This window comes from Chionomys nivalis, chromosome 20 (assembly GCF_950005125.1).
Source record: "Chionomys nivalis chromosome 20, mChiNiv1.1, whole genome shotgun sequence".
Classification (NCBI taxonomy): domain Eukaryota; kingdom Metazoa; phylum Chordata; class Mammalia; order Rodentia; family Cricetidae; genus Chionomys; species Chionomys nivalis.
In genome coordinates, this window is record NC_080105.1 from 40,967,246 (window position 1) to 41,255,603 (window position 288,358).

The following is a 288,358-nucleotide window of genomic DNA, read 5'->3' on the forward strand; positions in this document are numbered from 1 at the left end:
CTCTCTCTCTCTCTCTCTCTCTCTCTCTCTCTCTCTCTCTCTCTCTCTCTCTTTTTTTTTGGTTTTTCGAGGCAGGGTTTCTCTGTGGCTTTGGAGCCTGTCCTGGAACTAGCTCTTGTAGACCAGGCTGGTCTCGAACTCACAGAGATCCGCCTGCCTCTGCCTCCTGAGTGCTGGGATTAAAGGCATGCGCCACCATTGTCCGACTCCAACTTTTCTTTTCTTTCCTTTTCTTTTTCTTTTTTGGTTTTTTTTTTTTTTTTTTTTTTTTTTTTTTTTTTTTTTTTTTTTGGTTTTTCGAGACAGGGTTTCTCTGTGGTTTTGGAGCCTGTCCTGGAACTAGCTCTTGTAGACCAGGCTGGTCTCGAACTCACAGAGATCCGCCTGCCTCTGCCTCCCGAGTGCTGGGATTAAAGTCGTGCGCCACCACCGCCCGGCTCTTTTTTGGTTTTTTGACATAGAGTTTCTCCGTGGATAACCCTGGCTGTCCTGGAACTCGCTCTGTAGATCAGTCAGGCCTCGGACTCCTGAGATCCTCCTACTTCTGCTTCCAGAGTGCTGGGATTTAAAGGTTTAGATGTTCTATTTTTTTGAGGAGCCTCCCAATAGGCTTCCATAATGGCTGTATTAATTTGCAGGGTTTCTCTGTGTAGCCCTGGCTGTCCTAGAACTAGCTCTGTAGACCAGGCAGGCCTTGAACTCTCAAAGATCCACCTGTCTCTGCCTTCTGAGTGCTGGGATTTAAGTTGTGCACCACCACCGCCTGGCTGTCAGATCTATTTTAAAAACTACTTTAATTACATGATCTGTGTTTCTGTGTGTGGGTATGTGTATGTAAGTGCGGATGCTCGCAGAGGCCAGCGTGTGCTGATCTGCTGGACCCGGAGCCACAGCCGACTGTGATCCTCTGCAAGAATCTTAGCGCCTGAACCGCCTATCTAGCCTCTACTGCCAGATGTATTGATGGTAGATTATGACTAGGGTGAGGTGGTGTTTCAAAGTTTTCATTTATATTTCTCTGATGGCTAGGGGCAGTGAACACTTTTTAAAACTAGTTACTATTTGTGTTTCTGTTTTTGAAAACAGTCTATTCAATCCACTAGTTCACTTGTTGACTGGTGGCTTTATTTCCTCGGTATTTAATTCCTGCAGTTCATTAGCTGGTGAAGTTAAGAGTGGGTAGCGTTATAAGAGATGTAAGCCAGGGACAGAGAGCCACACGTGCTGGGAGCAATGAGTCCCAAGTCCTCTAACTTCTTCAGCTGGAGTCTGCAGGAGTAGAAGGGTTGCCACCGTGCAGTGGATCTAAAGCGGCATGTTCACATGGCAGCATTCTGTGTCTCTATCAAACTTTCAGCACTAATACTTCTCAAACTATTCTACAAAATAGAAAGGGAAGGGAGACTTCCAAATCAGTTCTATAAAGGAAGTATTATCCTGTTAACCAAACCTGATAAAGAAACAGCAAAAACTACTTAGGAAGTTCCCTCAAGAACATAGAGGTTCTAGCCGGGTGGTAGTGGCGCACGCCTTTAATACCAGCACTTGGGAGGCGGAGGCAGGCGGATCTCTGTGAGTTTGAGGCTAACCAGGTCTACCAGAGCTAGTTCCAGGACAGGCTCCAAAAGCTACAGAGAAACCCTGTCTCTTGGAAAAACAAAAAAATCCCAAACAAACAAAAAAGAACATAGAGGTACTGGGAGGAGTTAGGGGAGGAAAAAAGCAGGATCATAATATTTTACATGAAATTTTTTTTCAATTAAAAATTTCTCAATAAAATACTTGCAAATAAACTTCAAAAATGCATTAAGAAGATCATAAATCACAACCAGGTGGATGTCATCCTAGAGACACAAGGTTGGCTCATCACACTCAAATCAATAATGTAATATGCCATATAGATATGTAATATGCCATATATATATGTATATATATATGAACTTAAGGACAGAAATCATATGATAATTTCTATAGCTGTAAAAAAGCCATTTCATAAAGTTTAACATGTCTCTGCTGGCTAGTTTTATGTCAGCTTGAGACAAGCCAGAGTTATTTGGAAACAGGAAACTTCAGTTGAGAAAATGCTGCCATCAGATTGGCCTGTGGTGCATTTTCCTGATGGATGATTGGTGGTAAAGACCACAAAATGAAGCTGATGGCTCAGTGGGTAAAAGCATTTGCTGCCAAGCCTGATGACTGAGTTTAAACACCCAGGACTCATGTGGTGGAAGAGACTAACTTGTTCTCTGATCTGAAAAGGGGGACATAACAACAGACACAGAAGAAATACAGAGGATCAAAAGGTCATATTTTGAAAACCTGTACTCCATAAAATTGTAAAACTTAAAGGAAATGGACAATTTTTCTAGATAAATATCACTTACCAAAATTAAATCAAGACCAGATAAGCAAATTAAACAGACGTACAACTGCAGAAGGTCTGAAATAGAAACCGAAATAGAAACAGTCATCAAAAGTCTCCAAACCAAAAAAAGCCCAGGACCAGATGGTTTCAGCTCAGAATTCTACAAGACTCCCAAAGAAGAACTAATACCAATACTCCTCAAGTTATTCCACAATAGAAACAGAAGGAACATTGCTAAACTTTTTATGAGGCTATAATTACCCTGATATCCAAACCACAGAAAGACAATACTAAGAAAGAGAATTACAGACCAATCTCACTCATGAACATTGATGCAAAAATACTAAAAAAATACTGGCAAATCGTATCCAAGAACACATCAGAACCATCATCCACCATGATCAAGTCTGCTTCATTCCACAGATGCAGGGATGGTTCAACATACAAAATCTGTTAACGTAATCCATCATATAAACAAGCTGAAAAATAAAAACCAAATGATCATCTCATTAGATGCTGAAAAAGCTTTTAACAAAATACAACATCCCTTCATGATAAAGGTCTTGGAGATAGCAGGGATACAAGGGACATACCTAAACATAATAAAGGCAAAATACTGCAAGCCAACAGCCAACATCAAACTAAATGGAGAGAAACTCACAGCGATTCCACTGTAATCATGAACAAGACAAGGTTGTCCACTTTCTCCATATCTATTCAATATAGTTCTTGAGATCCTAGCTAGAGCAATAAGACACCAAAAGGAGATCAAGGGGATACAAATCAGAAAAGAAGTCCAATTCTCACTGATTGCTGATGATATGATAGTTTACATAAGCGATCCCAAATATTCTACTAAGGAAATTCTACAACTCATAAACACTTTCAGAAATGTAGCAGGATACAAGATTAACTCGAAAAAAAAAATCAGTAGCCCTCCTGTACACAGATGATAAAAGGGCAGGGGAAGAAATCAGAGAATCAACACCCTTCACAATAGCCATAAAGAGCATAAAATATCTCGGAGTAACTCTAACAAAACAAGTGGAAGACTTGTATGACAATAAGTTTAAATCTTTGAAGAAATTGAAGAAGACACCAGAAAGTGGAAAGATCTCCCATGCTCTTGGGTAGGTAGAAGTAACATAGTAAAAATGGCAATCTTACCAAAAGCAATATACAGATTCAATGCAATGCTCATCAAAATCCCAGCAAAATTCTTCATAGACCTCGAAACAATAATACTCAACTTCACATGGAAAAGCAAAAACCCAGGATAGAAAAAAAAAATCCTATACAACAAAAGGACTTCTGGAGGCATCACAATCCCTGACTTCAAACTCTACTACAGAGCTATAGTACTGAAAACAGCCTGGTATTGGCATAAGAACAGACAGGAGGACCAATGGAACTGAATAGAAGACCCGGATATCAATCCACACATTTGATTTTTGACAAAGATTCAAAAAAATATCAAATGGAAAAAAGAAAGCATATTTAACAAGTGGTGCTGGCATAACTGGATATCAACATGTAGAAGAATGAAAATAGATCCATATCAGCATGCACAAAACTCAAGTCCAAATGGATCAAAGACCTCAACATAAAGCCAACCACACTGAACCTTATAGAAGAGAAGGTGGGAAGTACACTTGAATGTATTGGCACAGGAGACCACTTCCTAAATATAACCCAAGCAGCACAGACACTGAGAGAAACAATTAATAAATGGGACCTCCTGAAACTGAAAAGCTTCTGTAAAGCAAAGGACACAGTCAACAAGACAAAACGACAGCCTACAGAATGGGAAAAGATCTTCACCACCCCCACATCAGACAGAGGTCTGATCTCCAAAATATACAAAAAACTCAAGAAATTGGTTACCAAAAGAACACATAATCCAATAAAAAAAATGGAGTACAGACCTAAACAGAGAACTCTCAACAGAGGAATCTAAAATGGCTTAAAGACACTCAAGGAAATGATCAACATCCTTAGTCATCAGAAAAATGCAAATCAAAACAACTCTTGAGATTCCATCTTTCACCTGTAAAAATGGCCAAGTCAAAAACGCTGATGACACCTTATGCTGGAGAGGTTGTGGGGTAAAGGGAACACTTCTGCATTGCTGGTGGGAATGCAAGCTGGTACAGCCCCTTTGGATGTCAGTGTGGTGATTTCTCATAAAATTAGGAAACAACCTTCCTCAAGACCCAGTAATACTACTTTTGGGTATATATCCAAAGGATGCTCAATTGTGCCACAAGGACATATGCTCAACTATGTTCATAGTAACTTTGTTTGTCATAGCCAGAACCTGGAACCAACCTAAATGCCCCTCAACTGAAGAATGGATAAGGAAAATATGGTACATTTACACAATGGAGTACTACACAGCAGAAAAAAATGACATCTTAAATTTTGCAAGAAAATGGATGGAGCTAGAAAACATTATTTTGAGTGAGGTAACCCAGACAGAGAAAGACAATTATCACATGTACTCACTCATAGGTGGTTTTTAAACATAAAGCAAGGAAAACCAGCCTACAAACCACAATCCCAGATAATTTAGACAACAATGAGGACACTAAGAGAGACTTACATAGATCTAATCTACATGGGAAGTCGAAAAAGAAAAGATCTCCTGAGTAAATTGGGAGCATGGGGACCTTGAGGGAGAGTTGAAGGGGGGAGGGGAAAGTCAGGGAGGGGAACAGAGAAAACTGTAAAGCTCAATAAAAATCAATAAAAAAAATGTGTCTGGTGATGCAATAGTGGTATGATGGTTAAGAGGTAAACAACTCCTTTCTGTTAGGATACTGCAAATCTTGTCAAAAGCTAATGACTGGGGAGATGATATACCTTAAAGGGGAACTTACTATTTTGCTAACTTATCATGTTATCAAACTATCCTTTAAATACTTAAGTTTATACTGATAAATTAGTGTTGCTCTTAACTTTAGTCAGAGAAGCTTCTTTTTGCAGGGGCTAGTAGTAATGTTGAGACTCATAACTCATCAAAATTCTTAGTATAGGTAATTGAGTGCTCAGTTGTAGACAAATGTATATCAGTCGTAACCCTATCCAAGTCTCAGAGAACATCACAGAAGAGAGCTGGCAGATTGGGAGAAGAGCTGTAATATGCTGACTTCTAGACATAACGCGGCTTTCACACACATCAACTCACAGCAGCTGTTGTTACTTGTGAAAGACTTTGCACAAGACTGAGCCAGTCAAAATTCCATATGGTGTCGGGTGGGGCCCCTAAGGTTCCACCCTTAGCAGAGGAGTTGTTAGCTACAGAGGGAGAATTACTCTTTTGGAAACATGGCATACGGTTGGTCACCCATAATCAGTGGATAGCCGCATACTGGGCCTATGGGTAGAACTAATGGATTTGGAGTTATCATACACCAAGGGGGGGGGGGGAGAGACGACAAGAAAATAAGAGCAATATGAGGCAGGGGGTAGTAAGGGGAATTGGAAAGCAGTAGTGGTGGGTGGATGATCCAAATATATTGTATGTGTGACTGGAGAGATGGCCCAGCAGTGAAGAACACTTGCTACTGTGCAGAGGACTTCTGTTTGGTTACAAGAGCCACATGGTGGTGTACAACCATCTGCAATTCCAGTTCCAGGAAACCTGATACCCTCTTCTAGTCACATCAGAACACCAGTCATGCATGTGGAACAATACATACTTGAATGCAAAATACTCATAAAGTTAAAATAATAATCAGTTAACCAAAAATAAAAATATAATCTGAGGAAAGCACTGTGTGCTGATAATCTGAAGAATCAAAGAAACACTCAAAGGGAACAGAGCCACCCACTACATAGGGGTAAGGAGGGACCTTAATAGAGCCCAGACAAGCACCAACAAATCAGACTTGTTAAGTTTCCTGTCCCACACTTCCACCTAGCTTTCACTTCCTTTCTACCCCATCGTTGTTTAATTTGTAAGGTTATTTTGGCAGGCCATCTTGGCCTTGCTCTGCTCTTACCCTACATTATAGGTCTTTTCCTTCTCCTCCTTCAAGATTTAGTTTAATGATCGTTGGTGTTTTGCCAGCATGTATGTCTATGTGAGGGTGTCAGGTCCCCTGGAACAGGAGTTCTAGACAGTTGTTAGCTACCACGTGGATGCTGGGAATTGAACCCAGGTCCTCTGGAAGAGCAGTCAGTGCTCTCAACCGCTGAGCCACTTCTCTATCCCTTGCTTTTTCTTCTTCCAAAGAATATAATTGGGCTGGAGAGATGGCTCAGTGGTTAAGAGCATTGCCTGCTCTTTCTTCCAAAGGTCCTGTGTTCAATTCCCAGCAACCACATGGTGGCTCACAACTATCTGTAATGAGATCTGGTGCCCTCTTCTGGCCTTCAGGCGTACACAGACAGAATACTGTATACATAATAAATATTTTTACAAAAGAATATAATCTGTTCTGGTTTACAGACAAGATACAAACATTAGGTAAAATAAAGACTACTATACTATCCATAACTATAGAAAAGTATAAAGGAAATAACAAAGTTGAAAATTAAAATATATGCATCACCACTGACTGGCTATTCTTTCTCCTTCCTCTCTTCTTTCTTGGAAACAGCCTCACTATGCAGCTGTGGCTGGCCTTAAACTCAGAGAGCTGTTGGCTTCTACTTCCTTCCTGAGTGCTACACAGTCATTTTTGAGTATTTTCTTTCAGTGAAATATCCAAACAAAATATTTATGATTAATTACAATCTTGAACACATTGTTTTCTACTTGGCCATTTGGTGGCTACAGTAAGTTATGATGAAAACTTTTTTGATGTGGAATTCCCCTCTATATGCTGTGATTACCATTAATGAACAAAGGAACTGCTTTTGGCCTATAGCAGAGCTAAAGGGTAACAGAGCTAGGTGGGGGAAACTAAACGGAATGATGGGAGAGTCAGAAAGAAGCCATGTAGCCCCCAATGGTGACAGACGCCAGACGAAACTTTACCTGGTAAGCCACAGCCTTGTGGTAATACACAGATTAATAGAAATGGATTAAATTAATATGTAAGAGTTAGCCAAAAAGAAGCTAGAGCTAATGGGCCAAGCAGTGATGTAATTAATAGTTTCTGTGTGGTTATTTCGGGTCTAACTGGCTGGGAACAAACAAGCAGCCTCCTCCAATACTTTTTCATTATTGTACATATTTGGATCAAAACCCCACAAAGCACAGTAAAATAGTTTTCATTTGTCTTATTTTTGACCTGGTGGTAAAGATCACAAAATGAAGCTGATGGCTCAGTGGGTAAAAGCATTTGCTGTCAAGCCTGATGACTGAGTTTAAACACCCAGGACTCCTCATGTGGTGGAAGAGACTAACTTGTTCTCTGATCTTTATACATGTACCTTGGCATATGTGAGTGTACACATACACACTTTAAGAACACACAAAAATGACTGCTTGTAGCACAAATAATAAAAATCCTGGGACAGATACTGGGGTTCAACCTGAAGATCAGAAAAGCAAAGCAGTCAAGGCCCTAGAGAGCTCTTACCTCTAAGAACTCAGACTCAAAGAGAACGAGTTCCTGTCTAATCCCACCTTGTATTTCTCTCTAGTACTGGGATTAAAGGTGTGAGTCACCATTACTTGGATCTGTTTCTGCATTGATCCTGTGTAGCCCAGGGTAGCATTGAACTCAGAGACCCATCTGCCTCTGTCTCCCAAATCCTGGAATTAAAGGTGTGACACCACTGCCTGGCCTCTAGTGGCTTAGTTCTACCATCTGGTCTTCAAACAAGCTTTATTTATAAAGCATAAATAAAATATCACTATAACTGCTATGGGATAATCTTTCTGTATGCTGTGAATATGTATTACTCTCATTAGATAATAAAAGCTGATTGGCCTGCCCAGGCAGGAAAGCCAAAGTGAAAATGTTGGGGGAAAGATGGGCAGACAGTGAGTTAGCCAGGCGCTGGAAAAGCAAGATGCTTCTAGGTAACGCCACAAGTCATGTGGCAATACATAAACAGACATGGTTTAATTTAAATGTAAGAGGTAGTGATAAGCCTGAGCTATTGGTCTCCTGAGTCACAGCCATGTTCCTTTCAGTTAGTGTGCTGTTGAGGATCAAACCCAGAGCTCTGTGCATGCCAGGAAAACACTATCAACTGAGCTATATAGTGGGTCTTTCTTGTTGGACTTTTTTTTTTTGGACCAACAGATCCTAAATTATGACAGATTTCTTATCATTTAGAAAAGTTTGGCCTTAGCTTAGGCTTGTTCCCAACTAGCTCTTTTAAATTAACCTATTCCTCTTAATCTATGTTCTTCCACATGGCTTTTTACCTCTCCTCCATTTTCTGTCCAACTCCCTCCCTCCATGTCTGGCTGGTGAATCCCATATGCCTCGGATTCATCCTAAGTTCCTCTTTCCTTCAACGACCCTTCTATTTCTTCCTGCCTAGCTATTGATCATTCAGCTCTTTATTAAATCGATCAGGAGGCATCTTAGGCAGTCGAGGCAAAACATAGACACATCTTCACACAGTATAAACAAATATTCCAAAAGTTATATCTCTAGTCACATTTTATTTTGAGAAACTTAAATCACTGAAACCTTCATAAAGACAGTACTGAACAAAAGAATCTGCGAAGTGTTTAAAGAAGGAGTATTTGACTGGAATAGTTAGCTTTTGGCTTACCAACAGTTTTATTTTGGAGACAAGATTTAAAATACGCCAGGATAGCTTCAAAGGGTTAGCAGTGAAGGATGATCTGGAACTCCTGATCCTCGTGCCTCCAACTCACAAGTGTTGGAGTGTTGGGATTACAAGAATTACCTTGGTAATAGAGGTATTTCTAATAACAGGACACTTTTACCAAACTTAACTGCACATGTATTAGGAAAAGTCTCCACCATCTCCCCTTTTTGTTTTTTGAGACAGGGTTTCTCTGTGTAACCATTCTGGTTGCTCTGGAACTTGCTCTGTAAACCTGGCTGACCTCAGACTTACGGAGATACACCTTAGGATGTTCTCTGTGCTGGGATTAAAGGCATGTGCCACCCCACCTGGTGAAAAAGTTTTTAAAGATTTATGTACTTGATGTATATGAGTGTTTTGTTTGTATGTACATTTGTACACCAGAAAAGGGCATTGGATCCCAAAGGACTATGATTATAGATGGTTGTGAGTCACCATGTGGGTACTAGAAATTTAACTCAGACCTTTGGAAGAAGAGCCAGTGCTCTTAATCACTGAGACATCCGTCCAAACAGTCACTTTTTGATTAACAGCAAATATAATGCCCTTAATTTAAGGTCCAGGAGTTCTAGTTTTGATACTGTTTTGAAATAAAAGAGCTATGAAGATGTACTTTTTACCATGGCTATATTTGCTATTCTTTCAGATTCCTTCTTTCAGAGATGGTTCTGCCCAGACAGCATCCTTTTAGGTCTGCATGTTGACACAACTTAAGTATTTTAACTTCCACTCTATTGGCTTAATGACAATCTAAAAGCTCATTCGGGGGGAGGGGTCTCATAAGGTGTTCTGAATGGAAAACTGAGTTAGTCTATATTAAATATGGCAGAAATAGATGATCTTTGGGGCTTGTGTTTTTTTTTTTAAATAAAAAGAAACATTGGAACTGCTATTTGCATTGGCTCAGAAAGTCTCTTGTACAGCAGGGCAAACTACAAGCAAAGAAAGGTTTACTCTATTGAAGGCTTTTCCTGATGGGAGATCAACACAGAAATGATTGCTGAGCTTTGGGAAAGGTGATCTATGTGTACACACTGCTCAATACTATTACATCCTATATCCTGTTTGGTACTAATGATTACTACGAAGAAAAACTTCACTTGTGTAGAACATGAAAGATGAAAATAACTACAACATTAAAACCGGGCTTCTACAGAATTATCTGAATCATAACAGTACGGATTACGTTAAGTGTAAACATATGAAGTGTTAAAGAATTAAAAGAAATATTCAAATATTCAAGAAATAACCTTGAGGAGAGGGCTTCTTGAAAAAATTGTCTCTCAATGCTAACCTCAACTTAAGTAACAGTGGAAACATAAGCTACTTTTTGCGTTTATAACATTTTGAATAAAATATTAGATAATGAAATTAAAGGAGCTCACCATAAAGATTATAAATTATATAAATGAAGCATAAAAAATTATCAAATAACTGATGTGATGATTGACTAATGCAAGAAAAAATTTCCAAGGCCGGGCGATGGTGGTGCACGCCTTTAATCCCAGCACTCAGAAGGCAGAGGCAGGTGGATCTCTGTGAGTTCGAGACCAGCCTGGTCTACAGAGCTAGTTCTAGGACAGGCTCCAAAGCCACAGAGAAACCCTGTCTCGAAAAACTAAAAAAAAACCAAAAAAAATTTTCCTCTTTTTAAGCTCATAAAATAGTAAAACACAGTGTATTGAAAACAGAAACAAAGCCTGGTTTTAAAGATTTTCACCATTGCTGCTTAATGCTGATAATATGGAATGTTGAAAGCTCCTTTATAACTGCAGAGAACTTAATTTTGCTTAGTTCAGATATTAAAAATTAATTTCCCATTATCTTATGTGATACACTATTATAATTACACATTTTATAAAAGTTACATACCACATTTATATACATTTAAAATTACTAAATACTAAAGTAAGAAAACATACAGGTATAAAAAAATAACACGTAGACAAAAATACTTGGGAAAACTTAAATTGCATTTATTTCAATATGAAGAGATTTATTCGTAACGCCTTGGTGGAAATGGGTCCTGCTGCCATGGAGCTGGAAGATAAAAACAAAACACAATGATTTGAGGTATATTAATGATACAGACTAATACTAAGCAGTAGATTAGTAGAAAGTAGTAGTGTAGTACTAAGCAATAGTATAGTATACTACCATACTACTGACTTAAGTTGAAGCCAGAGACGTCGAGATCAAATTGTACATCTACAACTTATCAGTTATAGGATCTTGAAGTTATTTAAGGTTCTCTGGGTAATAAGTTTCCTCATATGTATCTCAGCTATTTGAGAGAATTAAATAGCTGTCTGGCACACAAATTTCAAGTATTTTCCTTTAGCTCCAATTTCTGGTGTAATACATCTTTTAAGTATGAGCACACTAACAGGTGTCTTCTGTTAACCTCCCCTAAAAACTAAAAGATGAGCTTGAAATACTACAATGTCTTGTACTTTAAAGAATAATTTCTCAATATTTTAATATTTAATTGTTTTTCTTTTCATTGGACCAAAGAAGCAGTAAGATTTCTGAGTCACAGCTGGGCTTGATCCTGGAGTGACCTTTTCTCACTATCACAAAAGGTATAACTATTAGTAACATAAGAATGCCTAACCTGTAACTACCTCTGTGGAAACTACAATCAAGATTCGCCATTTAAGAAACTGGAGTGTCTAAATAATTTTCTTTTGAGACCTGAAACTCACTTTGAAGACCAGGCTATCTTTGAATTCAGAGATCTGCCTTTTTCTGCCTCCTGGGATTAGAGGCCTGTGCCACCGCCACTACTACCATCACCTGCTTCAAGTGGTCTAAGTTATAAATCTGCCACATCGGTTTGGTGTTTACCTAACAGCACCATCAATGGCACTTTCTCCCCTCCAGGTTTTCTCAGACAAACCATACTGTCCTGTTTGAACTCATCTGGGAGGGAGGGAGGGAGGGAGGGAGGGAGGGAGGGAGGGAGGGAAAGATAAGGAATGTAGATTACACTACCACCTCATAGATGCCTTTCACACTAGAGAACAATGCAGACAGAGAAACCATCAAGTAGGAGAGCAACCGCTTCAATGAGACCTGCCTGTGGAGGCAGCAGCGGTGGGAGCTGAGGCTGGGATACAGGACTTGAACAACTTTGTATTCCAAGAAAGAATTGGAATGATATTCTGAAGTAACTGAGGTAGAGTGTCTTCTTGTCTTCATCTTACTCTAACCTTGTATCCGTTTAGGCCTTGGCAACACATTTGGGATTTTTCCATCGCCCTGTACGTGGCCAAGATGCATATCCAGAAAAACTAATGTGTTCTGTCAAAACAAATGCTAGAAGGGTCTCCTGATTTACCTCTGACAATGATGTCATTGTGGTTTTTGTCTGTATAAATGCTGTATTCCTGAACTTTAGTGCTGGGAGGTCTTTAGGAAATTCTGCTATTGGTTGCCAGCTATAAGGACTCTAATTTAGACTTATATGTGTGGTTGTGTGTGACTTTCTCACCTGGGGTATAATAATTCCATAGTTTAATGAATCAGTAATAATTACAATGTAGTGGTGTTGATATGATCAGATTTCTTTTTCTTATTTAAGAGTGCCTCATGTGCACAGCTGACCAGAGCTAGTGGGAGCTCACCGACTCTGGACTGACAGCAAGAAATCTTGCAATAGGATAAAACTAGGATCTCTGCATATGTGCATGACTGTTCTGTGACTTGGCCAGTCTGTGGAGCCACTGGCAATGGGACCAAAATTTATCCCTAGTGCATGCACTGGCTTTTTTTGGGCCCATTCCATATGGAGAGATACTTTGCTCAGCCTTGATATAGGGGAGAGGGCCTTGGTCCTGCCTCAACTTGATATGCCAGACTTTGTTGACTCACCATGGGAGGTCTTACCCTTTCTGAGGAATGGATCAGGGCTTGGGTAGGAGAAAGGTCAGTGTGGGTAGTGGGAGGAGGGTAGGGAGGGGGAATTGTGGTTGGTAAGTAAAATGAAAAAAAAAAAAAAACCACTTTTAAATTAACAGTGTCTCATGTGATCAAGACAGGCTTCAACTTCACTATATAGCCAAGTCTGACCTGGAACTCCTGACTACTCTGCTTCTACTTCCCAAGAACTTAAGATTTCTAAATTATAAACAGAATTATATTGTGTTTACCTGTAGCTCAGGAAAGAGCACTTGCCAGGGATGTTTAAGACCCTGGGTTCCCTATTAGTAGGACAAAAACAAACAAACAAAAAGTTAAAAAAAATAGACCTATTCAACAATATTTCTATTCCAAACAGTACCTCCAAATAAGCTTTGACATCTATTAATTTTTATGAGTAGTAAGGGTTTTAAACAACTGTTTAAAAGAAATTTGCTGCCGGGCGGAAATTTGTGACGCACGCCTTTAATCCCAGCACTCGGGAGGCAGAGGCAGGCGGATCTCTATGAGTTCGACACCAGCCTGGTCTACAAGAGCTAGTTCCAGGACAGGCTCCAAAACCACAGAGAAACCCTGTTTCGAAAACCACAAAAAAAAAAAAAAATTTGCTTGTGTTTTTCTATAATGATATTTTAAAGGGTGAGTATTTGGGTGCTTTTCTAAAACTAGTTTCAGCAGAGTAATTAGTTAAAAAATTTGTTTTGATTCTGGCTTTTGAAACATGTAAACAATACTTGCATTTTGGAGCACCAGCATTTCTCTGCTTCCTGCCTGTGTACATGGTGACCGGCTTGCCGCATGCTCTTACTGCCAGGCCTTCCTTTTCTAATTGACTGCATTCTATGAACTGCAAGACGAACTAGACTCTTCTCCCAACCTGTATTTAATGTGATTTTTTTTTTTTACAAACACGTGCTTTAAAGAGAAGACAATCTAAGAGGCAAATGACAAAGTTCTTTTTAAATTAAAACCTTCTAATTAATTACTTAATTCACTTATATGAAGGTATTAAAAACGGAGAGAAGAAAAAGGTTGCTTTAAATAATTGATGTTTTTCCTTTTTTCAGCTTTTTTACTCTTACCTCCATTTATCAAAATGAAGTTTTGCAACATGAAATGCAGATTATGCAGGAAAAGACTCACATAACCTATTACTAATGGCAAGTGGATAATTAAAATTTTGGAATATTTCATATTTCTGCTCCTTAATTTATTCACATGTGACGTTAGTTTTAAAATACTGTCATATCATTAAAACACATATACTTCTTTAATGGTTTCAGCATTTTATGATTTACTGCAATTAATTTAGCTGTTCCCTAAGGATGGTTACTGAAGTATGTGTTAGTGATGTCAACAATTTTTCTTTTCTGGTTTCTGACTAGACTTATTACTTATGACAAAATTCAACTGTGCTCAAAATATGAGCAATTCTACAAGTCCACAAAGAAAATTGTTGTATGTACTATCATTTGTGAATTCCTTTACATAAATGTAAAGTCAAAAGTAAAAATGAAGCAAGCATTGAATCCTTCAACTCACCATAAGTCCAAGGCACTTGTGGAAGTACACCAGGGTTAGGAGGATAAGGATGCGCAGCTTGTGGTACCAGCTGATGAGATGCAAACTGTGAATAAACTGGTTGTTGATAATTGTAAGAAACAGGCATGGGAGATGGAGAATAGCCATTTCCTGGGACGCAGGCATTTGCTTGCGGTTGTATAGCAAAGTAACCAAAATGTTCGGAGTATGAATGATTAAAATGCGTGTTCTGGACAGCACTTGCAACTGCGGTCATCATGGGAGGAGGAGCTGTCTCATATGTTGTCATCTCTTGGTATGTGTGAGTAACGGCAGTGCCATTGCTGCTGCTGTACTGATAAAAACGCCAGGCACAGTATGGATATGAAGTTCCAAAGGAATACTCAGGAGAATTATACACTGCAGTGCATGTGGACTGTGGAGGTGCACTCCAGGATGTGCCAACTTTCTGAGTCAGGACTTCTGGGCTCTTTCCACCCTTTTCAGTGTGCCGTGCTGTTTGACTCACACCAACGGCTGAGTTCTCATATGAGCCAAATGGTGTGGTTCTGGGATTCGGTGCATCTTTTATATACTTTTCTGGTGACTTGGTTTTTATAGGCTGTGTTTGATATACTTGCAAGACAGGAATTTTTTCCTGGATACACACAGGTTCTGGAGAGCTGGTACATGTACAATCTTTAATAGACAAATCTAGTATTTCACTATCTTCATGTTCAAAGACTGTATCATTCATTTCAAGATGGCTATGGATAGCCCTCACGGGATGGGAAGTAGGCAATGATGCATTAGGCACAAGAGGGCTATCATTTCGTGCTCCAATATCTGAAGGACAGATCTGTGTGTGATCTGTAGGGTTTTCATGCAACTTCTCTGCAGGTGTGCTGTCAGGTGAGAAAGTGACATCTATATCATTTTGGTCACAAGTTACCAAAAGACGGTCTTCCTTATCATTTGTTTCAGCAGCACTAAAATTCACGTTTCTTTTCGTTATGCCATTTAAGTTTTCGTGCTGTTCAGTGAGATACTCTGAAACATCAGATGAACTATCTGTCAGTTTTACTTTGCTTTCTGACTTGGGTGTGCAAGAGTCTTGTACATTCTCAGAAGGTGAAAACGAGCCAGGTGTTGAGCTTTGTCTTTTGACTGTCTCTGGAGATGCAGAGTCTCTTTTCAAACTGTCATCTTTGGGATGAGATTCTGTAGTCCTATTGAGTATAATATAAATTCAAGCAACTTTACAGACACAGTCATAACATTCTAATAGATAAACACTTAAATTTTTACTGTATAAGAATCTATAGGATTGACATTTTCTCATTTCACATGGACCATATAGGTAAAATACCTTTCAGTTTTACTCATTTGGTTTCAATTTAGATATGGTTCATACTGGAAGATGGTATACTCCACATTTCAAAACATCCCCAATATTGTATTAGACGGCTGATTTCAAATTTAAAAGCTTTTCAGAGTAGGAACCTACCATTATTCAGTTGTTCAGTATACTTTCTAGTTCATTTATGTTTGACCCACTGACTTCATTACTCATGAATAGTTCTTTCCCCATCTCTTTTGGCGTAACTACTATAGTTGCAGGTCCCTACACACAACACATCTCCTTTTTTTCTTATTAAAACAAATATTATTTTTGTTTGTTCATCTTCTGAGAGTAAGAAAAGCAGACCTGCAGTATTATTGGCAATTTAATATCCATCGCATTCTTACTAAGTTTAGTCTCAATTAGGCAATTACAGCACTATGAAGAACCAAAGTATGTTGAGAAAGGAAAAGTAGTACTATTTCTCCAGAATTAAGAGGAATTCATCTTTGGACTTGAGTCTCTATTCCCTTCTGAGGAAATCAACAAGCTCATGTTTTAAAGGCATTTTAACGACAACTTACACTGCCATCTAAAGCTATATAAACTGAGCAGGTAATCTGTCTCTATCGTCTCTATCATAGTGCCAGTGATGACTTTCTGCGTAGACGTACAGCTGCCTAGACGGTCTGTCCCTTCAGAGGATATTCATAGTTATATACACTTAGTCTTCTGTGTCAATCTTATAGCAGAATTAATTTTTTATCAAGTTACAGTTTTAATTTTTAAATAGCAAATACTTAGCTATTAAACTGAAGATAATCACGCTGGTGTGTGTTACTCTCTAGGCCTGTTTTATATGTCATTTTATAATAATACAGCTACATATGCTGTGAGAACAATTCTAGAAATGCATTATTTTAAAAGAAGTAAATAAAGAAATGGAGCTGTTTGTTCTTCCTTTTCTTATTTTGTTATTCATTATCTTTCTTTCATTGAATTGAAAAAATGGAGATAGTGAGAAATCCTAAATTCTACACAGGTAAATGAGGGATAACAATTAACCCCAGTGGCACTACTTAGCACAAAATGATAAAAGTGTAAGTGATGTAGTGAATTTTCTATAGTTAACCTATTCAGTTTAAAGAAATAGCCTTTGAGACAGTCCTCCTATTTTATACTGTTAGAATATCCTTCTATAAAATAAATGTTTGTATCATAAATGTCTGTAAAATATACACCATTTTAATTAATGTACCACTGGTATAATATGACAACTTCTCTTTAATCAATTTTGAAATTTAGTTGGTATGTAAAATCCACAACTTAAAAACTAATCACTTGCCGGGCGGTGGTGGCGCACGCCTTTAATCCCAGCACTCGGGAGGCAGAGGCAGGCGGATCTCTGGGAGTTTGAGGCCACCGTGGTCTACAAGAGCTAGTTCCAGGACGGGCACCAAAGCTACTGAGAAACCCTGTCTCGAAAAACCAAAAAAACCAAACCAAACAAAACAAAAAAAACAACTAATCACTTACCCTATTATTTTATGTACTTCTAGAAAACAGTTAAGCAATGCCAATGTCAATATGATTTCTAGATTTAAGAATTTCTAAGCCCCAGCAAACATTAATAATCTGTTCTCAGAACCTACTCACTCTTTCCATCACTGAAAACAGCCATTCTACATAGCACTGTCTTCAATACTTACACAGTGAAGTTCAAGCGCATCAGGCCTCACTTAATCTGCCACTTATCTTTTAAGCTACATGTATGATTCAGTATTTGTTTTGTATTATTTGCTCATCTTTTTTCCTCAGATTTTATGAAAAGAAGGTTGATGCAACGCCTACCTTGGATTCTCGGATACTGTCTTTGGTCTGCTTATATCTTTCATGTTAACCTATAAAAAATACAGAAATAAAATCCATGTTTTACATTAGTGATTACAAACTGCATTAAAATGTCAATCTATTTACCCATTTAAAAACCAGTGGCTTTGCTAAGCTTAGCAGTTCACGTTTACAGCAACTGCTTTCAAAAATAAATCTGCAATATTCTTGCCTACATGCTTTAAAACTTAACACTAATCTTGTAGTCTATCTATGACTTTTCCCTGTTTTGTGAGACAGGACTTTACTATGTGGCTCATGGTGGTCCCATACTTGTGACCCCCTCTTCACCTACTTTCTGAGTGCTGTGATCAGATGCATTTGCCACCATGACCAATTTACTGTTCCCTTGTTAGGAAACAAGTCACTAAGCCTATCCATTTTTTTTAAAGAAAAAATTCCATTCCAATTTATGTTGTGTATAGACATATGAGTGTATGCAAGTGTGGAGGTCAGAGAACAGCTTGCGGGAGTCAGCTGTCTCATTTAGAGCACCAGGTGCAGGGCAGGTGCTAAGCCATCTCCCCAGCTCATACACAGATTCCTTTTATTTTTAAAGTTTTTATTTTTTAATGTATACAGGTGTTTTGCTTACATTCATGTTTATGTACCACATATATGCAACTATCCATCAATTCCCTAAGGAGTTATAAGTCAAATACAAGATGAGTGCTCTTAATCTCCAAACCCAAAAGCCTTCAAATTCCGTGGTTTGAGCTATGGCACAACACTCTGTAAACGTTCACATCAGGAACCTTTTACTGCATGCAGAAATTAAAATTACTACAAAATTACCTTTGGTGTTATACATGAAAACACAATAACAAATTTTATATTTAAACACTGGTTCTAGCCAGGCGGTGGTGGCGCACGCCTTTAATCCCAGCACTCGGGAGGCAGAGGCAGGCGGATCTCTGTGAGTTCGAGGCCAGCCTGGTCTACAAGAGCTAGTTCCAGGACAGGCACCAAAGCTAGAGAGAAACCCTGTCTCGAAAACAAAACAGCAAAAAAACCAAAACACTGGTTTTATTACCAAGATATCTGACAATACATATATGCAAATATAATCAAATATGGAAAATGCCAAAATCTAAAACATTTTTGGGTCAGCTCTATCAACCCTGCCTGCCTTTTTCATTCTTATGCTATAAACAGCACCATTTTCTAATCTCGGCTGATTTACCATTTCTAACTATACTCAGAATTTCATTACCTTTTAAATTATCAACAAAATCAAAGAAAACCCTAATTACCAACATACTCACATGATATTTATACTTTAAGGATAAAGTTCACATTCCTTAGGCCTGTATTTAGGATATGGAATATCCTCCCCACATCCTGTGCATGCACATGCGCAACAAACTCTCCCTTAATCCTACTTTTGTTCTTCTTGGCCACCAATTTAAATTGGCTGGAAGCAGTTCCATGGGTATATTACTTGCCTAGCATATACAGGGTCTAGGTTCAAACCTCAATATTATAAAAATTAACAAATACCCAGACCCCTTATCTTTAAATAAACCAACCACAAAGCATATATCCTATGGTTTTTATTTTTATATATTATATAAATATTGATAAAAATGTATTCATATGAGATTTTTCTAATTCTTTGACATCACATACTAAAAAGTATACTGGGGAGTCATAACACATGCTACAAAAGGCAGAGGCAGGTGGAGCTCTGTGAGTTCGAGGCCAGCCTGATCTACAGAGTGAATTCCAGGACAGCCAGGGCTGTTACCCAGAGAAACCCTGTCTTGAAAAAAATCAATTTTGCCCTATTTTTCTAACATGTAAATAGGTAAGTTTCTTTAGCCAGTTTTTAATGTTCAGGACACTGACTCAAGGGCTGGAGAGATGGCTCAGTCGTTAAGAGCACTGACTGCTCTGCCAGAGGACCCGGGTTCAATTCCCAGCACCCACATGGCAGCTTACAACTTTCTGATGATCCAGTTCCAGGGGATCTGACACCTTCACACCAATGCACATAAAAGTTAAATAAACCATAAAAATATTTTTAAAAACCCACTCAATAAATAACTGGTATACCTCACATTCACAATAATAAACTTGCCCCTTATTAGGTATTGGAATTTATTCCTTCATGAAATACTTTCTAAATGACTAAACTGTTTAAAAATCATGTATTTGCAAGTTATCTCAATTAAATAATTTTGTAGAGAATATGAGCCATTTAATCTCAACTTTTGTATTCTATAAGGCATATTTTTGGTTAGAGTAAGCTTGTTCTCAAGATTATTTTCAAGTTTGATTTTAAAACATTTGTACCTTTTGCTTTTTATGATTGGAAACAGCACCAGTATTTCCTTTTCCCTGAGAGATTTCATGTTTGTCTGCAGTCACAGGTCGTTTTTTAGAGGAACTTGAAATGTTTCTTACTGTGTACTCTGCAGCAGCAGGTGTCTGCACAGAACCACCGGGCTCACTGCTGTTCTCTTCGGGTTCTCTAATGGGAGTAGTCATCCTTTCTTTTCTGTTTAGTTGCAAAGTGTTTCTTCTGTTACGCAACATTTGGAAAAAGAGTAGACGTGTGGACAATTTAGTATCTTTGGCACTTATCATCTTCATATGTTCAATTGTCTTCAGAACTTTTATAATATGAACCATTTTTCCAAAATCTTTTTGAGGGACAGACATTATATTTTTGAGTAATATAAAAAGCTGGTTGTAGTTATGCTCCAATTCTGTCACAGTATTTCCATAGTTTACAGATGCAGTATGTGGTACCACGTCAATATATGTGGAAACTGAATACTCAGAAGTATTTAGAAGCCTTTTAATTCCTGAAAGTTCCTTAAGTTCTCTGGAGAATAAACGTAGAGCATAGGAACAATTAACAGCTTCACTGTAGTCACAGACAACACCTAGCTCTTCCTTAAGGTGAGAAATAGCATTCTCTATCACTTTCCAAAGGCAATCTGTTTGGTTGTTATCAAGTGGAAAGGAAGCCATTTCTTCTTGACAGCCAACAAGCTCAGGAAGAAGAGACCAATCAAACCAGAGCATACCTCGAAACCTCTGATTGTGTAGTTTCTTTGCTATTGAATTTTTAAGAAAATGAATGGTTTCTGAAAGCATGACAGTTTCAATATAAATTTCAATAGCTTCAGGCTTTAAAATGACAGCTCCATGGTTGTGGTTTAACATATCCAAAACATTTTCTTCAGTGATAAAAATATTATCTATGTTATCTTCTTGCAGCATCTGGAAGTATTTTTTTAAAATTTCTAAGTGAACTGTACATCTGAGAGTGAGGTCCTGTAATTTCTCCAGGTCTGCAGATTTAGCTTGATCCAGGATCTCACTAATACAACAGATATCTGGGTATGAAAGCCAAGTGGTGTTCAGCTTACAGTTTGGTACACTAACTAGAGCTGACTGTCTGGAAGCAATCATATCACTTTCTTCAAGTCCCACAGTGGGAGTTGATTCATTGTTTAAATCCTTAGATAAGTCATCATAGATCTTCTTCCACTCAGAAAAAGCACATTCATTTATTTCCTCCAATTCTCTGTTCATCTCAGAATGTCTTCTGGGTAAAGAGTGGCTTTTTTCTTTCCACATAAGACTTTTTGCAGCATCAAAATATATATGTTCCAGACCATAAAGACAGATTTTGATACTTATTTCTTCATTGCTCTTGATAAAACTTATCTTTGAGGAGACCATTTCTAAAATGATCCACAAATGATCTTCCTTTCCTGGATAAGAATTGATCTTAGGAGAGTCCCTAAGTGTACTGATCAGCTTCAGAACACTTTTTCTTAAGGCTTCCAAGTCTCCTAAACTATCACCAAAGTTAACTCCACAGGTAAATGGAACAGAAAGACAAAACTCAGAGCAATCAGAATGGTGTTTCATGACGGCTTCACATTCTTTCATTTGTCGTTTGTATTTTAAGAATGTATAATATGAAGTCTTTTCTTTTTTTGTTTCAATTAACTGATAATAATGCCTTTGTAACTCACAGAATGCATTATATTTTAGTCGTCTTTGAAAAGCAGGATAGAAAATGGACTGCAGTTGATATCCACGCGGCCTGAGAAGTAGCTCACTGTACAAACTCTCATCATACCACAGCAGGCTTCGGAATGTTGGTTCACCTTCAAAGAATCTTTTTTTGTTTTCAATGAACTGAATAGTCTCCATTGCCATCTGCAGTTCTACCCAAGTGTCAATGGCACATAGTTTCAATTGAAGTTTACAATTACTCCACAAGTTCTGCTCTACCAACAGCTTTCTTGAAATCAGGATTTGGTCAAGTGAACACTCTTGCTTTCTTTCAAAAGCTTCAACAAACAAAGGGAGAATATTTTGACAAACTTTAGTCTCTTCTTCTAACACCTGCAAAGATGCTGCTTCATCTGCTCTCTGTAAAATCTGAGACAGTTCTGTTACATGAGATGTGGATTCTTGTAATTCTTCCATGTGTGATAGAGGCTTCATCTGAGAAACAGTGACTTCAGAGTTCTCATGTACAACAAACCTATCACTGGTTCCTGCAGTGGCTGATTTAGAAGGACAGTTAGAGTGAGAGTTGTTACTAAGTTGTTTAATTTGCCCTGCTTTCTGTCTTTTACTAAGCTGACTAAAAATGTTTTTCAAATCAGTAGTCTCTAGAGTAGAATTCTCAATGCCTACACAAGAATCTGTTAAGTTGTTTTTAATTATTTTCTTGTGTAAGTGGAAGGAGTCTTCTTTTAGGATCTTATTTTGATGTTTGTACCCAATAATAACAGCTGATCCTTCAGTAACCATTTTTGGGTAAACTACTTGCTCAATTTTTCTCATTTTTTCTTCCTCATTGTATTTTGCCATATATGCTTTTGAAGGACCCTTTACATTCTCTTTTAAGAGCAGAGAACTATCATTGAAAGATAGTTTCTTTACATTTTTCTTACAACTTTGGCTTTCTTCAGTTACTGATGTTACATCCAATTTAGAATGCTTAGTAATATTCACCTCATTCTCCTTCACATGGAAGAGTACATTTTCCCCCACAGAAGACTCTTCCTCATCAGCTGTCACTGTAATTGGTGACAATGGAGGAACTGTGTTCCTTCTGTTTGCTGTTTTTCCTGTAGGAATGTTTGGTGTGATCTCCATAAGAACTGTACACTTTTCTACAGGAAAAATTGTTTCCCTGTTTCTAGTACCATCAGATACTTGTTCACAGATACCAACATTTAAAAAGGGCTTGTCTGAGTCTAAAACAGAAACAAGTTTGTTAGTGTTAGCTTTAAAAGTTGTATCGTAACTTTTGTCTTGACTATGACTTATGTTGTCTTTTAGGAAACTTAAAGACACTGAATTACTTTCACATATCACTGTTTTATCTTCAGAATTATTTTCTTTTGTTATATTCTTAGTATTCCATGTTGTATGGCTTTCACTCTTAGATAACTGGGTGCCAGTTTGATACTCTTTTTCAGTTAGTGTTTCATCTGGGTAAAGTGTATATTCACTTGTTTCAGAAAAATTCTCAGGTTCAGAAGAGCTTGCAGTTCTCACAATGCTATTAATGTATTCTAATTGACTTATACTCTGCGATGTATAGGGTATGGGTGACTGTGATTCATGAAGTTGCTCTTCCTCACAAAATTCTCTCACATGCAACGTGGTAAGACTACTGGAGACATGGCCAGACATGATTTCGCTGGAAAGGCACTCTGCAATTCTCTCTCTGTTTGTTCTATAAGTTCTGTGCTTTGATACTGAAGCCAATGATTCATCAATGTCAACTCTTAATCTTTTTTCTCCCTGTTTGTCATACCTTCTTTTGGATAAAAAATGCCTATCAGAGTTTCTTCTTTCTGACATCAAACTATCACCTTGAAGATCACAACTTTCCCAGAAATTATTGCAAATTATTGCATACGCTTTTGGTAATGGGCCCTTTCTCTTTTTTCCCACTTTAGAGATAAGCTGCAAAGATGTATGAACTCTTCTATGAGCTTTTTTTAAGTGAAGAACAGCTTTGTCCAGTTTTCTGGACAGACGTTTGCTTTTACATAAAGATGCTTCATTATTCAGAATATTCAGTACATTCCGAATGCGCCTCTCTGACTGTGAAAATGTTTTAATTCGTCCTTGGGATAGGGAAGAAAACCGTTCAGATGAGTCATGATTTGTTGACTTCCTCCTCTTCTCGTGAGTTTCATGCTCCTTTAAATCTTTATGGGATATGTTCTGACCCCGAGAAGTTGCATGCTGGTTTCTTTTGCTACTTCTTGATTCCATGTCCTTTTTATTCCTAGTGTCATTAAAGTCAGGTTTTGATTTTGTGGAACATTTACTCTTATCACTGATTACTGTGACATTAGATGGTTCAGTAGACAAAGTGTCACTGGTTGGTTTTCCAGGTGTGTGATTCACATGTGTATTATGACTCGAGCTGGAAGAATGTGCGATTTCAGATATGCTTACATGTCCTGATTCTTGTACTGAATTACCAAGTTTATTTTCACATGAAAAACCTAAATTCTCTTCAAAAGGTTGGGAATAAGTGCCAAATCCAAAAGCTTTCCTCTTTTCATTAGCTTCTGGTTCTGTGGATTCAGTTACAGGTTTATAAAAATTATCTTTTGACTCTAAGGAATCATCAGTGGGACTGATTTTTAGACTAATTAAGTTGGTAATTGTAACTTGTAGATCTGGAAGAAAAACTGAGTTCTGATACTCTCGTTTGTCTTTTTGTGAAGAGAAAGAAACACAACTACATTCTGCAGTATCCTCCTTTCTTGTAAAACTCGAGGCTTCCATCTCCTCATAACTCTTTCCAAATAGGCCTTCCCAATCAATCCGGGACTTCAGGGTCTCAAATTCTTCACAAAGATCATTTCCATTGTTACCTATATTTTGTTGAAACAAAGGAGCATCATTACGTTCTTCAAGTTCTACTTCAATTTCACTTCCCAATGCAAAAGTTTGATGAACTGAATTCTCATTTACCAAATGGCAAAAGTCTTGTAATTTATCAGTATCAATCTCACAATCAGAAATGCCTTGTTTTACAAAACCCAAACCTGAAATCTCAGGTTCTTTTAGATGTTTTTGATGATCCCCATGATTTGTGCTTTCTGTAAGAACAGTGGTACTAACTACCTTTTTTGTAGCACCTGAAGCTACACACACTGAAGACTCTTCAGTTTCTGGAAATGTGGACAAGCGTTCCACACTTCTTCCATCATTTGGTGTATATTTTTGTTTTATGGCAGTCATACTATCTTCACACTCTGATAATGCAGCTTTTGCTGGTCTATCTTTCTTTCTCCAAATTGAGTTAAACATGGTACATTCTTCAGAATTCAGAATTTCTACTTTGGTGTTACTCATTTCAACTATATTTGCATAAAAATCTTGCTTCCTATTTTCATTTCTGTTAGTTGTATTATACTCTGGAGATGAAGAAGCACCATCTTTCTCTTCAGCCTCATTTGGATTTTCATCATTTCTTTGTTCTTGCAAAGTAATTTTCAAGTTTAGATCAGAGCTTAACTCTGCATTATAAGGCAGGCTGTGGTCCTGCACATTGCCTTTAATATGAGAAGACTCTTTGCAGTCTTTTTGAATGTTATATAATGATGCTGCCTCATTTTCATCTTCCCTCTGGATGGACATATATTCTCCAATTATGTTGCAACCTGAACTGTCAAGAGATATGTCAATGGCATCAGATGAAATCACTTTATCAACAAGTTGTTCTCTGGCCAGGGGAACATCTTTTGCTTCCTGGAAAACATCAGTCATAATGTTCATCAAGTTCTGATTATTTTGTATTTCTTTCAATTCTATTAGCTCTTGGGCTATGGCAAAATTTGTATGAATATTATCTTTGCGCTCCAAAGAATATTGAGGATGCTTTTGTGAAAGGCACCCTGTATTTGGAGTAAGATTACACTCTAATTCCAATGCTGCATGATCTACTTCATTTTTATCCTTTGTGGTAGATATGGGAGATTTGGGCATTTGTAATTTAGGAGTATCTGCTATTTTTTCACAATTTTCCGTTAAAGAATTAATATTTTCACCTTCTTTGTATTCCTGGTGCAACGCAATGCAATTAGCAATTGGGATACTCTTAGTTTCATTAGTAAAAGAATTAACTGTTTCTTTCCACCAAGTTTGGCTTACTACATGTTTAGAACTGTCTTCTGGGCTGATAAAGGTTCTCATCATTCCCGTATTTTGCACATATTCATCTATGTTTCCTTTTTTCTGGATTGGGAAGACTGTAGACATCTGGTGACCAAACTTAAATACAACACTTAAATCTGAAGGCCATGATGCCTTAGAGATGTGACTTTGAGAGTCTTTACAACAGGTATTTTTTTCTGACTCAAAGGAGTTCTGTGGCCCATTGCTTTGCTCAGTTAAAACTTGGAAGCTGCTTCTCTTTTGGGCTCTCTGGGCCTCTTCTTCATTGTATGTTTGTTTCCCAACATCTGAAAATGCATTTGGCAAGTAACGAGGAAAGGAGAAAGTGCTTTGCTCTTTACATTGTTCTGTAATGGCAACTTTACTGGATGCTGTACAGTCAGAGTCCTTTGAGCCCATATTGTGAGTCTGGCAGTGTGAACTTTCAGAAGAGAATCTGAAGCAAGAGGCATCTGAACAATTAGCAACAGCATGATCAGCAGAAATGCTTTCAGGTGAAGAGATGGAACTGGTAGGCATACATGTCAGTTTTACTTCTGAATTACCATGACCCACACTCTTATCAAGTGGCAAATCATCACTTAAATCTGCAGAATTACTTTGTTTTCTCATGCTTTGTTCTCTTTTCATCAGTCTTGGGTCCTTAATAAGTTTTGAAGTAATAACTGTACTTGAGCTAGTACTGCTCTGAGAGGGAAGAGCAGCAGAAATACTATTTAAAATACTTCGAAGGTATGTCACACTGAATAGGTCACCATCACCACTTGCTGTGTTAGCAGTGGACATGAAAGAAAGACCTGAATTGTATGTGTGTACTTGAGAAGCATCTCTAACTTCTGATGAATTATCTGTCTGTCTGCTGTATTCTCTCAACACAAAATTGTTTCCATAAGAACTAGAAGTATCCACGTTGGAAGTACTCCTCTCTGAATTTGGTACTTTGCACGGACAATTTTCTTGATCAAATGGATCAACAGGTTTCCTGAAGTGCTCAAAGATGACTGTAGCATCTTTCCCTTTTCCAATTCTCTTGGCAATTGTACAGTTATTCAGAGAACATGTTCTTTCTATGGAAACAAAAAGACAAAAATTATGAGTAATTTTAGCTGAGTTTTTTGAATAGCTTAGTGGTGATTGTTCTTAGCACAAAAAGAAGAAAAAAAATAAACTAATAAGAATAAAATGTTGAGGGATGGAGAGATGGCTCAGAGGTTCACTGACTGCTCTTTGAGAGGTCCTGAGTTCAATTCCCAGCAACCACATGGTGGCCCACAACCACCTGTAATGAGATCTGGTGCCCTCTTCTGGCCTGCAGGCATACATGGAGGCTGAACACTGTGTACATGGTAAATAAATGTAAAAAAAAAAAGAATAAAATGTTGCAATATAAAACATAATCCCAGTGTAAGCAATTTAACTTAAAAAACGTATTTGATAAGAAGTGAATTCTGATGAATAAAAATTAGAAACATTACAATAGAAAGCTGGAGAGAACAGTGAGATAGTTCAGTGGGTAAAAAGGCTTGCTATCAAGATTGCTATCAAGACTTTTATAAGTTTGGTCCCTGGGACTCATATAATGGAAGGAGAAAACTATGTCCTACAATATTGTCCTATTATCTTCATATATGTGCCTGGCACACATGTGAGTACATTAACACACACAAAATAAATATATAATAAAAAACAGAAGGTTTGAGATATAGCTCAACTGGTAAATGTGCTACCAGCTAACATGCAGGAAGCTCTGAGTTCAGTTTCCAGCACTGCATAAAACCAGGTGTGAGGGTCCACCCTTGTAATTCTAGCATTTGGGAGACTGAAGCAGGAAGATCCTTTGCTACTGAGTGTGAGACTGATCTCAACTACCCTGCTGTAAAAATATATAAAGAGAAAGTATTAGCCTAGCATTAGGGTGTGGACAGGCAATCCTTAAAGGGATTATCTGCGCAACTGGTAAGATAAACTTTCAGTTCAGTCAGAGACCCTGTGTTGGGGCTATAAGAAAGAAAATAATAGGTGAAGACATTGAATATCCTGCCCCGACCTAAGCATGCATAATGAAGGAGTATTGGCACATTCATAGAAACTACGCACGCGCGCACACACACACACACACCATGCACCTACACATAAAGTGAGAATTCAACTGGCCAATCAATCTACCAAGAGACTCTAACCTGTTAGTATCTGGGTAAAAGCCCAAATCAGAAGCAATCTACTATAGCAACACTAAACATGGAAAAAAAATTCTGATAGAACTAAATACTGGAAAAGATGAAAAGATTCTTAGTATCATTAAAAATTAGAAAAATTAAAATCACAATGAAAATGATACTTTAAAAAATTGTGTATTGCTAAGAATGTAGTGATTACATAAACTCATGCACCTGATACTACTTTAGAAATGCACATGACATCATCTTAGTTTAAACTATACCTTCATAGTGTTAATAAAAACTCCAAGTGAAACTAGCACTCTAGCACTGAGACCCTTATATAAATAGCAATGTGGAATAAGAGGTTACAAGGGTACCTAAATTTTTCCAATACAATAGTGTAGTCACACAATGCAATATTTTTCATCGATCCATAAAAATGAATTGTTCAGCTATCAACACATAAAAATTACATGAACATATATTAAGCCAAAGAGGTAAAAATGTGTGCATATGATCCTAGATATATAAAATGGAATACAGGTAAAACACAATTATTTTAGTTAGAGACGCACAATGTATTAGAATACTTAGAATTTAAGAGCAGCAGAGTTGAATAATGAATGTATCTTACCAAGCCTCTTAGGAAATCCTGTGGAGGGGAATCTCAGTGATGTCATAAGTTGTCCATTACCTGCCTTTTGACCAATAAATTTTACTGTTACTGTTGCATATGGAAGGCACTGTCTAGGTCTATCTACTGGTTTTGAGAAAAAATCATATTCATAGAAGTACACCTGAAAGACATAAGAAAATCAAACTACTACTGTAAGTCCCTGGCCCCAGCTTTGCAGCAGAGTTAACCCATAAGATTAATCATGAACCTTGAGCAGTATCAAAAAGAGTCAGATAAAAACTGTTACTTTTATCTCCGCAGCTCTGCCTCTTGATAATCAGAATACTGCTTTGTGGTTAAATGTCCTCGAGTGTGCATAGAGGTTGTTCCTCCTATGTCAAAACTGATGGCACCAGTGCACTGTCCCACATGAGCAACAACACAGGCGGCTATATCTTAAAGGACCATGGCTCCATTACAAACCATGTGATTTTGTGAGAAAAAAGGTTACCTTATTCCATGAATATGGCGTTTACCTCATAAAAGTCACTTAGGGATTAAGTCGATGGCATCTAAACAGTTTCTGGACTAAGCATGTGTCTTTTAACTCATCAAATGAATCCTAGCCTTAACATACCAATGAATTGTAGGCTTGCAGCTCAATGGTATCTTTAAGAGAAGGCATACTTCTTGATATATGGCAATCAAAGTTAGGAAAAGGATCCAGAGAAACTTTGTTTTTGTCGAAAGAAGGCTGAATTTTCTTTACTTTTCCAAAGAGAACCTAAAAAACAAAAGACAATATTCAAATACTTTTCAATACCCAAATACTTTTAAAGTCTCATGCTTTTAGTAGTGAAGTATTAACAAAACTGTTAGTCCATGCCTTGGATGGGATGTTTACTGGTTTGTTTTTGTTTTTCTGAGACAGGGTTTCTCTGTAGCTTTGGAGCCTGTCCTAGAACTAGCTCTTGTAGACCAGGCTGCTCTCGGACTCACAGAGATCATCCCGCCTCTATGTCCCAAGTGCTGGGATTAAAGGTGTGTGCCACCACTGCCCGGAGTGATGTTTTAATATGGTAATTATACCACTTATTTTCCAAATTAAGATCTGAGACTAGGGTTCTTTTCTTTCTTTCTCTCTCTCTCTCTCTCTCTCTCTCTCTCTCTCTCTTTCTTTCTTTCTTTTTGGTTTTTCGAGACAGGGTTTCACTGAAGCTTTGGAGCCTGTCCTGGAACTAGCTCTTGTAGACCAGGCTGGCCTCGAACTCCCAGAGATCCACCTGCCTCTGCCTCCCGAGTGCTGGGATTAAAGGCGTGCGCCACCACTGCCCGGCCTAGAGTTATTTCTAATAAAAATTTCAGAAACTCTGCTTTTAGAAGAGTTTACTGTGAAAGTGTATATGGAAGATTATATGAATATCTAAGCTAGAAATAGAGAATGGCGGGAGAGATGAGGTGACATAAAGTAAAAAACATTTTAGAATTGTTTTTCCACTTTGGGTTTTTGAGATGGTCTCACTGTAAAGCTTTGTCAAGCCCAAAATATGCTATGTAGACAAAGCTTGCCTCAAACTTGTGATGACTTTCCCGTCTCTACCTCCCAAGTGCTAGGATGATAGGTATGTGTCATCAGGTCCAAAATATGGTAACTATAAGTACCATTTGAACAAAGTGAGGCAGCTAATTCAACAAAGAGGACAACTGAAAAAACATCTTGATAATTACCAACAGTGTGTGTTATGTTGTTTCTCTTTTGGCATGTTCAGGCAACCCAGATCTTTCAATGTAGCCCAGGGGGTCTTGAATTCAAGATTTTCCTGCTCAAACCTTCTATATGGTTGATACAGACAAGTTTGGCCCATATAATATTCTAAAGTAAATGATTGTATAGCATTTCTGTAAGGCTTTAAAAATACTCTGTACAAGCTGGAGAATTAGCGTGGTGGTTAAGATTTGCTGCTCTGAAGAGGACTCAGGTTCATTTTCCCAGCATCAGATGGTAGCTTCCAATCAGCTATTACTACTGTTCAAAAGGATACAGGACCTCTTCTGTCCTCTGTGGGCAGGCATACATGTGGTGCACTTAAAGACACACAGGTAAAACAGCCATACACATAAAAACAAATAAAACGTAAAAATGCTTGCCCATCTCATCATAATGAATATAATCATATTTGAGAGACAGGGTATATGAAAATCCTATCATACACTAAGTGGGTACTTTAATGGTGGCTATTATGTTTTACTCTAAACAATACTTATGCACAAACAGGTTTGTGTTTTGAGGTCTTGTTCTGCTCTTTACTCAAACTTATCATCTTATATAAGCATGGCACATTTGTTAAAAATAACAGACATTAGTATAATGCTATTAAACTGACATAGCTCAATAAACCTAGCTAATGCTACAATCATATTTTAATTATTCAGAGGACATAAACTGCTATGGTGCTAGAGTATGATAAAAAATAAAAGGAAGGATATTGAATCCAGAAAAAGTATGTATTGGGAAGACAATGATGATGAGTGCTGCCTTTTTGTACCTAAGTTTTACATTGTGCCACAGTCAGGTAAAGAGTGAAGAATAAGAGAAAATTCCAAAGGATAACGAAGTAGTTCATGGAATTCTATTTGAGATAATTTAAACTGAAAGCAAACTGTGTCCATGCTGACTTAAAGTAAAATGTGCCTATATTTAGTATTTGTTTTATGCTGCTACCTACCTTAAAAATCACAATATTTTCTATAGTAGTGCTTCGACTATGAGCATAATTCAGGGCAACATCAACATGTCTAAACATATAAATTCCAAGAAGAGGATTCCCAAGTGTCTTCAGTGTGGATGCTCTGGTACTTAGCCCATTCTGGTAGATCTCTACCACATCACTCTGAGGAAGTGCTAAGAAGCAGAAATGTTCTTCCAGTTCTCTGCCATGTCTTCCATTCTCACGCATCTCTGACCTAAGTAAAAGCAAACGATGTACATAATTAAACTAGTATTTTCAAAAAGATAAACTATCTTAGCTTACCAAAGAAAACAGAAAGCACCGACATTAATCAGAGGTACTTACACTATTATGATTAAGTTAGGACTGAAAACCATCTAAAGATCAAGCTCAAGATTACACATATGATTTATGGATAGCCTGAATGGGTAACAATTCTGGTAACACTTTTAAGGTAGCCAGCACAAAATCTTAAGCCTTATTACACACGTTTTGTTCTCAAATATCTAACAAAATTTTCTTGTCACAAACTAAAGAATAAGGTTCAAAATGTACGAAGCTACCTTATTCTTTAGCCAAAGGAATAGTGACAGGGTTGGAATAACATAGCATATTTCATTTTACTGGCATCCACAGTTTATAGCAGTCCAGTATTGTCTATCCAATCCATGTTCTTTTTACTTCAAAAGCATATACTCATTTATTATATCTCTTATCATATTTTACCAACTTAGTCAAAATTATAAACATTCTTTAATTGTATCTTCTATGATGATCTGAGTCTAGTGACCTATTTTTCAAATTTCTGGGAATGCCATAAAGCATACCACAAAGGATGGTGTAATATGTGTGTACGTGTGTGCACATTCTGAATATTTTGTAGATTCTCCCATCTCTCTCTTTCTCAGGCCTTCCCAGTCCCCAGACAAAATACTACTAAAATTTGGCCAGTTCATAACCTTACAATGGCCTTTAAGGGAAGAATCATGTACCTTTCTCTTTAGATATAAATCCTGAAATGTTTACCTTAGCCAAAGAATGCATTCTGAAAGCTGGAAGGGGATAAAGACAAGGCTTCACAGCAGTTAGTCGTGAAGACAGAAGAATTGGTCTTAAAGATTATTAAAACTGACAACCCAGTAAATACTCATCTGTGTAAGTAAAATATTCTTTGCTGATGAGAAATCTTAGTAGATTGTACAGAAAGATCAACAGTTACAACTCTCCCTTAGGTTAAAGCCCGGCTGAGAACAAGCTGTGACACTACAGTGCTGTGGGCTGAGATGATGGAGCTGTGGGATGCTGCCGGTGGCAACAGGCTGCTTCACCAAGTCTAAGAAGTCTTCATAGCATCAGTGTCAAGTGACATACCGAGTGCTGCTGCAGAAGCTGCAGTCAGTCATCTACAAGATCAGCTGAGGGCAGACACTCACCAGTCTTCTACTGAGTATTTTTTACTGAATTTATGATCTACAACTCCCACAGCTAGTAGAGTTAACATCTACTTCAAAGAATAGCCTCTCTATTTAGTGGCTAAAGCGACTAGGGACACTAAATCAAGGCCAAGTCCCATTCCTTATCTGTCTGAAAATCCTAGGGTTCCTAAGAATGAAAGTGAATTACTCTGTCATTGCTCTATGAGATAATGAAGGCTGGACAAGAGCACGGCACATAAATTTCCAGCATGGCAAGTGATAAAGACAGAATGCAGGGCTGTACAGAAAGAGTGCTACTGACCACACTGGCCCAAAATACCATTTTAATCAAGCATCTTGTTTGAAACATCACAATATTATTGCTGTTGTTTAGCTTTCCTGAGTCAGGGTTTCTGTGGCTCAAGCTGACCTGGAACTCCTGACACTCCTGTCTCTGCCTTCTGGGATTATAGGTTTATATTATTCTTAACAGCATGGTATCATTTTAACATATTTTAGTGACTGAAAAATATATAACAATAAAAGTCTCACGCTTACAACTACAGTTAATCAAAGTCTAAGAAAGCTTTCTCTGGAGTTTCACAATTGTGGTAATATGGGTCTGTTTCAGTTTTGTCAAATGCTTTCAGAATTACATTTGAAAACATTTTGGGGGGGGGGGCTAGAGAGATGGCTCAGAGGTTAAGAGCATTGCCGGCTCTTCCAAAGGTCCTGAGTTCAATTCCCAGCAACCACATGGTGGCTCACAACCATCTGTAATGAGGTCTAGTGCCCTCTTCTGGCCTACAGGCGTACACACAGACAGAATATTGTATACATAATAAATAAATACTTAAAAAAAAAAACTATTTTAGGGGCTAAGTAGAATTTCCAAGATTGTAAAAATGCTACCCCCCCATCAGATTTTACAACTACAACTGGCTCGATAAATTGTGTAAGAGTTTGACTTTCAAAAGTTACTCAAACACTAGGATAATGTCAACGGTCAAATGGCAGACAGCTCTCAATCTCATAAACAGAAAAGTTCTGTTTAGGTGCCAATTTGGAGAAGAGTCAACTTAGAAAACAAAGGATATTCCACCAAGAAGGACCTAAGGTGTTTAGATTAAGACAAAGGAAAGGGGCATGTGTGGTTCAGTATGCTCGAGACCAGAAAGACTGAGCAAGGCAGGCACTGAGCAGTAACTCTAGTCAGGAGAGCTATAGACTTTGCAACTGTGCTGGGAAATCTGGGTCACTCTGGAATCTTTTTCTAATTAAATTTTTTCATATATATTTTTATTATATTCTTTCCCCTACCAAATCCTTCCAACCTCCCCAACCTCATGTTCTTTCTCTTCCTCTAAGACAAAAGAATGTAGGCAATTACCCAATCACATTTGGAGAAAACTCAACTGCCCATTCCTAGCAGATATCAATTTCAAATAGCTCCTTTGTTAGGGATGGTACTTTGCATCCACTTCCCCTTCTCTGTCTATGCTGGGATTGACCCTGTTTCTTCTGGTTTGGATCTGTTCATGTCTTGTGCACACAGTTCATCTGTGTATCATCAGTCCTGTTGTGTCTGCATGACTGTTTTGGAGGACTTCCGGCCTTTGTTCTCTTGTATCTCCCAAGGTCAGCGATTATGCTTCATTTGGTGTTTGTTTTTAGTTCTCAATATAGCACTTATGTGACAAAGTTGTTCCTGTCTGAAATTTCTAAAACTCACACAGCAATTTTTGCTATGCCTTTGGACACTCTGCAGTCATTCTGACTTTATCAGTATTAGTATGTCTCCTTCAGAGATGACAGATAAAACGAACCTGCTGAATAGGCTTTTGTGTGTGTGTGTGTGTGTGTGTGTATAGTAACGTATAACCAGGTAAGCATATGACACTCACCAGAGCCCACACTTCAGGTCATATCTATCTTGAGTATTAAAAAGTTAAGAAACTGGGCTCAGTAGGTAAAGTGCTCCTAGGCAAGTATGAGACCCTTAGTCCAGATCCTCAGCGCTTACAGAAATGCCAGACATGGCGTCCTAAGCCTGTAAATCATGCTGGAGGGGTAGAGAGATGTGCGTCATGTGGGCCTCCTGACCTGCTTTTCTAGCTAAGAGACTGTCTCAAAAAATAAGGTGGAGAGCAAGAGAAAAAGACACTTCCAGTTGCCCTTCAGGCTTCTATACATGCACACAGACGAACATAACACACACAGACACACACTCAAAATTAAAAATATTTAAAAATATTTGAGCTAATGACTTTCTGAAAGCTTTTCTCATGTTTTTATGCAACAATCTTAAAGAGGAACAAATGTGTCAGAGCCTGATCCTTAAATATATTTTAAGCCCTGAAAGTAAAAAGCTCAAAATTAACCTAGCACTCAAGTATTGAAATTTGCAAAATACACCTTTTTCCTTCCCTTTTTACTACTATATTATTAATTACTAAGCAAAAAAATATTAATAAAAGACTTGTTAGAAAACTCAATTATGAAGAAGCTAGTTTGCATAGAGTAACTAATGCCCAGGAGAAACAAAATTAGAATCTTGCATGTCTTTTCAAAGATGATAGAATGTTAATATTGTACTATCTTGCCACCTCTCTGAAACCAACTATGGTGCAAATGCTTCACCTAATTGCCTATGCCATAGTTACTTACATCATCCCAAATAGATTCCAAGACAACTTACAAATAGTAGGTAGTCAGCAACTAGTAGTTTATATATGTATGATCAATATATATGGCCTATAAGGTAAATGTAGCTTAAATTTAATTGGCAACAGAAAAATATATAAACTGTTTAGGTATTTGGTGTGAATAAAGAGAAAAAGCATTATATACTTGATATGTCTGTTAGAAAAAAATGAAATGAAGTGCTTTGGAAAGCTTGACAGGGAACTCAATAGCCATGAGAAGTACTTAACATCTAGCCAGCTGAAAGTGTAATATAATTATTTCTGCTTTAAGCCTTGGGAAATCTGCCAAGAAATCTCAGATGTCTGAAACTGCACAGAGTACCCTGTAAATTTTCCCTATTGTTGCTGAGCACGTGTGTAGGTACGCATGCACATATATGCACATGGAGGACCAAAGCTGCTGTCAGGAACCTTCCGCCATCATTTTTCCACCTTCTTTACTTGGCAGGCTTGCTCAATCAAACCCAGAACTCACTGACATGGTTAGGTCTGCTAACCAGCTTACTCTGGAGATCCCCGTTTCCACCTTCCGAGGCTGGAATTATAAACAGGCTACCATGCCCACCTGATACATTTTTTTGTGGGGGGTTTATTTTTCGAGACAGGGTTTCTCCGTAGTTTTTGGTTCCTGTCCTGGAACTAGCTCTTGTAGCCCAGGCTGACCTCGAACTCACAGAGATCTGCCTATCTCTGCCTCCCAAGTGCTGGGATTAAAGGCGTGCGCCACCACCGCCCAGCTTGAAATCTCTATCTTAAGAATATAATCATGCTTGCTGTCTGTTATGTTGTTGTCTGAGTATGACAACAAAACTATGTTCCTTGTTTATAATCCATGAACATAAGATGTGTATCATAGACCCAAGAATCCCCAGTACACAAAACTTTTTTTTTTTGGTCAATTTTACCTCTTGGAAGTACTTTATGGCTTTTCTTTGATATATCAGAATTAGCAGATCACTGCTACCTTTGAGGAAGATCACTGTGATGCTTCAGTTGATCTGATATTGGAGAAAGCTACAAATTGATCATGGGTGGTTAATGTATAGCACATGGATATACTGGGCTATGAACTGTTCACATTCCAGACAAGATGGAACAGTACAGTGTGAAATCTCATTGTGATACAGCAATATGAAAGTGAGAATTATGAATAACAATTTAGGAATTTTGTGTTAAGGAGTTTTGGACCATCATGGTGGCTGTGGAAACAAAACCACAATTGGGAGGCATAACTGTACATTAAATACAGTCAGAGAACTAGGATGCAACAGTTTAAGAAAATAAACTCGCTAACTCCTACGAGATAAAGCAGTATTTCGTTTTCTGTTGTAACAAACTGCCACAAACTGGGCTAAGAAGTATAAATCTATCTCAAAGCAGTTATAGAGCTCTTTAGTCCTAAATAGGATATCTGTACTACATCTCCCCAAGGGCTCTGGGAACATCACAGAATACTGTTAAGAGCCAGAGATTCTGGAGGGATGCTGCAATAGTGTCTTTTGGACATGACAGGACCACCATACTTAGGAACTCACAGCAGCTCTTGTCGCCCACACAGAATAAAGTCACCCAAAATTCCAGCACGGATGAGGGAGGTCTCACAAGTTCTTTCCTCTAGTTAAGGAGCTACTGGAAGTTGATGGCTGGGGAGAGGGGAGATGGTGAGTTTCCTTTAGGGGCTTGGCCTTTGGTACATTAACTACCTTTGCTCCTAGTGGATGGTCTTATGCACATACCGGCAACACAAACACATCTTGGGGGATTACAAAAAGGAAAAAAAAAAGAGGATGAGGTTGGGAGCAGAACACAGTGTTTGGGTCTGGGAGGAGTTGAAAAAGTGGAAAGGGAAATAGAACAAAAAGTATTATATACATGCATGAAATTGTCATAAATAAAAACTTATTTAAAAAATAATGGGGTCAGTAAAGTGGCTCATTGGGTGAAGACATTGTTGCCAAGCTTAATGACCCAAGTTTGAACCTTGGGACCCATACAGTGGAAAGAATTGACTTGTATGCAAAGTGAGTACAACACAGTAGAAATTAAAAAAAAAAAAGGTGCAGTGATACAGGTAGTTACCTGAAGTCTACCTCTCCCCCTCTAACTTGCACACAGAGGTAAGTGTTAGAAGAGAGTGTGTGAAATGTGACTAGGTTAGTGCATGAAACAATCATTTGAAAATTTAGTGCTGTTAGAGATTATGAGGATGAAATACTCTATTATTTTCTGTAGTAAATCTTTGTTTGACAAATGCACGTGTTTGTGTGCATATGTGTACATGGCTGAAGTGACACTAGGCTATTTCCTGGTTCTCTCCACCTTACTGTTGTATCAGTGGTTCTCGACCTTCCTAACACCGTCACCTTTAATACAGTTCAATTTGTGGTGACCCCAGCCTTAAAGTTATTTTCATTACCACTTTAAAGCTGTAAGTTTGTAACTGTTATGAATTGCAATGTAAATGTGGTTTTCAATGCTCTTAGGCAACCCCTATGAAAGGGTAGTTCAACCCCCAAAGGGGTTACAACTCTCAAGTTGAGAACCACTGCTTTAGAGGTATTCCCACTCACTGAACTGGAGTTCCTCATCTGGCCAGGCTGGTTGTCAGTATGCTCCAGGGTCCTGAGCTGGTGTTACAAACATGCTCTCTGCTGGGCCTGAATTTTACACAGGTGCTGGGGTCCTCACGCTTGCAGAACAGGCATTTTACCTTTAGCCATATCCCTAGTATTTCCTTAGTGATTCTTATTACATAATCTATCTTTATTTTCTTAGTAATACTTAACTTTCAAGCGACAAAAATAAATTAGGATGAGTCCATGATTAGAAACAAAATAATCTCGCTGGGAGGTGGTGGCGCACGCCTTTAATCCCAGCACTTGGGAGGCAGAGGCAGGCGGATCTCTGCGAGCTCGAGACCAGCCTGGTCTACAAGAGCTAGTTCCAGGACAGGCTCCAAAACCACAGAGAAACCCTGTCTCGAAAAACCAAAAAAAAAAAAAAACCAAAAAAAAAAAACAAAAACAAAAAAAAAAGAAACAAAATAATCTCAAACATGCTTCAGCTCCACACTTACCTTTTAGCAGAAAACTGCTTTTCCAGATATTCATTGCAAACCAGCTTTGTATCTCCAAACTGCCATGTGAGCTGTAGGTCACAGCTTGTATCAAGCCTGCACTGCTTCAGAGTGCCATGTATGAAGCCATACTCTCTACTATTGGTGTAACAAGAGGACAAGTAAACTAAAGATAAAGAAGGGGGAAGAGTTATTTGTGCTTAAAATGGCAATGCACATCTGTACAATGGTAACCGCACTGCTGAGTTTGGAAATTTCATTAACGGATGAAGGCAACAATTTACAGTGAAGGTTGTACCACAGCACTGTGGACCTCCTACACTTGATGTGAGAACACTAGCCTTGCTTTTCTTCACACCTATTGCAGTTATCAATGGTTACCACATACAGACAAAAGATAGCCCTAGAATTTAGGTTACTAATTAATTTTTAACTTAAATCACAGTGACTCGACAATGTGGATCATTAACAATTACACACCTGGTAGCTTCTGTTAGCACTTTTTGGTATTTCCCACGTAAAGATAATGTGTATGTTAGGAATATGGCTGAACTGCTAAACTCTTTCAAAACAGCAGCAGCATTCTGGGTCCCCAGAAGTCAATGTGGTGCTATGCTCCACACCCTCCCTAGCATTTGATGTGATCAGTGCTCTAAATTTTGGCCATTTTAATAGGTATGTGGTAGTATCTAATTGTTTTAACTTTCATATCCTCAATGATGTACGATGTAATTTTTTTTTTTGAGACAGTGTTTCTCTCTGTAGTTTTGGAGCCTATCCTGTAACTTACTCTGTAGACTAGGTTAGCCTCAAACTCAAAGAAATACCTGTCTCTGTCTTCCAAGTGCTGGGATTAAAGGCGTGCACCACCAACAACAACACTGCTTGGTAAAATCATCTTGTTAACACACTATTTTCTACCATCTTTGCTGACATTTCCTTAAGGTGTCTGACCTAGTTTTTGTATGTTTTCTTACTGTGCATTTAAGGGCTCTTTTCATACTTGAACTGTTAACAGTCTTTTATACATGTTTTGTAAATAGGTTCTCAAAGTCTGTGGCTTTTTATTTTTTGCATAAAATTCAAACTTTATGATCAAGGTTAATTATTTAAAGTTAATATAATGTACTTGTTCATGTACAAACCTCCCTTCCCAATTTCTGAATCATTACTGAGGTATATGACAGAATAAGTTGAGGTACTTATTCATGTTTTTACAAACTGCAAATAAGGGTTTGACTTTCAAAATCTGAAATCAACATAATTCTGTAGTACTATACCTTAAGTTTTATCTAAAAAGTCATTATTATTAAGGTAAGAATATTTACATTAAAAAAAAGCCTTTACTTCACTACAACTTCCTGAGATTTATAAGGTTTTGTTATCAGTAGTGGCAGTTTTGTAATCATAAGGAAAATGGTGACCAATTTCATGTGCCCATCAGTTATCTGAAGACCTGGTTAGAATCCTTAGCAAATGTTTGGTGGCACTGCAGTAATTATGAATGTTACGAGGGTGATACAGCAGATTACTCTTCAAATCAGCTTTTGTACAAAAAGAAAGGGATAAAACATCTCTAAGTATGGTTCTAGAAAAGAACTGTCTACAACTGAACGCTATGGAGTGTAACAGGGCTTTTAATGAGTGTCCCTCTGGTTCCTTTTGAGTTCCTCAGGGTGCTTCTGAATGCAATCCAAAGCCTGGTCCATCTCATTGATTAGAAAAACAGAGTAAAACACTGTTGTACTTGTCAACAGATACACTCCCACTCTAAACTGCACCACCTACTGAGAGAGGTTCTGTAGCTGGAGGTATTCTCTGACCTGCGGGTCCCCCGGATCAGTCAGTATTCCATGCTCTTGTGGACTTCCTTAATTACGTCTACAAGGTTCAGCATTATGCTTCAGGCAAAAGCCCCCCAAATTTTCTTATTTCCACATCTATCACAAAGTGGCACCAAGTTCTAAATAATCAGGTAGCTTGCTCATTTCAAAACCAGACTGGGTGTCACATACATCATATACCATGAGGCCAGTACCAAAACTACCTGTAAGACTGAGCAGGTAGAGGGCAGTAGTGGCGCATGCCTTTAATCCCAGCACTCGGGAGGCAGAGGCAGGTGAATCCCTGTGAGTTCGAGGCCAGCCTGGTCTACAAGAAGAGCAAGTTCCAGGACATACTCCAAAGCTACAGAGAAACCATCTCGGGAAAACAAAACAAAAAAGACTGAGCTGGTCCCTGTGCTTCACCCCACTGGCAGTACTTTTCAGAGCACACACTTCCAATCTGATTAAGTTCAGCTAAATCAACACTTTCTTAGATCTAGAATCTCTCTTAAGTTAGCTATCTGTCTTAGTTAGGGTTTCTATTGACATGGCAAAACACCACGACCAAAAAAGTTGGGGAGGAAAGGGTTTCTTTGCCTTATACTTCCACACTGCTGTTTATTATGGAAGGAAACCAGGATCTGCGGCAGAGGCCATGGAGGGTGCTGCTTAATGACTTGCATCCCCTGGGTTGCTCAGCTGCTGTCTTACAGACACCGGATCAGGAGCCCAGGGATGGCACCACTTACCATAGGTTGGGCCCTCCCTCACTGATTACTAATTGAGAAAATGCCTTAAAGCTGGATCTCATGAAGGCATTTCCTCAGTTGAAGCTCCTTCCTCTCTGATGACTCTAGCTTGTTTTAAGTTGACACACAAAACCACAGTCAGTATCCTGAGGTGTCTGTTGTGTTTGAGACACAGTCACACTGTCACCCTGGCTGTCCTGGAAGTCACTAGACCAGCTGTCTCCCAGCTGTTATTAGACGCCTTTTTCTAGCATGGGACCCCCTGAAATCTTTCTCATTCCACATTAACATGTCCATGGATATTTCCAATTTTCCAGCTTTGTTTATAAAATCATTTCTAGGAGACTTTTTCACAGTAGACCTCCTGGTATTCTGGGCTTTACAACATTTTTGCACCCTCTTCTGAGTGAGATGTTTCCTCAGTCACAGGTGCTGGAGCTGTGCTGTAGATTTATCTGTTGGAACTTAGCTCTCACACTGTATCCAGATATTTTCTGTGATGCTTTCCATTTGTTATAAAGTTTGCTTTTTTTCTTTTTGATGAAGAGTGGTAGGTAGCTCTAATTATCCAAGAAATGTGGCTTGTATCTATAGAGAGGGTTTATGGGTCTGGGACTAGATTCCTGATCCTACTTGTTTTTTTCTTTTTCTTTTTCTTTTTTTTTTTTTGGTTTTTCAAGACAGGGTTTCTCTGTGGTTTTGGAGCCTGTCCTGGAACTAGCTCTTGTAGACCAGGCTGGTCTCGAACTCACAGAGATCCGCCTGCCTCTGCCTCCCGAGTGCTGGGATTAAAGGCATTCACCACCACCGCCCGGCTGGCCTTGAACTTAGAGATCTGCCTGCTTCTGTAGCTAGAGCATTGATATTAAAGGCAGGCACCATTATACTTGGCTTGAGTCTATCCTTTTTTAAGAGATTACTGATAATTGGTATAATTTAGTCCCTAAATGTATAGGAATATTCAACAGTGAAGCCATTTTGGGCCTGGTGCTTTCAATGTAGATGAATAACTATTAATTTGATTTCTAATTTAATAGAGTTATTCAGATGATGTATTTCCTCTTCTTTTTTGTGTGTGTATATGATGTTCCTGAGAATAAGCATGTCTGTATGTGGAGGTTAGAAGACAACTTTGAGTAGTTGGTTCTCTCCCTTCCACTGTAGATTCTGAGGACCAAATAAAGTTGCAAGGGTTGTGTGGCAAGTGCTTTAACCTACTGAGCCATCTCAGTGGTCCTGCCTTTTCTCTGTATGAGCCTTGGTTTACTGTGTATTTCAATGATTGTACAATATTTAGCATATAAAATATCTGGGCACAGAGTTAGCCATATGTCCAGATGATCATGTCCATAGATCTACAGTGATATTTCTCTTTGTAGCCCTCTTAACAAACCTAAGTTGTTGATCTTTATCTTCCTCTACCATATGCATAGAATGCTGTACATTTCTTTCTAAGCACTACTTTTACTGTGTTCCCAAAATCTTGTGTTTTCATTTTCACTTAGTTCAAAGTGCTTTAAAATTTCACTTGCTATTTAGTCTTTGAGCTATGTTACTTAAGAAGGGTTTGCTTAATCTTCAAGTATTTTGGGACTTTCCAGCTTTTTTTGTGATTTCAACATTTAAATTTCATTCTGATCAAAGAGCAGGCTTTTTTTTTTTTTTTTTGGTTTTTCGAAACAGGGTTTCTCTGTGGCTTTGGAGCCTGTCCTGGAACTAGCTCTGTAGACCAGGCTGGTCTCGAACTCACAGAGATCCACCTGCCTCTGCCTCCCAAGTGCTGGGATTAAAGGCGTGCGCCACCACCGCCCGGCCAAAGAGCAGGCTTTGTATGGGGTATATTTTAAGGCACAGATGAGGTCTTTTTTGTTGTTGTGTTTCATGTGAGCATAAGAAGAATGTGTACCATTATGAGGCTCTAGAGTATATCTAGCCTTGTATTTTAGCAAGTCTTTATTAAAACCAGGCTGCTTGGGGAACTGCTGGTAGTCAAAGTGAACAGCTAATTCCACAAGGCCAGACTGACATCCTTGTTCTCTACAGGGCATACACCAATACTCTGGAGGATGTGTCCTGATGTTACTGCAGGCAGGAAAGTGAATGTGGCCTACTTACTCAGCCTCCACTGGTTTGTGCTGGGGATGAATACCTGGATGTGGTAGAGGACCAAGCTCTGCATTTTGTTTTCAGCATCTCACCCTAGTTACAAGGGACAACTCATTGCCACAAAGCTGGGGTTTTGGGAGTATGGAATATTACTGATGTAAGCAAAGGATGGCAGAGATGGGAAGTCTGGGCTCCCAATTTGGTCACTCCTGGTAAAGAAAAGAGAATGCTAACCTGTTGTAGTCTAGGCTTCCTACGTGGCTTCTTCTGACACCATATTTGGTGGCAAGGTGCACCTGTTTGTCTCTTTCCTTTACTTAATATTTACTGACAAAGGTGTAGTGGTCATGCCCCTCACCCAGATTTCTGGTGTTTCACAGTAGTATTATGTATTTAATAGCTCCCATCTCTCTAAGCTGCCCCACTTTTAGCCCCAGGGCAAAGAAAATATAATTTTTATTTGTTTTATTTTTTGCAGAAGCCTGTGCCAAGTGATATTTCTAGATGGCAGGCACAAGTCTGGCTGGAGCAAACACAGAGTCCAGAAAACATTATTAACTCTAGCCTCAGGTTCCTTAGTAAGTCTTTCTTCTTTGTACCTGTCTTATTCTTGTTTTACATGCAAAATTCAGGATTTTTAGTGTAATGACTGAGAAAACTAGGCGCTGTGTCTACTCCATTTTTTATCAGCTCAGAGGCATATGTGTATCTAAGGGAACCAAAGATTTGACTTAACCTAGTTTAATACAGAGTAAGAATGAACAAAAATGACTCCAAGAAACATTTTTTTAAAAAATAAAAACTCTCATCTTGTATAGTAATTTTACCTTTCTCAGTTGTCCTCCTGATCTTTGGAATAGTGAATTTCTTCCCAGAACTGGCTTCTCCATCAGTGGGCCATGAAGATTCACTGTCTGGGTTCATTTTCCATGTCTTATACTTATCATTCTCTTTCATTTCCATTTTGTTGGTGACCTAAAATCAACCCCATGTTAAGATTTCTATTGAAGTATGGCAGTATAATGTGGCAGTAATCTGAAAGCCCTCAAAGAAAACTGAGTGACAATATATTTTTAATCATACGGTCAACAGGTTTCAATTACAATTTACCAGGTTACCCCAAATAGAAAATGAATAAATTCAAATTTATTATTTTATGTTATACCTTTAAAATTTTTCAATAGATTACACTCTTGTAACTTACTGGATTATAATGGGTAGCCAAATGTCTCTCCATTCCCCAAAAGCTTAAAAACTTCACCAATGACAATTTTTATAAACATGGTGAAATTTTTGCTAAAAATTCTATTCTGTAAAAGTTCATTTTTCTATATGCTATGCTACAACAATTTTCTTTATATCAAAATTACTAGCTTTGAGTACCATTCCAACACTTAGCTAGTAGCTAACAAGTCACTGTTCAACTGGTTATTGCTCCACAAGATAGTCTACAATGTTTAAGACAGGTTCTACATTATACTAGTATTAACGAAGGGATTCCTCCTTCCCTTTTATCCCTCTAAGTCCACCACATTCCTCAAACGGATTGTTTTTCTTTTTAAAGATATGTTTTAAAAAAAATTTATTATGTGTGTGGGTATTTTGCCTGCATGCATGAATGTGTATGCAAGGCTCACTTGGGTCAGAAGAAGGCATTTGATGCTCTGTAACTAGAGCTAAGAGACAGTTGTGAGCTGCCATGTGGGAGTTGGCAATTTAACTTAGGACCTCTGGAAGAGCAGCAATTGCTGAGACAGCTCTCCAGGTCCTCCTCAAACACTTATTCTTTATCTCTCAAAATAGAACTCAAAGTAGCTATTAAATAAGTTGTGGTGCTTCCATACAGAATTTGTGTGAGCAGCCATTTTTATACCATTTCATAATATGGTTCATGAGTTGCTTGACAACCACTTAGCTCAAACATTAAATCACAATGCAAGATGAGAAAATTCCGTAGACAAGTCACAAAGGGTAAGAGTGTACAAAGGGTTTACAGAGTTCTTAGCCTCTACTTTGTGTGCTCTATAGGAGATCTTGCATGTTCCAACCACAGAGTAGGAAATCAGTAAGAAAATAAACCTTCCCTTCATCTATGCACAGTGGCAAACACTAACAAGCTATTTCCTCCTAACAAAAGTACCTTAGAGGCAGGCAGATCTCTGTGAATTTGAGGCTAGCCTAGTCTACAATTCCAGGACAGCCAGGACTACATAATACGACCCTGTCTCAAACAAGAATATCTTGACAATATCCAGATGCAGGAAAAAAAAAAAAAAAAAGCTATCTCCACCTGGCAGCTTAGTAAAGAAAAGGAATAATAACTTAGAAAAACATACTATAAAAACCTCTCAATTAGTCATGGTTTATTATGAACAGCAAATAAGGTATAGAACAGTTGGCTGGCTGAATGTACTTGAAGGGCCAAAAGTGCTCAATATTGCCATTATAGCTAAATTCAGGTAAACCGAATGATTTTAGTTGTGCGTTATCTTACAAAACATTTCTCTAGTAGAATTTACTAGTAAGGTTTCTGAAATCACTTTTGTTTCTTGGTGCTTAGGACAGTATCACAAAAAGCTAATTTTAAAGCTGACAAAGGATGTCATTCAAGAAACAATGGGTTCAATATTCTCCACTGGCTAAGCTATAGGTTGTTACCTTTTCAATTAACAACTTTCTTATATGAAGATTATTTCTTAAACTTCAAATCCAAATAAGTCAGTCACATTAATAAAAGTCATTTTTATACTTATGTATCAGAGGCTCATAGTCATTACATTTATATTAATCTTTGCACAATGTATAAAATGTATAACATTGTATATTGTAGGATATACACAGTAATCCTTTAACTATTACATAGATCAACTTTGAGCCAATACATTTAAGCATTAGATAAATAAATTCTTGGGAGAATATAACTTATTAAAATTAAATCTAAAATAAAAAAATTGACAACCTATTAAAAACTAAGTAGTAAAAATAAATTTTGATACTATTAATAAATCACTGTAATCTAAACTTATCTCCAAAAATCAAGGGTGATTTAACAAGAAAAATCTCCACTCTTTTATTACATAAAGTGGTTATTTCATCAAATGCAGAAAAAGGAAACTAAAAATTCATTTATTTTATAAAGCTTAACAGACAGGAATAGGAACATCCATAACCTGATTTTATATATAATCTACTGAAAACCTACAGGAAATTGAAAATGTAAGGATAAAACAAGGATACCTGCTTTTACACTTATTAAAAGTGTACTGGAGTTGCTCCTAAGAGCAGAAGAAATAAAATGGGTGAAGAACTTTTAAAAAAATAACTGGGAAAAGTGAGACTGGATACCCCGGGCTTAGGAATTTCAGGAGTGACAGAGACTGACTCAGTTCCTGAGAGAAGCTCTGACCCAAATGACAAGCAGATTAGGTAGAATGTTAGTCGGGAAGGCAAAACGTAATAATGCATTAGAATTCTGGTTCTATCCAAAGAATGTCACCCAGAGAAAAGTACCAACTTCTCTACTACAACATCTATGTTACATGGTTACAACAGGACCTGGCACACAGGATCTGCACAAAAATAACTGAAATGTAAACCTGCTTCCTTTCTGTGGACCATCCCAAGTCTATTCAGACTCATGTACAAAACAAAGTTGACAAGGGTCATGTTTTCCATAGTCTATCTCTCACTAGGCTCACTTTACTCTGATTTCCACCTATGTCACTCCACCTAAAGACACCTGCAAGGTCCTTGATGACTTCCACATCAGCCTCTTATGTTCCTAAGTTATGTCTAACTTATTATGTATCTGGCTCCCTATTTTTGATAATCTAATATGCTTTTGGAATATAGTCATCCCCAGGTATCTATAACTTCATAATTCTGATTTTATAGTCAACACTCCTCCATTGCTGGTGGGAGTGCAAACTGGTACAGCCACTTTGGATATCAGAATGACAATTTCTCAGATAATTAAGAAACAACCTTCCTCAAGACCCAGCAATACCGCTTTTGGGTATATACCCACAAGGACATGTGCTCAACTTATGTTCATAGAACCTGGAAACAATGTAAATGCCCCTCAACCGAAGAATGGATAAGGAAAATGTGGTACATTTACACAATGGAGTACACACAACAGAAAAAAATAAGGACATCTTGAAATTTGTGGGCAAATCAATCTAGAAAACATCAAATTGAGTGAGGTAACCCAGAACCAGAAAGACAAATATCACATGTACTCACTCATAAGTGGCTTTCAGACATAAAGCAAAGAAAGCCAGCCTACAACCAGCCTACAACTCACAATCCCAGAGAACCTAAGAGAGACATACATGGATTTAATTTACATGGGATGTAGAAAGGAACAAGATTTCCCGAGTAAATTGGGAGCATGGGGAGAGGGGAGAAGGGGAGGGGAGAGGAAAGGAGGGGATCAGAGAAAAATGTATAGCTCAATAAAAATCAATAAAAAAGAATTGATTTCTTAGTTTTTTTGTAACTAATCTTTCTCAAACTGGTCTTCACAACTTTTTTTTTTTACTGACAAGAAACCAGAAATTTTAATTAGTTAAAAATATTTCATCAAATGGAACCTCTTAAACTTAAGCTCCTCAAACATCATGAGGTTGAGGGATGAAGCCAGCGGCAGAGAAACTGGCTAGCATGTATAACGCCTCAGACTTGGTCTCCAGCATTACGAGACAAGTTATATCATACTATACAAAATCTTGTGGTTTTAATTTGGCTTTCATATCTGTGAGGTTGGTTTAGTTTTATTTTTCTGTGAATTATCCTTTTCTTCCACTACTATTTTTTAAACATAGAAATGAGTCTTTTAATGACTGTAAAGTCTCTTCATCATATAGGATACAATATTTATATCTTTTGTTTAATCATAGTTTCCACCTATAGAAAGCCACTTTGTCACATGTATAATATTAATGCCTTTTATTTATACTTGTGGGACCTTCCTTTAAAAACAACCCTGCGTATTCTCATTTCTCAAACTTTTATTACAAATTCGTCAGATGTAAGTCGTGACAGTTAATCTTTTTGTCAACATGACTGATTTCGGAATCACTTATAAGACACCTCAGGGTGGTTTGTGAGGGTGTTTCCAAAGTGGTTCAAACTGAGGCAGGAAGACCCATCCTGAATCCCATGATCAGGAAGACCCATCCTGATCCCATGATCTGGAGTCTCAGCCTAAATAAAAAGAAAAAAGGAGGAAGCCAGTTGAAAACTCTCATTCATCTCTGCTTCCTGACTGGGGATGCAAAATGAACGGCTGTCTCATCCTTCTGCCACCACGCCTTTCCACCATTATGGATCATAACTCTCTTCAAACTGTGAGCTGAGACAGTCCTTGTTCCTTATGTCCTTCCACTAGGTATTTCGTTACACCAACAACAGAAGCAATACAACCAACAAGTACTAGTTGCTCCACATACTTACCATCGACAGAAGTACAGACTTTATTTTTCTGCCCACCTAGGAAGTACAAATTTTGTGTTATTGCTTGTGTTTCTGTTTTGTTGTCAACTTGACACAAGCTAGAAGAATGCATCACAGTTGAGGAATTGGTTGTATCACACTGGCCTTTGAGTCTGTGGGACATTTTCTTGGAAAATCCCAGTCTACTGTGGGCAGTACTATGCTTGGGCAGGTGGTCTTGGGGCACTTAAGAATGCAAACTGAGCAATCTATGAGAGCAAGCCTGTGTTCCTCCACGGTCTGTGTCTCAAGTTCCCATCTTTGGGTTCCTACCTTGAGTGTCTGCCTGCCTTGGCTTTCCTTAGTGATGAATTAAAAACTGTAAGATGAAATAAACCAATTTCTCAAGGTGATTTTGGTCATGGTGTTTATCACAGCAATGGAAATCTAATTAATACATCTGTAGTTTGCATTTAGCACAATGTTTTATGAGACTGACCATTTTAATATATTTTCTGGTCATCTGTAGTTCCACATCTGTGAAAAATTCACTCAGTCTGTAAATAAACTTCTTTCAACATATGCATCAAGAAGTCTTTCTATGAGATAGTCAATTATACATGTTTCAAATAATTTCCTGTGTTTTTAAAAATCAGCCCTTATATTTTTTAAACAGAAATGTTTTTAGTCAAAACTTTCTTTTCTTTTCTTTGATGTTTTGTGTTGTTTGTCAACTTGGAGAAATGATTTTCCCCAAGTTCATGAAGATAAACCCAATCTTTTCCTCGAAAATTATGTTAGCTTCTAATTCATTAAAACGTGTTTAAAATTTCTATTTTATCTAAGAATTAGTGGCTAATTTTCTCCAATATGACTATTAACTGTGCTAGCATTTAATGGCATTTTTGTTCCTATATATAATGAATTCTGGGCTCCCTTCTATTTCATTGGTATGGTTTGGAATCCTTGTTCCAACACCACACTGCAATAAATCTTGACAGATGTTGCAACAAAACAAAAATCAAAGAAAAAATAATTTTAAAATTCTTGCACACTAAAAAATGTTCTATCTAGAAATTTTGTTACTTTTTTCTTCTTTAGGTAAGGTTTAAGTATAACCCACACTGTTTACAAACTTATGATTCTCCTGTATCATCGTTTTGGGTGCCAACACTGCAGACATGTACCACCATGACCATATGCTTAGGTTTTATGTGGAATTTCACTGACTCTAATGATCAATCTTGAGAGAAATGGTACTAATGTATCAGTCTCACCATTTGTGACGATAGAATATTTCTTCCCCTATTCATGTCAGTCAGTATCTTTCAATCAAGTTTTATCTTTTAAGGTAGTCATTCTGAGATATTTTATGACCTTTCTATTACAATATGTGGTATATTTAAAATTTACATTTTTGAGGTGACAAGATGGATGAAGTCAGGTAAAGTCAGTTACTGTTAGGCCTGATGACCTGAGTTTGATCCCCAAGATGATGGATCCATATAGTGAAAGGAGAGAACCAATGCCTTAAACTTGTCCTCTGATCTCTATAGTCCCTCACATGTATACACACACATGCCAGCAAAACAACAGGTTTAACAAACACTGCTCACTGGCATCTCTCTACACCAGTGGTCTCAAGTCCCCAATGAAAAGACACAGACTAACAGAATGAATATGAAAATAGAAATCTATCTTCTGCTGCATCCAAAAACAAACAAACAAACAAACAAAAAAACCCACACACCTTAACATCAGGATAGACATACCTTAAAGTAAAAGGACTGAAAAAGTTATTCCAAAAAAATGGACCTAACAAGCAGGCAGTTGTAGCCATTTTAATATCTGACAAAACAGACTTCAAACCAAAACCAACAAGAGAAACTGAAGGACACCATGTGTTCATCAAATGAAAAATTTACCACAAGAACACCTACACACCAAACACAAGGACACCCAAGTTCACAAAAGCAACACTACTACTACTGCTTAAATCACATACTGACCCCCGTACATTGAGATTGAGAGACTTCAGGTACAAGAAATTTGAACTAACCCCCTGCAGCCTATCAGACCAACATGGATTAAAGCTGGATAGCAACAACTGAAAGCTTACAAACTCATGGAAACTGAACAATACATTGATGAATGAAAAATGGGTCAAGACAAAAATTAAGGACTTTCTATAAATGAATGAAAACAAATATACAACATATTCAAACTTATGGGACATAATGAAGGCGGTTCCAAGAGGCAAGTTCATAGCATTAAGTGCCCACATTAAAAAACAAAAAACAACAACTCCAGATATCTCATATTGGCAACTTAACATGAAACTTAACTTGAAGACTCTAGAACAAAAAGAAAAAAAAATACCCAAAAAGAATAGATGGCAGGAAATAATAAAACTAAGGGCTGAAAGCAACAAAATACGAACAAACAAACAAAAAAAAAATACAAAGAATCAACAAAACAGTTGTTTCTCTAAGAAAAATCAACAGGGACTAACAACATACATTGGGGAAATCCAGAGAATCATAAGGACACACATTAAAAACCTGTACTTCACCAAACTGGAAAATTTAATAAGAAATCACTTTTCGGGCCGGAGAGATGGCTCAGTGGTTAAGAGCATTGCCTGCTCTTCCAAAGGTCCTGAGTTCAATTCCTGGCAACCACATGGTGGCTCACAACCATCTGTAATGAGGTCTGGTGCCCTCTTGTGGCCTGCAGACACACGGACAGACAGAATATTGTATAAATAATAAATAAATATTTAAAAAAAAAAGAAATCACTTTTCTTGATATATACCACTTCTTAAAGTTAAATAAAGATAAGATAAGCAATTTAAATACATCTATAGCCCCTACGGAAATAACACAGTTATTGAAAGTCTGCCAACCAAAAAAAAAAAAAAATTCTATCAGACTTTCAAAGACCTAATGTCAATAACTCCTTAAATTATTCCACAAAATTGAAACAGAAAGGACATTACTCAATCTGTCTTATGAGGCCACAGTTATCATGATATCCAAACCACATAAAGAACAAAGAGAAGAATTAAAGACTAATTCCCCTTATGAATACAGATGAAAAAAATTCTCAATAAAATACTTGCAAACTGAATCCAAGAACACATAAAAAAGACACGTAATAAGACCTTGTTTCTAATCATTTCCAATCTAGTTGTCATTAGTTTGTGGTTGTTTTTCTCTGATTTAAAAATATTACCTTTGAAATTTCATATGTATTATAATGTTCTAGGCAAAGTATCTGATACGATTTCTTGCAAGACTTAGTATCTTTTAAAAGTTATGACGGGCTGGTGAGATGGCTCAACAGATGGCTATCTACTCCTGAAACTGACAACCCAAGTTCAATACCCAGGTCCTACATGGTGGATGGAGAGCACTGATTCTTGTATGTTTGTATTCTGGATTCCACATATGTGCAGTACTCTGGAATTTACATGCTCACTGCTTATGTACAACTTCACACAAACACAACACACATGCACATATACACACAAAATAAACAACTCTAATTAAAAGAAAATGTTATGACAGTCTCAGCATTTTGTACCTTGATTGTTGTGGTACTTAGGTACTTACGTTCAAATATCTACCCTTTCCCTTAATGTCTGTTTCTTTCTTTCTTTCTTTCTTTCTTTTTTTTTTTTTTGGTTTTTTCGAGACAGGGTTTCTCTGTGGTTTTGGAGCCTGTCCTGGAACTAGCTCTTGTAGACCAGGCTGGTCTCGAACTCATAGAGATCCGCCTTGCCTCTGCCTCCCGAGTGCTGGGATTAAAGGCATGCGCCACCACCGCCCGGCTCCCTTAATGTTTCTAAGCCCCTAATTCCTATCTAAAATCTAGTCTAGTTCACGGCTTCTTCAGTGGATTTTAATCTACCAGACTACTGAGTTTAAAAAACAAATTTAAGGGGCTGGAGAAATGGCTCAAAGGTTAAGAGCATTGCCTGCTCTTCCAAAGGTCCTGAGTTCAATTCCCAGCAAGCACATGGTGGCTTACAACCATCTGTAATGGGGTCTGGTGCCCTCTTCTGACCTGCAGGCATACGCACAGACAGAATATTGTATACATAATAAATACATAAATATTAAAAAAAAAAACCAAAAAAACAAATTTAAACTACAGGGCTGGAAAAATGGTTAAGTAGTTAAAAGCACATACTACTCTTGTAGAAGAGTAGGGCTCAGGTCTCAGTACCCACACAAGGTAGCTCAGAACTGTAACTCCCAGTTCCAGGAGACCTTATACTCTCTGGCCTCAGAGGACACATGCATGCAATGCAGATGAACCCACTAGGTTTTGCCGGGCGGTGGTGGCGCACGCCTTTAATCCCAGCACTCGGGAGGCAGAGGCAGGTGGATTTCTGTGAGTTTGAGGCCAGCCTGGTCTACAGGAACTAATTCCAGGACAGGCTTGAAAGCCACAGAGAAACCTTGTCTGGAAAAACAAACAAACAAACCAAAACAAAAAACCTCACTCATTTTCATATCCATACACAAAAATACAAATAATAAAATTTTGAAAATTTTAAATTACATTTATTTATCCCCACCCATGTGTCCCCATGTATGTACAAGTTCCATGTGCACGAGTAGTGGTCACAGCACAAGTTTCAGGAATTGATCTTCTCTCCACCACGTAGGTCCTAAGGCTAGAACCCAAGTCTTATACTTAACAGCAATTGTCTTTATCTTTGAGTAAGTCAGATCACCCACAAACTGATGAGTTTAGAATTTTTTCATTACTACTATTTTCATTTATATGAGACACACTTGATTCTTTAAAGAAAATTGTTTTGAGACCAGGTCTTATATAGCCAGTCTGGCCTCTAACTCTATTTGTAGCCACGGATGACCTTAAACCCAATTTCCCTGCCTCCTAATGCTGCTTTTTGTTTAAATGTAAAATAAATCTATCTTTAAACTATTTGTGTGTGTGTGTGTTATGTATGTACTATGCTGTGTGAGCACACTTGTGCCACAGCATGGAAGTAGGGGTCAGAGGACAACTTCCAGGCATCAGTTCTTTTCTTCCACATTGAGTTCCAGAGATCAAATGGAGGTCATTAGGTTTGCATAGGAAGCATTCACTGACCCTAAATGTACTTTCACCTGGTAACGCTACCATCTTAATTTTAGTAAATATAAACCTGTTCTTTTTTTGTCTGAGTTATTTGTTCATAATGCTTTGTTTTCTTCATTATATGTATGTATATGATTATACATACATTATATGTATGTATAGCTATTTAATAATTATTTCCCTAATTTCATATTCTTTGGAGCCTGGCAGACATATAGATCAATCAACTACATCAAGAGGTTCAAAATCAACCTTCAATACATACAGAATAAGATGTCCTACAAAGATGCCAAACCCATTTCTGAGGGCAGTCTTTGAAATAAAGCCAGGAGAATTGGCTATCTACACATGGAAAATGAAGTTGGACTTTAAAGTGTATTCAGGATTAACCCGAAATGGGTTCAAGATCTCAAGATCAGAGGTAAATTATAAAAGTGATGTCAGACTGCAGAGATGGGACCTTTACAAGGAATTAGGTCTTGACGGGTATGCCTTCTGGAAAGGAAATCAAAATGATCCCATAGACCTCCTTTACACCTTTTACAGCGAGGACACAGTGTGAGCAAAGATGTGTCCCTCATCAAGGCACCATTTCTTCAAGCTTAAGATTTCTCTAACTTCCCAACTATAAAAAGCAAATCTGTGTTCTTTTATAATTACCCTATCTGTGGTACTTTGTTAAACCAGCCAAGATGCATTAAAGCAGAGACTTTCAGATGATGGCCTATGGGCAGGGTTCATTGACCCTTAGTCAGCAAGGTTACAGGGAAAGGTTATGGTTTCTATGACAAAGAAGGCTCAGACTAAAACACGTGTGTAAAGTATAATGTTCCAAGCAAATATATAACTGAATAAGTGACTATCAAATGTCTGTTCAACTAGTGATGGGAGGCCTTTTCCAATCTTTCAATGACTGGTAGCCTGAAACCAAGCTTTCCTAAAAGGTCCATAGGACGTGCCTATACTGCTATCAGCAAGATCTCCGTTAATAATACTCTTACTTAACTGATCTTATGTGGCCAATTCAAGGATTCCATGCCTTCTAACATTGTAAATGTTTTATAAAAGTTAAGGTCATTCTAGGGTTTACATGTCCATACTTGTGAACACACACACACACACACACACACACACAGTTCAATAACTTTGCACCAACTTATGAGAGTCTATTCTTTAGTCTCTTTCAAGTCTTATAACTTGAGGTTTGGACATATGTGACTTGGAACTTGGCAAGAGATGATATCATTAATTGAAATGTGGAACAATTATGATCATAATGCTTGGATTCTGCTTTAAATTTTACTTAGATAGCCATTAGAATCTATCAGCCTATTTTTTTCATTTCTTTCCTACTATCTTACTTTGCTACTCATGCTTCTCAGAATCTTTTAGAAAAGTACCATGTGATGATCATGCTCCTGGAGAAACAAACTTCCTGCTGAATTCTACTACTCTGGGAGGCACTGCTGTTATCCAGAGACAAAGGCTTATAAACAAGAACACAAAATTCCAGTAGTTGACTTAACTCGCTATTCTAAGTCTAGAAAGAGAAGTCAACAGAGGGCTGGAGAGAGAGCTCATTGGATAATGGAGCTTACTGTGCAAGTCTGGTAATTGAATTTGGTCCCTGGAACCCACATGAAGGTAAAGGAGAACCGACTCTACCAAATTGTCCTCTGACCTCCACACGTGCTGTGGCACATATGCCCAAATATGTACAACATGCACAAATAATACAAAAACAATCAAAAAACTTAAAGTCAACATAACACTTGAGAGACTCGTATTGCTTTGTTAACCCTTGTTTTATTTATGTTTAAAGATTAAGCTGTGGCTACATTCTACAGGTTATACAAGGCTGGATCCATCAATAAACAGGGATCATGGAGGGCAATAGAGCACTACTACACTTCCAAGCTCAACTATCAGCTACTGGTAGATTCTGGGGGAGGGGAGGTCACTGTCTAAAATTCTTTAAAGAATTTAAAACCTAGTAGAATGCATTCTGTACAAGCAGACAGGAGTTTGTCCTGACTCTGCTGTTGGCTAAATGCTCATCTTCTCATCTGTGCTTTGTAAGTCGTACAGTTGGAAATTGTGACAGTTTGCTGCTCTGACAGCAACCTCATCACCCTCCCAACTACTTTCAGGCTCTATGGGTCCACATATGGGGATGAAATATGGGAAGCCAAACATTTTGTTCAAGTGGAGGTCCTCCTAAGTTAACCAACTCCAATTCTCTCCCACCTTTCCAACAGCTAAATGTATTTAACTTGAGTATTCCTCTTTGTGCTTTATAGTACTTTTTTCTATTTACCAACAGTTGGTTAAATTTCCATCCTGATAGTGAATTTCACATGTAGAATTAATCAAATATTTAAAAATCATTTAATCAGTATGTGAGTGAACAAAATTCTGAAACATTACTTTTGATTAAAAATATAAAACCAGTGTCAGAGAGATGACTCGGCAGATAAAGGTACTGGGCAGAGGAGAACTGACCCCTGCAAGTTGCCCTCTGACCTTCCCATGCACTGTGGTCTGCACAAAGAAGATAAATAAATCTAAGAAGAAATCTGACTGCAAAATATTTTCTTCTCCTATTTATATAGTGTGTCCAAGGGCAAATTCTAATTCTACATACCACAAACATCCTATGCAGAACCAGCATACCAACTTGAGTTTATGAATGTTATTTCTTGTATTAATGATAATTATAATTAGCTATTATAAATAGGCCAATTTTCTCTACGTAACTTTCTTTATCCAATTTTTCTATTACCCATGCAAATACAGGTCCTTATGAAATTAAGTATATCCTGTGGTCTGACTATATCCCCCCAAATTTGTATGCTGAGCTTAACCATTGATGTAATAGTATTAAGTAAGACGACTAGGTCTGCAGGCAGAGGCTTCATCAAATGAGATTGTTATCTGTTTCAAAAGATTTATTTTGTTTTGATTGTGTGTGTGTGTGCCTGCCTTGCGGCATCAAATCCCCTTGGAACTGGAGTTACAGGCAATTGTAGGCTGCCTGATATGGGTGTAGGAAGCCAACTTGGGTCATCTCTCTGGACAGAGTAACCACTGAGTGATCTTCGCTAGCCTCAGATTAATGATACTTTAAAAAACACCCAAGAGAGCTAGGGAAATCTATTCTGCCCAGTGAGGATGGGGTAAGATGTCATTTATGAGAAAGCTGGTCAGACAAGGAAATCTGTTGTTGTTTTAACTCTGGATTTTACAGCTCAGCTCTCAGAACTGTTGGATATATATAATACACGTTTAAAGGCAGGAGTCTCTTCATGTGACCAAGGCTGGCCTTGAACTCCAGAGCCTTCTGATTCAGCCTCTTTAGTAATGTAGTTATACATATACATCACCATGCACAGCTGAGAAGTGTATTTCTGTTTACACATTACCCTGTTTAAGGGATATTATAGCAAATATTTATTATATCAATAAATATTTACCATCTACTTTGAAAGTATTCTAACATACTTTCCTAACATATCCTTCATGTGTCTTCTATTGAAAATCTATTTATAAATGAGAACCAATCAATTAAAGAAGTTTTAAAATTCATCCCAGAACTTAAGTAACAAAGTCATTATTTGAAATACTTACCACTCTGCAAGGGTATTTAGTATCATACAGTTATGATCAGGACTCATTCCACACATGAAGAACCATAAAGGAGCAGCTATTTAAAAGAGAAAAAGATAGGATGTTGGAAAATATGGTAAAAAGCTCCCCCAGAATTATTTCTTTATTGTCCATGTCATTGCTATTTTCTTCTTCTGATGTCTGTCTTCCTTACTCATTTTTGTGTCTGCATCTTTCTCTCTCAAATCCCTCCACTCCTTTTCTTCTTTCATTACATTTTTCTAACTTTTTCCTTCATATAGTCTCATCTGCTAATCAGAGCCCACCATTTATGCAACTTCTAACAAAATTACATGATGACATTGACACGCTTGCTCTCGTGATTTTTACATACAGGAAAACTACGAAACATCAAGTACTATTACTTTAGTACAAATTCACAGCAAACAGTTATTATACATGCTATGCATGGTGTATATACTTTGTATGTTAGTACCTCACTTTACCTTCTATGATAGAAGACAAAATATGGACCAAGTCAACAAGAGAAAATGACAGCCTACAGAATGGGAAAAGCTCTTCACCAACCCCACATTAGACAGAGGTTTGATCTCCAAAATATACAAAGAACTCAAGAAACTGGTCATCAAAAGGGCAAATAATCCAATAAAAAATGGAATACAGACCTAAACAGAGAACTCTCAACAGAGAAATCTAAAATGGCTGAAAAACACTTAAGGAAATATCAACATCAGAGAAACGCAAATCAAAACAACTCTGAGATTCCATCTTACGCCTTTAAGAATGGGCAAGATCAAAAACACTGATGACAACTTATGTTGGAGAGGTTGTGGGGAAAAGAGAACACTTCTGCATTGCTGGTGGGAATGCAAGCTGGTACAACCCCTCTGGATGTCAGTGTGGCGATTTCTCAGAAAATTGGGAAACAATCTACCTCAAGACTCAGTAATACCACTTTTGGGTATATATCCAAAGGATGCTCAATTATGCCACAAGGACATGTGCTCAACTATGTTCATAGCAGCATTGTTTGTCATAGCCAGAACCTGGAAACAACCTAAATGCCCCTTGACCAAAGAATGGATAAAGAAAATGTGGTATATTTACACAATGGAGTACTACACAGCAGAAAAAAATAAGGACATCTTGAAATTTGCAGGCAAATGGATCTAGAAAACATTATATTGAGTGAGGTAACTCAGACCCAGAAAGACAAATAAATATCATATGTACTCCCTCTTAAGTGGATTTTGACATAAAGCAAAGAAAACCAGCCTTCAATTCACAATCTCAGAGAACCTAGACATCAATGAGGATCCTAAGAGAGACATACATGGATCTAATCTACAAGGGAAGTAGAAAAAGACAAGATCTCCTGAGTAAATTGGGAGCATGGGGACCACGGGAAAGGGCAGAAGGGGAGGGGAGCAGAGAAAAATATATAGCTCAATAAAAACAAAACAAAGCAAAACCAACACCAAAGACCAAGAAAGTTTAAGGAACTTGCTTAAGGTAACTCTGGCAAGTTTATTTTCAGGTCCAGCTTGCTGCCTTAGTTTGGATTCTAAAGCACTACACTATCCCAATCTAGTCCTTAAATATTATGTAAGGGAATATAAACCTTAATTTGGATTGACTGTACCATGAAAACAAACATTAAACAGCTGTGATTTCTATCCTAAAGATATATTACAATTAGCTTTATGCTATTGTGAAATGAGACAATTTTGACTTACACTTAATGTCAGAATAACAAACACTGCCAACTATATGATAAAATGTACAGTATACTAATTTGCTAGATTATACAATCTTCAATGAAATCCATTTTTTTATTAATGAAATATCAAACAATCTTTGAGACTTACTGAAAATCCTAGCATTCTCTTCAAGTTAAACCACTCAAGAAAACTGAAGGATATTTAATGCAAATGTTGTAGATCAATTTTTGAAAAAAAAATTGCTATTTCTTTTTTAGACTCTAATTTACTACTTTGCCAAAGCTCTACTCAAGAATTTTTAATAAAAGTGCTCAAAAATTTCTTTTAAAAAAAGTAAAAATAAAAACAGAAGAAACAATTGGACAGTTGTAGTTATGTACTATGGTATTAAGAAAAAGAACTGGCGTATGAAAGCAAAAGGCCAGGGCAGTCATGCATGGTAGCTCATGTCTGTTCCCAGTTCTGGGGAGGCAGAAGCAGGACGATCAGTAATTCAAAGCCATCCTTAGCTACACACCAAGCCTGAGGACAACCTAGGCTACATAAGACCCTGTCTCAAGAAAGAAAAACAGAAAAATTAGTATCAAAATGCTACAGAATTTAGGAATCAGAAGTACTGAAGAATTTGGTAATAGTCCAAGCCTCACTGTCATTCACAGAGGATATTTATAATAGTATAAAATACTTAGTATTAATTGTATGTGATACATAACTATAATTTGATGGCTCTTCCTTTCCAGTTTGGGTCTGGAAGAGGTTCACAAAGAAATGCGTCTCCCCATCTGCAGTGGGACAGTGACACAGAACGCTCTATCACAACACTTGCAATCAGATCGAAGTGGGTTTCACGAAGCATGCCTTTACCCTTCAAAGAGAGCTGAAAATTTGCCACCAAGGAAAAAGATTTCCAGGTATGTGCAATGGTAACACAAAGTAGAATCTAACCCATGCTAGACCACATGCTGTTGATCAGAAAAATGTAATGAGGATGAAGACTCACAAACAACCTTTACACTTTGGGTAACTGTACAATAGGAACCACTTTCAAAACTGTACGGTAAACATGGGTAAGAACTAGCCACTAAAGGTCATATAAAGTTGTAAAACTGGAATGGCAGAAGAATGACAAAACTGGACAGGAAAAAGCAGCTACCTACCAGGAACACTGCTACATCAAAGCAACAAAAACCGACAGGTTTTAACAGAGACAGTTCCGGTTTGGTTATCTATTCACAGATGTTCCGTTCTGGAAGAGCAAACAACAATGAACATGTGCTGAATGTGGTGGTGAAACAGCTACAATCTCAACACTCCTTAGAGGCTGACATAACAGGATTGTGAGTTCCAGGAGAGCCTGAGCTATTTCAAAAAAAACAAAACCTACCACTGGATAAAATGGCCTAAGCTCATCAACACTTTCTTCCTGTCTGTATGTGTATTTCCTATTCCTTTTCAAAGTTGTACAAAAGAACAGAAAACATCAACATATCATAAACACACAACATTTATTTAAGAATAGAATTATATTAGAAAAATTAAGTATAAGGTAAGAAGGGTAAGGGAAGTAGAGGAAGCAGTCGGCACAGTAAGTGTAAGGTCAAGTGTGGATTCTACTTAGATCCAACTACTTAGGTCAATGAGGTTCAAATCAGTTTTTAAAGATATCTCATGCTGAAAGAAAACCCATTAATAGATACCTTTGAAATATACAAAGGCACAAAATTAGAGAAAAATGCTATTTTGAGGCTAGAAATATAGCTTAGTGGCAGTGTTTAACCAGCATGTGTGAAGCCCCAAAGTTCAATTCCCAGAACTACCAAAACGGGGGGATCTTGCATGATACATAACAGCACTTCATAGTCACTGGTTATGGAAGCCCTGGGACCTAACTAGCACAGCAATGAAACCTCCTGCATCAGGCAATCATCTGTGGAAGGTTTAGACTACTAAAGGCAGCAGTGTTCAGTTAACCCCTGGGTGACAGCATCACCTAAGAACGTGTTTGCAGTCGAAATCTATAGACCTCCGGATCTTACATTATAGGATGGATCCGGCAAACTTGTGGTTGCTGGGAATTGAACTCGGGACCTGTGTCATCTCTCCAGCCCCACATCTACAAAACTTCATAGCTGTTCATTTGTGTCATACATTTTTCATGTACGTACAGAACACATAGGCAATAAGCTCTTTCTAGCGAAGAAGCACACTAGTAACGCAATAAATCCATGTTTCATCCTCAGTCATTTCCACAATTTTGTAGTGATGAAAAAGTTTCAGTTTTGTTTTAATGTTGCACACTGTAAGGATGGATTTCCCTTAAAACTTCTAGGACAGGCTCTCCTTCAGGTCTAAGCACCTTAATTATATAAGTCAAATGAGAATAAAGTTAAATGTAATTTAACATGCTTAACATCTGTCCCAAGAGTCTAGGTGATGGGAAAATGCAGTTTCAGTCCAGCTGCTTTTTATCAGGGGAATAACTAACGTTAATGGGTCCCCAAGGATTACGACTCCCCTCATTTCTTTCCCTTTGGAGCTTACAACCTTTGGTAAAAACAGATCAAGTTCCACAGACCCAGAAGTCACCCAGGCTTCAGAGAAAGGCAAGAAAACACCTAAGTTCATTGATCAATCCTCTACTGCTAGTTCTTCCAACCTTACCGAATGGACAAATTCCACCCAGCTCAGCTAACACAACCAGTCTACCAAGGAGTCGAGCAGCAAAGGATAACGGGCACCTATTCCACAACAAAGATCACCTGCTTTTTATGTATCAGCATTATTTTATTTTTGAGCCCAAGTATTAATTACAAATGTATCCCTCTAATTTGGTTAAGAACACAGAGAATGAAGACCTCAAAATAGACAGAAACAGAGCTAGCTACTTAGACAAGGCCCTAGAAATTAGAAGGACTGGAAAAGTATAAAGTGTGAGGTTTGCTGTGCTGTGAAGGATGAAAAGATGATCAACTAATCAATAAAGCCCAAAGTAAGTGCACTCTCTGCTCAGCAGATGAAAACTATATGAGAAAGGAACTGGGAATTATTGTAAGGCACAGGGATAAGATTAGTGGCTAATTCATCACGGTTATGACACTTTTTAGAAGACATTAGGGAAATACAAAGAAATAATCAGATGATTAAAGATAATGACAGAATTTTCAAGGGAATAACATAAAACTCATAGAAGAAAAGAACAGTAACAAGAGTAGTTTACTTAATCTTTGTAGAGAACATAAGGTACTTTCCTCAATATCAAAATTATCTCTGAAATCTGTCACATCTAAGAATCCAAAAATTCATTTTAATCATTGTAGAAAAAAATCACTAATCAGGTGACAAATTTCTAACGAGAGCTGACCAACACTGACGTGACCTTTCCTCTAGCACCTGCTTTCTAGTTAAATGTATTCTCTAGATTTGCCTTTAATGTTCATCTTTAATCATCTATTTCTCTGGCTTTCCCTAATGTCTTCTAAGAAGTGTCATACTGTGATGAATTAGCTACTAATCTTATCCCCATGACTTACAATAACTCCCAGTCCCTTCCTTGGGTAATTTTCATCTGCTGAGCAGGGTGGACTAAGTTTGGGCTCTATTAAGTAGTTTATCATCTTTCCACCTTGCACAGCCTGGCAGCACAACAAAACCTTCACATCTTATACTCTTCTTGGCCTTGACCATGTAGTTAGCATGTCCTGTGTACAGAGTCGCTCTTGCCAGTCAAGATGTTTCTCCATTTTTAAATGTTATCTTTCTGTGTTAAGTAAAAAAATGAAATAGTGGTTTCATTTTCTAAACAGCTTGATATCGGTAGTCTAGCCACTAATGTTCCTCACCATTCAGTCTGCTGAGAACCTGAGAAGTTACCAATACCATCATGATGAGGGCATCCTCCCATACCCCGTTTCTCTCAAAATCATCTTCCTTTGTAGTCCAAGCTTTCCTTGAACTGGCAATCTTCTTGCTTTGGCCTTTTGAGTTCTGAAACTGCAGATGTGTACCCTCAAGTATGACTAAGATACCCTACCTCCACACCTATGCACCCCAAAAAGGAGTATTTTAACTTCGTAATGGCATGTTTAGAAAAAAAATCACTAATACACAATTAGAATTCCTTAATCTTTACCAAATTTTATGTTCTTCTCATGAATGAGGCAGAATGGTCACTTAAAATATTTTGAATGAGTTTCAGTTTGAAAGGTATCAGTCCACCATTTACCAATTTTCTTTCACATCATTTACCTACATCTAACATTCATTTGCCTTAAGAGTCTACCTGACTCCATTTCAGTCAGTAAAACAGGCACAGAAAGACTGTAGAGATTTAACTGACTGGGATGGACATGAAAGACACACCATAGAGAAAGACCCATCTGTAGAGTTTTCTCTAAAGTTTGTCCTTTGGATGTTAACTTCAGTTCTAGTCCTCGACCAACTGTGACTTTGCACCACACACTGCTCAGGATGTACAAGTTAAACAACACCATTGTAAATTCACTGGGTTTAGACTTCTCTCACTACTACTTCCCTTTTACTTTACTTACACAAGCAACTATTTTATTCCTAATTTAATGAGAGTTCTGTCTATCCTTCATTTGGTGGATTAACGGCACAAAATTACAGCAACCTCTTTATAAGTACTGAGAAATATTTGCTTCTACCTTTTAGTTCTTCATTCACTGTTCTTGCTAAAATCTTACATTAAAATGTTTAGTGAACTTGAGATGTCTTTTTCATCAAGGTTTTTTCTGACAGCCTCAGGAAGAGACAGAACACTGTCCCAAGTCAACACAGTCACTCCAAGGTACAGTAAAGTGTGCACTAGTGGAAGCAGTCACAGGTTGTCAATCACAGCCTATTGTGACTTTTGCTCTGACACTAGATACACTGAAATGACTCCTAAAACAACTTCTTTCGCTTCTATTGTATTTGGTGGGAGGGGTAGGGTCTCACACCTGTTAGAGCAGTGGCTCTCAACCTTCCTAATGCTGCGACCATTTAATACAGTTCCTCATGATGTGGTGTATCCCAACAGTAACATTATTTTGTTGCTACTTCATATATGTAATCTTGCTACTGCTATGAATTGTAATATAAATATTTTTGGAAGTAGAGTTTTGCCAAAGGGGTTGCAACCCACTCGTTAAGAACCACTCATTTAGAGGACCTGGATAAAGTCATACATTTTACCTTAACAAAAATCAACACAATCCACACATTATGTAAGTGGCCTTTGTATTGCTGGGGGCTCAGAAAACAACACACCACTGTATGGCAAACACCCTGACTTTCTAAGTACTCTGAACTTGAGACTGAAGGCTTCAAAAGAGAAGTTTCTTCTTGACCTCTTGTAATCTCATCTCCCATTCTCTCTTCTAGGAAGCAGCTCATAGGAACTAGCCCCTCTTCCCCAGACTAAGTAACAGAAACCAGAAATCCTGTCTCCAAAGCAAGCCACGAACTAAGAGAGCCAGTCCCTTTTTAAAAGACCCTCATCCCAGATAGGTCTTGCTTCATATATGGGAGGACGAACTGTCACAGAACAGACCCTCAAGACAAACAGGCTCTGTTGGGCTTTCTGCCCACCTGTTACCAACACACGTCATAACCTTTGTCACCGTGTTCACACAGCTCTCAATTCTTTGTTGAACCTACTGGTAACAGCTTTCCATGGCTCTTTGTAATAGAAAACTTTGATTCTCTCTTAGAAAACATAACAAAGTGGGTCATTACAGGACCACAATCCTTACAGTGGGTGAGGAAAAGCACCACCACTCCACCCCCTGCAAAAAAGGAACCACCAACTTCCACCTTACCAAGACTGGAGGAAGATGTTCTCACTTTAGTCCTGATGCTAAATTTATAAAACCACTAGTGCTAACAAGCGTATAAAAGAAATGAAGTTTTAAGTTCACTGGCTAAAAGTATTTCCCTCTCTGAGGCACATGAGAGACTGAATGAGTGTGTACAGCTCTGATTTGTATCCTGACAAGACATGCTCCTAAGTCTTTTCCAGTTTGAAGTACAGTATGTTCCACCTATCAGAAAAACCTAGAGGGTAAAAGTATTTTCGTCTATCTTGGGTCTAATAGGCATTGGACAAAGTTCTCAGAAATGGGAACTAAGTTCAATAAGGATCTGTCTGCATCAAGTCAGTTACACTGGTGAGAGCTCTCCCGCAGCAAAGCCTCCACTGTAGTAAAAGACCCCTCCAGAGCGGTTAGCACTCATTTCAAAGGGCAGCAATCACAAAGGCTTTGCATGATGTAGATTACACATTCCCAGGATATAGAATTGCTAACAGACTAGAAAGACTTGTTTATTACAACTCACTTATATGCATATGGTTTTAAACTGTTTGAATTGCGCTTAGTTTGTGTCCTAACTCCACCCTACCTAGTAACATAAAGCTGTCTGTAACACTAATTTCTGACAATCTAACAAAGTATATACTAAACTAACTTCAAAAAGCTAAGTATAAAGCAGCAAAAGCAAAGCCAAGTACTCTTGGGAAAGCATTTTTAAACACATCAAATCCATGAATAAAATACCGGAGTTCAAGAAGTTCAAATACCAGTTGAACAAGAAGTCCATTTTTGGTCAAAATAAGGAGGCCAATCTTCATCTTTAATATACAGTACTTTACAGATTTTCAGAAAAACTAACCACAATCTCAGAACATTCAGGGACTGGAGAAATGATTTCATACACCTAACAGGGCACATTCTGGTGCTTCAAATTACTAAGTCATCGGCCAGAAAGACAAACATCCTGACGTAAAGGTGAGTCAGTCAAATCAGAACACAGCAAAAGGATACTAAATGAGAACATTTGCAAAAATCAAAACAAAAATACCAAAACCCACCAATTTTCTAACATCAATCTTCCAGTATTGTGAAATTATGGCTGCTTACCCCAATTTAAAGAAATTACGGTCCAGGTGCCCATTCATCATTCTTTAGGAAAATAAAACATAACTTTATACTTGAAAATGCCCAAGTAGACTAGTTAGTACAATGAGGAAAAAAATTCAAAAGACCCAGGGATCACTTGAGTAAAGAAAGGTGTAAAATGTCTTAATATTTTGAACTGTAAAAATAAAATACGGTAACTTAAAGTATGAGCTCCTAGGGTTAAACATTTCAAAAAAAGAAAATGAGTTACTTGTAGTTTTATGTAGACCTGGCTGTTCTAGAACTTGCTCTGTAGACCAGGTTGGCCTCCAACTCAGAGAGACTCACCTGCCTCTGCCTCCGGAGTGCTGAGATTAATGTCGTGTGCCACCACACCAGGCTTAATTTTAAATGAAAACTGGAGGCTTTTTCGGTTTTTGTAATGTAACTTTTTTTCATTTTGTTTTTTTCCTCTCACCAGCCACCCAACATCATGTAAAACGTGAAAGCTTTTAAACACAGCCAATAAATACAATTATTTTCGAAAAGTGAACCGAGTAGCACAATCCTTAAAGCGTGTACTGCTTTTATCCCTCTACACAACTAGCAAAAAAGGAAATTCAAAGTTATAAACAGGCAATGAATAATTCTCTGGTATTCTATTTTCTACCCTGAGGTATTCATCCCTCTTCGCTCAACAGCACATACAGTCTGTAGACTGCAAAAGAAGCTCACATTTTGACAACCGGAGGGCACTGTGACATCTTCAAATAGCTGGAGTCGCCAACAACCTCAACCTTTCTTTACCTTCACTCCCTAAACACCTCCGCTCCCCTCTCCGGCCAAAACTTGACCACATAAGAAACTAAGAGGATCTGGGTCCAGATGGCAAGTGACTGGGATTTAAGATACCCGAGTAGACTCTTCTCCCGTCCACACAGGACGCTCAGGTGACAATATGGTAGCATCCAAAGAACGGACCCAAGCTTCAAGGCAAGGACCCCCCCCCCCCCAAGGCGAGCCCACTCACCAAAGCTCCGCTCGGCCCTTGCCTGCTCACAGCACCCAGCGAGCAGGGTCTGCAGCAGGAGACAGGCCCCGACGGCCCCGTGTCCCTCCCTACCTGGGTCCGACGGCGTCCACCGGCTCTTGCAGCGCGACCGCGGGCAGCCGGAGCTCAGCTGGGGACACCCCTCGCCCGCCTCGTGAGCGCGTGGGCGGCGCCGCCGTGAGACCCGCCCAGCCCCCCGGGACCCGGGGGCACCGCCAGGGAAAAGCCAGCCAGGGCGCCCGCTCCGCTACGCTCCGGCCGGCTCCGCTCGCCCACGTGCGCACGCGCAGGTGCGCCGCCGCGGAGGAGCGCCCGTCGGAACTCGGGGCCTGGAGCCCCCGGTGCCAGCGTGGGAACGAGCGAGCCGGCGGGGAGCTAGCACGAAAGCACCGCTTCACACCTCGCTCGCTCGCCGCGGGCTCGGCGCTCGACGCTGTGGAGGGAGTCGCGGGTTCGAGGCCAGTCGGGTCCACACCGGGAGCTCCAGCTCCTCAAATTAAAAACCAAAAAACAAACAAAAACCCCCACGTCCACAATTTACCCTGAAACCTGCTAACTGCACCCCAACTTCCGCCCTCGTCCACCAGTCCCCCACAAACCTGGCGTTCCTTTGCCCCCTCGGCGCCTCAGAACTCAGTTCTCGGCGGGAACAGAACTCTGCCAAGCTTCTCTGCCGTCTCCCGCACGAGCGCGTCGGATCACGTCTCTTATACCTCCCGGCATGCACGTGGAGGAGGTGGAGCCAGGGGCGGGGTTCTGCCTGCGCCTGCGCGCAGTAGGGAAACCTGAAGACGTCCCGGGGTTTGAGCAGGGCGTGGTGGGAAGGGGAGGTCAAGACCATGCCTAGTGTGTCCGTCCTGTGCACATAGTAGGCCCACCCAGTAGGAATGCTATCACTGGCTTCCAGTATCTTTTCAACAAGAGGGACAGGGTTGAAAGGGAAATGAGCCTGCAGGGCTCTGTTTTTACCAACGTGTCCTTCCGCTGAATTGGAGGTGGTGCAAGCCTTTAATCCCAGGACTCGGGAGGCAGAGGCAGGAGGATCTCTGTGAGTTCAAGATGAGCCTGGTCTACAGAGGTAGTTCCAGGACAGGTTCCAAAGCTACAGAGAAACCCTGTCTCAACCTCCCTCTCCCCCCCCCGCAAGTCCCTGCAAAAAAAAAAAAAAAAAAGATTTATTTTTGTATGTGTGCTTGTGCGTATGTCACGAGTGCAGGTGCTCACAGAGATCAGAAGAGGGCTGCCGATTCCTTGAAGATGAAGTTACAGGCAATTGCTTTCAACCTGACATGGGTGCTGGGATCCTAATTTGGAGCCTCCAGCGAGCAGGATTGCTTACATAAAGCCTAAGCCTGCAGCTGCAAATACATTTGTGTTCCGGGGTTCCAAAACAATGGTATTCTTAGAAGACTCCGTGTTTTCAGGAAGTGAAATGCTCCTTTACAACTGAGCTGATGGGAGGCTCCTGTGGGTCACAGAATCCAGGTCCTCCACTCTGGTCACTTAGCTTTAACTTCACAGTTACAGGTCTGAGAGTTACTGACTATGCCCAGACAGAAAACCCGAGACGAGGGGCTCAAAAAATTGTACGTTGGAATCTTTCAACGATCATTCATTAGAAAACAAAATTAAAGTTTATTTTACCAATGAATGAAGCATGGCATGAGGAGGTGCTTTAACATTTTGGCCTATATTGTGGTTTTGTCTTTACCGGGATTCAAAGTTTAAGCTATGTGGGAACATCTTAGCTGTATAAAAATGGAAATGTTTGCTTCTTTCACTCTAGTTCAGTTGAGTGAAGAGGCTTACCTTTTATCAGATCTTAACACCCTTCCAAATAAACACTAAGAACTATTATATTTGTAATCCCATAAATTTTGTATCTCTAGACATTATTTTAAACGCCATTAATTGTTCCCATTAATAATCTATTTTGGCAATAAAAGTTTCAAATTTATTTCTTGTCTTCTTCTTCATTGGCTGTTATTCCTCATTCTAAACCTCAGGATTAGGGGACCCAACAATAGAAATTTATAGCACATTTACCTGGATGAGAATTTTATAGCAATACAATTCATACCTATTCGTAATGGCCAAATACTAGAAGCAATTAATATGTCTGTCAGCAAAAAGCTATAACTTGTTCATCCACTAAAATATTTGAGAGTAATAGAAGCAGAATGTAGCTAGATGCAAAAGCAATCATGAATTTCACAAAATAATGTTGATAGGAAAGTCAGAAGGAATACATATGATTGTCCACTTAATAGGCAAACATAAAATCATGCTTTGGAATTTGTAATAAACACGACTAAAGTGCAATTTATATGGAAATCAGAATGATGGTTTCACTAATAGGGAAGTAGTTTTCATCAGTGTGTTGTAAGAGTTTAAAGATTTGTTTTTATTTTGTGTGTGTGTGCGCGCACGCGCGCGTATGCACGCACCATGTAAGTGCAGCTGCTCCCAGAGACCAGATGAGGGCTTCAGACCCCTTGAAGATGGAGCACTAGGGGATTGTGAACTGCCTGACGTGGATGCTGAGAACTGAACTTGGGTCCTCTTGGAGAGCAGCAAGCGCTCTTAACTGGTGAGCCATCTCTCCGGTCCCTTATTGTAAAAATTTTAGATGATAGTCATTTTTTTTCCTTTGTGTTTTTCTTTCTTTTTTTCTTTTTTGTTTTTGAGACAGGGTTTCTCTGTAGCTTTTGGAACTAGCTCTGTAGACCAGGCTGGCCTCCACTCCTGCTTCTTCTTCCTAGCATTCTCTTAGTCTGCTTCTCCCGCCAACCCTTACCCTGCGTAGCTATAGGCCAGCCAGCTTCTTTGTTAAACCAATCACAGTGACATATGTTCACACAGTGTAAAGGACGAGTCCACACTCCTGCCTTCAAGAACTCTTTATTATCCTGGAGCAGACAGACATTTGCGGACATGTTTGCTCGCATCAGGAAAACAGCTGTAGAAGGGAGGATTTTTGTCTTTATCACTCGCCTCCTTTTGTTCTTTTTCTTAGCAGTCTGTGGGGTCTTTCAGATTGTTTCTTCACTATCTATTTTGAAATTTCTATTACAAAAGGTGTTTTTAAAAATGTAGCAAGTCTCCACAACACTGCTAATCTCTAGGTACTTTTATTGGGACTCACCAATTGTTGACAGTTTGCCATGTCAAACTATCAATTAAAATCTATATATTTATTTTATATAACAATATATAATAATAAAAGTGCTACCCACATTGGAGCACCGGACTGAAATCTCAAGGTCCAAATCAGAAGCAGAAGGAGAGAGAGCACGAGCAAGGAACTCAGGACCGCGAGGGGGGCACCCACACACTAAGACAATGGGGATGTTCTATCGAGAACTCACCAAGGCCAGCTGGCCTGGGTCAGAAAAAGCATGGGATAAAACCGGACTCGCTGAACATAGCAGACAATGAGGACTACTGAGAACTCAAGAACAATGGCAATGGGTTTTTGATCCTACTGCACGTACTGGCTTTGTGGGAGCCTAGGCAGTTTGGATACTCCTCTTACTAGACCTGGATGGAGGTGGATGGTCTTTGGACTTCCCACAGGGCAGGGAACCCTGATTGCTCTTAGGGCAGACGAGGGAGGGGGACTTGATTGGGGGAGGGGGAGGGAAATGGGAGGTGGTGGTGGGGAGGAGGCAGAAATCTTTAATAAATAAATAAATAAATAAAAAGGAAAAAAAATTAAAAAAAAGTGCTAGCATTTCCCCTATTGGTTTTATAAAGTACTTGTCAAAAGCAAGCTAAGCCAGGAAAGATTTAATTTAGCTCACGGTCTTCAAGGTTTCAGTCTATCATGATGGGAAGAACATATAGAAGAGGAAACAGCGAACATCACTGCAGACAGGAAGAAAGAGGGGAAGAGAGGAGGGAGGGAGGGAAAAAAGGCAAGATGAAGAAGAGAGAAGAAGGAAGGGAGGAAGAAAAGAGGAAATGAGTAGAGAGAAGCCTAGGTCAAGATATAGGCCCCAAGTGCATATCCCTAAGTGGCCTATTCTTCCAGTTAGTCTCTACCTCCTAAAGTTCCCAGAACATCCCATAAAAGTGGACCCAACTGGAGCAGTCCTTCAGCCATTTTAGGGACTGCTTCATTCCTGAATGGTACCCTTATTCGTGCGAATAGGACCGAGTAAGTTACAAGCCACATCATGACTGTATCTGTTCATCTTCTGTGTCTCCAAAGCGAGAATTTTCTTACACATCTTGTAATAATAATTAAACTTACAGTACACTCCATAGTCACAGTGTACTGCTGGTCCAGCACTGTTTAAAGTCAGTCCTCTAGTGAGGATTCCTTCGGTGACCACACAGTACAGTTTACCATCACGGTTCTTTACTGAACCTAGAACACTTTCTTGACTTTATCTTATTTTTCATAAGCTTAGTATTTTAAAGGATTAAAAAAAGTTCTTGTTTTTTTTGTATGGGTGTTTGTCCTAGTGAGTTTATGTGCACTATGTATGTGCAGGTGCCCACAGGTGCCAGGTGTTTGGATGCCCTGGATCTGGAGTTAGAGGGATTTGGCATTTGGCGTACCAGGCATACCAGAATGCTGGAAACTCTACTCAGGTCCTCAGCAAGAGCAGCATGGGCTCTTCACTGCAGAGTCACCTTAGTTGGCCCTATGAGAAATAAAATAATAAGAATGATTACTTTTGTTATTTCTATTTAGGTGTCTGTGTAAATGAATGCCACACACATGCGGTTGCTCAAGAAGCCAGGGTAGCACATTGAATCCCTGAGAACTGAAATTATATACAGTAATGAATCACTTGATATGGGTTCTGGGATCAGTGTGCTGGTTGGTCCTCCAGAAGAGCAGCAAGTGTTCTCTGTTTGCTTGTTTTTGTTAGATTGACTTTTGAGACAGTAAGTGCTCTTAGTTGCTAAGCCATCTTTTCAGCTCCCAGTCTTAACATTTTTAATGAAAACCCTATAGATATCATCATATTTATTGCCAAGTCACTGAATACTTTCTCAGATCAGCAAGAAGGCGAGGATGTGTCTGGCCCCTTGCTATTGCTTTCCTCGACAGTACAAGAAACGTTCTGTGCTGTCAAATGGCATCTGCGATGGGCTGGGCAGAGAGCCAGGAGGATCACAAGTTTGAGATAAGCCTAGAATGCATAGCAAAACCTTTTCTCAAAAGGCTTAAAACAAGCAAAAAGAACAAGTAACAAGATATTTTCTCTGGCTGGAAGCTCATCAAACCCTGTCCATATATTCTTTCCATGTTATTAGGATGACAATTTTTCTTACTCTATACTTTTGTTCTTTGTGTGTTTGTCTGCATGTGTAATGCATGTAGTGTGTGTGTGTGTGTGTACACAGGTGCATGCAGTGCTTATGGGTGTGGTGTATGTGTGCTCATGCATGTGGTATGTGTATGTGTGTGTGTAGTGTTCATGCATATATATGCATTTGGAGGTCAGATTTTTTTTTCTTTAACTACACACTGTTTTTGTTGAGTCAAGTTTTTTTTTTTTTTTTTTTTTTTTTTAATCAACCTTGAATCCTAAGATCGGAACTTACTGGTTTAGCAAAATTAGGCTAGAGAAAACCAGAGATTTGTTTGTTTCTCCATCAATCCCCAGGGTCATAGACAAATTCAGTTCCTCATGCTTGCAAAGCAAGCACTTTACTGACTGAGTTACCTCCAAACCCTATATCTTTAATCTTAATAGGAGAAATTTTGTTCTATTATAAAGTCCTATTTTTACTTTAATTGTGGTACCTTAAAAATAATTTCCAAAATTAACTCTGATTCCTTCCCTTAGGTATGAGTAGCTCTCAGATGTTAACAACATAAAAGGGAATATTTAATCTAAAGTTTGTAGCATTAGCAGTCACTGCAAGAATTCAGTCAAGGTCATAGTGAACCCTATAGTGGACACTAAAATGTCATGTTTATATTTGATAAGATCCTTCCAGAATCTGGAAATTGAGATCCAAAGGGTTTTTTTTTTATTTTGCTAGAAGCCACGTAGCTATCACAAAAGTAAATATTTATATTTATGTTACACCATATTTTGCCTTCCCATAAAGGTCCCCAATCTCTTTATTGTCTCTGCTTTGCTCTCTGTTTCAAATGAGAATGTATTCAATTTGCAATGATATATAAAGATGAGTGTCAGTTCTTAGGTATGCCTCATAGTTTGTTTTCCTAATTGGGCTGTAACTCAGGACATCTTTACAAGAAATACTGGCCTGTTGACTCTGTTCCTACTTCTTAGCCTGTTTCCCTACCTGTAGTAGGGGCTGCGGGCCTCTTCCCACAGCCCGGCTCCCGCATGGTTAGCTTTATACCCAAAATAACAACACACGCATTGTATTCTTTTAAACACTGCTTGGCCCATTTCTAATCATGTGTGTAGCACCCCAAGGTGTGCTTACCGGGAAGATTCTAGCCTACGTCCATCCTGGGTCGGAGCTTTATTGCATCTGCCGGGGAGAGGGGAGCATGGCATCTGCTCCAGAGAGCAGAGCTGTCGAGTCTGAACTCACTTCCTCTTCCTCCCAGCATTCTATTCTGTTTACTCCACCCACCTATGTTTTAACCTATGAGGGCCAAGCAGTTTCTTTATTACTTCACCAATGAAATCAACAGATTGATATATGACACTCCCACATCATCTACCTTTCTTCCTTATGGTCTAAATAAAACTGACTTACATACTTGGAAAAGCATTAAAATGTTTTTTTAAATACTTATTTATTTATTATGTATACAATATTCTGTCTGTCTTCCTGCAGGCCAGAAGAGGGCATCAGATCTCATTTCAGATGGTTGTGAGCCACCATATGGTTGCTGGGAATTGAACTCAGGACCTTTGGAAGAGCAGGCAATGCTCTTAACCGCTGAACCATCTCTCCAGCCCTTAAAATGATTTTTACTGCAAAAGTTTCTAGCCCTTTAGGGATTTTTGTCATTGCTCTTGTTTGTTTCAGGGCTTCGCTCTGACTCCCCACCCTCCTGCCTTTGCTTCCTGAGTGTCGAAATCCGGTGCACAGCATCCTGACCTTTAGACTTTCATGCTTTGCAGGGGGACAACAGTTCTTGGTACATGTTATCAGACAAATGCCCCTTACATCATGCTACCTCATCTGAGCGTCACAGCTGTCCTCCCAAAGTGGCGTTGGTCATGTCTTTTTTTTTTCTTGATTGAAGAGTATGAGGCAAAGGTGAAATAATTTCCTGAATGTACACAAATAAGGGGAAGGAGGGGAACTCAAACTTACAGAAATCAGATTTAAGGCCTACTTCTTCTCCACTCTTCCTCTACAGCTGAAGTTTGACAAACAGTAAATAATTTTCTCTAAAAGCCCCCAAACTAGTTTGTTGGGAGTTTTAGATACGAGTCATGTTATAAACTTCATAAACTGAAGTCTTCACAGTTTTGAACCAGTTAACTGTAATTTCAAGATAGTTATTGGTGCATAGAAAGATTACTGTTCATCAAACACTGTTGAATTAAATCCGGATAAATGATAACTTCAGTGGAGTGGCTGTTTGTTGGCAAGAAAGCTGCCAGTTTGAATCTTCTAGAATCTTCTCCATATGCCAAGTGATGGAGAAGAGACAATTGAAAGTCAAACAGGCTTCTAATTCCCTAGGGAAATTCAACCGTAGTGTCAACTTTGCTATGACTTGAAAACCACTGCATCTCCTCAAACTCTCTTGATGTGAAAATCCTGACATTAGGGAAAATGCACAAATTTATTTCAGAAACAACAAGCTTCCTAGAGCAGAAGGGGGAAATCTTGATCTGTTTAAAGTCATCATGGTTAAAATCCATCTGCCGAGCTGTGGTCCCCATTGGGATATGTTGGCAGGACCTTGCTCTGAATGACCCACAAGGGTGACACACCAGGAAGGGGGGCCAAGTGGTGATGATGCTGAGCATCAGTTCTTAGCTGCTGGGAGCTCTGCAGGCCCTACCATGGGTACCCCGAGTTACTGCAGCCCCAGGAGCACAAGCTTAGAAAACACCCTTCTGGAACTGGAGGTTTCTCTCCTGCTTGTCAGTTCGCAAATAGCGACTCTGAGGCTTAGTATTAATTGCAAATGGTTTGGCTTATTAGCTCAGGCTTATTACTAACTAGCTCTTACAATTTAAATTGACCCATTTCTATCATTCTATATTTTACTCCAAGGCTTGTGGCTTGTTACCTCACATCTTACTTCTCTGGCAGCTGTTTGTCTCTCTCTGACTCTTTCTTTTCTCTCCCTATATCTCTGTTTGGATTTTTCTCCTGGCTCTATTCTGCCTAGCTATTGGCCAAATCAGCTTCTTTATTAACCAATGGTAATAAAGCATATTCACAGCATACATAAGGGTATCCCATATCACTTCTCCCTTGAAAACTTTCCACAGCCTGCTCAAAAACATAAGTGGGGGTGAAGAGGTAGTGTAGGAGCTGCAGTCCCAATGGTAAGAGGGTAGAACAAGATGGGCAGCGACAGTAGCAGGCACATCAGTCGTAAAAGAGAGCATGACCCTGGTAGAACGGTAACTCCCTCTTATTTCTGCACCGAACCTTTGCAATAGGTCTGACTTCCTGCTGCTCACCAAGCCTGCCTGTAGTTCTGAGCTCTTCAGTGTTAAGGAGGTAAAGGTCAGGTCAGGCCATCCGACTTAGCAGTCAATCAACCAGCCAACAATGGATGGGTTTCTGTTTTACTTTATGTGGCACACACTGTTTACTGCACATTTAAGTTCAGTAGCTTACCTTATATTTCATCTGCCATTCTCACCTCAAAGGTGAAGTGACTGAATTCCCTGATCATTTCGTCAGACAAGGTCTCTGACAGGCCTCATAGGCGCCAAAGTGAACCTAAGTAGTATTTTTTTCCTGTAATCTTAAAGTATTTGTATTTTACCTTATCTCTTTATATTCTTATGTATTAGTGTCTCTGTGTGTGCATGCATATATCAATACATGTGCACGCAGAGGCCAGAGGACAACCTCAGTTATTGTTTCTCAGGCATTGTGCACCTGATTTTTGTTTTGGAGATAGGGTCTGCCACTCATCTGGAACTTGTCAAATAAGTTGGGCTGGCCGGTCAGTGAGCCGTCTTTATTGCCACGAAAGCTTGGCCATGTCTGGCTCCTGCACACACATGGGTTCTAGAAATGGGGCTCAAGCCCTCTCTCTCCACCACGTACTTCTCTCTTTATGTCCATGCTCCCAGCAGTATCGCCTTGGAAACAGGAACTCTCTCCTGGGGCCAGAGCTAGCGAGGTCCAGCAAAGGCAAGCTAAGTGGCTACCCTTCCTGATATACTTTGTCACACGACCATTGTGTGGGGGCATTCCAGCACAGGAGTCCCAGTCCAAAGAACTGGATATTCTTTCTTTCTTTATTTTTATTTTTTAATTTTTTTTGCTTTATTAATAATACCATTTAAAATTTCCACCTCCTCCCCTCCTCCCATTTCCCTCCCACTCCCTCACTCCCCTGCCCCCTCCCTCCCCCAATCCTAAGAGAAGGCAGGATACCCTGCCCTGTGGGAAGTCCAAGGACCTCTTCCCTACATCCAGGCCTAGGAAGGTGTGCATCCAAACAGATTAGGATCTACATGCACTAGAATCAAATCCCAGTGCCATTATCTTTGGCTTCTCAGTCAGCTCCCATTGTCAGCCACATTCAGAGAGTCCGGTTTGATCACATGCTCATTCAGTCCCAGTCCAGCTGGCCTTGGTGAGCTCCCATTAGATCAGTCACACCGTCTCAGAAATCAGGTGTAATTCTGATAGATCTGCCTTTATATGTTCCTTGGCCTTTGTCCTTTGCCGCTCTTAACATTTTTTCCTTATTCTGTATGTTTAGTGTTTTGATTATTATGTGGCAAGGGAACTTTTTTTTTGATCCAGTCTCTTTGGTGTTCTGTAAGCTTTTTGTATCTTCATATGTATATCTTTCTTTAGGTTGGGAAAATTTTTTCTATGATTATGTTGAATATATTTTCTGTGCTTTTGAGTTGAACTTCTTCTCCTTCTTCTATCCCTATTATTCTTAGGTTTGGTCTCTTCATGTTGTCCTACATTTCCTGGATATTTGTGTTAAGCTTTTGTTAGATTTAATGTTTTCTTTGACAGATGAGTCTGTTTCCTCTATTGTATTTTCAGTGATTGAGATTCTCTCTTCCATCTCTTGTATTCTGCTGTTTATACTTGTATTTGTGGTTCCTGATTGTTTTCATAATTTCTATTTCTATAATTCCTTCTGTTTGTCTTTTCTTTATTGTCTCTATTTCGGTTTTCAAGTCTTTAATAATTTCTTTCATCTGTTTTATTGCTTTTTCTTGTTTTTTTTAAAAGGGAATTTGTTGATTTCTTCCAATTTTTTGTTTGTGTTTTCCTTGATTTCTTTGAAGGAATTTTCATTTCCTTTTTAAGGGCCTTGAACATCCTCCTACAGTTACATTTACATCCTTCTTCTATATTAGGGTGTTCAAGTCTTGCTATTGTAGGGCCACTAGTTTTTGTTGGTGTTGTATTGCTCTCTGTGGTGTTGATTGTGTTTTTACTTTGTCTACCCATCTTTTCCTAGGATTGGTGTAGTTGGTGCTGTGTCTCTGGTGATCAGTCTTCCAGGTGCCTGTGGATCCAAGGTTCAGATGGTTACTCCTCGTGGTGCAGTCAGGGCCATGGTTCTAGTCACCCCGATGTAACTCGGTGTTCCTGGAGGTAGCTCATCACTCCCCGGGGTTGCTCTGCAATCCTGGGGGTCATTTGGCCATGCTCCCATAGAGGTTGCTTGCTTGTTGCTACTCCAGTTGAGATTATTGCCTTGGGCCTGCTCTAATAGAGGTCACTGGCTCAGGCATGCTCCAGTGGAGGTCGCTGGGTTGGGCCTGCTCCCTCAGAGGTTCCTAGCTTGGGTCTATAAAAGGAAAAACATTCCCAGATCCTGTTTGTGGTTTCTTCTTAGATACATGGATCACAGTGAAAGTTGAGAACCGTAGGACATGACTTTAAAATTCTTTCTATTTTTAAATTCTCTCTTTCACATACTGTGTGTTATTTAGAATTTCTATTGCTGTAAAGAGACATCATGACCATGGAAAACATTTAATTGGGGCTGGCTTACAGTTTCAGAGGTTTAGTTCATTATCATCATTGAGAGAAGCATGGTGGCATGTAGGCAGACATGGTGCTGGAGAAGGAGCTGAGAGTTCTACACCTTGATCTGCAGGCAACAGGGAGTGAATGGTCTACCACACTCGTTGTAGCTTGAGCATATAAGACCTCAAAGCCCACACTCACAGTGCCACACTTCCTCCAACATGGCCACACCTACTACAAGAAGGCCACACCTCCTAAGAATGCCACTCCCTATAAGTTAAGCATTCAAACATATGAGTCTGTGGGGATCATACCTATTCAAACCACCACATGCCATAATTCAGTCTGAGCTGTTTGGCATTGGATCATTCCAAATTGTAGGATCTATGAACAAAAGTCAGGGACTAGAGATGGAGACAACACACAGTCTTATTAACTCCTCCAAGAGAAAGGTGGTAGATACACCTTTGACACACATGTGTGTTAGCTTCCTCTAGGTAATCTGCACTAACACAGCGAGGTTCTCTAAGAAAAAGAACTTGATACTGAGAGCAGTTGGCATAGCATTGTGTGTAGAATTTCTGGATAACAGCAAGTCATTATCAGTTGGACTTTCATGACTGCAAACCCGGGGTGACTATTAGAGCAGTCTTTGCCACGACTGCCAAGAGCCGTGCAGGAGGGTCAAATAAGTCCAGTGAAGGCAATCTGGACTATAGTTTCCCAGACAGGGATTCAGGATCAATGTCTATTTCCAGGAAAAAGAGGGATGCACAGGGCCAAGCAACTTAGTGGGTCTGCTAGACAGACTGGCTCTGTCTGGGAATCAGGAGTTGTCTAGGATCTGTGAGGAATGCAGTAGGTGGAATTCTTGTGTTGAGTGAGAGGTTACATTAGACAGACCAACTGAGTTCTCATTTTCTGTCCCTCCTCTTTCTTCCTTCAGATGAGATCTCTCTTATCCCAAGCCGGCCTCAACTTCACTGAGTAGCTAAAAATGCTGTCTACTACCACATGGTTTCACATGGTATTGGAGGCTGGACGTAACACAGGACTTTACACATGGTAGGCTGAGCTACCCTTCCATTTCCTTTTTAATAAATCAAAGTAAGCTTCCTAGGATGAATCAAGAGTTGGGATGGAATGGCTTTTCACATTAACCTCTGCTAGAAATACAATTGCTCACGTTACTTCTTTCATGCTATGCCAAATTCAATGATGTTAGCCAACTTTGCTTTCAGTGACTTCTGCTTTCCTTTTGCTATGGAATTTTTCTTTTGTATTCTGTTTACTGGTTTGTGTGCCATTGATTTGGTTTGCTGTTTTATTTATTTTTTTCCAGTTTTAAGAATAGACATTGTACATCAAGGCATAGACCCTATCGCTGATCTTTATCATTAGCCCACTCAACATCTCATTTCTGTTATGAAACACTGTCCAAGCTTGAAAATCTCCCTGGACACAGTTCTGATGTGCATCTCCTGTGCCTACCATTACCACCTAATGAGACTTTCCTTGTGCCTCATGGGACACACTAGATGGGCTGTTTGAATTCAGCCTTGCGGCGGAGAGGGGAAAGTTGGACCGAGTTCTCTATTATCATGCCTGTCTTTTGTGCAGATTCTAAACGAGTCAGGAAGTGACCTGAGCCAACTGCTTCCAAAACTATACTTTTCAAGAAGAGAGCATTTGAGGACAAGAGTTAAATGATAGGAAGGGAGAGAGGAGAGTGAAGTGAGGCTATTTTCTGAACAGTGGCTAAGGATATACTTGGAAAAGGGAGACGGCTGTCACAGGTTTGAGTTCCCAGAAGCAGACTCTGTGTCATGGACACATGTGTATGTCATTTATTAAAGAAGTGCTTCCAAGAAAAGCTGGCACAGGAGTAGGGGCTGTGGGACAAAGAATGGAAAGAGGCTGAGCAAAGCTGAGAATTTAGTACTACATTAATTTCTTATTTCTGTGCACACAGACTAGTGACAATGATTTCTGTCTTCTCACAGTTTCAAAACAAACAAACAAACAAACAAACAAAAAAACCCTTAAATTCAGTCATAGATTCAGTCATAGGAAATGGGTTCCTCTGCCCAGGGTCTCATGTGGAGCTGTTGTCTACCTGGGATTTAAGGTCAACTTCTACACTTGTAGTTGTTGGTAAGACTGACCTTACTGCAGCTTTAGAATTTACAATAATGTCTTTCTTCAAAGTAGAAATGCAGTGTCTTTTTGATTTTAGGAAAGTCTAAACTGGAGATCTCCATCACATCCCCTTCCTCAGAGCTCTCTTTGAACCCACTCTTACAGGCCTGGAGGCTGTTATATCTTTTCTCTTTCTCCTTTTAGATTTCTGACTAAGGACCTGAACTATTCACCACACCACAATTTTGAACGATAATGAAACAAGAAGAGGGTGGTTGTTGTGGTTTGAATGAGATGTCGCTTCATAGTCTTGGACATTTGAATACTTGGATCCCAATTGGTGGAGCTGTTTGGATATGTTTAGGGTGTGTGGCTTGCTGGAGGAAGTATGCCATGTGGTAGGCTTTGAGATTTTCAAAGCCACACATTGTCATTTGCTAGTCACTCTCCCTGCTTGTGTTCATAAAGATATGAGCTCTCAGTTTGCTCTTCCAGATCCCACACTTTTCCACCATCATCCCAAGGCCTTGTTTACCAGTCCTTCGGCTGGGATCACAGATAATCATAGTCAAGAACCAAACCAAAGGCCAGCTCTTAGAAATTATTCAAATAAGAACAAACTTCTAGAGTTCTGGTAGCGAGAAGTGGCATAAAGTTGACCAAGTGGTGTCCTGTATTGGGAAGGCATATCCTGTAAAATTATTACATGTCAAAGATTTTGTTAGGGGACGAATAGTCCACAGGTCTTCTTAAGCTTAAAAATTAATTGCAGAGTCACATAAACATATAGCTATATATGACAGTTGTAAAAATAGAGATATAATGGGCTCAAAAGCTATATAATATATAGCTACTTTGAGGATGTCTTGTTGTAGCCTCAAGAGTACTCACGAAAATGAAGGTGACATATGACAGAGACAGAAGACCCTGGAGTCTCTGTTCCTTCTCCACAGAGATGAAGTTGTGTCTGCTTCTGACTGCCCAAGCTTCAGTATGACTGGAAAGGACATGGCGTAAACTGTCACTAATTCTTTAAAGGCCTTTTGTGATGACCACCAGCTGGGGCAGGGAGTAAGTGCTTAAAGGGTACCTGCTTTAGAAAAATCTTCCTAGACTTTATGGTTAATTTTATTCCTGCATAGTCTATCTCCCATGACATTTATCACACTATATAATATATGGCAATTTGTGCCACCTTCTTAATGTGTGTGTCAGAGTTTTGGATTTAGAGGCTCTATTTCATTTATCTGGGGCTCTCTAAAGCATCTTGTAGAATAATTTACATGTAGATAGATGACATTCGCCAAATATTTATAGATAAACGAGGAAGTAAGCAAAATGGTAAGACCTTACTATGGAGTTGGGGAGGTAAATTATGTTTTATGAAAAAGTAATTACAGTTTTTACAGGCTCAGGTATTCAGCCATATTCATAATAATAAGGAAGGGCTTTGTAGCTATACCACCAAAGATATAGAACTGAAAATGAAGGATATTTCAAAATAACAAATGAGTGAGTTGAGCATCAACTACATGTAAGATACAAGATTGAATAAGAACAATGAAGTCCTGCCTGCTGTGTATATAGAAAACAATACAGAAGCAAGTAGACTGTGAAAACTGTGCTATTACAAAGGGAAAGCATATTTGTCAATCAAGTTGTGTACTAGGAAGTCCTAATTTGAAGGACATGAATGAATGTGACAGGCAGAGAGATGCAGAATGCTCTGAAGTTATCCAAGTATATTCATTGATTAGAGGTACCATGCCAAATATTCACCAACTTGACGGCTTAAAGCAACATAAATTTTTCTCTCAGTTCTACAGGTTGGGTGTCTAAAATGAAGGTATTGGTGAGGCCATGCTTTCTCTAAAGACATAAGATAAAAATCCTTCCTGCAGTGACTCTTGAGTTTCTTGTCTTCGGGCAACATCACTTCGTCTTTACAGAGTTTTCTTCTCCTCTTAGTCTTTTCCTGTGTGTTTGTGTATTTCAAATCTCTCTATCCTTCGTCTTATAAAAATTCCAGTCACCCATTCATTTTCTGAAGGCGCAGAGGGGTTTTTCCTTCTTGGAGGAGACTGAACCCAGCTAGCTGGACTCCAGCAACTTTACTCACACATATCCAAGGCTAACTGGGGCTGAAAAAGGTTCCAACTACCAAAGTCATCTTGTTTTTGCTGCCCGTGAGAGCAGACAACCCACACGGATCTCAGTGCCTTTTGATTATGGCTAACCAGTTCTGCCAGGAGTGTCTTAGGACAAAAGTCGGTACAACTGCAAGCTCTCACAGAGCACCAAGTGCAAAGTCTCCAGAGAGTCAACCTTTCTTCAAGGTTCAAATGGTCTCAAACCCATTTCTCAGGGTCTACTGATGAACCCAAATAGAGTAAAGGCTTTGCTGAGACATTTCTCTCAAAGCCAGGCACCAAGGCTTTCCTGTTCATTTCACTTAAAGCTGGACACAGAGGCTAATTCACTTACATATCATTACAGAGGAGGAGTGAAATCCAGTTCTCTTTCTACCACTTTACCTCAGGAGAGTGGATAAGGGAAGGACTGTAGTTTTGTGTCAGGCACTGGGAAGATGGAGAGACTGATGATCTGACTAGGAGGGTCAGGTGAATGAACATTGTTATACAGACACCTCTGGGAGGGAGGAGATCAAAGTCACAGGAGAGTCATGACTCTTCTTTTGGATAATTGCCTAGAATCTATCCAGTCATGCTTCCAAGGCATCAATCAGGAATAGGGATTAATCTAAGAAAATACCCCAAACTGGAGACTTTGTAAGCAGAAACGTAGGCTTCACATTTCGGAAGGCTTCTAGGAAGCCCTATTAGTAACTCAGATGTGGAGTCAATGTAGAAACACAGCTCTCACCTCACAGAAGTAAGAGTTTGTTCCGTAGCCATATATGAATGACCACAGCCCGGAAACACAGAGTTAGATTTCCCCAAATTCCATGCTTCAATGTGATGATAGTTTGATGAAGTTTTTTTTTTTTTTTTTTTTTTTTTTTATAGTAACAGGCTAACTAAAGTCACTTTTAAAATGCCCTAGTGGAACGCTTATGTTGGGAGTGTGTGTGTGTGTGTGGGGGGAGTGGGTGGTTATAGCAAATTGGGGAACTGGGTGTGGCGGTGTACTCATTTTAACAGGAGACTGAGGCAGGCAGCTTTGGGAGTCTGTGGTCAGTCTGGTTTCCATAGCAAGTTCCAGGCCAGCACGGGTACATAGTGAGAATGTGTCTTGAAAGACAGACAGACAGACAGACAGACAGACAGAACAAAGCAGGGACACCTCCTCAATGGGATTCAGGTGCTATCAACAGCATTCTTAACCCTTTGATTTTTAAGCCAGTGGACTTTCTGTACATCCCAAGGAATTGGCATCATGGTCACAAGTATGTTAGACCAGGGACAAAAGAGGCCATTAATAGGGCTAGAGATGCGCTGTGGACTGGTAACATTCCAACCCCTCCATATCACTGAATTTCTAATCAGCTCATCACCCCTGCACAATGTGTGGCGGAAAGAGTTGTTCTTTTTTGCCCACAGCAGCTTGTGCTGGTAAGACCCACTAAAAGGAGGGATTATTTTAGCTCAGGGTTTCAGAGGTCTCAATTTATCATCATGTGACCCTCTGGGAAATTGTGTGGAGCACCGTGATCATGGGGCAGTATTGTAAGCAGAGTTAGTCCCTTCATGGCAGACAGGATACAGAGAGCTGCCATAGCAAGGGCCAGCAAAAACAGACCGCCTCCTCCAAGAACATTCCCCAGTGACCTACTTCTTCTAACCAGGCAGGAAGGCAGGAAGCTCTACCATTTCCCAATAGTTGATTCAAATTTTAAGACGTTAGATGACATCAATCATTAGGTTAGAGCCTGATGATTTTGTCATCTCCAGAAACACCCTCACAGATATACTCAGACGTGTGCCTTACGACTTTCCTAAATATTTCTCGAACTGACAAGATTAAGAATTTGGAAACTAAGGAGAGCTCTTTGCTTCAAAGACAGCTTCTTGCCGGGCGGTGGTGGCGCACGCCTTTAATCCCAGCACTCCGGGAGGCAGAGGCAGGCGGATCTCTGGGAGTTCGAGGCCAGCCTGGTCTACAAGAGCTAGTTCCAGGACAGGCACCAAAAACTTCAGAGAAACCCTGTCTCGAAAAATCCAAAAAAAAAAAAAAAAAAAAGACAGCTTCTTGGCGCATCTGTTCGTACTCACATGGAGCTCGCTTAAGCTCACAGCGTAAGAGGTGATAAAGGAAGACAGGGAGAGAGCACAGGTGTAGCTGCCGAGCAATCAGAAGCCAGGGAGAAACGCCAGGAGAGAAAGTGTGAGGGCGGCTCTGCCTTGCTTGCTCACCCTTGATAGTGAGTGCTTTTTTCCCCTCTCAGATGGAAGGTTGAGGAAGCTATGTTCAAATTAGAATTGCCTCTCTGGGTTAGGAGAGAATCTAGGATCTAAAAGTCTTTGCATTTTTATGTTATGGCGACATCCATCTAAGACACAAACGCGCCTCCCCAGCACTAACTCATTCCCACGTCCTTGTGAAGGAGCTGGGGAGCAATGATTATTCCCATTTCACAAATAAGAAAAACGTAGCCACCAGAGGCTAAGTGGTTTGGTGAGAATAGCTTGAACCCGTGGAGGGGTTAATACTGGCGTTACTACAACTGTCTTGGAAATGAGCAGTTATGAGTGATTGGTTCAACATAGGTTGACACCCAGATACCTCAGAATTTTTAATGAATTGAATCTTGCTTTGGCTTTATAACCAATAGACTCTGATTATTATTCAGGTTTTAGTCAGCCAGAATGACGAATAACCAAATTTATGTCATGGGATTTCAAGTCACATTTCCCTCTGTCTATTCACTTGGGCCCAGAAGTTGCAGACTCTATCATAGAATTATAAGATCAGAGCAATAACCAAAGAACAGCTCTCAGTTTAAGTAGATTATGAATAACATGTTTTAGTTTCTGAACTCCCAGTAGCCAACTTTAAAATCAGGATTTAGGGCAAGGACAGTAGCATGTGAGCCTGTATATATATTGGACTGATTTACAGGCTAATCCAACAACGGCTAGCTGTGAATGGAAAATTCGAGAATCTAGTGCTTGCTCAGTCTCATGAGGCTGAGTGTCTCACCTGGTCTGCATATGCTGGAATCCCGAAAGAGTAGGCTTCAATGAGTGTGCTTACAAGGTACAGGCAAGCAGACACAGAATGACTCGACCCTCTTCCTCCACTGACCTTCCAGCTGAAGGCATGGCCCAGATTAAAGGTGTGCCTTCAGTCTCAAGGTCTGGATTAAAGGCTTGTGTCGCCCAGCCTCAGGATTCAGATCAAAGGCGAGTATGTTTTTATTTATTTATTTATTTGTTTATTTTTACTTAAAAATTTCCACCTCCTTCCCTCCTCCCCTTTCTCTCCCCCTCCCCCCCATTCCCCCTCCTCCTCCCTCTCCAGTCCAAAGAGCAGTCAGGGTTCCCTGCCCTGTGGGAAGTCCAAGGTCCTCCCCCCCCCTCCCCCCCCCCCCGCTCCATCCAGGTCTAGGAAGATGACCATCCACACAGGCTAGGTACCCACAAGGCCAGTACATGCAGTAGGATCAAAACCCAGTGCCATTGTCCTTGGCTTCTCAGTCAGCCCTCTTTGTCCGCCATGTTCAGAGAGTCCGGTTTGATCACATGCTCCATCATTCCCAGTTCAGCTGGCCTTGGTGAGCTCCCAATAGATCAGCCCCACCGTCTCAGTGGGTGGGCGCACCCCTCATGGTCCTGACTTCCTTGCTCATGTTCTCCCTCCTTCTGCTCCTCATTTGGACCTTGGGAGCTCAGTCCAGTGCTCCAACGTGGATCTCTGTCTCTAGCTTCATTCATCGCCAGATGAAGGTTCTATGGTGATACGCAAGATATTCATCAGTATGGCTATAGGATAGGTTCATTTCAGGTTCCCTATCCTCAGCTTCCCAAAGATCTAGCTGGGGACATCTCCATGGACCCTGGGGACACCTCTAGAGACAAATCTCTTGCGAACCATAAAATGGCTCCCTTAATTAAGATATATACTTCCCTGCTCCCATATCCACCCTTCCTCCATTCCAACCGTCCCTTTCCCCCAAGCTCTTCCCATCCTCCCCTTCTCACTTTTTTCTCCGCATCTCCCCTTACCCCCACCCTACCCCCACCCCCAAATTTCCAATTTTTGCCTGGCAATCTTGTCTCCTTCCAATATCCAGGAGGATAACTATATGTTTTTCTTTGGGTTCACCTTCTTATTTAGCTTCTCTAGGATCATGAATTATAGGCTCAGTGTCCTTTATTTATGGCTAGAATCCACTTATGAGTGAGTACATACCATATTTATCTTTTTGGGTCTGGGTTACCTCACTCAGGATAGTGTTTTCTATTTCCATTCATTTGCATGCAAAATTCAAGATATCATTCTTTTTTTACCGCTGAGTAGTACTCTAATGCATACATATTCCACACTTTCTTTATCCATTTTTCCATTAAGGGGCATCTAGGTTGTTTCCAGGTTCTGGCTATTACAAATAATGCTGCTATGAACATAGTTGAACAAATGCCTTTATAGTATGATTGAGCATCTTTTGGGTATATGCTCAAGAGTGGTATTGCTGGATCCTGAGGTAGGTTGATTCCCAATTTTCTGAGAAACCACCATACTGATTTTCAAAGTGGTTGCACAAGTTTGCATTCCCACCAGCAATGGAGGAGTGTTCTCCTTATCCCATATCCTCTCCAGCATAAGCTATCATTGATGTTTTTGATCTTAGCCATTCTGACAGGTGTAAGATGGTATCTCAGAGTTGTTTTGATTTGCATTTCCATGATGGTTAAGGATGTTGAACATTTCCTTAAGTATCTTTTGGCCATTTGAGATTCTTCTGTTGAGAATTCTCTGTTTAGTTCTGTACCCCATTTTTTAATTGAGTTATTTAGAATTTTAATGTCTAATTTCTTGAGTTCTTTATATATCTCGGAGATCAGCCATTTGTGTGATGTGGGGTTGGTGAAGATCTTTTCCCATTCAGTAGCTCACAAGGCTGACTCCAGCTAAGACCCTAGGCAACAGAGGAAAGGGGGCCTGATCTTGATTTGCCCTGTAATCAGACTAATGATTATCTTAAATATCACCATAGAACCTTCATCCAGCAACTGATGGAAACAGAGACAGAGACCTTCATCGGAGCACTGGGCTGAGCTGCCAAAGTCCAGGTGAAGAGTTGGAGGAGTGAGAATATGAAGAAAGGGGTCAAGACCATTAAGCGTTCATCCACTGAAACAGTTTACCTGAGCTAATGGGAGCTCACCAACTCCAGGCGAACTGGGAAGGAACATGCATAGGACCAAACTAGTCCCTCTGAATGTGGTTGACAGTTGCATAGCTGGGGCAGACTGAGGGGCCACTAGCAGTGGCACCAGGATTTATCCCTACTGCATGTACTGGATTTTTGGGAACCTAGTCTTTTTGGATGGATACCTTGCTTGGCATAGATATAGTAGGGAGGGTCTTGAACCTTCCAAAAAGCAATGTGCCTTACCCTCTCTTAGGATTGAAGTGGGGTGGGGTAGGAGGGTGTGTGGAGGGAATGGGAGGAAGAGAGGGAGTAGAAACTTGGATTGATTTTTTTTTTTAAAATCTAATAAACTAAAAAAAAGAAAGATGCACCAGGAGGAGCAGGCAAGGCTGTGGGAGGTAGCTAGCATGAGCAAAGCCAAAAGCAGCTATAACAGCAACAACAAAAAGATGTTGTATTTCTAAACACTGAAAGGCAACTTCCTCCTTAACCATGGAAACAGTAAGTAATGACACCCGGGGTCAAAGACATAGACGCAATCTATCACTCACTACTGACTATTTTCGCTTTGGGAAACAGTTGGTATACCTTCATATTAGCTGCTGCTGGTGGGGAAAGAGGGAAGGGAGTGGAAATTTGGCATTTTTATGCTCCAGAAAACAGTTCCAGAGATGGGGATATAATTCAGTTCGGAGAACTTGCTGAGCATGTTCACATGAAAACAATACAATTTAAACTAGAAACTGCAAGAGCACATTTCTCTTGGAGGTCTCTTAGCCAGAAGGGAAAGCAAGCAATAGAATGGCAGCCATGAAAGGACCTAAGGTCAAAAACCTAGCAAGCAAGAGAGCACCCCATTCTGAGATACACCAGCAGGTCTTGCCCTAGCCCCTTCCCACTCCCTTGCTAAACTGTCAGACTACATTCCTAAAGCTAGCCACCAAGGTCTGTTTGGCCTCTTTGTTACGCCTGACACATTCCTGAGACTGATCACCAAGGTCCAACTATCAAAACATCAAGGTCCAGCTTTGAAAATTCATTGTTTGCCTGACCATTTAAAATACCCCATCAGAACTTATCAGCACATCCTAACTCATTCTAACACAGACCTATTTTTCCTCCTTAAAATTAACACTTGCAAAGCTATTAGCTGCAGTTTCCACCCGGTTCAGAGTCAGCTACCTTGTCTCTTTGCCTTGCTTAATAAAGGATCTTTGTGTTTGGTTTGTTCTTGGAAATTGGTGTTTGGGTGAGGTCTGTGCCTAATCCAGAGTCCAGAGGGGAGCAACCCGCAGTCTGCAGGTCCCTTCAGATACTGTTAGATATGAGTATTTCGTCTCTTCTTCGTCATTCCATTTTACAAGGATGGTATTTTGCATGCATGTATGTCCGTGTACCATGAGGGTGCAGTGCCCACAGAAGCCAGAAGAGGACATCAGATCCCCTATAGAATCTGGAGTTATAGATGATTGTAAGCCACCATGTGGGTGCTGAGAAAAGAACCTGGGTCCTCTGGAAAAGCAGTCAGTGCTTTTCACTGCTGAGCCATCTCTCCAGCCCTTGTTTCTGTCTTTTATTTATTTATTTATTTATTTTTAAATATTTATTTATTATGTATACAATCTTCTGTCTGTGTGTATGCCTGAAGGCCAGAAGAGGGCGCCAGACCTCTTTACAGATGGTTGTGAGCCACCATGTGGTTGCTGGGAATTGAACTCAGGACCTTTGGAAGAGCAGGCAATGCTCTTAACCGCTGAGCCATCTCTCCAGCCCCTTGTTTCTGTCTTTTAGTCGATTTCCCTAGTCTGGTATTTATTCAATGCTTTATTTAAATCAAATTGTTTGGGTACTAAAATAAATTTATTTAAAATTAAAGTCTTAAAAAAATTAAAGTCTTATATGAATACCATAGGTAAAAAAACAATATTCAAGTCATAAAATCAAGCTAACAAGACCCTGCAAGGGCCCGAGTCTCTTTCTTCTTCCCACAGATCTGCTGATACCAACCTGTTGAAAAGGAGACTGTAATGGTTTAGATAAAATGGCACCAATGCAATGGTAAATGGCCAATGTAACGGTGCCATTTTATTTACATCTATTCTCTTTGGAAGAGGTGGCTGCAGCTTCTTGTCCTCTCCCCACTTCCCCCTTCTCTCTTTCTTCCTCTCTCTCCCTGTCTCTTCTATAACCCACTCAATAAACTATACCCACTTTCTCTACATGACCTCTATCTGTCTCTCACCTGCTGTGCATGGCTCTGGCTGCCCTGCTGACCCACCAAGGTCTCTCACCCACTGCCTCCCACCTGCCTGGGACCCACAGAGGTCTCCGGTTGCAGGATCTAGCTGCCCCTTGTGACCTGTTGCTGGCTCTTGGGGACCTCTGCCACTTTATCTAAACCATTACAGAGACTAGCAGTTATTAAAGGTTCAAATCCTACCAACAACCGAAAGAATGTGATTTAACCTGAAGAGTGGAGAGGAATGAGAGGAAGAGTTTCCTTTTCCTTCCACATTTTACGCCTTATGTCTGTGCTACCTAAAATTACTATCTGTAACAACTGACTTCATCTTGGTTGACAGTTTGTGGAAGCAGAGGCATCCTTGTTTAGCTGTTAAGAGTTATTGAAAACAGTCTTCCAGAGGACCCTAAGAGAGACATACATGGACTTAATCTACATGGGAAGTAGAAAAAGACAAGATCTCCTGAGTAAATTGGGAGCATTGGGGACCATGGGAGAGGGTAGAGGAGAGGGGAGAATAAAGGAGGGGAGTGGAGAAAAATATATAGCTCAATAAAAACAATAAAAATAAAAGAAAATACCCTTCCTGGATTTAAACTATGAACTGCACATGTACAAACCAGAGATCTAGAGCAAGCCTCCCTGCTTAAGTTCCATCTATGGACTCAAAGTAGCAATAGTGCCCACTTCACAGTCTGATTGTGAGGTTCAAACTCACGGGCATGAAGTTCCTAAATACCTCTTTTTTTAAAAAAAATATTTTATTTATTTATTATGTATACAATATTCTGTCTGTGTATATGCCTGCAGGCCAGAAGAGGGCACTAGACCCTCATTACAGATGGTTGAGAGCCACCATGTGGTTGCTGGGAATTGAACTTGGAACCTTTGGAAGAGCAGGCAATGCTCTTAACCACTGAGCCAACTCTCCAGCCCCCTAAATACCTCTTGACATAAACTACTATTGGTCTACACATGCCAGCTATTATTCCTATTATCCTACACTTCTGGACACAGCTGCATGCCTGTCTCTGGTCTCTTAATGGTTTTTGTTTTATTATTCTCCTCTAACCTTCCCTGTCTCTCCTCTGACTTCCATATTCTCAGTTGGTGGGTCAGGTTGGGCTGACTCTAACCTGCTCCGGAGAACACATCCTATGCTTGGAGAATGGTTCACCCCCATCCAACCCCACTCAAAGAAATTTCTCAGGAATTGATCTAATCCAAGTTGGGTCAATAAAATCAAGTCCCAGGACATTTATTGGGTCTATTAGAATAGAATTGCTTTCTTTCTGATGTGGTTGCTAAGGATACTATGGATTCTTAGGTCACCTAGGGCTGTAGGATGCTGTTTTTGTTTTAATCACATCTGGGTGCGGCGAGAGTTTACACAAGAATGAAATGAACACAGAAGAAGGTGTGGTCGGCAGACTCAAAAGAAGCCATGATGACTTGAATATTTGAATTTCAACCTTGATTCAATATAAGCTGTTTATTTCCAGTGACATGATCCAACATACCCTTTTTGTGTGCAAACAAATTTAAGTTGCCTTTTCTTATATCTGGGAACAAGAGTATGACTAGTGTTGCTCTTTATCGATTCATGGCTTCTTTCTATTGCTTTCTTTGACTTGGCTGTGTAGTTTTAATATAACATCATCCTGTTTTTGTGATAAACTATGAAGAAATCTTTTAGGTGTATACTATAATACTGCTTAATGCACTCCCATGATCTTACCTCTGTTGTTTTATCCATTTAAGCTGAACCTTTCAAAAGCAGCAATATTTGAGTTCAATTCTTTTTGTTACAATCTGTTTTCTAAGAGGTCTAGTCATTTGCTTGGATGCTGGTTCAAAACTGTTATGCCCAGATTACGGAGTCCCCTGCAAAACCAACTAGGAGACAGAGTCCTGTATGTAAAAGCAAAGAGCCTTTATTCTTACACACCTCGATCTCTCCATGTGTCTAAGTTATTGGAGTGATGGAGAGCCCCAAGCTCAGTTAGAGTTGGGTTTTTATGGTAGCAAAGGTCGGGGAGGGGGAGTGAGGGATTTCTAAGGTTCAGGACCCCTGATTGGCTGACATTTTTCTAGGGGTGACCTGGGGAAAGCGTTGGGTGTGTGCTGGCCAGTGATCCTATCTACAAAGTTTGTAATGTTAGGAATTTCCTTTGGATAGTCTCAGTTTTTGGTCTTTCTTGGAATCAGGTATTGCCTTAGGGTAAACTGTGGGGGCCAACCATAATAAGCTAAATATGGACAGGTCACCCAAAGGAAGTTCTTTGCCAAAATAGAACTTAGCCTTTGATAAATTTAATAAGAGGCTGGAGTCTCAGTAGTTTACCCTGAGGCAATGCCTGGCTGCAGGAGGAACCACAAACAGAATTTACCAGACCCTCACCCAAGAACAGAACATTCAAAGGAAATGCCTGGCATTCCAACCATTGTAGATAGGATCACCTGCCAGCACACATTCACCAGGACACCCCAGACAGATGTCAGCCAATCAGGGGTCCTAAACCTCAGAAACCCCTCACCCTCACCTTTACTACTATAAAAACTCACCCAATTCTAATTGCACTCGAGGATCTCCAGATATTCCAATACATTGGACATGCTGAGAGATTGAGTTTGCAAACTTGATTAAAATAAAGGCTCTTTGCTTTTACATATGGGACTCAGACTTTTTTGTTGGCTTTTGTGGGGACCCCACAGATTTGGGCATAACATAAACTACTGAGACTCAGGCCTCTATTGAGCTTATCATGGCTGGGGCCTACAAAAACCATTATACGAAATTAACTTATGAAAGCAATACTTGTAAGGGCAAAGAAATAATCCATCCTCAGGTCACAGAGGAGCTATTTCTCTAGGATATATATTGAATGGACATACTCTTGTTGTACCCTGAATACCTTTTAGTTTAATATTAGTATTCTAGAAGGGCCCAGAACAGGAAAGCCTTCATTAAGCAGTGAAACCGGTTTAATACTCACATTTAGAAACACCAATGGATGCATCATTCCTTTGGATTCCCATTGGTAAGTCAACCCACTCCTAAGCCTTCAGGAATCTTTAAAAACAGTATTGAAAGTACTTAAAGCCCTCCTACATGGAGGTGAAAGGTGAGCCAGCTAGCTGGGCTTATCATGAGAAAAACAGCAGAGACCTAAGGTTTGAGTGTGTGTGTGTGTGTGTGTGTGTGTGTATGTGTGTGTGTGATGCCATAGCCTGAATTAAAGGTCTCTACTATTTTTTCAATTAGTTAACTTTTTTAAAAACAATCTTATGTTACATACCATGGGAACTTACATGCTTTGTTTTTGCATACATGTTGGGAGGATAGCATCTAACAGAACATGGAAGAAGCAGGCCAGCAAGACGGCTGAGTAGCTAAAGAGGATTGCCACCAAGTTTGACAACCTGAGTTCAGGCCCTAGGACCCACACGGGGAAGAAGAGAACTAAACCTCAAAGTTGTTTTCTGATCTACACACATACATAACACACACACACACACACACACACACACGCACACACACACACTAAATGTACAAAAAATGTTAAAAAAAAACAAAGACTCTCTTAGTGAAAGAGCTAAAAGTTGTGTGATAATATCCACATGCTGTTTAATTTTGCTTTTGGTTGCAGAATAAAGTTTTGGGTCTTTTGGTATTTTATAACTTGTTGCTATAATTATTTAAAAGAAAAAATAAACAACAGAACCCCCCTAAAACCAAAGAAACCCCAAGCCAACAACAACAAAAAAGAATCAAAATTAGGCTAACATCTCCCTCCCCTGCAAACAGGGGTTATCTGTGATTTTAGCAAGTGTTTAGCTACTTCCTGATCCTCTTTCATTTGTCTCTAATAAATCATCAGTTCTAGTCAAGTAGTGAAATAACCGAAAGATTCTGCTATCTACTTACCAGCAACCCATTCAAGATTACTGTCTGAGAATTATCTTTTAATTAAATGCTTACGGTTTTATATATCTTTGCTGTAATAAACACCTATGTGCTTAGGTGTCAGGGATGTGGTAGTAAGACACTAACAAGCTCACCCTGAAAACACCTTGAAAATGCTGTAAGTTTCCAAGTGAGAAACTTGTCAAGTCGAGATCATGCTTTGGGGAAAAGGTGTGGCGAAGTGAGGAATAAAAACACAAGACCAGACTTAAAGATAGTCGTCCTAACTTTTACCAGCTGGAAACGAGAGGAAGCTACAGAAAGCTACGTGTGCACAAGATGTGGCTGGATTAAAAGAATCACTTGACCTGCCCTAACACAGGACAATTTTTATGAGACAGCACACAGGAAGGGCGACATTCTGCGAACGTGAAAGAGTGTTGGAGGGTGGAGCTTGCTCGCATGTGTGTAAGAAAGCCACAGAGCGCAGCAGATTCAGGAGCGAAACAAACCTGCTTTGTTTTCCAAGGAAAAGTGAAAAATTTTAGTGAATGAATTTTCTTCAAGTTTCTCTCTCTCTCTCTCTCTCTGTTTGTGTGCGTGTGTGTGTGTATGTGTGTCTGTGTGTAGAGAAAGAGAGAAAAAAAAAAAGGGAGAGAATCAAATGCAAATGCCAAACTCCCACACTGACCTATTTCCATAGCCACCTCATCAACAGAGTAATAATGCCCAGTAGAGACGAGAATTGCCTAGAACAGCTAGAGCCATCTTTGCTATTTGAATGACTATTTATGCTGGCAGCAGTTTTCAGAGATAGAAAATGCTGGATTGGGGGCTGGAGAGATGGCTCAGTGGTTAAGAGCACTGGCTGCTCTTCCAGAGGTCCTGAGTTCAATTCCCAGCAACCACATGAGATGAGATCTGGCGCCCTCTTCTGGCATGCGGGCATACATGGAGGCAGAATGTTGTATACATAATAAATAGATAAAATCTTAAAAAAAAAAAGAAAATGCTGAATTGAAGGGAAGAAAGGTTCCTTCTCATCGTTTATTCCTCTACAATGCCGAAATAAAAATAAGTGTAAGGGGATCTCACAGATGACTGGCAAATTGGATGTTATTTATTTAAGCCCGTTGTCTTCAGGGATTAAACGTTTTATATTGAGTGGATGATATTTAAGACTTTCCAGTTACCAGCCCTGTGATGACGATGGCGGGAGTGATGTTAGCCACTGCTATTTACTGAAAATTCGGTAGGTGTCTGGCCCTACTCCACACACCACCTACCCCTACAGTAGCCGACTGCTGCAGGCACTATCATTGCACTATCATTGAGGGATTGTGACTGGGATGATTTCTGTGTCCAACATGACACACCTAATGTACAGGCAGAGCTGAAATCTCAGAGTAGGCTGGTGGAATTTACGTGCTGAAGTCTAATCACCAACATGATAGACGTTTAACGGAGGCTTTCTGGGGGTGATTTAGGCTGTGAGGGTGGAGCCCTTAGTAATTAGGGTAGAAAGGTTAGAAGACTAGCTCGCTCTCCTGCCACAGAGTGAAGGTGCAATGATAGAACGAGGCTTTGTGGAAAGTGGCCCCTGCCAGAACTGTGAAACATAATCTTCCTACAAGCTGCTCAACTTACGGTACTTTGCTAGAGCAACTCAACCTGACTGAGGGTACAGGAATGTCCACAAGTATGTCATCGTCGCTTTGGGCTTCTAGAAAAAGTAAGATATCCCAAGACCAGTTACTAGCGTTATTCTTTTCCATCCAGGATGCATTTGATAATGAGAGAGCGATTGAGGGATGCTAGAGAAGGCAACTGTGAGTCAAGCCTGGGGCATATGAGAAACCGCAAGCAGTTAGAAGTGCAGAACAGATCCCTGCCCACTGCCTGGGGCTTCCGACAAGTGGCCTGCCATTGTCGTGTCCTCTAACACAGCAGAAAACACACGACTTTGCTTTATGTCGAAGGCAACTGAATATTTTTACATTAAAGCAAAATTTCAGCTCTCTGTATCCAATGAAAGAAAACACAGTATCTTCAAGCTTCCCAGCAATCATTTCCCCCAACCTTTCAAATTTTTCTTTGTAAATCTATTAAATCTATGTACTTCCCACGATACCCATGAATTGGCCAAAATAGAGAAATATGTGACCGGATTTAAGGTACAAAATACATCCTATTTATTTTTATCTTTCTCTTTAATTATCATCTTTGAATTTAAATTATATAGCTGTCCATCAAAATGTGTAAACAAAATATTCCCACCTTGATACAATCAAAATAAGATATTTGGAAATATGACTAAAGTACATGTTTATCCTCAGTATACCTGATTCATTGCCTCATAAAGAATTTATTTGAGTTTTAGATATTAAAAAAACACTACTCTCATATTGCACGAAGGAACATTGATGCCACTTACATGAAATGTACTCACCAGGCAAAACTCCACAGACAGAAAGTAGGTTTGTGGTTGTGTAGAACTGCGAAGGAAGGAGTTGAGAGACGTGGAGATTGACAGCTACTGAGCGTGTGGTTTTGAGCTGTGTACTTGAGGGAGGGTGATGGACATATCCTGAGATGAAGCAGTGATGCTTGGGACTCATCTTCTCTATCCCCGCCCCCCACCCTGTCAACCCCACAGATTTGCATGTGGTAGTGGTTATGTTCACAGGTTCTGGCATAGGATCCTCGCACGGTTGCATTCAGAGCTATTCAGGGGTGACACCCGAATGTTTATACATCTCGTTTCTCACAGAGCTGGAGGGTGGCCAGAGATTTTTCAGCCTCACACCAAGTGCAGGGGAGACTGCAAATGGCTGCTGCCACCCAGCTAAGTTCAGCGCAGCCAGAAAGCCGTCTGTTTAAGACCAGGAACTCCAGCATAAAGGAAATTATATTTAAATAACAATGCTCCATCTGTAGACAATCCAAGCCAGTTTACACTAAAACATCTTTGTCCCCATTGTTGGGGACCAGGCAAGTCAAGAGGATAATCCCTTTAAGTTTTTCTTTCTCGTTTCCAGTTGTGAAATGAATGAATAAATGCGCCCAAGAAGTACATTAAGGGAGATCACATATGTTAAAGAAAATAACAGAGTGTCTAGCATATGGTAGCTATGTGAGAAATAAATGATACAGTAGTTTCTTAATAAATAGAGGGGAGCTGCTTCCTGCTCAATAAAAAGCAGGCTTCTGCTTGAAGCTGTTCACTAATGCATAGTTATTATTTCACCATATGAGAGATTGAGGGTGCAATTAGTGGCTTTAAGTACAATTTGCTTATTGGGGCAGGGGCAAGAGGGGAGGATGTAGGAAAATCGTTGCTTCTTTGCAGCACCTACATTTTGTCAGTGTGGAGAAGAGAAGGCCCATGTATTTAGTTGGCGTGTTTAACCTCTCATTCTCTCATCTCCTTTGAGACCTGGCAGAAGATGTTTTAATTTTCACTCTTCTGGTTTGAGACCCACAGATCAAGCAGATGAAGAAGTAGAATGTCCTGGGAGATGAAGACACTTTCCAAACTAGCAGCATGAGCCTTCAAGCTGATTTGAGAGAGGTGCCCAGCTACCGTGCCAAATTGCTTTGACCTGCCGCAGTAATGGGGCAGTGGGAGATAAGGGAATTCAGAGAAAACACGGAGCACAGCAAGCCACCTTTGGCTTTTTATTAAATGTCCCGAGTTGACAAGCATCTAGCAACACCTTCCAGCTTGGGTGTGGGGGTGGGGTATGGTGGGGGTAGGGAGTAGGGAGTGGAGGTTGGGGAGTTGTGGAGGTCCTTGGGAAGGTGATGAAGATCTCCAAATCACATTCAGGGAGTCCTGAGAACAGACATGAAGACTGTAACCTTTCTAAAATCTGAGAGTGACAGCTTCCATTTTAAGGTTAGTAGACGAAATGAGCTGACCTTCTGCGCTCGGAATATATCATCCATCTGTCCACTACTTTCATGCTTGCGCATAATTCAATGAATAATGAGAGTCAAGTATGCGCCAAGCCCCGACTTAGGCCCTGAGGAGAACCTACTAAATAAAGGCTTTTAAAAATTGGTACTGATGTTGAGGAGGCGATAAAGAAGGTCCCGAGAAGAAGCCCAACAGGCTCACACTGATTGAAATAGTGGAAAGAGCGGCCGTGAACAAGCTGGAGGACACGGAGAGATCACTGAGCTGGCGGCAGTTATATTGGAAGATGAGAAAGGCGGGCCTCAGGAAAGTGAGTGCTGAGGAAAAGAGAAGCCTCTGTTCTTAATCAGCCTGGAACGACTTTGGAAGGTTCTGAAGGAGCATGGCTGGGCACTTTGGTGGTCTGTGCAAGTGTGGAATTAGTAAAGAAAATGTGGCAAGAGAGTGGGGGTTGGGGGGAGGGCTGAGAGCCTGAGTAAATGACTTGATTTATTTGTAGCTTTCTTTGTGGCCATGATTTGAGGTAATAACACAGTAACGCAATCCCATGAAAAACTCTTTCCAAACGAGCCACACCCAGTTCCTCTTCTCTATGACACCTATTGTTATGTTTCTTGTATGCTCTTTCGGACATACTTGTGTATAAAAACAAAAGTGAGAATGCAATGCATTTTGTTTTCTTTCCATGCAAATGGTATCATATTATGTGGAGAGAAGACATTGAAAATCTTCTGTAATCAATGCTATAAGTTTGTGGAAAATATATGGGTTGGTATTGAATATAACCAGATAAACAGTAAAAGATCATCTATTTGTCATAGATTAATTCCTCTGGGAAAAGACTCATGTGTGGGTTATTGTAGCTACTTAGGTTTTCAGCACCCCTTTCTTGGTTGAGAAGACGTTTTCCTTGTGTGTATGTTTGTGTGTGTGTAGGGGTGTGTGTATGTGTGCAGGCCAGATGTCTGGTGGTGTTCCTCAGGTGTTACCCACCTATTTTTTAAGACAGATTCTCTCATTGACCTGGAGGTCTTCTTGTCTCTGTTTCCTCAGTGCTGAGCTTGTTACCAAACCCGGTCTTTTTATATTTGTTCTGGGACTTGAACTCAGGTCCCTAGGCTTTCACAGGAATGCTTAACTAACTGAGCCATCTCCCTAGCTCTTGTTTGTGTCTGGGTGGCCGGGAAATGAATGAGCAGTCTCTGGTTACATCACAGGTCTGTGCTTGCTGTCATAACCACTGCAAGTTTACGTGTGCAGCTGTCCTGATGTGTCCAGAAGACATTATTTCCCTGTAATCAGTCATTTGGAAACCTGCTATGTTAGAAGCTTCCTAAAGTGTGTGTATGTCCAATGCACAACTCCATTTTTATTTAAAATATATGGTTAAATGGAATTACCTTATAATGGGGTAGTAATGCCCTACAGCACAGGCTAAGAAGATAAATCAAAAAGCCTAATGCCAGGAATAGGTTACCACTTATGTAGTTGTTGGCCAGTAAGACTCCATAGACCATAAAATATTATAGGTTATATGGCCAATTCTCTTGGTTACCCCCATACAACCTCACAATAAACACCTATTGCTAAAGATATGACATACTTGAAGCATAAAATGTAGAGCTATCAAGCTGGTGCTGATCTGGAAGCTTCATCCTGACCAGGTAATTTGAGTATTGCTGGGAGGTGCTGTGCTGGAGGAGAAAAGCAATCATCGGTCTCCCCCAACTGTGAACGCTGTGAGAGACAAGAACAAGTGGATTAACAGGAAATTCCCACTGCAGTATTGGCCCTCAAATCATGTGAGTAACCAACCACTTTCTGATTGGATTTAAGGCTCGCTCCCCAAGATGCAACCTAGAGCTGCCCCATTATCATCACCAAGAAGCTGTGGCTAGACAGGCCATGGGCCTACTAGGTGGGAACCTACTGCCATGACTCCGCTGAGTGGACACAGCATTAAACCAGTTCCTATTGATTTACAGTTATACCCATAGGTGAGTGTTTCTCTCATCATTCATCAGAGAAGTTCCTATTTGTAATAGACTGTCACCTGAGCCAAAGATGTCAAGGCCAGCCTGGGTAACACAGGGAGCTCCCATCTCAGAAAAGAAGGGAAACAAGAGCTCACGTGAAAATCTCTGCTTTGTAAACCCCTGATGTCTGACTGTCCAGAGTGAGACTCCCAACTCCTCTCTCCCTGGGTCTAAACTCACTCACTGCAGATTCTCTTCAATCCTCAGTAGGCCCTAGGTATGTTCCATATCAGTAGACTCATATAATATATGGCCTTCATGCCCAGCTTTCTTCTTACGTCTTACGGTTTCAGTTTAATCCATGCTAATCAGAATGTCCCAGGGTTTCATTCCTCTCCCAGTCAATTATAATCCACTGTAATTGTGTAATCTACATTTTGTATATCCACTTAACAGCAAGACGTTTGGATTGCTTCCATGTTGAGCAACTCTGACTAATGCTGCTATGAAATTCATGTCCAAGTTTTTACAAAGACATACGTTTTCAACACTTACAGATGAGGACCTAGAACAGGAATTTGAAGGTAATGTAATAACTTCATGTTCAATGTTGAGGAAAAGTCAAACTTATCTACAACTGCCATACCATTTTATATCCTCACCAACAAGTAAGTTACCTTTTGTGTTTTAAATATCTTGAGTGTCTTTATGTGTAAATATTAATAAAACTATTTTAATAACTCAGTGTTCTATTATATGAAAGCATCAGAATTTATTTAAGTATTGCCTTATGGTAGACATTTTTACAATGCTAGCCAAGATGGAGTAAACAGAATGTAGCCTGGCAGGGAAGAAGGATGCAGATGTGCTAGCTGAGGCATTTGAAAGCTATGCAGTGGGAAATATCTTCAGAGATGGCAAAGCTAGGCTTATTGCTGCCAAGCTGAACTCGTGAGAGTGGAGGATAAAGAGCATACTTACTCACTGACCGTGCGAGGCACAGTGTCTCCTGAGAGGCTTCCAAAGAGGACCTTACCTTCTACAATGTGACGGAGCAGGTAGGACTGAGCAAGCCGAAGACCAGTTGGAACTGCAAAGATCTCTTGGTGTGTGGGTGTCCATCCGGGAACAGATGTTGGGGCAAGGGGCAAAGAGATTATGGGACCCTGGGAAAACCCTGGCCTGAAAACTGAAAATTGATATGTAGATGAATGCCTTTGAATATATATTCTAGGAAGACATACTCCCTTCTCCACCCACCCCCACCCCACTATATCTCTTAGGCTTGTAAGGTGTCTCCTCCTTCCCGGTAAATGCCAGTGCTTGTATTGTGCACGACGCTGCTCTTGATAACACAAAAATGTAGCACATGCTTTCCTCAATAGCTGCCCTGCCTGATTATCAAGGTTCATGCTCAGCGAAGTCTGAGTGGGCACCTGCTGGAATCTGTTAAGGAAGGAGACGTTACAGTTAAGTTTCAAGAACCAGCTTCAAGCAGGGTGGCGTTGGCGCACGCCTTTAATCCCAGCACTTGGGAGGCAGAGGTTGGCGGATCTCTGTGAGTTTGAGGCTAGCCTGGTCTACAAAGCGAGTTCCAGGACAGTCAGAGTTAAACAATGGAACAGTGGAACCCTGTCTTGAAAAAAAAAAAAAAGGAATCAGTTTCAAGAGTCAGCTATCCTGACAGGAGTCGAAGGAGTACCCTTCAGGCTATATTTTTTGAGAGCTTGATTAAGCGTCCTGGAATTCAACTTTCTCAGGACCCAAACCCTATACCTCAGGGAATAGGGAAAACTAACTACTGTGGCTTTATCTAAAGTCAACAGCAACCCCTAGTGAAAGGGAGAGTTTTGAGTTGCTCTCCAGAGGAAAGAATTCTGTATCCATTCTATTAACGAGGTTGTGGCACGATTAACACGGGGCAGAGGAGAAGATGAGGAGGCTGAAGAAAATGAGGGTTCCAGAATGTACCCTATGGACGTTCAGAGCCCTGTCACAACAGTGAAGCTTTTGGGGGATTTGACAGTCAAAACCATGCCAGGACATCTTTAAAGAAAGGACAAATACGCGCATCTTGTGTCCCTCCTACACGAAGGAAGGTCAGCCTGTGAAACCTCTTTGGATTGGAGGACAATATGGTCCACAAAAAGAATATTAACCTATACCTATGTACTGTGTGATGGAGATATATAACTGCCAGTCTTTAATAGGGCTCAGAGCAGGGCACAGTTGTGTGGCATGTACAATAGCAACATTGCTTAGTCCAGGTGCTCGAATAGACCCAATGGCTTGGAGCTGTTGATGTAGAAAAAGGATGCAGTGGGCAAAGCTGGAGCAATAGCTGGTTTTACGGAGAGAATCAGCTCCCAAAGTGCCGCCCCTGGGACTCTGCGATAAAACCATGCCAACCACTGTAGAGAAGAAACGGTAATGGGAATATTATCAAGCTTTGGCAGAGATAATGATTCTGGATTATGAGACCAGAACGGCCCATTATATGGTTTGGAGTCTAATGAAGCTTCTAATTCAGAGTTGGATGCGTGCAGTGGAAGTCCATGATCACATCCTGGTACATCCAATTATAATCCTGAGTGGGACCAGAGGCTATGACCATGTGGTATGAGCAGTCTGCCCAAATGGTCTCATCCTTATCACTCTCATTGGATGAAACAGCAACTCTCTGTCATATCTGTGGCTATGTAAGAACTTCAAGTTGGGAATCTGGTCATAAACTTTGTGTTTCCAGGTCCCAGAAGCTGGCTAACAGCCTAGCTATCCGCTTAGGCATTTTAAAGGGGAGGGACCAGAAATTTGAGACATATTCAAATGCAAATGCGCTGTAACGAGTTTCATGTCATGTGTTGTCATGGAAGAGGCACGGAGCAACCGAGCAGTCAATGTGGCTTGGTCAGCTGCCCTGACTAACGCCGCCCCTGATTATCTCAGAACTGACGCTGGAGCATGGTAGCAGTGATTGATCTCCCACAAGGGCATTTGCCTCATGGTAAGGGAGGTGGATGGCTTAGGCCTGTGACCCCAATAGTCGACCATCTAGTAGACAGCCCCATAGAATGCAGAAACAGCCTGGAGTTCAGCCATGCAATCTGCAGTAGGAAATCTGAGGGATGGATTTCCTCACAGCAACCACGGTCTCCTGTGTACACTGTCCAGATTTACAACTCTGTATAAATGACCCACTGACCCAGCTGTCGTGTTCCAGAATTGGTCACCGGGTTGACACTGCCATGTGCTTCCCCTCAGAAGGTTTTTTTTTTTTTTTTTTAACTAAGTGTGATAGTGATGGTAGCTAGGCAGGGCTGTACCTGCAAGATGCTGACCTTTACTGAAGGGCGGGTTTGCTTTAAACTCTCCCCACAGCTTGGACGAAATTTGCATAGAACTACTTTGCAGTTTAAGAAATATGTTCCCTATTATTTCATGCTTTCTCCCCTGCCCTCTACGGTTTTTCTTCACAGGAGAGGGACCTGATTTACGGTCTGCCGGCTTTCCCCTTAGTTCATCCTCACTGGCACTTCCCTTAATAAATAAAGCTCTTGTACAAATAATCTCATCTTGGCATCTGTACCTTGGAGGATCTGGACAAACACAGATGGCTTGGACATGTGCTGGTGGGTGTCTAGGAAAGAATGGCAAATACGCCAATCCCGCATACTGTGTGGTCAGTTTGCAGTGGCTGCCAGGAGCGGTGTCGAGAAATATTCTAGCATTATATCTGGTCCATCGAAATGGATGCTGTGGTCTACTGGGAAGAGCCACAGCGAGGGCAAAGGAGCTGGGTCTCGACTTTTCACTGGTCACTACTGCTGAACTGAAATGTTCCACGAAGTCCCATTATGAAGGGAAACGGTCCAACCAAGTGTGGTAGTATATGCCTGTAATTCCAGAACTCAGGAGGCTGAGGCAGGGTTGTTGTGAATCTGATACCATCGTGGGCTACCTGGTGAGTGCCAGGTTAGCTAAGGCTTCACAGTGTAACTGGGGTCCTGTTTAGGTAGGGTGATTGCTTAGCATGCGTGAGGCCTTGGATCCAATCCCCAGTACTGTATAAAGGCAGGGATGGCGCTGCATGCCTATACTGAGGAGATGGATGCAGAAAGTTCATCTAGATCAGAAGTTCAAGGTCACTCTGAGTGTGAGGGGGCTTGAGATAAGTGAGAGCCTGTTACAGAAATACCAAAACCAAAAGCCAGACCTAGGAAACAAATAAAGGAAAGGGGGGAGGCATGGTTAGAGAGCCACTGTATGTAAAACTTTTGTAATGGCGAAGGATATCCTTAATGATAGTGAATGATTAATTCTGACGGTTAATGAATAACAATTGCGTTGAAAAACTAAGTAATATGTCATTAATTATTTATGAGCAATAATAATGCTTAATGATAACCATCAATTGTATCATATCATTAATGATCCTAAATGATACTGAGTGAGATTATGTGACTGAATTACAAAAGCCATAATAGCCCCACATTGAAAGATGCTAAGTCAATGGAATCTAGAAAAAAAAAATCAAAGTGTAAAGATTCATTAGTCTTCTTCCTCTTGAGCTAGAGGGACTGTGCTCTGTTGTGAACTTCTTTGGAGGTTTGCCTCATGAAGCCATCATGACAGGATGCTGTGCATATCACACATTCTCCTTTATCCGAGTATATATTTGCCAAGGAACATCCTGTGCATTTGAGCAGAATTTTCAACTGAAAAAAGGATATGCTGACCAGATGATTAAGGAATTCTAGTCTCTCTAGCATTCATTTATTTCCTTTAAAATGTAGTTTCTAAAATTAAAAAATAAGGCTTATCATAAAATAAAAACTGACAAGGAGGAAAGTAAAATTCAACATCTGTTTCTTAGACACAGCTTCTTCTAATTTCCCCAGGAGTAACAGTTTTTTGTTGTTGTTGTAAATTACTTCATTTCTTTACTGGATATGTGGCATTCAAAATATTTTCTTCATGATTTTGTTTAGAGGGACTTTCTTAGGATTCATTTAGAATGAACTAACAAAACCGAGTTTTTAAATACACAAAGCTGGGAGCCAATCCCTCCATTCAGAAGTCACTTTTCATTCCATGTCATGTCTTTTGTTGAGTCTTTCATGGCATCAAACACCATGTTCTGTAAAAAGTGTAAGCTTTGTCTACCATTCACAGACTACAAGACATCAATTTGCAAAGAATTATGTGTAGTGTTGGGCTCCCTGCGCTCTGTGATTTGTTCAGCCTGATGAAGTACCGTTCATTTCTGGATGAACTGTACTACATTTTACCTCCTCCTTCCAAGGATAAAGAGGAGTTCCAGGAAGATAGTCCTAATTCTAAGTGTGATCCACTACAGCAGCATGATGTGATAACGAACACAGGGGGCAAGTTTGCGATGACCTAGAGAGGCACACCCTGTTTGTTTGTTTCTTTTTTTTTTTTTAATTGAAAAAAAAAAATTTCCGCCTCCTCCCCGCCTCCTATTTCCCTCCCCCTCCTCCCGCCCCTCTCCCCCTCCCCCCACTCCTCTTCTCCTCAAAAATTGGAATCTTGGGGGTAGGGTGGGATGGGGGTAAGGGGAGATGGAGAAAGAAAAGTGTGAAGGAGAGGATGAGGGGAACTTTGGGAAACGGGATGATTGGGGATATAGGAAGGTTGGATAGGGGAGCAGGGAAACTCATATCTTAGTTAAGGGAACCACCAAAGGGTTGGCAAGAGGCTTGAACTTGGGGTGGCTACCAGATGCCCAGGGCAATGTCCCCAGTTAGTTCCTTGGGCACCTGAGGATAGGGAACCTGAAATGATCCTATCCTATAGCCATACAGATGAATATCTTGCATACCCTGTTTGTTTCTTAAGACTATTGACTCTTTTAAAAAAGACTCAAGACAATTCCTGATGTGAAAAATTAGTTACCGAAAATAAATAAGCCTGGGCTTTCAGTGTTCAAAATTTAATGACTGTTCCTTAATGGAGAACATCTGAATTTTTTTTTTCCTCAAAAATGCTTCCCTGCAAGGATTTAGAGAAAAAAAAAATCTTGAGCTTTAAAATCTGTAATGCAATTATCACTTTAGGATCAGAAAAAACAATGTCCCCAAATATTTTTGATGCCTATGGAGAGACATGCAACTGCTAAATCCTTGAATCAAGGTTTTGCTTAGAGAGGGACTGATTTTTTTTTAAAAAAATATTTTAAGTCAGATGAGTTTTATTAATTGGAGTTAACTGTTTTGGGGTTCTGACGGTTGAATCTAAGGCCTCATTTGTGCTAGGCAAGCACTTGACTACCAAGAAACATCTCCAGTCTTCCTTGTATTGTGAGGCATGGTCTCACTAAGTCAGAGCACCTCCCAAAGATGATAACTTTTTGATGGTACAAATACTATAGTGAACATTAATACAGAAATCTAATTGGCTTCAGGGTTAAGGTTGAAAATCTTTTCATATAAAAAGTTTTCTTTTACCCCCACAAAAGTAAGAAACTTAGTCTCTTACTCTTTCTTGAAGGTAGAATTAACTTCCATGTCAACGAGTATTACTAGAAATATTCTCCAAAATATTTGTATATTCTCTTACTCCTTCCTCCACGAGAGCGCTGTGGGATGATTGTGTAGCACACGCAATGCTGTGCTGTAAAACCGAGGCTGTGATTTAGGAGCACAGTGTTTACTCAGGTAGTCGGGTTTAGTTTCTGATGTTAGAAGCCAGATGAGAGCCAATAGCTATTTGAGATGAAATTAATATGTAACAAAGAACCTCAGTGGTAAAGATGAATAAACCTGAGTCCTTTTTTTTTTTTTTATGTCAGTGACTGTGGGCAGAGGAGCTTTGGTAATTTGCTCCCATTTTTTTTTTCTTCAAAACTTAATATCCCCAGTGGCTAGGTAAGATATAAGGTTGGATTGCAAATCTGCATATGGCTTTAGTATCAGATTTTATCTGTGGCTTGGGAGACACGTTCTGTGATTTCAGCAGCTTTTTTTTACACTGCAGCTCTCAGTATAGCTTGCAAAGCTTAATATCTCACGAGACTACCATCATGCGTGTCTCTATTATCCATTCTGAAAAATGATACTGCTTTGTTCTGAGAAATTATAATTTGATTACTTCTGTCCTTATTATCATATTCGAAGAATGAAATTTTCTTTCGGACTTTTGCACTACAGAAATGGAACCTGAGGCCTCATGAGTGCTACACAAGGACTCTGCCACCGACCCACATTTCAATCCCCAAACCCTTAAATGTGGTTTTGGAGAAGTGAGGTTTTTTTTTTTTTTTAGTGTGGTCTGGGATGAAATGAAGATTTAGAAGGTGCACTCACTTTTCTGCAAATGTTTTCATCCGGCTCAATTCAATGATCAATTATCAATAAACCACTCAACCAGACAAAGGCACCGCACTGGCACACAGATGCTCTTTTCAGCATACTTTGAGGAATGACAGGGTTTGGTTATATGAGCCCTCTCTACACATGGTTTCCCAAGTCAGACGGACTGAATTTAAATTTCTACAGACAACATAAACTTGCAGGCACAAATGAATAATGACATAAACACATGGCAAGACCAGCATTTGGGGCCAAGTGTGACTGAGGTGACTTCTGAAAAATAAGAATCCAAACCAATGACACATATAAACCAGTTTATTGGATTGTCAATGATACTTTGAGACAGATTCAAGTTATTTTATTTACTTCATATAAACAGAGGAAGGGCGGGAAGGTTGAAGTTCAAGCTTTGTTCAGCATGTATGCAGTTAGCATCCACAACAGCACCATTGAGTCATGGAGGAGTTAGCACCACAGGATTTTAGGACCTAACTGTGAACATGCATCACTGGGAAACTTGGAACATGAGAACTGAATCGGTATGTGTGATGGTCCATTATAAACAATACAAGGCAATTTCCGACTTCTTTCCATACAGTACAATACAGTCACAACCGATGAGAACCTTTGAAATACGATACAGGACAAAAACACCTTGTACCCTGTTAACACTAAAGCAGTTACAGATTTTTAAAAAAAATGTTTCTTATACGAGGCAGCGGATTGAAATAACCCCACCCCCGTCAAAATTTAAATTCATAGTTATATAGTTACATGGTCTCTTAAGAAAGCATTTTCAAGTCTACCTGTCTTCTCCCTCAAAGCTGGAAACTGAAAGGCTTAAAGAATTAAAGAAACAACCCCGCCCGCAGCAAACCCGACTGAGTCAAGAAGTCAGTCCTCCAGTGTGGTGGAGGGCTTTCTGCATAAGGTCAGTTTGAAAATGATGCCAATGGCGTGGTGACCTGTCTTCCCTTCCGTGCAGGAATGCCAAGTACAGAAGCCTTGCACTCATGATGAACTTGGGTTCATTTCTTTCACCGAATGTCTTTATTCTGGAGTGGAACATAAGGGATTTAGTCCTTAGTCCTCAACTGTGTTTGTAGTATCATAGGGCTGTTCCTTATGCTTGGTCTGACAACAGTGAAAAAGGCCGAGATTCTCTCTGGCTTTAGGGTAAGTTGTGAGCTAAAGAAAAAATATTAATTTAAATTTAGAGAGTAAGAAATTATAAAGGGAGTCCCACTATTTTCACAGTATAAACCCACTAGTAATGGAACTGAAAACCTTTCTGGTAGAAAGCATGTAACAAACACTTCAGTTTTAGCCTAGGCCAATTTTGGCGAATGAAGATACTGTATAAGAAATGTGCAATAAACATCGATACAGGTATATTCAGACCTCAGTGGCTGACGTCATGGAAAGTACATTTTTACTTGCCAAGAGAAGAATATACCTGGGAATATCTGTGCAGACACAGGACTCAATTATGTATCTGCCCAACATGTAATCCTGGAATAGTGATAACAGGGTCATCAGGAAAATGTACTCAGTAGCGGCATGGCAGCAATGTTCCGTGGTCTATAGTTAACAGTGAAACATCTGAAAATAGAATCCGTACTGTATGGGAGGTTTACGATTCACCATTTCTATACTTGTAATACATGCGTTTGTTTTCCAGTTCTTAAAAAAATCCCACTAGGACCAACATCTTTCAGAACAACAATCTAACATTAACAAACTTTCTAAGGAAAATTCTTAACATCACAGAGTTTGGGAAAACCTGCTACTCAGCATCACAGAATACGCAATAGATCTACATTTAAGATTGTTCATGCCTTGACATTAACACACCTTTGGGTTAATAGATCTTATTTTAAAAAAGAAAACAAAGACACCAACCAAACAATTGACACAGAATTTGTTTTTAGTCTCTCCTTGGTAAGGAAAGACCTGATAAGCTTGACTCTTCTGTATCAGGAAATGATGACCTTGTCTAGGAAACATTTACATTTATTAAAATACTTAAAACTAGAGAGAGAAAAGGGGGCTCAAGTGTAGAAAGACCTAAAACCAGATATCACGGAAAATGTTTCCTTAAAATGTTTAGGCGCACTGTTTACAAATGAAATTGGAAAATACAAGCCTATCATTTTTATGTTGGCAGATGTTAAGGGATCAACATAGGAGGCTTGATACTTTTGAGAAAAAAAAAACCTGTAAGTTTTTCTGCTGACTAAATCCATTGTATAAATTGACTACTGATTGCCCCAAGAGCAACCATTTATACACCAGCATGTTTACAGGAATGATTAAAATTTGGTAATTATCAAGTCTGGATGACCTGAGCAAATAAGAAACAAAATGGATTCTTAATGCTTTACGGTTACATTAAAACTCAGTAAAAACAAAACGAAGTTATGATAGGCCAGTTTGATAGTTCTGATTGCCCTCTTATTTGGTAATTACTTCAAGATAAGGTAGAAGTAATTAAAAAGAATTAACAAATAAAAACTGTCTAAAGTTTTGTTTTTTACTGAATGTTTTTATAGTTTACATGGTAATTTCAAATAACTGTATGTTAACTTAGGCAGTTTTGACATTTTCACATATACTTTTTAAAATATTTTCATTTCTGTATTATTCATTGTTTATACTATGTAACAATTTTCTGTTAAATTAAAATAGTTTACTTTATCATTTTATATTCTAAGTGGCTTTAGAAAAATGTATACCTAGGATAAATTTATAAAAGGATAACGACTATTTCAAGGGATTTTTAGACAAGTTCTATATAGATAAATAGTTCCAGATAATAAAGTGCCTTCTTTTTCCAGGTAATTTTTTTCACTAAAATATTTTAAGGCCTTGTAAGAAACCCAGCACTACCAGAAGTCTGATAGCAAATGGGGCTACATTATTAATTAGCAATCTTTTTGTAGCTCTTGTATCATTTAATCTTTCAATAAAGATGGCAATTTTAACAATTATAAAAGCTATGAATTTGCATCAATTCTGAATGCATTTTGAAGGGAAGGGGAAATGTATAATTCCTAAGCGCCGTGATTTATTTGTAAGACTCAGAAGTTATTAGTCATTGAACCTCAAAAAAAAAAAAAAATCAACAGAATTTTCAAACTGTGGCAAATGGGGCCATTTAAAAAAATTTATTTGTTCACAGATTCTACTTTCCTTTATTTAAAATGATTGTGCAGTCTTAAGTGGGGAAGGCTAGAGAAAAATCAATGGTAAATTATTCAGATATAGGCACGATAGATGCCTTCTATTGCGATGTTTATGCATAATTTATGCTGATGCCAACCCCTAATGTTAGCATTTATACCCACTTTGCTATGACCCATTGGCATATCACAGTAAAATGCCTGTGACTGAACAGTTTATATAGATAGGAGCCATATCCACACAGAAACCCACTTATTAAGTCTTATTCCTCTTGGGAATAAGGGTGTGCTTTAAGCACAACTATATCCTTGTTTGTGTGGGAAAATTTAGATTTTGGGATGAATTGTGACTATCAGGATTTCTACCAAATTATGTTTGTTCAATAAACACTACTTTAAAGTTTAAATATTGTTTTAAAGAATTTTAATCAGAAAATTGCTCATATTTAAGTCAGCACGAGAGCAAATGCTCACGATACCGAATGGTCATGGTTTTCCTGACCATCACTGGGTTCATTCAAACTGTTCTTTGAAGGTGTTGAGGTCAGGACACATGAAGAGAAAACTCAGTGGGAAGATAGTCTACGTGAGACATTCCACATCACAAACCAAACAGGAACTACCAGTAAGAACAAAGTGCTAGATTCAGTAAGAGTAATTCTAGGGTTAAAAAACGGTCAAAGTGGTATAAACCTTATAATTGCACATTCCTTTTTCAAAGTGCCACAAGTTACCATATATTTCTCTAAGATACACACAATTCTACTTTTTCAAACTCTAAATACGTACATAGGTTCATCTTTTGCGTACTAGTACAGTCTCACAAACGTCACGAATATAACCAGGGCAGGTGAACTGTAACTGTAAAAAGCAGCATAGCGCTTTCAAGCGGTAACGGTCAAGAGCCCACGTCTTTATGAGGATTCATGCCCAAGTGTAGTGAGAGCATCCCCAGAACCTGGCGGCCCCGGAGAGCTTGTGCAGGCAAACGCCAGTCATACTCCGCCATGCGATGCACAGAAGTCTTACACTTTAAAAAACGTATCGGCTTAGCTATGGTTTTTATTTTTGTCTATTTGACTACATATTATACTTACTATCTTCACTCAATGGAGCGACAGTATGAGCTAGTAACTGATTTGGAAAACAGTATTAAATACCGAGGTTTCCCATCCTAACTGCTCATTCCTACGAAGCACAGCAAAAATGTGTGGTACTGATGCTATAAGACTCTCTTTCTCTTATTTAAATAGAAACACTAAGTGGAAACGTATTTCAGGAGTTATATTTAGAAGTTCTCTTTAGAAGAAACATAATAAGGATAAAAGGACGATGGAGACCAAAGCACCAAAATATAGAACAGACCAAAGAATTGTGTGGAAGACCCCATATTGCTGAATTTCCATTTCACTGGGTGAGAACTAAAGATGGTTCTTTGCCATTAATAACTGTATTAATATAGGGCTCAAATACCTGGCATGCATGCATACAAATTTAAATTTTTAATATTTCTACTATTTCTGAGTGTGATGAAACTTAAACTTGAAACCGTTTCTCTGAAAACTGGCATAAAAATGCCACCATTCAGGGACAGTGAGACTGTGAATCCAGTGGTCACAAGTGCAGGGTCCCTGGGTTGTCTGATGCCAGAGGCTAGCTGGGCAGAATGCTCCGTTTCCACAGTGAGAAGGTTGGCTAGAATATGGAAGTACTGCCGCTGCAGTTAGGATTAGTTCATCATCACAGAACACCAAATGGCTCTCCAGAAGGATCCCTTCGTTTTTCTAGTGTGAGAGCCTCCTCCTACAGCAGAGGTTCTCAACTTTCCTAATGTAAATATCTGATATGCAGGATATCTTATATGTGATCCCTTTGAAAGGGTCACTAGACCCCCAAAGTGGTTGCAACCCACAGGCTGAGAACCACTGTTCCACAGTGTAAAAATGACTTAATAAAGGGTCTGAAAGAAATGCCCAGTTATATAAACGCTCCATCTTTTGTGGCTAGAGCATGGGACAGAAACTGATGTGGCAGTCTTCCGAGGAAGCTGACAAGACAGAAAGGAGTATGTACGATAAATCCTAGGTAATACTCCTCCCTCCTCCACCAACCCTAGCTCAATACACTGACAGGTAGATAGCCATCCTCAGAAGCTTCCCACAGCTTCTGAGCATAAAATTAATCCTTTTAATGTTAAGTAATGGATTTTGATAGTTTCAGCATTTAAAATTGGCTAGAGAAATACAAAACACTGAAATGCATGGAATTCTTAATCAAAATTGCAGACACGGAAACTCTACATTATGTACAATATTCCAACTATATCTAGCTGATCAAATACTCCAAATAATTTCATACTGTGCAGTCTTTCTTGCTAATACACACATTTTTGATAGTTTAGGAGCTAGACAATTGTGTTTACCTAGAATACAGTTGGTGGTGGCAGTTCCACGCATTGTTAGAGATACTGACCATGTGCAAGGGACCCAGTCTCCTAGAATACAGTTGGTGGTGGCAGTTCCACGCATTGTTAGAGATACTGACCGTCTGCAAGGGACCCAGTCTCCCTCCAGCATTTCATCTCGCCTGTCTTTTCCTTAGCTGCTGTGGTTAGAGAACTCTCAGTTGTAAAATGCCTCACAACAGTTACAGTATGCATTTCTCACTGTGTCTGGATGAGGCTGGCGACATCAATCAGTTGTGTGGGTGGTGGCTGAACTGCATAGAGCTTCTAAGAGTGGAGCTTCTCTGCTCTGTAGGTAGTGACATGGTATCTATCACTCTATGCCAAGTATATTTTATGATATTTGGGGCTGAAGACTGTAGTAATTTTTTTCTTTATGGGACCAGCTCCCTAAATGACAACATAGACATTATTAATTATGAAAGCTTGGCCTTAACTTAGACTTTTTCCCAATCAGCTCTTATGACTTAATTAACCTGCTTCTATTAATCTATGTTTAGCCACATGGCTCGGCTACCTCTCCTCTGTACTGCATGCCCGACTTGCTCTGTGTCTTGATGGCATCCCTCTGCCTCTCTTCTTCCCAGAGTTCTCTCTCTCCCTGGAAATCCCGCCTCTTCTCTCCTGCCTAGCTATTGACCATTCAGCTCTTTAATAAACCAATCACGGGGACACATCTTTACACAGTGTAAAAGACAGGATCTTGCAGTCTGCTCTAACAGTTAGACCCAACAGAAGGATTAGCTCATGGAATATACAAAATAATACCTGCTGATTTAATACATTTGAAACAGGACTGAGAAAAAAGACAAATAACATTTATATTATACTCTGCCTAGCACTGGCTCTCCATGCTGGCCTCCATTGCAGTACGGTAGGCAGCACTACCATCTGACGGGCAGGGTAGCTCTACTCATTTTTACGTCCCTATGACATAGCTCTTTGAAGGGTATTCTTCACAGTACTGACTACAACCTCCCCTAAAACTTTGAATTGCTCATCTTTATCTTTGCCAGGCGTTCTAGCTCAAAGCTGAGCGGCTGCACACAGCAGCCAATGCCTTCCTGATGCTAATTCAGACATAGAAGTGAATCAAGGCAATGAGCCACACGGCTGCAGCCACTAGCATGCATGCATATGGACGCTATCAGAAGGAACGGAGAGTCAGTTACATATCCACATGAGCTGGGATCGGAAGACTGTGGTTAAAGTAGGAAAGCCAAGGCCAGGGGAAGACCGTAATCTCCTTGGACTGAGCAACTTCTGAGATTATACTAGACGCCAACAGCCTTTTCTGGCTCTGAAGCTCTTTATGGTACTAACTGGTTCTTACACTGACAAAATGGGAATCTGGGTGGCACTCAAAAATGGTTTTTCTTTTCAAGGAACAAAAAAGCAAGTTAAGCCTCAAAAGTCTGATGGTTTGAAAGTTTCACCCAGCTCTGAGAATTAGACATTTTCTTTCAATAAATCATCACTATACTTTCTTTGGTAGCAATTTTGAAAAAAGTATTTTAAATCCTGAATAATCCTATTTAAGTTGCAATAGCATGTGCATACAATAATACTTTGTACTGTCAATAAAATTAGTATTTAGGAAGCTGTCCTCCTCCCACCATTTTCCACAAACTCACTGGCTGAAGAACAGGTCATTTTCTGACCTCATTTTCCACTGTAAAGAGAGGAAGGTGAATTATTTCTTGTGAAAATCAGAGTTGTGGTTTTAAATAAAATTAGTGGAAAGATTGTGGCTTTTGATGTTTAAGTTTGACTTTCTAACTTAAAATCACTCAACTGTACATAAAACCAGCATTTTTGTGACACCGTGTTGACTGAGAAGCAACAACAAAAGGTGATAAAAAACTTAAAAATGAGAAGTCAACTCTTCTGGGTGAAGGACATTAAACCTAGGGCCCTGCATGTGCTAAGCCCATGCGCAACCACCGAGTCAATGCTTCTAGCCCCATAAAAGTCTGGGTTTTGCTCTCCAGAACCACAAGTAAACGGAAGGAGGAAAGGTATTTACTATAATGCCAACTTCAAGCTATGCTGAGACTTCAAGTCCCTCAAGCAGTGTATATGCACCAAGACATGAAGTTTGTAGCTCTCTCACCACGAGCTCTTTACCTTCCTCACATTAAGCTGATATCATTTCTCGTATTCAAATGAGAATGGGGCATATTCTCATTCTTTTCATCTGGCAAGAAATATTATTGGCAGCTAGTTAAAATTAATTACAACAACTAAAATACTGATGAACTGTTGAGATATTGCTCAAAAGAAGTTAGCAGTCTGTAGAATTGAGGATACATCCTTGAGGCTTATTCCGATGGTTCTGGAAGTTTTCCTTACTGGTTGGAGCACACTAATGAGGCTCTCTTGGTAATTCAAATCTAACCGGCCTTTTAAAAATAAGAAATACAACGTAGGCCAAATTCTACACAAAAGTAGGTCACATTAAAGAGAAGCTTCACTTCAGTGTTTTTGACAGTATCAGACTAAAGTATGGAGGGTGAAACCAGGAGAAGAATAAGTATGAGCGGGTAAGGAAGACAGCCAAGATGGCTTGGTAGGTAAAGGCACTTGTTGTACAAGCCTGGTGACCTGAGTTTGATCCCCAGAAGCCACCTAAAAGTGCACGGACAGAAGTGACTCTCTGCAGTTGTCCTCTGATCTCCACATGTGCATCACGGCATGCGTGCCCGCCTCCAGACATCACACACACAGACACACACACACAGACACACACAGACACACACAGACACACACACACACACACACACACACACACACACGCATTTACAAAAGACCAAAGAGGGACTGTAGGGGTACTAAGTGCTAGGTGAGAAGGTAAAAGGAATAAGAACACAGGTGGATATGAGATTTGGATAACTAAAATATTATTAATATTTTTATTAATATCCTCTTACCACTCTGGCTACTTTTCATCTCATTTGGGTACCTTTCCCATGAACTGATAAAAACATTATGTTTCTATAGGACTCTTTTCTATTGCCAAATAATTATTTAAACATTGAAAATGATGTATTATCCTTCTAGAATGTCAAGAGAGTACTTTTGTGTGTATGTGATTGGTACCGACAACAAGCTGGGATCCCGCTGAGCTCCTAGTGTTGGAGGTGGAGGTGGTTAAGGATGCAGGGTGACATCAAATTCAGCTATGCACAGGACACAGATAGAACTCTCTCGCAAAAGACAACAGAAGAGGAAAACTTTCACCCTTTAGGTATAATGGAATATAGCAAAGCAGGTAGCATTTGCTCAAATTTAAAGACTTTGAGTAAACTGGCAAAACTTCGGATATCATTTGTATGTTTAGAAAAACCCAGATGTAATCTTGATGCCTATCTTGATGTACCTATTCACCTCAGGCTTATGTACCCTTTTCTTGGAATTACAGATCAAGCTGGATTTCTAACTATAAAACTGAGCTTGCTGGTCCATGATGCATCATCTACAGCGCATAACAGCTCCCTAGGCATCTCCACATCGACAAACAATGGAAGCATTCTGTCTATCTTTTTAAGACAAAGTTAGGCCTCAGCTGGTACTGAACTTGTAATTGCCCTGCCTCAGCCTCCCAAGCACTAGGATTGCGGGTCTGCAGCACCAGGCCCAGCTCTAGTTCAGGGTGTTTTGATAAACTAGATGCTACAGTAAGAATCTCCTCCCTTGGGATTATCGCTAACATTTACTTTGTGAAACCACAGCATAGTTTTTTTCAGTGAAGGAAACAGTTTGGTGGCCACTGTCATCGCTGATGGGTTCTCACCCACTTTCTCATTTTTAGTAGAATAACTCAAGGGTCCCAAAGAGTATTTCTTGATCCATACAGACCCAGCTAAAGTGGCAGAGGTGCCTGGAAGTTACAGGGACTGTCACTTACCATTGGACAGTATTTTCTCACCTTGTATTCTCACTGAATGTTTACTGTCAAATATTAATACATTAGATGCACAGCTCAGATGCTTTAAGAAGATATCAGCAATACAAAGAAACCACTGTGAAACTCAACAACGTGGACGGTCTAATAGATGAAAGAAACCAAAATGAAAACAATACAAGCTAAGTCAAATGCAATCTAGAATACACAAACAATATGTGTCAAGTTAGATCAATGGATGCTTTTGGAAATTAGGAAGGTAAGTGAGCTGTGGGGATGGTGATTGGGAGTGAGGATACGGGAACTTTCTGGGTTATGGAAATCTCCATGTCCCCATAGTCATGGAGTACTGATGGAAGGGTATAGCATTTGGCACCATGTCAATGCACACACCACACACACACACACACACACACACACACACACACACACACAGAGTATTCCATGTTTAAAAACCTTGGGATGCCAGTGGCTGGGTCCTAATTTATGACTACCTCACCATTATGATTTGCCCTGTGTTCATCAGTTTTAAAGAGGTTACTTTCTGAGTCAAATATCCAATGGATGATTAGTTTCCTACAGAAATAACCTTATTACACTTTATGATTATTCTAAAAATAAAATAAAATTATATTAGTTCTGAGGAGAAAATGCTAATACACTGAACAGAATTTTCTCAAAGTGACACCATGTATTCATCTGTAAAGTTAAAACTGTAATCAAAAGCCAATCATTTCTCCAAGTCATTCCTTTTGGTAATTTCAACTAAAACCTACAAAAGACTTAATGCTGTCCCACATCCACATGCCACACAAAGACATCTAACATAAAATTTTACTGTTCAGAATCACCTCCACACGAGAGTGGAGGGACAAAATGAGAAAGTACAATGTCCCTGCACAATGAGGGCTATGGTAAGGGTATGTTGGAAAAGTAAATGAGTAACCCAATTTCCCTTAAACTGCTATTCCTTAACTTGAAAAGTGGCTTCTCACCCCACATCACAAATTCTAATTGATTAGTAGTGAAACTGCAGGCATTAATTCATTTAAACCAAAAACAAAAGGAGGCTGAGTTGTCTAATCCACACTTATGATCATAGCCGTAAACAGAAGACTGTGTAAATATTAAGTTGATAGTATAAGCAATAAATTAATGAGAAGATAACACAGGTTCCTAGCTATAAAGTTTTCCTCTGACAGTTCAATTACACTAACAGCCCGTGCACCCCTCAGAGGAAACACTAGACACCTGTCACCTGTGCAATCAATGCAACGGACAGTCAGAAGATGGTTCCGGTAAACATTCCTGGTAATTTTACAAATCTCTAAGTATCAAAAGAAAACAGGGTTCCTGTGCGAGACCCCCCAAAAAAAAATACAGATCATATATCCAAGGGGAAGCGCAATCCTGTGATCTGCACAGCATTCTACAACTACTGGGGCCACACTGTAGCTGTTCCCTGTATCCTAAGACCTGGGAGTTCACATGAGGAAAGCATCTCCTTTTCAAGGACTTAAAATGAGCCCACTTATGCTCTTACCACTTCTTGTTTTTTGGTTTGAGGTAGGGTTTTAACCTAAGCCAAGGCTGGCCTTGAACTTACTCTGTGGCCTTAGCTGGACTAGCAGTCCTGCCTCTGCCTCTGCCTCTGGAGTGACTGAGAACACAGGTATTTGTCACTTGAGTTGAGAGAAAACACTTTCACTGATTCTGAAGCAAAAGATGAACACCGGCTAGAAGAGAAACCACTTTACAAGATCTAGGGCAAGTTTTGAAGTGAGTAGTTAAGTGGTTTTGAAGAAACCAGGTAACATCTTTTACGAGGGTAAAGGGCATTCCTTCAGAATGAATCCGAGTGGGTGGCATGTGCAGACAAGGATGTTAAGCCGTTATAGCCATGTCAGGATGAGGAAACATGCAAACTAATTCTTTTAGTGCAGAGGCCACTTGTCTTCATCATGTGAACTACCCAATGCTTACCTTTTTATTAATGGAAACATTTTTTAAATTTCTTAAACATTTTTCATTTTCTTAATGATGTTTTTGGATGAACAGAAAATTCTGATGGAGTCTTACGTATATTTTTTTTTCTTGTGCAGTTAGGGCTTTTGGTTTTCTGTCCAAGCGATTTTCACTTAAGTATTCATGCCCTTTGACAAGTAACTAAAACACTTCTAAGCTTAGAAGGAGTTCAGTTTTCCTTGCCACTGCTACCTGGGAGTTTTTGTGGTAACTGAGTGAGGCTGCCTCCCAATTCTGCATCATTTTGCTACACTTCCTGTGGAACCATGCATTTTCATGTGCTTGATAGAATTACTAATGTTGCTAACGTTTCTTAAGTGTCAGCATGTGACAGAGATTTCGCTATAGTTCCATGTATCTTCGAATGTTTAGTTTTCTTAAGGAGGCCATGGCTCACTAGCAGTTCTTGTTTTGGAACTGATACATGGCCCTGGAGACGGAAGACGGTTCAAGACATCGTGGATAATCACTAACCACAAACTGAATGCTGAATGAATACGTCTTCATAACACTATTAGGTTTAGTAAGATGCCCCAAATTATACATCTGATAGAATTCAGACTTCAAGCCAGGACTGGCTGCCACCAATATCTGTACTATTTACTACGCTCTACTAGTGCTTGAGGGTTTAGGGAGACTTGGGACCTAGAAATATTATTAAAATCATTGCTGTTGCATAAGAGTGGAGAAAGTAGATTATAATGATTTTTGTCTTTTTCTTTTCATAGTAAAACGCAATTGTGGAACTTCTATTAAATCCCTTTCTTGATAATTCTAGTCATATACAGCATTTCAAAGTGCAATTTACATATATCATATTTAAATATATGGTAATTTATAAATAAATGATAATTTTTGTAGATTAGGCCAACACAGGGACTTTTTATGGCCATACATATAAGGTCAAAATAATTCAATTTGCATATAAAACACAGAAATTAAGATGGCTAATTCCTCAGTAATGCTACCCCTCTGGTAAACTGGGAATACCAAGGATGGGGTCATTGATTTTGTGGAGTTTCCTATTCAAAGCTTTGGTCACACTGTTATTATTCCTACTGAAATGGAGGTATTGCTATTGTGTTTCTTCCGTGTTCTGAGGAAGCTGCAGCGTGCTGGACTCTTCACTGTGAACACTTGTGCAGGGGACAGAGATGTAGGCTCTCAAGCTAGTCTGATCAAAAACTGACACATTACCTCCAAAGAGATCTTTGAAAAAGCCTGCCTTTAACTTTCACTTGTAAATCTCCTGTTCATAAGAGCACAGGGCCACAGCATGCACGCTCAAAACATACATGAAAAAGCCAATAAATTAGACATGAAAAGTGAACGTAGGGAAAAGATTCATTAGGTGATTTATGAGGCCTCCTGTGCAAATGAGGAGGCTAAATCACAACGCAGGTGCAAAGACAGTAAATGACCGGAGGAGAAGGTGGGATTAGGTTGCCCAGGCAGGGAGATTAATGCTAGCTTGAAGCTGGAAAGCCAGGCTGCAGTGTTGACAGGCCAGAATCCAGCTAAGTACTCTAGGTACTGACACGATCACCACAGCACCGAGTTGCTGTGTCTTCTACCAGTAGTGTAGACTTGAGCCTAAAGACCTTGTGGATCCAAGAAAACAATCAACAATGTTAATTTATTTCTAGTTTCTTTTTTTTTTTATTTTATTTTTTTATTGTGATAGACTTTCATGTAGACCAGGCTGGCCATGAACTTGTGCTCTCCCACCTCCACCTCTCTCTCTCACGTGCTAGGATTATGGGCATGCACTAACACATCTGCCTGGAATGCAGTTTTAGCAACCCTTTAAATTAACTACGAAAACCGACCAACTTCTGTTTTCAAGTTTGCTATCTCAAATTTGCCTATTGGTATGAAGGCTTTAATTATCAGTGGGCCCATCAACACCTTGTTACTTTAATAGCAGCTAGGCTGGTGATTACCGCATGTCACATCACCCGCCAGGACCTCAGCTTTGTGTGTCTAAGTAATGTTAGCAATATTCAACTAATTAAAATCAGTATAAAAGGAGGTTGAGTATGGGAACAAACTCTGAAAATGATTCCAAGTCATATATAAATGATAATTTAAAGTTCTGTATTCATTTTCAGCCTTAAACTTAATTAGAAAATATTTAATAGTTAATGAAGAGTCACAGGAAAATGTTCAGGATATATTACTTTTTTATGGCACAAATAACTGAGTATCTGAGTGGTTTGCACGGCAATGCTTCTATGTGAGGATTAGTGTATCAGTTGATGAATCAGGCTTGTTCCGGTTGGCTTGCCAGTGACCCAGTCATCATAGTAAAGAATATTGGTGGATGTTTATAAATTCTATTACGTGAACAGGAATCTGTGATTACCCAGTCAATGAACTAAAAAAACTAAAGTCAGGCAGAACACAAAAGCACAAGGCAGGGAGAGCAACTATGGAATACATGTAACCATGCTTTGCCTTCCAACTACAGAAATCATGGCAGCATTATATGATGAGACTTCACGGGGCTGCATGATCACCCCTCATGCTTGTGGCTCAGGAAGTCATTACCACTTGAACAAAGTAGGCATGAGAGGGAACAGATTGTTATTTCCATCTGAGGACAGCAAGAGAGATTTGGAATAGAATTACTGTTTAAAATAGTTCTGTTTGTCTGTTTGCATGAGTGGAATATAGTTAGAGCACTGACAGAATGTAAACAATCGTATTTAAAGGGTCAACTGCTAAAAGTAAAATACAGCTAATTACGACTCCAAATACTCTCCTCCTATGTATGGACATACTGCCTACAACATGGCAGATAGAAGGAATATGTGTTGAAAGAAAATACAAGTTTGATTAGACTCCAAAAGATATTTAGAATCAAGTAACATTGGACACGGCCCAAAAGTGTCTAAGTAGAATTTAGAATGTGTAGGAAACAGAAGACCCTCTATCAAATTGCACCTTAATTTGTGAGGCATCTCTGAAACAAGAATGACACAGTATTCCCTAGCAGGTTTAAACGATCACTTTCATTACTGCTTGCCACCATTTAGAATTCCGTTAAGTACTGTGATTCCAAAGGCAGCAAAGGGACAGGAAGAGGAACAGTGGTGATTAAATGAGGAGAGATGATTTATGCAATCAGCACGGGGCAAGGTGTGGAGGGGAATGCAGAGGAGGAAGAAAGAGACTCTTGGCATTTATATTCAAGTCAAGAAGATAAGAGTTTTCATATGGGAAACTAAGCTTAAAGTCTATTTAATCAAGATTTAGGTTACATGTCTAAAAATCTCATCAAACTATAAGAACTGCCTACTTAAAGCTTTTGTGTCTAGTTAAAATTTATGACCATCAACTAATTTCTGTGTTAGCTTCAACACACATACACACACACACACACACACACACACACAGAGCTAATCATGGGGGACTGGACAAATTAGAAGTGAAACTATAAAACAGACTAACTAAATGTGAAGAACGCTAATGATAGAAAGGCCAATAAATGTCAGATACAGCAAAGAGTGGCTGGAGAAGGGGGGGGGGCAGAGAAGGAAGCTGAAGAGAGCAAAGAAGCTGATTGGCTCAAGGAATACAGACATTAGAAGGGACTACAGTTCACATATCCCCTCAGTACTCTGAAGCGATGAGTGAGCAGACTGACATTCCGAGAGTTAGATGACTTGTCCTAAGCCCAGGCCCAGCTAGAAAGCCCAGATCTGACCCCCAGACATCGGGCCATCACTATATACAGCACTGTTGTACATCATGAATTCAAAGGCAAGACGAGGACTCTTGTAAATTCCACAAAGACTTTAAATAACAGTGGAAGTAATAAACACCTAAAATCCCTTGGCTTTCTTAAGTATAATATAAATATAGCATTTAGCATTCGTATGCACTTTAAAGCTATGCTGTGTAACAAATTCACTAATAGTAACTTATCATTGAGAATTATTAAAAGTCTAGAGAATCAAGTTCTGTGTTTACCCAAGATTATTCTTTCCTATATAAAATGTCAAAGTTTCTACAAATAATATGTAGATTCTATAAGCCTAACATCAGATGCAAATATCTTAATGGAAGAACTGCTTGAACTGCACTGTGCTGTATCTTCAAATATAAGGTAGAGCCTTTAAAACATTGACTAATACATGGTGACTAACAAATGGAATGACGCATACTGACCTAATCGCTCATAAACTCCCTTGACTACAAATATGGTTTATAATGCTTAAAGAACAAGAATTCAAACTAACATTAGTTCCCATAAGTGCCATGGGCATTCTATAGCCTAAATAAATTTAGTATTATAATAAGGTAGGTAAATGATTTTAAAATGAAAGCGCAGAACTTGGGGACTTTCCAGGCTGGAATTCAGTGTCGCCTACAGGTTCTTATTTGTAAAATATTAGTGATAATCCTACATCAGAGACTACAAATGGAGGAACGGCTAAATTGTGGGGCTGCTAGCTTGAACTCTGGAGGGTGCAGAGCACGAAAATGGAGCTCTGAGATTTAGGTCTGCTAATAATATACAACAAAGGAAGATTGAAATAGTGGGGGAGCTTTGAAAGGGAAAGTAATTGCTCGCTTTACTATAGGACCAACCAGTGTTAACATACCTCCCTAGTTAAATCCTTTTAATTTAATGAAAAAAATTTCCTTAATGGGAAGAGAAAAGTTGAGTATTCTTATGGCAGGGTCTCAGAATAATATTTGAGACCTTACTGTCAAAAAGTTCATTTTTATTTTATGCCCATATTATTTTGTACTGAAATATATTTTTCCCATAATAGTTGTTTTATGCTAAACAGTTTCACCCTGTATTAAGCACAGATTTTTGAAATTATTTAATGAGTGTTAATTCTGTCAAGCTCTAGGAAAACATCCAATCTGATACATGCATTGCTGGAAGAACACAAACCTCTGCTGTCCACTGGAAAGAGCCACACAAAGTCTAGTATTTAAGCCTGGCAACTGCAGCTTCAATCTCGAACAAATAAGCAAGCACAAAATGGCCACAAGTCCCCCTCGTCCTCAGAATCAAAGCTTCCTCTCATTGGGAGAACTCCAAGGACAAAATACCCTCCACTCAGTGGCAAGTGTTATGTGGGCAATCTTCAGACGCGTACAATGGCTTTGCGCTTCCAATTCTTTTTGCGTGTTAGAACTGTAAGTAGATAAGGTTCTTATTTGGTGTAAAATGACAATAACTATTAAATCTATTATTGAGAGAAGAGGGGTTAAGAAGCTGTTTGCACATTAAAAAAAAAGCCTGTGAGGAAAACATGATGGGGCTGGACTAGGGAGAAGTGGGGGAGATTAACGGTTCAGTTCAGTCTTTCCAGACAGAAATGTAGTTCAGATTGGCTCTGTACAAATAACACGACTGAACAGCTAGAAAATATTAAATGGCTAATTTTATGATATGCATTTTTGGACACAGAAAAAAAGCTACTAGTGGAAGTGAGGCATTCAAAAATATCCTCCAATTAAGGATTTTTTATATTCCTTATATTTTATGAGAAAACGCTGAAAAATTGTGTGAGACTTGGAAGGTCAAGGTGTGAGAACCTGGAGAGACTTAACTCGGGCTGCAGAGAATTTCAGAAACGTTTGGGCTGTGAAACCCAGGGAGGATGCAACCAGTGGGAAGAAGGGAAGCAAGGGCTGCTGGAACTTGAGCTACGGGTGGGGAGGGGAAGGAGGCTGACACTGGGGTCCTCGGGATTCACTGGCTATAACAAAAAGCTCGCTAATGTGACCCACAAAACTGAACAGCTGGATTTACCCTTAGGACTCATTCATATCTTTAAAGCAAGCAACACATATCATTTGTTAACACCGTTAAAAAAGATCACCATCTACGATGCCATGGTACAGTATTTGAATGTAAGCAATTTCAGCTAGAAAAACGAAATAAAAGTTTACAGTCTAAATTGATGATAATGAACAGCTCTCAACTGGAGGTGGTGGCTGACACCTATATTTCTAGCACTCTGGAGGGAGAGGCAGTGGGAGCGGGAGTTTAAGGCCAGCTAAAATTACCGAGACACTCTGGGAGGCCACCCTGGACAACATGAGACCTTGTCACAAAAACTGCCACCCCTACCATTACCAAAAACACCACCACCCACACTAAGTTTCCAGATAACAAGATATGAACAAGACAATTAAAATGCTAATTTCAGAACCACTCCACCAACTAAATCATAATCCCTGGAGATGAGAAACCAAACTGACCTTGTTAATAAACCATGTCACTAATGGCCGAGTATCACTGGACTAAAATCCTCCACTTTAGAGTTTTTGAAATTTACTTGTGCATGTATATTATTGGATGACACCTTGCTGGGGTTGGTTCTTTCCTTTTACCAGGTGGGTTCAGGCTTGGCACCAAGCACCCTTCCCTGCTGAGAAAAAGCAAATACAAACATAACATTTAAGGGTATACTCTCTGATCTCATTATGGTACTGGCTTTTCTAGTTCCTTAGAGCACATGGATTCTGCGCTGCTTTGAAGTTGGGATGACAAATGGCAAATATTTGGCATGAATGTTCCCCCCCTCTCCCTCTAGATACAGATTTCCAGGCTTAAGACAACGTTTTATGGCAGGTGATCAAATATAACCACAAACGAGAAAAACCCTGTTTCCATTACTTCACCAAGAGCAAGGCACAGGGGCACAGGACTGGAATCTATGTGGATGCCAAAGCTATATGTGTGTATAGATAACTTATAAGCAACTCATGTAATTAGTAAAGTCCAAGAAACACTAGTTCTCCTTTAAAAACATTTCTTGGTGTTGGACAAGGAAGCAGACACCAGGCAAATGCTCTATCACAGAAATACAGCCCTCAGAACTAGTGTTTGTAGTTAGAAACAGGTGAAAGGGTGTTGGAGAAGGAAGCCAGCTTGCAGACACCAGGCAAATGCTCTATCGCAGAGGTACAGCCCTCAGAACTAGTGTTTGTAGTTAGAAACAGGTGAAAGGGTGTTTATTTGGATCATGTTTTCAGAACAATTCTTGGCAATTTGATATCATACGTCTTTATTCAATTTGGCTAATAAACAGTTGAATGCAAAAGTCCCATGTATTATTCCTAATAAACTCTCAGGGTTGAAAAGACGCAAACAACAGCTCTTTCCTCTGTGTATATGAGTACCCACCGAGTCTGCCTGTACAATCTCTACTAGGCTGCCAAACATGGAGTAAGTCAATTACTAGAAGTAATTTTAAGTGTTATTCATTTAATTATTTTAGATAATTTGCTTAATGAGTGCCCCAGGGGAACAATCTACATTGAAAGCAATGGGTCCAACTGCTCACTAAGTACCATAAACTATGTGATATTGTTCCTCTATCTTGTAAGTACAGGGAAGTCTCAGAAAGATTGTGAAGATAGTAGTGTTTTAACGGAAATGAGTTTATTTTGTCTCACATATATATCTCAACAAATAATCAGCATTTAATGCCCTTAAGCCTATTTACATAAACCATGAATCATTCATATTACTTGATACACATTATAAAATTTAAGATTTGGAGACTAAAGTAATTTCCAGGTTCCGTCAGGTCTTAGTATCTTATATTCAATAAGCTTGTAAGTAGTTTTTTGAGCAATCATTTATTTTCCTTTACTAAGATTTATATGCCAGAATTACTTAATAAATTAAAAACATGCTTCAGTATCCATATATTTGCAAGATGATTTTCATGTCTTTCTAATTCATCCCTGCCAGATATATCTTGATATAGCTGTTGAAAAGTGAGAGGGAATTGGAAAGACCACTAAACGTAATGAGTATAAAAAGAGAATAATTTATCAAAACTCTAGTCAACTTATAAAATGTTGCTTTCTATTTGTGAATCTCTCAAAGCAGTATAAATAGCAGTGTTCTTTCTATCAGGATACTAGTTCTAAATCTGTCTACTACTATCTTTGTAGGTCAGACAGCCTCTCATCTATCACAGTAGTATTACTGCCTCAGATCTGTAGCAACCATTTTTCTGAGATGTGTTAGAAATGCAGTCTTAGACTTCTCCTTATTCCATCATTCCCAGTGCACAGAGATGGAGGTGAGTATCAGCGGTCTGGTGTTTTAACAAGCCCTAAACTTTTTGAAAACCATCATCCTAAAGCAATGGAGAAAAACACAGGCCTGTTAATGGAGCACTGGTCTTGTTGGCAATTCCATGTGAGAGGGACTGGAATCACGTAGCCAGGGTATGGAGGAAGGGTGAGCTGCCAGTCAGATGGCAGGAAAAAGTTGTAAGAAACAAGCAAACCTCTCAATATTATTGATAAGATTTATTTTCAAACTAATTTAACATAACCAGTTATCTTCAGTCCATGAACATGAAACTGTAGCCCCATATAGTGAGCATTGTCTTTTCTGTCCCTAAGGACACAGTCAGAATGATCCATCTATGGTCCCATCATCAGAATCTTTTCAACATTGCTGATAATTACTTGAAATAGTAGACCAGGATTTGAAGTTCAGCCTAGAATCTATTCTTAAGATCAGGTAAGTTCTGTTGGTGAACAGCAACTTAAACCAAGTGAATAAATCTTCCTTTAAGATTGGTGAGATTAATAATCCCATTTATAGTGAATAGCTTAGGATAAAATAGTTCTCAGTATCTGAAACTAATTTATTCTGAGTGGGGACAGATTATGTTTTATTACAGTTGGGGTGTGTGTTTCTGAGAAAGTCTTACAGGTAGCCGGGCCTAACTGAGCATAATCTTTGTTTTGGGTGTCAATTTGTTTGACAAATATTCTAGTTGAGAAATATGGAGCCAATTTTTAAATCTCTGGAAAATTATAGTGAAGATAATGATGTTATATAGATTACAAACAGTCTATATGAAGGGTATTGTAGTAAAGCAGGTATTCAACATTGGCTATTAGTACTAATAAAACCTTTACTGACACTTTTACCCCACCTCCAGATGGGCCTGATCTGTTGTATAGCCAAGAATGATCCTGAACTTCCTACTTATCCTAAATTATTAGCTATCTATGGTAAGGATGCCAAGAGCGGTCAAGTGAAGGACTAGTCCTCCTTTCTTACAGTCCATATAGAGCTAGACTATTTCAAAAAGCAGCTCTGGCCTTATTACGTTTTAGTTGAAGAATAAATAGGGTGAAAGCCAGGCCATGGTGGTAGAGTCATGCTCTCACTGAATTCCAGTGATGCTCTTACTGAATTCCAGTGATGCTCTCACTGAATTCCAGTGATGCTCTCACTGAATTCCAGTGATGCTCTCACTGAATTCCAGGGCCATGGTGGTAGAGTCATGCTCTTAGTGAATTCCAGTCGGGTACAGTAAGTGGGAAGGGAAGATTACTGGTAAGCTGAATTCTAGAAGTCTTTTTATACCTGGTTATAACATGGTAAACTTTTTAGAGTACTTACTAAACAGCAATAGATCTCATCCTGTTAAGAGTTCTAGATTGTGAAATCATTGTTACAAATTTTACTGCCAGTGGAGGCCAATAAAGCAGTTTCTGAAGCAAATTAGCAAGAACGTTCTGGATTTAGGTCCTCGTTGTCTTCTTTACTCATAGCTCATTACTGTATGGTTCTGACCCGCTGTGAAGTTTTCACACTTCAAGCGTGTACTTTTAGGGAAAGTTGTTTATCATGTTTGGCGGTAGGCTGAAGGAAATTTCTACAAAACGACAAATGCAAAAAACTAACAAACCACACTGCTCTTCCCTGTTCCGCTGAGATTCCAACCGCCACCAAGAGGAGCAACTGAGAACCGGCAAGATACTGCTATTTTGAGGAGAGGGAGGGGCAAACAAAGAATTCTGTCTACAACAGTGAATTCATTCTACGGAATTTGTTCAGAACCAACCAGCTGAATTGCTACTGTCAAACACCACCAGGTCAAAGATATGGAACCTTTTGGAAAGACAGAATTTTTTTTTCTAAGTGTTTCTAAGACAATCAAAGTATTTGTGTGCTTGTGCTCTTTAAAACACAAGTAGGTTACTCCTAAATGCTGTCTCTGGGAAATAGACTGTCGAGAAAGGCATCATTCTCTTACGATGGTTTTGGCAGGTGGGGGTACTGCACGATGGAGGACTAGAGTGCCCACAAAAATGCCCCTGTGCCCACAGCCTATCTACTCTTCATTCAGCAACCCTTGGGTTTTCTCAAACCTTAAACAGCAAATAAACCATTAGGATAGTTAATCTTTGCACACTCCAGCAAGCACAGATGTATACAACAGATCCATTCTGTTCCAGGTAAGGGTTCGTCCTTGTGTTCAAGATCATTATTTGAAGGACAGTATTCAATATGGCCAAGGAACAGATGATCGAGGTCAGCACTCCACTCTCTGGGACACTATGACGACAATAGCCACATATGCTTAGCATTGTATTTACGATTATTTCAGGGGTAGCGTTTGGACAACCGCTAGGTTTTAAGAATTAGCTTGTCATGCCGAATTAAGAGATGATTATAGAATATATAGAAGAAACAAGCCACACCCCTTCAAAAATGAGACTTTACATTTAAAAATGCTCCCCTTGAAATATAAAGCAGAAGATAACGGTAGTATAAAGTGTAAGACAATGTAGTTGGTATGCAGCAACTGGTCTTAAGGGTCCAGGACAGGACTTATATTTTGTGTGGCCAAGGAGATCCACAGAATCAACACCACTGTGGCTTCTGGCTAATTTCCGGCACTCGTATCCTTCACTTACTGACTCTTTCACACGCCACTGATACAGATTTTAAGTTTAGGAGTGAACCCAACACAGCATTTTTTTTTTTTTTTAACATGAAGAATGTACTCACAGAAATTGAATTACTTCTTCAGGGCCAGCTCATGTATTATAGAATCAGGTCTTATGACTTTCTCAGTTCCTCTGTTCAGGGTTAAGTCAGGATTGGGAATTGTTTTCCTTATTCACATTAGATGATTTCTTGTTATAGAAAAAAAGGGCTACTGCCCTTTAGTTTCTTTTCTTTTTGCTACTTTTATGCACCCTCATAAAATATATAATAAAATCACAAAGAGTATTATTCCACAGAACCACGTTCTCTATAGTACTTTCTGATGTGAGAAATTCTGGCTTTGGTAAGTTAAATCAGTCAGATTTATACCATTAATTTAATAAAGATTAAGAAAAGAAACTTTCTCTCCTTCAAATTTACCCTTTGAACAACTCAAATACTTAAATACTGTAAGAGATTTCAAAGGTCAGTTCCTTTTGTTGTTGTTGTTTTAATCTTATTTTCTGGAACCCAGAAACTTTATAGAACGCAGTAAAAACAAAGTATAAGAGGGTAAAGTAAGAAGACACACAATTGCTATCGAGTGTCCAAGTCAATCTTAAGAGAGACACTTTTATTTGAACAAGCTATTTTCATCATGCTCGTATAAGGAAGCACCTCCCTGCCGCAGTGACTACTGCAGTCAGCGTGTAGGTGACTGTCGCTTTATCCAACAAAAACAAACAATTTTCACAAAGAAAACAGGAACAAGATAAAATTTAGAAAGAATGATTTATCAAGAACATCAAGGGAACTCTGACTAGGAATTGAAAATTACTAATAATTTTGCTCTAAATTTAAACACAATTAATTTTTAAAGATGAATTTGCCTTTTTGGGTCTATTCTCTATGAATACAGAGAAATATGAACACACTATTTAAGTTTAAATAATTTATGAAGATCTTGGCCAGCTCTACAGATCCAACAAAAGATGGTGAGTTAGTCATTAAATATGATGCAATTCTCTCATGATTTTAAAATGTTAAAAAAATCATGTCTACCGACACTATCTTTCTCCTGAACAGCAAGTTACGCTGCCAAGCACACAGATACTACTATAAAGTTTAAACCGTGCCTCTCCACAGTTTTGTTCTCGGAAAGTTTGCCAATACCAACCTATTAAAAGAATCCCTCCGGGGCTGAACGATAGCTCAGTGGTTAAGAGGACTGACTGCTCTTCCAGAGGACCAGGGTTCAATTCTCAGCACCCACTTGGCAGCTCACAATTGTCTGCAACTCCAGTTCCAGGGGATCTGACACCCTCACACAGACACACATGCAGATAAAAACACCAATACACACAAAATAAAAATAATTTAAAAAGAATCCCTCAATCCATGTTTAAGATGTATTTCTAATTCTGTTAGATCTTTTACCCTGGCTGCTTTCTCTTATAAAACTGAGGGGTGCAAGGGCAAAATATTTAATGTTTCAGGTTTTTTCTTTCCTTTTCTGGGTAGTCAACAGAAAAGAGAAGAGGTCCAATAATGCACACGGGGATGAGCAGGCGTTCCGTCCCCCATCCCCACAGGAACGTCGGAGACTACTGAAGTAATCTAACACTTGCCACTTGTTCCCTTTTGTCTAACCTTACTTTCCAACAGTTCCATCTGCTATGTCACATTTGTCCAGCAGGTGACTTAGCTGTACTCATAACCTCTTCCTGAGTAACCCCCTTTTCCCAAATCATCATAGTCCCAGGATTTCTGACAGACTCTAGGGCATTAAAAAACAAGGTGAAAAAAAAGGCCCAACTTTCTCAGGGTTGGGAATGTGGCTCAGTGGCTAAGTGCTTGCTCAGCATTGGCTTGGCCCTCAGTTCCCCAGACCCATCACACACACACACACACACACACACACACACACACACACACACACACCAAAACAAATTCAAGAAACAAACAAACAGAAGAATTAGTGCTTTAAATGGTTAGCAACAGTGCTGTTTCTTTGTGGAATCTTGGATTTGAAGAGCTGTTAAATCAACTTTATACCTTTCTTATACAGATAAATATTTCATGTTAATAACGCAAGGGGTTTCAACAAAGCCATGACATAAAATCTTTCACGGCAGTTCTAAAGCTCATGTACTCATAATGACAAGGTCTTTGGATGAAAAACAGTAGCGCAGTTAGTAAAAACCGAAAGCTATCATTTGTTAAAGCTTTTAAATATCAGTGCTTTTCATTAGAGAACATAGTTAACCTCACGCTCCACTTGGCTATATTATTCAATATCTAGATCCCCCAGAACTAATGTGTTACTTCAGGAGAAAACAGCAATAGTTTTTGAGAGAGGAAAATAGGGTGATAAGGAAGGTGAGGTGGTGACGTATGGGGAAGGAAACTAGGATGTGAAACTGCATATTTGTACACTGAAAAATAAACACAGACATTTGTAATCTAAGTCAATAGCAATGGATTTACATACTATTTTCTTGATGTCTTTCTGTATAACATAAAAACTAAATGATGTGCTAACCAAATAAAACATGACATTTAGTAAAAATGAAAAAAATTCCTTAAATGCCAGACCTAAAGTTGATACAGTCAGGTATGTTTAACCATTTAAAAAGAACATATGTACACACATGTTTGCACATGACTCTAAAAGGAAACTCAAGAAAATGATAACACTAGTTGCTACTTTTTGCTGTAATTATTATTATTTTGGAGACAGAGTTTCATGTAGCTCAGGCTATCCTCAGAGTTGCTAAGTAGTGGAGGATGACCTTGAACTTTGTTCCTCCTGCCTCATCTCCCCAGCATTGATGTGTGACCCGTGGTGTGGCAATCAAACCCAGGGCTTTTTTCATTCTAGGCAAACATTGCATCAACTGAACTACATCCTCAGTCTCATAAACCTGGTACTATATGAATATTTTTCCCCATTAAAAATGTTAAAACTTATTAGTAAAATAAATTTAAATGACTGAAAATGTCTCAACAGATTAGGAACAAAGACTGACTTTTTCCATTATATGAGAAAATAGTAAAAATTTTCCGTAAGATCTACCCATGCATATTTGACCATATTTCCTTTATGGCAGACTTACTGTGATTTAAAACCCAATTTTCATACAATACTGAATTGGGAAACACATTTTTCCTGTACTCCAGGGAGACAATATTGTAGACTATATACTGTCTCAACAGTATGCTAATTCTGTATTCACTTCCTTTGATGAGCTAGCCATTAGCCACAATTTCTCCAAGAAGCCAAGACATTGCTAAGGAAACATCAGAAAGATTTCAATAAATCTTATCTGGCAATGACAAAATTTTTTATCCGTACCATTCTGGAGGCACAGAATTAATGTTAACTTCTTTTGACAAAACATCTTGCCAAAGATGTTTGATGTTTGGGTAAAGACAGATTTCAGATTAGGTGGCAACTCACCAAAGCCCTTACCTAAAGTTTGGAAGAGGATTTTATGGTTTCAGTGAAAGACACTTGGAAGGAAGCAAGAAAAAAATTTACATAAAAATCTCATTTTTCAGAAAACCAATTAAAATTCAAATGAAGCCTCGTTCATTTAAATATTAAATAAACTATAAAACATGTAAAGGAATGACAATAAATACATCAGTTTTCAATGGTTGCTGCTGATTAAAAATCACTATCTGAGAGTATAGCCCAATTCCATCCTCTTCAAATTGTGCAGCTCAGATAAATGTTTATTTTACCGAAAATATTTGCAAAATTACAATATAAATACATGATTATATTAAGATGACTATATATAATGTTTCTTATCTATAGATATAAAATGAATGCAATAAATATAGCACACTCTTGATGAATTGTTAGTACACAGTGTTTCTCAGTAAAGCACATACAACCTATTATTAAGCAACAATTATCTAGTTTTCAAATATACATCTTCAACTGTGTTCAGGGTAGAAGGATACACCAAATCCTCCAGTTCCCTTTTGAGTTGGTGAAGGTTAATACTTTCGCAGATTTTAAAATATCCTATTTATTTAGCAACTTATAAAGCTCTTTATATTTCTTACTTGAAACTTTATTTCTTTAGTCTGGTGATCTTAAAACATCAGCTAACCGTACTTTTAATTCTAATGCTGTCACATGTACTGTCTTTTTATTAGTAACTTAAAACACATTTTAACAATGAAACAGAATCATTAGAAAAGTTATCTCGCCAGATTCCCCAATTTCATTTTTAGAGTATTATGGGAAGCCTCAAGCAGATAAAGTCTGAACTGCAATACTAATCTGGATTCGGAATAGTTTGACATTATTCTAGTCCTTAATACAAATATGAAATCTACTTTAAAATTCCTGTTAAATGAGATATGTTTTAAAACCATCTTCTGCCCTTCTCCATCACACCGACTTCATGGGAACCTGTTACAATAGTTCTTACACAAACATATGCATGCAAGAGATCACCCTACAGATTCTAACTACGTAGTTACTGAAACACATCCGGCCTGCCAAGCGGCATAAATGTACATCTTCTATATACAAAAGGTAAAGTGCATTATTAAACTAGTGAACTGACAGATTGTCTGCCTGGACCATATAGCTTTCAAATAGACAAATGTGAAATTCTCCCATTAGAGCCAATTATTTCAAGAGGCTCTAAATAGCTTTTCCACCCTGTCATTTATTTTTTTTTTTGGCCATGCTCTTTAGTGCAAATAAGCTTGTGTTTGACTCAAGTTTAAGGGACATGGCAGTTTGGGGCTTTCAGAAGGAAAATAATACAATGTGGCAGAACTTGAATATCTTTATGATACATTGCATCTTTTGCATATAAGCGGCACGCCTGTGCTACTTTCAATTGCTAGGAGCACACTGCCAACTACTGAGGAACCCGTTTCCAGATTTTATACTATTAGCTTATATCATGACAGTTTGAGTCTGTCCACATTATGCTCGATTACTATGTGCAAACATCATCAATGTTTTAGCATTATACAGTGAACTAGTAATTTTGGTTACTAACTTCAATGCTCTTTTTTCACTTCGAACACCCAGTTTCCTTAAGAGTTTAATGCCTTCAAGGCAAGGATCCTGTTATTTTGAAGAATAACCATGTACATTTGCAGCTCCATTTACGTTACAAATGACAATAAATAAAATTTATATTGCACAGATAAAAATAGTAGTAGCTTATACGATACATGGCAATACACATCCTAAATTCAGATGTTTGAACTGGATCACACTTAATTATGGCTAATGAACTCTTGGGAATTTTAAGTATCAAAAAAAAAATCACATCATCATACCATTTTTCAATGAATATAATAACTACATAAAGGCAAACAAAGAATTGGTAAAAGTCTTAGTGATTCTAAAGTGTGTTCAATTGCCAGTATATATGTATCTACCCAACTTGTAGCTTTGAGATGGCGAGGACTTTGAAGTATACATACAACATAGAAAACCTGGCTATTTAACTAGTTCTTTACTTAAATAATTAATGTGAAATGAAGCTAATAATATGTATATACAGTGAATTAAATATATTTATCTTCATGTCTGACATAGTACTGTGTGTATTCATACATGTAGGTATATACACACTCAAACCTTATCAGACTAAAAATCAAAAAGAAATCAGTTGGTCCTAATGGATAGATATTTTAAAAAGGAAGATAAGATTTTAAGAATGCATCCACTCACAGCAATAGTGATAGGAACAATTGAATAATGGAATCTTCACAGCTCCAGTTTGCCGAAATCTGACAGGCTGATTACTATTAATAGGCACTATGATGGGCAGCAATAACAATCAGTAGTACAGTAATTCAAGTGCACACCACTCCTTCATATACCCCAAGCTACTTTTTAGCAAGCCTACACAATACGTTATTTTACAGTTAGGACTGTTTAAGAATCCTTGCTACTTTTATATCCGCAACACCCACCATGTTCTATTAACTTTAGAACTAACATTATCTTCTAACCTTCAGGTGTTCCAAAGTGATCCAGATGGTCATGATGATAATAAACTGAGTGAGATTCCATCACAGTACTTCAAGAAATGTCAAATATAACCTGCAACCAACACCACTATGTGTGTCTGGGTTACTAGCTGCTTGTTCTTCAGTAATGTAAACCAATGAAATCAATTTTCTTAATTCATTTCATAGTTTCCTTAGTGACCCAAGTATAACATGTTTGGGAAAAAGTTTTGGAGGGAAAATTGTTAAAAATAAATTCTGAATTACTTAGAGCATAGAAAAGCCACATTCTGACCTCAATCCTTGCAGCCAGCTCTCATCAATGAGAACTGTATTTGGGGAGCTGAAATCAGTGTCTGTCTCTGAAAAATGACTATATGGACTTACGGTGGGGCAGTAACTGATCCCAGAACAAAACACAATTTCATTTAGAATAAAATGTATCCCGACAGATGAAATTTCAGTCAGATAATAAGGGGTGTTGGTACATGTATATTTTATACCCATTTGTTTAAAAATTGCTTGAGTGTTTAAAAATTCAGGTGGCACTTTCTAGAAAGTGACTTTTAATACAGACAAATGGATATGTCTTGTATAGAATACATCTCTTTAGGAATCCAAAGTAAGGAGCACCTTGGAAATTGCCTGAATTTTCCTTTGAAATGTTTAGAATCAATCTTATTTCCAAATATTATATTTCCCAGACTGTAATTTTGTATTCTAAATGCTTTTTTGCTTTTTTTTCTTCTCAGCAAAAAAGGGTTTTTCTTCTGGAGTTAAAGTATCTGTATCACTACCAGGTTTATACTGGAAGTTTGACACGGTCTTCAAGTGCGGCAAATGGTAAAGCGCTACTAAAATATATTAGGAGATGTATCTTTACATCACTCAACTGGTGCACCAGCCACATGAAATACATGAGTGGGGGAGCATAAAATACACTTGGAAAGTCCATGACAAGAGTTTAAGGAAAAACGACTGCAAATTACCATGAAAGGCTAAAACATCAAAATTTCCATAGCAAAGCCACTGGGTAAAAAGCCTCCCTCTCAACAGCGACATAAACGTAATTCCCAAAACTTTGGAAAATCAATAAAATACGTAGTATAGGAAACAAATGAGATTGTAACTAGTTTGGAATAATCCATTAAAATTTTCCATGGCTTTGATATGGCAACTAAAACTGTAGGGTTACCACAAAATTTGAAATTATCGAACACTCTATATAGTAACTGTTAAGAAATATGATATCATATCTTAAAGGTTTAATTATCTAGTAAGAGTTGATCTTTTAGACTGGTACTAGTTAATATCCAGTTACCCAATGAACATATCCCTACTTGTACTTTGCTAGACATATACTATACTTGAGGTCAATTTCTATTTCTGTGGTAACTGTCTACAGGTAAACTTGGCGGCTTCTAACCAAGTATGAGTGGGACTTCCTTCGGGGCGAGGATTTGTTAAACACAAATTCACACTTTTCATAGTAAGTATACGCATCATTTTCAGGGTCATGTCATAGTGCAATGTAAATCTCAGCTATGGTGTTTAAAGGTCAGAATGTCACACTCTGTGCTGATCTGCATACTTCAATCGTCTGGAGCAGTGGAAGCAGCTAAAAACTATTTAGCCCTGGGGAGGCTGGAATTCCCATGAGGGGTATAGTGAGCTATGGATAACATAACATGAGAATCAGACTTCTTGAAGTATAAACTATTAGAGGTATCACTAATAAAAAGGGGCCCAAAAAGAGGAAAAACTTCTTCAAATGATTACGGATCAGTACTTTTTTTTAGCCAATTAGTGATTTTTAAATTTTGCCTGATGGAGTTCAATGTCATGCTAGTCGAGGCATTCTTGGTCTTCACCACTGGCCCTTCTGCCATCCATTCTCTTTTCTTTATGGCTGTTGCAAATTTTCCTCATCTCTTCTTCATACTTGATAAAATTCTCCCCAAACCTTGTCCAAGCTTTGAAGGGAACAGTAATAGTATTACGGTAAGGTGGCCTCACCTCACTTACCTTCAGGAAAATTCCATATTTATTAGAGCCCACATCAAAGTAGAACCTTTTATTGTCCACTCTGAAAGAGGTCCCCTCAGGGAGTTCAAGCGGCTCGTCATCTCCACATCTTCGTTCTTCTATATCTCCTTCGCCATAGTCTTCAATCAGCTGAACCAAGGCATCGCGGAATTCAATCATTCCTTGTGCTGGGAGGACAATAGTCTGTTCCTGACCCAAACTGTGGCCAAAATAACCTATCATGCCAGTGCCCCGCATCATGGTTTGTCTAATCCTCAGGAAACGACCTCGCTGATTCTCCTTTAGGTCTAGGTAGTATTTCCTATTGTCCCTCTCTATATAGTCTGTTTTGAGGACACTGTGAGGATGCTCTTCGGACCCCACCGACACTGGTGGGGAGGGTGCAGAGTGCTTCTGCCGCCTCCTGGAGACTTGCTCTTTGCTCTGGCCATGCTCTTGCCTGTGGCCTTTCAGGCCCAGGTGGGCATAGTGTTCGATGAAATCGCCTAGACAGTCCTTCAGCTCCGCGGCCACCGATAGGGAGAGGGTCAGTTTACTCTTTCTGATATTGTCCTGCCGGCCTCTCCCTATCCAGACTTCAGCTATCTTTAGGAAGCGGCCCCGGGAGCTTTGCTTCACGTCTAGGTAAAACCTCTTTTTCTGGATGTCCACGCGTTTGGAGGCCAGCTCCTGGATTTCGGATGCGCCTCCAGCCTGATTAGGGGTGGCTGACGCGGAGTAGTGGGGGTAGTGAGAGTGCTGGGCCTGGGGATAGAGTCTACTCTTGCTTAGGCCAGAGCCCCCTACATTCTTGCCTCCGCGGCCACGGCCGCCGCCACCGCCGCCTCCCCTTCGCCTGGCTCTTTCCATCTTCAGCTGCAAGTGACAAACAGACACACGGGGTGGGATGGGGGAGGGGTGTTGAGAACAATCGCAGACGCCCCTGGGTCCGCACTGCCCCCGCCGCCGCCGCCCGGAACCCCCAATCCCGCCCGGCTCTCGCGCTCCGGCCTCGGCCGGCTCCGCACCGCACCGCACACGCAGCATCCCTCGGCCGCCCCGGGCCTCCCGTTCCGATTCCCGCATGACGCCGGCCGCCCACCTCGGGCTCGGCAGCCCCAGGGGTCCCCCAGCCAGCGGACACTCACATCATCTCCGTCACCGCCACCGATGCCCTTCACGACCACCGCCGCCGCCGCCAGCTCTCGGCCCCTCCGCCGCAGCCGCCGCCCCCCGCCTCCTTCCCCGCCGCCGCCGCCGCCGCCGCGCGCTCTGCCCCCCGCCGGAGCAGCGGGGCAGGGGCATCGCCTGCGGCGCCCACCGCCGCCGCCGCGCCTCCTGCGGCCGCTGCCTGGATTCGGGCACCGGCCCGACGCCGCGGGGAGGGCGGGCAGGCGGGAGGGAGGCGGGGAGCTGCCGGCGGGGCCGGGCTGCGGACCCCGCCTCCCCAGCCGCGATAGCGGAAAGAGGGGGCCTCGAGCTCTGCCTCCGGGCGCGCCCTGACGGCAGCCAGCGCGCGGGGACCCGGCGTGCGTGAGAGCCGGCTGGAGAGGTGGCGGGAGCCTGTGACTTCCCGCGGCTCGCCCGCACCTGTTTCGGGACTACATTTCCCGGCGTGCCCAGCGGCCGGCAGCTTTGAGCATGCGCGCTGCGGCGGCCTACAAGGATGGCTGCTGTGGGAGGGCGGCGGGGCTCGGGGAAGCTGGGCGGGGCCGCGGGCAGAGTGCAGAGGTGGGCAGTCTTCAAGGCAGAAGTGCACCTTGGCGCCTGCTGGTGTAAAGTTAGTGTTGTGGGGCCTCGCCCGCAGTCTGGGTTGTGGACTTTGGTTCTCCACCCTCCATAAGTCATCCTGCTGAAGGAGAAGACCCGTTGATGTGGCTGTTCTCAGGGTAACGTGCCTTCCACGCTTTTGCTTCTCCTCTCAGCGTACCCTGGGCTGTTTCTACGCACCTTGCACCCTTGGTGTCCCTCTGGCCTCCGGGGCAGACCTCTGGGAGTTCTGTTGGGGGAGAGTCTTGGAAACGAAAGCTGCCTCCTTTCTCCTTCAGATCCCGGGGAAAGGGGCCTCGGAGCCACAGGCCTCCTCTGATCCCGTCAGTTAGTAGACTTTCCTGCCCCTTCCGCCCGCTGCTGCTGCTGTTCCTCGAGCCCTGAGCCCTGAGAGTCCAGCTTTCTGATGAGGGCTGATGCTGACAGAACTAAGTTAGAGGAAGCAACCGGCTTTCCACAGTTGGGCAAATTGCACTGGATCTCTTAAGTTCAAGTCATTGTACTTAATGGGTTTTTTGTCTTGTTTAGTTTGAGCTGTTCTTCGATAGACGTGATGTGCAAAAATCCTGGAGAGCACTCTTTAGGATGCTAATTCAGAGTCCCCAAATTATAATAATTTAGGCTTTATTTTATTTTGTTTTTTGTTGAGGCAGGGCTTCTCTTCTTGTAGCCCCTTCTACTTTCAGCCCAGGCTGTCCTCGAACTGAAGACAGTCCTGTGATGCCCTCCTGACCTTGTGTTACAGACTCTGCAAAGCCTGGGTTGAATAGGGCGGTTGAGTACTTGATGCTGTTGAATTCTAGTCTTCCTTCCTTTTTTCTCTTGCCTTGAGGATGGAAGGCCGAGACACTCACCTCTTTATTACAGCGCTCTGCTATAGACTGACATGGCAGTCCTGTGTGAGTTAAGCACATCATTGTTGAATTCTGCTCAAGGCATTAGAGATATCAAACAGGGAGGAAATGTATCCTTTTAGAGCTTAAATTTTAGTAGGAAGAGACACAGGAATGCAAAATGCCAAGTGTAGCATGAGAAAGTAAGAATGAAAGAGGGATGAAGGCCAGTGTGTGCTGGGCGCAATAGTTTCCCAATAGGTCCTGCCTGTGAAGGAACTGAGAAAAAGAAAAGTGCAAACGCAGGAAGGAGGCCGCTTGTAGTTCAGAGCAACCTAGAAGGACCATTAAGGCAGAGAAAATGAGACTGCTGGTTGAGACCAGAGAGTCTGTGCAGGGTTTGTTGACTGTATTTGTTGAGTACATCATGCTGAAGAGTTGGCAAGCTATTGGAGACCGGTCAGGGAAACAACTTTATTAGAATAATCCTTAAAGTCATGTGGTGGTGCACACCTTCAATCCCAGCACCCAGGGAGGCAGAGGCAGAGGCAGGCAGACCTCTGTGAGTTCGAGGCCCGCTGATCTACAGAGCAAGTTCCAGGACAGCCAGAGCTATACAGAGATACCCTGTTTCGAACAATAAAAGGAATAATTGTAATACACACACAATATAATTTGGCAGTTTAATAATGTAAATACAATTCAGTGATATTAACTACATTCTTCGTGTGCAGATATCACCACTATCTACTTCTAAAATATATTTTTCATTTTTGTTGCTTTGGGTTCTTGTTTGTTTTTGGATGCTAAATATCTTTTACTGAGCCACACCCTAGCCCTATTTCCAGAACTTTCTCTTCATCCTAAGCAGAAACTCTTTAACCATGGAGCAATAACTCCATTGCCTCCTCTTCCTAGGCCCCAGGAATTCGCAGGATATCTTTTATGAATCTACCCATTTCAGATAGTTCATGTAAATAGGACCATAAATATTTGGCCTTTTGTTTCTGACAGCTGAGGCTCAATTTGTTTTCAAGGTCTCTCTGCTGTGGTTTATAGCTGGGCTTAATTCCCATTTTAAGGGTGTATTCTATTTCATTATGTATATGTACCATACTTGCTTATTCTTTAAACTATTGATAGATAGGTTGTTTCCTCTTTTTATTGTGAATACTGCGGCTCTAAATGGTGTGTGCATATCTGTGTCCCTGTTTTAATTTTTTTGACATATGCCTGTATATGGGAATGGACTTTCTGCACTATATGAGAAGACCAGAGGTTGATGGTGGCTATGATCCTCGATCACTTTTCATCCTAGTTTTTGAGACAAGGTCTTACACTGTGCCTGGAGCTCACTGATCCAGCTAGCCTGGTTAGCTAGCACGCGCTTGGAGCCCTGGCCCCTGCCTCCCCTGCCTCAGGTTCACATATGGGTGCTCCCTTGTCTGATTTCTTATTTTAAATATATTTATTTATTTATTATAAAATGCATAACTTATAACAAAGTTAGAAAAATAATGAAAGCTATCATAATTGGATGTGTTCAGGCTGTAGAGGACAAAAATTATTTTTTTATGTGGATATTCATGCTCTGACTGTAGCATTGACTGAAGTCTTACCCCAGCCCCTTGGTTCTTTTTGAGACAAGGTCTTACTTGCCTTGAAACTAACTCACTATGTAACCCAAGTTGGCCTTGACTAGTGACCTTTACCATACCTCAGCCTCCCCAGTGTCCAGATTACAGGAATAAAGTGGCATTTTGGGCAGGAAATGTACTATTAACATGGAAGTTGAAGGCCAAAGTGAGATTGGGACTAATTAAAAGTTCGCCAACAAGGCTTTCTTCCCATCTCTGCTGTCTTCTGTGTGCTGGTTTTACTTTCTGGCTTTTACCCCATGCAGGCTTCATTCATGGCAGCAAAGTGGTTGTAGAAGGTCTCAGCTTTACATTTCGAATAGAAGCACCACAGTAGGTCATTTTTTTAAAAGAGCAAGACTTCTTGTTAGAAATCGTCCTAGAAATCTCCAAAACTCTTCTTGTGTCTGTTTGGACTTGAATTGTGTATTTTGTTCTTAAACCAAATGCAGGCTATGGCTTTGCTCTCGAGCCCGAGTTTCCGAGGCACTGTGCAAGGGGAGTGAGGATCACCTTTTGGCCCACTGGGTCCGCTACAGGGCCTGGCTTAGTAGGTAACTGCTCATTATCTGAATTAAATTTATTGGTGTGATAAAGAGAGTCTAGTGCAGAATGGATGCTGTCTAGGCAACTATGAATGTCCTCTTAAAAATGAGACCCATAAAATTTCATCTCAGGCTTTGTGAAGTAAGAGTAATAAATATAAGAAGGAAAGTAGACACCTAAGCAAGTTTTAAATGGACTTACTTGAAAACTTTCTCTGCTGTTTCCCAGTTTATAATGATTGATTTTAGCTGACTTGCTAAAGCTACTCACAGAACAGAGGAAATTCATTAAAAATAATGAATTATTTAGTTGGACGGTGAAATTCAGTTATAAAGTGTTTCCCTGTGCCATGGATTCAGTTCAGGTCAAGACATCTTCCTGGTTTATGGGCAGTGCAGCTCCGTAGCATTATATAGGAGAGAGAGGGAAAGAGAGAGGGGGCGGGAGAGGAAATGAAGAGAGGGAGGTGGAGGGTAAGGTGAGGAGTATGAGCAGAGTTCTTTTCCTTTTTTTTGTTGCTAGCCCTGTAATTTCATTATCTTGTAATTGATTGATATACATTTGTACCTTATTTTAGTTGGCCCTTATTAATGCAAACCCATGTCTTATATAATATTTGACAGGTAGGAAATAGTCATCTCCAAAACCATCCTGTTAGTACTCAGATTGCTTTGACTACCACGGTTGAGTGCCAATAGGTAATTTTATTTAGATTTTCTTTTCTTTTTTTTTTAATTTGGACTGTTTGGAGGGAAATTGAGACTAACAAAATCTATGATAGGTTAGTGAAAGTCTTAATATCTATTTAATTAAGGAACCTAATGAGAACTTATTATAGATTTCTTCGTTATTCTCTTTTCCTCATTCCTGTCTCATTCTTATTTATATATCTTTAAAATAATCAGTACGTTTGTATATAAAACATGTATATGCATACTAGTTACTAGTAAGTGCAGCCAATGTGTACAGTCTCATTTTTTCTGAATATATGTAAATATAACAGATTAAAAGAAATCAAGATCAGATTTTTTGTTTTTATTTATTTATTTTGTTTTTTGTTTTTATCTTTTAAATCAGCATATAATACATTTGAATAAAGAGTTTTTGTGGTTCTCTTGCCTTTTGTCTTTTCAGTCCCTCTTTCTGCCTTTCTCGCCTCCAGACTCCTCCCTCCTCACTCTCCATTCTCTCTTCTGTCTCCTTTCCATCTTTCCTCATCTCCTAGTATAACCCTCTCATGGTTTCCTTTCTAGATTTTTAGATTTGCCCATATTTATCCCTGTATAGAGATGTTCGTGTGTATATCATAGGCTAGCATCTCTGTGTGAGCGAGAGCGTGTGGCTTTTTTTCTTTTTGTTTATGTTATCTCACTTAATATTATATTCTCCAGGTCCATTTATTTTTCCTGCAAATATCATTTTTCCTCACTAAACTCGAATGTGAAAAATTGTTAACTTTAAAATGCACATTTGTGTTTGTGCCTGCACATGAATGTGGTCTGGTCACCAGGCTCCGGGGATCCTGCTGTCAATAGCGCTCCAGTACTGACTGCCACAGTGCCGGTTCTCTTTTGTCTTTTTAGTGTAATATCGGTGGTGCAGACTCTGATCTTCATACTTACCTGCCACACACCAGCTCCGCGAACTGGTTTTATTGGAAGTTGCTTTGCAGTAAAAATAAGATAATTGTGTCGCTGAAATCCAAATTGTCTAACCAAGATTAGAACCCATGATAACCAAACTGCATTGCTGAAGCCTTTAAGTTGCTCTGGTTTATAAGTTTTCTGTGTTAGATTATTCTATTACTTACCCAATCTTATAAACCTATTAGTCATTCAATTTTTTTTTTTTGTGTGTGTGTTCCTTTCTGTTTACATGAGCAGCTGGGTGAGAATAAAGCAATGATTTTTGGATTGTAGTTGGAAGCTTCCTATGTAGAGTTTGTGTGTAGTTACAGAGAAAGAGAGTAGATTCATATTAAAATTCAGTACTCTGACTCAGGACTAATGGATAAAAAATGAAGTATTGGGTAAATTAGTTTCATTTTTTCTTTGAATTATCATTTAAGAAACTAATCAATGTTTAAGCACTTTTGAGATTTAAGTGTTGAGAAAAATATATTCTTTGTTTATTTTGTTTGGGTTCGATATCTCTATCTGTATCTATATTGTTTTTGTCTTTTATACTAGCATATATTAATTGTGCATAATGGTAGGTTTCAATACCTGTGCTAGCTATATATTAATAAATGCACTCCACACATGTGTTATGATGTATTTTGGTCATATAGCACCATTGCCTTTTATTGTCATCCTTGTACTGATCTTCCTCATCCTGAATAGCCCTTCTTTTTCATGTCACTCTTTCTCTCTTCTAGATTCTGCATATTAGAGAAACACACAATATTTGTCTTCTCAGATCTTAGCGCCATATGACGTGATTTTGTTGTTTTTTTTGTGATTGAATTTTACTGTGTTATGTGTATATCAGCCACTGTGCTGGTTAGTTTTTAGTTACTTGTTTTGCTAGGGGGGGTCTCACTATTTAACCCTTGGCTGACTCAGAATCACTATATAGACCAGGCTGGCCTTGAACTCATAGAGTTTTCCCTGCCTATGCCTCCTAAGTGCTGTAATTAAAGGTATAAAGCTGTGGCCATCTGGGAAGAGGGAACCTTAGTTGATGAATTGTTCCTATCAGATTGGCCAATGGGCAAGTCTGTGGAACATTTTTAAATTAGTGATTGATGTGGGAAAGCCCAGTTCACTGAGTAGTGCCCCTCCTGGTCAGGTGGTCTTCTGGTGTTCTCAGAAAGCAGGCTAAGCAAGCCAGAGGTAACAAGGCAGTAGGCAGCATTCCTCAAGGTCTCTCCTTTGGTTCCTGTCTTGACGGTCCCACCTTGGGTTCCCTTGATAATGAATTGTAACCTATAAGGCAAATACACCCTTTCCCCCTCCAGGTTGCTTTTGCTCAGTGTTTTTCCACAGCCACAGAGAAGCAAACTAGGATCATCACATGTTCTTTATCCATTTATTTGTTTATGGGTATCTAGGCTGATAAGATAACGTGGCTGTTGTGAATATTGTTATGTTACACATAAGTGTATAGTCTATTACATGTGGACTCTCATTCCTTCAAGTATGTTTTAGGAGTGGTAGGGCTAGACCATATATTAGTACCAGTTTCCATAGTAGCTGCACTACTTTACATTCTCCCTAATTTCAGTGACGTAGTGTTCATTCAAAAAATATCATTCAATATCCACATGCTTGTATAGTTTCTGTAGTTAGTTTTGCTATTGAGTTGTAGTTTTCTTCCATTATCTGAGTTATTTCAGTTGTTTTGTTATTTATTGAAATTTGGAGTCTGTCTTGGGGTTTCTATTGCTGTGAAGAGACACCATGATCATGGAAACTCTTATAAAGGAAAACATTTAATTCTGGTGACACATTTATAGTTCAGAGGTTTAGTCCATTATTATCATGGTGGGAAGCAAGGTAGGATGTAGGCAGACATGGTGCTAGAGAATCTGAGAGTTCTTACATCTTGACTCACAGGCAACAGGAAATTGTCTGAGACATTGGGTGTGGCTTGAGCATTTATGAGACCTCAAAGCTTACCTCCATAGGGACACACTTCCTCCAACAAGGCCATACCCATTCCAAAAAAGCCACATCTCCTAATAATGCCTCTCCCTTTGGGAGCCATTTTCTTTCATACCACCCCAAAGTCTAAAATGTGATTTATTTTGAAGGTAGCTCGTTAGACTGTTGAGTGAAATGTGTATTCTTTAGCTGTTGGTTTAAATATTCTATGGAAGCCTGTTCATTTGATCTGTGTCTCAGTTTCTTTGAAATTTCTTTGCTGATATTTTGGTCTGATTTATCTATCTTTTGATGAGAGTGGGGTATTAAAGTTATGCATTCTGGATCTGGATGTGCTTATCCCATTATATCCAGTTGTGTGTATATGTGTGTTTTGTGAGATTGGGCATATCAATGCTTTATACACACATATACATACATATACACACACACACACACACATACGCACATATGTATATTTAGAATCATTCTATCTTCTTGGTGGACTTCCTTCTATATTACTATGTAGTGACATTTATGCCTTTTAATTTTGACTCTAAGGCTGATTTGTCATATGTGAGCATAGCTGTTTCTATTTCATTTAATTTTGGTTTCTATTTGCTTAGAATATTGTTTCTCCATCCTTGCACTTATTTAAGTCTATATATATTTGCTAGTGAGATGAGTTTCTTGCAGACAGCAAACAGTTGCCCCCCCCCCCCCTTCCCCAGCCTGGAAGATCAAACTCAGGGTGTTCTGTATGCTTGGCAGGCACTCTACTTACTGAGCCTAAATTCCTTCGTTGATTCTGAGTTTCTGAATGTTTTAGTTAGAGAGCTAAGACTATTTGTATTTAGAGTTATTATTTTAAGTAAATTTCTCCACTTTCTATATTAGACACTTACTTGTTTACTGGGGTAATAATGTTTTATTCTTTTCCCAACTCTTACTTATTTTATTGATATTTATTTTAATTATCTGAGTTTTTGTGATTATATATATATCTTTTTCTTCTTTTGTATGTTGCATTCCTTATCTTTGTGATACTTGTATAGTTATTTTAGTTTATGCATATCATTGAAGGTATTTTTTTCTTTTATTTTAAAGAATGATTTTGATGGTTAAAATACTAATCTTACAGGGCTTGATATATATCAGTTTGTTATCTTCTAGCCTTTATGATTTTGGCTAAAAATCCAATTTTATTCTCATAGATTTGTCTTTGTAAGTAATTTGATGCTTCTCTTGTTCAGCTCCATCATTCCTTCTATTGTCCTTACTCTTGACGTTTAACTATAATGTGAACTAGAGATATTTCTGGTTGTATGTATTTGGGGTTCTACATGCCTCTTTTACTTAAATGTCTATTCCTTTTTTTTTAGTTTTGGGGAGTTTTCTGTTACAATTTAATAAATAGGTTTTATGTCTTTGTTCTTTCTTCTATATACCAGATTTAATCTCTTAATAGTGTGTCATTAGTCTTATAATCATGCTTACTGCTTTTTATTTGTTGCTATCTGAATGGAATAATTACTCAAACTTATTTTAACTTTCTAATCTTCTGCTTTGTATAGTTTATTTGTAATATATTCAGTTGTACACTTATATTTTTTTATTTGAGGTAAACTTTTTAATTTTCAAATTTTTTCTTCTTTAAAATCTTTCTGCTGATTTTTGTTCAAATTGCCAGGTTTATTTTCTAAGTCTTGAATTGGCATCTTTATTTTAGTCATGTATTTATTGGGCTCATTGATGATTTTAGAACCAGTGTTTTAAGTCATCAGGTGTTTCTAACATTTCCATATTTATTAGTGCACTTATTACAGAATTAGGACATTTTGGAGAAGTCATACCCCTTGCCTTTTCATATCTCTTGTGTAACTGTATTACAGTTTGCGTCTGTTTGGAGAGATAACTTTTAGGCTTTAGATGGTGGCAGTCACTTAATGAGCCCCTTCCCTGTGAGCGCATGCCTCTGGAAGTGCTGAGCGAGGAGAAAACACGCCACCATAACAACTCCGAAGCAAAAGCAGTGTCAGTTAAAAGACAACTGCTGTGCTGGCAATAATCATAGAAAAGGAAGTGCAAAATCACATGGAATAGGCAAAGACAGGCGGATCTCTGTGAGTTCGAGACCAGCCTGGTCTACAAGAGCTAGTTCAAGGACAGGCTCCAAAACCACAGAGAAACCCTGTCTCGGAAAAAAAAAAAAAAATCACATGGAATTAGCTGCGAAGTTTAAGGTTCCCGAGAGAGCCTGGTGTGCTGCCTCATGCCTGTAGTCCCAGCGTTTAAAAGGCTGAAACCAAAGGATCACTGTGGGTTCAAGGCAGTCCTGGGCTACACAGGGAATTCTATTGTAGCGTGAGCTATAAAGTGAGACTGCTGAAAAGGAATCACTAAAAGAAAATTATTATTAATAAAATAATAAAGCAAAGGAACAGGCAGCAAGTTTAAGTAAAAGGAAAAAAATGAAGAAAAAAATCAATATCCAGTTATGAAGTAAAGAAAAATATGTAAAAATTAAATAAAGGTGAATAAAAAAATAAAACATGACAGAGCTTTTAAAAATAAAGGTGATTCTAAAACTGTTGTTAAAGAAAGGAACAAAGAGGCAAACAGAGAAGCTTGTGTTGAAACCCACTAAGTCTTAATCTTCTCACTGTGGAGGGTGGTGCTGTATTGTTTGATAAGGGCTAGGCTGCCAGCCAAGAGTAACTTGTCAACTCCAAGACTGCATCCACTTTTTTTTTTTTTTTTGATTTTCGAGACAGGGTTTCTCTGTAGCTTTTGGTTCCTGTCCTGGAACTAGCTCTTGTAGACCAGGCTGGCCTCGAACTCACAGAGGTCCGCCTGCCTCTGCCTCCCGAGTGCTGGGATTAAAGGCGTGCGCCACCACCGCCCGGCTGACTGCATTCACTTTAAAGCTTATTTTATTTGCACGCCAAGAGCTGCTGAGGTCCTGGTGAGGGTTGGGGCCTAGGGTCCCCTGGGGTTGACAGTTGGGGCAAGCGGGCAGAACAGGGAACTTTGCAGTGAGGAGAAGGAATCTGGGAGATCAGGCACTCTGTGTGTGGGTCTCCTCACTTTCACATCTTCCCCTGCCGTGCACCACCCGGGGGAGGATAAGGCCTGGGCCAGGGCTCCTACACCCGCCTAGCAGTTAACACACGTGCCAGTGAGGCAGCCTTGGAGGTCAAGCAATCCACAGCTAGGGCCTGGGGCTTTGACTTCTTAGCCTTCACAGTAACCTACAGGCTGTGTGGTTTGCTCTGTGCACATAGGGCAGGGCCTCTATCCACAGAGCTCTCCATAGTCTTGGTTCCCTGCTGCTTAAACCGAATGGGTCCAGTCCCTATCTGATTCGTCCTTTTCCATGGCTTCTTCCCTTGTTCATTTCCTACCCAGACATTGTGGTATGGTGTCCTCTGGCTCTTTGACCAGGGATTACTCCATGTTTTTAGGACCCAAGAGTTGGGTTATATATGTGCATGGGACAGACTTCTGTTACACTTTCACCAGAAAAAGATTTAGAAGCTACCATGTACCATCGCAGACTATGAGTTATGAAGCTGTGAGCAGTGGTCCAAGTGTATCCTGCAGGGAAATGATCCTCACGTGAAGATGCTCTTAGGTGGCATTGAAGGGCTCTTCTCTACTCGGTCTGTTCAGTTTTGCATTCATTTTCTCAACACCAACCAATATCAGAGCCAGGTTCCTTCCCACTCTACCTCCTTGCTTCTTTACGTCATAATCTTCAGCACCTGTGCAGACTTTGGCTGTTCCAGCTTTTCTTCTTTGGTGCAGAGTGATCTTCATACAGTTTTCTTTTTCAGAATCACCGCAACCTTACTGCTTCTAGTAAAATTTTCCTAAAGATCCATAGTGAGAAATTAAAATTATAGCATAAATATTCAAGTACTTTTTCCTAACATTTTGCTAGCTGGTTTCAGAGTAATAAACATTTTTACATTTTTTTTTATTAAGAAATGAGTATTTGCGTATTTGACCAAAATATTATTGAATCATCTTAGGTAATTATTGAAACAATTTCCACATTAAGCAGAATAACTGACTATCAGTTGATTGTTGAATGTATTAGTTATTAATGTTATTTAGTAACAAATTTATCTTATACTAGAAATGATTATATTGGTCATTTAACTTAATTAGCAGTTTCTCCCTTTTTTGATGCTTTTAGAAAAAATTGGGATATCTTATTTAGTTAGCCCTCAAGCAATTAGGCAAGGCAATTACCATGTTAACAGAAGGTGTTCATTTCCTTACCCTAGCTAAAGGTTTTAGGAGCAAAGAAATCTCTCAGCTCATTCATTGAAACCCAACGTTCTCCTGAGACTGGCACTGAATGTCCGTTCTCCAGAAGGTGGCTCCGCTCGAAATGGAGAAAACGTGCCCTGAGCTCTTTGTTATAGTGTGGGTTGGAGTAAAATTCAAGTGATTAAAAGCTATCCCTTCTTTTTTTTTTTTGGTTTTTCGAGACAGGGTTTCTCTGTGGTTTTGGAGCCTGTCCTGGAACTAGCTCTTGTAGACCAGGCTGGTCTTGAACTCACAGAGATCCGCCTGCCTCTGCCTCCCGAAGGCTGGGATTAAAGGCGTGCGCCACCACTGCCTGGCAAGCTACCCCTTCTTAACTAGTTTCGAATGTGATCTTAACTTTTTTTTTACATTTAAATTGAGAATTTCATAATGCATGTAATGTGTTTTGATCAAAGCTACCCTCCATTTTCTCTCCAAATCCTGCCCTTCCCCGATCTCCTCCCAATTTCATGTGCTTCTTTTTCTCTTTCTCTTTCCTTCTTTGTTTGTTTCTCTTTCTTTGTTTCTCCTTCTTTCCTTCTTTTAACACACTGAGTTTCCATATTGCTGCCTGTACATGCATGGACTTAGGACCACCTAAGACATCAGGGTCTGCATCCCTGAAGAAAACTTAATTCTTGTTCCCCCGGCAGCCATCAATAGCCAATAGCTTTTTAGCAAAGGGTGGGGATTCACAAGCCCCTTCCTATTCATGTGTGAATTTGGCTGGCTTAACTTTTTGCAGGATTTGTGCATGTAGTCACAGCCTCTGTGAGTTTGAGCATACAGTAATGTTGTCAGCAATCTTTCTATAGGACCCGGCGACAGGGGTCTTTCAATAGAGGCCTGAGTCTCAGTAGTTTACCGTAAGGCAATACCTGGTTCCAAGAAGGACCACAAACTAGGACCATTCAGGAGCGAACAATCTAAGGGGATTTTGTTTTGAAAGGAAGAAGTAATGCATAGTTACTAAGCTTGGATTACTACATTTGTTCCTCTGGGATTCAAGTTCTGTTCTTGAGGCTGGGTGTTCTGTCTTACACTAGATATGTACGTTTGTTTCATTTTTCAGTCCTACGTGTGGGGCGGTCTCTGAGCTTTCTGTCAATTGTTTGTCACATCTGTTGATAGGTATTGATTGTTGGGGTTTGTCATGAGGGCGTTTTAAAGATGAACAGAAATGAGATGGAAGCGTCACTGCAGAGGAGAGTTCCTGCATGGATGTCTGTGCAGGAGAAAAGCTGCGCTGCAGAGGAGCAGAAGGTAGGTGGGAAATTTTACTAATATGGCTGTGCAACGAGTCACCCATTGCTTTTAAGCTTCAGGTCATTGCTTAGGAAAACTTTCTGTTACAGTGTGAGCGAGTCAGGACAAAGTTGTTGAAAGGCAAATGGGACTCAATTTTACGTAAGTTTTTAAAGTGACAATCCCTACTGTATATTTTCTCTTTCTGTATCTAGCTTTCATGGTTGATGTTATTGATTTATTCCATTTCATATAATAATTTGGACAACATTAATGTTGGTGAATTTTTGGTTAACATAGCTCAAGTTCTTGGAGACTCAAGATCTGGTAATTTGCTAACATTTTAAGGCCACATTATTGCTTCTAGGATGTTAATGCAATTATTAGGAAAAAATGAGTAAATTAAATGTCTTTATGAGAAGAAGTTTAGAAGTTTGAAGATAGAATGTTATGGATGAATAATTCTACAGCTTTACCTTTGTTACACTGACCTATGGCTTCTTACTCTATAATGTAACAGTGCTATGAATTTCTTCAACCGGCTTTATTATTTTAGTGAAGACTTCTGTCTACTGTTGTGACATTTATTTGTGCCTCTTTTGAATTGTGCTTAACTCAAGGCCCGTGTTCAGAAGAGTGTTCTTGAAGATGATCTTCCATTCTTAGAATTTACTGGATCCATTGTGTACAGTTATGAAGCTAGTGATTGCTCTTTCCTATCTGAGGATATTAGGTAAGGGATCTGAATTCTTGCTATTAAATTTAGACCCTTATAGGATACTTGTAAGTAATAATGGGTGAAACTTATGAGTGCCTAGTTTTACAATGGAAATATGTTTCAGAAGTATTTTTACAAATGTTATATCTAAGTTTTACAATGCAAGCATGTTTCAGAAGTATTTTTACATATGTCATATATAAGTTTTACAGTGGAAGTATGTTTCAGAAGTATTTTTACATATGTCATATTTAAGTTGCATTCTCCTTTTAAATTATAAGAAACTCATTAAGTTAAATTAGTAAGCTACCTAGTTGTTAGTTACTAATCTTTTCTACTTTATTTAAGTTTTGTTTCTTTTAGTGCTAGAGATGTAACATGCAGGTAAAATATTGAACACTGTTTATCAATTTAGGGAAAAACAAAAATATTATTTAACCTCTAACTATAGTTTTATATCTTACTAAAACGTCAATATATTAAGTAATGGTTATGATTCTCTGTTTTATTTAAATTTTGTTTTTATTTTAACTTTTTAAAATGTGTTTAGATGCTTGGATTGATGTATGTTTGTTGCCACATGTATATAGTGTTCATGGAGGTGAGAAGAGGGATTTGGAGCCCCTTGAACTGTGAGCTGCCATTTGGGTGCTGGGAATTAAACCTAGGTCCTCAACCAGTTCTCCTAAATGCTGAGCTACCTCTCAAGCCATTCTGTTTAGTTAGTGATAGTTACTCCAAATTGTCCATAAAATGAGCATTAGAAATTAATGTTCGTAATTTTAAGAGTTGCCTGTCTTGGTTCATAGTCTAGGGCTATAACAAAATTCTGTGGCCTGAGTGAATTATAAAAAAACCCAAACATGTAGTAAATTTATAAGTAAATTTATTTCTTTCAGTTTTAGAGGCTGTAGAGTCCCAGAGAACGGGATTGACATCTGAAAGAGACCTTTGTACTGTATCTGTAATGTGGCAGAGAGCAAGAGGGGTTGAAATTAAGCCCATTCTTTGGAGAGCTGCCTCCCCCCCAGAAAATGTCTGTTCAGGAAGCAGAGCCTTGACGACGCAAACAGTTCCTTTTAGGCCTGCCCTCCCAGCAGTATTGCATTGAGGATTACATAGCAACCAGAAGTGTGGCTGCTCATATCCTAGCATCTTGTAAAACTGGGACACTGGAGTGATGCAGGTTAAGCCTCTTGAAGCAGTTAACATTGAGAAGTAGTGAATTAGTTGAAATAATTGTACTGTCCTTTGATGTTTATCTATTTACATTTGGGTTTTACAAGGCAGAAGTAAATGAAGCTGTTGGTCAGTGTTCTCCTGGAGGTAACTGTAATCTAGAAGGAGCCTTTAGGTGTCCCCTTCATTTCTGCTCCAGGTATCTGGTTATTTCTGGGCCTCATTTACTGAGTAAAATTAGACTCACAGAATAGGTCACTCCGTTGTGTATGGTTGCATAGTAACCTCATCATGTTACCTTTTGTCTCGTTATGGTATGTCAGATCTTGTCCTATGGTTCTTTAGGGGACTAGAACTGATAGAGTGAATGCTTATATCTTAGAAGAGGGTTTATTTGTGTAGCTTTACAGGTTGCGTGGTTTCTCTGGTCCAACAATGATTACGTCCCAATAGAAAGGCCAAGAATTTAATAGTTGCTCATTCCAGGAAGCTGATTATCTCAGCTGGTCTTCAGTCTAGATTAGAATCCTGAAGAAGTGGGTCCTAACACCAGGGAAGGAATGTCTCAGCACTAAGATAGATGAACTAGCCAACAAGAATGCGAGTGATCAGGCAAAAGCTGTTCTCTTCTATGTCCTTTTATGTAGGCCGCTTCTAGAAAGTATAACCTAGATTTAGGGTGAATCTTCTTCTTCTTTTTTTTAATTTTTCCTTTCAAAAATTTACACTTCCTCCCCTCCTCCCATTCCCCTCTTACTCCCCCTACTCACCTTCCTCCCTCCCCCCTCCATCCTTAAGAGAGGGCAGGGAACCCTGCCCTGTGGGAAGTCCAAGGCCCTTCCCCCTACATCCAGGCCTAGGAAGCTGTGCATCCAAATAGACTAGGGTCCCAAAAAGCCAGTACATGCAGTAGAGACAAGTCCCAGTGCCTTTATCAATGGCTTTTCAGTCAGCCCCCATTGTCAGCCTCATTCAGAGAGTCCGGTTTGATCACAGGCTCGCTCGTTCAGTACTGGTCCAGCTGGATTTGGTGAGCTCCCATTAGAACAGGCACACTGTCTCAGTGTGTGGACCAACCCCTCGCGGTCCAGACTTCCTTTCTCATCTTCTCCCTCCTTTTGCTCTTCAACTGGACCTTGGGAGCTCAGTCCCTTGCTCTGATGCGGGTCTCTGTCTCTATCTCCATCCATCACTGGACGAAGATTCTATGGTGATATTCGAGATAATCATCAGTGTGGTAGTGGGGCAAGGACGGCTCAGGCACCCTCTCCTCTGCTGCCCAAGGACCTAGCTGGGGACATCCCCGTGGACACCTGCGATCCCCTCTAGAGCCAAGTCTTTTGCCAACCCTAAAATGGCTCCCTTAATGTAGATATCTTCTTCCCTGCTCCTATAGCCACCCTTCCTCCATCTCTACCCTCCCACTCCCCCAAGCTCTCCCCAGTCTTTCCCTTCTCCCTTCTCTCTCCCCTCTCCTCTTCATCCCTACCCCTACCTCCATGCTCCCAACTTTTGCCAGGCAATCTTGTTTGCTTCCAATTTCCAGGAGGATCTATATATGTTTTTCTTTGGGTTCATCTTGTTATTTGGCTTCTCTAGGCTTGTGAACTATAGGCTCAATGTCCTTTGTTTATGGCTAGAATTCACTAATGAGTGAGTACATACCATATTCATCTTTTTGGGTCTGGGTTATCTCACTCAGAATAGTATTTTCTATTTCCATCCATTTGCATGCAAAATTCAAGATGTCATTTTTTTTTTCTGCTGAGTAGTGCTCTAAGGGTGATTCTTCTCACAGCGAATGATCCTATTAAGAAAGTCCCTCACAGGTGGGTCCAGGGTTGGTGTTTTAGTTGTTTCCAAATGTAGTCAAGATTAGCTGAGGGTAGTACGTTTAAGTGATTTATATAATTATATAATGTTTTGAAGCGCTATATGCATTTTATTAAAGACAGACTTTGTTTTGCATTCCCTTTCATCGGGTCATTTTAAAGATTTTGCATCAGGGGCTGGAGAGATGGCCCAGCAATTAGAGCATTTACGGCATCCATATTGGTGGCTCACAATTGTCTATGACTCCAGTTTCCTCTTCTTGCTTCCGTAGACACCTGTACCCGTTTGCATATATGCATCCCTTCTCCGTACATGCCTAACTACAAAAATAAAAATCTTAAAAAATATTTTTACGTCATGGCCAGTTAAATGGCTTAGTGGGTAACGGGGCCTCCCACCCAGCCTGAGGACCTGAGTTCCATCCCCAGAGGCACATTGTGGAAGGTGAGAATTGATTCTGAGTTCCACGTGCATGGGCCCACCAAACAAAAAAACTTTAAAAAAAGCAATTAAATATATTTTTAGATCATAGTGTTTCAACAATTTCATATGAAATATGTTTCTGTACTGAGGTTTGTGCTTATCCTACTTGGGGTTCTTTTTTGCTGGTTTAATAATTTTCATTCTTTTTCTCTATAGTACTCTCCAGTCATTCGTTTGTCCTTAATTTGTGAAGGATGTTATTACCTATGGAAAAGCAAAGCAAAGCAAAACAAAACAACAAAAGCCTATGCAGTTAACCCACACAACTTTTCCTTTGATAGCATGCGTCTGTCTGACGGAGATGTGGTTGGATTTGACATGGAATGGCCGCCCATATACAAACAAGGGAAGCAAAGCCGAGTTGCTGTGATTCAGCTGTGTGTGTCTGAGAGCAAATGTTACTTGTTTCACATTTCTTCTATGTCAGGTTGGTATCTCTTTTATTTTTATATGGCCGACAATAATATATCAACGTCTTCCTATAAAATTAAGTTCTTTTATTAAAAGGCCTTCTCTAATGATCTTGTGTTTACTTAAGTAATTGTGTTTTACCAGATCTTTATATCTTTTTCCTGTGTTAGAGAACAGAGAACTAAAGTTTGGAGGTGTAACAATATATATTAGGTCTAACTAACTAACTAACTAACTAACTAACTAACTAACTAGCTAACTATCTATATGTATAATGACATATATATATAGTCGAACAATAATAATAACAATAATTGTTAGTAGAGGTGGCACTCAACCCCATTTTTTCTAGTGGATTTTCAGTCAGGACTCTGTGTTAGATAAGAAAATAAAGATTTAAGTTGAATGTGAGTCTAAATTTAAGCTAAATATAAGCATCAGTTTAACATACATATAATATGCATAGGAATAGCAAATTCATTATAAATAACAGTGTTATGGAAATAATCATTCATGTTTTAGTTTTCCCCCAGGGATTAAAAATGTTGCTAGAAAATAAATCAATTAAGAAGGCAGGCGTTGGAATTGAAGGAGATCAGTGGAAACTTCTGCGTGATTTTGACGTCAAATTGGAGAGTTTTGTGGAGTTGACAGATATTGCCAATGAAAAGGTAGAAGTGATATCTGTATCATTTTAATGAACATGGTAACCTGAATTTCACAGAATATGCATTTTTTATATAATTTTTTTCTACAAACATAATATAAGCTACATGTTGATTTCGGTGGCAGTACAGAAGTTCACACTACGGTAATGAAAACCTCCAGTTGTGATTTGTCCCACCATACACAGTAGCCTAACCAATGTTCCTCCATCTTACTGCATCTCTCACTTAGCTCAGGTGTCAGCACACGTGAATACTGTATTTCAAAGTCATTTATCCAGCTCTTTTGTGAAGAGGGCTTCAGTGCAGCTTCTGATATAGAGCTCTGCATGTCAGTTTGACCTTTAACACCATCACCTATATTCCAATATTAATAAATAAAATAATTAAGTTCTCATACTTAGCCAAGTATTCATTTGGCCAGGAAGTCAAAAAGTGTTCTAAACCACTCAGCTGCTTTCTAGGAATGGTATCTTTAAAGTTTAAGCATTTTAATTCCCACTCTAGGGAATCTCAGAGTTAAATTCATAATGAGGACTATAAATGAGATTTTAGTGATGGGAAGCTTGTTTATTCTGGTACTTTTTTAGCTTTATTTGGTGGTGCTTAGGCGTAGCTGACAGTAAGGAGCATGTCTGCTTCATTGCCTTTTCATTACTTCCAGCTGAAGTGTGCGGAGACTTGGAGCCTCAATGGCATGGTTAAACACGTTGTAGGAAAGCAGCTTCTGAAGGACAAGTCCATCCGCTGTAGTAACTGGAGCAATTTCCCCCTCACTGACGACCAGAAACTGTATGCAGCTACTGATGCTTATGTATGTATTTAAAGACCTTTAATTATAATGTCATTTTTTTTATTTCTTGTACTAAATTACTTTAGAGAAGTTTTACTGTGATAGTGTCATTAGCTAAAATGTTTTATTTTAGTCTGGTATCAAAAATTGCCTAGGAATACATCAAGTGAAATTCTCCATGTTAATTACAAAGTGCCAATTAATAGATTGTATAGTGGTAGTTATCTGTCATGAAGCATAGTGATGTCCAACTTCTGTGTAAAAGAATGTGAACTTACTGAAATCATGCAAGGCTGAGGCTTAGCAGGCACATGGTTTGATGATGTATTTTGTATATAAGCAATTCTGAATAAGAAAAATCATAGGCTTTCTATATTTAAATTAGCCTTATTCCCTATACTTATATTTAAAATGTGGAAATTTAGAAAAAATGTGCCCAAATTTAGTTGCTGCTGTTCTTAGATGAATTTTATATTTATAATCTGGAATCTAGGATTGTATTGGAAGGCATTCTTGTAGATTTTGCTAGAGAGATGACACACATATTTATTGTGGTTATCTTTAACTTGTACTTTGTTTTTCTGTTGCTTTTTATAGGCTGGTCTTCTCATCTATCAAAAATTAGAAAATTTGGGTGATACTGTGCAAGTGTTTGCTCTAAACAAAGGTGTGTTATGGCTCAAAGTAAAAGGGAATGTGAATTTGCTGTTTTGTGAGACTTGTTTCAAAAAGTCAATACATCTTTGTATTGTATTATGCTGCTACTTAAATGTCTGAACAGTATTGCCCTAATAGTGAAATGTGTCAGGATTAAGGACTGGACCTTGGTTTTGTTGTGTTGCTGCTGTTCAATCCCACAGACTTGATACTCACTGTCGTTGATAACATCAGTGAGCCAACCAGCTTCCTCTAGGCTGGAAGCATACACATTCTTTCTACAAATGGTTTAAAGTGTCTTAAATACAATACTTTAGTTAGTGTGAGACATGCTAGAGCGATCTGGTTTAAGTTGCTGTTTTCTTCATTTCAACTTCATTGTCCTTGTCAGATGTTTTGATAGGGTAATGACTGCAGGAGTCAAGCAGCGGGTGGGGGGGGGGGTAAGCACTAGCTTTTGTGCTACATAGCCCAGTGGTGGAATTTTAGCTCTCTTGTCTTCTTCCCCATACTTGGAAAATGGATAATAGCAAGCTATCCATGGATTAGTTGTGAGCACTAAAGGGGCAGAGTATGCAAAGCCCCTTTGTTGATGGCCAGCGAGAATTGTTACATAGATTGAGCATTCCTAATACATAATCTGAAATGCTCTGAAATTGAAAACTTTCTGAGCAGTAACATAATTTACATATTCATTGGTATTTGAAAATATTTCCTGGAAAAGGTGATACTTGAGGTAACGCCTGAAACAGGAGCACACATTCGCTAACCAGAGCCAAAGGGAAAAGGGTAGACAGGTGCAGAGTGACAGGTAAGGTGTCTGTAACTTGTGCTGTATGATAAACTGTTGACTAGGACCTTAATGTCGGAGAAGCAGAAAAGTGAAAGAAGACAGGATGTGCTGGAGAGTCTTCCTTCCTTCCGAAGAGCAAATTGAAGCTATGGAGGGTTTTAAACATGGAAGTGAAATGCATTGCATTTAAAACAGACTTACAAAACAAGTTGTAGAATAAAACAAACCAACAAAACAAGCCATAGTGTGTCTCAGAAAGGGAAGGAAGCACAGTGGGGAGCAGATGGTGTGTGGGTGGGGAAAGGGCAGGGTCAATAGGCTTCATTCTCAAGTGTCAGCACGTTGACTGGGGAAAGAGTGACAGGTACGCCTGCATTAAGAGTGCAGAATGTTCATGAGCAAAAGTAGGTAGCGAGCGGTGGTTTCACTGGGCATTTTAAGGTTAGGCCTCCAATTGTGGGGTGAGTGGCTCAGGTTAGATGAGGAAAAGGTCGTTGGAAATGGAGGAGCTGAGAATACAAGGTCCCAACGTGGATGGAGCATCTCTGTGGGTGTTAAAGTCACTGGGAATGATAACAGAAATGATTGTGTAAGGAAAGACAGTTAACAATCATCTGTGAGTAAAATGAGGTAATGTCACAAGATGCCTAGCAGTCTGGAATAGGAAGATACGTGATCTTATGTCGTATGCTTCAGGAGAGCCTGGGCTGTTTGAGGGATGGGTGAATGGGGTGAAGAAATTCTAATCAAGGAGATGGCTTCGGAAGGGAGAGCAGCCTGTGCTCTTACAACTGAGCCATGTCTGTATTCTCAGTCTGGCTGTGGGGGTGCAAGCCTTTTATCTCAGCACTCAGGAGGCAGACGCAGGCTTCGAGGACAGCCTGGTCTACAGAGCAAATTCCAGGACAGCCAGGGCTACATAGGGAAATCTTGTTTCAAAAATCATCAACCAAACCAAACAAAAAGAAAGTGAAGGCAGGCTTCTTGCTGTTGACACAGAATGTCCTATCAGACGGAGTGAAGCTGAGAGTCTGGAAGGCGCCACAGATGTGAAAGGTTCAAATTTTGTTCTGCTGATGACTGATTAAAGCAATGAAGAGTGACTCCAAACAGTTTTAAGTCCCAACTCACATGGAATTACATTGATTTCTGAATCAGAGTAGTGTTAGGTAGAATCTCACTTCTTCTCCTCTGTCTAGGTCAGCAAACTTTGAGTTTATAGTTTATAAATTTAGAATTATACTCTAAATTTCAAATAGCAAAAATTTGAAAAAGAAGTTTGAAAGTACAAGTGAGGAAAGTGATTTTGGGACTCAAGAAGGAAGTGTTTTCTTGGGTTCACTGTAGGGACTAGATGAAGATCTGGTACTAACGCTATTAAGATGTGATTCAATAAAATTTCTGCTTTTTAATTTGAATATTAGTAGTGTTTTTTTTTCTAGCAGAGGAAAGCCTGCCTAATGAGATGAAGAAAAAGCTGAACTCAATCTCCGAAGAAATGAGAGACCTTGCCACGCATTTTCCTGTAACTTGCAGAAACTTGGAGACTCTACAGAGGTAAAATACTGTGCTTTTTAAAATATATATTTTATTTTTAAGTGTGTATGTGTGCGCATGCATGTGTACATGTGCACATGCTTGTACATATGAGTGCAAGTGCCCACGGAGGTCAGAGGTTTCAGATTGCTGCTGGATCTGGAGCTTCAGATAGTTGTGAGCCAGCTACATACCTTGTGTGTGCTAGGTACCAAACTCAGGTCCTCTGTAAGAGCAGAATGTGTTCTTAATCCCTGAGCCATGTGTCTAGACACCAAACATCCTCCAAAGTAGACAGAAAAGCTTTAGTTCTTTAATATGTGCTATTTGGTAACTGGAAAGCTAGCTCTCAAGTTTATATCAGCTGGTGTGTGTGCATTAAAACAAGTTCAGCTGCCATTGTGAGGCACAGCCTTGGCCACCTCTGGAACACAGCTTCTGTGTGCTGAGTCCAAGGCAGTATTTCTCAGAAGATTTCACCTCATTGATGCTCGTCTCTTCTGAATCATCACTATTTCTCAGCTCCAGCTGACCAGCATCCATTGTCCCAGTAATGCGAAGGTTTCACTTTAGTGGGTCTTGCCTCTTGAAAAAGCACAGCTGCTTTTTCAGCTACAGCTAACCAGACAGATTCTCAACTCAGAACAGCAAAAGACTGATAAGAGTCTGTAAGGGTCTCTCCAACTTCCCTCTGGAACATTACAGGCTGGGCCTCTATGGGCTGCATCATTCTCAACATCCTTATCTTTCAAGTTCCCATAGAAAAGCTTGCCAAGCTTTGAACACTCATTGGCTTTTCCAGCCCAAAGTTTCAAAGTCCCTTCTCAGTCCTCCCCAAAACAAGATGTTTGGTCTGGTCATAGCAATACCCTACTCCTAGTACCAATTTCAATCACCTTTAATGTGATTTTCCTAAACGTGATTCCTGATTTTACAGAATACATGCTTTGTATAAATTAGCTTTACCTGATGGTTTGCTTCATAACAGCAAGCTAAGTAGGCTTTATTAACATCAAGAACTCAGAATAGAATAGTTTGAGGTTTATTGCAGAAAGGAAGGTTGTTTTTGTTTCCAAGGACCCTGATAGGATTGGTGTTATTTAGTATTGTTTAGTCATTGATCTTAAATCCAGTGTGTCTCTGCAGTATTGCTGCGGTGGATTTGACTTCTGCAGGGTGTTGAGCTTGTCTGCTGCTAACTAGTGAGCATGCTAGGAATCTTAAGGAAGGAAAAGTGTATGCTACCTTGTATGCCTTCACAGGCCTGCTTTTAGCATTAAAGTGCTTATGTCCTCCTCTGATGTTAGCACAGGATAAATAGACATTATAGTATTGTTAGCTGAACTGTGTCACTGTTGCTATAGCAGCACATTTATTTCACAATTACATTTTATCATAACTGTTCCTACCACATTTTTTATGCACATTGTTACATATGAGCAGCTGTGTATATAGTAAGATTTATAAGATTGCCAGACATGTTGATACATATATGTAATCTCTGTATTCAGGAGACTGAGGCAGGAGGATCACAAGATCAAGGCCAGTCTGACTAACAAAAAGCTTTATAACATTTTATTATTTTAAAAAAGTCCATTTTTAGATTTTGAACTTAACTAAACAAATTTTAAGTTTTTATTATTACTTTTTGTGTATGGGTGTTTGCCTGCATATGTGTCCATGCACTTATTGTGAGCCATGTTTCTGAGGAGTGCAGAGGAGGGTTGGAACCCCTGGAACTGGAGTTGCAGTTGACTGTGAGTTACCATTTTGGTGCCAGGACTCAAACCTAAATTTTCTGGAATAGCATCCAGTGCTCTTAATTGCTTAACCATCTTTTCAGCCCTGATTTTAATTTAAATATTGGATTTGCTTGTGTTAATACAGATTTTGACAATTTAAGGTTGAGCCAAACTTTGGAGGGTTGTTAATTGTGCAGTTTCGTTTTGATTTTTGACGATTCCATATAATTTATTATGATCATATTTGGCCCCATTATACTTTCTTATCCCTGATTCCTGCTGACTCACTTCTTTTTAAGTAGTTCCTTTTCTCCTTCCGAGTCTCGTGTGTGTGTGTGTGTGCATGTGTGTATGAGACTCTGAATTTGATTAGGAGTATTTGTATGAGCATGGTTAGGAGGCTGTTGACTAGACATTGGCAGCTTACCAGTGACTATACTGCTGCAGAATGCCTACTCCTTTCCAGGCAGCCATACACTGCAGAGCTCCCTTGGGGAGGATGGGGTCTCTAGTGAGCTTCCTCATCCATGGGGGGAATGTTGAAAGGCCCTGCCTTTTGCAGTTCCTATGCAGTACCCACAGCGGCAGGCTGTGTGCTTATGATTGCAGTAGCCATGTCATATCCAGAAGGCCGTGTTTCTTACTGCACTCCTCCACATCTCCTGACTCTTCCAGTCTTTCCATCCTTTCTGTGATGTTCCCTGGGCCTGGGAAGGGGTACCACAGAGAGCCCGCCTCAGGCTGAGCATACAACAATCATTTATACTCAGCGCTCTGACTATTGTGAGTCTTCATTAGCCATCTCCCACTGCAAAAAGAAGCTTCTCTGACCAAGCCTGAGAGCAGCACTATGATAAAAATACAAAGATTTAGAAGGTAGTATGACTGTGTCTGTTTAGCAGGACGTCAGCAGTAGATTCCTCTGCTAAGACCCATGACCTCCCCAATCAAAGGGTTTGACCATATTTATACCACCAGTCACATATTCCCTCCTGAAGATCCCATCAGGATGCTGCTGGCCACCCCACAACCAGTCATGTCACTGTGTCAACAATGGGCACACATTGCCTGGCAGGTTGGTTCCGTAGCGTGGATGGCACACAGTTGAGTACTCCTTTGATGTTGCCCCTCCCCCAATAGTTGGCTTAATACCAATATCTCCAAGTATGAATACTAGCTGGCAGGATGAAACCTCCAGTCAGTTCTAGCTTGATTTTTCCGTGTCTTGTAATAATGCAGTTTATAATGCGGGAGCAATTCCTGGACCAGCTCACACATTGATAGTTTATTTTCATGGATGGGCTAAGTTTCATTTGCACCATTAACATAAAAATTTCCTTGAGGTACATGAACATTTCATATTGTATAAATCATTGATTTAAATACTGAAAAATTAGAATACATATCCCAAAAAGCTCTTATTTTATAATAAAATGTATCTCTTTGCTTATGAAACTCCTTTGGCTCTCTCTAATTTCTTTGTTTATTATGTTATTTTTCTTTCCATAGTACTGAGGATTGAGCTTGAGACCTTGTGCACTCCAGGCAAGCATCATGGAGTTTTCATTAAACATAGGCCTGCTGTTTGTAGTTCTGCACAGTGTTTCTTACTTAGGCTGCACTCAGAATGTGTTATCTCCGATTTCTAATTGTAGTTCCTTTAAAATTCAGATGGCTTGAAGTCATCTGAATACAGAGTCCTAAGAAGTTTTATGTATTTTCTTATGAACTTTTGTATTATACTGACTATAGGTTATATTATTTATTTATTTTTTTATAACAATATATTTTTTTAATCATTTTTCCCCCTTCCCCAACTCCTTCCAGGTCCTCATAACCTCCCCACCCACCCAACTAAAGGTTTGAACCCCTCTCTCTCAACAAACAAATAAACAAAAATCAAAGCAAACAACAACAGCAATAACAAAACTATAAGGAAAATAATACCCAAACAAAACAAAACAAAAAGTCTACAGAAAAAGCATGGGGTTCATTTTATGTTGGTCAACTAGTCCTGGGTATGGGACTTGCGCTGGAATGTGGTTGACATGCCCGGTGACACTTTATTGGAGAAAACTGTTTTTTTCTTTCCCAGTAGTATCAATTGCAAAGAATTTTTTGGTTAGGGGTGCAGGGATTTTGTTCCAGTTGAACCTTTGCCATTCTTGTGCATGCTAACACACAGCTTCTGGGAGTTCCCACGTGCATCAGCCTTGTGATGGAAGACAGTGCTTGCATGTTTTTTTTTTATTGTAGAATTTAGACCATTAATGCTGAGTTATCAATCAATGGACAGTTTTTTTTTAAATTTTATTATTTTGTGGTTATATACTGTTCTGGTATTATTCCTTGCATTTTCTTGGGTGTAGTCAACCTTTTTAGACTAAAGTTTTTCTTCTAGTGCTCTCGGATTGGTAGGTAGATATGCTTAATACTGGTTTTATCATGGATTTTTTCTCCATCTATTGTGGTTGATAGTTTTGCTGGGTATAGTAGTCTGCGCTGGCATTTGTGGTCTTTTGGAGCTTGTAGAACATCTGTCCAGGTCCTTTCTGGCTTTCAAAGTCTCCATTGAAGTCAGGTGTTATTTTAATGGCTCTGTCTTTATATGTTATTTGATCTTTTCCCCTTATAGCCTTTAATATCCTTTCTTTCTTTTGTCTGTTTAGTATTTCAGTTATGTGCTGTGGGGAAATTCTTTTCCAATCTTGTCTATTTAAGTTTCTGTATGCTTCTTGTATATTGTTATACATTTTTCTTTCTTGAATTTGGGGAAAATTTCTTATATAATTTTGTTAAAATATTTTTCATGGATTTTTTCTCATTCATCTATATTCTTTTTTTTTTTTTGTAAGTTTGGTCTTTTCATAGTATCCCAGGACTCCTGGATGTTTTGTGCCTGGATCTTTTTAGATTTAACATTTGACTGAACTGTCATTTCTTTGCCTTGTTTTCAGGACCTGAATTTTTTTCTTCCATGTCTTTTGATCTGTTGGTGAGGGTTACCTCTGATGTTTTTCATTTTCATTTTGGGTTTTCTCTGGTGATTCAATTTCTTTGTTAAATTCTAATTTAATTTCTTAAATTTTTTTCCATGCAGTGTTTGTATTTCATGTACTCTTTCGTTCGTTCGTTCGTTCTTTCTTTCTTTCTTTCTTTCTTTCTTTCTTTCTGTCTGTCTGTCTGTCTGTCTGTCTGTCTGTCTGTCTTTCTGTCTTTCTGTCTGTCTTTCTGTCTTTCTTTCTTTCTTTCTTTCTTTCTTTCTTTCTTTCTTTCTTTCTTTCTTTCTTTCTTTCTTTCTTTCTTTCTTTCTTTCTTATGTCTTTCTTTCTTTCTATGTTTACAATATTCCATCTGTGTGTATGCCTGCAGGCCATAAGAGGGCACCAGACCCCGTTATAGATGGTGTGAGCCACCATGTGGTTGCTGGGAATTGAACTCAGGACCTTTGGAAGAGCAGGCAATGCTCTTAACCTCTGAGCCATCTCTCCAGCCCCCATGTACTGTTTCTTTTAAGGCATTTGTTTAAATCCTCTTTAAGGTCCTTGAATAATTCATAATTGCTGCTTTGAAGTTCTTGTCTTGTGCTTTAGCTAAGTTGCCTTTCTTGGTTCCTATTGTATTAGAGTTGCTGGCTTCTGGAGGAGGCATGTTATCTTGGCTGTTTACATTTGTGGGCTTTTTGTTTTGTCTTGGGATCTAGGCTTCTGAGTTTATGGTGTTAGACATGTTTCTTAGTGTAAATATCTGTCTTTGTTGGGTGGGTGTTCTGTTTTTTTGTTGCCTATTCTGGGTCTTAGCCAAGTTTGGTAACTGTGGGGTCCCTATTAGAGATTGTTCCTGGGAGTCAGCAGGTATCACAGAGCAGTGGAAAGGGGCTAGAAAGAAAGACTGGGCTGAAAGTCAAGTAGGTAGGCAAAGAACTAGGGCCTAAGGGCCACACCAAGAGGCAGAGTCTTAAGGGGATGAAGGTGGGCTGAGAGCAGGGGCTCCTGGCTACAGTAGAACTAAGAGTAAGTCTGGAGAGATATAATGGAGGACAGGGAGGATAATGAAGATTGCTTCTAGCTTAGTGTGGCCACTGGCATTCCCTCGTATTGTGGTTCTGAGGGTTGATGGTTGCCACACTGAACAGAGATGGACTAGAAGGAAAGGCTGGAAGGGCTTGGGAAATGACTAAAGGACTCTGGGTCCACCATGAAACATTTTTCCCCCCAGAAATTTGTTATCTTTTCTTGTGTGTTTAGTTCAGAATTCAATGAAATAGTTTTTACTTTGTTGTTGTTGTGGCCATGTCCTATTGATGGACTTTATATTTCATTAAATTAATTATCAAAGTGAAAAAAAAAGCTGACATAAATGAAATTGGGACCAAACTACTGACTTTTAGTGAATATGCAAGATTACTGCTAGGATCAGAAGTACCTAATTAGACCGGCAAGTAGGTTGCTAATCCTAATCTCATGTGGCCGTGGGGAGATGAACAGCTAGATCAATGGGTCTTCTTTGTAAGCTTTTGTTTGGCAAGAACCTTTAAAGCTTGTCTTTATGGTTTATAAAATGAAGCTTGAATAATTATATTTGAATTATATTTGAATTAATTTGAATAATTCAAATAATAATAATTTTTTGAATTTTTTAGGGTTCCTATAATATTGAAGAATATTTCAGAAAATCTGTGTTCCTTGAGAAAGGTGCTATTTGGCTCTTCAAACACCAACACTAAACTGAAGCAGGTTGGTAGTTCTAACCTGACGTCATCAGAGGATTCGGCTGCTGTGGGAGAACAAGAGGAACAAATTGGAGACCATGGAACTTTTCATAAAATTAAAGAAGAGGCATGGGATCCAGAGCTTGGCAGTCTAGTGAAACACAATGAAGTCGATATGTTTAGAAATAAAGTGAAGCAAGAAGAAGGTGGCTCTGAAGATGAAGCGGAAGTCAAGCTCCCGGAAGGTGATATGGAAAGAACTTGTTTGATGGCAGATACTTCAGAATATGAACTTCAGATTTTGAAACAGCAGACTGAAGGAACAAAATGTAATGATGTTCCTCACCAACCTTCTGAGGTAACTAAATCAAGAGGGAATAATACATCCATCAATGGCTGGCTTACTTTGTTGTATAAATGCACATAGAGCACATACTTTAGGCTTTTTGGTGTGCATAGTGTCTGTTGCAACTGCTCAGTTCTGCTGTTGGATTGAAAAGTAATCATAGACACTTGCAAAGAGCTGTGCACCTTCTGTGCTTCAATAAAACAGGTAATAGCTTTTTGGTGGATTCTTCCTAAATGTCTAGTCATCCAAACTTGATTTGGGTTTTTTCCTACAAGCAGAAATTATTTGCGAGGGTGGAAGGTGGAAAGGTGCTTTATTTTAGAGGCGTCTGTACTGTCCCCTGGAGAGTCAATGAGCTCTTGTTTCTTTCCTAATTTTCACTAGCTTACAAATTACTGGAGACATTCAGAATCTCTGGAGTTTTGCAATTTTTTGCAATAACAAATTTTATTTTGGATTTTGATGTGATTTTATAGAATTATATCTCCTAATTTCATTATAGAAATGGAAACCCAATCTTAGTTATATTCCTTGGGTTTTATATTTTCTCTTGTTTCTGTTGAGCATGTAAATTTTTTAAAAAGATTTATTTATTATGTGTACAACATTCTGCCTCCATGTATGCCCACACGCCAGAGGAGGGCACCAGATCTCATTACAGACGGTTGTGAGCCACCATGTGGTTGCTGGGAATTGAACTCAGGACCTCTGGAAGGTCAGCCAGTTCTTTTAACCACTGAGCCATCTCTCCAGCCCCCAGGCATGTAAGTGTTTTAAAAATTTCAAAATAATTTTATTCTAACCACTTGTGAGCCAGATTCTCTTTAGATAATACTGACTTTGGCTGACATCTGCCTTATTCTAATTCTGTAGAAAATTTTCACTTTAATATTTTTATATACTAGAGAGTTATGGTCATGAGTTTGATTTGACTAGTACTTTTATGTCAATTATTGCCATTTTATTATTTAAATTACTAGCATTATTTTTTATTTAAGACCCTATTTAGGAAGCAATAAAACCTTTCTCAGTTAAAAAATGTATTTTAAAATCTTTTGATAGCTTTAAATTATCATATTAATTAAGACTATTTTCTTTTTCCCATTTCCAAATTAAATATTCAGCATTTGGGGAGTTATTTCTACTTGATTTCTTTGTGTGTGTGTGTGTGTGTGTGTGTGGTATGAGGTAGGGGGAGGATTCACATCTTTTTAGACATCTGATTTTTTGGAATTGCCAGTATTGTAAATTCTTCATTTCCAAATACCAGCAACAGACCAAGTAAATAATATATCTGGTACTTTTCAAATAGACTAATGCTGATTTATTTAAAAATAATATAATTATTATATATTAGTCTTTGGTATTTTTAAGTCAGTATATTAAAGAACAATTAATTTTCTTTGTACAAAGTTTTTCAACATTGTGTAGTTTTGTGTATTCAATAGATGGAGAGACTCAGTTTGACATTGATTGACCTTAGAACTTGCACTTTTGTTCTTATTTTGAGTGTAGATTTTATTTCATATCTATTTATTTAACTTGCCTATCTTTTAAACCATGCAGCTTCTTTATTTTTGGTTATATTTGAAAAGTCCCTCTTCTTCCTCTCCCTTTCCTTTGTCTCTCATCCTGTAAAGATATAATTATGCTTTATACATTTGCCTATTAAAGGAGAGGAAGATGCCTAAATACTTCTAGTGAATACAACAGAGGGTATAGAATTAGTTATACAGAAAGTTAATCTTTGAAATACTTTTTTTAAAAAGCACTTATCTCCCACTGATGATGAAAAGGATTCCTCTTATGTGATTGAAAGTGATGAAGATTTGGAAATGGAGATGCTTAAGGTATGTTTGAACGTAAGAAGAAAATTACTCCAAGTTTTTTTAAAAGAGCATTTAAATAACTAAAATGTTTTCATTTCTAAATCAGATACTGTCATAATGAATTCATACCCATAATTTAATATTAGACAATATTTTTTCCAGTCTATATTTCCTAATATATAGTGTCTTAGGTATAATGTCATGAGTTCTCACGTATGCTCTGTGTTCCTTCCGTGTCTCTGGAATCTGAGCAGTGACCGAGCTCTTCAGCATGAAATTGGTTTCTTGTTCTTTGTGTACTTGCCACATTTTGGATGTTCTGTTTTTACTAATTGAATCATTTACAGTTCCTGGTTTCTCTGACTATGGAATTTTAATACTGGTTACATGTAATTTTATAATGGTTGTTTACTTTGTTGTGTTATCAAAGCCGAAGTATAAATTTGTGCATTTTCTGTCCCTTACTAAACCTCCAGTTTATCAAGTGTCGTGAATCATATATGAACAGGAGAAACCAGGCTTAGAGAAAAGGGAAAGGCACAGTTTAGTTAAATCAAGTGACAAAGAAAGAAAGAAAGAAAGAAAGAAAGAAAGAAAGAAAGAAAGAAAGAAAAGTATATTTTCTTATCTATCAGTTTTAGCTTAGTTTGATTTTTCTTTTTATGAAATGATAGTGATTTGTAGTTCTTTAGTTTTGAATCCTTGTAGTGGCAATCACAGAGATAATGAAGATATGAATTCTAATTAGCTTACAGATTTGAATCCTCCCTTTCTGTTGATGCCTAGTGCTCCCATCAGAGTTCACCACAGAGCTTGGCTCCATCATCCCCCTTTTCTGGTGGTCCTTTCTCGGGTGCATTCTGTCCAAGTCTGCAGAACATGCTACTCATGGGCATCTGTAATATTTTATACATTAAGTAACCCCTGCTCTCCAAATATAGTGGTAGAGTTAATGAAGCAGAATTACCTGGGCTTTTTTCATTTTCCTTTTATAGGATTGAAATATTATACTTTTAAAGCCATTCTTAAAGCTAAATTAAAAAAGAAGCCTCATAAAAAGTGAAGATAAGAATTTTGATTAAATGAAACTTCTAATTTACTTCTTAGTAAAAAGTTTTATATATAAAGTAATTTCAAATGTACTAATATTTTTGAAATGGGGAGAAAATATATGTCAAATAAAGAACTTTATTTTACATAAAGAGTATTTCTCTACTTAAATTATTTGAATCTTTTTTTTGGACAATTCCAAAGCACATTTATTGCTTGCTTGTATTCTAAAAATGTGACTGACATGTAATATAGAGAAACATTATAAAAATAGCATTAAAATTTGTATTTTACCTCTTGGGAATCTAAAACATTGAAGTTCAATAAGGAAAACTGTTTAAATTATGCAAATTTAAGATTTATGATAGATTTCCCAGGGGCAGTTCATTATATGCTATTAATGAACCTTGTTTATGCTGGCCGTGTTCCATCCTGGCCTTATGCCTTGAAGCCATTCTCCAGCACGCATTTATAGAGGAGCACACATGTTCTTTTGTGCTGTTGCTTGCACATCTGCCAGTTCTCAACAAAATTGTAGGCTTTGTTAATAACACTCTTTTTGTGCTCAGTAAAAAGATACGGTATTGTCAGTGTTTTGCTTTTACAATTTCTTTTAAACTTTCAGTCTTTAGAAAACCTGAATAGTGACATGGTGGAGCCAACTCATTCTAGATGGTTGGAAATGGAAAGCCATCAGAGTCTTCCTCCCGAGGGGGAAGATGAAGACAGGAGTGAAGCCATCGAGGAGCAGTGGCAAGAGGAGGGTAAGAGTAGACTGGAAGCTTCTCACCTCTCACTGACTTCGGTTTCCTGCCGGTGTTTCAGTGATTTGAGTTAATGACTTGGTGGCATATAGTTATTTACTAGGTCAACAAGGCAGCCCTTTAATTCCTTGGTACTCTTGTCTCTCAGGAAACTGGTGAATGAAACCTTTCATCCTTCAGTTATAGGCTTGGTTTTGTCCAAGAGACGGTGGTGAAGTGGTTCAGCAGCTGCTTATGTTGAATACCACTGAGAACCATCTGGTTATATGCAGTCTGTCCCCAGGAGCCGTTGTCAAGCAGGAGCCACACCAGGGAACTTCCTCATAGCAAAGGAGGCACCACTGAGTGTGCAAATGGTACAATTATCATTTAAGTGTGAATAATCGCAGTTTGTCAACTTGTGGAGTCTTCTCAACAAGGAGAAGAACTCTCACTGTACTCAGACTGTATCATTGTTGGAAACATTGAAACGTCCAGACATTTTGTAGGTAGAAGGTATTTATAAATATATTGATAAAGTATTTTCCTCTGCTTTCTTTAATAAATGCAACCATCTGTATGATTTTTCTTTTGAGAGTTGTTGAAGATGTGAGTTGTTAAAGATTTCCTATGTCTAGTGATAGCTTACTAGAGTCTGTGTGGGGCTTTGCATCTAAGGATGGACAGTGGTGGGCACTTTTGGCAGAGCTAATGTAGTCACGGTGCAGTGCAATTAAAAGTTTTGGTCAAAGATTTAGGTAGCTATATTTACCTAACTAAATTGGATAGGTAACTAAATTAGATCAAGGTAACTAAATTTAGGTAACTAGATTTAGTTTTAGACAACTAAAGTGAAGATTTGACTTTTTTATATACTTAATTTGGGATATTAATATAATTTATATTACCATGAATTGAAAATTGTTTTTAATATGAAATTTCTGTTGGCATATTGGTTGCTTTGGTTTGGTTCACTCTAGATGCTAGATCTTGCAAGTGTACCTAATTAGAAAACATTGGGCATTTTCTCCCCAGAGTTGGTAAAATATGACTCATAAGAATAATTCTGATACTTTAATGGTAATGAAAGGACTTGCCTGGTGTTCTGACCGATACCTAGATGATCAAACTTGATTAGAATGGAAATTAGCATGCTGCCTGCCACTGTATTCTTTATAAGAAGCCAATGAAATAAACGTTTTCCTCCTCTTATATGATATATTTGTTTTTTAAACATAAATATCAATTTTATTGTTTAACTTATTTTTAAGACCACTTATTGCCGGAACCCAGTGCAAAGCAAATTAATTGCCTCAAGACCTACTTCGGCCATTCCAGTTTTAAACCGTGAGTGTGATTTCAATTAATTACATTGTATGCTTAAATTTTTTTTTTTTTTACCAAGATAAAAGTAAATACTCTATTTCATAGTAACAGCCTAATTTTACTGCGGTTATACGTGTCAAATGTATATCATATGTGACCCCAAAGTTATTTGAAGTATTAATTATAGAAGTTTCTTTGTTCTTTTAATAAGAAAGGAAGCATTGTTTTTTCTTTAACTGGGTGGTTCTATGTAGAGGCTACATAGTAAGAAATAAGTTTTCTCTCATTGCTGATTTATCTCTCATTAAGTATAAAATTGGAGGGAATATCTTTCCTGTTTTCTGCAAGTGTCCCATAGCACCCTGTCCTAAGTCTCCAGGAGACCAATCTGAGGGACAGTGGTATTTTCCTGTTTTAACATATCCAAATACCTGTGTCCCATCACTGTGAAGAGACGCCATGACCACAGCAACTCTTATACAGGAAAATGTTTAATTGGGGTTGGCTTATTGTTGAGAGGCTTAGTTCATTATTGCCATGTCAGGAAGCATGGTGGCATGTAGGTAGATATAGCGCTGGTTATGTAGTTGAGAGTTCTACATCTGGGTCAGTAGGCAGCAGGAAAAGAGAGTGAGCCACTGGTCTTGGCTTGAGCTTCTGAAACCTTAAAGCCCGTCCCCCAGTAACACACTTCCTCCAACAAGGCCACACCTACTTCAACTAATGCTTTCAAATAATGCCACTCCCTATGAGCCTATGGGCGCCATTTTCATCCAAACCACCACAAGGGCCCATTAAAACTAGAAAAGTGAGATGATTAAAAATGAGATTAGTAACAAGTAAATTTGAATAAGTCCAGTAAGAAAGTAAAAATCTAGATTGAGTTTTGAGTATTTAAAATAGAATCCATTAAAGCATTTCTTCCTTTTTTTATATTTAGTTTTTTTATTAAAATATATCCTATGTACAGAAAGACACGAATAGATGCACAGAGAAGTAAGCTCTGATAACTCAGCATGCTGGTATAGACGGCACTCAAATAAGAACAGGTTGTCATCTGTATAAGCAGAAGGTCTCATCTCCAGTAGATCCCCTGACTGTCACTCTGACACAGTTTCTCATCTCACACCTACAGTAGTCCTCTCACTCACTTTGCAGTACTGGTTCTCTTGGTCTATAGTGTGAGGCTGGGAGTTGATTTTAGCCATTAGCTACATGGCAGCTCTGCGTTATTCAGTCAGTCTGAATGAGAGTGTGATCAAATGGTGGTTTTTGTCTAAAAGTTCTAGGATTTGCACATATTTACATAGGAAGCACAAAAAAGTCTGAAAGAGTTGATTAGAGAGCAGAAGTTAATAGGTCTAACATTGGATTGTTAGTGATAAAGCATTTTGCTTTTTACTTTCCAGGGTTCAGTGGAAAGTCATTTATTCTGTATTAGAAGAAAGAAGAGATAATGTTGTTGTCATGGCAACTGGTAAGTTACATTTAAAGTAAATAATTTAATCATTAAAAAATCATAAAGGCATTTTTAATCTTTCACAAACTTAAATATAAGAGAGAGTGATCATGGCAAAGATTTTATATTTATGCATGGTTACCTTATAAGTCTATTTATTCTGTTATATAAGCTGTAAGAAGAAAGTAAAACATGAAGAGATTATTTTCATCTTGTGTATTATTTTTATAAAGGTTATGGGAAGAGTTTGTGCTTCCAGTACCCACCTGTTTATGCAGGCAAGATTGGCATTGTTATTTCACCCCTTATTTCTTTAATGGAAGACCAAGTTCTCCAGCTTGAGTAAGTAATGGTTTCATTGCTACATCATTGCCTTTGATAAGCAAGCAAGCAAACACATTTTAAGACTGGACTTTACTATTCAGACTAAGTTGGCTTCAAAGCCCCCATTCTTCTCAGCTCAGTGCCCCCTTGCCTAGCTTTCTCCCTTTATTTATTTGTTTGTTTGTTTATTGAGATAGAGACTTGCTGTTCATAGTTGAGGATGGTATCACTCTGTCCTCTTGCATTGCCCTGCAACCACTGGGCACACAGAGCATGTCCTACCACACATGGCTGCATTTATTAATAGCAAATGAAGTGTTAGTGGATGAGTTTATGTCCCTTCTTGAGTTCTCTGATTCAAGGCTACCAGACTGCCCTGATCATGTTTTAAAAAGATTTGTTGCTTTATGCTAATCTACTATGGCTTTTTCAGAATTTTTCTTTTGTTTTGCTGTCTGGGCTCTTTAGCTTTATGTTAGTTGTATTAAAAGTATATAATACTTTTAAAACTATGTTTTTATTAGTTCTTTGAAAATTATATGCATGTTTTGATTATATTCACCCCTCCTCTAATGCTAAAGTTTACTTTTTAATCTATGAAAGATGTTTCAATTTCTTCTTGAAAGATTTGCATTAAAAAGTTGCCTTCTCATTAGGCTCTTGAAGGAATATATCAAGTTATCAAGACATGAAAAGAAAGAATATTAGAAAGAAGATGAATATATATTATTCCATCTCTTCTTTGAGAATGAAATTAGTGTTTGTAATATGTGTATTGATGCAGAGTATTTGTGTCTTTTTATAGACTGTCCAACATTCCAGCCTGTTTACTTGGATCAGCACAATCAAAAAATGTTCTAGGAGATATTAAATTGTGAGTAATTTATATGATTTCAGATCACATTGTAAGAGGTTTATAGTGTAAGAGAATTTTGTGTACATTTTTATTTAAGGTATGGGTAAAGTGTAACATATTTATATTTCCCCTTCCTTTTTTTCCTTCTAAACCTGCTTATATACCCCTCTTCTGTTCTTTCACATGTATAACTTCCCTACTAATTGTTATTGCATGTGTGTATATATAAAGTTTACAAAGACTTGATCATCTAGCTTGGGCATTTTGAGGGGCAGGGACTGTACTGTTAGATATCAGAATCTGGCTTGTAATACAACCTTTGTGGTGAATACTCCCTGGCAGGAATTACTGCGTTTTATTTTGATGAGTTGAAGATAAATTAAAGAACTTGCACTCATGACTGTGTGTGTATAACATTCCTTTGTCACATATTTTGATTTTAATATGTTGCTCTTGCCTTGATTGCTGTCTTTATTGGGGTGTTTCCTTTTCTGTTTCTGTTTCGGTTTGTCTTTACAGAGGCAAATACAGGATCATATACATGACTCCAGAATTCTGTTCTGGTAACTTGGATCTACTCCAGCAACTTGACTCTGATATTGGTAAGTAGCAAACTAGGACTTTTGTGAATACAAAGTAAACCCATAGATGAGACTAGATTCAGTAAGGTTGGTCTCAAACGTTTGCTCCTCTAGGAAATCTCTGATCCATTTTGTGTTTGCCCGTTTTATAGTACCCTATAACTCCTCATTCCATCATGGTGGACTCCAGGGTTAGTGTTATAACTGTGTACATGCATGTATGTATCGCTTGTTACACTATAAACTCTTTAGAGACAAATATACCGTTCTTCATTTCTGTTTTCTCAGTATAGGACTTGGCACATACTTGTCTATTTCAGTGTGCCACTGAATGAGTGTTGAATCCTAGATTCTAGGATTTATCTTGCTTCATCTTCTGAGCCTAAATTAAATCAGTGTAGTGGTTCTTCATGCTTTTTTTTTTTTTTTTTTTTGAGCTACTCTTTATTGCCTTCTTCATCTCTTCATCTGGGGTAAAGAGAGAGAAGGGGGAAGAGTGTCAAGTGCCTTCTGGTGGGGGTCTTACATAAGCCAGAGACTGGGAGATAAGAGTCTAATCCCCTCAACATGTACTCACTGTGAGGGCAAATTTCAGTTCCTCTCCTATAAAATGAAGATCTTAAGAAAGGAGCTACCTTACAACCACCGTTGAGAGCATCATATAAAATGCATGTGCAAGGTAGCCTAGATTCGAGTTCTATAATCTCTTGTTTGCATGAGCTACATCACAGTGTCTCAGTATGAAAGTGTGTACATTTGGACATCAGCCTTTAGGGTGACTTCCAGGTTCCCTAGTGCCATTATGTTGCATCATGTTAAAACACTGCTTGTTGGAGCTGCATTTCTAGGACCCAGATTCATCTCATAATGCTGAGGCAGGTTCTTCGTTCTTGTTCATATGAATCACCCTTCAAACTTTAGAACAATGTTGCTCAACATATAAATGGAGGTTTCTCTGGCCCACCCTGTCCCACGACCATTTCTAAATAATCACTGAAGCTTAATATGAATTACAAACTGTTGGCTGAACAGCTCAGGCTTATTGTGCCGTAGAAACTGTGGATATAGAATCAGTCAGATGGTGTGACATTGTACTTAAGCAGAGCTGAGGTATAGCTCAGTGATAGTGTTTGCCTAGTGCGCTCCCTGAGTTCACACCTCATTATGTTTAACTTTTGTTTGTTTATTTGTTTTTGGAGACAGAGATTTCTCCAAGTGCTAGGATTAAAGGCATGCGCCACTATCACCCGGCATGTTTAATTTTTTTTTTTAATTATTTTTTATTCTGTGTGTTGGAGTGCGTGTGTGGTCAGAGGATAACTTGCAAGAGAAGGGGAGATGCCCCCTTTCCTTCAGCCATGCTGGTTGCAGACATTACAAACTTGGGTTATCAGGTTTGAAGGGAAGGGCTTTCACACACTGAGGCCTCTGTTCTCCCCAGACATTATATGCTTTGTTTATTGTGGTTTTCTTTTTCATTTTCTTTTTTTTTTTTAAAGAAGGAAGCATTTGCTAGGTATGGAAATGCAATCTCAGTTCCAGAAGACTGATTGAGAAAGGTCACGAGTTTGAGGGTAGTCTGAGCTCCCTTTTGTTTTAAAAACAAAAACAAGCAAGCAAATAAACACACCCAAAAGTGTGGATAAATATTTTCATCATCAGAGTGAAGTTTTTGCTTTTAATGGATGGAAATGCTTTCTTTGGGTGATTTGGTAAAAGGATTAGGACAAATGAAAATTATTTTTGAAATATTTCCTTTAGGCTTTTCTTGCAGGAAATTGTAAAATGCCTACAAAATGAATGTACCCAGGATATTATTTGTACAGTAGTCTGACATTTAAGTAATCAGATTTGTCATTTTTAGGTAAATGTTAAAATTTTTTTAAGGAGTCTGGATCTATAACAGAAATGGCAAACATACTTTTATATGGGAGTTTTTCCCAGCTGCACTTGTAATTGTCTTTTAACTTTGGAAATGAGGCTTGAGTGACAGGTATCCTTAAATGAAATATGTATAGGACCTGGGAAGACACTTGAACTTTTGCATTCCTATTGAATGTTAGCCAAAGCTTAACTAACTGAACTAACTATGCAGGCCAAAGTTCAACACCATTAACAGCTTGTCAGATCTGTATCTAAAGGCTTCTAATGCATTTAACTTAAAATCTAGTCATTTTAATTCCTAAAGTGAAAATAAGTGTGTGAGTAACACTGGAATTTTCCCAACACTCATTGGTATTGCATATATATGTATTATATATAAACACTCACACATATATACAAAGCAAAGAAGCATACACACGTGCACACACACTCAGGGCTTCATTGTAGCTCATAATCTTAATGACTCACCAGTCTTTCTTTTGTCTCTTAAGAACTGTGAAATCTTTGAGGTCAAATGTATCTTGGTTATCTAGAAAAGGGTTAATTTAATAATTCCTTTAGACAGGGCCTCCTATAGCTCAGACAAATCTTGAACTCTCTTTGTGCTGGAGACGGCCTTGAACCCCTGGCGCATGAGGTGCACGTGCTGCCACCTTGGCTGATGAAAAGACTTTCGATCATAACGGCCATGTAATGATAACAATGATAGTATAGTTTTATTAAGCTCCAGTTGGTGCCAGGCATTATCTGCATATTTTATGTGACTGTTCTAACTTCATCTTAGAGTGGAATAGGAAGAAGTGTTAGGTGCTATTACTTCCTACTGTATATTATTTTAATTTAGGATGATGGTGATGATGACGATGGTATGTGTGTATGTGTGAGTGTGCGTGCGTGTACAGATACCACAATGTGTTTGTGGAGGTCAGAGTACAATTGGGAGTCAGTTCTTTCTGTCCACCGTGGATTCTGAGGGTTGAACTCAATTTCTCAGGCTCTCAAGACCTTTGCCCACTGAGCCATCGCAGCAGCTCTATGTTGTAGTTTTGTGGAAACTGAGGACTGGAAAGATTTATAACTTGCTCAATGCTTTGTGCACAGCCAGTCTGATTGTGGAGCACACGTTTGTAGTCACCTCCCTGATAGAACATACTGGCAAATAGGAGAAAGTTGCTTTTCTCTTAATAGTATCAATTTGGTAATTAATGGTAAAGGCATTACTAGTCAATACTTTGAAATACCTGAAGATGTTTTGATAGGCACTATTGATCTTGTTTTAGTGTATGATATGGGGCAGAGGGGAGAGTTATATTTCTTGTTACCGACTTTGTACACAATGGGAGTTAGCTCTTTCCATTCCATTTTATGTTCGACAGTGTGGATGTCGTCATGTCTTCATGCACTGGCCTTTCAGAGGAACTTCCTGCAATATGATATGTGCTCGATCATGGATAATGATACACTTAATCTCAATAGAAATGTGCTGACTATTTATCTCTCTTGATAGCTAATCTATGAGATAAGATTAACATTATTGCCAAAGAGAAATAGAACAGTTCTTTTGAGCAGACATGGTTGCAGATCATTTATAAGTGATAATTGTGGAACAAAGCAATAGTAAGCAGTTCTTGTCTTTGAGGACTAGTGGTGAAGTACAGTATGTTGGTAGAATTAATATATAAAACTTCCTTTATTCCGTTGCCTTTTATTCATTTTTTTCTTCCCTCCTATTATGAGTTTTGATATTATCTGGTATCATTTATGCTTCTTATGTGTGTATGTGTGCCAAACACTTTGATTTGGGTTATACTTTCAATAAGGCATAAATTCTAATAGAAAACCTTATTTTTCCATGTATATTTTCTTTTTGTAGGGATCACACTTATTGCTGTGGATGAGGCTCACTGTATTTCTGAGTGGGGCCATGACTTTAGAAGTTCGTTCAGGACCCTGGGCTCTCTTAAGACAGCACTCCCACTGGTAAGCTTTACCTGATCCGATTGTCTTACCCCCATCTTAGGTGAGGTTTGAGCCCAGGGTTACTGTCTGGAAGTGCTTCTCAGGACTGGGTAATGTCTGAACAGCTAAAGACTGCTCTATGAAAGTGAAGGTGTCAGATGTAAGCAGGAGAATTTCTTTATGTGTTTAAATTCTAACATTGGCTTCCTTTGGAGGTTGGCATGCATCCTTTTAAGGATGCTCTCTGACTGGAATGTGCAGCCTTTGACATTGAGCTATTCCATTGTCATCTGTGAAGTTCACTCCCAAGAACCATAAACCTGTGTTATGAAAACAAAAATGATCACAAAAATATCTCAGTGTTTGTTTTGTGCTGTGTTACATTCCTAGCTGTTAGGGCGCAGGTTGGATACTCCTCCCTGGGACAACGGTTGGCAAACAAGTTTTGAAAATATCAGTTAAAAACGGCAGTTATTGCTCCTTAGTGACAGGGACACAGTTCCAAGAACCCCATTGGGTGCCTGGGTCTACCCCCTTGTTATTAATTAGGCATAGTGGAAGAATTTAAAAAATGAATAGCAATGATGATATACTATAATAAAAATGCCCACAATTATTATTCTTGACCATGAGGATCATTCTTAAGTAGAATAAGGGGTACCCAGCCACAGTGCTTCCTAGCTTGACTGTTTGTCTGGTAACTGAGATGTTAGTACATGGCTAGCTGGTGAGAGACATGAATTGCGTGGGTCTTCTGGACTTGGAGGGAACAGAGTGACAACATTGGAAGCACAGTGCAAATGTCATCATGTTCCTCAGAGTGGTGAAGATCTTAAGACATGAATTGTTTCCACTTAATATGTCTAGACTATGGTTCACCACAGGGCTCTGAGCTATGCGTAGGAGAGGACAGGTGTGTAGTGTGGCTCTGACATATACTTCTCTCATTTTCTTTTTTTAAATACTCCACAAAAATGTAGTTGCTCTGTGTTCTTCACTAATGGCCAGTGTAAAATGGGCTGTGCACTATATCATCCTAGTCATCAGTTTGTAGAAAATGTTTCGGTTGTTTCCTGAATTTAGGATATTGTGAATGGCGGTACTGTGAACATTTGTATATACCAGCAAAGTCCTTCAGTAGGTCAATGATTATATAGCTTATGTACATAAGGTTTTAGTTTTCTGGGGGAAATGTCAGGCTTGTGGGTGCCAGGTCCCATGGAAGGTCCTTGTTTCATTTTTAGAAAGATCCACAGTACTTGTTTCTAGACTGGCTATGGCAATTTGTCTCCGCCCGCCCCAGGAGGATATGAGCAATCGTTTCTTTTCATTCTTGCACCGTTTGTCTTACTACTATGTAATGTATTACTTTAGTAGTTATGATAGGAGTGGAGCGATAGCTTGTGTTTTCAATTTGCATTTTTCTTTTTTTTTTTTTTTTTTTTTTTTTTTTTTTTTTTAAATATTTATTTATTTATTATACAATATTCTGTCTGTGTGTATGCCTGAAGGCCAGAAGAGGGCGCCAGACCTCTTTATAGATGGTTGTGAGCCACCATGTGGTTGCTGGGAATTGAACTCAGGACCTTTGGAAGAGCAGGCAATGCTCTTAACCACTGAGCCATCTCTCCAGCCCCTCAATTTGCATTTTTCTAATAGCTCGTGGTTTTGAAGATCTTATTTTATGCTTCTTTACTGATTTGGTGAAATTCCTAGTTTAATTGGTTTGTGTTTTTAAACTTTTTTTCTGTTAAGGGTGTGTGAGAGAGAGAAGGGGAGAGGGGGAGGGGGAAGAGAGAGTGAGTTTGGATTTATGTGTGCGTGCGTGCGTGCGTGCGCGTGCGTGCGTGCGTGCGTACGTGTGTGTGTGTGTGTGTGTGTGTGTGTGTGTGTGTGGTGTACTCTACAGTGTAGTACCTGCAGGGCCCAGATGTTGATGCTGGCGTCTTCCTCTGTTGCTCTCCACCTTACTTTATTTGAAGCAGAGTCTCTCACTATTCAGGGAGATCACCATTGTGCTAGCAGGCTGGCCGCCAAGCCCCGGGTTCTTTCTGCTCCTGAATACTGGGGTTATAGGTGTGTGCTGTGTCTGGCTTCTGTGTGGCACTGGGAATCTGCACTCAGGTCCTCATGCTCACTGAGCCGTCTCCGCAGCCCTCTGTGAACTTAAAGAATTGTAAAAAACTGTTTATAAATGAGTGTTTGGTCAGATATTTAGCTTGTAAATATTTATAAGTTTTATTTTATCTTTCTTCAGTTTTACATTGTCTTTCATTTTTCAAGACAGGCTTGCTTTGTGTAGTCCTTGTCGTCCTGGAACTCACTTTATAGTCCAGATTGGCCTTGACTTGCCTCCGCCTCTCAAGTACTGGGACTAAAGGCACACACTACTATGCCTAGCCACATTGTCTTTTATAAAGAAAAAACTATAAATCTGTATAAAAATCAGTATTGATTTTTTTTCTTCATGGATTTTGTTCCTCAGTCTTAGATCTTGAAATTTTGCTCTTATGATTTTTCCTAAAATATGTATGTTTGAATTTAGGTCTAAGAGGGTGCAGAGGTGGCACGTCAGGTCAAGAACTTACCATACATACAAGTGTGAATACATAAGCTTGAGTCCGCAGAATCCATATAAAGCATAGTGGCATATGTCTACTTGTATGCTGTGAGATGTAGAAACAGGAATCCCCCACCCACTGGATGAAAAGTCTGCTTTCTAACTACTCAATTGCCTTAGCCCCTTTGTTGAAAATCATTTGAATGTATTTACGTCAGTCTGTTTCTTGCTCTCTAGATCGTTCTATTAGTTTTGATTGAATAAACAAAGTGACCTATGTTTAGATCCTGGTGACAGAAAGCAGTGCTGCCTCCTGATCACATTTCACAGTTAAATGGGTTAAACAGAGAAAAACACTGAACATTGTTATCCTTTTGATAAGGTTGTCTCAGTTTCACTAATCACTAATCTTACATATTAGTAGCAAATTGCTATCTTTTAAAATAGTTCTTTTTGTTTGGGCCTCTCATAAAGATTTGATTGAGCAGTAATTAAGTAAACAAAACAAATCATCAACAATAGCAAAAACTTAATGTTCCCACTAGCAGATATAATAGGAAGGAGAATAAAACTGATGTTATTCAAGGTCTAAGTACGTGTCTGGCACTCTGGCCTCAGATGACCTCAGGACCATTTGTCAAAATAGCCATTATTATCATCATATTTCTTCAGTTGTCACAGGATAGTACATTTCCCTGGTTTTCTGGCTTTCCCACTATGCCCTTCCCAAGTCTCTTCTGTTGCTTTGTACCTCCCTGTTTTCTTAAGGTTGGCGTGTCCAGTGCCTCGCTCTTTCTGTGTTCGTCTTCATGATTGTCTAATATAGCATACAGATTTAAATACCATCTGTTGACGGAGAATCCTCACCTTTACATCCTTGTCTTGGATTAATACCACCAAGATGTGCCTGAGTTCCTCTCTACTTGCCAGCATTTGGTACTGTCACTACATTTTGTGTAGCCTACTTCTTCTTTCTCTTAGGCTATCACAGCCTCTTGGTTTCCACCTCCAGTGTGTTTCAGCACAGCAGTCAGTGCGATACTTCTGAGTATCTCTAATAAATTTGTGGCTTCTGTGCAAAGCCCTCTTGTAGTGTTCCATTTCACCGAAAAAGGCAAAAATGGATGGTAACCACATATCACTGAGTTTTATGTTAGCTGGTCTTTCATTTTCGTGTCCCAGTGGTGGCATCAGATTATTAATGGAACCCATCACTGGATTAAATCACTAGATCATGTTAGAGCCACCATGATCCAGTCACCTCGCAGTAGTTGGGTCTGTTTCACATGGATAAGACTATTTTAGTGTCTAAACTGTAACGAGAGGGAGTTTTTCTGTTTCTTTGGGTTTCTATAAGCAGGGGTAGTACCTGACTTGTAACAGTTGGTCAATAATTATTTGGATGAATGAATGAATTCTGGTCAGAAAGCTTGGAATTAGTGAAGTAACTTTCCCACAGGTAGCTATGAAAGAGTTGGGTGTTAAATAGCGGTGCCATAGCATGCTGTGCTGATTTCAAGACAAATGATCTGAAAGAGGCAAACCTGCAGTAGCGCATAGTCCAGCGAGGGAGCTGAGACAGACATGCGGGAAAGCAGAGGCAATAGAAACAAGTGCTGCATCATGCATAGAATGATGCAGGTCGTACAGAAAGATGACCACTGCAATAGCACAGCAGCACAAAGGGGGCAAGTGAAGGTGTTTCCTGGTGCATGTTACTAGCCCCTGCTCTGAAGGTCTGGTTTCCAGTAATTTGGAATGGTTTCATGAGGTAGAGAGCTATGCAGTTGGAAGTCAGGAAGAGTGCTTTTGCTATCCTTCCATAGGCCTTCGATGCTGGGATTGTGTTAAAGGAGGTTTAAATATTTTAAGCAGTTCTTGAATACTCTAAAGGTGGAATTAAATCTTTTATTATGTCTCGCTCTAGACATAAGGAGATCGTTTTTAGTTCTTCCAGTGATTGAGCAGCATATTCTTTCAGCTGAGAGTTCTGGCAGTTTGTTCCTCAAGTAAGGGCTGAGGATCCTTTTCCCCTTCACAATGTGTCTCCAACCAGGAGGAAGTGTTTTTGAAGTCCATGAGACACATTGGCTTGTCCCATTACTTTGTCCTAAGGATCCATTAAAAATATGAGCACACAGTAGACACTGAGTAACCAGAACAAGAGAATAAATACCTCAAATCGGTGTGTGTTTTAAAGTGTGAACTAGTCACTTGATCTGGTTTGGAAGCAGAATAGCCGTATTTTTAACCTTTGTGTCATGGAGTATATGATTCAGCTCTGCCTAAATGTGTGGTGACGTAAGATTAATTTGTATTGTGTTACATTTTGTTGCTTATTTTGCCAAAAACTAGTGAAGAGACACTGATGATGGCAACTCTTATAAAGGAAAAAAATTAATTGGGGCTGGCTTACAGTTCAAAGGTTTAGTCCATTGTTATCATAGTATGAAGCATGGCGGTGTGCAGGCAGACATGCTGCTGGAGAAATTGCTGAGAGTTCTACATCGAGATCAGAAGCAGCAGGAAGAGAGAGAGAGAAGAAGGCCTGGCTTGAGCATCTGAAACCTCAAAGCCCACCCCAGCTGACTCTATCTCTGTGAAGGCCACACCTTCTAACAGCCGAGTCCCACAGCTGATGACAAGCAGAGCTTGAGCCCCAGTACTCAGACCTAGCTTAGACTGTTTCACTACTGTGCCTGCTTCTGTCTGATTTGTATTTATGATCATTCCCTTACTTTTATAAACATGTTATCCACTCATACATTGTATTCCTTATAAGATACAGCCTGGTCTTCTATTTTAAAATGGGCTATATCCTCAAAACCTCTATCTTTATCTTCATGTGTAGTTAAGAAAGGAGTTTGTTAGTACAGTTATAAAGTGTTTGATTAAAAACCTTTGTGGTGATAAAGTTCTTTGTACATGTAAGGTAAAAGTGTAAATTCATAGGAAATTGCAATATTTCCTTTTTTAAATGTTAATTAAGGGTTTTTTGGTTGACTCTGAAGGTGTGACTGGGACCAGACTCCAACCTTGCTGTCCTCCTCCCTCATCCTCCCGAGTGCTAGAGTCACAGGCTGTGCCACCACACCTATAAGGTCCTCTAGATACTAGTCAGTCCTAGTCTCAGACTCACGTTTGCTAGTGTCTTATATTAACACAGATATATCCATTTTAATGCTTGATTAAACAAACTAATTTCTTTGAAAATTGGGCTTTCTGTGACTTAGTCACTAGTATATACATTCCCACTATGTACAGAGAACAGTTCGATTATAAGTCTAAAATAAATGAAATTAATTTGGGTTACATTTTGAAGTGCTTTCACAAAATTCCAATTGCTTGGTTTCATTGAGTTTTATGTGATTTCAGATTCGTTTTAATTCAATTAAGTTATTTTCATTTCAAGAGTAACTGTTTCTTAGTGGTGAGGACCAAATTTTTGTTAGTATTGAGGACCAAAGCCAGGACTTTGCACATGCTAAGCTAGCGCTCTCCCACTGAGCTTCACTTTAGCCATTTAACTGTTCTTCTCTGTGTATGACTGAAAATAAGCTTTAATTTTTCATTTTGGAAACAGGGCTTCTCTGTGTAGCTTATGAGCCTGTCTTAGAACTTGGTCTCTAGACCAGGCTGACCTTGAACTCACAGAGATCCCCTGCTTCTGCCTGCCTTGCCGAGTGCTAGGATTAAAGGTGTGCTCCAGCTGGTTAAGGTTTATTTTTCTAATCTCAGGAAAATTAAGTAATACTTGAAACTTTATCTTAATCTATAGTTTTTTACTGGCAATGTTTATTTTATATTGAACATTTTTATTTTTATTAATTTATATTGTTCAGAATAATGGGTTTCATTATATCTCCATAACATATTTATAGAACTTTGGTCATACTCATTCCCCAAGAAATTGTATTTTGCTTTAATTTTAAGTCAAATTGTATCCATATTTCTTTGCAAATTGGCAAACTGCACATGCATTTATACTTAGCTACAAGATAAATGCTTAAATTAATTTGTGAGGCAGTCACAGTATATTTGAGTAATTAATTTTATGAGGATGTTGTTTCCTCTATCTCCAACAGGTAAAAAAGCATTTTTAAAGAAAGTTGTATTCTTAGCAATAGAATGGCTAATGATTTAAAAATAAAATTTAAGACAACCTATGTTTTCTGATAATGCAATGGAATCGTGGTTAATAGTGATAATGATAGTGATAAAATATGAAACATTTATATGGGAGGTATTTTGCTCACCTACCTTTGAATTTCTGAAAGAAATACTAATTTTTTCTTGTTATCTACTGTGCCTCCTGTCAAGAACTGCTAACCTGAGGACAGACTATGACTTGGTGTCTCAGGAATCAGTTAGTACAGGTTTCACCTTCTGCAGATTCGCTCTCTACAGCATGGCACTGACCACTCAGTGAAACCGAAGACAAGTCGTCAAGGCTGTTAAGAGCGTTGCTTCTACAGCTGAAAAACCGTATGCCAGTATAATTTGTGATGGAACCTTCTCGCCAAACAAAAGATGAATTATATATAGCTTGGCTGTTAAATTATAACCCTGCCAGGGCTTATGGATTGTTAATTACAGATTATTAAAAAACAAATATAATCTCTACTTCTATCAGCACTATAATATAGATGGCTAATAGATAGTTTCAATTTAATGGGGCAAGATAAATTGCATTGAAATCTTATGGATTTACTGTTTCATTTACTAAGTAGGGATAATTTTCTCTTTTGAAAACATTTTTCTTTCTTACTCAGGGCATGTAGGTCAGTGGTAGACCACTCACATACCATGCTCAGGATCCTGGGTTTCGTCCCCAACATGATTAAAAAGAAATATTTAAATAAGGCAATCATGTGAAAGTCTTGGTCATAGTTCCCGTGTTGTCGTGACTGTTGGTCTGGAGAAGACAGTGAAAAAATCAATGAGCTTCCTGTCACTTTAAAATCCATTTATATTGTATTTACCCAGGTTCCGGTCATTGCACTCTCTGCTACTGCAAGTTCTTCGATCCGGGAAGATATCATACATTGCTTAAACTTGAAAAACCCTCAGATCACCTGTACTGGATTTGATCGACCAAATCTGTACTTAGAAGTTGGCCGAAAAACAGGGAATATCCTTCAGGATCTAAAGCCATTTCTTGTCCAAAAGTCAAGGTAAAGATCTAATAACAGAAAAAATTCTTCTTAAATAAGTTACTTATTTTTTCCTATTTCTTATTTATATATGTTTAGTGTTTTGCTACTCTAGCATCTCCTTGAATACGTTGTACTATACTTTCCTATCACAGTAAAGGGACAAGTTCTCTTGTCAAAGGCTTCTTTTTTTTTTTTTTTTTGTTTTTTCGAGACAGGGTTTCTCTGTGGTTTTGGAGCCTGTCCTGGAACTAGCTCTTGTAGACCAGGCTGGTCTCGAACTCACAGAGATCCGCCTGCCTCTGCCTCCCAAGTGCTGGGATTAAAGGTGTGCGCCACCACCGCCCGGCTTCAAAGGCTTCTTTTAAACTGGACATTTCTACAGTTATGTTACTACCTAACCCCTAATCTCTGGTCTTCTTTTCAGTACACATTATTCTCATTATCTATTTCTCCTTATAGTGACCATCTTCCTTCTTAAAGATATATTTTTAAAAAGTGCCTTCCCCCATCTTCTTTTGTGATGTTGTCTTTTCCCATTTTTCTGGCATTGTTTGCCTAACAATATCTTATGCGAATGCTTTCTTCTCGTTTTTATGTTAATTCAACTAGTTTAGATTAATTTTTAGTCCAGACTACTGTACTCTTTCCTAACACACCTATATCGTTGGTGCTACCTGATGTAGTCCATAGATAACTCGCAAGTTTATCATCTGGAGACATATCTCTAAGCTTTGGAGTAATATTTTATCATTAAATCTTGTGTAATATTTTATGCAAGAATGAAGCTTCACTTACCTCTTAAGTAAGGACTGATCTACTGTGCTGTCTTTCTAGAGGTGTTTATATCATACCTTATAAGTTCTAAAAATCAAGTTTTCTTCTAAAAGAGCCAGATTTCTGATTTTAGCTCTAATTTGGGCCAATCTTGAATGCTAGAATTCTGAGTTCACATGGTTCATTTCCACGTTTGTTTGTTCACAGTGTCGGGTTTCCGAGAGCTTCAATGCTGGCTTCTTGGCCTGCTGACTCCTTAAAGACTTAGTTGAAAGCAAAGATTGTGCAAGATAAATCCCAAACTACCCTGAAGCATATATATAATACATGTGTTTGCCTTCTCTGTCTCCACCCTCTCTGCAGCCATGCCTGGGAATTTGAAGGTCCTACTATCATCTATTGTCCTTCCAGAAAAATGACAGAACAAGTAACTGCCGAACTTGGGAAGTTGAACTTAGCCTGCAGAGCATACCATGCAGGCTTGAACATTAATAAAAGGAAGGATGTTCATCATTGGTTCCTTAGAGATGAGATTCAGGTATGAGAACCAGCTGTCTTTCTCTGTTTTTTTTTTTTATAGTAAATAGAAGTATCCATCAAATATTTACTCACCAGATTTTTCAAAGCTTCCAACAGAGCCACACCAGCTATGAGTGTAGTTACTCTGTTAAGGGTAATCAGTAGATGGTGAAAATAGGTGTAATAAACTCCAATCCACAGTTTAGTGTAAATAACAAATTTTATATATCTGTTACTGAGCAACACAGAGGAGAAACACTAACTCTACCAAAGTAGGTTTTGTCATGAGAGTGGCCGTCCCGTCTAGGAGTAGGAAACCTGAGGAGAGTCTTAAGTTTGTCAGGTTAACAGATCATAGGTAATGAGGGCAAAGGCATTAGCTGTGAATCCCAGGAAGGAGCAGCAGGTGTACAGGTGCTTACCTCCCACCTGACAGCACCCATTCTTGTCCTTACTCTTTCCAATGGTAGGAACAGCTCTTTTGCTTGTTTATAGAGTCTTGTTCACATTCACTAATATTTGTATTACTTCAGGGGTAGGGCATTTCGTTGGACACATCTGGTTACTGCCTGTCTCAGTTACTTTTCTGTTACTGTGCTAAGGTACATGATGAAGGCAACTTACAGAAGAAACAGTTTACTGGGGCTCACAGTTTGAGAGGTTGAGTCTGTGGTCATCATGGTAACAAGCATGGCAGCAAGCAGGAAGGCATGTTTCTGGAGCAGTAGCTGAGAGCTTACATCTTGATCCTTAAGCACCAGGCAGGGAGAGCTAACTGGAATGACGTGGGCTTTTGAAATTTCAGAACCTGGCACCAAGCCTACCTCCCCTAGTAAAAGTACACCACCTAATTCTTCGCAAACAGTTCTGCCACCATCAATATTCAACATGAACCTGTGAGGGCCATTCTCAGTCAAACCACACTGCCAATATATAACTTGATTGGAGCATTGATGTCTTAAAAGATGGCTTAATAATCTTCAGTGGCCCTTTCTAATGCAGGAAGTCACTAATTTGAGTCCATCTTATAAAAAGTAAAGTTTATATCAATAGTGGGCATTCTAGTTAAATATTTGTTAGTGTTTGTCTAACTGCTGGCCCTGTAGAATCCTTCCTGGCCGTTAGTCAAAAGCTTCACATATGTTTTGAGACCTTTCCCTTTCTTAACATGGTGAAATACATGTTATCATTTGTGTACATTGCTGGAGACTCTTGGAATTGATTACTCTATGGTGAGTGTTTATTGAGTGCCTGCTGAATCTGCCAGTGTAACCATTTGTAGTCATTTCTATCATTTTACAATGGCTTTTTGTTCTATGGCAGCCACAGAAGCTGTACTTTGTAGCTCTCCATATGTTAAACTGATGTTTGGAATCATTTTCTATTTGATAAATTTTAGAAAAAGATAGACTTTTCTTAAATTTAGTATATACTCAGATCAAATCACAAGTGTGTTTAGCTTTCCATTCTTTGTAACTGTTTGTTCTCAGAGTTTCAGTTTTGTTCTTCCTATATTTTAAGATACCTTTTCTTGAAATAAATTATGAATAACTTGTTTGGTAAAATAACTTTAATTTATACCTGAAAGTTTATAGGGGTAGTTTGAAAATCTGGTTAGTAGTTTAGTTGACATCAAATGAAAAAATAATCTAAATAAGATTAGAATTTTATTGCTTATTAACTACTAGCTGTATCAAACTTGTTTTCTTTGCCAAAACTTTCACTTTCCACGCTTGTGCCTTTATTACCATTTTCTCATCCTTATTTTGCATATTTTAGTTTGATTTCCTATATCCTTCCTCTCCTCCTTTCCTGTCATTCTCCCTGCCCATCCTAGAACATGTTATTAACAGTGCTTTAATTTTATCTGTACTTGCAGATAGTTCTGTTATGTCTTCAGTGAGAGAGACATCTTCCTATCTCCTCTCCTAATCTGCCCCACTGACCCTGTAGGTGTTTATTGCTCTACCTCGCCGTAATTTGCTTACATTGCTATATTAATTTTTTGTTAGTTTTTATGATTTTCTATTTGACTCCCCACTTAAAATGTTGCAAGTTCTCCTGTCTTTCCTGTGTGTTATTGCCCTTTCCCTCCCATGTCTGTGCATACCTAGACCCCTTTCCTTCCCTGTTGGTTTACATCATAATTTGGGTTAGCTGTTATATAGTTATTAACCTAAACATTTTACTTTAATCCTTATATTTCTACATTTTTGCTTATTGTTTTGTATTCTTGTTATTGGAGATTTTTGTTTTCTATGTACTTAACAGTAATTCTTCTGTGAGTTTTTTTCCCAGCCATATAAATGCTGTTTTCCTAGGTTTATTCATATTATGTTGTTTGACAGTTTTATCTTCTTGGTATTGTGCCCATCTAAAAGATGTAGCATCAACTGCTCCTACAACTGCATTTCACTCTACAGTTGAGAATGATATAATTCTTAGAATAAGACATTCTGTTATCAGGTGAGGACACCTGAAACTTCATAATGATACACAAGTTTTATTTACTGTAGCAACTGTTTCCCATAGCTGCAGTATCCGGAGAAACTTCTTTATTGGCTGTTTCTCACAGAGATGAACAGAAATCACTCCTTATGATCACTAACCTTTATCTGTATTTGGATCGATAATCTTTTGGTCTGTAAGTGATTGGCTGAAGTTATACTGAATTCAGTTTTGCATCAGTGAATAAACATTGTCTTATTTTTTAAGTTTTAGTTATGTTGAAATGTGATCTTCATTGTGTTATTATTGTATTCTCAGTGTGTTGTAGCTACTATAGCTTTCGGAATGGGCATTAATAAAGCCGACATTCGCAAAGTTATTCATTATGGTGCTCCTAAGGAAATGGAATCCTATTACCAGGAAATCGGTAGAGCTGGCCGGGATGGACTTCCGAGTTCTTGTCACGTACTCTGGGCTCCAGCAGACTTCAACTTAACTAGGTAAAAATGCTTATTGCTTTCACCTTACAAGTTTCTTTTTTACTTTCCAATAAAATATTGGAGGTAGTGTCCAAATTTTTGGGGGATCTGTGAGTATATTTAAAGGGGCCACAACTGAAAAGTAAGCTAAACTAACAGAACATCCATGAAGAGCACCGTGATCTTCTCACATAGGGGATGAGCCTTTTCTACCAATATCCAGTTAGCATGAGAAGCTGAGAAGGTCAGGACTCTCCCTGGACATGTATTCTTATGTATACTATCCTGTTGTGCAGCAGTGAGCAATACCCGCCCTTTAAATGATATGTCTCCAGATTTACTATTGTTTCCATGATTAGTTTCATAAGCACATGCCGTTGCTCATAGACTGTGAAAATTGCCTTGTTGACTATATATGGATAATCATATCCTAGTGTATTGATAGAGTGCTATCATAAAATAGGAAGTGTTCACTGTTTAAATTTGTGAAAAGGAAAACAACTTAAATACTAAGTAAGTTGTCACTTAAGTTCTGTCAGATTATATTTGAAAGAACAGCTTCAACTTACAAAAATCTTAGGGCAATATTTACCTCTTTATCTATGGGGAACCAGGGAAAAAAGCCAGTACACCTCAACTACTGAGCCTGCTAACATTACGGAGCTTTCAAATGTTCTTCCAGGTTGATGCGTAAGTTAGGATCTTCAGTGGACACATTAGTTCATCTTAGTAGAATGATGGTTGAGCCTACCCAATGCAGCTATTGTTCATCTTCATCATAGAACATCTTCCTCTTAGAACACCATGGCCTGAGTGCCAAGGATACAAACCTAGATAAAAGGAGGCATGGTGCCTGCTTTTGTAGGACTCCATCTAGTTGGAGTGGGAGATCTTAACTAGACAACTGTGTACATACGCATGCATAGTGTTTTTTTTATTATTCTCATTTTGTACTTGGAAGTGTCGATTATTAATTTTTTAAAAGATCATATAAATATATCTTTGTTCTTATTGTTTGTTTTAAGACAGTCTCACTCTGTAAAATTGGCTGGTCTGGAATATAGACCAAACTGGCCTTGAACTTGTAAACATCCCTCTGCTTCTGGAATGCTAGAATTAAAGGTTATCCAAATAGTTTGATAAATGTATTTATTTAATTGTTAAGTGCTATGAAAGAAAGTTGCTTAGAGTGGAGTGTGCTGTTTACCAACTTGGAAGTTCAGGTGATATTCCCTGAAGAAGTGGCAGCTCAAGAGTTGGATTAGAGAAGTCAGAAGTTTTGTGATAAGATCTAAGGTCTTTCTTCTAGGAAGAGTCAGTGTATTTTACATTGTAAGATGTAAGCTGAGCTCTGGTTCACTGTAAGCAAGCGTTCTTAACCATTGAGCTGTCTCTCCAGGCTAGGCATCTCTGTCTTTATCAAGCCTTTTTGAAACTAATGTTAAATATGTTGGATAGAACACATCTGTGAAAGCTACTATTAAATTTGGAATGTATCAAATAGCAGTTGGTTAATACCAGAATTTATTTTATTTGTGCATTATGCTAACATGCTGGAAACATTATAGGCCTGGGTTTTCTAATGCAAGCTCATCAATAGTTACAGTTCTGGTTTACTTGGCTTTTAAAAGGTATGCTAAGAAGTTTATCTCATTAGGATTGATCAGGAAGTAATAGTGGTGCCAGAACACCCATACAGTTGGCACTTATTATCCGTGGGTTTAGGACCCTGAAGTTACCAAACCTCCCACCATGCTCAGATCTCTTGTACAGAACAGCACAGCATTTGTGTACAGGCTGTGTACTCTCCTGTATTCTTTGTCTCTAACTTGCATATAATATCTATTATAAAAATGATAGAAAAATTGTTTTATAATGAATTGTTTCTGGAATAATGACAAGAAAAATGTCTCAGCATGTTCAGTTCAGATGCATCCATCATTAGGTCTGATAGGGGTTTAACTTGGGGCTAACCGAATCTCTAAGTGCAAAGAATGAGATACTTGAACTTTTAGTACAGATAGAGCGTTCTGTGTCCATGACAAAGTGGCAAAAACTCCAGGGTAAGCACACAATAGAGTAGAGCAAGGGTTGAGGATGAAGTTGTACCGAAGATTCTGAATTTATAGAAGAAAACAAAGGGTTGCTAGGTCTTAGCTGCAAGGGTCGCTGTGATTTATGAAAGTTTTAGGTTATCTTATGTTAAAATTCTGTGACTGAGAAAAGAAAGTTGTCTAAATGATCATGCAGTGATTTTAGCTACCTGATGTCTATTTATTTGTTTAATTCTGTGCTGCTGGGTATCAAATCTGGACCTCACTCATTCTAGACAAGCATATGTAGGGCCACAGCCTCAGTCATTTTTAGGTAATTTTATATTTCTTATTATGTGATTTTTGTATTTCTTACTGCAGAGCCATAGCACAGGCAGTGTCCCAATGATTATATTTACTATTTTTATATTCATATCCAGTAGTTACTGCCATCTTTTGTTTCAAAGAGAACAATTTGGAGAATAATCTCAATCTAATGAATCCTTGACTATCTGCAACTGATTTCTCTTAATATTAATGAATTCAGAATTGTTAAAATTTCTTTTTTGTGAAATAATGTATTTAAATTATTTAGTAGTAGCAAAATAAAAATAATAAATATTTTATTGAGTTTCCTTTTTTCAAATGAAATGAACATGAATGAGATCATTTAAATATATTTCATCCCAACCAAATGTACTAAGATACAGTTCTGAGTATAAACATTTGTTTTTCTTGTTCATTCTATCTCAGAAGGATGGGAAACTAAATAAAACTGATTTTTTTTTTAAATCTATGAGCTAGTAAGCATGAGATTAGATAGTTTCACAGGATTCAGTGTTTCCAGGTTAGGGGATTTGGAGAAAAAATACATTGTGAGTAGTGCCATCCATTGATAATAGTTTTGAATGATGAATCATTGTACATTCAGACTTTCTAGAACCCCTTGAATACTGTGTCAGATATTTTGAGTAATCAGAAGGTTGGGTGTTGCAAACATTAGTGAGTGTAGTCCATAATGATGAGGTTCAGCATTATTATCTAGTTCTTATATATTAAATCAGAATTTCATATTGCAAAATCTAAAAACCACTTTACACAGACTTTTTTTAATTCTTGGAAAGATGTGTAATGCTGCCTGGAAGATTTCATCACCTGATATTTGAAATTCATGGAATCTGGTCACAGAAGGCTAGAAGTAACCGTTGTATTGAGCTGTAGCAGCACTGACTCTTACTGATGCAAACAGGTGTCCATAGTCCGAAGCACGTTCAGTATAGTGGCCCAGAGATTAGTTGTGACTGTCCAAGGAAGAAACCTGATTCTAACACTTCCCTGTTGCTCTAAGTGCCCACAGTGCAGAGGGAAAGTGTAGGGCTGAGCTGTCCTCTGAAAGCCCGTGGGATGAAGGTTCGTACTGCAGTGATGAGCCTCTCTCAGTGTTTCTTACATAGATGCTTTCACTTTCTCATAAAACATCCATTAAGGCAAAAGATACATTTCCTGTAAAATGTTCAGGATCCATATATTAGAAAGCTCACTAGAAACTATGACATATGTGGTCTGTAAATCAAACTGAAAACCTTCAAAGTCATCGATGAAATTCTCCTGTCAGGGGCATGACTGGGGAAAATACAGACCGTTCCTAGGGAGACAGAAATTTGGATGCAGTGGGGGATTCTGTGGGTTATAACATTCAAATAACAAAATTGACAGAATAATTTTAAATGTTCTTGTGATTTTCAATTTGCAGGCATCACTTTCTTGAGATACACAACGAAAAGTTCCGATTGTATAAATTAAAGATGTTAGCGAAAATGGAAAAATATCTTCATTCCAGTCGATGCAGGCGGCAGTATGTATTACTTGTTTTATCGGTTAGAAGCACAGGCCTTTAGATGGCACTTGAAAAATGTCAATTAAAGTATTTTTAAAGAATAATTGCTGTATACATGCTGAACTTTAGGATGGGTTTATTTGTGTTTAAATAAATTGATATGGAGTGATGGGGTCCCGAATAACTGCAGTAATGGTGGGATGTACCTCACTGGGTGGTGGGTTTAACATGTCCATATTTGTTCTTTAATTTAAAACTTTCTCTTCGTCAGAATCATCTTGTCCCACTTTGAGGACAAACGACCGCAACAGGCCTCCTTGGACATTATGGGGACTGAGAGGTGCTGTGACAACTGCAGGTCCAGGTAGACATTCCTTCCTGAGGAATCCTAGAAGCTGCCTTCTCCTTCTCAAATCATGCTTCACTAGTTTTAAAAAATGGCATAGTTACTTTATTTAAAATAAAACATTGTAAAGAGGGTGACTTTTATACAATAAAGTCAGAAAATAGTAAGTCTAGCTAGTCAACAGTTACATTTAAATATAAATAGCCTTAAAGTACTCATTAAAGGTATAAATTATCAAAGTGTATTTCAAAAGATTACTATCTGATTTTTTTCCATAAGGGCAAGTAAAGTTATACAGATAGGTTAAAAATAACTAAATACAAAATACTAATAAAATACTAATTAAAAAAAACCCTTAAGTTACTAATTTAGTATTGGCAGTGGGGACTTTAGAACAAAGCATATTATCCAAGATAAAGAAGGACACTGGACAATGCAAAAATGCCAAAGTTCTTCCGAGAAATGGCACCAAGGCTAGAGCCAGGGCATGAGCGAGGGCGTGCAGGAGGGCGAGAGGGCACAAGGAGAAAGGAGGGATGAGAAAGAAAGGGTAGAAAAGGGGGTGATATTGGACATTATTGGCAAGTCTTAAAACTTATAGCGTAAGCCAGTGGTCTGGACACTACGTCAGGCAAGAGCTGATGTTACAGCGTTCAACAGAATTCCTTATACAGCAAGCCTGTTTTTGCTAAGACTTTCAACTCAAAGAGAGTAAGTATCGAACATAATTTCCTTATTTAAAGTCATCTGTTTATCAATAGTGTTCACATCTACAAAATACATTTGCTGTGGCTTCCATTTTATTGTCTGACCAAACAACTGAGCCCCATAACATAGCCTCTTTGACATGTTAGCCATACAGCCCTGAAGTCATAATCCTGCTTATGCACAGACCTCACTTAAGAACCTGCAGAACTAAAAGGGGGAACTAGGTTTCAAACTAGCATGTTGCTGCATAACAATTTTTTTATATTTATTTATTTATTATGTATACAGTATTTATGCTGTCTGCATGTATGCCTGCAGACCAGAAGAGGGTATCAGGCCTCATTACAGATGGTTGTGAGCCACCATGTGGTTGCTGGGAATTGAACTCAGGACCTTTGGAAGCGCAGGCAATGCTCTTAACCACTGAGCCATCTCTCCAGCCCAAGATCATTTTTTTATATTTATTATGTATACAATATTCTTTCTGCATGTATGTCTACAGGCCAGAAGAGGGCACCATACATCATTACAGATGGTATGAGCCACCATGTGGATGCTGGGAATTGAACTCAGGACCTTTGGAAGAGCAGGCAATGCTCTTAACCACTGAGCCATCTCTCCAGCCCCAACAATTTTTTTAAGTTAAAAACTTTTTCATTAGCTTCCTTTTCTGGTGTAAATTAACACAAGCGTCCAGTGTTTATATCATTGACCATGTGGAGCTGCCCGAGCTGGGATCCTGCAGTGCTGTTTTCTTGAGCCTGCTGTCTCCTGAGTGCCTCCATGAAACTTAGCTTCTGGGTATAAGAAAGCACTCTCTGGGATGCTGTAATCTGATTTCTATGTTTTAGATAATGCCACGTGCTCTTGATTGTAATAAGCTTTATTTGTAGTTTCAGAAACATTGGACACATTTGAGATATTTTTAACATGGTTCATCGTTATATCTCTTTATTTCTAAAGGAGCATGCTTTGTCTGCGTTTTCTTAGTATGCTATTACTTTTCTTCAGATTGAGTCATTGCTATTCCACCAACGACCAAGGTGACACATTCCAAGACTTTGGTCCACAAGCATTCCAGCTGCTCTCTGCTGTGGACATCTTAGAGGAGAAGTTTGGAATTGGGATTCCTATTTTGTTTCTTCGAGGATCTGTAAGTGTATCTGTAGTGACTCCTGTAACAGTTTCTGACTGTGCTTTCCGCTGCTGTGACTGGAACTCTGGCTTTAGATGACTTACTGGCAATTCAGAGTCATCTTGAGTTCCAGCTTAACCCTGAAGTTGTTGCTTTGAATAAATTCTGTATCCCATCAGATGCTGTTTTGCTGGCAGTGTTCAGCTGTGCACTGCAGACTGGAAATAATGTATTAGCTTACCACACTGCAATTGCATTAATCCCTAGACTGGGGTTTCTTGGAATAATTAAAGAAAGTTAACTTTCATTGTATCTAGGGATTGGTAGAACAAAATTGTATCTTCTGGTGCCCAGGTACAATTGTGTTCTTTGTACAAAATTTTGGTTTTTGGAATTATTTTGTAAGTGGCTGTGCTCAGTAACAGTATATGGCAGCATATTCTTGGCTCTGATTGTATCTCGAGTCGGAAGTATTTAACATTTCAAGAAGAGGGTTTTGTTTATTTTGGTTCTTTGTAAGTTGAATAACCGAGTTTAATTGAACTACTTTCTGTTTTGAGTGATTCATGTGCCCTCATTATGCTGGCAAATGTCAGTCACGAAAGTGTGTAAGACCCAATCCGCACACTTCCAAACCTGCTTTTCTCTAGTCCTTCTGCTTATGTGGTAATTTTATTTCTGAATTAGTCTGTGAACTTAAGAACTGTATATTAATATCACTTAAATAAACCAAGAGTAGAAGGCATGATACTTTGCAGAGATATATCCTGGTTAAAAAATATGCTTTATAGAAAAAAATGTTCATTTTTATATAGAATTTTAAAATCCTTAAGGTAAACATTTTCTTGTTAAATAGTCAAATGCTTCCTGTAAATGGTTTTGCTTTTGCTTAGTAAGTATTCTATGGAATTAGTTGTGAACTGAAACACTTTAAAACTTTTATTACCTTTTTAGATATAGATGCTTTCAAGATAAAAGCGTTTTAAGATTTTGGTTTTAAATGGCAAATTTGCCTAAATTTTTAGCAATAGAAGTGTTGCTAAGGAATTTTTACTTTTATCAGCTTTGCAGATCAGCTCAAATAATTTAAACCTATACGTTAATTTCTATCGTTGTCAAATAATTTAAACCTATACGTTAATTTCTATCCTTGTCACTTTAAAACCTTATATCCAGTGTGAGTAATTTATAAACTATCCTTGTTTTAATTTGGTATAATCTAGCTATATCCAGTATCAATAAAGTTTGTTTCTAGACAAACTTCAAGTGGTCACAAGAGGGATCGGGTTTCACTTATTATTTGAAAACCAAGTCAGACCTCTCATACTGACAGTGCCTTCTGGGAGTCCTCAAATTAAGCAGCTCGCCCTCAGTGAAACTTTATACTACCCTTGCTAGCTAAGAGTGTAAAGCTTTGAAAAAGTATCACTTAATGGAAATCTGTGAATGCTAACGATAGCGAGAACAAGGGGAGTCACCTGCTCCTGTGTTCATGGATCCTGATATCTACTGGGATATTGTTGGAAAATTATAACTGTAATTCTCTCGAGAACTAAGCAAGTTGTTCCAATTTAGGACAAGTTAATACCTTTGTAGGTATTGTTAATATGTAAGATGATATAGCTGCCAGTTTTGGAGTGACTTTGAAGAGATGATGTTAATGAACATACATATGGTTTCTGTAGGGCTTGATTCGGTCACACATGTTTTTCTAAATATTATGAACTCAGTTTATCCATAAGTTTGTAAAGTGGAGTTTCAGTTTTTGTTTTAATGTGTCTGATTACAAAGTCATCAGTATTGCCTGGAAAACTTTGTATTCACTGACTGAACAGTTCACCATGTAAAAACCTCTCACATTATTTGAACATGTCAGAACATAGTCAATGCTGTAATTTAAAGAAAAACATGATCATTTACATACATAAGATTGGCTTCTTCCTGAATGCCTTATTAAAGTGCTAATTCTTATCATGGCCTCAGAATTAGATAACACTTAGATACTATATTGGGATGTGTCTCTGTGTGTGTGTGCACGTGTGCATGTGTATGGATGCTCTCACCTATGTGTGCACATGTGAGCACCAGAGGTGGAATTTGAGTGTCTTCGCCTGTTTGCTCTTATTATTATTTTTCTTTTGAGACAGTTTGTCAGTGAACCTGGAGCCCAATGTTTTAGATAGACCGATTTGCCTGGAGTCTTTGACATTGTCCCGACTCCAGTTCCTGCCACCCAGTGCTGCAGTTGTAGACAGTGCTACCACATGCTACAGTTGTAGACAGTGCTACCACATGCACCCAGTGCTACAGTTGTAGACAGTGCTACCACATGCACCCAGTGCTACAGTTGTACACGGTGCTACCACCTGCACCCAGTGCTACAGTTGTAGACAGTGCTACCACATGCATCCAGCTTGTTCTCTTAACTATTTTCATTACCTTTTCAAGAGTTCATACATGTATGCAATGTATTTTGATAATAATCACCCCCCAACTATTCTCCCAACTCTTCCCAGATCTATCCCTCCACCTCTTCACCCCATCCCAACTTTATACCCTCCCCAAACCCTGGTGGTGAGTATGGGGCCATCTACTGGCATGTGTCCAAGCTACCGGGGCTACACCCTTAAAGAAGAATGATTCTCTCCTTCCAAAGCCATCAGGTGCTCAGTAGGGGCTCATGAACCTCTTTACCCCTTGCTGAAAATTATACTAGCTTGAGTGTGTGCAGACAATCACAGATGCTGTGAATTAATGGGTGCAGTGGTCTGTCATGCCCAAAAGACACTGTTTATTCCAATTCCAGTTCTGTATGACCTCTGACTCTTAACAATCTTTATACCCCTTTTGGGATGAACCTGGAGCTGCAGGAAGGAGTGTAACATAGATGTCCTGCTTGTGGATAAACTCTCTACAGACACGTGTTCTTTGTACTTGGAGCAGTTGCGAGTGTCTGCATTAACACCATCCACTGCACTAAGAACCTCTGAAGAGGCTTGAGAGTGGTACTAACCTGCGGGTACAGGGATAGGAATTTAGAGGCGAGTTTTATTCTATGTCTGTTTAGCAAAATAACAGTAATATATTCATCCCTGGGACCTGTGAGCTCCCCGACCAAAGGTTCTGGTTAGATTTATCTTGGATGTAGTTCCTCCCGTGGAGTGGGCATGGGAGTGGTAGGGAAAGGAAGATGCTTAAATCCTGTCAGAAAGTGCTTTGTTAACCCTATAATATTCATGCCACTATTGTACCTTTGGGCACATCTGGACATGCCAGATGTTAGTTGCACAGCATTAACAGCTGGGTAGGACTTGCCTTTTTCTCCCCTAGCAGGCTGCATAACACCTTCTAGTACTGTGAAAGCTAGCCAGGAAAAAGGAAGCTTCCTGGTCAGTACCGGCTTGACTTCTCCATGGCCGGTGGCCAAAGCACGCGGTGTCTTTAGCAATGCAGCCTTGCACCCAAGTTCTGGTGGGAAACTAAGAGCGGCAGTGGCCTGTATTGTTTGGGGGATCTATAGGACAAACTGAACAACAGTTTGAGAGAGAGGGGGTGTCCCACACATGACACTGGGTTCTTTGGTTGGTGACCTGTGGCTTCCTTGAGTAGATTAGCCCGTGTGTAGGGTAACTTCAGTTAATCTCTGGTGTGTGTGTGTGTGTGTGTGTGTGTGTGTGTGTGTGTAGGATGCTTATAAAATAGTAAGTTTTCATATGGGCTTTTAAAACAACCTTTAGTGTTACCATCCTCCCCACCTACTCCTCCATCCTACCTTCTCATCCCACTTTGCCCTTTCCCCCTTTACATCACGTGTTCTGTTATCCCCCTCTGCTAAGATTTTCCTCCCTTCCCCCACCCCTACTAATGATCCCTCTCTAGTTTCTTGGATTCTACAGATCTCCAAATGAAACACACTATTCTAAATGTTCACTGGTAGGATCCACTTGTAAGTGAGACTGTAATTTGGTTATAATCACCTTCCACTATTCTCCCAACTCTTTCCAGATCCATCTCTGCACCTCTGCACCCCATCCCAGCTTTATGCCCTCCTCTCACCCTGGTGATGGGTATGGGGTCATCTGCTGGAATGTGATATACCTACCAGGGGCTACACCCTTAAAGAGGTTTAACACCAGTTTTCATTCCCACAGATAGTACACAAGGGTTCCCCAGATCATGTCAGCATTTCTTGTCTTCTAAAAACAAAAATCTTATTCTCAAAGTAGTTTCACCTTGAATTTTTGATGGCCAAGGATGGTAAATATTTTAAAAAACATTTCCTAGCCATTTTGTCTTTCTTCTGAAAATTCTGGTTAGTTCTGTAGCCTACTTTTTGTTTGTTTTCTTGGTGTTTAATTTTTGAAATCTTTGTATATTCTCTACATACCCTCTGTCAGATGCGTGGCTTGTATTTCCATTCTATAGGCTGCTTCTTCAGTTGAGTAACTGTTTCTTTTGTAGTGCAGCCTTTTTATTTCATGAAATCTTCCTTGTCGATTAGGGATCCTGTTTTCTAGATGAGTGGGGTCCTTTTCAGAAAGTTCTCTCCTGAGCTTGTATTCTCACGTGGACTCCACACTCTTTCTTGTAGACGTTTTAGAGTTTCAGTCTAGCATTGAGACATTTGATTGTTTGCAATTGATTGCCATATCTACTCTCTGTATAGGAGCTGGGATCATAAACTCAGGTCCTCATATTTAGACATCAAGTCCTTTATCCACTGAGTCCAGAGATTTGACCTGTGCGGCTGTTAGAAATGTTGATAGATTTATGTGTGTTTGCATACATGTGTGCATGTGTGTTTGTGTCATGTAAGTATGTCTGTATGTATGCATTTTAGAGACAAGATCATGCTTGGATTGGCCCTTGTGATTCTCCTGTCTAAATCTCCTGGGCATGTGGATTGCAGGCATGTGCTACCACAGTCAATTGTAACCATTGGTAGTTTTACTCACTCTCCAAATTTTTAAAATTATATGATAGGAGAGGGCTGTGCATTTTAATATTCTAGACGAATTATTTCATATAATTGAAATATATCAGTATGTGTTGGGTTTGCTCAATACTGAAAATTTGTCTATAATGCACAAGGCCCTTGGTTCATACAGAATTACCTACTGAACCGCTGAAATGTAAGCTGTGAATGTCTTTGGATTATAGGAACTGGAAAGAATGAGAAATGGTGGGGGAGGAGGAGTTAGCTAGAAACTTAAGCCTTCTTGAGTTATTGAACATCTATTTTGCGTAAGGCACTACATTTATTTTGTAGAGCCTAGAGTACTGAACTAGATGAGGATCAACGCCTAGTGTAGACGGTGTTGCTTGGGAGAAAATAAGGATAACGTGGTACAGAAAGGGACACGGGACACGTGGATGGTCGGGGACTGTTGCTGAGGTCGGAAGAGCACGCATAGGGGAGTCAGGGAATTGTGAAGGGGGAAACAGGAATTTCTGCCTTGTGAGGCTGTAGGAAGAATATAGTTGATGTAGAGATTTGAACATGAAAAGAGGGAAGAATGATAAAAGATAATGCTATTCCCAACAAGAAAAAATTTACTACAAAAAGCAATTTGATTTTTGAGGAAGTTAATTTGGAGAAGTAGCATTTTTTTTCTCCCCCATTTTCTGTTGTATCAGATACTAGTGCAAAGGTTTTGTCTCTCCAGCTGCCCACTCCTTGGGTGGGGTGCCCTGGTCATCAGTTCTCTTTATACTAGCTTTTATCATCAGTTCTTAGGTTCTACACTCTGTAATAAGTCCTCTTGTTGAACCTTATTTTTTTTCAAGTTGAGTTTTAAAGTTAAAGAACAGTATGAAAATTTCCTTTGCGAGATTACATTCCCTGGAGTACATACAGGCTCTCAGGGCTAAAAATGACAAAATAGATACTATATTTTATCTCTGATGAGTAGTTTTGGTTATCTAGTGGATAACTTGGAAAGTTAACTAGAACATTTTGTTTTGTTTTGTTTTTTGAGACAGGATTTCTCTGGATAGCACTCTGGTTGTCCTAGAACTAGCTCTTGTAGACTAGACTGGCCTTGAACTCATGGAGATTCTCCTGCCTCTGCCTCCCTAGTGCAGGCATTAAAGGTGTGCACCACCGTCATCCAGCTTAACTAGAACATTTATGCAGTTAATGCAGATTTCTTGCTCAGAGTCAGATGTCATGAAGTATTTGTTCAAATTTTTATTGTGGTCATGGGGAGGTGGTTTACTGATTAAGAGCGCTCTCTGCTCTTGCATCGGACCTGGATTGGGTAGCTAGTACCCACATGGCAGCTCACAATCTTCTGTAAGTCCAGATTGAGAGGAACCTGGTGCCTTCATCTAGCTTCCATAGGCACTGCATGCACATGGTGTACATATGTACATATATACATACATACATACATGTGTGCATGCGTACATACAGGCAAATACTGATACAAATAAAAAAAGAATAAATATTTTTAACAGTCTTTATTGTGGTGTTTTGAAACACGTTGCTCAGTTTAGTTTGAGTATCTAGCTGTACCAGGAATAGGATTGTTTTAAAACAAAGATGTAACATATCAAGGAATAAAGAGGCTTCGGTCTCTGCCTGGTGGTTACCATGGAAACTTGGTTACATAACGTATTTACACAGTAAATTTATAGTACACCATATTCACAATGATTATTGATCATAAAGGGAAGAGATATTTTGTTACTGACCAAGAAAAGCCTCATTACTCCATCCCAGTAAATATGTACATTCTATTTAGTTTTTTTTTTTTTTCTTCACTTAGGAAGAAAAAAGGCTAGAGTAATCAATCATCTTTAGTGTCGAGAACTAGTAATGCTAGTTAGGCACCTCAATCCTTTTGGTGTTAATTGCAAACAATAGACTCTCCTACTACCCAGCAGCTCTTCATGGCTAATCAGGGAAACCTGACTGCATACCGAGGAAGAATATTGTGGACTACATGTATATCAAAATGGCTGCTATCATCAAACAAAATAACATTCTTTCCACAGTTTTGCTGTTTATTTGGTATAGACAGAAACACATTCTTTTGTCAGAGGCGATTACAGTACACTTCAATAGTTGTAGTCTCCATGTTGTGTATTAGTGCTTAAAACAAATTCAGCCAGCATGCGTGTGATTTGAGAAATTTACTTAGACTGACCACAATGAGGTTTGGCATCCACGAGGATTATTAGTAAGGAAAGAGTACCACGTCCACCTACATTAATTGCTTTTCTCATCATGATGACCGGATGCCTGGTAGAAGTCACTTAAGGGAGAAGTTTATTTTGGGGTCATGGTTCAAGGGATACAGTCCTTCCTAGTAGAGGAGGCATAGGTTAATATGGATTTGTCCATAATATTGGGAGTGTACAGCTGACTGTATCACCATAGCTTATAGGAAGCAGGACTCAGACTGGAAGCAATGGCAGGCTAGAAGTTTTGCCAGGCTGTAACTTCTCAGAGATCTGCCACCAGTGGTCCATTTCACCTGCCATGCGTCCATCTATGGAGATTCCACAGCCTCTCAAAGGAGAATCTCCAGCTGAGGACCAGTTTTTCAGATGCATAAGCTTGCGAGCGATGATTCTATGTTGAGATCCTAACACGGCTGGGTCACAATTACGTGCGACCCTCTGTATCCATGCGTGCTTGCACATATTGTACGGGAGTGGGCTTTGTCTCCCATCCTGCCTGTACTTGTCATGCAAATGATAACATCTGATTAACAGAAACTCAGATCATGGTCAGAATTCTGGATGAAGCTAGAAATGTTTGTGACGTTCCAGTTGTGTGATAGAGAGCACAGTAGAAGGGGGTAATGATAGATGAATCTTAATCCATCACCGTCATCTCAGTGACATCATACACGTGTAATTTTCTGTGATGCCGTGCGACATACACTACCCTGCACGGTTAAAGTAGTCAAATGGATAGAATGAGTGAGATTGGCAGTAAGAGCTTGCAGGGAAGAGACGAGTACTTTGTAGTGGAGTCGCCTCTATTACAGGGCAGAAAACTTGCATATGACAACTCATGTTTCTAGAACTTAACAGCTAAAGAGTCTCTCCTAAGAGTTCCACCGTCACTACCCCAACATCAATTATTCAGCATGCACTGTTTGTGTAGGCGTCTTGGGTGATCAGCATTAAGTAGACTTTGTAAGTGCTAGGAGCACTAGTGCAGTGAGAAGTAACCACGCAGTGAGAAATAACCACGCGGTGGAACCATGGATTTTGCCCGACTGTCTGGTCATATTTTCTTTTATCACTCCTCTTCTAAAATTGTTGCCATTTTTAGACACTTGGTGTCCAGAGTTTCGAGTCATAGCAAAGATGAAATATTCCAGACATACCCAAACCCATCCACTGGGAAGTGCATCTGAATTATGTGAGGATTTTTCCATATTTAAGACAGAATACTATTTTCATTACACATTTGGCAATTGAGTGTTCAGAACAAAAAGGAGGGACATAAAAATCCAAGAGGTTTAAAAACTGAAATTTATTTTTAAACCCAAAGAATTGCTAGGTAGGTTTTTTGCTTTATTTGGCCTGTTTATTTGAATATACAATCTTAGACCCTTTATTTCCGATTTCAGAATTCTCAGCGTCTTGCCGATAAATATCGCCGTCACAAGCTTTTTGGTGCTGGCAAAGACCGAGCAGAGAGCTGGTGGAAGGCCCTTTCTCACCATCTCATAGCTGAAGGATTATTGGTAGAAGTTCCCAAGCAAAACAAGTTTGTAAAGACTTGCTCCCTCACAAAAAAGGTAAACAGTACAGAGATCTACCTGTTTGTCTCAGTCCCTCCCACGGTGCATTAAGATTCTTCTTGCTTTTGATAGGGTAGAAAATGGCTTTGCGAAGCCAGTACGCAGTCTCCTCCGAGTCTTATCCTTCAAGCCAATGAAGAGATGTGTCCAAGGAAGGTTCGGCTGCCAAGGTTCTTCTTTTCTTTTTTCCTTCAGTTTTTCCCCATTATCTTGAAATCTTCTGGTTTCACTTAAGTGAGTCAAATTCTAGCGGTTTATAGACACTGTACAGGTAAAATCAGTTGTATCATGGAGCGTGAGTGGTAGAAGGGAGTGCTAGGGAAGGGTAGGCTATAGAACACTTTCCTGGAGGATGTCAGGTATCGACTGCAATCCGTAGGAAGTTGCTTTCAGAGATAAGGTTAAAGAAGTGTTCCTTACAGAAGAAAATGGGCTTGAGGAAATCCTGCTTTTACCTTCTGTAACTGTGCAATGTTGCGCGGTGCAAAGAGGAAAGGGACTTGGAAATGCATTTCTGTGCTTTTGTACATACTGCTGTTACATTGAAGCTACGAATTACAGCCCCCCCCATGGCCATATAAAATAAAAGGAAGAACAAGCAAGTTCTCTTGCCTGTTGCTTAAGGCAACATGGGATGATGATAAAGAATTGGTGAATCACCTCCCTAGTGTACGTGTAGGAAGGTAGTAGGCTTGCGCCTGCTTTTTAATATCAGCGCAGATGTTAGTGATCTTGTATCGGGGTTTTTTCTTTGAATCTCTTTTGTCTGGGAAATCAGTGTTTTAAGAGTAGAATGATGACTCATGAATTGTTTGATTACATCTTAACTTAGACGTTTTAATTTTACCGTTTTTCAGTTCTACTCCTGTGTCTTCAGAAATGAAGCAACATTCTTCTGATGTCAAGCCAATTGGATTAACTGCCGAGCAGGTTTGTTTTCAAGGTGGTTCTTAGTATTTCATTCATGGGTGCAGCTCCTGGTTTAGAATCCTATATTACATTGCTGCTAGTTAGAAGAACAGCACATAGAAAAAGCATAAACTACAGGGAGAAATTATATGGCTAGAATAAAAATATGATATGACTTCTTGGGCTAATAGAGAAGTAGAAGTATTTCACAAAGAAATTTATTTTTCTTTTAGTGCTTATTTTATAAATAATTTATCTTGAGGCTTTTAATATATGACGATACTTACTGGCAATAAATAAACCTGTTTCCTAAATAGTCTCACTAAGGCCCACACCCATCCCATCTGCTAATGGACATATATTTACTTTTTTCTTTTGCTAGTCTCTCAGTAACTACTACAGATTCTTTATGCATGGTTGTCCTTAGCTAAGTAGAACATGGTGATGGGCAAGTGGTGAATTAAGTCTCGTGGTGTCCACTCCCGCTTGTTAGTGTCGACATGGAGCTGAATCACCCCTGTAACTCGGGCTTTTGTGTCTTAGGACTGTCTTTGGAGCTCTTTCTTTTTAAACTGCCTTTAAAGTCTTCAGAGGTGGAGACTTGACGGCTTATTCCTTTGAAGACTTGGTTACTTGTTATTGTGAGCTTTTTTTTTTTTTAAAAAAAAACTTCTTTTCTTTGTACTTAAATGCTTTTTAATTTCTTTCTGATGGACTTTATTTGTGGAAAAATAGTCTAATTTGGAGAGAATGTATTCATACAAAGCATCTGAGAAATCTTCTGGGAGTGACATTCCTAAAAAAAGGTACAGAGTTCCAATTTTAATATTTTATATTTGCTAATATTGTTGATATTACTATTTCCGTTCTTTCCTAAAGAAAAATGTCTGTTAGTTGTTGGGTTGTTTCATTGCAAAAACAGGTGAAAATCAGAACACAGTCTCTGTGGATCAAGAATGAGTAAAAGAGACAAGTGGGAAGTTCGGGTGGTCGATCATGCTTCTTGGGCATCTTTGTTCCTAGTGCATTTGATACACCGTTTGTGAGGTGGCCACAATTATTCTCATTCTGAAGTTAAATATATCAAGGGTCAGGCCATTAACCTGTTTGTGAATATATAGCTAATGACATTGCTGGTCCACTTCTATATTTGCCCACCTCTAGCTTTTAATTACTGTTATTATGTATTTGGGAATACACATTCCCAACCCATTTTCATATAAAAGTATTATAGTAATAAGACTGGAAATGTAAAAAATTGCTAGAGAATAAAGCTACAATTCCCATTGTAGTTTTAATTTGCTGTTTTCTTGTGCTGGGGAAGGAGCCCAGGACCTGCTTGTGCTAGATAAGCCCTTTATCGCTGCGCTGCAAACCCAGCTGTTCATATTTTTAATCTTACTGTGTGACTTGCTGACATAATAGAAGTATGGAAACTGTATAGAATCTAATATCCTGTCTGAGAACCAGATAAGAGAAGTGTCATGGCTTATATTATACACAAAGATCAAATGAACTATATTTATATTCATATGAGGTTAAAGTGAACATGCTGTAAGACCCACACACTTTCTGTGCTTCGATCATTTAGATAACACTCCTTTGGATCTGACAGAACATCTATCACAGTAATTTCCTTAGCATAAGCAATTTCTTTTTTGTTTGGCTGTGTGATATGCAATTACTAAAGTTTTATTTATATAGTTTGAGAAGTATGTATGACAGTGTCCACCCAGTATCGTGAATCATTTCTACATTGAAATGTTTTTCACGTAGCTGCTTTGTAATGCAGACACCATTTGAGGCCCCAGGACTCAAAGGGAATTACAGTGTTGTTACCACACTCCCCCAATGTTAACAATCCAGTGGGATGTCCAGAGAATGGCACATAAAACTACAGTCCATGGGACTGGAGAGATGGACCAGTGGTTTAGAGCACTATGGCTCTTGCAGAGGACCAGGGTTCAGTTCCCAGCACCCCTATGGTGGCTGGCAACTGTTTGTAGATACAGTTGCAGGCAATCTGATGCCTTCTTCTAACCTCTGTGGGCACTAGATACACACGTGGTGCACATACATATATACTCGCAGGCAAAACATTAGTTAAATATAAAAAAGGTGTTATTACTACACAGCTCAGCAGTGGCTTAGAGAGTACTTAGTAGTAAGAACGGTCAGCTGAAGTCTGGAGAAGTAAATACAGGCCAGCATGTCTGGACCCTGCTAATGTCTGTTGACCCTTTAGGTCGATCTGAAGGCAGCTGAGAGCTAAGACACGTGTTCAGTAAACGAGCAGTGGCATGCCAGTGTTGTGCCAACAGTGACACATTAACACGGGCTGCAGGCTGTTCTCTGAAGGGTCAGGCAGTGTTTCCGGCTTTGAGGTCAAGACTTCCATTGCGTCGGCCCTTCTCGCAGCTGTCATCAAAGCAGCATAGACAATCTGAAAGGCGATTTACGTGCTATGTTCTTAGAGAGCATGAATTAGAGACATTGCAGCTTTAAGTTTGCGTGACCTGACAGCCTATAAAATATTCTTCTTTTGACCTTTATTCTTTACCTGTAAGTCTAAGTAAAATAAATGGGTTTTTGTAGTGGTCCCTGGGGTGATAATTTTTTGATCATTCCTGTGAAGAATAGATTGTAGACAGCTCAGAATTGTGGTGAGAACACAAACAGGGATGTTAACTTCAGTGTTTTTACAAGAGGCAATGGTACTGGAGAGGAGGAATGTGGCGGTGGGCACAGAGGAGAAAACAATAGTCTTGTAAATCAGGAAATAGAGTGTTAGGACTCTCTGATTGAAAAGACAGTGGGTTAAGAAAAGGGAGATCTTGAAGGTGTTCTTTAGTAGAGGATGATAATGTTGTCTTTCTTTTCAGTGGGCAGCATAAGAAATGGTTTGAAGGGATTTAGATACTTAGGGACTAAGGTTAAAAAGGAAGAGTTTAGTGATATATTGAGTTTGGGATACCTATGAAATAGTCCAGAAATTCATTTTAGAATATAGACTTAGCATACAAGAGTAAGCAGGATGGTAACATATCTACCACTCTGTGTGTGTGTGTTTCCATGTTTCTGTGGGAGGAAACTTCACATGTGTGCATGCTCATATGGAAGCTGGAGGACAACTTTGGGTTCATTGCTTAGGACCCATTCACTTTTTTTTCTTTTTTCTTTTTTTTTTTAAATTCTCTCACTGGCCTCTGGCTCATCAAGTAGGCTAGGCTGTTTGTTTGACTAGTGAGTTCCAGGGATCCACTTGTCTCTATCTCCCCAGTGCCAGGATAATAAATGTACACCTCCACGCCTGGCCTTCACAGTGTGTGGATTCTGAGGATCAAACTCAGTCATCATGCTTGCATGACCAGCACCAGCTAAGCTCTCTTCCCAGCGCATCCATTGTCACGTGCTAATACAGTCAAGTATTCATTAAATAGCACATATAAAAAGTCAGTTGATAAGTTGAGGCTTATAGAAAGTACAACAGCTCATGCCCTCCCTCCCTAAATTTGTTCTCTTCTATACTAGAAGTCATTCTCAAATCTTTTAACTGATCTCTCTGGAGTTTGCAACCCTTTTTCTAAATGGTGCACTTTTGAACACTTTTGAACTTTATATAATAGGGTTGGCTTTTTATTATGGTGAGTTTCTCTTTCCTCAGTTCCCTAAGCACAATATTTGTCATTATTCTTTTTTATAATTTTGTAACCATACAAATATTACAAATAGAATACGAAAACTTTGACAGGGTTTCTCTGTGTAGCTCTGGGTGTATCAGAATTTGCTCTGTAGACCAGGCTGGCCTCAAACTCACAGAGATCTGCCCGCCTCTGCCTCCTGAGTGCTGGGATTAAAGGCGTGCGCCACCACTGCCTGGCGTATATTTCTTGATATTAATAACTGTCTCTCTTTAGTTTTTCTTTTTCTGTTTTTTGTTTTTTTGTTTTGTTTTGTTTTTTGCTGGGTGGTGGTGTTGCACACCTTTAGTCCCAGCACTCAGGAGTAAGTTTGAGGCCAGCCTGGTCTACAGAGCAAGTTTCAGGACAGACTCCAAAGCTACAGAGAAATCCTATCTCAAAAAGCCAAATAATAATAATAGTGTTGTTTTTTCTTGAGGTGACTTTAGGTTTTACTCATTTCTCTTCTATTTAACCCCTTTTTGTCTGTCTGCTTTCTTGCAGCTTCCTTTTATCTGCTCTCATTTATGGAAGATTGGATTTTTGTAATCAGATTTTTGTTTCTAGAAACTATTGTTCACTATCACCTCTCAGCCTCTCAGTTACATCACATGTAAAATTATTCCTGCTTCTTTAACAATGTGGTGCCCGAAGGACGAGGTGTCTGCTCTTGACTGGTGTTTTCTGTAGTCACTTCGACCTTTTCTTTGTGTGCTAGTAATAATCATACACAACACTTTTAGATTATTGTTTCCGTAGGTTATTTTTGTACCTGTATCGTGTACTTCATTGTTTTTTACCCGCTTCACTTCTATACTTCCTTCCTCTACCTGCTCCACTTCCTCCATGCTTCCTTCCTCTCTTGCTAGGTCCCTTCGTCTTCCCTAGGATTCTTCCTGCTTTCCTGACAGCTGGATCCCATTACTATGTTTACTTCCCCTCACCTTTCAGACCCTTGCCCCAGTTCTCATGGTGCTTTACTTTTGTTACACACACACACACACACACACACACACACACACACACACACACCTCTCAAATAAAATACCAAAAATCCAAAATCAATAGGTAAGTAAGCCAATGAGCTGAAATGACAGGTCTCAAAGGATTAAAATAAAAATAGCAAATAAATATTTAGAAGGAAATGTTTAGCATCAGAGAGAGAGAGAGAGAGAGAGAGAGAGAGAGAGAGATATCTCAATCTACATGTGAGAGAAAATGTAAATAACACATTTATCACGGTAAGTCTGGTTTATTTTGCTCAGCATAGTCATCTCTGGTTTTATCCATTGTCTTGTGAATGTTGTAATTGCATTCTTTACAACTGAATAAAACTGCATTGTATACATGTATCTCATTTTCTTTATCCGTTCAATGTTGATAGACATCTAGTTTGGTTCCATAGCCTGGCTTTTGTGAATAGTGAAGCCAATAAAAAGGATGGACAGGTGTCTTTGTAGTATGATGATTTAGAGTTCTTTGAATATATATCCCAAAGCTGTATCATATGGTGGTTCTATTTTTTTGAGAAATATTCATACTGATATCCATAGTGGCTGCATTTATATTTTCATAAGCAGTGAATATGACTTTCTTTATTCCCACATCTTTGTCTACATTTGTTGTTTGTTTCCTTGATGATACCCATTCTACTGGAGTGAGATGAGATATCAAAACAGGTTTTTTTTTTTTTTTTCCTGATGGCTGAGGATGTTGAACATTTCTTCCTAAATATTTATTTGCTATTTTTATTTTAATCCTTTGAGACCTGTCATTTCAGTTCATTGGCTTACTTACCTATTGATTTTGGATTTTTGGTATTTTATTTTGAGAGTTCTTTATGTATTCTAGATAGTAAGTCACTGTTAAATATGATAATTGGCGAGATTTTCCTCCTGTGTTGCAGGTTTCTTTTTTCATTGGTGATTGCTCCCTTTGCTTTACTGAAGCTTTTGGATTTCATTCAACCTCATGTGAGGTTGTGTCCTGCTCTGTGGAGTCTTTGCCTGTGTCTCTACCACAAAGTATTTTCTTATAACAATTTCAGAATTTTAGGTCTATTAAAGATTTTGTGCAGGTGCCCTTTAATCCCAGCACTTGAGAGGGAGGCAGAGGGAGGCGGATGTCAGTGAGTTTGAGACCAGCCTGGTCTACAAAGTGAGTTCCAGGGCAGCCAGGACTGTTGCACAGGGAAACCCTGTCTCAGAAAAAAAAAATTGTGCAGGGTCAGAAATACAGACATATTTTTCTTCTTTTATCTAAATCTTTATCTGTATCTACCTATATCTGTTTTTTCTAGCATCCTTTGTTGTTTGTTCTCTACTGTGTATTCTTGAAGCCTTTATTAAAAATCAAATAACTACAGCTTGATGTTAAGTCTGCCACTCTATTCCCGTGACCCCTGTGTCTCCTTTGTGTCAGCCCTGTTTAATTTTGATTTGTTTTTTTACTGTACGTGTGTAGTATAATTTGAGATAAGTTATTGTAATGTCTCCAATTTGCCTTCTGCTTAGGATTGCTTTTGCTATTTGGAGTTATTTGTGCTTTTCTTTGAATTTTATGATTTTTTTCTCTTTCTATGAAGAGCGTATTTTGAATTTTGATGGAAATTATGTTCAATCTTAGATGTTTCTGTAATTTAGCTATTGTCACCATATTTTGCCAATCTGTGTATATTGGACATGTTTCCATTTTCTAATGTCTTCAACATTTTTCTTCAAAGTTTAAAGTTGCAGAAGGCTTTTTACTTCTTTGGTAGGTTTATTCCTAGGCTTTGAGCAACTGTGAGTGAGGTCCTCCTACCCCCAGCTTCTTAATCAAGTTCTTTATTTGAGTCATAGGGAAGGTACTGGCTTTAGTGTGTTCATCTTGCAACATATTTCATTGTTGAAAATGTGTTTATCAGGTCTGAGAGTTTTCTGGTAGAATCATTAGCGTCTCTTAAGAATAGGATCATAATTTGTTTTTCCTTTCCTTTTTGTATCCTTTTGTTTCTTTTCTTATCTAACTTAGCCTTTCAGCACTATATTGAATAAGAATGAAGAAAGTAGGAACTTTGTCTCTTTCCTGATTCTAGAGGAAATCTGTTCGTTTTTCCTCATTTATTATAATGTTGAGAGTAGGTTACAGTATGTAGCCTTCATTATGTTGAGGTATGTTCCTTCTGTTTGTAATTTCTTCAGGGCTTTTCTCATGACTGGCTGTTGAACTTTGTCAGTGGCTTTTTCTGTACACATCAAGATGATCATGTGTCCTGAAGAGCATCCTGGTGTCTTTATATATTCTGTTCAACCATCATTGTAGCCCTGAAATGTAGCCCTGGTATATGACCTTGTGTATTCTTGAAATTTGTTTGTAAGTTTATTTTTATATTTATACTCAATTCACAGCCTCTCTCAGTCTCTGCCTCTCTTTCTGTCTCTGTCTCTCTGTGTCTTTCTATGCCTGTGTGTTTCTTTCTCTCTCTCTGTCATTCTCTGTGTGTGCGTGCGCACAAACATATGTATACACATACACACACCCACACCCTTATCTTCTTTTATCCTACGTGGTAGGGTAATGATAGCTTCATAAAATGAGTTTGGTAGTGTTCTTTCTCTTTATATTGTATAAAACAAAGCTTTGATGCTTGTTTGTTTTAGATTTGGCAGAATTTAGCAGTGAATCTACCTGTTCCTGGGATTTTCTTTGGTAGATTGCATTCATTATTTTCCATGTTTGTGGGACAAAATACCTAACAAGAGCAACTTAGGGAAGTCAGAGTTTATGTTGGGGCTCATTTTGAGGGTATACTCTGTCATGTGGGAAGCTCATGATAGTAGATCCTTGGGCAGCTGATCTGACCTATAGTCAGATAGCAGGGGGAAATGAATATTCATATTCCGTTTCTTTCTCCCTCCCTCCCTTCCTTTCTTTATATAGTCTGGGATCCCAGTGCATGGGATGGTGCCCCCATATTCCAGTGGATCTTCCCACTCCAGTTAACCTAGTCTCTAAATGAATACCCAAAGGATTGTCTCCTACGTGATTCTAGATCCTGTCCAGTTGCCAGTAACTATCACAGAGGTTATTAGGGCTTCAGTTGTGTTGCCTTTTATAGCACATTTTTATCGAACTTTTTCTGTCTACACTTCTGTTAATGATGTCACTCAGAAGTTTTCAAGAAAATAGGATAGTAAAATTTTGGTTTTCTACAAGTCACTATGCTAATAGCCTGTCATTTTGAAGATTCGATGAAACCCAAGGTAAAAGTTAAAGTGGGCCAATGAGATGACCGAGGGGGTAAAGGCTTGGTATTCAAGCCTGATGGCCTGAGCTTGATTCCTGAAGACCACAAAAGTGGAAAGAGAACTGGCTCCCTCAGGCTGCCTTCAAACCTTCGTGCATGCACTGTGGCATGTGTGCACGTTACACAATAAATAAAGTAATGCAAATTAAAGAACAGTTATAATTTTCTTGATTAACTCAATATCTCTTTGGGCTGCCTATGTTTTGTCAGGTGCAATAGGATTTGATAAATGTGGGGATGAATTTTTTTTATTATAATTTATGAATTCTTGGAACAAAGAAATTTACAAACGTTTCTAGAATCCTAAATACATTTACTTTCTTATTTTCAAGAAGTAGAAACTTAAAATCTGACATCATTTGTAGAAGTCTATCTAATACAATTTCATTTTTACAGCTTTTCTTATTTGTAATTAGCCTATCAGTGAGAAGTGCTTCTTGTGAGATACCTGGTTTGCCTCCCAGTACATTTCCTTTCTAATAATTTCATACATTCTCTACAGCTTTTGAAAATTCAAAACAAAATTGTATCTTTTGTCATATATTTGCTTGTTTTATTTTGAAAAAAAATCTTAATAACTATTAATTCTTTGCTGTCGTTGCTTGCTAACCAGTGTCAGTGATTTCACAGCAAGAACAGACTATTTTCCCATTGGTTAAAAAGCATTATCTTCTCTGTGGATAACAGTGCATGGTTGAGAAGAAAGACTGGTAGATGCTTTCCTTAAGTCACTGTAAAAGAACTAAGAGATACTATTAACTATAGCATTATCGTGCATTATCTCATCCAAAATGCTTAAAGTTGAGGCTGTTGCAATTGAAGCACAAATTGTCTTACTTATATTGTGAAGAATAAATGTTAGTTTTGGAAAGATTCTTATTTGATATATGGAATAAAAAGTAAACGAGGGAAGAAGAAAAGTATATTAATTTTCTTTTAAATATTTTAGTGTCGGGACGCAATCACCAGGAAAATCTTCCAGCTCCTCAGAACCCATTATTTCAGCCCAAGAGCTGGAAACAAGGGTAAGACTTCTCTGACACGGTGATCAGCTTATGAGTGGGTGGCTAACAATCTAGGATGGGCATCCGCTTGTCTCATCTTAAGGAAGAAAGCGGTACCTGGAATTCTAAAAGTAAAGGCAACTTCTTTCTCACTGCATTTTCAAAAGCCCCTTTGTTTCTTTGTTTCTTTCTAGACTGTATTATATGCCAAGTTGGTAGAAGCGAGACAGAAACATGCTAATAAAATGGATGTGCCTCCGGCTATTCTGGCAACAAACAAGATTCTACTAGATATGGCCAAAATGAGGTAAACTGTTTATGTTCCAATCTCTCTCATATAATATATTTCTAAAAGGTATTATTGCTAGGTAACACTATGACCATGACTTCAGCCTGAGATGTGACTGTCACATCCCGCATGCTGCTGCCCTGATCTTAGGTGCCTTTAATTCCATATCTCCATGTGAGTAAATCATATTCAGTATTTATAAAACCAAATCTATCACAACCCCCCCTCTGTACCCAGTGGTCACCTGAACCCTTCTTTCTATATTTCTGAGTTTTTAGTTATACTAAGATGTTCCTAATGCCATATTTAAAACCTTGTTTTTGTTTTCATTCCTCTGAGTCTCTCTCCTCCTTTCAGCACTCCTGTGTCTGTCAGTCTGTGCCTTTCCTCATATTCGGTTATTTCAGACCTTTCCAGACCTGCTTTACTAATGAAGCCTCTCCACTGACCCCTCCCTCACATCGGATATGCTAATAACAAACTAATTACATGATCTTGACTTCTTGGACTTTGAATTCAAGCCCTTCTATTTGTTGACTTAAAACTACCTTTTCATTTCAGTACAGAATCTGGAATGGTTTCTGTGACCTGAATTGCTTACTGTTTCTAGGCAGTGTCCCCTTTCCTTTCATGTGTGTTGTTTCTGCCTTGAATTCCTTGGCTCCTCACAGTTCCTCTGAAGAAATCCTCAAGGTCTGGCTGGATTGTTGTTTCCTCCATGGTGTCTCCCATCATGTTAATCAGCCAATTTCTCTCCCTTGAATTTATCAGGGCCATTCAGGTGACTGCTAAAGATACTTCTATGCTGAAGACTGCTTCATTTACTTTTCTGTATAATTTGTTGTAAACGTATATCACACATTAGAACTTAAATTCTGTGACTAAAATTACCAATTTCCCACCTCGTTGTGACTTTGATATCACTTAGCAAGAAACACAAGGGGTTCAGCTAGTTCTAAATAAATTAGAACTTATTTCCAAAGTATTGTTTATTGGTTCCTTTAAAAGATTGTTTCTGTGGCTGGAGAGATGGCATATGTGCAGGCAGAACATTGTATACATAATAAATAAATAAATAAATAAATAAATTGTTTCTGTTCTTAAATTTTACTTAATAGGAATAACTTTAATGCAGGATGTTCTAATGATAACACACAGCAACTCACATGTTAGTATTTTGTTAAGGAAATAGATACAAATTCTAAGATGACTACCATGCAGAGATAGCACTTATGGTGCAAGAGTAATCACTGGTGGATTTTAGGAAGGAGACATCATGTAGTCTTGGATATATTGGACATAATCGAAAAAATGAGCTCTATGATTCTATGGGTATTGTTTAGATTTAAAGGTAGAGCATAGAGATTATAGACTAATAAGGACATTTAGTATATAAATGTTCTAATTAGCAGCATGGACTTAAAGCAGACCTGAAACTCAAGAAACAAAGACTCAAACATACTGAGTTAAAGGCCTGGCGAGCCCGTTTGCTGCTACCAGAGACATTTCACAGGGAAGAACTACGAGTGAGACTTTCTTCTGAGTTTCTTAGCCTTTCTTACTGTCCCATTCAGAGCCTCATGGCTTTCATTTCTGAGAGTGATATGGTAACCAAGTGGAACGCTGGGTTTTAGCTTATTTGTTTCTAATAATGGCTTGTTAATGAATACTTAATACCTGCACTGAGTTTTTGTGATGTTAGAGTGAGGTGGCGCTTTCATTTGTTAATTGTTTATACAGCAGATCTATAGGTGAAGAAAGGGATTACGTGCCTTGACCATCTGTAGAAAGCTCTGGTTTTGATTGCAGAAATGTATACAGTTATCGAGTACACTGTTAGACCGAGCATCAGCTGTCTTCTTGGAGTGATTCTGTCTCAGTGGCTTCTTCACAGCTCTTCCTTCCTCTTTTGTAAACAACAGACCAACTACTGTTGAAAATGTGAAACAGATCGATGGGGTCTCCGAAGGCAAAGCTGCTCTCTTGGCCCCTCTGTTGGAAGTCATCAAACATTTCTGTCAAGTGAACAGTGTTCAGGTAAAACCCTCAAGTTGCAGCAGCTTTTAGAGCAAGCACTTTTGACCATGTCAGAAGCAACACATTCTCCTTTATGTGAAATCTACCTGTACACTTAGAAAATGAACTCAGGCTGTTTTACATCAGTGGTTATAGTAACATGTTCTTTTGGGTATTTCATGAGAAACTATATCTAAGAGGGTTTTTAAAATATATCTTTTAAATATTTTATTACTTTTAATCGTGTGTGTGTGTGTGTGTGTGTGTGTGTGCACGTGCATGTGTGTAGGGAGGGATCTATCTGATTTGGGTTCTCTAAATAAAACTCAAGTCCTGTAGAGGAACAGCGCATGCTCTTATCCACCGAGTCATCTATCCAGCCCTCTATCTAAGGTTTCATATGGAGCTTAAAGGCCAGAGCTCTACTTGGGATGTATGTTTTACAACTAATTATTTAATGTTTTAACATAAATGCATATATATGAATACATATATACATATATAGTTATATGTTGGAGGGAGACCACTTGTTTATCCTGGCCGCCTGGCTAGCTTAGACCCAAAATAATCACACAGAACTGTATTATTTAAATCACTATTTGGCCCATTAGCTCTAGCTTCTTATTGGGTAACTCTTACATATTAATTTAACCCATTTCTATTAATCTGTATATCACCATGTGTCTGTGGCTTACCAGGTAAAGTTCGCAGCGTCTATCTCTGGCAGCTCCGTGACTTCTCTCCAACTCTGCCTTTCTCCTTCCATGCTATAGGTCAAGCCAATTTTTTTTTATTCATTAACCAATAAAATCAATACATAGACAGAAGGACCTTCCATACCAATTATATACATATACCAGTATAGTGAGGGTATCTTTCCCTATGATGCATGTCTGCCCATTGTGTGATTATAGCATGCAAACTTGTATATTCATTCTGTTCAGTGTTCACTTCCAGAGGATTAGGGGATTAATTTAGAGGTATTAATTAGAACATTATATAGCTCTTATGTAGTCTTACTTATGAGCCAAAGAGGAAATGAGAAAGTTTCTTGCATGGTCTTTAGCTTATTTAGCCTTTTAAATCGACATGTAAACAGTTCATCATCTCTTTGCATTACCCATGGAAACTTTGTTATTTGGAGATTTTGTGTTGTGTTCCTGTAATGCCTCACAGACATATGTTGATCATTCTGGTGACTGATGGTATTATTATGTCTGTCATGCTATTGTTATTATTTGTGCTGCATCTGAAATTCTGTAGACAAACCTCTTTTCGAGTACAAAACCTCAAGAGGACCAGAAAAGTCAGGAAGTGAAAAATGGAGAATGCTCACTCCCCCAGTCTGTGGCTGTCACGTACGCTTTATTCCAGGAAAATAAAATGTCCTTGGTAAGTGTGCCTTCAGTGAGTTTGCACTTGTGCTTGCTCAGCTGTTTAGTATTGAAGCTGTGACTTGGGGTTTGCTACTTCTTGGCATCCAGTGAGTCTCATCTTTGATTTTCTGTCCATGTCAGGTAACAGCAGCAAGTCTAGTGTGACCACAGTTATTTTAACAGAGACTGTCTCACAGTTAGGGAGAACACAGCAGTAGCTCAGAGCAAGTGCTGCAGAAGCATTTTATAACCAGGTTAAAACTGTCAGTGTATATATTATAAGAAACACAAAACCAGAACATGACCAAATCATGCCCAATATAGATACAGCGTTCTTTATATCATTAACCATGAAATATGAGAAGTTTTGTGTTGTGAATGTCTGTAGGCTTTAGTCTCTTGCGCCTTCACTTACCACCATGTGGGAGCCCCTGGGCTCTATCCAAGCACTGCCAGAGAAAATAAATCCTGTAAGTTAGACAGAAACAAGGCACAAAGCTGTGAAGGCATGATGTGTACTCTGTTTTTGGAAGTTATTCAAAGATCCGAAAGTAACTTTCTAAGAATTTGTTTTCCATTCTGTGTCTTCCAGCACGCATTACTCCATTTTTTCCTCCAAAACTATGTCGGCCACTCTTTTTACAGTCTTATCACTGTGAAAAATGATCATAGTTAATATTTCTTCCTTGTTCTAACATAGTCTTTATGGCTCTTGAGTTTTTATTCTGTAAGATGGAGAGTATGTCACTAAAACAGGGCAGTATGAGACCCCTGCTCTGCATCCTTGACCTCTCTGATATTTAACTGATTTGCAGCAGCTCATGTGGGTCAGGGCTTGCTTTTCCTGTCCGCATGCATCAGGACACACTTTATTTATCTTATGGTCGGATGGAAAGAAGGATGCACAGGCCTTAACATAGAATATCTAGATCTTCAAGTTCCTCACTTAAAATTAGAAAAACCACTAGCCAAGAAACCAAGTGATTCCATTAGCTACTTTTTAAATAAAATACATGGTTAATAGGAATTTAAGTTGACTCTTATGTAAACGTTACCGTGTACTTGTTGAGTATACCTTATATGTATGATTTGACCATGGATATACAGTAACTGAATATAGTTGCCAAGAAAGTTTGGAATGGGCTCCAGATTTTGTGAATAAAGTATATTCTGGTACTCAGTAATAATATATAAAATATTTTACATTTTATAATTAATTATGTGATGAATGAAATATCTTTTATTTATGTCTTATGGTATTATGAAGTGTTTGATTTTGAAAAATGATTGTTGATTATCTAGACCTCCCTGGAGTCTTAAGAGGGTCTTGCTGGTTAACCACAAAATTAAATGCATCTGAGGACTAATTAGTGATGAGCAATAATACAATTAGTTGGAGGTAACTTGATGCCTAGTATCAAATAACCCCGATATTATACACACATGGAACAGACTTTTTAATGGAGATAGTGGAAATTTAATGAAAGCAATTCAACACCTACTTGTGAAGGATGAAAATAGTGCCCTAGATGGTTTGCTCTGTGAATGAATCAACATTCACACACACAGTCTAAATACAGACTTTCTAAATATAGTGAAAGAAATATGACTGTTAGCATAATTGAGTACCAATGCTTTTTGTTTAAAGAAACATTTTTAGCTAATACAAATTGTAAGTGTGTTTGGAACCTCATGTGTTTAAAAAGCTTTATGGAAACATTTTCCAAAATCGGTCATTATTATCTTAAGTTCAGTAGTATGATAAGGGTGAACAAGCATTCTTATTAAACTATAGTTATTATTTTATGAACAGAGCCTATTTAAAACACTGAAGTCTTCTCAGTATTCTTCTAAAGAGCGTTTCTGCAGTCTTGCAGCATTGCTGAGCACGGAGGGATTGTCTTCTTGGAAATTCATGTAGCCAAAGCACCATGTCCAGTCTCCAGAGATTACAGTACAGCTTTCTATGTTTTCAAAGGACTGAAACAGTTATCAGACTTATAAAGCGGCTGATGGCTAGCTAGCACCATCCGCTTTGTGAATAGAGGGAAGGTGGGGGCATTGAATTTTTGGCTAAAGTTGGCTGATTTTGTTTTAATCAGTATACTGAATAGAATCTGTGGTGGTCTATGTATAGTAGTTTTAAAGAAATATTTAAAATGAAAATTTTGTCCACTGCTTATTTCTCAGTGAATTCCTGAAGATATTTTCTTTCTGCGAGATGTGGGAGAAGTTCTAACTCACTGGTTCTTTTGCTATTCCCCTGCAGCACAGCATAGCCGAGAATAGGCTTCTGCCTCTCACAGCAATTGGCATGCACTTAGCCCAGGCAGCGAAAGCTGGCTATCCCCTGGATATGGAGCGAGCTGGCCTGACCCCAGAGGTTCAGAAGATTATTACTGATGTTATCCGAAACCCTCCCATCAACTCAGGTGAGGAGCGCAGCTCTTTCTGCAGCCTAATGACCCGAGTCAACTCAGATGAAGTAAACAAGTGGTTTGCTCAGAGTTTCTTACTAACAGCCCTGACCCTTTGCTGTGTGAAACTTTACTTTGGTAGCTTTTTTATTTTAGGGAAAAAAAAAAATCCATTTCTTCCTCAACAGGAAGTATACTGCAAATTTCTTTTCAGATTGTGATCTTCCCATCATATCCAAATCAGGCATGTTTTTACTACATTTTCTTTTGTGTTCCTTTCCAGCAGCTGAGCGACTCTCATTTTCCCCAAGTCTCTGCCATTGGTTTCTTTCTGTAACCAACCATCAATGGCATCGGTCCCTGACATGGCAAGCTCCATAGAGTCTTCGCCACACTTGATAGGCGGCTTGCCAGTTAAGAATACTGGCTGCTCTTCCGAAGACGGAAGTTTTATTCCAGCACCCACATGGTGATCCACAACCACATGTAACTCCAGTTCCAGAGGATCTGACACCCCCTTCTGACCTCTGTCGGGACCAGGCACACATATGTTGCATAGACATACATGCAGGCAAAATACCCACATCAAGTAAAAAAGCATTTGTTCTAGTTCCGCTGAGGAACCTCAGCTGTACCACGGAGCTCAGTCCCCTGCTGGCCTTGCTGAGATATTTAAGAAGTGATGCATTTTTTACAGAAGTAAAGTTAAGGCACATTAGAGAATTTTCCTCTTAAATTCCCGAATATATGGTCAGAATGTTAGTACATTAGATTTTATGTCTGTTAGACTAGAGCAGTGGTCATCCTAGAAACAAGCAAACAGAACTGCAAAGCTGATGAATTCTGACTTTTTGTTCCCTGAGATTCTTTCTCACATGGAAACAACTTGAGTTGTGTTCCTCGCTCCTCGGATTTGTAAAGTGATAAGGCAACAGAATTGCTTAGTGAGAGTCTTTCTCAAATACAGTCTGGCTATAATTCGATTTTATGTACATATCTGTGTATAGAGAAAGCACGTCTAGACATGTAAGTCTGATACTTGTACATTTACAATTATAAGTTAATGAATTGCTATTTTTGAAACTTGGTCAATATAGATCTTCTAAGGTTAAATTTCAGTTTGTAAATTTTAAGACCCAAGGGCGAGATTTAGACTTTGTGGTAAAATGTCTGAAGTAACTCAGTTGTGAGTCATCCTAAGAGAAGACGATGACTTCCTGACATCAGTAGCCAGTGTGTTAGACATGAGGGCAGAGGGAGGAGGAGACCAGCATTTACCATGCAGGATTACAGTAAGGTGGTATCAATCCTGTCCACTGCAAAATGACACATTGTTTTAGGGAAAGCGAAGGACTGGAATTGCTGCTAGAAATATACTGTCTCTTGGGACTCAGGCACATTTTGATAACATGTTTGGGCAGTGTTATGCAGCACTGCTCTTTTTATTACAAAAAATGAAATATTGGCAACCATGTTTGCTGCTGATTGGCTGCCTTCCCAAAACCATGGACTGATGGATGGAGTTCGCCTAGACAGGTAGATGCAAAGGCTTTGGCAGTGGCACACTAGGGAGTCAGTCTTACCTCTGACAGTTCATGGTCATGACCCAAACCTTTCCAGGGCTCAGTTTTTCATGTATGAAACAGAAAGGAACACTATTTTTATCGTTTACAGAACTGTGAGAAATACATGGGCTACCAGAGAGAGAGCCTTGGGACATGGTAAATAGTGAATTGTGGCGTCAGTGAAGGATGGTGGTGACTGAAGTAAATGATAATATCTAAGAACGTTCTAAAAATATCCTTTAAGTCTCATTACTTTTATATTTCACCCTTTTTGATAGTTAATTAAGAATCTATGAAGTTGGAGCTAGAGAGATGACTGGATAAGAGCACTTGCTGCTTTTGCAGAGGACCCAGGTTGGGTTCCCAGCATCCACATGGTGACTCTCAAATGTCTGTAATTCTAGTTCCAGGGGATATGATGCCCTGCTCTGACCTATACAGGCATTGTGCACACACATAGTGCAATACATACGTGCAGGCAAAGCAGTCATACACATAAAATACAAATAGATCTTGAAAAAAATATGAAGTTAATAAGTAAGTGTATATAAAGGAAGATTTCAAAAACCACATAATCACTCTTCAGTATGGATTTTTAGTATTGATTGTCTCTACAGGGATATAAAAGTTTGTAGATGTCCAAGACTCTCCTTTAGTAGCATTCAAAAGCATGTAACATGTATCCTATATACTTTAAATCACATATTACATATAATATGCAGCCGCTGCACTATTAAATGCTTTTTCAGTAGTCATTGCAATGTATTGTTTGAGAAATAGTAAGGAGAATGTGTGTGCATGTTTAGTACAGTTGCTGGTTTTTGTTTGTTTTGAGACAAGGTCTTGCTGTGTAATCCAGGCTGACTTTGAACTCATCCTCCTGACTAAGTCTTCTGGGGGCTGGGACTGTGGGCATGTACCACCATACCCAGTCCGTGGTTGGGAAACCACGATATGGAACCTGTGACTTTGGTAAAGAGCCAACAGGTAACAATGATAAATTGTATTTTATAGAAGTGTGTGAGTTTGAGAATTCTACAAGCTATAGTGGTCTTTTGTTTATTTATATACTAAATAATTGAGCAATATTCTTGAATAACAACAACAACAATAGGACTGTTCTAAACTCAACTCATTGCTGCATATCTACAGAAACTGTCTGATTTGGCTATGGTAAAGAGTTAAGTTGCTGTTAATTTAGTTTCTAAGTTATGTAAATTACTTATTATAAAGTTATAGAACTTTTGACTAAGAAACAAGATAGAAATATTTTTCTCTTTTGCACTCCCAAACGGTTTTGCGTCGTGTTGGGGACCTAGGGAGTTGCAAAAACTAGTTTTAGTGTCATGTGTAAGATTGATGATTCACCAAGTTTAATTTTTACTGTGACACTTTAAGTCATACTACCAAATAACTTAAAATTAACTTAAAAGTTATCAAAATAAAATGCAACTTGCAATTCTTATTGAGATTCAGGTTTATTAAGTCTCTTGTTTGACTAAAGTGAATCCATTTTATTTCCTTTAATATTTTCTAATGTCTTTAAATATTGTGTACCAACTAGTATCCTCTATAGTCTGAGCTTAGTAATATCCATTTCTGGTGTCAGATAATTAATATTTAAATCAATATTTATCTCTGAGAATTTCATATACAAACACTGTGTTTGCATCCTTTCCAGTCCTTCCTCTCTCCTGTGCAGTTCATTGCCATTTCCTCCATCCCAACTCAAATTCAGGACCTCTTCTTTAAGTATTGTCATTCATGTGCACACATGCACACTTGCGAGCTCATGCACACACACACACACACACACACACACCATAGATACAGAATCTACTGAGTTCATTTAATGTTCTCAGTGTACATATCTGTAGGGAGGACCAAACTGATAACTTTTTAAACTAATTCAATATTTTAATGAACAAGCTTGTTTGAAATTTAAATTGTGCACAATCCTAAACTAATTTTTTTCTGTTTTTTATAATATAATATTAACTCAAAAATAGAGTAACTGTGAATTGAAATCTTAGTTTTGTGCACTCTTGTTTCCCATCTAGATTTTCATTCTGTAACTTTGTGATTTTTGCTAATTTGTCTGTGTCTATAATTTTAAACTTCTTTTTTTTTTACACTGAGTATTTTAACTATGCTTATACATTAAGTCAGTTATTTAATGAGGTACCTAGATAATACTCGGAATAATTTATTCCATTCTTTATGTGCACAGACCTGGAAAATTAAGGGTAGCTTCCAAGGGACCTTGCACTAAGGGGTAACATGATCTCTTCTGAAGCACTGAAGGAGCAGAGCTCGTGCTGTGAAGTGGAGGTCGGTAGATTCGAAACTGCAAGTGACAAGCCGAGGTGCAGGCTGACTTCAGGAAAGTCAGACCTTAAGGATAGAACATGCAGAAGTGTGTCACATACCATTTATGTCTAATTCATAAGACTCTATCATTAGTTAATCTAGAGGTAAATGTTTGTGTGCTATAATTTTTTAAATGTTTTTTAATTTTAGAAGTGAATTTTATTCAAAAGTGAAGTAAGTTTCTTTTAAAATAATCTTAGTATAACATTATAGTTCAGTAGCTTTATGATTTTCTAAAAAAATAGTTTGAATACTTCCACCATAAAATTAAGGATGTGTATTTTCATTATCTAATGTTAATAGCTCACAGAAGAAAATGGATATAATATAGTATTGTTATATTAATTGATTGAAATGTGGGAAAATTCAGTGATTTCTCCAGAACACTACCCAATAGAAAAATAATGTTAACCACAAGGACAGCTTAATATATACATTAAAAACTAAATAGATACAATTAATTTTCATAACAGTTTAGTCTGTCCTGTATACTAAAATATAATTTCAATGTTCAATTAATCCAAAGTTCTTAGAAAGCTATTTTACATTTTTTTCTCTATTAAGCCTTCTCAGGCATGCGATTATGTTCATAACATGCCTTCTGATGCTAACGTTTATTTAGAAATACTTAGCCAGCGTGCTGGTGCATGTGTCTAATCCCAGAGCCCCAGAAATGGAACTAAAGAGCACTGGTAGCTCAAGGTCTTTAGTAGCTACACAGTGAGTGCATGGTCAGCCTGAGCTAGTTGAGAAAAATAGCAGCATCCAAAAAAAAATAATGATCCATATTTAGCTTTCATAAACTTTGAAGTTGAAAAAAGTGAACTGGAATAGTATTGACTTTTAAATTTAATGATTAATTTGAATTACTTAATTTCAGATGCTCAGTAGTATGTGCTTGGTTAATGGGTATAGTATTAGATACAGCACAATTTAGAGATAATTTACCATTATACATCAAACCACAATGTATCTAACCTGTGAACCAGCAACCCCACCTCCAGCAGTTCAGAGATATGGAAAAATACATGTTCATCAGAACATAGTTTTTTTTTTTTAAAAAAAATTGAAGGCTCACAGTGGAGCCTGCTACATGCAGAGAGCAGAGTGCTCACTCGCGGCAGTAGAGCTGGTGGGTTTGGGATCATTAGAATGGTGCATTGACCCCAGGAAGACAAGTGTAATTGGGGTCATATGATAAGCTTATTAATGATTTCAGTACGTATTTAGTGCATAGTTCTTTCTAAGACTGTGCCTAACACAAGTCTTACATTCTAAACCTGTATGTAAGTAGCCAACCTCACTACTTTTTGTTAAGTGTATATAATTTTTATCTGTGCCTTAAGAAAAAATTGCCATCTTGGATGAGTCCTTGAGTAGCAAGCCACAGTCTTTGGGAGAAAAGAGAAAAATAAACTTGAAAATATCAACATTTTAAATGCATGTTTTCAAGGTATCATTAAAAAAATACTTGGCTTCTGACCACAAAGTTGGATTGAGTGTCAGGAATGCTTGACGTATTTTATAAAGTGGAGGTGAATACATAGGTTCTAGGTTGCTCAGTTCTCTTACACTTGACATTGACGATGTGTATGGCATGGAAATGAAAGGGTGCTCCAGTGAAAGTCCTCCTCCATCTGTAGGCGGCCCTCCGCGGTGCACACATGTGAGTGACTGTTACCACATGCATTCATCGTGTTGCCACAACACATGTAAGCTTCTTGAAGCAAAATCCTGTGTCAGAACTCTGTCCGGGGGTGTTCTGTTCTGTGTGTATAGCAGGGTTGACTTAGAGCGCTGCACGTCTCCAGTTCTTCATTAAAGCAATGTTATGGTGAACATAGTCTCCTGGGAAATTCACCCAGGATAAGCATTTTAAGTAAATAGTGTGGTTTGTTATCCTATCTATTATTGATGTAATCATCTTAGGATATTATTTACAAGTGTCAATTACTTATATTTTAAGAATGTTTTTGTTTTCTGAGACAGAGTTTCTCTCTGTAACAGCCTTGGTTGTCCTGGAACTCACCCTGTAGACTAGGCTGGCCTTGAACTCATAGAGATCCACCTGCCTCTACCTCTTGAGTGCTGGAATTAAAGGTGTGTGTCACCACGCCCGGCAAGAGTAATTTTTACAAGAACTAATTTATTGTTTTTGTGTGTTTGTGTGTGTGTGTGTGCCCATGTGCATGTTTCTGCAGAGAGTATCGGATTCCCTGTAGCTAGAGCTACAGGTGGTTGTTAACTCTGGATGTGAGTGCTGGAAGGTAAACCTGGGTCCTCTGTCAGAGCAGGGTGTGCTCTTGCCTGCTGAGTATCTCTCCAGGCCCAAGAATACATTTTTAAGGGAAATAAATTTGTAACCAACATCTGGAAATTGAAGCACAGTTTCCTTTAACAAAGGGTCTGTGCATGGTTGTTATTCTCAGGGAACCCTACGAAAGACTGCTTACAGAATCCTTAATATTGACTTGTCCTTGAGCTAAGTTTGGATGGAGTCATGAGGAGGATCCAGAAGGTTACCCCATTTTCCTTAACGCTGTTACCATGTGAAAGACAAAAATTTTCTTGAGCAATTTTCTTTCTTCCCATATAGTATTTCATCATTTCCACCTCATAGTTTTCTGAATGTTATGCTTAACTTTTGTTGGTTTGGTTTTCTTATCTTTTACAGATATGTATAAAGTTAAACTCATTAGAATGTTAGTTCCTGAGAACATTGACACGTACCTTATCCACATGGCAATTGAGATCCTTGAGAGTGGTGACAGCAGAAGCCAGCCCTCCTGTGTCCCCAACAGAAAGAGATGTTTGACCAGCTCCGAAGAGAGCAGTGTGAGCGTTAAGAAAAGCAAGGACGCGGTCACTGATACCAAGGTATTTATTACACGTTTACATGTTTACAAAGTGTCATGTTGTCCCCTTCGCATGCTCAGTGGATACGTTTTGATCTATTGTAATATATAAATCTGTGTGCTGTTCCCTTTGCTTTTCAGAATATGATGTGAGAAGAGCTGTTTTTAAAAGACAGTAAAGCAAGTATAATTTGTTGTACAGAATCACAGCTTACATTTTACCTGTATTGTCTTTGTGATCTGGGGGAATAGACCTCATTCCAGAGGTGTAGCTAATGGAGTTAGCTTTGTGTAGCATGACATTGTATATGGTCTGCGGAAATGAAGACAAACTTGATTATAAATGCTTCCCGCCAGTTGATCTGCCATCCTCATGCTCTCGTGTGAAGATTGTACTCTACATGTTGATAGCTATGGTTATGAGCAGAACACAGGAAGTCTTTTGCATAGTTAGAAAAAGTCCACATTCAGTGTTATTTTAGATGATATTAAAAAATGACGTCTGTGCTATATGGCAGATGGTACCAGAGAAGAATCATTCTCTGGTGTGACTGTATGCAGTGCAAAACGCCTGTCTGCGCTCTATGCACTACCATACAGTTCGTGAGCTTTGGACAAGGGGCTGGAGGTTGAAACACACACAGACAGACAGTGACACGGACCTCTAGTCACTGGTAAGAAGCCCTTTATTCATTAGCACCATGGAGGCTTACATACCCAACAGTCAGGTGGGCCAACAGGTGAAAACCTTATCCTCTGATCCTCAAGGCAAGGCAACACGAGCTCGTGAAGCAGAGCTGGTAAACAACTTTGACACAGCTTTTAGTGACTCAAATCAGAAGGAAAGTAAAGATCTCTAGCAGCTGGAGGCCAGGACTCCAAATGGTCCCAACAACTATACATTTGCAGGTGTGACACGACACACTGATAGTAATTGCGGAGCTCTTAATACTGAGTGCTTTAGCTCTCCCGTGGCAAGCTTGCTGTCGTAGCTTGTAGCTGTTAACACTTGAGTTAGAAACAAGGCTCCGTGCTCTAGCACTACGGCAATCTTTGTAGGGTTTCCAGCACTGGGCTCTTGCTCTTCTCAATAGTGTCAAAATAAAGGGAACAGATATTTTTAAAAAATTAAACTGGCCAGGCGGTGGTGGCGCACGCCTTTAATCCCAGCACTTGGGAGGCAGAGGCAGGCGGATCTCTGTGAGTTCGAGACCAGCCTGGTCTACAAGAGCTAGTTCCAGGACAGGCTCTAAAGCCACAGAGAAACCCTGTCTCGAAAAACCAAACAAACAAACAAAAAAAAAATTAAACTGGTCTTTTAAATTTCTTTACTTTAGTTAGCTTTGTGTGCTATCTTGTTTTCTTAAATATAAAACATTAATATTTTAATATTCAATATAAAATTTCAATATACAATTTCTTTTCCTAATTACCTTTGGCTTTTTCCCCTTTAACTGAATATTTTGAAACCTTTTAAAGACAGAAAACAGAATAAAATATAGCAAGTAATTGATAAAGCATATAAAGTTATCATTCTTAAAATGGTGTAAATTATATGTTATGTACATTTAACTTAAACAAAGCTACCATATTATAGAAGCCTTCAAATGTTTCCAGTAAGTAAATTAACTTGGCTAAATTCTGAGTGGTGTTCTGATTAGCATGATTTCTAAGACTAAGACTCAGCTTCATGCTCATATTTGTACCATTGTAGGTTTGTAGAGCACTCCCTACTTCAAGTAGTAATTTTTGTTTGTTTTATCATGTGTGGGTGATGTGGCACAAAACATTCCTTTTATGTTATTAAATGTTTTTCTTGGGGACTTTTGACCAGGTCCTAAGGATTTTGGTAGATGAGACCCTAAAATCATATGCAAAGCAGTTTGCATGTGTGTACTTGTTCTTTCTGAGAAGGGGATCTGCAATCATCAGGAAATTCTCAAGTCATTCTATGAAGCAAAGACTTTTTTTTATTCAGTGAGTGGTTTTGAGCGCTTGCTGCTTCTTGGCCACCACAAGGAGCTGAACACCGACTGAGTCAGTCTCCTGGCCTCCTGCCACCACGGATGTCAGTATCTGTTTTGTTTTTCATGTGTTCAATAAACTTTCTGTGTGCACATGTATATATATCTTTTTCGGGGCATCACAGTCATCTTTAGAGTTTTTTTATTATTATTAAATTTTTTTTAATTACAAATTTCTGCCTCCTCCCCGCTTCCCTTTTCCCTCCCCTACCCCCACTCCCCACGCCCCACTCCTCTCCCCTCTCCCCTTTCCCTCTCCAGTCCAAAGAACAATCAGGGTTCCCTGCCCTATGGGCAGTCCAAGGTCCTCCCCCCTCCATCCAGGTCTGGGAAGGTGAGCATCCAAACCGACTAGGCTCCCACAAAGCCAGTACATGCAGAATAATCAAAACTCAGTGCCATTGTCCTTGGCTTCTCAGCAGCCCTCATTGTCCACCATATTCAGTGAGTCCGGTTTTATCCCATGCATTTTCAGTCCCAGTGCAGCTGGCCTTGGTGATCTCCTAATAGATCAGCTCCACCGTCTTTAGAGTTTTTGTTAGAGTTTTTGTTTTTATTGTTTTCTGTGAAAGCTCTTGGACTTGGGACCTTGTGCATGCCAGATGAGTGTTATAACACTTAACCCTTTAAATTCACCACTTTGCTCAATCCAAAATAAATGTGTCATGCTGTGTAGATCAAAAATAATGTCCAGTTTTTATGTGGCAAATGAGTACCTGAACTTGAGTATCTCAAAAGTCAATAGTGAAGCCAGTGGGATGGTCAGTGGGCAAAGGCTTTTGCCTACGTGAGGCCGGTGGTTGAGTTTGATTCCTGGAACCCGTATGAAAATGACAGATCCAGTGACATGCATCTGTGATCCTGGTACGCCTATGGCAATAGGGAGGTGGAGACAAGGAAAATTCCTGAAGTTTGTAGGCTAGCTAGCATGGAGTTCACAGCATGGCAGAAACAATAAGAGAGACTGTTCTGCAACATTCTAGAAAGAAGACAAAGAAGCCTTGAATGATGCTTCTGTCTTCCACATGGCCATTGTGTAGTCGATGTAGCATGTACACGTACACACACACACACTAATAATAATAACAAATCATCTTTAAAATGAATGGTATTGGAATTATAAGTAAATTCTTAAGGAAATGATGTATTTTTCTCTTTTACTTATTTATTAGATTTTTCATCCCCCAAAGGATTCTAGAGATGTTTCTGTTTCACTTTGAGGAAAATTGTTCAGGGTGTCTGAGTTGTTTTTATAGCTCTTGTGCTTTTCCAGCTATATGAATATTTCTTTGTGTTTCTGTTCTCTGTAGATGTCATCTGAAATGTCAAAAAGAAAATTACCTGACTGGTTTGCCAAAGGAAATATGTCCTCAGCTGATACTGGCAGCTCATCAATGGCCAAGACAAAAAAGAAAGGTCTTTTTAGTTAAGAGACAGCTGCAGAACAACTCGTGTGTCCTGCTGTCCTTAATCCTGTAAAGAATACAAAGAAATATTTTAACTTTAAAATTTCTTAAGGTTCAAAGTAAAACTCACTTAAGTATTGAGCGTTGAGTCTTTAATCACCTGTCCACAGTTGAGATAAGGCATCTGAATCGTCAAAGACCCCGAGTACAAGCTGGAGTCTTAATGTTGGTTCCCTTCAGAACCCTTGCCTTAGTCTCACGGTGCAGTCTCTCTACTCCCTGTAGTAATGGACTAGGGGAATGTAGGCTGTGTTTTTGACCTAGAGAGCGGGTTAGTAGTTGTGTCCTGACTGATAGGAAGCAGTCTTGAGTTGCCCAGATGGTGTCCTGTGAATGTACAACTGCAGGCTTGTTCTACAGATTGTCTACTTTCTGTGTGCACTGCCAGACGATGCCAGTGCACCACACGTTGGCTTCCATTTAAATGGGGTGGGGAGTGTTGGAAGGGCTCCAGTTACAAAGGCAACTAAATGCTATGCATTTTCCACACAATGTGTATTATTTTTCAAGTAAAGCAATGTCCTCCATACTGAATATTAAATATATTTAATTTTCATTTATTTATTTACGATGAGTACCTTCAATGTTTGAAGATGCCAAAAATGAATATGTCTTATGTTTCACAAAGAACTTAAAAATTTAAAACTCAGCTCTGTTCTGGGTAAACTTTTGTTATTTAACTTTAGGCAGTTTACCATATAGCTTATTTTTTTTGAACCTTCGATTAATTTTTTGTAAATAGAAATGGACTGTTATTATACAGAAGAAATACATGCTTGAATGCAGAGTAGCTGGGGGGAAAAGCCACCCAGGGTTCCACTGGGAGATAATCAAAGTCACTTTTTGTAACCTGCCAGAATTTTATATATGTATTTTCTTAACTTGTTACACCTATAATATGTGGATGGATTTTATCATAAAACATTCAGATTATACTTAAACATAAAATTCCCATGTTCTCATTTTCTGCGTCCTATTACAGGCAGTAGCTCCCATTAAGTTTGCCATGGACATTCTCTAGTTACTTCTATAGTTCTGTGCCTTAACGTGTGTTTGTACAACATACGAGTTGGTGTTCTCTCTGACCTCAACCTTCATGCTGGATATAGTGGCCATCTCTAGGAAAACACCTGCTTAATTATTTGAATTATGAGTTGAATTGGATAGCTTTTTTAATGGAACTGAAAAACAAAATTTGCTGGCAAAAATTTTAGACCTGGTTATTTAGCAGATTTTTCCTCAACACAGAATGAAATTAGCCTATTGCTTTAAAGAAAATTACTTACTAGCATTTATTCTCAGTAATAAAACTGAAATTTTTAGTAGAACTTACAATCTTGGTGAACTCAAGTCCTTCACTGGAACCTGGGCAGCTTTCCTTGACCTGAAGACTTTTCTAATGAGATGGATAAAATAAACACCTGATTTTTTTTGATGCTATCTAAAGTTTTTTTTTTTCTATATCTGGAACATCTAAGTAATCCAAGAAATCAGTGTTTTATGTATGGATGACAGACATGCTGTAATATAGAGATACATTGTTTAACAGACCTGATGGAGGCAGAAAAGGGACCAGCAAATCTCAATGTAACCAAGAATGAAAAGATGGCTTTAGATTCCTATTACACAGCACGAATAATCACTAAGAAACATCTACAGTTTTGGTATAGCTTCAAAGAAGAGTCTCTACTGTTATTTGAATAAAATACCCTGTCTTTTCCAACTGCATACTTGTATGAACTCAGGTTTTCCTCACATACCTCAGGCAAAGTAGCGTGTCCACACAGACCGAATGCAGAAGGCCAGGACCCCAGCCTCTTCTCCTAAGCTCATCTACACAATGAGAACATTTACAGAAATGAAACAGTGCCATCCTTGTCAAGCTTTGATGAAAATACCCCTTTAAAGCAAACAGTATTTATGTTAAAATGAAATTGCTTTACTATGGCTGTTTTTAAATGAATCAATAAATCTTTGGAAAAAGTCTCATATCTGAGAATATATCTGTGTATATGAGTGTATACCGAGTAACTGCAGAAACCAGGAAAGTCAAAAGTAACCTTGAGGGCACTGAAGAAGGAGCCTGGGGGCGGGGCAAGCGGTGGGTGTGGGGTAGAAAAAGACAGGTGCTGTGAAGGGCAGTGGGAAGAACAAGGCAGGGACTTTAACTGCTGAGGGAGAGGAAGAGGGAAGGAGGGGGCGAAACTAACACTAACGATGTCTGAAAAGCCATAGGGAAGCATACTTTATGTTTATTTAAACATATTGGGCTTGGTTTGATTTCTTCAGATGGTCTCAATATAGCCTTGTTCAGCTTGGAGCTCACTATGTAGAACAAGCTGGTCTCTCTCTCTCTCTCTCTCTCTCTCTCTCTCTGTCTCTCTGTCTCTGTGTGTGTACATGTGTGTGTACACGTGTGTGTGTGTGTATAGTTTAAATAATGTTATGCTACGTCAGGTGATAATGCTCCTCCCCTCAGGAACAAGAGACTGCTTATAAAACCCCCAGTGCTAAGCATGAGAAACCTCCCTTCAAATTGTTGGACAGTGAAGTCCAAGCAACTCCCCAAACAATACAGGCTATTGCCTTCACCATCAGTTGCCTCCGGGAGCTTGAAGGTAAGAGCCTGTTGCTGAAGACACCACACATGTTGGGCATGAGATTTGGAGAAACCCCACTGGAACTGACATGGAAGCTCCTCCCTGGGGACTAGCTCTCCTAGCACGAAAGGCGCAGTGCAAACTGTCGAGAACGAAGAGCAATCAGTAGTCCTGTCCAACTGTGAAGTCTGTGAACCATGACTATGACCAGTATGACACGATACCTCCAAGGTACAGTAGTGACATTTCTGTCTCAGGGGTAACCAACAACTGTCTAAGGGGCTTACGGCCCATTTAGTCGGGGGGAATTCACATCCAGTACTATGAACCCATCCAACTACCGTGGCTGATGAGTTCATGGATCCTAGAGGAGCGCCTACCCCGCTGCTTTCCTAGACCAGTGCACTTTCTAACTCCACTCTGAACACTTTTTTATTCAGAGAAGTGCAGCTCTCACTCCTCATCAGCATAGGGTCAGAGACCCTTACAGAAATCCCCAACTGGCCAAAAATGCAGAGAACTGACTACAGGTTGCCCAACATCAATCAAATATCTACAAGACAACCCCTATATGTAAGGGTCAAGGAACATTGTGGAAGAGGGGGTAGAAAATTGTAGTAGCCAGAGATCTAGGAGTTCTGTGAGATGGTGACTTCTGTACCCATGATGAAAGCTACACCCATGAGATTTCAATGAGACAGTCACTGAGACAAGACCAGCGTTGACATGCCAACGCTGATGGAGGAAATCTCACAAGGCCCCACCCCTAGGTGAAGAATTGTGGGGGATCAATGGCTGCCGTGAGCGGGCAATTGAGTCTTCTCTAGGGACCATCCTTTTAGTAGGTTATCCAATCCGAAGTGGTCAGCCCGGAACATAAAAGCAATGCTAAACGGACTTCATATATACGTGTGTGTGTGTGTAATGTAATTAAAGAAGAGATCATGAATTTGAGAGCGAATTGGGGAGGGGGCTGGACGCAGCCTGGGGAGGGGGTGGAAATGCTGTAAATTGAGCATTCATGTATGAAATTCTCAAAAAATTTATTAAGGTATTTCATCAAAGTTGAAAATTCTCACTTTTAATTTCTAAAATGGTAAATGATGGATATAAACCACATTAATAAAAGGTCTTTAGGACCCTCTGTTTTTAAGAATATGGAGGGTCTTATGACATGTTTTGAAAACTATTATAGTATTTTATATGACATGGGTATATTATGAATTATTTAACTGGCTTCATATTGCTTGATAGTGAATACATTTTTTTTTTTTTAGCTAAGTTGAACAGTGTTGCTTTGACTTTTTTTTTTTTTTTTTGGCTATTTCAGGATTGAACGTCTTTGAAACTCCTGCAGGACAGGCAGTGCCTTGTGGGATCTGCCTGTCTATTTAGCTCTTGTTCCATCCTGCACTGTCCCTGAAGATGCCCAAGCTGGCAGGATGTCCCCACTGGGTGTTCTTTACTCTTTCAAGACTCTCTGTGAACTATGGCAAAGTCCTCAGTCCTTCCCTTCTGTTCAAATGAAGAGACTCAGGGTACAGCTCAGTGGCAGGGAACACACCCACTGTACTAACAACTGTGTCTCCCACCTCAGCGCTGGCCGGTATCCTAAAGACTGTGACTCCCACCCAGCACTGCCCAGTACACTAACGACTGTGACTCCCACCCAGCACTGCCCAGTACACTAACGACTGTGACTCCCACCCCAGCACCGCCCAGTACACAAGGACTGTGACTCCCACCCAGCACTGCCCAGTACAGTAACTAACGACTGTGGCTCCTATCCCAGGCACTGCCATAACAAAACATCTCGCCTGAATTATTTAATACTGTAGTGCACTGCAGTGCAGTCTCTTTAAATGTTCCAATTTATGAAAGAGTACCACATCCCATTTCCAATGTATTAGAAGTTGTGCTCAATTGTTTGTGTATGATGTCCCACTAGAATATAAATTCAACAGGAGGAGGAGCAATTTTTGTCTGTATTGTCCAGGCTGTGTCTGCCCCCTAGAAAAGAGTAACAGCAGGCAGGAAACCAGCAAAAGCTGAATGAAGGAGCAGGAATATCCACATGCTATAGGATCTAGCTGGAGCCGTGTCAGCTGGGGCGGCATCTGGGCCCTTAGTCATCTCTACAATTCTACTAGTCCTAGGTCTTACTTCTGTTGAGATAGCTGGGTTACTTCTGGTCTCAAATCACACGGACCACAAAAGCTTCCATTTGTAACCCTAACTATCAGCAACACATATTAAAGTTCATAGCTCTGCTATTTATTAGCTAGGTGATTGGGCAAATCGCTTAGAAACACCAATCCTCATTGAACTCCACACTAATGTTTAGAGTCAGATCTGGGCATAGTAAACTATGCATGCAATACCAGCACTTGGGAGGTGGGTGCAGGAGGATGCAGGGTGCAGCGTAATGACCTGACTGCAGTGAGACCCTGCCTCAAACAGATAAGCAAACAGTTTGTCCCTGCTGTAGTCTTTCCTCCCTGTAACTGCAGAAGCATCTACGAGAGAAGACAACATCTGGGTATCCAGAGTCAGGCAGCCTATCTCAGAGACACTCCTGCTGGACATCACCATGGTCCTTGTTCCTGTTCCTGTCTTGTGCTCAGCCAGAGATCTGTGCCGGAAGCCTGAAGTGTACTTCTGTTTCAAGGCAGATTTTTGGCTCTTAGTGATTTAACACATTTAATGAGTACTTACCTTCTGCAGAGTATAGTTTTGGAGCTGGGGATACAGTGACCAAAGGAAAAGCAATATATGGCTCCCCTTAAAGAGGGTAAGGAGGGGTTGTGGGGCGGCTAAGAGCATAGTGGGCGAAGGGAGACGCTATAGAGCCGTGAGAATTGACTGGGACTTGTGATTCCAACCTTAAGCACATTGATCCACCATCAGACTCTTCTTACAATTACCGTATAAAAGAGGAAGCAGGCTTGGAGTATTTGGAGAACAGAATGTGCCTGTGACCAGTGAGCAGGAGCTATTGTCACCCTTCCTACAGGCAAGCTGGAGGAGAAAACAATCAGGAGGCCGCCTAACAGCTTGACGTAAGTGGGTCAGTTAGACAGTTTGGACACTTAGGGGCACTCGGCTAGATTTCTCAGTGTACCAAGATAATGTTTCTGTTTAACCATAACAACAAAAAAGAGAGAGGGATGGATATTGTGGAAGGAGTTATCAAAATAATCAGTAATTGGTTTTCATGGAATATTCTGGTTGATGAAGTGGATCTCCATGAGTTCTCAGTCTGAAGTATACATTTAATTCTCCCAAGGCTTATCCTAGCTGATTATGAATATTTTTTTTATTCTTTTTTAATTAAAATTTCTGCCTCCTCCCCGTTTCCCATTTCCCTCCCCCTCCTCCCACACATCGCCCCTCCCCCCACTCCCCTTCCCCTCTCCCCACTCCATTCCCCCTCCCTCTAAGTACTGAAGAGCAGTCCAAATTCCCTGCCCTGCGGGAAGTCCAAGGTCCTCCCACTTCTATCTAGGTCCAGGAAGGTGAGCATCCAAATAGGCTAGGCTCCCACAAAGCCAGTTCATGTATTAGGAACGAACCCTAGTGCCATTGTCCTTGGCTTTTCCTCAGCCTTCATTATCTGCCATATTCAGAGAGTCCGGTTTCATCCATGCTTATTCAGTCCCAGTCCAGCTGGCCTTGGAGAGCTCCCAATAAATCAGTTCCACTGTCACAGTGGGTGGGTGCACCCCTCGTGGTCCTGACTTCCTTGCTCATGTTCTCCCTCCTTCTGCTCCCCATTTGGACCTTAAGAGCTCAGTCCGTTGCTCCAAATTGGGTCTCTGTCTCTATCTCGATCCATCGCCAGATGAAGGTTCTAAGTTGATATGCAAGAATGACTAAGACCGGAGGAGAGGGTCTTGAAACACCCCCACCCCCAAATGCTTTTAGTTTTGGTCGGAGTAATTTATAATTTTCATCGACTCACTTGAGTTTTATACTATTTTAGGAATCCTTTAAGAGCATGTGAGCCCATGTTGTGTTATTTATTTGCTTTGGCTTATTTTCACACTGGCAAAGCAATCTAGCATTTTACCACACCGGTTCACGACCACCATCTGCTGGTCAAAACTGGCAATTTCAGGTAATACGGTTGATAGGGTTTTAATTGGTTTGGGTGGATCCACTTAGCAATGTAATCACTTATCTAGTACAAAACTGAAAATCAAGAGGGAAAGATGGGCATGGTGTATACCTTTCTGTCCTGGAACAATGGGGACTCAAAAAATTTAAATTTATAGCCTGTCGTAGGCAGTTCAACCCTCACTGAAGAACAAACGTGACAACCAGCACAGAGAAAATGGGTCTGTGCTCAGTACCTGGGCTGGGTCGTTTGGATATGGAAATGGAGTGGAGAAACATGGAAGCCCTCAGAATCTTGACTGAATAGGATGTAAATGCAAAAAACACACACAGAGTAGACAACTTGTTCACAGTACATAGTGGCTCTGGACAAGAGAATGTGGGAGAGAGAGAGAGAGACAGAGACAGAGAGAGAGAGAGACAGAGACAGAGAGAGAGACACAGAGAGAGAGACAGAGTGAGAGAGAGACAGAGAGAGAGAGACAGAGAGAGAGAGACAGAGAGAGAGACAGAGAGAGAATATGTCCCGTCTGAGGAGGTAAGGACTGTCCAAGTGTGAAATAGGCATTTCAGGAACAGCCAGCCAGTCCGCACACAGAACGGTATTGGGAGTGACAAGATATACCATTTTCCCAGAAACTGATGTGTAAGGTGGGCTGTGCCTGGTTGGCAATCGGCAAGCAAACCCCGGGTGTGCTGGGTCAGGGAACTGGCTCCAGCTGCTCTTTTGCCCTTTTTCTTTTCCCTCCACTGTTTTGACGATTTCTTTTACTCACTGCAAGTCCTCTGAGATGCTTTGAAGATGTCCCCCATAAGTCCCAGGCATTTGAATCCTTGGTGCCTGGGAGGCTTAGGAGACAAGGCATTCCTGGATAGCGTGTGCCACTGAGGGCCGGCTTTGAGGGTTCAAAAGACTCCTGCCATTTTTGTGAGCTTTCCTCTTCTAGTTTGTGGTTCTAGATGTGAACTCTCAGCGGCTGTGCTAGGTGCCTTGTGGCTCTGCTCCGCCATCATGGAATAATATATTATCATTTCGGAGCTTTAAGTTCCCAATAAACCTTTCATTTTCTAAGTTACAATGGTCGTGGGGTTTTAGTAACTAATATGTCCTCCTTGCCCAGACTTTAAGTCCACCAGCTACATGTCTCTCTTTGTTTTTCAAATCATGGTTCAGGTATGCTGAGATGGCTTAGATTGCCTGTTGTCAAACCTAATAACCTGAGTTTAACTCCTTGAAGGAGAGAACTGGCTTCTGTAGGTTATCATCTGACCTCCACACGTAATTATGGCATTGTGCTACCCTCCTCCCCCAAATGAATAAAATAGAAAAACAAAAATGTAAAGCACAGATTAATAAGGAAAATTTTACTGTCTCGTGGTTTCAGAGGGTTTTAGCTCTATTTGTTCTATTCCCCGGTCATTTCTGTTGCTGCAATAAACACTCCAACAAAAACAGCTTAGAGGAGAAAGGCTTCATTTTGGTTCACAGTTCCAGATCGTTGTCCATCACAGGAGAGAAGGGAGGTGGCAGGAACTTGAGACAGTCCCATCACACCCATGGTCAAGAGCAGTGAGCACATGCAGCCTGCTCACTTGCTTACCTGCCCTCAGCTTGACTTTTCTGCTCTTCTACAGTTTAGGACCCCTTGCCTGGGGAATGGTGCTGCCCACAGTGGGGGGAGTCTTCCCACATCAATTAAGTCATGGACTTTGCAGTTTCCTATTAAGCATTAAATGTTAAGCGAAAAATGGCAAATGCCACAATGAAACCTACTACCTTGTAACTTAAGGGTTCCAGCACTGAGATGGGGAGGTGGACACGAACCCCGCTGGCAAAGGAAAAATTAGTCTTCTTCAATAGAGTCTCATTGAGTATACTAACCATACTTTAGGGCAGACACTGTGCTCAGGGGTGACCCGTGCTTAGGCGACCAACACAAAATTAACAAGGGTATTTCTGTAGACCTTTGTCTTATGTTGCTTTGCTTGGGCAGTTTTTGTCTTGTTGATCTATTCCTTGTATGTTTTGTTTTCCAGTTTTGTGGTGTGTGTGTGTGTGTACATGAGTTTCTTGTTATTTGTTGATGTCTTTTAAAGAGAAACAAGGGGCATGGAGGAAGGTAGGAAAATTTGGGAAGAGTTGGGAAGGGGCAAAGTGTGATCAGAATATAATGTATGACTTTTTTTGTTAACGAAAACACAAAGGAAGAAAGACTGGATTTCCTAAGGATCACTGGATTAAACCATCACTGATATTATGAATTCCTTAAAAATGTTGATGCTGACTATGGCAGCATTGTTTGCTTGTTGCCTTTGTTTACAAGAAACAGCGTTACATACTCCACTAGTTTGATATTGCTTTTTTATTACATTTATAATGAAAGCCTACCTTTGCAGGCTGACTGAAGGTATTCTCAGGTTTACCTGCTGTCACTCAGCTCAGGCAGGTGAAAACAGAAGGAAGGGGGCCCAGCCTGGCCCTCACGGTCTGAGCTGACTGAAAACATTCACAGACCTGCCCGATGAACAAATATATACATATACACACACACATATATATGTTGGAGAGATGGGAGAGAAAGAGAAGCAGAATGGTTCAGGTGCAGTGGAAAGAGGCAGGACTGAAGGAATGAAGGTGGCAAAGAACAGGCTGATGTGGGAGACCTGCTTGCCACCCAATGCCAGGATGACATCCGGGCCCAGACTTCTGCCAGGGACCATGTCTGGGTCTGTGGTCCTACTGTAGCTGGGGTCTGTGTTGATATCCATGACCCATGCGGCAACCACCAAAAGCCACAGATTTTCTGGAGTCTGAGCTAACACCTATGGCCAAGTTGGTGTTCAAGGACCAAGCTGCCACCAGGTCCATGCCAATCTGAGTGGACTGTGCTACTACATGGGGCCATGGTGTCATCAGGCCCTGGTCTGCTGTCAAGGGCCATGTCTGGGTCCACGGCCCTATAGCAACCAGGGTCTAAGTTGAAATTTGTGGCTCCTGTCACCACCAAGGGCTGTGCAGATGCCTGGGGTTTGGTCAGCCACCCGAGAGCATGTGGGGGTCCAAGGGTCATGCTGCCGCCAGGGCTATAGTGACATCTAGACCCGGGTTGCTGCTAAGGGTCTGTTGTCACACTGCAGCTGGGAATTGTGTTGATGTCCATGGTCCATGTTATCATAGGGCGCTGCAGGAACCATGTGTGGTTTTATAATTATGCCTAAATTAATGTTTAAAAGGAAGGAAAAAAAACTTACCTGCTATTATGAAAAAACTACACAATCCTTTTAGAAGAAAAGAAAAAAAATATTAATTGTACCTTTCCTTTTGAGTACTGGCTTTATTCTTATGCCAAATAATCTTGATAACCTCAGACTAGAATTGAATCAGTATTTGAATTCCTTGTGGTAGAATTCTTTAGTGGTTGGCTTTTTGTGCATGTACTTACCCCCCCTCCACACACACACACACACACACACACACACACACACTCAAAGACACACAAATAAAAGTACGTCCTGGACTTAGGCTGGTGTCTCTGCCTATTAAGATTCAAGAATTCGAACTCTGTCTTTATTGAGAATTTACTGCAGTGCTCACCTGTAGGGAAAACTCAGAACAAGATAGAGGTAATTATTGATTTGTGGAGAAATAAAAAGTGAATGCTTCTGGTTCTAAGGCTGCCCTTGGCTTGCCAATAATTGATTTTGTTTCTGAGAATAACTAGAGGGAATTTAAAGCAGTGTGCTCTTATGGATTTTCTTTTGCCTGTTGTTCTGCTTAACGTGCCTTCTTTGCATCGACAGAGCACGCCAGGGCTTTAGGAGGCTCTACGCTTCAGGTAATTATCATTGTGCCCACATTCATGGGGAGAGGAGTGCTTTTTACTCTGGGCCAAGTTCCTTGAGCCACAGTGAAGCTGAAACCATCAATTCATTTATTGGGCAGCAGGAATCTAAATCTAACTCAGCTGGTCCTTTGGGCAGAGTGGAATTGCGCGTACTTCTCTGCCTTCATGTGGAAATCTTCCTTAGATTTCACTCATAAATCTCACTCATAGTGAGACAGTCCCATGGCTACGGCATAGTTCTTAGGGACTTCTTGAATTTTCTTCCCTGCTGTCCCCACCACAGCCCAAAGCCTCACAGACAGAATGAGAGCGGTACTTATCCTTGTTTAATTGTATGACTACTTCTAGTGTCCAAATCTACTGCCTTGAAGAAGAAGTGCATTTATGGAGCGAGCATGTCCTTAAATATCATTCTGCTTAGATACAACCTATATGCAGGCTTCCTTCCAGCTGTGATAACTATAATCCCCATTGAATTACAAGTCATTAGAGAGGTCCCTTCTTTCCTCCCTCCATCCCTTCCTCCATCCCTTCCTTCTTTCCTTCCTTTTCCTCCCTTCCAAAGTCTTCTCTTCCTCTTTCTTTAAGGCCTTATACATGCTAGGCAATTGTCTTAGAAATATTGCTATGGGGGCTGGAGAGATGGCTCAGTGGTTAAGAGCACTGGCTGCTCTTCCAGAGGTCCTGAGTTCAATTCCCAGCAATCACATGGTGGTTCACAACCATCTGTAATGAGATCTGGCGGCCTCTTCTGGCGTGCGGGCATACATGAAGGCAGAATATTGTGTACATAATAAATAAATAAATAAATCTATATTTTTTTAAAAAAGAAATATTGCTATGATAAAACAACACGACCAAAAGCAACCTGCAGAGGAGAGGATTTATTTGGCTTTGGCATATACTGTATCATCAGGGAAGCCAAGGCAGGAACTGAAGCTAGAAATTGGCAGGTAGAAACTGAATCAGCGACCATGGAGGAAGGTTGCTTATTGACTTGCTCAGCCTGCTTTTTTTGTATCACCCAGGACACCTACCTAGGGTGTCACTGTCCTCAGTGAGCCAGGGCCTCCTCTCTATATCAATCATTAATCAAGAAAATACTTATAGATTTGTTTACAGGCAATCTGATGTAATCGATTTCTTAATTGAGGTTTGCTTTTCCTGGATAACTCAGTTAAGGAGTTACCACAGATCCACACCTTTGGTCCTAGTTTAATTTCTAACTGTGAAAAGCACCAAGGCAGTTAGACAGTCCCAACGTTCATAACTTGACCAAACTATTTCTTCTCATGTTTATCATGGCAGGAAATGTCAGCAGAAGCCATTCCAGTTGCTGTAACAGACTCATTCATCTTCACTGCAAACCTACCATGCCAACACTTCCCCTGGGCACATGGTCGTGAGATGGCACTGTAGCCGTCCCTTCTCTACACGGACTGATATTTAATTTTCATCGCTTGTAGGGCTAAGCTTTATGTCCTTGCGATCACCAGTTAAGCTTGCATCTTTAAGAATTGGAGAACACCAGCTATGCTTGCGTAGAACCTGGCGGCAGAAGTTGGACATAAAGCAGGCACCTTAACGTGGTGACGGGCGTTTTCCAGATGCTGCGAAGGCTGTATTCTTTTCGCTCTTCTCCAGTTGGTGTTTGCTGTTCCGTAATTCAGCGCAAAGGTTAGGCCTCATGTCTCCGACTCCCTGCTCTGGAACACATGCTCTGGTTTCTCTCCGGTCCCTTCTTCAACATTCTTACTTGGTTATTTCCTGTTCTCCCTCTGGGTACTTCGTATTCTCCCTTTGGTGTCACCACAACATGGGAACAACAGGTGTACCCCAAAACGCACAGAAGTATGGGCAGGCGTACAATGGAGTACTTGAGGGACTCCGCAAGAAAACTGCACCAAGGAGGAGAGGTGAGTAATGAGTGCTCAGAAATAAATAGTAGATAATAAAAAAGGAAAGAGAAAGGTAGGAAAAAAATAGATTTTGGGTACCAGCTGTTCAAGTTGATTCCAACTTGGTCAGTGAAAGGCGGGAAGAGGCATCCTGGAGTAAAACTAATCTAAACTGCGCATGTCTTGAGGGGAGATCAGTTGGTACTTACAGAGAACGTGGTTTGATGCCATCGTGAACACTGTCTTTCATAACGTCACCGCCCACAGTTGACTTGAGGCACACGGAGCCCATATATCCGTCTGTACTCTCAGGCAGACCGTACCTCCCACCTTCCCTTCTAGTAGGTGAGGGGGAACCAGCTGTAGAAGGGAAGTGATGTGACCAACTTCAGGTTTGACCACACAGAACTTCTTTTGCCTTGTCCAGCCCTTACCTTTCTACATAGATCCTGGCAGCCATTTGTTCCTTGTGGTGTGACCGCCCCTCACTCCTGACACACTTTGGACTTTTGACAAAAGAAATGAATCTTTTTGTTACAGGCATATTGGAACTTAGCATCACGGCCTCGCCTAGCATCTCCCGATTCCTGTACACTCTACCGCGAGGAGAAGCATGGTACTTTTAGAAAAAATGAAGAAATTAGCATTTTGAGCTGGCGGCACTAACTTAGTCAATGACACTCTGGCTACTATTATCACCTCTGGGGATGCATTTCCCCTCATCTTCCATTGGTCAGACCCATTCCGTTCAAATGGCATGACAAATTTCGATTCTCAGCTAGGGATTTCGGCCAGTCCTATGTAATATTTATAATTCACTTTAAATGTAAAAGAGCCTTCAACACCCTCTGCGTACACATCCATCTTTCCTTTCATTTTCTCCTCCGTTTCTTTGATAATTCCTCAAGGTCCAGCGAAATCTGCTCGCTTAACCTCCACCGTAACCTTTCCTTGTTTCTTTGAAAAATATTGTGCACAGCCGTTTGCTTAGTTTTCACCGTGGGTTCACAGGTTACCAGAACCAAAAGCAAACGAGAAAAAGAGAAACCACAGGAGCGTTGGAAGGCCCTGTAGGTCAGAGGTTGCAGTCTATCATGACCCGGCAGCTTTCTCCCAAACTCAGAAACACAAGGACTCCCTCCTGGCAGCGAGACTTCCAGCTCTCTAGTTGCCTTTCTCTAGGGAATGTCTCTGGACGCAGAGGACCTTATCTGAAAGCAGTCTCTAAGCCTGGAAGCCTGATTTATCTCTAGGGTGACGCTTGGTACAGTGTCTCGCTAGAGGTCTTTTCCCTGCTGCACATACGGTGCCTAAGACTTGTACTAGGAGCTCTGCTGTAGGATCCTGCTGCCGCATGCAAGGCCTTACGATACGAACGCGCCACTTGATGCAATTTCAGGGTTTATCCCAGGCTTCCAACCCTATACGTTCCTTGTACTCTGGAATAAAGTGGAGCTGATTAACCCAAGTCATCTCCCAGATGGCTTTCTCTGTTGTACCCATAGCCATCCAAACCCTGTTCCCCACTTCCGCTCCCTCCACCCTTGTGGACCAGTGCAGCCAAACCCAAGGAAGAGGCAGAACCCCACAGCAGGATAACATCACAGGGTGCACGCTGGGTATAGCTTTGGTGCTGTGCTAGGTCATTGGCTGGAGAGCATGGGGCAGACTGCTGGGCCAACTCTCACTGTTGTTTTTTAGGAAAATATTTCAGAAGCAGGTGGGTTATAACAACTCAGTGCTGGGCTTGAAAATGGGATATTATAAAGAACAATATATAGCTGTTTGTTAGAGATTTCCAATCAAGTTGTTTAGACGCTATCATAGAACAGCCATTCTGTGAGGACTAAGAGTCATACAGCCATGGCAACTAGCTCTCTGACTGTGAATAAAGATGAACCTTTATCATCTGCCTGTTAAATCGTGACTAGAAGTCAAGCTTTGGATCAGTACTGAGTGACAGAACTGTAACATTACTTTCTTAGAAAATGGGATTGGAAGCGATTCTAAATTCAGGAGGGAAGTGATTTTCACTTTGGGGAAGGTACATATACTTTACTAGAGAGTTGAGCTTGGAATGGCCAAATGTCAGATTTAGAGGACTTGAAGATTTTCTCCCCATGACTTAAACCTAAAATTCCATCTTATTGCTTCACTTTTATTAAATAAAAAATCCAGGAGCTTCTCCAACTCTGAAACAAATGGACAATAAATCCCAAGGGTCTACACAGCGTAGCACAGCAAGTAGTCTTAGGATGCCCACACGACTGCCAAGAGTGGCATGAGGATTGCTTGCTCTAGCCAAAGCCTCCAAGATGCAGGATTCTACACCACAGCCCTCACTGAGCACATTGTGTCTGGCATTGCATGTCTGGCATCAAAATCTTTAGCAAAAACATACATTCCTCACCAAAGAACATTTTTATTTCTTTCCTCTCCATATTTAAAAATGTGTTTGTGTTGATGTCTTAATACATGAAACAAAGCTCACAAAAGCTAAATTCATTGTTTAATTTTCGGGAATCAAAGGGTTACTATTTTAACAATAACTATGACGTTTCTATTAGGCAAAACTGTTATGTAGTAAAATATCAAGGATTAGAAGCCACCATTTACAATGCTTAAAATTCTCAAGGGAAATGATTTTTGAACACTCTATCGTAATTACCAAATTAAAGTAATAAAGCAGGGAATGTCATGAAGACATTTTATAAAACTCTACTATTTTCTTTTAACTTCTGGTCTTGACTCTTCATTGTTTTCTTTGAACATTTGTTGTATATTTGTAAAAGATTTATTTTTATTGTGCATATGAATGTTTCCTCTGTTTCATTTGCACCATGTACATTTCTAGTGCTCACAGAGGCCAGAAGAGGGAACTAGATCCCCTAAAATTGGCTTTAAAGACAATTGTGAGCTGTCACGTGAGCACCCACACTCTTCAAGCACAGCCAGTGCTCTTACACTAAGTCGTTTCTCCAACTCCTTCATGTAGTTCTTCTTTTAAAAAATAATGTTTCTATTAATCCTTTGAGAATTCCATAAAATGTGTTTCAGTTGTATGTATACCTCTCCCCTTTATGCATTTCTTGATTCTGCTTTATTAGTTACTTTTCTGTGGTTATGATAAAATAGCTTGACAGAAGCAACTAGGTGGAGAAAGGGCTTATTTTGTGTGACACTTTCAGAAGGAAGCAGTTTGTCATTGTGGGCAGGACATGCAGCCGGCAAGGAAGGCGTAGAGGCAGAATCAGGAGGGTGACGTTGCATTCAAACTCAGAGACCAAGAAAGTAAACAGGAAGTTAGGTTTGGTTGTAAAGCCAGACTTGGTCGTCCACTTCCCCAGTCAGGCCCTACCATCTTCCCAAACAGTAGTACCAGCTGGGGACCAAGTGTTCAGACACATGATTCTATCGAGGATGTTTTACATTTAAACTACTGTCTCTGAGTTTTTATTTTTATTTATTTATTTATTTGGTTTTTCGAGACAGGGTTTCTCTGTAACTTTGGAGCCTGTCCTGGAACTAGCTCTTGTAGACCAGGCTGGCCTCAAACTCACAAGGATCCACCTGCCTCTGCCTCCGGGGTGCTGGGATTAAAGGCGTGTGCCACCACTGCCCGGCTTTAAATGCACTTTTCAATTCACTGTGTTGTTCAGTCTCTTAAATGGAGAAATCAGTCTCTTAAATGGAGAAATCTCTCTCTCAAAACAGTTACTCACTTCCTTATCTAGATTTGTTGATCATTTTGTCTTCCCACTGAATTTGATCTAGATTTCATTTCTCTGTTCTGCTTCCAGCCTCTCTGTTGACTGTTGATATCACCACACACAGTTATGATGCAAGACACTTAGAGGTATACCATTTCCCCTCTATTACATGAGAGCAATTACCCCTGGTTACATTTACTAATAAGGATAAAAAAATGTAGGTACATGCTAACTACAAGAAGCTGTGTGCATTTGCTCTGGCAAAGATGGCACACTGGAACTGCAGCAGTGACTGGCAGTGCCCTCTGCCACTATATGTGTATCCGTAATCAACTTTGTGTCTTACCTTGGTTTTGCACTGGGGAAATGCAGGCATTTAATGATGTGTTATTAGGAAATATGATTCCAGTCATCAGAAGCAGTAAAACTCATAAAAACAAACAAGAGCAATTCATGGGTCCCAGGGACCAGGAAGAGGTTCTTGTTTTTTTGTGGACAGAGTTTCAGTCTTGCAAGAGGAAGATGTTCTGGATATCAGCTGTACCATTTGAATTTATGTAATGCCACTGAACTATGCCCATGCAATTTTGTTAAATGGTACGTTGTGTGCTGCAATTTCGTCATCATATCCAGAGACTAGGAGAGAGACAGAGAGAAAGAGAGACAGAGATAGGGAAACAGAGAGAGATTACTCAATCATTCAATGACATTACCAATGCTGTAGTTACTGAACTAGTGTATTTGGATTACTATCTTGAAAAGATTGGGGCATTTTTAGATGCTTCCGCTGTACTTTTTCCACTCCCATAGTCCTCACTTAACAGATCAGCAATCAAAGTGGGATTCTACCAGTGACAAAGCATAGTTTATCCCCACTCTGCTTTCTAGAATTAAGGATGCAAGCATAGATAGGGTTAGGTATCTGGGACTGTTGGACCCAAGAGAAATCCACATAGTCTAAGATGGTTTATCTAAACCTTGACCACCTGTGCTGCTTAGTTTTTGTCTAGTTTTGACACAAACTAGAGTCACTTAGGAACTGAGTCGCCTTCAATTGAAGAATTAACTCTATCAGACTTACCTGCGGGCAGGTTTGTGGGACATTTTATTGTTTGATGTGGAAGAGCTCAACCCACTGTGGGAGGTGCTACCATTGCACAGGTAGTCCTAGGCTGTATAAGAAAGCAGCTTGAGCAACCTAGTAAACAGTGTTCCTCCAGGTTCTGCTTGAGTTTCTGTGCCTGGGATTGGGATGTATAAACCAGATAAAGCTTTACATCTTCCCTGCAGACACAGAATGTTCCAGCTTTGAATGTTAAACTTGCTTCTTGTAGCCTGCCTGCCCATTTTAGTGTCAGGGATTCCATGATCAACTGGCAAGTTCACCAAGTCTTCTGAGCCTCAAGCTTCTCTTATAGCTTTTTATTTATCTTAGTTAATTAGTTATGTATCTTCCCAAAGATCCATGTGATAAAGACTTGGTTTTCTGCATGGTCCATTGGGAAAGTGGTGGAACTTTTGGAGGAGAGGCTATTGGAAGTCTCAGGTCACCAGGGGGTTCCTTGAGGAGTTAATAGGACCTCACCTCTGTCATCTTTATTTTTGTTTCCTGGTCAGGAGATGAGCAATTCTGCTTCCACATGAACTACCCACCGCAATGTGTTTTTAACCTTATCAGAAACCCCAAAACATCAAGGCCAGCAGATCATAGACTGAAATCTCCAAAAGTATGAATCATAATAAATAATCCATCTCTCTTTATAACATGACTATCTCAGGAATTTGTGCCAGTAACAATGGTTGACTCAGTCTATAATGACGGCATGTTTCTGTGCTGTATCGTGGTCGTTGCCTCCCACTGGCTGTGATGGCAAAGGCTGCCTGTTTTCTGCTATTCTGAGGTTTCATTTGCTCTGATGAAATGAGGGGGCATGACTGTGGCTCTCTCCTGCTATCACTGGCTTATAAGGACAGTTAACATAGTCAACACCGATGATTAAAGGTGCTGGGTGCTTTCCTTCACCAACAGATGCTCTTCTCCCCAATGAGTGTTCTCGGGCTGTTGGATTGGGTGTGCCCATCTCCATCTCATTGAACTGTCAGGCTCCTTTTCTGTATAGGAAACCAGTGAGTTTTTGGCATTTTAACCTCATTGACTGCTTATTACTGTAGGGCTCAGGTTTCAGCTAACCAGTCCAGTACCCTATTAACATCATTCCCTAATGCCAAAGCCAGTTCATTAACTCCTAATTCCTGTGCACCAGCGAATCCATAACAATGCCTTCAGTCTGATTAAACTCTGTTTGCACCTTGCCTGGTGTCACATCCTTCACACACACTCCTTAGTCCTGGAGCAGATCTAGCATCTCTTCATTTGGCTGCCAGCATCAAACTTCCTTCAGGACCTTGGAGACAAGAGAAGGTTGAGGGACACACAGAACCCAAGGAGAATCAGCATCCAGTTTTGAGACAATTGCTCCAGGTATGGTCAGAGAAAAGTTTTTGTTTTGTTTCTTATTTCTTATTCCAAGAAAAGTATGTTTCCCTCAGAAGGAGAGAGAGGAAATATTGGTTCCATTTCAGGAAAGGTTTGAAACAAGTTTTGGGGTTTAAAAATCTTATTGTGCCTGCTCAAATGAACTACTCCCAAACTTGGGTTGCCCTTTCTCCATTGCTGGCCAATGCTCTTATCTCAACGAAGCGATGAGGGAGATGAAAACTTGATAAGGTTTTGTAGTTCTGTAATTTTTTAAAAATTGTACTTTATTTAATGTATATATATATATATATATATACATAAAACAAAGTACATATATATTTCTGCATGTGTGCATGAATACCATGTGTGCCTGGTGCTTAGGAGGATAGAAAAGGGCATCAGATCCCTTGGAACTAGAGTTACAGATTGCCGCACACACTGCCTGTCTATGCTCTATGCGCTACTATACAGTTCTCGAGCTTCGGGCAAGGGGTTGGAGGTTGATACACACAAACACACACAAACAGAGAGACAGGGAAACGGACCTCTAGTCACTGGTAAGAAGCCCTTTTTTCAATAGCACCATGGAGGCTTATATACCCAACACAGTCAGGTGGGCCAACAGGTGAAAACCTTATCCTCTGATCCTCAAGGCAAGGCAACACGAGCTCGTGAAGCAGAGCTGGTAAACAACTTTGACACAGCTTTTAGTAACTCAAATCAGAAGGAAAGTAAAGATCTCTAGCAGAGAAGAGCAGCTGGAGGCCAGGACTCTAAATGGTCCCAACAACAGATGATTATGACTTGCCACGAAGGTGCTAGGAATCCAACCTGGATCATCTGCAAGGGCAAGCAGGGCTGTTAACCTCTGAGTCATCTCTCCAGCCCACTGCCACATTTCTTAAAGTGGGGTTTGCCCTTGGTCCTTAGCCTTTGCTTTTCTGGCACTGTGTAAGCTGAAGCACTGTTTAAGCTCTGCCATAGAATTTTTTTAGTTTTCTACTTGTGTTTTGAGTCAGGTAGTTACAAGCTTTAATTTCTTTTTCCTGAGCATACCAATTAGGGAATCAGAAGAAACCAACTGCCTGAACATTCTTTATGATCCATCTTTTACTGTTCTGCACACTGTCTTAGTTAGGGTTCTATTGCTGTGACGAGACACCATGACCATGGTAACTCTTATAAAAGAAAACATTTAACTGGGGTTTGCTTACAGTTCAGAGGTTTAGTCCATTGGCATCATAGTGGGAAGCAGGCATGAAGGCAGTCATGGTGCTGGAGAAGGAGCTGAGAGTTTTACATCTTGATATGCAAGCAACATGAAGTGATCTGAGACACTCGGCATGACTTGAGCATATATGAGACCTCAAAACCCACCTACATAGTGACACACTTCCTCCAAGAAGGCCATACCGACTCCAACAAAGCACATCTCCTAATAGTGCCAATACATTTGTGGGCCGTTTTCTTTCTAACCACTATGGGTACTATCCTTTTCATAGCAATATCTCTATCTTCTTCCCTTGTAATAGTTGTGGGATATTAATGCCCCACTTTTTCACCACAGTGAGGTTGTCTGTGGATGTTTCAACTATATGATAAGGTGAACTCAGAAGCCCTTTGGAAGGTGATTTTCCTGGATCCACTTCAGGCAGCAATTACTGTGTCAGTGGGGGTCCTGCCAAGAGACAGTTGGTATTTTCAGATTAGTTTTTAAAATGGAATTTATAAGGTGTGAGCAAGGTTTAAGGAAACCCACAGGAGATAATATTTACTAGAGATTAAGATAAAAACAACAGGGCTGTAAAAGTTGGCAATGGCCAGAAGATAGGCACCTTAGTCAAGGCCACTATCGCCATGACACAATACCATGACCAAAACCAAGTTGGGGAGAAAAAGGGTTTATTTGGTTTACACTTCTACATTGCTGTTCATCATTAATGGAAGTCAGGGCAGGGACTCAAACAGGGCCAGAACCTGGAGGCAGGAGCTGAGGCAGAAGCCATGGGGCAGGGATGTTTCTTACTGGCTTGCTCCCCGTGGTTTTCTCAGCCTGCTTTCTTATAAAAGCACACCAAAGATAATACCACCTACAATGGGCAGAACCTGCCCACATCGATCACTAATTAAGAAAATGCTTTACTGGCTTGCTGATAGCCTAGTTTTTATTTGTTTGTTTTTCCATACAGGATTTTTTTTTTCTTTTTTCTTCAAGACAGGGTTTCTCTGTGGTTTTTGGAGCCTGTCCTGGAACTAGCTCTTGTAGACCAGGCTGGTCTCGAACTCACAGAGATCCACCTGCCTCTGCCTCCCAAGTGCTGGGATTAAAGGCGTGCACCACCACCGCCGCCCGGCCTCCATACAGGATTTCTCTGTGAAGCTTTTGAGCCTGTCCTGTAGACCTGTAGACCAAGCTCTGTAGACCAGGCTGGTCTTGAACTCAGAGATCTGCCTGCCTCTGCCTCCCAAGTGCTGGGATTAAGGCATACACCACCACTGCACAGCTATAGCCCAATTTTATGGAGGCATTTTCTCAATTAGGGTTCCCTCCTCTCTGATGACTCTAGCCTGTGTAAGTTGACACCACAAATGGCGCTGCTGGTGAAAACGTCCTAAACATAAGGACTCTGGTAGGAAAACAGAAGCCTAAAAAGGCAGATTTATGTTTTCCAGGAACTTCCCTTAATCCACCCACTAAGCCTAGAGCACCTAGTTTCTGGTCAATGGAACAGACAGCGTCAGTTTAAACACAACCCCTATTCCCTACCCGCTACCCCTGATGACTATTACATAAAATCTGCTTGCTTTTCCACTAGGTTGCTTCTCTCTGCCCTCTATCCCAACTGATAGAAGTTTGACCTTCCAGTAAACCTCTCTTTCTGCCTACAGAGTGGCCCAGTTCCATGATTTCACCATGCATGCCCTTGCTTACATGGTTATAAGATGAAGGAAATCACCATTCTGCTTCTTCTCAGAAAGGATGCTTTGGGAGAATAGTTAGGGGGTTACTTTGGGTCACACTTTGTCCTTGGTTTGACCCAGATGATTATTTCTTAAAAATACAGTGTCTGGAGCTGGCCTCGCTGCTCCCCACAGCCGTAGGTTCCGAATATGTCACACACTTGGACAGGCAGCGAAGCGCTGGCCCTCCCTCTTTCTAGGGCTGTAATTAGCCTGGTCTTTTCTGCCTTTTGTCCGGGTAAATGGTGCCTGCCAGTGTTTTGCCTGTGCTCAAGCTGTGAAATGAATGACGCACTCCTCTTTCCCAGGAAGAAACTGAACTTTCTGGAGGGACCATCGTGCTCGCCCCCAGTGAAATCCATCTTTATTTCCGAATCACTCACTCTTTTCAGTGAGTTCCCACTTCCTGGGGGACAGCAGCCCTCTGCTTCATTAAGCCTTGTTTTTAGGGGGAGGTTGTGAATGGATTTCTCCGATTTGCCAGGACCCTTAAGTAGCTGGTCTAACATTCTTGCGGGGCTTGGTAGGTAGCCAGCTTCTCCATCTATCAAACCCACTCATTGTTTAAGAGCCTGCTTGTTCCAGTCTAATCTTCTAATGCTCCCCAAGGAAAGCCACAATGAAAAGAACAAGAGGAGAGCCTGTCTGCAGAACAAAATCCTTCAGCGCGTCTCCTGGGACCACCAGAAGTCTCATTTTCCAAGGATTTTGGGACTTTTCTCTCTTTGGACCTACACTGCAGTTTCTGAATTGATTTACTAGAAAGGCCTCGGCCAGATGTCATGCTCCTTGGGCCACCTGCTTTCAGTTTCGGTGTGCACCTCATCTTGTAGAATGAGACTTTATGGTCTGTGGTTTGAGGTCACCTTCAGCTTCCCTGTTTGTCCAGATCACTAGCAGTGGTAGCAATAACGAAAGCAGGAGCTTGTCCCTCATGACCATGATCTAAAATAGCTCAAAATAACATTAGCGATTCAAAAGCCTACCTGGACAAACTTCCCAAGGATCTTATTTTGAAGAAATTACAGAAGTAACAAGGAAATAGGCAGTCTCAGGCCTTCCTGCTTCCCCTTTTCCAGCAACGGGTGGTATTCTATCCTTCATGCCTGCCATGATTTCTCCCTGGCATTTCTCTTCATAGAGTGTTATTGTCTTAGGGCACTTACTGTTGCTAATAGTAGTGTAGCATGGTATTTTATACTACAGGTAATTTATAAGGAGGCTCATTTGACTCACTGTTATGGTGCAAGACCAAGACCAGCTGGATGATATTTGGTGATAACTTTGCTAGCACCACCCCAAGGTGGCACAGAGCATCACATGGTGATAGACAGAGAACATGCATGTATGTCTTTTCATGGTCTTTTGAAGCCACTGGTACTTGGTCATGAGGCTCCAGTTGAATGAATTATCTAATTCTAATTACTTCCCAAGGATTCCGCCCTATTGTTTCCACACTCTTGATACTTCACAATACGGAGGTTGAACTTGAGTTTCAGAGAGACACGCCATATTCCAACACAGCAGGAGCCCAGAGGAAACTCTCCAGAGTAACTGTTTATTGTAGTCTTAGTTGTAAGGAACAGAGTTTCTTGTATTTTCTTACATCTTAAAAAAAAATAAATAAGATTTTCCCTTAGAGCAAATTCAAAGCTCTGAGGATCCTGAGGATGATATTACTAACTAGCTCTTACATCTTAAGTTAACCCATATTTCTTATCTACACTCTATCACATGGTAGTACCTTCTTCTAGCGTGGCATGTTCATCTTCTGTTTCCTCTGCATTTGGTTGGTGGCTCCACCCTCCTTCTTCCTCCATGCTCTCCTGCCTAATCTTTTCCTGTCTAGCTATTGGCCAGTTAGCTCTTTATTAAACCAATGGGAGTAATTCATCTTTACAGTGTGCAAAAGGGTTATTCCACAGCCACCCAGTGTCAACTTGACATCCAAATATGGTACTTTTAACTATAATTTAACTCTGCTCTTTGTCAAAGGCTTATTGCCCCCCCCCATTAGTGAAAAATACATTTAATTCCTCTGACAGATTTCCAAAAGTATAGAGCCATCTGTATCCAGCATGGCTCTCCTCACCCCAGTTAAAGCTCTCTCTATAAATACCCTCACTGATGTCACCATGTATATTCTAGGCAATTTTAAATCAATTTGAGTTGACAATGGAGATCAATTATCACAGAAGTGTTACCTTCAAGTGGCCGGCAGGATTCCACTGATATCTGCATATCCATTATGGAAAGCGTGGAAAAAGCACAATTGTAAGAAAGTAGCAGGCAAAAGGTAGATCGCAGTTACTACTCTGTAGACATGGACAGTTGCTCCCTTGCTCTTGAACAAGTAATAGGAAAGGCGTTGATAGGGCTGCTATTTGGTGAGGTAGAGGGTTATTCTTGCATCAGTCCTTGCTCTCCATGCTCCTCATGCTCCGAGAAGTGATCTGCATTTTTATTGTCCTATGTCTCAGAGGACAAGCTTCCATTTGACCCCTGTTCTAACAGTTGTCCTTACCAATGACTTCATCCCATATGGAGGAGACTATTATGCCTGTCTTGGAGTTCCTGTGGGAGTTCCAGGGAAATGATGAAAGATGTTCAAAGCTAATGGAAATCTTTTCTGGTTGCGATATTTTTAGACTGGCAAAGAAACAATCTAGGACATGGAATTGAAGAAATATTGGTTACATGAAAAAAAATTTGCCCTGATTTATAGATGAACAGAAAACTGACTTGAACATTCATCGAGGTTAACAAAACCAGTACCGCCAATATTACAAAAAGAAATAGAGTAAAAAAATCTCATTGCCCCTCGCCACAAAACCCAAAACAGGTTTGCATAATTATCAGAGGCTAAAATGCCAATTGCTAAAATGAAGAATAAAAATGAAATTACTGGTAGTGTTTAAGTGTGTCACAGCTATGTGTGTAAGCGAATGTGTGTCTGTGTCTGTTGTGTACTGTGAGTAGACTCTGATAACTGTATCTGGATGTTCTCCGGGTGGAATTTTGTGATGCTGTTGATTGTCTTTTCATTCCTTAGTGATGATATGCTTACTCCTTTCATAAGAAATTATGGTTTAATCCCTAACTTTAGGTGTGGGTTACATGTACTATTAACCTTGCATTGTAGAGTTAGGTCCAACTGCAGTCCCTAATAGCCTTTTCCCTGACAGTTCCTTTGGTGCCTGAACTGACTGACAGTTCTGTTTATGTCCAGGACTCACAGTTTAGTGATGCCTAGTCCTTCATCAGAGGAGTGAGTATTCTCATCAAGGTAGGGGAGCTGGGAAGGTCAAAGAAACATTGTGGCTTGAGGTGATACTAAGACATTAATGCATCCATGTGTGGAACACATAGAATCAATCTGGCTATGTGAAGTTATGCCCTCTGGGCTGATCTGTGGAGGGAAGGGATGGGACCGAAGGTAACTGATCTAATGAAGTGAATGATCCTAAGACCAAAAAGCACAGTTATGAAAGAATTATTGTTCTGTTTTTGTTTGGATCCGGAACATCTACCAAATGCCCAGCTGCTAAATGCTTTGCATTGATCTTAGTGTTATTAGAAGGTAGTGGAAATCTAAAAGAGGTGGAGTCTGGTGGAAGATCTTACATCATTAGGGGCATCCCCTTGAGGGAGATTGTGGGACACTGGTCCCTTCCTCTCTCTTTGTGTGATTTCTGTATTCTGGAGCAAGATGCATAAGGCAAGCAGCTCATTATGTCCTGAACTCTCCATAGGACCCAGTGTGCAACTGGTCCAGTAGACAGAGGATCACAGCATTCAAAGCTATGAGCCCAAATAGAGATTTCATTTCTAAAAAGTTGATTTGTAGTGTGGTAGCATGTGTTTATAATCTCAGCACTGTGAAGAATGAGGCAGGAGAATTATTATGAGTTTGAGCCTATCCTGGTTTATGTGTGTGACTGTTTCAAAAAAAAAAAAAAGAAGAAGAAGAAAAAAAGAAAGAAAGGAAAAGTAAGCTATTATGGGCATTTTGTTCCAGTAACAATGACACAACATTGGATCTTTGTGATTTTTTTTTAAGGAGTCATATGGGTGATCCTCAAGCAATGGAGCTCTTTCTATATGTAAAACACTTTGCTCAAAGATAGGAGTCATAGGTAAGTTGCAGGCATGGCACTGATCCTGTATTCAAGGAGCGACAGTACATATGTTCTTAAGGGATAAATTGTAGTTCTAGGACACACACACACACACACACACACACAGGCACACACACGCACATGTGCACACACACGCATGCACACACACCACATTCACCCATACAATCTCATATACACCCCAAAACAAAACAAAACTAACACTTCTAGCACTTGAGGGGCTGAGGCAGGAGAATCAAGATTTTAAAATTAGCCTTGGCTAGTAGTGAGTTTGAGGCCTGGTTGGAATGCATGAGACACTGTCTCAAAAAACAAGCCAAACCAACCTACCCACAAACATCCTCCAAACAACCAACCAATCAACCAAACAAACAACCAACCAACCAACCAACCAAAATTAAACAAAATAAATATTCTTCCCATTTTTTTTCCTGTACAAAAACTGGTTCTCACATAGCCCATATGTTTTTCCCAATTCTACACATATTTTGGGTCATGTGTTAAAAAAAATCAACAAACATTGAAGTTTTCTGATTACTTAATGTTGAAGTAAAAAAGTAAGTTTATTTGAATAATTAATTCTAAACCTCAAAACTTAGAAGGAAATTGAAGGGCCTATCTTAGTCACTGTTACATTGCTGTGAAGAGACACCATGGCCAAGGCAAGTCTTATAGAGGAAAACACAAACTGGGGCTTCTTAGTTTCAGAGGCTTAGTCCATTATCATCACTGCAGGGAGTGTGCTGGCAGGAATGGCATGGTGCTGGTGAGGTAGCTGAAAGCTGTGCCCTGTTCTTCAGGCAGAGAGAGAGAGAGAGAGAGAGAGAGAGACAGACAGACAGACAGACAGACAGACAGACAGAGACAGACACACACACACAGATTTGGGCTTTTGAAATCTCAAAGCTTACCCCAGGGACAAACTTTCTCCAACAAGGCCACACCTACTCTACTTAATCCTTCTCAAATAGTGCCACTCCCTGATGACTAAGCATTCAAAAACACGAACCCATGGGAGACATTCTTATCAAACCATCACAGGCACACATGTGGAATTTAGGTGACTTCATCAGATTTGTCCCCAAACTCAAGGAAGAGCAGAAGGGCTTAAAAGTTAGGTTTTAGGCACGACCTTACACTATAGAGATATGAAGGGAAAAACAAAGAATGGCTGCTAGTTATGCAAAGGGAAGAGATTTTTCTTAATGGAGAAAGGTTGGGATCTTAGGTCTCAATTAGATGCATATGGAATACATTCCATTCATATTTCCTTAGGAATGGGGCTTGGGAGGTGTCCTGGTCTGCTTACTATTGCTGTGGTGAAGACCATGGCCCAAAGTGATTCCTGGAGGATTTATTTCAACTTACAGTTTTCAGGATAGTCCATCCCGAAGAGAATGGAACCTGGAAGGAACCTAGAAGCAGGAACTGAAGCGGAGGCCATGGGGGAACATTGCTTACTGGCTTGTTCTTCATAACTTGCTCAGCCTGCTTTCTTAGACAACCCAGGACCACGTTTCAGGGTTGACGGCACCCACAGTGGGCTGTGCCCACTCCCATACCATATCCCAGACAGACCTATGGGCCAACCTTATGGAAGCTTTCTCAGTTGAAAATCCCTCTCCCCAAAGGACTATGACTCATGTCAAGCTGGCAAAAACTAGCCGTGAAAGAGGGGACACTTAGGACTGAGAATAGATTCTGGTGAGAACAGCCAGTCTATACACGCCATTGTTTTTGTTTGATTTTTGAATAAGTTAGCCAAAAAGATGCCAGAGAAGAAGGTCAGAGGGTGTGTGGTGGTTTGAAATAAAATGGCCCCCAAAGGGAGTGGCACGATTAGGAGGTGTGGCCTGGTTGGAGGAAGAATGTCACTGTGGGAGTGGGCTTTGGGGTCTCTTTTGCTCAAGCTTCCCTCAGTGTGACAGTCAGTCCACTTCCTATTGGCTGTAAGATGTAGCGCTCTCAGCTCCAGTACCATGTCTGCTGGCACGCTGCCATGTTCCTCTTCATGATCATAATGGACTGAGCCTCTGAAACTGTAAGCAAACCACCTTCATCAATTAAATGCTTTCTTTTTAAGAGTTGCAGTGGCCATAGTGTCGCTTTGCTTCACAGCAATAGGAAACCACAACTAAGACAGAGGGAAACTGGACATCAAAGCCTTTAACTGCTATAGAATGCATTTGGGGAAGGAGGTGTGGGTAAGATGTGAGGACTGAACCATGGTTTCTACTAATCCCTGTCTTTATTATAAGGCACTTCAAGTTGACCTGGGAGTGTGTCCGATACACTTAGTATTTTTCTTGGCAAAGAAAATGTATAGTCACACATTAGCTTTCCCCTCTCTTTCTTTTCAGGCAAGGTCTCCCTATGCAGCCCAGGCCTGAACTCATGACTGCCCATATTATAGGATTACAGACGTGTGCCTCTATGCCTGCTTACAGTTAGGTTTTTGATGCTTTATTTCTCCTGACGTAACTCAGGATGATTTTTAAATGTAAGGTTTAGAGAAGGTCATTTATTTGGCGCACCTTTAAGGAGGGCCGGCTCTTTATGTTTTCTAAATGTGACCAGGCTGGTACCTTTTGCTTACGTGGGGTGACCTTTGGGTAATGGTGTCAGCAGAGTCTTGGGTGGGTGATTTAACTTGGAGGTGATGAAGAACTTATTCTTCGGGGCTGGAGAGATGGCTCAGCGGTTAAGAGCATTGCCTGCTCTTCCAAAGGTCCTGAGTTCAATTTCCAGCAACCACATGGTGGCTCACAACCATCTGTAATGAGGTCTGGTGCCCTCTTTTGGCCTTCAGACATACACACAGACAGAACATTGTATACATAATAAATAAATATTTTTTAAAAAAGAACGTATTCTTGGGATTTCATGCTGTAGCTATGGAAGGAGAGACTGGACTTTGTCTAGTATTTTCATGAAATGCTCAGTCTAAAAGCAGGGATTGTGAGATCTCTGGAGGGGCTCAACAGTTTAGGCTCAGTCACTCAGCTGTGTTATAGGAGAGTATTTTATTTCTGGAGTCTAATTTTTCCCTGGACAGTTACTATTCATACTTCTGCAATTTAGTGCATTTTTCTATTGCTGCTGAAGGATTTGGGGATTCAAAAATGTCCTTTGTGTTCCTTGCACATTTTTTTTTATTCTGTCAGGTGTATTACATTGTATGACTGGGCATAATTGGAGCTGGAAAGTAGATAGAGAGTGAATGTTGGCTCAGGGTGTAGTTTGAGCTTGAAGTTATTTTAGTAAATGTTCAGTTTCGGCTATTTCAGAGCCTTTGGGCATAAAAGTCTTATCCACATGAGCCCAAGAAGTATATAGGAGACATTATGATAAATAACGATGGGAAGCTCATGAAAATGGCAGCCAGACTTCCTGATAGTCTAGGTTTCTTCCCTTGAGAGAGGCGCATATATATGCCTATATATATATATATATATATATATATATATATATATATATATATATAGGTTCACAGCAAACTTAGAGCTTGGAGGTAATATTAAAGGGTGTGTGTGTGTGTGTATTTGTGTGTGTGTGTGGGTCTTAGCTTGATTTCTATTGCTGTGGTAAACACCAGGAACAAAAGCAACCTGGAGAAGAAAGGATTTCCTTGTCTTACACATTTCAGATCATAGTCTATTGAGGAGCCTGGAGGCGGGAACTGAAGCAAAGGCTGTGGAGGAGTACTGTTTACTGCTTTCTCCTCATTGACTGCTCAGCTTATTTGTTTATACAACCCAGGACCACCAATCAATCAACCAATTAAGAAAAGGCCCCCAAAGACTTGCCTGTAGGACAGTTTTATGAAACATTTTTCTCAATGGAGAATCCCTTTGCCCAGATGACCCCAGTGATGTCAACTTGACAACACCAAGAAAAACCAAAAAGAAAAACATGTAGCCAGTACAGTGTCTATAGAGAGGTATTTGGGTGTGTATGGTAAACAGAAGCCATTTTAATTTTTCTGTTGCGAAGTGAGCTTCTCTCCATTTTTCTTCCTTTTAGGGAGGGCTCATATGTTGGCTGTACAGCTTTTCTGTCAGGAAGGATTAGCTTGCTAGAGGCTGCTGTTTGGACCTGGCACGGTTTGTGTCCCTGCTTCCATGTGCCGTCCTGTTAGACTTGGTGCGTCTCAGATTTGTGCTTGCGGCAGGTGTCCCTGGCTCTCCAGCATCTCAGTGTTCACGTAGTAGGTAGTTGAGTCAGGTCAGGTCTCTGCCATGACTTTCATGGGTGGTGTAGAGGTGATCATTATAGCTAATAATTTAGCCAGGTGTGGCGATACATGTCTCTAAGTTCAGTGCTTGGGAGGCTGAGGAAGAAGGATCACAAGTTTGGAGAAGTCCTGGGCTATAGAGTGACATAAAATATTGTGTTGACAGTTTGGTTCTGTGTCACGAGACTTTCTATAAGTAGCACAGGGCCAGGCCGGGACGTTGTTTTACCTTTTAGAGTTTTCTCAGCCCTAAAGAAAGTATGGCTTAACAGGTTGTTGTCTTTGCTCACAAAGCAAGACCTGAGCAGGCGCACTCCAGAAAGCTGTAGGAGAAGAAACAGAAGAATGAAATGCAGTCCATGCTCCCCAAGTCATTTGCTCTGTCTAGTGGTGATTCTCTGCTGCTAGTAGAAAACAGAGGAAGACTAGCATTGTTACCCCACTCAGAAATCTGGCAACAGGCGACTTCCTATTGGCCAGCTTTAAGTGACCTCACTCTTAGGAATCTGGTGACAGGTGACTTCCTATTGGTCAGTTTTAAGTGACATCACTCTTAGGAATCTGGAGACAGGTGACTTCCTATTGGTCAGCTTTAAGTGACATCACTTTTAGGAATCTGGTAACAGGTGGCCAGTTTTAAGTTACCTCACTCTTGGGAATCTGGGTATAAGATGGCAACAGGTGGCTTCCTCTTGGGTGAGGAGTAGTTCCTGTTCTTGGTACTTCAACGGCAGACAAACTGCTCTGTCAGTCCTGTTCAAAGTTGGCAGAAGGAGGTTTCTGCCGTTCACACACGTGTGTGAAAATACCTCAAGCTATACCAAGCGTCCATCTAACGTAGCTCCCTAAAAATGCTTGAAAGAGGTGGCCCAAACGACTTGGCAGGAAGTGACTTGCTGCAAGCCTAGTGAACTGAGTTCAGACTCCAGTGCCCACATAAAGGTAGGGGAGATGACTGACTCCACAGAGCTGTCCTCTGACCTCCACACGAGTTGCTGTGGGATACACATCACACACACACACACACACACGACAGAGAGAGACAGACACATACAAGACAGAGACATAGGCACACACACAAAACGAGTGAGCAAGCAAGCGAGAGAGTCAGAGAGAATACACTTAAAAAAACCCTGTAAACAAACACAGAGAGTAGAGTGGAGGAATGTAGATGGGAAAGGAGAGGAACAGAAAAATCAGCTAGGGCTGTAGTGGCAGTGGCCACAGTGAGGACTGGAAATACAGGAGCCACACTCGAGTGGTGATCTGGGTGGACTCAAGATGTGAGTGCCATGTGTGCCCATGTCTGGACAATGTGTCTGCCCAGAAGATGAACCGCGTTCCTGGGTGAACACGTACCAGAGAAAGAATGCTTTTAGGGAAAGATGGGTTTGGGAGCTAATATTCCCTGTGTGTTTTGAAGGAAGCAGGCTGGCTGAGAGGCAGATGCTCAGCAGATCCCATAGTGGTGATGGTGGTCGAGGCTGGCCGCAGGTGGGGAGTTTTGGGACCTTGCAGGCACCTGATAAGGACGACAGGGCAGAAAAGGAAGCAAAGGTGGCTCACCAAGCCCACCAAGCTACAGTTCTACTCGCCAGTCCCACTATGCATCCACCTTCTCTGCTCTTCTCAACTGAGAAAGTTAAAGGCAAGCTGAAGTTTCTGGATAATTTCTTGTGAATAGCAACTGTGTACTTGTCTGTTGCTGAAGTTCCTACCGTAACCACTAGATGGCAGGCCCAGTTCACAGAAATACACAAACACAGGGAGGAAATTGTTACGGATGCCAAAGATTGTGTCCAGAAGTGAGAGGATAGACACCTTAAATAATTACATTTTTATTGTATAATTGTATATAACCTCTATGGACCATCTTAATATCCGAAACACCAAGTAACCACACCCTAAGTCAGGATATCTTTGTAGCCACTTCTTAAGTCAGACCTCTTGTTAATAACTTTGAAAGAGAAACAGTAGGTTCAAGCTCTCTGACCTTCAGTCAAGGTGGAGTGAACCCACTTCTGGGGGCCCTAGAGACTGGATACACTTGAACAAATTCACAATAAAAACAACTTCCTAGAAGCCGGAGTGAAATGATAATAGGAACCCCTGAGTCTCAGAGACCTTGGCAAATAGACCAGGGTGCTTTGATGAGGCCTGTACAAAACTGTAGAAACGGAGGGAGGAGGATTTTGCAGCAAAGAGGCTCCTTTGCAGCTGTTTGCTGAGTAGGTGTAAGAATTTCAAGGATAGAACTGTAACCTTCCTAATATGTTGACTGTAAAGAACATCTGGCTAAAACCTGGGAAATAAATTCTAGGCTACTTTACCACTGTCCAATATATAAAATGGAACAAGGCCCATCTGTCTCTACATGTAAAGTCACAGCACAGAGAATGAGTAGGGATAAATCTGACTTCTCAGACCCTGCCAATATAGTCTGCTTCTGTGTTTGCTGTGGATCTGATGGTATCCACCTAAGAAGAGTAACTTGCTATTTGACACTCTTCATAATTATTCTTTAGCTAAAATATATATTTTTTTATTATTTCTAGTTTTATTCTTTTATAGATGGGAGTTAATATTCAAGTGTATTTTTCTTAATTTTAATTTTTTGGAAAAAAAGCAGCAATCATTGTCTTACGTAACCTCTTCAAATAAGAATAATGACCTGGCAAACTGTAATGTGACCAGTTTTTCTAGGAATATGAAATTATAAAGAAAAGTAAAATGATGAATAAAGAACTTTATGTACACCAAAAAATTATAGAACAATTCTGGGTGGTGGTAGTGCACACCTTTAATCTTAGCACTTGGGAGGCAGAGGTAGGCGGAGTCAGTGAGTTCGAGGCCAGCCTGATCTACTAAGTGAGTTCTAAGACTATTATACAGAGAAGACCTGTCTCAACCCCCCCCCACCAAAATTTTTTTTAATAGAATATAGAACATTAGGATTCAGCTGATGTTTGGAAGGGTGTGGTAAGAAGAAATCTAATATGGTCCCCAAATTCCATAGACTGTGGTGCATCCATAATTCCCCCCATTATTCAATTAATCACCAGTGTAACCACTACTTGGATATTTTTTTAAAATTATAATTAAATTTTCTAAGCAGTTGACCTCAAAATAGATTATATTGTTGGGTCTCACCTAATAACCTGAACCCTTTGAATCTGGGTCAGAGGTAGGAAGAAAATAATTGAAATGAGAATTTCTCAGTTACTGACTTGAAGATGAACGAGACGGCGTGAGAAGACATGTGAGCATCTTTGGGGAGAAGAAAACAATCCCTGACTGATAACTGTTCCCACAGCTATAAGTAACTGAACTCCGACAAAGCACATGAGAGCTTGGGAGATAAAATAGTTTGCTCCGAGTGCCATAACAAGAATTGGAGATCTCTATCAGGTTCCTCCCCTTGGAGATCGGGGAAACCCTGTGGAAGCCAGAGGGGTCAAGGATCTCAGGAGAATGCAGCCCACAGAATAAACCAAGCAGGGTTCATAGGGGCTCTGAAGAGGCAATCAGGGAGTCTGCATGGTCTGTGCTAGGTCCTCTGCATATACGTTACAGTTGTTGTTAGTTCCGAGTTTTTGTGGGACTCCTAACAGTGGGAGTGGGGTGTCTCTGACTCTTTCACCCACCCTGGGGACCCTTTTCCTCCTACTGGGTTGCCTTGTCCAGCCTTGATATGAGGATTTGTGCCTTGTCTTACTGTGTCTGGTTATACAGTGTTCTGTAGATATCCTTGGGAGACCTGCTCTTTTTCTTTGAAGGGAAATGGGGAGGAGTGGATCTGGGGGAGAGGGAAGATGTGGGAGGATGACTGGGAGGAGTGGGAGGAGGGGAAACTGCCATTGGGACCTATGTGTGACAACAACAACAACAACAACAATAACAACAAACAAGCAAAAGTCACCAAAGGCTGGGCTACTGTTATGGTTTGGATTCTGAATGTCCCCCTAAAGCTCGTGTGGAAGATTTCCTTTTCAGGGCAGAGATGTTGAGAGGTGGGGCCATCAGAGGGGGCTCATCTGTGATCTCATCTGTTGATGGAATCCTGGCTTGATGGGGTAATGGGAGGAAGTGGGGACTTCTGGGGAAAGGGTTCTGTTAGGGGATGCAGGTCCTTAGAGATGTTCTCTTGAACATTTCCCTGCATTTCTCCTTCACTCCCATTCTTTCTCAATCTCTCTCTCCCTCCTTCTTCTTCTCTCCCATTGTCCTCCCATCTCTGCTTTCTGGTTGATATGACGTTAACAGTTTTGTTCAGCTATGTGTTCCTTCCACAATGGAGCCAAGTTACCTTTGAACTCAGCCCGAATAAACTTTCCTCATCAAATTGACTTATCAGCCTCTTCGTAATGTAACCAGTTGGGTTTCATCCCAGATAACAAGCAAACAAACAGCAAACAACTGACTAGCGCCTCTTGGCCTCCAAAACCCCCTTCATTCTGTTTCTAGAACTTTGCATGCCGATCTCAGGAAAGCATCCCTGACCTATTTGCATAAGTCTCTAAGACTCAGTAAATCCCACCATCATTTCCCTGGAGCTTCTAGGAAGTTCTGCTGTTGGGTTTATTTCTATGCTCCATGCTTCACAGACCGCTTTCATAGGCCTCGCTTACAACACTTGTAAAAAAGCTAATTCCTGGCCCCGCCACGAGAGACTGACTCAGTAGGGGAGGCCGATGCAGTTAGAGTCACAGAAGTACCGCCGCACACTTTATGCCACAGCATGTGCCCTCTCCTGCTTGCTGGCTCCTCAGAGGGGATTGGAAACATCTGTTCATCATTCTATGCATAATAGACCATAGCAAAATTTTGATTACCTCATTCCCACAAGGCTCCAGTGAGATGGTTTGTCTTATCATTATTGGAGACTATCCAGTATTAAGAACCTTAGATTCTTATCTCAGCACATTGTCTGATTTCCCAAGGCCACCCTTCCATTGTTCATTTCCTTCTACTTGCTTAGGCCAAGGCCAGTGCTACTGAAGAAGAAAGGCTATTGGACATGCCTACAAGACCTCCGTGATGAGATTCCTCTTTTGATCATTACTATTTATGGTCCCGACACTTTGAATTTAAAGTATATTAGTACAAAAGATTTATATTTCTTATCAGGGTCAAGGATTCATATTTTTTCCATACTTGTCAAGAAAGGAAAGTCGTCACCATTTTGACCGATTCTCACTAAGGGGTATAGCTTGACTGATTCGAGTCTCGCCTTGTCTGTCCCTAGTTGGGTTCTCAGTCATTTGATTTGATGGAGCTATAAAATTATGTTTTCTTTGGTCAAGATACTTCTTGTCTATCTGGATGCAGGGTTGCTCCAAGTTCATTGGTCATTTGTTGATATCATGTGACATAGTTATGAACCTCTGGCATCTTAATGCTGTAGTACTCTTTGGGACCAGGGATGATCTTCCTTGAGTGGAGGGATCACTCTCCTGTATGCTTTTCTAAGTACAATCACACTTGAAGTGGATTTAACAAGATAGCTTTTGTCGTGTGTGTCACGCTTGATCGTGCACACATGCGCTTATGTGTACAGCTACATGGGTATGTGTGTGCACATTTGTGGAGACCAGAAACTGGTGTAGTGTCTTCTTCCATTACTTTTTACTTTATGTTTTGAGACAGGGTCTCTTAATAAACTTCTAGTTCATAGATTCATGTAGATTTAATGGACAGGAAGCCCTAGAGTTCCCCCGTCTCTAACTTCCCAGGTCTAGCAATATAAGCATGTGCTGCCATACCTCACACCTGCTTTTTTCCGTGTGTGTGTGCGCACACACACACACTGTGTATTCAAATTTAGAACCTTGTGATTATATGGCAATGTTACTGACTGAGCTACCCTCTTAGATCCCTAATTAGCATTCAACACTTAAATGGAGTGGGTGGAGCAATAGCTATCATGCAGTGTGGCAGTCAACTGCTTATTCCGAGATGTTGCGGACTGACCAAACACATGATCAGTTCTCTCTGACCTCTCAGTGTAGTGTTTTAGACTCTGTCAACACGGCTGGCTTTCAGAGATTAGAGGCTTTAAAGCATTAGGCGGATCCCACTGTTGGCAAATTCTATTAGCGATGCTCTGCAGCATCAAGAAATAGAAGTATACTCTAGGCTCTCAGTTGCTCAGTGGTGCAAACTGACTAGAGTCCAAAGCTTTGCCAGCTCACGTCTGCTCTGCCTCAGGCAACAAAAGAGCTTTTACGAGAAGAGCAGAGGAGACCACACAGTGCAGCAAACATTCTGGTCGTTGGCAATGATGGAGAGAAGGCAGCTTACTCCTGACAATAAATTAAGGCAGTGGTTCTCAACCTTCCTAACACTGTGACCCTTTAACACAGTTTCTCACGTTGTGGTGACCACCAACCATAAAATTACTTTTGTTGCTACTTCATAACTATAATTTTACTATTATGAATTGAATGTAAGCATCTGTGATTTTAATTCTTAGGCAACCCCTGTGAAAGGGCCGTTTGACCCACCCAAAGGGTGGAGACCTATAGGTTGAGAACTACAGCATTAATTTGTGTGTGTGTGTGTGTGTGTGTGTGTGTGTGTGTGTGTGTGATAGGCCCTATGTAGTTCTGTCTGTCCTGGAGTTTGTTCTGTACATCAGGCTGTCCTGGAGCTCACAGAGATCCACCTGCCTCTGCCTCCTGAGTACTGGGATTAAAGGTGTGTGCCACCACACTCAGCTTGATAATCCATCACCCCTGGACCAGTCTTCCTCTGTCTACTAATTTTGGAGAGAAGTCTGCCGTGTGATTTTATGGTAAGATTTATTATTTTAGCTGTTTGCAATGAGTTTCACATTCAGGTAAAATTGTGTCAGTCAAGACATCCCTGTGGACAGACTTTGTTCTTTGAGGCTACCAATCCAGGAAGATGTCTGAGAGGTAGAAAAATCATATGATCTTTTCCTGCTTTTCCTTTCAATATAACACAGAACTCTCCTGTGGCCAGATATGCAGGTTCCTCTCTTACACCGGGGTTATCTACAACTTAATTCTGACACTACCTGCAATTAGGTCAGACACTACAGGGCAAGGACTCCACCATCTCCCTAGGCTGTCCTTATTTCAGATGCCAGCTGCAAATCTGAATCTCAAGAATTAGAGACAAGTGGCTAAATTGAGGGCTCACGTACATCCCAGTAAGCTGTTGTTTTAAGCATCAACTTGACACAAGTTAGAGTTATCTGAGAAGAGAGAATCTCAGTTGAGAAAAAGCCTCCCTAAGATTGGCCTGCAGGCAAGTCTGTAGTGCATTTTCTTAGGGATTAATGTGGGAGAGCTCAGCCAATTGTAGGTAGTGATGCCCCTGCAGGGGTGCTCTTGGGGTATATAAGAAAGCAGACTGAGCAAGCCATGAGGGGCATGCCAGGAGGCAGTGTTCGTCCATGGCCCCTGCATCAGCTCCTGCCTCCAGGTCTCTGCCTTGAGTTCCTGCCCTGACAGACTACACAGCTGTAAGACAAAATGAACTGTCTCCTCCCTATGTTTTTTTGGTCATGATTTTTACCATAGCAATAGATGCTCTAATGAAGACAATGCTAATCATTCTTGTCCTTAGTCACTGTCTAGAGAAGCTCACAGAGCCCCAGGAAGTAATTTCCTTACATTTTCAATTGATTATGGATTTAAAAGAATACAAGATGATCAGCTAGATGAAGAGTGCTCAGCACCAGAACCTTGGTCTCCATGGAGTCTGAGTGCACAACCCCTTGGGCCTGTGGACAAATACACCAGCCCGGAAGTTCTCCAGATCTGTCTTTTTGTCCTCACTGGAGGCTCCAGAGTGTGTACACGATTAAATCTGTGGCCATTGGCGATCAGTCTCAGTCAGCCCAGGTGCTGGGGTGTAGTGGCTGCTGAATGATCCAATCCTCTAATCCCATGGAGCTGGCCTGCATTCTGGGGTTGGGTATGCTGTACCTCCCGAGGACTAAAGCAGTAGGGGCAAGAGACCACGGACTGAAACTTCTGAAATCAGCCATCTTTATGCGGCACTGTCACAGGTATTTGGTACAACACTGACTAACACAACCACATCTACTTCTGCCAGGAGTGCTGGCCTATCATAGCTCACAGCCTTTTTGTTCTTTGGAGGTTGTGAGCTGAACAAGGGTGCCTCTCCAAAAGTAGAGGTGTGTGTGTGCACGTGTGTGTGCACGTGTGTGCGCGCGTGTACATGCATGTGTGCGTGCACATGCGTGTGCACTCTACATTCAGTTAAGTCAGTGCAGGGGCTCTCGGGCCTCGATAACTTGCCTCAATTTGGAACAATTTACTTTAATTTGTCGTAGGACTGGATCTTTTAGGAATCCTTTGAGGATTCCATGAGCTTCTTAGGCATCTGTTGTTGAGGAGGTTTGTAGATCAGGCTCGACAGTAAGAGATGTGAAGACAGTCAGAGATTATGAGCCATGATTCATGATGGGTGAAGGGCAGCTGGCATCACGTGGTTGTTAGGAATAAAATGTGTGTAATTGTTGTTATAAGCAGCATCTGCAAGGTGTCCAGGTGGGCTAGAACTATGGAAATAATTAACAGCACATATTCTTATGTGTTTGGTTTAATAGGAAATCAGCAAAACATTACCACCATATATGGTTTACTCTGGGAACCCAGAACAAGAAATAAGGAATTATACTCTGAGATCTGGCCTAACAGAAACACTTTGAGATAGACTTGTACAATGTTCCGTGAGGTGCAAATCTGGACTGCTCCTGAGGCAGAAGTGGTACCCAGAAGTCAGCCCAATACCCATGACTGGTGGGGGGTAAGCAGATACTACATCCCTGCCTATTTCTTTCCTTCCCTTTTAGACTCCTCTTGTTTAATATCTGATTTCAGTTTAGTGGTCCAGGCTCAGCCTCCTCTGTTCCTGTCCTCCCTTTTGTCTCACTTCTTTTTTTTATGGACTTTCCAAAAGAATACAAATCACTGGAGTAGGAGGGCCTTCTGTCTATATGTTACTTTTATTGGTCAAATAAAGAAACTGCCTTGGCCTTTTGATAGGACAGCAGCTTAGATAGGCAGAGTAGACCGAACAGAAGGCTGAGGAAAAGAAGGCAGAGTGGCAGACTCCATCGCTCTCCTCTCCGAGACAGACGTCGGTTAGACTCATCCCGGTAAGCCACAGTCAAGTGGCAATACAGATTATTAAAATGGGTTAAATCAATATGTAAGAGCTAGCCAATAAGAAGTTAAAACTAAATGTAATCACAATCATGCTTTGTGTACTTCTAATGGTGGAAGTGTTAAATCTTTGTTTACATTACAGTCAAATGTTATAAATTTAGTATATTAGCTTATGCTAATTCCTGGCTTAATCTATTGTTCTGTCTATAAAAGGATGGTGTAGGAGAAGGGAACATGGAGGTGGGGCAGAAATGACTGGGAAAGTTGAGAGGCAGAAGTGGGGAAAAGTCGACCCACAGATTCTAAGTTGTAGTTAGCAGAAATAAGTTCTGGTGTTCCTGTGGACAGTAGAGATTACAGAGTAGTGGGTCATGACCCCTTTGGGGGTTGAATGACCCTTTCTCAGGGTTCACTTAAGACCATCAAGAAACACAGATATTTACATTACAATTCATCACAATAGCAAAATTACAGTTAAGAAGCAGCAACACAAATAACCTTATGGTTGGGGGGTCAGCACAACCGGAGGAACTGTATTAAAGGGCCACAGCACTAGGAAGGTTGAAAACCACTGCTATAGACGATGATAAGGTATTGTCTATTTTAAAGACGGAGGGAGGAAGGATTGCCAGTACTTTCACCTTGAAGAAATGATAACAGTTTGAGAGGAGATAGACACATGGATCCTGCTTCGAACATGGCTAAGACTTTATTGCTGAAGACATCACATACTTTGGATACAAGACTTGCAGGGATCAAGCTGGTGTTGGCAGCCTCCTCCCTGAGGGTTGGTTATCATTATTGGAAGACGTTATGCAAATTACTAAACGAATCAATTGTTTTACACAGCTGTAAAGCCTGAAAACAATGACCACCTTGGCAAAAGATCTCCACTGGAACAATAGTGGCACTAATGTCCTGGGGGTTAACCAATAGTTGTCTAATTGTATTTAAAGTCCACTCAATAGGAGGCAGCTCATGTCTGGTACTGTCAACATAACCAAGAACCTGTAGCTTGAGGGGGTCATAGATCCTAAAGGAGAACCTGCTTTTGCCATTTTACTAAATTAATATACCTTCCAGCTACATTCTAAATATTTATCTTTGTACCCACAAATAAGTGTGGCTCTCACCCCTCATTAAAGAAGCTTATTTTTTCTTCTTCAGAAGATGGAGTCTGCTCCAGAGTTTCATAATTTGCCAGAAGGTAGAGAATAAATGTCCAAATCCTTAATTGGTACGTCTACAACATTACCCCTCTACCTAAGGCTTAGAGAACACTGTGGAAGAGGACAGCAGAAAGCAATAAGAACCAGAGAACCAAGATACTTGCTTCTAGATAGTATTTTCTAGACATGACAGGAAAGCTGTATCCATGAAATCTCAACTGCACGGTTGCCTAAAGACCTGAACAATGACAACACCAGTCAGCTTTCCCATGTGAACAGGGGTGGGATCTTCACAATACCTCACCCTTAGATGAAGATCTGTAGGCAATCAGTGGATCCTGAGGGAGATTCAGTTCTCTCTAGGGATAAGCCTCCTAATGGTTTATATAATTCTAGCTGGTTAGCCTTAAGCACATGGGTATGGGTGATGCTAGTTAGACTCAGAGGGTTGAACACATACAGATGTAACAGTCATAAACAAGAGGTTCAAGACGGGGCGGGGAGCATGGGAGGAACTGGAGAGGGAGAAGAAATGGCAAAAATGATCTAAATACAGTATTCATGTATGAAATTCTCAAAACAAAGATTAAAAAAGAAATTGTTTGGTTCTGAAGTTCAAACATCGGCATTATTTGTTTGTCAGTGCACAGCTGGGGATTCTGTCTTTACTCTGAACCTGTTCATGTTTGAGAATCATTTGAGTCCATTTAAAGTAAGGCAACTGTTTATTCAGGATTTTCTAGAGGAATAGAACCAAGGGGATGAACGTGCAACACATAAAGATAAATTTATTGTTAGTTTTACTGGAGAAACTGGGAAACTGATAGCTACTTAGTTCTTGAGACTGGTACTCAACAGTCATAGCAGTCCCACAATAGCTCTGTCTGTCTGTCTCTCTCTGTCTCTGTCTCTCTCTCACTCTCTCTCACACACATGCACACACACATATAGAATTTATTGTAATGACTTAGAGTCTGCAGTCCAGTGAACCCAGCAGTGGTTAGCTGTCAATGGAAAGTTCAAGAATCTAGTAGTTGTTCAGTCTCACGGGCTGGATGTTTCAACTGGTCTGTATATGCTAGTATTCTAAGGATGTAGGCTCTGATGCCAGCGAAAGAATAGATGTGGTAGCAAGGTGAGAACAATAAGGCAAAGATCAAAAGCTTCCTTCCTCCATGTCCTTATATAGATTTCCAGCAGAAGGTGTGGTCCAGATTAAAGGTGTGTCTTCCCACCTCAAGATCTGGATCAAAGGCCTATCTCTCTTAGTCTTAAGATCCGGATCAGAGGCATATGTCTTCCTGTCTCAAAGGTCCGGACTAGAAGTAGATTCATCCCCTTTAAACCAAGCAGAAAATCTCTCACAGGTGTGCCCTCCATTTTTGGATTGTAGATCATCCCAGATATAGTCAGGATGACAACCAAAAATAGCCATCCCAAAGGCCGAGCAAGCGAAAGGCAAAATGATCTTCCTTCTGCCATGTTCTTTTGTATATGTGCTGCTACCAGAACACAACACCCACAGTCAGGGTGGGGCTTCCTGCATCAATCAAGGCAGCCAGGACACTTCCTCAGGTGATGGTTCTAATTTGTGGCAAGTTGACATTAAAACGCACCATAAAATACCAACATAGTTCACCCAAATATGGCATATACTTTCCATTAAAAACTAATGGGGCCACAAAATAAATTATCCAAGCTGCATTGGTGACATGATGTGCATCGACTTATCATATTGAAGGAATAGTCTAGTATGCCACAGACCAGTGGACCCCAGAAACCTTACTGAACTAGTCTCTGTTTTTACGTTTTCTTGACTGGCATGCATACCTCTGAGTATTTGCTATGGAATCCCTGCCTGGGAGGTCCAGTGAGCATGATGTCACTGTAGCTACCTATCAAGATATCAAGTGTGCTAAACTGTTGCGTTTAGAGATGTGAAATGTCATTGTGTCCAAAGTTTGGAAAGTTGGGCTCCGGACCCTGCCAAATGCACAGAAATACTTGTAGTATCTTCAGTCTTATGGATAGATTAAAAAGTCATTCCCAGAACAGTGTTTGTCACTGGCAATAACTTTGTTGCTTTTTAACTGTGATTTGATTTTAAATAAAGAGACACATGTGCAATAGCCTCTCCAATTAAAGTCATCACCTGATTGAGTTATCAGTGATTTAGTGCCATCTCTACGCTCCAGTTGTCTTCTGGCAGACATCAAGTGGTAAATCAAATGAGTGTAACAGGAGTCCCCAGTCCTGTATCTTTCAAGTTGTTAATGGCAGCATCAAGTCCATGCTTTTATGCAAATACACGATACTACTAGTGCTAGCTAGTTCTATGTCAACTTACACCAGAGTCATCTGAGAGGAGGGAACCCCAGTTGAGAAAATGCTTCCATAAGATTGAACCTTAGGGCATTTTCTTAGTTAGTGATTAATGGGATAAGGCTCTGCCTATTGTGGATGGTGCCATCCCTGGCTGGACTGGTGGTCATAGTTTCTATAAGAAAGCAGTATGAGCAAGTCATTAGGAGTAATCCAGTAAGCAGCACCCCTCCATGGCCTCGACATCAGGTTCTGCCTCCAGGTTCCTGCCCTGTTTGAATTACTGTCTTGACTTCCTTTAGTGATGAACTACAATGTGGAAGTGTGAGCCACATAACCTCTTTCCTCCCCAAGTTGTTTTTCTGTCAGGATGTTTAATCACAGCAATAGACATCCTAAATCAGACACCAATTTTTAGTTTATTGCTTTGGTGAGGAGAGGGAGCCCTGGGAGCTTCTAGGTAACCCTTATTTTTATAAGAACGTTTATCAAATGGATCAGGAAGCCATGGTGGGTATTCTATCGGTTGATTCCTGTAGGGAGGTAAGGAACCCGTGAGTGGATGTGTAAAGAGCAGATGAAGGCCTGAGTGAGTGAGTGTTATTGACATGAGCATGGCTGATGGGAATTTGGCAAAGTGCCCCACCCCCGTCCCAGGGATGAGGTTCAGAGGGATGACAAAGCCTCCCTCTGGTAAGAGTGTTCATTACTGGCAGTGTGTGCAGGAGGTAGCATCTTCAGCCTCCTCCTCCTGATAGTTATAACCTGAGACTGCCCAAATATAGATACTCTACTAAGACTCCTCTCGTTTATGCTATACATATGTGACAAGGTTCTGGGTCACTGAGAGCTGTTCCATTAGAATGTCATGCCCTACCTGACGCTAGGTTTTCTGTATGAGTGTCTATGTGTCTGTCCTTTCTTCATTCCCTCACCACCATAATCGGGTCTCTGGAACCAGCGCAGAAGAGATGTAGTAGATTGGTGTGTATTCCAGTCATACACACAGAAACAAGTAAGGCATTTCTAGAATAGGTTCAGCATCCCATTAGACTGACCGGATGGCAGACTTAGACATAACTTGGCACCTGCTTTCCCTAAACTCTCACTTTGACATGAGGTTGGATAAGTGTGTTCTAGGTCCATGTAGCCTTATATCAGAACCAGTGTAGAAGAAGACTCAATATTATAAATATGTCCATTATAGCCCATATATATGTGACTTCTTGATTGATGGCTATTTTGGTGATAAAAAGACCCTTTTAGTTAATAATTCAGTTACATAGAAATATAGAAAAATGGATTTTGATTGTCATTTCAAATGATGTAGAACATTAGGCTCCAAACAAATCACAGAACTTGATATCTAAGGGAAAACAATATTTTTAAAAAAATGTGGAAGATATTCATAACGTGAGAGGGGAAACTAAAAAAAAAAAAGAAGAGTAAGTGTTTTAATGGTGAAAATTATTTCAACATGTACTTCCCTATTTATTCATTAAACATGAAAACAACGTTATATGATGCAAGTCACACAAGGCCTCAAACATATTTCTTGCGTTCTTTCCAGTAATACTTGATAGAGTCACCATCAAGATACCAAGAAAGAGAAGAGCACAGAAAACAGCAAACGAAAGGCTCAACACAGGAGAGCACCGTTGAAAATCCCAAGACCACTGTGAGGAGAGGTCACCAGACAGCTGTTACGTGTTCGATGTAGCATGCCCGCAGTGGGACCAACACTGATGGAGACCGTTGGCATGACAGACATGTGTCTGGGAGGATGATGCTGATGAAGTACCTGGAATGGTGAGTACGAGATGAGAGGGGGCAAAACTTCACTTGATAATCTGACATGATCTAGATTCACCCCGGAGACAAGCTTCCAGGCACCCCTGCGCAGAATTGTGATTAGCTTCCAGGCATAACCTGGACTGAGGTTCTCTATCGAGAACAAAGGAGAAAGTAAACAGAGCATTAATATTCCTCACTTTCTACTTTCTGGCTGTGGGTACAACATGATTATCTGACTCATCCTTTTGGTTCCATGGTTTCCCTGCAATGACGGTTTACAGCCTTAAACTATGAACCCAAATCACCTTTTCCTTCCTTAAGTTGCTCCGGGCAGTTTTGTCCCAGAAATCAGACAAGTAACTAATACACTAGATAATCTCACAGTAGGAGGATGGAAGACAGGAAATATATTCTTGCCTGGGTGTAGTAGGGAGGCCGCTTGTTTGTTTCCCGGCCACCTACACTCCAAAAATAACCGCACAGAAACTGTATTAATTAAATCACTGCACATCACCTGTGGTTTCTCAAGGAGGGAAGAGAGTCGGCCTCACTTCTGATGTAGGTAGTTCTTAATAGTGAACAATAAAAACATGAATTCCCTCCTTTGGAGTGGACTTGAAGTCCAATTAGACAGCCGTGGGTTTCCCCTAAGATGTAACTGTCACTGTTGCTGTTGGGAATATCTTGCCATGTTGGTTATTGTTGTGGCTCGTAGACTTTACCCCTGGACTATTGATTATTTTTCTCATACTCCAGAAGTTAGTCACCAGGGAGGAGGGTTCCAGGTCAGTTCCAGCTTAATTCCTTCCAGGGGAACCTTTATTCACACCATGAACCAGGAAACAGAGCTACTGAGAGACCTAAATTCCATGTGCTCCCTTAAACGTACCCCCAGTGACCTAAAGTCTTCCCAGAAGGCTCCAGTTCTTAAAATTAGACAGAACACCCTAGCATTGCCAATCTTCAGAACACGGGCAGCTGGAGGACATTCGGCATATTCAAGCCACAGCGTTAGCCCTCAGAGAAATGCAGATGAAGATGTCAAATGATGCTAATACACATATTAGAATTGCTAAATTGAAGAAGTCCGTTTAGGTCAAGCGCTGTTAAGGATAGGGCCAACAGAACACTTGTACAATGCTAATGGGAATGTAATTGGTACCGTCCACTGTGGAAATTGTTTGAAAGTATTTACTTAAACAATATGTTTGTGTCCCATGACAGTAATTGGTATATACTCCAAAATATGCGCACACATTTTCCTCTAAAGACAGGAAAATAACAATAATCATGGGAAATCAGTGAGTAGATAAGATGTTTCAATTCTGAGTGCACCGCCACCGCCCAACATACCCAGCTCCTCTATGTGCTCCTCTTTGAACTTCCATTTCAAAACTTAATACAGTTTTACTATTATACCACACCTTAAATTTTTTTGTTATGATCTGTCCTTTCAGAGAGTAGTTGTGTTTCTTGTCTTACTGCAGAAATCAAAAACTTAAACTTGAGACTCCAACAATTACTGAAGTTGCCTCCTGAATCCTGTAGTGGGTGACTTTCACATGTCTGCCCTTATCTTGGCCCTTCCAAAGCAAAATCTCTTTTATGGTCTTGCTTTACTTTTCCCCAGCACCTCCTTGCCTCTTTTTTTTTTTTCCTGTAAAATTTCCTCAAGTCCCTTTAGATCTATTCTATAGCAATATGATAGTATGTGAAGATGGCTCTTGCCCCCTTGGTTTATGGATAGAATCCCCCTAGGAGCCAAGATATCCATAATTGGTTTTCAGCCAAGAGGCATCATAGACCACTGCTAAACCCTTTGATACGCTGGGCATGTATGCAGAGCACCCTTCAAGCCCCAGGACGAGCAGTCCCACAGCCGGACGTATAATCTTTTTGCTCATTCATTCTATCCTACCTCTTCCTGTGACACGCATGCAGAGCTCAGCGAGCAAGTAGAACATTGCTGTCCTCACAGTCACGATATTCTCTAATGCACATAATCTTAGGTCTTTTCCTGTCACTACTCTCGAGGCAGTGGGAGTTGGAAGAATGGAGCCCACAAATGACGTGGATTGAAATCTCATGCAATCACCAACTTTATTCAGAGCCTTAGACATGTTATAGTGAGGGTTAAGAAAGGTCACCTGAGCAAAATTCTCATGAGTTCAAATTGTAGACAAAGCCAAGGACAAGCTGCCTGTGGCAAACATGTCTGTCCATAGAATGCAATGAAGGACGGGTAAACAATTGGGCAGCATCCACAAGCAATAATGAATAATAAGAAGTAAACTCACCCCATTTGCTACTCCTTGGGAGGAACACGAGAACATATTCCAAGAGTAATTCTGCATTTTGAAGAGACGGAGTTCATAAGATCCTTGCCTTATTTTCTTGGAGTGCTCTTACAAGCACACAGAATTCTCATCTGACCCTATTCCTGGACCATGTTCCAACATTATATCCTTTTTTTTGTGGCTTTGGAGGACTATCATTTTTCTAGCCCTTAATTTCTTTCTGCTAGTCTTAGTGGGTGGCTTTCCTTGGGTGGTACCACTTTTCTATTGCTTCATATTGAAGGTGAAGAGAGAACCAAGAAGGTATTTTGAGATGAAAACATGGATTGTTGGCTGTGTTCATGGCTCATTTCTGTTCACCAACTTCACAATGTGTGGTGTGCCACCTCATAGTTAGGTAAATATTTAAATTTGGGAATCTTGAGAGCATTATTTTGAAATGCAAATATTATTCTGCTTTTTTCCTTAATTATCTTTCAATGTAATAATAATTTCATTGTTGTTTGGGAGTATAAGAGACTGGGGTAATTTGAAAGATTAATAAATAATAGAGTATCTCAGTAGAAAGTTGTAACCATTTTTGCTCCCAGAAGATGATCCATTCGGGTTCTGTTTCATTTCAGTCTGGTTTTCACTCAAACCAAAGAGTCATATTTGCTGTTCACTGCTTTTAGCGTCTGATCTCAGGCCTCAGAGGAGGTTTGGTGCGTACTGTCTCTTAATTTTCACACTCTTTAAAGAAACTGTTGTGATCAGATGTGATTGTTAAACTGGTAACCGGCCGGACACAGGCTAGAAGCACCTGGGAAGAAGTCTCAATGAGGCACTATCTAGACCAGGTTGGCCTGTCGGGTTTGACTGGGTTGCCTTTAACTAGTATGGAAAGAGTCAGGGTGAAACTCCTTGGTTTGGGGCCGTGGATTAAATAAGAGGAGAGAAAGCTAGCTGAGTGTCAGACATGCATGCATTCATTTCTTTCTGCTCCTGACGGAGCAGACCAGCTGTCTCCAGCTGCGGTGAGTTCCCCACAGCGACAGTCTGTAAGATGAAATCGTGAGCTAACACCCACCCTTTCTCTTCTAAGCTGCTTTTTATTGGAATAATTTTCATCACCACAGTAGAAAGCTAATCGACAGTGGGCCTAGGAACAGTGGTAAAATGTGTCTTCAATGTCCTGCAGTTTCCACAGGGACCGACCCTTGTCCTTTCTCTTCCTCCTTTGTCTCAGGAAGTGTGGGGTATTAGGAGACACCTCTGCCAGGAGCACTGAGCCATATCAGCGCTGGCGTTTGGAGCTTTGTGCTCTCTGGGGACAGGCTTGTTACCATCTGTTACCAGACCCGCTGTTTGGAAGAGTAGTTTCTTCTCTCCCTCTGGGCCCATCCAACCGCCGGGTCCTGGATTCTGGGATTTTGTGTCTTCAATGAGATGAAATGGGTACCGTGGTCTGGATGTTTCTGGGTTTCTCATTTAAAGGAGCAGTCTTATCAGAAACTTCCAGGCCTTACGCACTTCAGGATTTTCAAATCGCTGTTGGGTACGCTGGTGGTCAGACTTTTCATGTTGAGGGGCCATAGCGTACTCATTTTGGGCTTCACATTTCACGGAACCTCTTCCCATGACTCTTGGATCATTTTAGGTCTACATCTCCCATTTGTCCCAGGTTTGAGAAAACAATACAGTAAACAACAGAAACAGAATCCTGGCTGTTTCTCAGTGCGGGAGCTCAGTGAAGTATCACGGTGACTGACGTTGGAAGTCCATTAGGAAGCCATTCTCTCGTTCTCGTATTTATATCTTGACCCCTGGACCACTTAAGGTGATTCTGAGGGCTGCATTTCCAGCCCGTAAATACGTACTAGCAACGGAGACAAGACATCCTCCAGGAATGACAGACGCCTCGGACCGGTACTCACCACCCGTCCAATCGTTGCCTCTGAGGGCAAGGGGCGAACCCCCTGTGCTTTTCTTTAGATGAAGCTTTTGCTGTTTGAGGTGTAGGGAGTGTGTTTGCTGATAGCCAGCGATGTTCAGCCTATTTTTCAAGCTTGAGCAAACACAGCCTTAAGTTGGGCCATGCTCGGTTGATTTATGACTCAGGAATGCTAAATTCCCACACTGGAATCTGACCAGCGGCTACATTGTTCTGGACGCTGCCTGCTGCTTCCTACGTAGATAATCACCAGAGGCTAATTTACAGACGCCAGCAGGAACGGAAATGGAGTGAATGGCTGCCCACAGCGCCAGGAATTGAATTTTATCAGGAGTCACAGAGAACTATGTTTGTTCTCAAAGAAAAAAAAATTCCAGAAGTGTGATTAGTTAAGGACTCTGACAACAAAATGAGTTATTCAAAGAGCGGGGCAGGGTTTAGAGTATTGTTTGAGAACTGCACAATCTGGATTAAAACCCACATTTCCTCACTTCATAGGTAGATACCTTCGTGATTTTTTTTAAATCTCTGTAAAGTCTCAATTCCCCATCAGCATCATCGAATCAATAGTCAAATCCTCAAAGTTGTGATAACTATATTAAAAAAATGCATGCCTCTATCTCAGTGTCTGGGACATTAACGGCCTATAAAAGCCTTCACTAAGTTCTAGTTTGTACCTCCCATCTAGTGGTTATCCTAAATATTGTCCTTCGCTCAGCTCCCCTGAATATTTTATCTGTCCAAAGTTATTGGAGGTTTTTGTGAGTTTGCTTGCCTTACAGAATACAAAATGGAGGTTTGTAAATTTCAGTGAATGGCCCAAGGTTAGGAAGTAATGGAAATAGAATTGAAAAATTTTTTTCTTTTAAGATGGTTTTTACTGTTCTACAGTGTCATGAACGTATGTAATGACTCTTAGAATCCTTTCCGCCTCCCATCCCCCCCCCCCCCCCCCCCCCCCCCCCCCCCCCGCTCCGCCTCCTCCGCCTTCTCCCGCTGGGGCCCCCTCTCAGCGAATCATCTCCTCCAGTCAAGTCTTCTTGTGTGAGGCTCACTGGGCTTAATTATAGCTTCTTGCCTAAGCGTGGGCGGAAGGTTATTTGCTGGAGCAAGGGTAACTTATCAGCGGCTGTGCACTGAAGGAAATGACACTCCCTCCCCAGTAGCCATTAACTGCCTACTGTTCATTGCGGGAAGCTCATGGGCTCTTCCCACATCTGTGAGGGGATGTTGAGGGGCTCAATATTGTGCAGGTTGTGTCTCGAACATCTCTGCTCTGCATCTCCCATCCTTTGACTCTCCTCTATACCATTCCCCGAGTCGTGATGGGGGTGATACAGCTATCCCATTTAGGACTGATGATCACTTATTAGCAACACTTCAGCCTGTCCCAGGTTTCTTCACTAACTGCTACCTCCTGAAGTAAGCTTCTTGGATGAAGGCTGGACACAGCAATACTCTATGGTAATAAAACATGAGTACTTAGAAGGCAGCTTGACAGTACAACCATTTGGCAAAACATTAGTAGCGGCCTCCCCCAGGGACCAGGACCTCCAGAATCATGGACTCTCTGTCAGGTTTGTAGGAACAGGCATGAGCTCCCTTCTGTGGAGCAAAACACAAATCCGATCAAAAAGTTGCTGGTTATCTCCACAACAGTCACGTGACTGTTGGACCAGAGGGCACACGTTGTCTGGGAGTTCACTTGTAACTTGCAGGACTCAGGCTGGGGAAGCCTGTTGGCCACTCTTCTCCTCTAGCAGCCTGCACAGCACTTTACGGCACTACAAAGCCTAACCAATAGGGAAGAAGCTTCCAACTCAGATCATGTAGCCTAACCAATAGGGAAGAAGCTTCCAGTTCAGTTCATGTTTGATTTCTTTTTGTCCTGTGACCAAAGTACGCAGGGTCTTAAGCAAAACAATCTTACCATCAAGTTCTGGTGAGTGGCCAAGAGCAATGGCAATATCTTGTCTGGGAGTACATGGGGACTCCTTAGATAATAGCTTGCAGGGAAGTATCCAACATCTGATACTAGTAATTTTGTTTAATAGCCTCTGGCTTCTGGGATGAGCATTATCCATCCATGGAAGGCACCTCCATCCAAACTCTCTTATATTTTAAAATAAGCTTATAAAACAGTAGATTTCCATATGACTTTTTCATATGTCATTAGTTTTGGTTACCTTCCCCTCCTCCCTATTCCTCTTCCCTATTCTCCCACAGACCTTTCTGCTTAAACCTCCCCAGCCCCTCTTGCTCTCTACTTTCATGCTGTATGGGTTCTTCTATCCCCTCTCCCTTAAGGCTGCTTTCCTTCTACCCTCACTCTAATGCCCTCTCCAGCTTCTGGTCTTTATCAGCATTCAATGTTAAATGTTAAATTTGTAGTCAGCACCTGCTGTAGTAGTTTGAATGACTTTGGCTTCTCCATGTTCAATGAATTGTGTAGGTGTTGCCTTTAGCAACATGACCTTATTGTCAATTTGTGGAGAGCCTCAAGAAAGCTTTGGCAACAACCTGGGTTGTTTGGGGGTGGGGGGTTCCCATGAGTCCCCTTTGTCAAGAACTGTATTAGATGTAACCCATTCCTGATACTAGAAGCTTCATTTGGTGACAAGGGATGGTTAATTGGGATTTGGATCTTGTTTCTTTGTTATTTGGCAGTTTCATTTAAATCACCTTTATATATATATGTGTGTGTGTGTATGTATATATATATATATGTATATATCTACCATATTAGGTTTCCATACTACTCCTTAAATGGCCCTTATTTTATATGTTCCGCCCCATATTTCCTACACTGTCCCCTTTCCTTACCCTCCTTGTTTGATCCTTCCATTCCAGTCCCTACCCTCTTATCCATCTATCTGTAACTATCTATTTTATTTCTCTTTTCTAGGGAGATCCAACCCTCCCCCTAGTCCTTATTATATATCTAACCTCTGTGGTTATTTGGATTGTAGTTTGCTTATCAATGACTTATCAGCTAACATTCACATATAGGCAGATACATACCATATTTGTCTTTCTGTGTCTGTTACCTCATTAAAAATGATTTTTCTAGTTCCAGCCACTTATTGTGGCTTCATTTTTTAAAATATGGTTGAGTAATATTTCATTGTAAAGCTTCTGAGGAATTGTTACACTGATTTCCATAATGGTTGTATAAGTTTGCACCCCCACCAGCAATAGATGAGTCTTCTTAGTCCACATCCTGAGATAGCATTTATTTTATTGATCTTGGCCATTCTGATGGGTGTAAATGGAGGCTGTTCTTTGTTTCCCAGCCACCCGAACCCGGATAACCACACAGAAATGATATTAATTACAACACTGCTTGACCAACAGCTTAGACATCTTTATAGTTAGCTCTTATATCCTAAATTAACCCATTTCTTTTAATCTATACATTGCCACAAGGCTGTGGCTTACTGGTAAGTTTTCGGCCTGGTGTCTTTCTCCTTCAGCAGCTATATGGCTTCTCCTTGACTTTGCCTACTCTTTCTTTCTATCTCTGTTCAGATTTCCCCCCTGGGTATATTCTGCCCTGCCATAGATTAAAACAGATTCTTTATTAACATATTAGAATAAAACATATTCACAGCATACAGAGGGGAAATCTCACATCATTTTCCCTTTTCTGTTTAGATAAAAGGAAGATTTAACTTTAATATAGTACAATTGCATATAACAAAATAGATATCAAGCAAGAATTACAGTTACAATATTTAGACCATTTACATTTGGCAAATTAAGAAATATATTTTGTCATCTATCCTATCTTTGTGGGTCTAATACACTGTGACCCATTCAAAGGTTTATTTTTGTCTGAATCTGTCGTTATTGTATATTTGTAATCATTTTCTGATCAGGAGAACCTTTTTAAATGGGCATGGCTAGGACCAACTCCACGGCCTGTTTGCTCTACCCAGTCCTTCATGGCAGAGGCATGCTCACTGCCTCTGCGAGCCATGGTCACCATCCCAGCTCCAGGGACGTAGGGTGTCTATTTCACCATTAAGCAGTTTGTAACATGCTGCTCACAGACACCATTTAACTGGTCTGTAACTGCACCAGTATGAACCAGGGAGCCAGCTCTTAAAGGAGCCATTTAATTTTTGCTGCTAAAGCTGAGTCAGGAAGCTACCTCTTAAAGGAATCGCACCTCTGCTTGCCTCGAACAAATGAGCCCACCCGAGAAAATGCTGCTACCAAGAAGCCATGCTTAAGCTTAAAGCTATTCTTTTGTGTCTAGAATTTTTTCCCAAGCTCTCTCAGATTTTATATGGATGTAGTTAGCCCATGTTGGTGCCAAACGGTTATAAGATGAAATGTTAAAACTGTTTGGATTTGCATTTCGTCAATGACTGTGGATGCTGAACATTTCTTTAGAAGTGTTTCTTAGCCATTTGAGCCTTCTCTCTTGAGAAATCTTTACTTGTTTTCATTATATCTACTTTTTTGAGTTCTTTATATAGTTGGGATATTAGCCCTGTGTTGGATGCATGGTTGGTAAAAATATTTTCCAATTTTGTAGGTCACTACTTTATCCAAGTGATGGTGGCCTTTGCTGTACAGAAGCTGTTCAGTTTCATGAGGCCCTGTTTATTAATTGTTGATTTTAATGTCTGTGCTATTAATATTTTACTCAAAGTCTTTTCCTACAATAAGTTTAAGGCTATTCTCCACTTACTCTTCCATCATATTCAGTGTACCTGGCCTTATGTTGGGATCTTTGATCCATTTGGAGTTGAGTCTTGTGCAGTGACAAATATGGATTTATTTGCGCTCATCTTTATGTAGCCATCCAGTTGCACCTTTGTTGAAGATGCTGCCAACGATACAATTTTTGACAATATTGTTAATAAGAATTAAAGGCAGACTTATGATTGTGATTATTGTTAAGACTTAGCTCTTTGCATCTGTAAACACCCTTGTGACATGCATTTGATGGCCAGTGTAGAGTACCTTAGGAAATTATACACACTGTCGTTGGAGAAGGTGGCCCATGGGGTTTAGAACTTGGACAAAAGATAAAAGCATATGATAAATCAGCTATGCAATCAGCAAAGTGTGTAAATAAATTTCTCTCCTTCCCAGTGAAGAACTACATAGGCAAATTTACTTATATCTGAGAACAATACTTCAAAACCAGACATTTATATTTTTTTCTCCTTAATAAATGAACAATCTCAAAATGGGTAATTCTCTTTAATGTGAGACACTATTGCATAAAAGAAAATGTAGCCCGGTGGTGGTGGTGGCGCATGCCTTTAATCCCAGCACTTGGGAGGCAGAGGCAAGTGGATCTCTGTGAGTTCGAGGCCTGTCTGGTCTACAAGAGCAGAACAGACACCAAAGCTACAGAGAAACCTTGTCATGGAAAAACAAAAACAAAACAAAACAAAAAATAAAAAGAAAGAAAAAAGAAAATGAATGAGTACTCTGAATTAGGCAGTCGACTTAAGCAATAACTTTCTATATTAAAGCTCACTATATTTCATCTACATAGCATTGCAGTTAAATAAGCAGGTTGTGTAGACAGATTTGCTTTTATTTTGTCCTTTTCTATTTACTGTGTGACTTTCAAGAGGTACCTAGCCCTCTAGGCCTCTGTTTGAAGTCAGTGGTTCTCAGAAACTAAAGGACATTTGACAATACCTGTAGGTGTGTGTGTGTGTGTGCATGTGTGTGTGTATTTATTCATCTGGAGGGTGGGTAGGAGGAAGGGAAATATGTGTGATTTAAAGTGATTAGAAGTCAGCATTAGATGTCTTTCTCTATTGTTCTCCACGTTATTATTTTTGTCTCTTACTGAACCTGGAGTTCACCATTGTCTAGACTAGCGGGCCAGCAAGTGTTCCCTCTGAATTCGCATCCTACCTTCTCCCCAGGGTGGGTGACATCACCACACTTGACTTTTATGGGGGTCCTGGGGATCTGAATTCAGGTCCTCATGCTTGTGTGGCAAGCATTTGAGAGACTAAGTTATCTCCCTAATCCCTTAAGAAACTGCATTGTCGCAACAATAGGCTTTCTATTGGTATCTAGTGGGCAGACTTGGAATGTACAGGGTGGCCCCACAGCAACAGTATGGCCCAAACTCTCTGGTTCTGCTGTCAATGGACTTTTATCATCTGTCCCTTTCCAATTCATAAAATTTACTCAAAGCAGTATACTTAATCTAAAAAAATTAAATAGATACAGTCATTACACTTAAATTAGAGGTAGGACTGAGCACCACAGAAAGCAAAATGAATATCCATTTTATGCTAGACAGTTACAGATTCTGATACATTGACAAAATTTTCTAGTAAATAGTTGTTAACATAGTTAACACTAGGACACTACTAGTTATCTTACTGGTAGACTAGTAAACTGTTTTCTCTGATTAGTTACTCTGTAGTGTGTTTGTGCATTTACTCTTTCTTTGTTAACTACTATGTGCTTTGTGTTTAAGAATATGCTTACTATTAGGATACAAGCAACTTAAACATTAGAAGTTCCCAATGAAACAGTAAATATCAAATAGATAAAATCAATGCAGATAATATTATGTTCACCAAACGAACGGATGCCCTGGAGGGAAATGAGCAATGGGGCAAAGCTGTGATGCTGAAAGCAACTAAACAAGATATTAGAAAAGGAGCACTGACAGTCATCGGACAAGTTTGTGACTGTGAAATCAGCTGCATCATAGCTCCCGTTCTCAGTAGGATGCCCTGCTGGTGTATGGGGAGAATATTGCTTACGCTGATGCTCACAGACCCCAGTGCACGGGGAGAATGCTGCCTAAGCTGAGGGATGATTTAACGTGAGCTCCGGAAAGTTAATTTCTCTTAATGAAGGTGGATGTAGTTTAGGCACAACTACATTAAATTCATATTTTTTTATAGTAAGATAACAATGAAGCTGATTATGCCATACATTTGCTTGATAACTTTTAGTGGAGTCCTTTACCATTCAAATTAAACTAAATCCAACTTTGCGGGAGTGTGTGTATGTATGTATGTGTGTGTGTGTGCGTTCACACGCACGTGTACATGTGAATGCATGTGTGTGCTTGTGCCTGTATTTGAGATTAAGCCCGGGACCTCATGTATGAAAAGCCTGCACTCTACCACTGAGTTGTGCCCCCTTAGCTCCCAAATCCTAGGCAGAACCTAAATAGTTGATAGCTGTAGAAGGTAAACACATACCACTGGCTTCTACCTCTTGCTGCCCTTCAGTTTGCACTTTCTGAGGGGAGTTTTCAGATCTTCAACTCTCTATGGGTCACATTCTTTTTTCTCTCTGTTTCCTCCTCATGGTTGTACTGTCTCCATTCGGAATGTTCTCCTTCACCCTTGTCCCTAAGTCTCCTGGCAGACACACCCATCTCATCTCCGGCTTCT

The 288,358-nt window shown here is 39.8% G+C and overlaps 3 protein-coding genes across 6 annotated transcripts; 1 reads left to right on the plus strand and 2 right to left on the minus strand.

The window, feature by feature from the left end:
- Positions 1 to 11,061: 11,061 nt before the first annotated feature.
- On the minus strand, positions 11,062 to 67,394 carry Tex15 (testis expressed 15, meiosis and synapsis associated). Its single transcript, XM_057752591.1, has 11 exons — positions 67,268 to 67,394; positions 57,528 to 57,603; positions 44,176 to 44,323; positions 38,668 to 38,833; positions 31,469 to 31,706; positions 29,380 to 29,526; positions 28,761 to 28,923; positions 20,079 to 27,034; positions 17,745 to 17,794; positions 14,573 to 15,780; positions 11,062 to 11,149 (listed from the first exon to the last, which is right to left on the minus strand). The coding sequence occupies exons 3-11, from the start codon at positions 44,309 to 44,311 to the stop codon at positions 11,106 to 11,108; spliced, it is 9,108 nt and encodes a 3,035-aa protein (XP_057608574.1). The 5' UTR covers positions 44,312 to 44,323; positions 57,528 to 57,603; positions 67,268 to 67,394; the 3' UTR covers positions 11,062 to 11,105.
- Positions 67,395 to 86,176: 18,782 nt separating this feature from the next.
- Purg (purine rich element binding protein G) lies at positions 86,177 to 138,808 on the minus strand. 3 transcript variants are annotated; one of them, XM_057753163.1, is made up of 3 exons: positions 138,617 to 138,808; positions 137,469 to 138,344; positions 86,177 to 86,343 (listed from the first exon to the last, which is right to left on the minus strand). In XM_057753163.1, the coding sequence occupies exons 2-3, from the start codon at positions 138,336 to 138,338 to the stop codon at positions 86,185 to 86,187; spliced, it is 1,029 nt and encodes a 342-aa protein (XP_057609146.1). In that variant the 5' UTR covers positions 138,339 to 138,344; positions 138,617 to 138,808; the 3' UTR covers positions 86,177 to 86,184. The 3 variants fall into 3 exon arrangements, with proteins under 3 accessions (XP_057609146.1, XP_057609147.1, XP_057609145.1); XM_057753164.1 differs by lacking the exon at positions 86,177 to 86,343 and adding an exon at positions 107,462 to 108,333; XM_057753162.1 differs by lacking the exon at positions 86,177 to 86,343 and having other exon boundaries at positions 131,174 to 138,344.
- Positions 138,809 to 139,205: 397 nt separating this feature from the next.
- Wrn (WRN RecQ like helicase) lies at positions 139,206 to 234,274 on the plus strand. Of its 2 annotated transcripts, none has more exons than XM_057752778.1 (34): positions 139,206 to 139,357; positions 151,287 to 151,418; positions 152,021 to 152,133; positions 155,895 to 156,040; positions 156,547 to 156,695; positions 157,354 to 157,503; positions 158,080 to 158,149; positions 160,375 to 160,489; positions 166,853 to 167,279; positions 169,040 to 169,120; positions 170,775 to 170,913; positions 172,164 to 172,239; positions 173,628 to 173,695; positions 173,911 to 174,019; positions 174,807 to 174,875; positions 175,377 to 175,459; positions 179,196 to 179,302; positions 186,828 to 187,015; positions 188,135 to 188,309; positions 191,057 to 191,238; positions 195,004 to 195,105; positions 195,359 to 195,451; positions 197,153 to 197,294; positions 205,868 to 206,038; positions 206,114 to 206,211; positions 206,899 to 206,971; positions 207,686 to 207,756; positions 215,868 to 215,943; positions 216,117 to 216,229; positions 218,134 to 218,248; positions 219,491 to 219,619; positions 221,873 to 222,035; positions 228,630 to 228,832; positions 232,145 to 234,274. In XM_057752778.1, exons 2-34 carry the CDS (start codon positions 151,326 to 151,328, stop codon positions 232,262 to 232,264), a joined length of 4,209 nt encoding a protein of 1,402 aa, XP_057608761.1. In that variant the 5' UTR covers positions 139,206 to 139,357; positions 151,287 to 151,325; the 3' UTR covers positions 232,265 to 234,274. The 2 variants fall into 2 exon arrangements, with proteins under 2 accessions (XP_057608761.1, XP_057608762.1); XM_057752779.1 differs by having other exon boundaries at positions 160,378 to 160,489.
- The last annotated feature ends 54,084 nt before the right edge of the window (positions 234,275 to 288,358 follow it).

What these genes read in the sequence shown, in the direction of transcription:
- Tex15 (XM_057752591.1), bottom strand. Translation starts at nt 44,311, where the DNA reads ATGGAAATGAAAGAGAATGATAAGTATAAGACATGGAAAATGAACCCA. An exon ending in AAAATATTGTGATTTTTAAG is followed by an intron (nt 29,527 to 31,468) that starts GTAGGTAGCAGC and finishes TTTGTTTTTTAG; the next exon opens with GTTCTCTTTGGAAAAGTAAA. An exon ending in TGCAAGCCTACAATTCATTG is followed by an intron (nt 28,924 to 29,379) that starts GTATGTTAAGGC and finishes TATGTCTTTCAG; the next exon opens with GTGTACTTCTATGAATATGA.
- Wrn (XM_057752778.1), top strand. Translation starts at nt 151,326, where the DNA reads ATGAACAGAAATGAGATGGAAGCGTCACTGCAGAGGAGAGTTCCTGCA. An exon ending in AGTGACATTCCTAAAAAAAG is followed by an intron (nt 207,757 to 215,867) that starts GTACAGAGTTCC and finishes TAAATATTTTAG; the next exon opens with TGTCGGGACGCAATCACCAG. An exon ending in AGGAAAATAAAATGTCCTTG is followed by an intron (nt 219,620 to 221,872) that starts GTAAGTGTGCCT and finishes ATTCCCCTGCAG; the next exon opens with CACAGCATAGCCGAGAATAG.
- Purg (XM_057753162.1), bottom strand. Translation starts at nt 138,338, where the DNA reads ATGGAAAGAGCCAGGCGAAGGGGAGGCGGCGGTGGCGGCGGCCGTGGC.